General features: G+C 36.4%; 7 protein-coding genes and 1 pseudogene across 14 annotated transcripts; 4 read left to right on the top strand and 4 right to left on the bottom strand.

Moving 5' to 3' along the window:
- Positions 1–2233: 2233 nt before the first annotated feature.
- ASDURF (ASNSD1 upstream open reading frame) lies at positions 2234–5929 on the top strand. The gene is made up of 4 exons (XM_087819713.1): positions 2234–2344; positions 3894–3947; positions 5149–5224; positions 5841–5929. The coding sequence occupies exons 1-4, from the start codon at positions 2249–2251 to the stop codon at positions 5909–5911; spliced, it is 297 nt and encodes a 98-aa protein (XP_087675839.1). The 5' UTR covers positions 2234–2248; the 3' UTR covers positions 5912–5929.
- A 3-nt stretch (positions 5930–5932) lies between these two features.
- ASNSD1 (asparagine synthetase domain containing 1) lies at positions 5933–8947 on the top strand. The gene is made up of 3 exons (XM_087819711.1): positions 5933–7393; positions 7687–7868; positions 8588–8947. Exons 1-3 carry the CDS (start codon positions 5933–5935, stop codon positions 8871–8873), a joined length of 1929 nt encoding a protein of 642 aa, XP_087675837.1. The 3' UTR covers positions 8874–8947.
- Positions 8948–15895: 6948 nt separating this feature from the next.
- On the top strand, positions 15896–52243 carry ANKAR (ankyrin and armadillo repeat containing). The gene is made up of 23 exons (XM_087819983.1): positions 15896–16523; positions 18260–18697; positions 20216–20379; positions 21027–21130; positions 22696–22876; positions 24019–24238; positions 25677–25712; positions 26398–26599; positions 29176–29384; positions 29892–29996; positions 30697–30938; positions 34198–34366; positions 35991–36232; positions 36403–36556; positions 36635–36796; positions 38191–38297; positions 40100–40222; positions 42849–43007; positions 43709–43826; positions 46470–46579; positions 48313–48509; positions 50716–50762; positions 51996–52243. The coding sequence occupies exons 1-23, from the start codon at positions 15923–15925 to the stop codon at positions 52241–52243; spliced, it is 4338 nt and encodes a 1445-aa protein (XP_087676109.1). The 5' UTR covers positions 15896–15922.
- OSGEPL1 (O-sialoglycoprotein endopeptidase like 1) lies at positions 50648–65402 on the bottom strand. Of its 2 annotated transcripts, none has more exons than XM_087819712.1 (7): positions 63372–63832; positions 59393–59780; positions 58400–58604; positions 58175–58323; positions 57024–57154; positions 56841–56912; positions 50648–55431 (listed from the first exon to the last, which is right to left on the bottom strand). In XM_087819712.1, the coding sequence occupies exons 1-7, from the start codon at positions 63386–63388 to the stop codon at positions 55353–55355; spliced, it is 1041 nt and encodes a 346-aa protein (XP_087675838.1). In that variant the 5' UTR covers positions 63389–63832; the 3' UTR covers positions 50648–55352. The 2 variants fall into 2 exon arrangements, with proteins under 2 accessions (XP_087675838.1, XP_016070472.1); XM_016214986.2 differs by lacking the exon at positions 63372–63832 and adding an exon at positions 65167–65402 and having other exon boundaries at positions 50649–55431.
- A 6246-nt stretch (positions 65403–71648) lies between these two features.
- Positions 71649–85979, bottom strand: ORMDL1 (ORMDL sphingolipid biosynthesis regulator 1). 3 transcript variants are annotated; one of them, XM_087819709.1, is made up of 4 exons: positions 85884–85979; positions 84051–84231; positions 78496–78647; positions 71649–73383 (listed from the first exon to the last, which is right to left on the bottom strand). In XM_087819709.1, the coding sequence occupies exons 2-4, from the start codon at positions 84222–84224 to the stop codon at positions 73248–73250; spliced, it is 462 nt and encodes a 153-aa protein (XP_087675835.1). In that variant the 5' UTR covers positions 84225–84231; positions 85884–85979; the 3' UTR covers positions 71649–73247. The 3 variants fall into 3 exon arrangements, with proteins under 3 accessions (XP_087675835.1, XP_087675836.1, XP_087675834.1); XM_087819710.1 differs by having other exon boundaries at positions 85888–85961; XM_087819708.1 differs by having other exon boundaries at positions 85838–85949.
- Positions 85980–86086: 107 nt separating this feature from the next.
- Positions 86087–150081, top strand: PMS1 (PMS1 homolog 1, mismatch repair system component). 5 transcript variants are annotated; one of them, XM_087819707.1, is made up of 14 exons: positions 92108–92463; positions 94572–94754; positions 104027–104129; positions 105840–106016; positions 109208–109216; positions 109642–109805; positions 122305–122421; positions 130068–130190; positions 130710–130853; positions 131032–131918; positions 139962–140447; positions 143615–143745; positions 148711–148871; positions 149757–150081. In XM_087819707.1, exons 1-14 carry the CDS (start codon positions 92242–92244, stop codon positions 149919–149921), a joined length of 3072 nt encoding a protein of 1023 aa, XP_087675833.1. In that variant the 5' UTR covers positions 92108–92241; the 3' UTR covers positions 149922–150081. The 5 variants fall into 5 exon arrangements, with proteins under 5 accessions (XP_016070709.2, XP_016070781.2, XP_087675833.1 ...); XM_016215223.2 differs by lacking the exons at positions 105840–106016; positions 109208–109216; positions 149757–150081 and adding exons at positions 86087–86204; positions 86943–87064 and having other exon boundaries at positions 92312–92463; positions 148711–149689; XM_016215295.2 differs by lacking the exons at positions 105840–106016; positions 109208–109216; positions 149757–150081 and adding an exon at positions 86087–86204 and having other exon boundaries at positions 92312–92463; positions 148711–149689.
- A 45606-nt stretch (positions 150082–195687) lies between these two features.
- On the bottom strand, positions 195688–196876 carry LOC107523787 (ATP synthase F(1) complex subunit gamma, mitochondrial pseudogene; annotated as a pseudogene).
- A 9236-nt stretch (positions 196877–206112) lies between these two features.
- On the bottom strand, positions 206113–212539 carry MSTN (myostatin). The gene is made up of 3 exons (XM_016215509.2): positions 212052–212539; positions 209897–210270; positions 206113–207993 (listed from the first exon to the last, which is right to left on the bottom strand). Exons 1-3 carry the CDS (start codon positions 212422–212424, stop codon positions 207613–207615), a joined length of 1128 nt encoding a protein of 375 aa, XP_016070995.1. The 5' UTR covers positions 212425–212539; the 3' UTR covers positions 206113–207612.
- Between the last annotated feature and the right edge of the window lie 45819 nt (positions 212540–258358).

Below are 258358 nucleotides of genomic sequence, written 5' to 3'. Positions count from 1 at the left end.
GACCTAGAAGGTATTATGATAAGTGAAATAAGTCAGAGAAATACAAATACCATATAATTTCACTTATATGTGGAATAAAAATAAACAAATAAATGAACAAACAAAACAGAAACAGACTCATAAATACATAGAACAAACTGTGGGTTGCCAAATGGGAGGGGGAGTGGGTGGCTGAGTGAAAAGGGTGAAGGAATTAAGAAGTTGGTAGTTACAAAATAGTCATGGGGATGTCAAGTACAGCAAAGGAAATACAGTCAATAATATTGTAATAACTATGCATGGTGCCAGGTGGGAACTAGAATTACTTTGTAAATTCTATAATTATCTAACCATTATGCTGTACACCTGAAACTAATCTATAAAATATTAAACGTCAACTGTAATTTAAAAAGAAAAAAGAATTGAATTAAAATATGTAAAGTTCTTAAATCAGTGCCTGGTCTATCGTGGTAAGTTCTCAATAAATTTAGTTGTTGTCATTCATCTACACATGTTCAAATGCCAAGAATAAAAGCATATAACTTTGTGTTGTTGGATTAATCATCCCTAATTGCTTTTGAGTGTTTGTGAGAGTTCATTATAATAGTTGCCTAAGTGTTTCATCATATTTTCATTACCAAGCAGAAAAATTAACACTATACATTACATTTTCAATTATTTCATTTGGTAGTAAAAATAGATTGCCTGGCCAGTGTGGCTCTGTGGTTGAGAGTCCACCCATGAACCTGGAGGTGATGGTTCGATTCCTGGTCAGGGCACATGCCCAGGTTTCAGGCTCAATCCCCAGTAGGGAGTGTTCAGGAGGCAGGCAATAGATGATTCTCTGATAATGCTCTCTCATCATTGATGTTTCTCTTTCCCTCTCCCTTCCTCTCTCTGAAATCAATAAAAATATATTTTAAAAAAAAAAATTACAACGGCTCTGATCGGGTAGCTCAGTTGGTTAGAGTGTTGTCCCAATACACCAAGGTTGTGGGTTCAATCCCCAGTCAGGGCACATGTGAGAATGCGTAAGTGGAACAACAAATCGATGTTTCTCTCTCCCCTTTCCTCTCTTTCCTTAAAATCAATTTTAAAAAATTAAAGATTAGCTTTAACTTTCCTAAGCCTGTACAGCTCTGCTCCCCAGTGTCTCTCTCAAACCTGGGCTAGCTTCCTATCTTCGCCTAGACATTTACTGTAAGTTGTATTTCTACTGAGCCTCTGTTCCTTGTACCTACCAGCGGGGGGCGCATACAGAGAGATTTCCAGTGTTATATTGTTTAAAAAATATGAAAACACGTCTCTCATGCAAATATAAAATGAATATATGCCAAAATTTTATTCAACTCATTAATTAATGAGGTTACAGATAAATGCTAAGACCGATTCAAAGAATCTATGAGGAGCTAGGCCTATATACGGAACGTTAGCCTAGGACTGCAGGGTTCGATGCAAAACTGACTGTTTTACAGAACAATCAGTTATAACCTGAGGGGTGATGTGGACCACCAAATAGAAATTATTTTCATTTCTGCCAGACAAAAATCTACAGGTTAACTTCAGCCCCTACAGAATTGTAAGAGTCCAGTCCTTAGACAGTCAAGCCCCCAAAAAACCTGAAAAACAACCAGTAATCTCTCGTCTGTTTCCAAGTTTTGGATCATTTTTCCCACAGGAGTGATATTGCACATATTGTGTGGGGCACGCCTATACGAAAACGTTATTCATTTATCTGAAATGCCTATTTAACTGGACACCCTCCATTTACCTTTTAACCCTAATAACGAGTTAACAAACACTTGACTAAGCCTGCACAGCTCTGCTCCCCAGTGTCTCTCTTAGTGAAACCTGGGCTAGCTTCCTATCTTCGCCGAGACATTTACTATTAAGTTGTATTTCTACCGAGCCTCTGTTCCTTGTACCTACCAGCGGGGGGCGCATCTAGCTCAGGCCACCGGCGGCGAGGAAGAGCAGAGGCCACCAAAGCGCTTCTGCCCGGGATCCGCTAGGGGACCGCTCGGGGACCTCAGGTTCCAACGCGCCGCTCCGCCCGCGCGCCCTCCGCATCTGCGCGCACGCGCGGCACTGCTCCCCTCCCCTCCCCCCCCGCCGGGCCTGAACTGCGCAGGCGCTCCAGCGAGCGCGCGGACGTTGCTGGCAGGTCTCGCGGGAAGGGGCGGTGGGTGTGTGGAGCCGCGAGCGCGCCCCGCCGAGTCCGGGGGCTGCCGGCCGGGCCCCGCGGCGCTGGCGGCGGGCGGCCGGCTCCATGGAGAGGCCCTTCCGGGAGGCGCGCCCCGAGGACGGCGCGGGTCCGCTTCCTGCCGACAGTGCGGCCCCGCCCCGAGAGGACCTCAGCAGCAAGGTGAGCGTGGGGCTCCGCGGAGGGGCCGCCGGGCCCGAGACTGTCCGCGCGGCAGCGGGCGCGGGCTCGGCCTTGCCGGCCGCCTTGTCTCCTTAGCGCTGGGCAGCACAGTTAAGGGGGGCCCTGAAGCCGGCCCCGAAATTAGACCCACCTGGCAGCGGGCGGAGACTCGGGTGGGATTGAACTTTTAGAAATACCTCCCACCCTGGATCCGCTGCCGGTGTCACCCGCCTCCGAGAATGTCAGCGCCGCCCCTGCAGTCGCGAGCTCGGTTCACGGAGGCGCCTTGACCAGCCTGCCCCTCGCCGCCCGCCGCCGCCGGCCTGCGCCCGGGACCCCTGCCGGGGCCTCCAGCGGGCCTCGCGTCCGCGTTACCTTCTAACAACCGCTTCTCCGTTTCAGCCGAGCGGCGACCCTACGACACGCGTCTGGTAGTCATACTTCCACCCAAAAGGGGGAAAGGGAAGCCAATTTAATATAGATCTTACCCGCCGCTGACAGACAAAACCTTTAAAGACGCGCTGGAGCTGGGAATGGTTATAGGCTTCCGGGTATTAGGTGACCTGGATCCTTTGTGGTTTTGTCTTAAACGAATCGTTGTATCTTGGGCAAGTCTCTAATCCCTCTGTGTCAGTTCCCTGGTTTGAAGTAAAGCGAAAGGTGGGTGTACCTGCCGTTTCTACAATGAATGGGGAAGCATCGTTCAAACGCTAGTTTCAAGGTTGTGCAAGTTGGGTGCTGGAATTCAGTATAGTGAGTTACGGTTAGCTGGGGAGACGGAAGGGCACGCTCGTGAGTGGGGCGAATTTTCAAACCAGGCACAACCCACTTTGGTTACCACCATAGCGACCACCGCACTGATGAATGACAGGTCCCTGAGGTGCGCGAGGAGGGACAAATGACAAGCCTGGTTTCAGAGGCACTGGTGACTCTATGTAATCAATCATGTTCACAAAATAACTACCGTTACTGAAAAGAGTTAGGAAAAAAGCTTAGTTTCCACTTAGTTGAGCCGTCTCTTGCACTAATAAAAAGTGACGCCTCCTCCAGCAGTGCCAGCACCGTCCTGTTCTTTGACATACAGAGATGGAAGGTGACAGGTTTTACTGCTCCAGGCAGGGCACTTAGTGCTATTTGCTTGTTCTGAATGCCCCGCTGTACCACTTAGTACATAAATCATGAAAAGCATTGGTATTTGGGGGAAAGGAGAGTAGCCCACCCCTCCTTCCATTTGCTATTCTTTATTTTAAAGTGCTAAAACATAAAAGAAATCATTGTCTATTTTAAGTAAAGGGTATAAACCTTGGGTAGTAACTACGACCCTTGCATGAAAGCTGATCACCAATACCAAACCCCGTCTCACCACTGTTTCCTCTCCAACTTTTCCACACCTACACCCTCACACAGACTGCTGCTGAAAAGAATCTGTGTTCACAGACTGGACAGTTAGTACATTATAACCCGTTATCCCATCTTTACTTTTAATGGGCCCCCACTGAGCAAACTTTGAGAACCTCTGATTTAAGAAGGTTTTTTTTTATTTCAATAGATTAAAGAACAAAAAATTGTTGTGGATGAACTTTCTAACCTGAAGAAGAACAGGGTGAGTTATTAAAGTATGCGGAAGGGTTTGATTATATCTTGTTAACTATATATTAAAGTTATAAGAATTTTATATCAGATTTATAATATTTCAGCATCTTTTTAAATTACAAAAGTGAAGTGTCCAAGATTGTGTATATGTGTATATATAGATAATACGTAGATATCTATCTAAATATAGATGTACTTATCTTAATTTTTGCAGTTCAAGAGAAAATATAAATATACCAATATCTATATATTCATCATAGTTGATACTATCTTTTCCCCATATATGAAATTCATATTACCTTTGAACCAGTGCTACTAATTGTATTATGATACCTTGGAGCTGTAATTACTACTGATATTTTTGTATTTAAATTTGATTTTTTTTTTTTTTTTTTTTTTAGTGAAAATGGATAATTGTTGAAAAACAAAAAGGATAAATTGCTTCCCTTCCCACCACCACATTTTCTTACATAATTATTCCAAATATTTAACATGGCTACTTAATGCCATTTCCATTAATGTATTCATAAACAGGCAAGCTGCTGCTTCATGTGTCAAAAAATTACATTTTAAAGTTCAGGAAGAAATGATTTTGAACCCTCTTAAGCATTTTACAGGTTATTTGATAACTGACAGGTTAAACATTTCTGATATTGTCACTTGTGGAATATTAGAGGTTAAGGCACAATTGATACAGACTTTCTAGAGGGCAAATTGGCAGAATGTGTCAAAACTTTAAAGGTATGTAACACTTTGACCCAGCACAGAAGTTCAGTTACAAAGAACTTCATCGCAACATTGATTTATAATAGTTAGAAGTTGGTAGCACCTTAAATATCTAAAACTTGAGGACTGACCAAATAAACTGTAATATGTTATACCCATACAGTAATGTTGTAAAAGAACACATTAATAAGAAAATTCTCAATATAAGTTCATTGATAAAAGCAAGTTATACATCTGTAGCTATAGGAGCCTTTCTTTGTTAAAGAAAAATGATATTGTGGTATATGCAGAGAGAAAAAAGTTTCACCTCCATGTTCATGGTAGCAATGGCAGGATAATGAGTAGCTTTTGTTTCTCTCTGTGCTAAGATACTGTTCTGAACATGTTACTGAAATTCAAGAATAAGTAGTAATAGGGTTCAGAGTTTTGACATCTGCTGCTTTTTTAGATCAAATCATAATATTAGCCTAAATTATGTTTTGCAGAAAGTATATAAGCAGCAGCAGAACAGCAACATATTCTTTCTTGCTGACCGAACAGAAATGCTTTCTGAAAGCAAAAGTAAGTTTTTCTGGTATATTTTATGGAAATGCACAGAAAGTCTTTTGTAGGCTTTATGTAGAAGTTCATGGTAGCACCTAAATTATACTAGCTATATCTGAATGTTTAAATATGTATATAAAGATTGGATGGTGGTATACCTGTTAATAAAATTAATGCAGTAGTTCGGTTTTCTTCAAGTTAGCCTTCCAAAGATGAGTTTATGGTAAAGATAAAATCAAAAATACATAAGATGTGTTAGACAGCACTAATTATTAACATATGCTTTAGAGCTTGAGAGAGATCTAGATATGAGATACTACTTTGCCACTTTCTGAAACCTTTGTGGCTTTGCATGAATTACTTTGAGCCTCCAAAGTCCAGTGGGACTTAAATAGATGGTATATATAAAATGCATAGTCCAGTGCCTGGGCCACAATAAGCATTTAATATACAGAAACTATTTTCCTAAAAGATAAACATTCATCATGAGAAGCCTGCTGTAAGTTGTTATTGGCACTAACGCACTGCATTATACTCAAATGGTTTAATCTTGGTAATTGTCATCCTGTGAATTACTAGGTAAACGTCCAAGAATTTTTATTTTATTTAATATTCATCTCCCCTCCTCCTACAGATATATTGGATGAGCTGAAAAAAGAGTACCAAGAAATAGAAAACTCAGAGAAGACCAAAATCAAGAAATAGTCAACTTGATTTCACATAACAATGTGTGGCATTTGTTGTTCTGTAAGCTTTTCCATTGAACATTTCAGCAAAGATTTGAAAGAAGATTTACTGTGTAATCTTAAACGACGGGGGCCCGATAGTAGTAAACACTTGTTAAAGTCAAATGTTAACTACCAGTGTTTATTTTCTGGTCATGTCCTTCACTTAAGAGGTGTTTTGACTGCCCAGCCTGTGGAAGATGAAAAAGGCAATGTGTTCCTTTGGAATGGAGAAGTCTTTAGTGGAATAAAGGTTGAAGCTGAAGAGAATGATACTCAAATAATATTTAATTATCTTTCCTCTTGTAAAAACGAATCTGATATTTTGTCACTCTTCTCAGAAGTTCAGGGTCCTTGGTCTTTTATATATTATCAAGCATCTAGTCATCATTTATGGTTCGGTAGGGATTTTTTTGGTCGCCGTAGCTTGCTTTGGCGTTTTAGTAATTTGGGTAAGAGTTTCTGCCTTGCTTCAGTTGGTGCCCAAACATCTGAAGTGGCCAGTCAATGGCAAGAAGTTCCAGCATCTGGAATTTTCAGAATTGATCTCAAATCTACTTCCATTTCCAAATCTGTGGTTTTAAAATTGTATCCTTGGAAATACATTTCTAAGGAGAATGTTATCAAAGAATATGTTGATAGCCTGACTCAGATTTCAGCAAACCTGCCAGCGTTTGTATCAGTGGTAGCAAATGAAGCCAAACTGTATCTAAAAGAACCTATTGTTCCTTTAAATATGATGCTGCCACAAGCTCCATTTGATATTCATTGCAGTAATATTTCTAGTGTCCCACCTACAAGAGAGACACTTCAGGTCTTTCTTACTGATGGACATGTGAAGGAAGTAGTTCAGCAGTTCATTGATGTCCTGAGTATTGCAGTCAAGAGACGAGTCTTGTGTCTACCTAGGGATGAATACCTGTCACTAAGTGAAGCTTTGAAAACTTGTGATAGGAAAGCAAATGTTGCAATACTGTTTTCTGGGGGTATTGATTCCATGGTTATTGCAACCCTTGCTGACCGTCATATTCCTTTAGATGAACCAATTGATCTTCTTAATGTGGCTTTCATGACCAAAGAAAAGACCATACCAACTAGTTACAACAAAAAAGGGAGAAAACAGAAAAATTGTGAAATATCTTCTGAAGACTCTTCTCAAAATGTTACTGCTGCTGCTGCTGACAGTCCTGATAAACAATTCAGTGTACCAGACAGAATCACAGGAAGAGCAGGACTAAAGGAACTACAAGCTGCTAACCCTTCCCGGATTTGGAATTTTGTTGAAATTAATGTTTCTCTGGAAGAACTGCAACACTTCAGAAGAACTCGAATATGCCACTTAGTTCAGCCCTTGGATACAGTGTTGGATGATAGCATTGGCTGTGCAGTCTGGTTTGCTTCTAGAGGAAATGGTTGGTTAGTGACCCAGGATGAAGTGAAGTCCTATCAGAGCAATGCAAAGGTACGGCGCAGGATTTCTGCTCGGAAGGATTTCTGAGACCTAGTCTTGGCCCTTAAAGCTTTTGGCCTTTAGGTTGTAAAAATGTAGCATATTTTAGTTGCATTTAAACTATAATACAATGTATATGACTTTTTGAAGATGAGGCATATTTTATTATTTTTTTACTTTGCCTTGTGGTTTTTCTCTGAAAATGTAATCTTTGAGGTTATAATTTTTTAAGCTCTGCTTTTATCTCATTTCCTTTACTGTATGGTAGTTGACATCTTTATGTGGATTTCTTTAAACCTTCATAGGTAGTTCTTACTGGGATTGGTGCAGATGAGCAACTCGCAGGCTATTCTCGCCACCGTGTCCGCTTTCAGATGCACGGGCTGGAAGGACTGAGTAAGGAGATTGAGATGGAACTGGGTCGAATTTCTTCCAGAAATCTTGGTCGTGATGACAGAGTTATTGGTGATCATGGAAAAGAAGCAAGGTAACACCAATCCTCTGAGTATTATATAATTTTGTAAAAATAATGAACTGTAAAAAGAGATTTTTAGGTTGCTTTTTTCTTTGGAGACTGTTCAAATGACTAACCATAGCAACTATAATATCTTGGCTTTATGTAGCAAACACAGCAGCAAAGGAAGATGTGCCAAAAGAACAGTTTTTTTAAAAAAATCTAATACTTTGTTATATTATGTCAATTTAATGGTTTAAATGTAATTAAAATGTTTGATACGTAAAGTTTTACCATAAGCAAATGTCTCACAAGTTCAGGATTGTAGAGCCCTTCTATATCGGTTTCATATCCTTAAAGTTCAGTTTCTTTAGACATGATAAAGACCAGATAGAAATTGAATAATTGACTTAAGACCATGCTTATTTTTAAGACATTCCCAAATATATCTTGTGAAACAATTTGAAATTTATTGCTTGACACCAGAGAACTAATTTATTTATTGAGGCAAAATTTATTTATTTTGTAGCATACATATTAAAATTACTCACATGATGTGAAATACTTTTTTAATGTGATTAGAGTTTAGCTGCAAAATTATGTAAACAACCAGAATATTTTTGAGAAAAATAGTACTCTCAAAAATTAATTTTATACTGTAAATTTTAACATATTGAGTAAAATGCAAAAGAAGTAATCATAACAGATTGATTTTATTTTTTATAGTGTTTGTATTTATCTATTTATTTTAGATTTCCTTTCCTGGATGAAAATGTTGTCTCCTTTCTAAATTCCCTACCAGTTTGGGAAAAGGCAGACTTGACTTTACCCCGTGGCATTGGTGAAAAACTAATTTTGCGTCTTGCAGCAGTGGAACTTGGTCTTACAACCTGTGCTCTTCTGCCCAAACGGGCTATGCAGTTTGGATCCAGGATTGCAAAAATGGAAAATAATAAGGAAAAGGCGTCTGATACATGCAGAAGGCTCCAGGCCATTTCCTTAGGAAACCTTTCTCTGGAAAAGGAGATTGAAACATAGTATTTCACACTGTAATAACATTTACTAAATAATGTTATATAAAAATAAAACACCACTGTTCTGTTATTGTATAATGTGGTCGTTTTAAAGTTTGTGTGAATTTTTACTTAACTGTGCAGTTTAATATAACCAATTTAGTCAAATTAACAATCTAGAAAGAACAATTATGCTTGAAAGAACAACTTGTATATTTTAAACTGTGATATTAACATTGTTTTGAACTCTTACAGAGTAATGTCCCACCAGCAACACTGAAAAAAGCTGCTTTTACTGACTCTTTTCATGGTAGCTACATCCAAAAATAACTGAATTTGTTGTCTGGTCATGGTTTACTACATGGTCTACAGCAAGGACGGGGAACTTTTTTTCTGCCAACAGCCATTTGGATATTTATAACATTACTTGAGAGCCATACAAAATTATCGACTTAAAAATAGGCTAGGAAAAAAGCTCCTAGGTTCATTGAATTTTGAGTCCTGCCTGCAGTTGCTGTGGTAGGGCCAGACCAAATGATTTTGCTGGCCTTATAGGACTAGTGGGCCAGACATTCCCCACCCCTGGTTTACAGGGACCCTATTTGACAGGTGAACAAAGGTTTAGAGAAGCTAAACACTTTGCTTGAGGTTCACACTCCTGAGCAATGCTTGGTTTCTCTGTTACATCTCTAGGCAACTCAGTATCCCACTCAGAACTTTCGAAGACTGTTTTAAACATTCTCCTGTCCCACAAATCTCTACCTCCCTCTCTTTACCCCCTTTTCAACTCCTGACCTGGGCTTTTCACAGAGAGCTCAGTCATCAGGCGGAGGACTGCCTCCACTTTCTAACACCAGAACTTCTAACTCACCTGTAGGTACATCTATCGTTTTCTCTCTTCTTGCCCTTAGAAAGGGAAATGTGTCAATCCACCCATCAAAAAGGCTGTGCCTCCCCCTCTTCTCTATATGTCAACCCTTCCTGCCCTTCAGGAACTTTATACTCCTCTCCAACATTTTTAGCCTCTTCATTGTTGGATCCTTCCTATCATTTAAAATATTCCAGCCTATACCAATTTAAAATGCACATCCTTGGTCCTCCATCTTCCTTTACTTGTCATCTCTTGCCTCCCATCCACACTCGCCCTCTCCACCTTTTCACCTGATTGACTCCACTCCAATGTGGTAATACCACCCACCAGGTCAGGTATGACCCCCATACAAGGTCACTAGGGGATCTGTCCCAAATTAGGGCTGACATGCTTTCTGAATATGGCCATATTTTGATTCTTTTAATCATAGAAATATTAGATTATATATACACACACACATATATGTATATGTATATCTATGTGTATGTATATATATATGTATCTGTCAAAGACTCATATGCCCTGAACTATATATGTCTGTCAAAGACTTTCACATGCCCTGAATTTATTCCTTGGTGAATGCAATGTTCAAACCAGATTTAGATATTATGTGATTAGCTTTCATCTCCACCTAAAGGTAAGCAACTTCAAGTGTCTGTGGTACTGAGCACTAATTTGATGTTGCTCATATTGGGAGTGGGTAAACTAAGAGGTTTGCCCAGCAGCCTAGAGTTGAATATAATAATAATTTTTATAATAATACAGTTCAATACTGAAAACAGGTATCATTTTTAAAATATGCTATGTGCCAGGCACTATTGTGTGAGCTTTATGTGTATTAATTTAATTGGTTGAACCTCTAGGGAATCTCCGGGTCATCTGCTTCAGCAGGATACTCTGTATGCATGTTTGCTTTTGTTTGTTGGTTTTTTCTTTAATCCCCAGAGGGCCTGATTGTTTTCAGGCTTCTTGGTAATTAATCCCATAAACTCTGGGATAAAGTTCTATGTTAATCCTTAAAGGAACAATCTTTCCCAAGATTTGAGACACTTGGAACAAACCATCTGGGTGAGTATCTGAACAAAAACCTTTTAAGTAGAGGAATGTACATATATTGTTCAGGCTTCATAATTGCAAACATATAAATCTTTTAAAGAAGGCAATTATTTTTTAAATCTCTTGCCCTGGAACAGCAATTGAAAATTTACTATTTACCTCCATAGCAATTGTTAAAAGGAAAACAGACCCAAAATGAAGTCACTTGTATTAAGCCCCACATAATAGCTAAGCAAATTTTAGCTTCAGCCTCTCTCAGGAGTGGAATTTTTAAACCAATCAGTCTGGAATTTCCTGGTCAGCACTAGTGAGGTAATCTGCCTGATAAGACCCTCTGCCTTTCCCTAAGCCTTAGGGAAAGCTGATCTTGCTTGAAATGATCCATTCTTTTAATCTTGTGGCACCTTCCTTCTACTTGCAGAAACCATCTGTACAACTCCTCAGAGCTTCCTTCTGTTTGCTAGATTGGATACTGCCAATTCTACCAATACCTCAATAAAGCCAATTAGGTTTTTTAATTTACTTGGTTGAATTTTTGGTCTTTAAAATGGCTAGAATATGAAGGCCGGATAACTCAGTTGGTTAGGGCATCTTCCTGATAAGCCAAGGTTGTAGGTTCGATACCCAGTCAGGGCACATACAGGAATCAACCAATGCATGCATAAATAGGTGGAACTACAAATCAATGTTCCTCTCTCTCTAAAAATCAATAAATTTTTTTAAATTGCTAAAATGTGGTATGATTGAAGTGAAGTTCTGCCACCAGTCACCAAAAACCTGCATGTTGCCAAATTCAGTGGAACAGTTTCAGTTCTCATCTCCCTTGACCTAGCAGCAGCATCCAGTGAAACTGGCCATTCTCCTGTTCTTGAAACACTTCTCTTGGCTTCTGGGACCAACCTTGGTTTTCCTGCAGCCTGCCCCTCTGCTTGCTCTTTGTCTTTGCTGACTCCACCCTCTCTACCTGACCATTAAATAGTAAATTGTTTTCATCTCCATCCTGGTTTCTCAATTCTCTATTCTCTCTCCCTTGATGATTTCAGCTATTCCGCTGCCTTCAGTTACCCTAAACCTCCCAAATGTGTACCTCTAACGCAAGCTCCTGTATTTAGCCCAGACCTGTGCATCTGGCATTTCTGCGTCTGTGCTCGGTTATGTCACAGGTACATCAAGGTCAGTATGTCCGCAGCCCAACTCTTCAGTCTTGCCCGATCCCTTCTGCTCTTGACAGAAATTTAAGTGTCACCTAGACAACCTCCCCTTCTTTTCAGCACTCTGCCCCCATTCCACAGGCCGCCCCGTTGTTTCTCAGACCCACCCACAGCCCCTCACCTCCAGGGCCGCCGCTCCAGCCTGCACCCGGCCCCCGCTGCGCCAGCCCCACCCCAGCCTCTGCGACAACCTTCGGAGTAAGGGGGCGGCCTGCAGGCTCGGCCCCAAGTGCCCCTCGCTCCCTTGGCGGTGCAAGGCTTTGCTCAGGGCCCCTGTCCTCCAGCTCCAGGCCTGCAGACCCCTTTCCACCGTCCAGGCTCAGCTCAGAAGATCGTCCTGCCCGGCCGGCGGTTGGGCATCGACGTCGGAGCCGGGAGTTCCGGTTCGAGTCCCGGTGAGGGCACGTGCCCGGGTGGAGGGCTCATCCCCAGCGGGGGCGTGCAGGAGGCAGCCGATGGACGAGGACTCCTCACTGATGACTTCTCCCTTCCTCCCCCTGAGGTCATGAAGACAGTAAAGACAGATACACACGTGAATCCCTCCCGCAGCCTCCGCAGCCCGGTGCCCGCTCGCCGGCCGCTGTGCACGCCTCGCGCTCCGCCGCTGGGGCGGCCTGGGTGAGGGTCCGAGCGCCCTGGGCTCCCGACTCGCGGCCCCCTGCGCCCCGGCGTCCCAGCCCCTCCCGCGGCGCCTGGCCCGCGAAGGACGGTGCGGAGCCGCGGGCAGAGCGACGGAGGCGGGTGCGCCGGGAGCCCCGGCACCCAGGGCTGGGCCGCCCTTGCGCGTTTTCTTCGCGGAGACGGCGAGTGAGAGGAGGAGGGGGCGGCGGGGGAGGGGGGGCGGGGGGCGGGGGCGGGGCCTGAGCCCGGCGGGGGCGGGGGCGGGGGCGGGGGCGGGGGCAGTGAGGGTCCCCGGGGCGAGCAGGGGCCCCGGCGCGAGGGCCAACGGCTCCGCCCCAGGGCCCGGCGGGTGCAGCGCGGAGGGCGGGCCGAGGGGAGGCAGCCTCCGGACCGGGGCCCCGCCCAGGAGAGGCCGCCCGGACCCCCGCCTCGGCCCAGGACAGCGGGACCCGCAGCGGCCTCTCCGGACAGGAAACGGTCACTGCACGGTCGGTTCCCGCCCTCGCTCCTGTCCTCCCCCCCTCCTGTCCTCTCCCCCCCTCCTGTCCCCTCCCCCTCCTCTCCCCCCTCCCCGTCCTCTCCCCCCTCCTGTCCCCTCCCCCTCCTCTCCCCTCCCCCTCCTGTCCCCTCCCCCTCCTGTCCCCTCCCCCCTCCTGTCCCCTCCCCCTCCTGTCCCCTCCCCCTCCTGTCCCCTCCCCCTCCTGTCCCCTCCCCCTTCCTCTCCCCTCCCCCTCCTCTCCCCTCCCCCTCCTCTCCCCTCCCCCTCCTGTCCCCTCCCCCCTCCTGTCCCCTCCCCCCTCCTGTCCCCTCCCTCCCTCCCTCCTGTCCCCTCCCTCCCTCCTGTCCTCTCCCTCCCTCCTGTCCTCTTCCCCCTCCTGACCTCTCCCCTCCCTCCCTCCTGTCCTCTCCCCTCCCTCCCTCCTGTCCTCTCCTCTCCCTCCCTCCTGTCCTCTCCCCTCCCTCCCTCCTGTCCTCTCCCTCCCTCCTGTCCACTCCCCTTCCTCTGGTCCGCCTGGGCCTAGGCCTCGCACTGGCTTGGGGACAGACCTGGGTGGGCCCTGATTCTGAAAGCGTGACACCTTAGGCACACTTAGGCCCTCCTCGTGCCCATGCCTGTGTCTACACAGTGAGGATACCTAAGCCTGTTTCTCTCGGCCAGGTTCTCAGGGTCCTGCGAGCATCGGCATCACCTCTGGCCCCACTCCGGCCGACTGAAGCAAAACCCTAGGGTGGGGTCCAGCAAGCTTTTCACAAGTCCCACGTGATTTCACTGCAGGCTAAATTTTGAGAACAACTATAAAAAAGGGTAGGGACAATCAAGTGAAATAAAACATTGTGTATAAAAAGTTAAACAAATAGTAGATGCTCAATAAATAATGGTTATAATTATTATTATGCCAGGAACAGAGCAGTTAGTTGCACAGAAATAGAAAGTTAAGCAGGCACTTCTTGTCTTTTAAGCATTTTATTTTCTTGCTTTAAAAAACTAAAAAAAAATTAATATATGCCCAAAGGCCTCTCCAACAACAACAAAAAAATAGGTATGCAGCATTAGCTTCTCAAATATAAACTTACATATATTTTTAAACTATTTTTATTGATTTTTAGAGAGAGAGGAAGCGATAGGGAGAGAGAGAAACATCGAGATTGGCTGCCTCTTGCACGCCCCTGCTGGGGATCCAGCTGCAACCTGGGCATGTGCCCTGACCAGGAATCGAACCTGCAACCTTCAGTGCACAGGCGGGTGCCCAACCAATGGAGCCACACCAGCCAGGGCAAACTTACATTTCTTTCTGACACACTTGTTAGTATCTTTGGACTTCTTTAGAAAAGCAAAATACGATTAATGTTAAAGGTTTTATCATTTTAATTGTTTTAATTTAAATTTCAACTTTCTTATGCTGCAATTAATTTAAGACTGAAAAACATAATAGATCTACCACATGACCCATCAATTCCACTTCTGGGTATTTACCCGAAGAAAATGAAAACACTAACTTGAAAACAGATATGCACCCCCGTGTTCATTGCGGCATTATTTACTATAGACAAGCCATGCAAGCAGCCTGTGTCCAACAGCAAATGGATGGATAAACAAGATGTCACACACACACACAATTGAATATTATTTTGCAGTAAATAAGAATGTAATCTTGCCACTTGTGACAACACAGATGGACCTACAGGAAATTATGCTACGTGAGATAAGTCACACAGAGAAATAGAAATACTGTATGATTTCACTTATGTGTGAAATATAAACAAGCAAACAAAACAGAAACAGATTCATAGGTACAGAGGACAAATGAATGGTTGTCAGAGGAGGGGAAGGTGGGAAAATAGGTGGAAAGGGTGAAAGGGGAATAACAGGCACGGACTTCCAGTTATAAAATACATAAGTCACATGAATGCAATGTATAGCATGGGGAATATAGTCAATAAAATAATAATAACTTTGTACAGTGACAGAAGGTTACTAGTCATATCATAATCCCATCGTAAGATCTATCAGTGCAGAACCACTATGCTGTACCCCTGAAACTAATATAATTGTATGGTTATTATGCTTTAATTTTTTAAAAACGAAAGATTGAAAATGTAATGGTTACCATGAAACTGTTACCGAATGGCGACTCCGCCGGCAGCGTGTGGGTTCTTGACTCCATACAGGAAAGATTTCCCTGCACAAGTCCAAGTGATTTTGGGGGTCTAGAGATACACGCCTCAGGGACAAAGGCGTGGGCACGGGGTCCTTTGTCTTGAGGCTTTTTGTCTTTCGTTAACTGGTGGGAATCCAAGGGGAGGTCTCAGGGAAGGGTCTTAACAGAATATTCATTAGCTTTCCAGGTGTGTCCTTCACTATGTTGGTTCATCAAAATGTGAGTTTAGAGGGGTCAGGGTTATTTTCTGGTTAGTTTTATTTTCAAAGAATGTCAGCCAGCAGGGACCAGGGCCAAGGCCAGTCTGCCCCGGGACAGTGTGGAACGTGTAAACCACTTAGGAGCACTAAGTGTCCTTGGTTAGGGAAGATAAAACCTTGTGATTCATTCGCCAGCTGTAAATTGCTCACATTGTTTGGCCTTGTTCAATTATTTTGTCCCAGTTTCCTTTATTCCACTTGCCAAGGGATTTCCCTAGCTTCTCACTATCCTGCCTTCAAACAATTAACCTAACAAGGATGAAAGGAACAGACACAGTTCTTGAGCAATCCATGGCTTTATTACCATGACAAATGTTATTGCTTGTTTTGTTTCTGTTTTCTTCCTTTTATGTATTACAGAAAATTCAAAAGGGACGCACTGGAATTAATTAGAAATGTTAAGATTTCCCAAAAAAGGATTACCTAGATTTGATCAAACTCAAGATGAAGAAACCTACCTGGAAAATTTAGCAGTACAGAGAAATGCTTCTGCCTTTTTTGAAAAATATGATCGGAGTGAAGTACAAGAGTTGCTAACCACGGCACTAGTTAGCTGGTTGTCCGGCAAGGAAGACGTCCACTGCCAGCTGGACAGCCCGTGTGGAATCATGAGCCAGATGAATAACGTGGGCTTCAGCACTGCAATCCTGCTGACTCCCCTGGAGCCTTCTGCCCTCTTAGACTACAGAGAGGTCCACCAGATCATAAGGGAGTTGGCTGTTGGAATTTATTGCTTGAATCAAATTCCTTCGATCACTTTAGAAGCTAATTATGATCAGAGTTCTTCTTGTCAGTTACCCCCCGCTTACTATGATACCCGAGTCGGGCAGATTCTGATCAATATTGACTACATGCTGAAAGCACTGTGGCACGGCATGTACATGCCCAAGGAAAAACGAGCCAGGTTCTCTGAACTGTGGCGCACCATCATGGACGTTGATCCAGATGGAAAGCCTCAAACAAATAAAGATATCTTCGCAGAGTTTAGTTCAGCAGGTAAGAGAATAGAACACATATTTTTAGTAGAATCCATTTTTTAAAAAAATTGAGTGTGAGAGGGAGATTTTATTTTAGTTAGTTTTTTATTGAATTTATTGGGGTGACATTGGTTCACAAAGGCATACAGGTTTCAAGCGTACAATTCAACAGAACATAATCTGCCCCCTGCATCATGAGACCCTTCCCCCTTTCTCCCTGCCGTGCTACCTGGGAGAGGCATATGGGGGTCTCACTGCTACTTAACCCGATACCATGACCTGTGCTTTAGTGCTTTCAGTTTCTGAGCTTTTCTGTGGTGACAACTGACTTGTTCCCACCCACTCCAACCCAGGACATTTTGGAGGTGTCCGCAATGCTCTGACTCATGTTTAGATTTTTTTAACCTGCCAGAAACACTTTAATTTCTGGATAAGCTTTTACTAATTTATTTTACTAACTCTTTTGCAAAAGGGAGATGAATCATAGTGGCTATTTAAAAAATACAAGAGTGTTGTTGAGAGATAGATAAATAGATAGGAAGAATTTGAGGGGGGAAGGGGAAGAAGAAGGGGGGGCACATTAATGTGTCATTTACACTTTAAGGCACATGCGTTACAAGCAAACTCCACGCTTTATTGAAAGTCATAGTTTATGATTCTAGGCTGTTTTTTCAAACCTAGATTAAGGATAACATTATGAATGCAACTATCCTATCTTTATTTTATTTATTTATTTATTTATTTATTTATTTATTCATTTTTCAGAATATTACAGATGTCCCTTTTTCTCCCCAATGACCCGTGCCACCCTGTCCCACCCCCCCCAGTCCCTCCCCCCACCATTGTCCATGACCTTGGGTTGTACATATCTGCATATAAGTTCTTTGGTTAATCTCTCCCCCTTATTTTATTTTTTATTTTATTTTTTAATTACAGTTTACATTCCACATTATTTTGTATTAGTTTCAGGTGTACAGCATAGTGGTTAGACAATCACATAATTCACAAAGCGTTCGCCCCAATATTTCCAGTACCCACCTGGCACCATACGTAGTTATTACAATGTCATTGACTATATTCCCTACGCCGTCCTTCACGTCCCTGTGACTATTTGTAACTACCAATTTGTACCTCTCACTCCCTTCATAAATGCAACTATAAAAAGACACTGTAACTGACAAGGAAGTTCTTAATTTCATCATATAAATGGGAAGAAAATGTAACATAGGAAATTTGTCATTTATAATAGAGTAGAACCAAGTTTTAATTCTTATTTGATTTATCACCGTTAGCAGGCAAGTTCTTTATGGATTGTACATACTTATCTTCTGTTCTCGGCAAAAACAAGAAATCTGTAACGTGGGGCTTGAAAAGCAAATTGCACCTTTAGCCCGAGCGCGAAGCTGATTCCCTGCTGTAGGAGAGGGAGACCACGGTTTCTGGTTCTTCCACATTTTCCCTGATTCAAAGATGGGACTTACATTATTGTCTCCATGGGACTGTGTTTCTTTTCCTTTAAAGAAGATGGAAATCTATTGTTTTTAATTCTACCAGCTTCTGTCTGTCTTTACTCTGCTTAGTTCCCAGTCATCTGCCTGCTTTGCACCTTGGACCATTTGAACTGGCATTTCATTATCCCTTTACTGTCGTATTAGTGGGACTTAGAGAGGAAACCCTGTGTTCAAGCTGCTGTGTTCATCTAGAAGCCAGGCGTGAAGTTTTCCCTGTCTAAAATTTTCCTTTTTCACTCTGAAGGTTTGACTGATATTACAAAGGATCCAGACTTTGACGGAATCTATGATGAAGACATGAATGAAGACCCAACATATAATTCCAATTGCCCTGAAGAAAAAGCTGTATTTATGAAATACGCTGAAAATATTATGCTGAAGTTGACATTCAGTACCACACAAGTTCAACAGTATGAAAATGTTTTTATATTTGAAACAGCCTATTGGCTTACTAATGCTATAAAGTATACTCAAGATTGTCTCGATATTTGTACCTACCAGAGACTACAGCAAAGATTATATCTTCAAAAAAAGGTTATTCAAAAACACTTTGAGAAGAAAAAGGAAATCAAAAGAGGGATAGGATATCTAAAGCTAATATGTTTTCTGATCCCATTTCTACTGAGTTTAAAAAAGAAGATGAAAGTTCCCTATTTAAGTAGTCTGCTTCCGCCTTTTTCAGGTGAGTATCACCGAAAGTCAAATACAAAATATACATTAAATTTATATTTACACTTAATTTTGTGTTAGTATGTGAGTCCAGGCATGGAACCTAGCTGTAGCCTGTTAGAAAGAAAAAAGATTTAATGTCTCCAAAGTAATTAAATATACTTGGTATTTGTACGTAGTACTTGGTATATGTTCATACCAATTTATAAGGGTTATTGAAAGACTTAAAACAAGTTTTGAGAAATTGGAAAATATTCCATGTTTATGATGGAACAACACTGTGGATATATCATATCTCACCCAAATTACTCTATAAAGTCAGTGCAGTTCTACTCAAAGTCCTTATCATGTTTTTCACTAAAGTTTATAAATTCATTCTGATATTAATGTGGAGCATTAAAGGATCATAAGTGGTCTTACATTTCAGAAAAACAGATGAAAACATATTTTAAAATGTTAATATATGGCTCCGTAATTAACATAATGACCAATGTAAGAGAATAGAGAGCTGAGATAGGACCTTGCTTATATGGAATCTGGCAGGTAGACAGTGCAAACTGTTCCTCCCACCCCAATTAAAACACCATTTATGTATTTTCATTGGTTCCCAAGCATGTGGGTTTTCTATTCAGATGGCAAAGTTTCAGTAGAAATTTTGCAAATCAGTTAATGAAAATGTATATCATGAACATTCAAATGAAGATTATCCATATCCTCGAACTATTTAAAAATGGGTTCTTGATAATGCTTGTCCCAGGGTAGGGGTAAGGAGATGGTGAGTGTATGGAGCTAAGAGGGCCTTACTTAAAGAGGATGTTAGCCGTATCTGTAATGTTTAATTAGATGATTAAAAGCAAATGTGTTAATAGTTAGTGTTAATAGTCCATTCCAGGTGGTGAGATTAGGGTGTTATATTATTCTTTGTAGTTTTCTGTATGTACCTTTTATATTTCTTGAAATATGTTATATACTTTGTATTGATGAAACCATATTCTGCTAACAAGTCAAAATATTGAACAAGCCTAATCCTTACTGAGATTTTAGAAAATTATTTTTTAAAATAAATGTTTTATGTGTGGTTTTATTACTTTCCAGAGAAGTGGGCTGGTTATTTTTGTCATGTGAGAGATACCCATTTATTTCTTTTTAATGTTGCTTTTTACCTAAACTAGTTCAGGTAATTTTTTGTTTATTCAACCAAAGAGTCTCTAAGGCGCAAGGTTTCCAATCTTTTCTGATAATTGGGGGTAAGATATTAGTTTTGAACTCACACATAGAAATCAATAGGTAGAATAATATTTTGACTATCCTTTTGGAATGTCTGTACAATGAAACTACAGAAAATGCCCCAAATGTATTTAAAATATACACCAAGAGCATAAATAATTTTATAGACTTTAGTTGCCAAGTTTTTCATTTCATGTGGATTTTTTCACTTCGTTTACATAAGTGAGAATCTCGATTTCCAAAATATGATTGTTTATATGCTGTTTTTCACTTCTTAAATGAAAGTTTGTTTTCGTTTTTGGAGATGACAAGGTCAAGACAGAGCGAGAACTGCCTCCATTTATTTACGGACCAGATTTTAAATGCCAGAATTTTCACTATCCAAAGCATCAGTATTTTCATGTTCATGGAGGAATTGAATTTGATATCACCACCCCTTCAATTGAGAACACCTCGGAAGACTTTAAGGTTCAAGTTACTATTGTTCCTGAAATGGTCTGTCATTGTACAACTCTCACCCTCTTCATTCTGAAAGAGTCTCTGTTGGCACAGGCACTGGGCAGCTCTCCAAGTGATTATCTCCCCAAATCACTAATTTTTTTTCATACATTATGTAACGTACATGAATTAAGCGCAAACTATATCTCAGGCACTATGCCAGAGATAAAATGATAAGTAAGCTAAGTACAACTCTCATCCTCACAGAACTTACAGGCCTCTTATGTGCAATATTTGCCCTAGAATACTTAACCAAAAAGTGTAGGAGAAATCCCTGACCCCTCACTACATGTTCTTCTATTTCCCTCAAAGATTAGTGTTAGAACAGAGATCTTCTAGAGTTTGGGAATAATAATTCTTCATCTGGAATGTAGTATAAATATTATACATTTTTATTGTCATGCTTTGCAACCTCTCCCATCTTTCTTTTCTTTTGCATTTTTTCCCCCCTCAGTCACAAAGTAGGGACCTGATACATGCAGTTATTATTAGGGTCTGAGGGGATAGTATGTTTTTAAAAATTGTCATTTACATGTATAAAATTTCATCTAAAAGACATCATACTTGTTTTAGATTTGTTTAAAGATATGTTTTTACTAACATAACTCGTATTTTAGAACAATTTAGAAAAAATACGGGATTGTGCTGCTAATACATTTGTAGAAGACTCAGGATACAAAGAATATTACTCAATACCAGTCATGGAATTTAATGGAAAAAGGTAAGGAACTTTCAGTAATTATTCACAGTAGCCACAACTTGTTGAATGTTAGCAGAAAACAGGAAAGTGTCAAAATTCAAAGACTAACTTAAAACCTTAAGATGGAGATCTTAGAACAATAATAACCCCCATGAGTGACATACGAACTCAACAAAGTATTAAATGTTATATTTATTACTTCATGCTCTTTGATACATTCTGTATAATAATCCGTAGAGATGGTAATTATAATTAGCATTGTCTGCTCTATACAGCTCCTTAAGGTTCTAGGGCTTATCACCGCTGTGATTTGAGTAGGATTCAGCATATCTGCTCCTTGGTCTCAGCCTAGTAAGTTAGGCAAGTCCCTATTGATGAAGGTGGCACCTCCACAAGTTGGGGCCCATGGATAAAGTGACAAGTGCCACCACCAGCCCTAGCACTGTACTTGCAGGGTGTGGGTGAAGACAGCCTTTGGCTTACATTCTTGCGTTCCTGTTTTCTTTTGTGAGAGAGGATGGTAGATAGAAGGATGACAAACTCAGATAAATGTAAACAGGGCCTCAGACAGGCCTGCATCCATGCAGAAGTCTGTAATATCCAGAAAACTGGGTCAAGGAAAGGGGTATCGGCCTCTGACTAGTTCATAACAGTGCTTCCCTAAGACCTTCCTTGAGCTGACGCACGGGCCCAGTGGTTCCTCCTCAGCTTCTGGACAGAGTTCCCTGAAGGGAATCAGCCACCGACGCACTCCCCTGCAAGTGTGCACCACGGAACAAACTTCTCAGCACCCTTAGGAGAACCGGCAGTCACGAAGCAGCAAAGTGAGCAGCCGTAGGAGGGGGTGACCACTGTATTTACAGCAATCAGTAGTTGCATTTGAAGCACAAGCCCAGGTAAGAGCAAGAGGCTTCCCACTGGCAGAGGCAGAGTCATCCGCTGAGGTGCTTACCGTTGAAATCTGGAGATGGCAAAGCATACCTCATGGGCAGAAGTGGGGAAAAGCCACCATTTTCTTCTACCTGTGATAATAAGCACCCCCAGGGAACAGAGCCACTCAAAATGTTACTTTTCTCTTCCAGATTGAGAGGGGACTGGGGCTACTGTCTACCTATAATCTCAAGGACCCGGTGGGTTGGGGGTTTCTCTAGTCTGCTTTAGTGAGTAAAAATCATCATCCCAGGTCAGACTCAAGGCAAAGTCTTGAGGAAGCAAGTGGAGGCATAATTATTAAAAGAGTTAATATATACATTTGTAAAAGGAGGGTAAGCAGATGGTTAAAAGGTAAACCTAGAATTCCTTCAAGCAAAAGTTAGGGCTTCCAGTGACTTTTAGGCAGTGCCCCTAGTCACTGGCACGGGAAGGACAGAGTCAATTAGAAGGGCCAGTGTGGAGAAGATACTTGTTATAGAAAGATTTGATTAATAACTGTTGATGACCATGTTTTTAAAATGTGTATAATCGAGTACAATTTAAACTACATGTTTGCATTTTATTGTTATAAAATATACAGTTTTACCAGCATATAAAAAGTAGCAAATCACTTCAAAGTCAGGAAAACTTATCTTTTAAAAATTGTTTTATAGCTACTATGTGATCTATTTTGAACTCGAAACTTTCTATCAGCAACTCTATAAGACACAGTGGTGGGGAGCCATAAATGAAATAGTGAACAATCTAAGACCGAAAAGACTTCCACTGACAGATGCTCAATTACATGAACAATTTAAGAAAAAATTTGGTGTCAAGAAAGCTATGAAGTGCAAGGTATTTCAGTAATTACCACATAATTTTGTGTAAGAAGTTATATATCATAGATAAGAAAGTCTCAAGTTTTCATCTTAGGGGTAAATAGTAGGTTAAGTAAAGTTTTCAATATGAAATAAAAATTCCACATTTTAGCAACTGAGAAGCTATACAATTCTGGATTATAAATTTCTGGCAGGGTTACAAAACAACTTGTTAATGAACTGGATTGTGAATAATCTTAAGAATGGCTAATATTTATTAAGTGCTAATTTTGCATGCCAGGCACTATTATAAATCCTTTCAACAAACCCTTTCAAGGTACTAGTAGTAATATTATCACTCCTATTTTACAAATGAGAAATGTGAGGTGCAGCGAGTTAAGGGCCCTTCCCAGATCACATAGCTCATACATGGTAGAGCCCAGCTTCAGTCCTGGGAACTAAACCTAAGGAGCAAACCTAACATCCTGAACCAAATCTCTACGGCTGCTTCAACAAGCCTTCATTTATAGCTTCTGGAACTGATATATTGAATGGTGAGCTCACCAGTTTCAAAGAACACACTGGCATCTACTTACCATTTATTTGTTTTAATGTCTATGAATTTAAAATTTTAATAACCTGTTAGTTTAAAATATTAAGTAGCTGGAATGTCTCAAAGAAAAGTGTGACATTTTTACCTCTTCATTTTAAGACCTAGAACAAAGAACACAAACTGTACTTCTTTTCTTTTTTTAGTATTCATCATCTTTATTGTTCTAAGATTTCTATAGCTATGTATTTTGAGTTCCTAGACTTCTAAATTAGAACTATATTCTTAAATCAGAGAAGGAACCCAGTGATCTCCCTTTGCTTTTAAAGTATTTCAGAAAGATATTTGTCTACCCCGTTTTTCTCATCTCCAAAGAAGAAGGATCTGCACTCTCTCCCTAAAAAAAGGGGGGAAGACCTCCCCAAAATAATGTTACTTTAATAGCTCTGACAACTTTAATCACTGCCCAGTGTGACACTTTCCACAAGGATCATGTGGAAATTCTACTGAAATTGAGCACCAGTCATGTGGTTATATTAATATATTTCCTTAAAACAAACTTTATTCCTTAAAACAAACTTCAGACGTATTTTGAAAAAACTAATTCTGGCCTTCTTAATAACTTTTAGAGTATCCCGTACGGTATGAAGTCTGCTGTTGAAAGAGGGTTATCCGCTGTTTTCCATACGTTTAGCCGTAAAACCTCAAGCTCAACGATCAACGTTTCGGATGAGGCGGGCTATGCGATTTTCCACCACGCTGCTCTGCACAACAGAATCCCCATTATATGCCAGCTGTGCAAAGCTAACTTCAACGTCAACCAGAGACGCTTTCTTATGTTTAGCCAAGGTGCCATCAAGCTTTTAAGTCTTATATAAAGTTTTAAAATGTTTTTCTTTTCCTTACCCCTATTCAGCATTAAGAATGTATGTTGATTTTAGAGCAAGACTAAAATTTGGTATTGGTACCTAGAGCAAAGCTGAGGTTTCTGTTTCATTTATTTCAGAGGCGCTCCTTTTAGTTTTCTGAGTATCACTCACTGCTCTCTTGCCTGTTGTTATTTATTTATTCTGGCCCCCTCACTTGAATACAAGCTCCATAAAGGGCAGTGATTTGGTTTACTTTGTTTCCCAGTGCCCAGTAGAAAGCCTGGCATTGGAAGGTGCTCAGGAAACCACTTGTGAACGAATGCATAGATGTATGAATGCAGGGTGGCATTTGAAAATCGCAGGCATAATGTACAGTGATTTACTCTAGAAATTCAGAGAAAAGTGGGTTCTATAGAGACCCTAGCAGAACATCCATTTCTTATTCCAGGGTTCTCAGCCAGGGGATGGTTTCTTCACACTGCATAAACTTAAATTACATTTATAACAAAACATTTCTCTATAATAATTAATTTTTAGGATTAATAACCTCTTTAAGGCTATCCTCACTTAAACTTTAAAAATCAGTTTTCCCTGCTTATTAGCTATACCTACATATTTATATATTCATTAGAATGTATTTAACTGGTATGAAAGTGATGAAGTTGGAAACGAAGGGGGAGGTCCTCCAGAACTAAAGAGGAATAGAGATAAAATGTCAGGAATGGCTGGTACAACAATACTAGCAATAAAAAAAACAGTGATTTTATATTTTAACTAGCTGTCTTAGCAAGCTGTGTTAAATTTTCACTCACCAGAACAAAATGTTCTGCTTTAATCCTATTGACTACTAACACATTCTGTACTCTATCACTATAATTAAAATGCTTTGATAGTAAGATGCCTCTATTACTCGATGAAAATATTCAATACAGAATGATTTTAGTTTTTTTAAAAAAAGAGCACAAATTCAGTCAAACTTAAATGCAGTGAGTAGCTATTATTCAAATGCGCATTATATTTTAAACCCTTTCGGTGTGAAAAAATACTTTGACAGATTAGAGTCTCTCATTCATCCCATGACTATTTGAACTTCCATTGACTGAGAATTGGGCAGATTTTGAAGTATAGGAAACACTGAACAATCCTCGCAGTGCCTATTACTACTTAACCAACACAAAAGGGCCTCAGCGCGAGCCTGACCAGCCCCTGGGGAGGGGTGTTTGCGGGTCTCCGATGTGGCGTCGGCACACACAGCGCACCCAGGTGGCTTCACCAGAGGTGATATCCAGTCCTGTGGGATGCGGTCTGTATCTAGCCACAATCTTATTGTTCTTGCCCATATGAGTTGATTTGGACTAATTTAGGAAACTGCTATATATTAATAATCATATTTCTATGTGTATTTTCTTTTAAAACAGAGTCATCAAAAATGGATGTGAAAAAAGAAAGAAATGGTAAGACGGGAGTAAAATATTTGGTGCGTTTAAAAAATGTTATTGCCTATATTTAAACTTTTCTTATAGTATATAATCTCCACAATGCTCTCTATCACGAGAATGTCACTTAATGATGTTTTGTATACATTTGGAAATGTAAACTTTTTCTACCCGTGGTTATTTATTCATATTTCTCCTAAGTTTGTTGAGGGTTTTTTCCCTCCATTTTTTAACTGTGAAATTTGCAGTCACCTCTACTTATTTTTATAAAATCAGACCCAAAAGTGGTTTTTTATAACGTAAACAAAACCCAGTTAATATTATTTAGATATGCTGCCACCTAGTGACAGTAATGATCTATGAGGTCAGGAAATGAGAAAGTCCCAAAGGAGAATGCCAAGGGCCAGAGAGGCAGAGAAAAACCCGAGGGGAGACTATCACAAAAGCCAAGGAAAGAAGCTATTTTAAAGAGGCAGATATGGCCAGCTTACTGTTGAGAGGTAAGATGAGTAATGAAACACTAGAGGCCTTTTGAATCAAATGGAAAATGATTTAAACAAGAAACAGCTTATTTTGTCACAAGACTATTTAACACATTGACTTAATTGTTAGTAGCCGGACACCCTGAGTTGGATATCAAAAAGGCATGTGTTTTAGGAATGTGAGGTCTTTGGCCACTGAAGGCATTGTCCATCCGTTCTAGGTCCAACACCTCTACACCTGGCCGCACAGGCTTGCTCAATAGAAACAGTCATCTGTCTACTCTGCTTCAAAGCTGATTACACGCTTTCCGAAAAAAGAGGCTGGATGCCCATTCACTTTGCCGCTTTCTATGACAACATCTGCATCGTCATTGTTCTCTGTAGGAAGGATCCGAGTTTGCTAGAAGCTGAGGCGACAGCTGAGTAAGTTACTAAGCATTTGTTAAAAATACACATTTTTTTCATGGCTTGTCCCAAACACTGACCCTGAAAGAAATGGTTGGTCTGATTGACTTGAAAGGCTGTATAAGGCTTACCCTGCTATCCTTTCTGGTCACTGTTTTCTTCTCTTACCACATATCTTTAGAATTTATACTGACAGAACTTCTATTAACCTACGCTTGTTGTCTGGAAGAGTGAATAAGCCCTGGGAAGTTTTTCCTGGCCTTTCCCGATGGTATGGTTCTGCAGAGTACTTTATCAGGTTTACTTAGTGCCCTGGAAGAAGCCTGAGACTAGGCAAGAGAATGTTCCTCTGAATTGGAACCTATACAATCAGGAGGCAGCCCCCTGGCTCCAGACCAAAGTGGGTAGGCCTTAGATAACAGGAGACATGCCTAGTGGTATCCAGAAGAAAAACACATTAAAAATAAGTAAATAACTTCGAAATAGGTAAACATCCCAAACAGGCTTCTGTTTCACAGTTGAGCGGAAAATCAACTTCTATAATTTCTCCTGAAGGTACACTGTTGGCTGGTAATTGAAACACCAGCTGGTTGTTTTGAATCTCTGGACATGACCTAGGAATGTTTTCATTCCGATATCTCTAGATCTTCAAATAATAACCTGTCCGTTATTATTCAGAGAGGAAATTAATCCTCCTGCTACACTGGGGCAGAGACGTATGTGGAGAAGGCTTTCAGGAGACCAGGGTCTCTGGCCAGCACATTGTCTAACTAATAGATTCTGGAAAGAGCCATGGGATGTGGAAACCTGAGTTCAGGTCCTGATTCTGTCGCAGTTTGACAATGTGTCTTCAGGCACAAGGGAGCTAAAAGACTGGGTGGATTGTAAAGGTCGAACAGTTGGATATCAGAGGTAGAAGAAAGAAGCCATCTGTGAACATAAGGAAGAAACAGAGGATTAGCAGGGAGGACAGTTTCCGAGGTTGAGATCTCCTATGTGGGGCTGACGAGGAGTGTGGCTGTGCTGAATGTGCATTTGACTACGGAGCACAAATACAGGTATGACAAGGCCCTGAGAAATCAACACTGATGGTAACTGGCATGGACGTTGAAGTCACTGACAATAGAAGGGGGCATGCTGGTGAAGCGACGCATGAGGTAGGATGTGGAAAGAGACCATCGGGGCGGGGGCGATGGCCTTATGGAGCTGGAGAGGGTAATACAATGTGTAGCACACTTTTCAAGTGAGGTAAATCAGAGCGACGGCATTGGAAGCCACAGTAATCTTTATTCCTGCCATTGAGAAGGGGAAAGAAAGCAACAGGAGACCGGTCTTGCTAAAGTAGACAAGGGAGAAAGTGAAGAGATGTTTACTCATAAAGGGCAAGAGTTTCTCCAGGGCTCAGGAAGAAGGGGGGTGAGGAGAGGCTTGGGGCCAGCTGGATAGAGGGGAGAGTTCAAGGACAGGCAGCGAGGGGAGAGGTTTCATGAGGAGATGAAGGCCTAGGTATCTGGGTAGGAAAAAGGAATGTTTGAGGCAATGTGATGTGGTGGAAGGGTAGAGGGGAACTATGCGTCCAGACCGCGCTAAGCACCTTATCCCTTAGACCAACGCGAGCAGCTGATTGTTACCCTCATTCCTTTACAGACAAAGAAAACAACCCAGTTTGCTTGAGGCCACATTGCTAGTCGGTAGATCTGTTAGTTAAGGTACAGTTGAAGCTGCTGTGACAAAGATATCCCCAAATATTTGTAGTTTAAGTGAGATAAATGTGTAGTTCTTTTCTGTGAAGTCTGGGTTCCCGGTCGGAGGCTGACTTAGTGGCTCAGCAGTGCGAGGGACCCAGGCTGCCTCTTGTTGCTTCTTACCGTGTGGCTTCCACATCCTGGTGCCACATGGCAACGCCGCTTTCATTAGTGTGCCTGTATTCGAGCAACGAGAAGGGAGAGAGAGGAAAAGTAAAGGCCCACTCCTTGTCTCTTGAGGTTGCTGTCCAGGTAACTTTATTAATATTACGTTGGCCAACCTTAGTCTGGTGGCCACACCTACCCATAAGGAAGGTGGGGATGCCACATTGGGCTGGAGAGCCCTGTGCCCAACCAAAAGATCTTCATACTCTAAAAAGCAGATAGTGGGTTTTGAGAGAAACTTAGTTTCTGCTACAGTGAGGAATCTGGGATTTGAGAACTGGGCGTGAAGGATAAAGAAAGGGGTTGTAACACTACTTGAGCCTCAGTTTTAGCATTTGTAAAATTGGGCTGATAATAATTGCCTTGCTTTTTCTCCTTCACTCATAGAGTGGTTAGTTGTAAGGATTAGATGAGATAGAGTATTTTAAGAACTTCGTGAATGGTCAACTTTTGAACAAATTATAAGACATGGTAATTAACCTGGGAAGGAGCATAGGGGCAAACACTTAGGACTGCCAGGGCAGGAGAAGCAAATCTATTTACAAATGGATCACAGGGTGTAAGACAAAGAAGGTGATGGTATAAGTCAGACTTCCTTCAATAGCCATTTGAAGAGTTTTACAAAAAAGTAAATTTGACATTATATGTGCACTCAATTATTATAATATGTTCCTTGATTTTTAGGAATCAGTGTACTCCACTCTTACTTGCTGCCACTTCAGGAGCACTGGACACAATTAAGTACTTATTTTCTCTTGGTGCTGACTGGAGAAAAACAGATATTAAAGGAAATAATATAATTCATTTATCAGTGCTAACCTTTCACACCGAGGTTCTCAAGCATATAATAGAGTTAAATATTCCTGAACTCCCAGTTTGGAAAACTTTGGTAGGTGAGTATAGAACACATAATGTCTTTATAAATAAATGTTCTATTATTCATTTTAATTATTGATACTTACTCTGAAATAGAGCAAACAAAATGCAGTAATACAAGCATCATATTTTAAATATTTAAAAATTATGAAATAAACATTTTTGAGTTAAAACCAGAAATAAAAATAGAACTGAACTGTGTTTTTATCTGTGCAAAAGTAGTTTAATTTTTAAATTAAAAACAGATAAATATCCCAGGCTACATTTTATACAATTATATTTCTTTTTATTTTTAAAATTTATTTTTATTTTCCAATTTTACCCCAAAGTCCAACCATCTTCTTCTCCATCAAAAAAGCAATTTTTTTTTAAAGGGAATGGGGGAAGAGGGAGGAAATTCAATGAATGCAAGTGGTGGTGATGGTGATTCCAACTCATGGTTTCGCTTGGCCTACACAGGAAGAGTCAATCATCCCACCTCTTTTTGTAAAATTATAACGTGTTTTTCTGTTAATACTTACCAGAAATGTTGCAGTGCGAAAGCTACAAACGAAGGATGATGGCTGTCATGTCCTTAGAAGTAATTTGCTTAGCAAAGGATGAATACTGGCAGTGTATTTTGAATGCAGGTGATGTAAACTTTATGAACTACCTTTTGCTTATGCTGTTTCATACAGAGCTCTATTATATTCAGTTAATCACTTTAAGATACATTTTTATTTTCCCCATGGATGCGGCACGGGATCAAAAATCTATATAAATCCTATTTCTCTAAAAATGGACTGATATAACAAGCATCCACCTGAAGCCAGATTTTCTATTTTCACCATGCCCAATGATTTTTGAACCAATTAATCAAGCTAAGGTTGCTTTTTACCAGATTCAGCTGTTTATTTTTGTTTTTCGGTTGCTTGTATAAAATATGGGTAAAATATAATACAATGCTCAAGTAACTGCACAAACATGCCGCACAAATTTCATGAATAAACAAAATGAACTCTACTATATAGTAGCTCAAAGAATTTATTTGCTCATGATCTTAAGCCAAAATTCAGTGTTTCAAAGGTGGCTTAGGGTTACCAATATGAAATGTATGTTTGTATGCTGTGTGAGAATTAAATGTATGAACAATGAGAGCTCTCTATACTGTAGACAAAACAGAAACGTGCATTCATGTAGTGCTAAGTGATAACTTTATCAATATGTTATACAATTACTTGCTAATTGCTTACACGGCAATTTCCATAAACATTATTTAAAGCTTATCATGATAAATTGACTACAAATGGTTACAAATAATTCATGCTTTTCCTGATCTCTTCATTGCAGGCACCATTCCTGCCTTAATCAGTCTATTAAAAGGTTCCAAAATAAAATTACAGTGCAAAACAGTTGGGTTACTGAGTAATATCTCAACCCATGTAAGCGTAGTGCACGCTGTAGTGGAGGCCGGAGGCATTCCGGCCCTGATCAACCTGCTGGTGTCTGATGAGCCGGAACTACACTCCCGCTGTGCTGTCATCCTCTATGATATCGCTCAACTGGAAAACAAGGATGTTATTGCCAAATATGTAAGTTCTCTGCCTAGAACGTCGTTTTGACTGACAGTAATTCCCTCATATAGAAACTAGAACGATGCATACGCATGTTGTTACGTAGCGGCAAAGCCTTCAGGGCGAAATGGCAGCCTCAGTGAGGACAGCAAAGAGCAAACCTGCCACAGTGGGCGAGCGCCCAGAGCAAACGCGGGAAGCCAGCAGGAGCAGCGCAGCGAAGGGCACGGGCGTCAGCAGAGAGGCCCGGTTCCCGTCCCCAAGCCTCACCAGGCGGCGCGGCGGGCCCAGGGGCACGCTGCCTACACATTGGGTTTGCGACACGTCTGTGGCACCCTGAGTTTAAGAAACCTGCCGCTTCGTTAGCCATCAGTAAGCAAGCCTGCTCTTTGGAGGGAGCTGTTACCATACCGAATAAGATTGCCAGCCACACAAAAGCCCGAAGCGTGGCCCCCGTGCAAGAGCCGTCACAGTCTTCATACACACCACACAGGCAGGGCGCCAAGAGGCCCAGGGGAGACTGTATCTTAAGGAAAGTACCTGGTAGAGCTATCACCTGGGAAAACACGGGAGGCAGGCCACGCTTAGCTCTAGGGGAGCTACGGAGGCACTTGGCCTGCTGTTTATGAGAAGCCTGCTGTTTGTGAGAAGATATTATAGGAAACACTACCATTCTAGATTTCCATCCTACCCGAGAAAGGTAGCCCGGCCGGGCGTGGCTCAGCGGTTGAGCGTCAACCTAAGATCCAGGTGATCGGGGTTCGATTCCCGGTCAGGGCACATGCCCAGGTTGCGGGCTGGATCAATGCCTCTCTCATCATTGATGTTTCTCTCTCTCTCTCCCTCTCCTTTCCTCTCTCTGAAATCAATAAAGATATATTTAAAAAAAAAAAAAAAGTAGTGTAACTGTGTACCAGAATTAGAAGAAAATTATTTTTTGTGCACCACAATCTTTGCATGCTGTATTTTCTCAAAATGAAACCCACGTTATTGTGTTTGCTAATGTTTTCTTTAAGATCTTCTAATGATATTTACAAGTAAGATTTTTTTATATAGTTTTCTTCCAGGGATTGCTTCCTCATTATGGATTGAGTCATTTAGCATTATAAAATGTACCCTTTTTGTCAAGTGTAACACTTTCGCCCTGAATTCTATCTTGTCCAAAAGTGTTTGTGCTCTGTCTTCCTTGTGCTCTCATGTTTAATTTGGCTTTGCCCCATCCTTCTCTTTTTATTTTATTTCTTGTCGGTTGTTTTGTTATCAATCATTTAGAAAATATATTAGGAATATAGAAACTCCCCAGCCCACCTTCAGAGTTAGTCAATCAGTCTTATTAATTTAGGCCTTATAATCTTCAGTGATTCTGAGAATTACCCAGAGTTAGGATAAATGTATCCCTTTATGCACTGTATTTACTTTTTGCTTTGTCACTTACTTTCTATTGAGTATAATACTTTATATTTATTGATGTGACATGTTTAATCTTCGTTCTGTCATATTTTGTTTTTTTTTTTAAATCTTCTACTATATAATCAGAGTTTTCTTTTTTCTTCACCTTTAAAATCTAGGACTTACGCATCAATGTTAGTTACCTATTTTTTCTGGGACTCGGTATAACTTTTCAACATGTACCTTCATCTTTTTATTTTTGGAATGTTTCCTTGAATTTATACCTTTAAATACTATATCTCTGTTGTATTCTTCTTTTTTTTTTTTAATATATCTTTACTGATTTCAGAGAGAGGACAGGAGAGGAGGAGAGAGAGAGAAAGAAACATCAATGATGAGTCGTCATTGATCGGCCGCCTCCTGCACGCCCCCGACTGGGGATCGAGCCCGCAACCCGGGCATGTGCCCTGACCGGGAATCGAACCCCGATGGCCTGGATCCTAGGTTGATGCTCAACTGCTGAGCCACACCCGGCCGGGCTCTGTAGTATTCTTTCAGTTCATTCATACAACAAGTAATTTCTGAGAGTTTATTATGTGGAAGATACTATTTTAGATGCTGGGGTTACAGCAGTGAACAAAACAGACAAAATCCCAGCATTCATGGAGCTCTTATTCTAGTTGGGGGTTACAAGACAATAAATAAAGCAAGTAAGCCAAATACATAGTCTATTATGTTAGCTGAGAATAGATATTAAGGAGGAAAATGGAGCAGGGAAAGGGGAGAGGAGGTGCTTGGTGGAAAATACTCCACTAAGAATTTGGCATTTGAGTATAGACCTAAAGTAGATGAGGGGTGTGCCATGTTTTTCTGTTGGGAAGACCCTTCTAGTCAGAGGAAATAAGTACCAAAGTAAATGCAGTGGGAGTGTGCCTGGCATGTTCAAGGAATGGAGAGAAGCAAAAGTAGCTGAGGAGAAATAGGAGACACTTGGCTGGGTAATGGTGGATCACATCATGTAGAGCCACGTGGGCAACTGTTAGATACCTTGCCTTTATTTCTATTAGTAGGGAGAAAGTCCATCTTGACTGCATGTAAAGTTAGGAAATTATATTCACATTTAAAAATAATAATTTAGGTTGCACAACTATAGTTGCCAATAATGAGTGCATCTACGATGGCAACTATTTCTAACATGACACTGTATTCAACTGATCTTACTTGGTTGCTTTACTTTTTAGATATTTATTACAGGTTACAGTGAACTGGCAGCCTCAACTTATTTTGGTAAAAAAGAGGCTATTTCAAAATATATTTCTAGTCCCGGCCCCAGCATTGCTCAGTGCTTAGAGCATTGGCCTGCGCATCAGAGGGTCACAGGTTCCATTCCCGGTCAAGGGCACCTACCTGGGTTGCACGTTTGATTCCCACCCCCAATGGGGACATGTATGGGAGGCAGCCAATCAACGTCTCTCTCACATCGATTCTCATATTGATGTTTTTCTCTCTTTCTCTCTCCCTCCCCCCTCCCTTCTACTCTCTCTAAAAGTCATGGGAAAAATATATTCTCACTCTTCGGGTGAGGATAGATAGATGATAGATGGTGATAGATAGATAGATAGATAGATAGATAGATAGATAGATAGATAGATAGAAATAAAAATTTTAAAAAATATATACTTTCCTTAATATTAAAGCACACAGTATTCTCAAAGCTGTATTAACTGTTCCTCTATGAGCCATATCAGGAGACATATTTGTTTATGGATAGTTGTTCTCTCCTAAATAAACAAGTATTTACAGTAAGATTATAGACTTGTGATTTTAAATAAAGTTTCATACATCTTAAGTAAATTTAATTGTAATTAAAATTTTTGCTTACTTTTAGAATGGAATCCCAGCTCTGATAAACCTCTTAAAGTTAGACATAGAAAATGTGCTAGTAAATGTAATGCACTGTATACGGGTATTATGTATGGGAAATGAAAGCAACCAAAAAGCAGTGAGAGACCATAAAGGCATCCAGTATCTTATCATGTTTCTGAGTTCTGATTCAGGTGAGCCTCGATTTATGTATTATTTTTAAGTGACCAGATATATTAAGTGAAGCAAACATAGGCTTGGACTCGCCCTACATGAATTAGATGTCCTGGATTTATTTTAGAAAGGATCTAGACATATGTAGTATAACCTAAATATCTGGAACACCTAAATTTAAACTCCTGGGTTTACAAAATTAAGAGAGAGGGAGGGGAACCTTTCTTTCTCTCACCCCCTATTCCTGCATCAGCCCAAAAAGCAGAAATTCCTACTCTCACCTCCCATTCAGGAATGTCACTCAGCCCTCTGCTGAAAGGAAACGTGAGCTCTGTACTTGCTCAGTTTGAAGAGTGAGTCATTACAAATGCGCGGTTTAGTTCTTTTTTGGCACTTTTTCTCAAAACAAGCTTCCAGCAGTCAGGCTAAAGTTTTTATCTTTATTTGATTCCTGAGTCTATTTATCAATTGGATAGAAATTCTAAAGTAAGAGGGCTGTCTTTACTTAGCACCAATAATCTGAGCTTTAAAGTTTTTCACAGAACTAGAACAAATATTCCAAAAATTTATATGGAACCACAAAAGACCCTAAATAGCCACAGTGGTCCTGAGAAAGAAGAAAAAGTCAAAGATATCACACTACCTGATATCAAACTATAAGGCCACAGTAACCAAAACAGCATGGTGCTGGCACAAAAACAGACGCACAGACCAATGGAACAGAACACAGAGCCCAGAAGTAAACCCACTCCTTTATGGTCAATTAATATTTGACAAAAGAGGCAAGAACATACAATGGGGTAAATGCAGTCTGTTCAATAAATAGTGTTGGGAATATTGGTCAGATACATGCAAAAAAATGAAACTAGGCCATCACCTTACACCACACACAAGAATAAACTCAAAATGGATTAAGGACTCAATACTATATGACTTTACTTATATGTTGAATCTAAAGAGTAAAATAAATGAACAATCAAAATAGAAACAGGCTCCTAGATGCAGAGATCAGACTGACGGTTGTCAGAGGGGAGAGGGTTTGGGGGGCTGGGTAAAAAGGTGAAGAGATTAGAAGTACAGATTGGTAGCCATAAAACAGTCCTGGGGATGTAAAGTGCAGCATAGGGAATATAGTCAATAATATTGTAGTAAGTATTACGATGCCAGGTGTGCACTTGAAATATCGGGAGGACCACTTTGTAAAGTATATCTAACCACTGTGCTGTACACCTGAAACTAATACAAAATAATGTTGAATATAAACTGCAACTCAGAAATAAAAATAAAATGTGAGTTACTAAGGAAATGTGACACACCATTCACGGAATATTTAGAAGATTGATGTCTATAAATAATAGGAAAATGTTTTATTGGTAAATGAAAATGCAAGAATTGTTTATAGAACAGCGTCAAATATGTTTTTAACATTATTTAAATTTATATATATATTCATAAAAAGTAGTAGATGGGATTAAATGAAATGTTTGTGTCTGGGTGGTGAGAATCTGGGCAGTTTTATTTTTTCTATTTATTTTCTATAAACTGTATAAATGTAATTTTATAATATGGGAAACTAACATGCTGTGTTTTTATGTTCTTACTTTTTAAAAGACTTAATTAACTGGTTCTTGAATTCATTTGAAGATTTGTTAAAGGCTGTCGCTTCTGCAACAATAGCTGAGGTTGCACGTGACAATAAGGAGGTTCAAAACGCCATGGCTGCTGAGGGAGCCATCCCTCCGCTGGTGGCTCTTTTTAAAGGGAACCAAATTAACGTCCAAGTGAAAGGTGCGATGGCTGTGGAATCACTGGCAAGTTACAACCCTTCTATACAGAGAGCATTTCTGGAAAATTCATTAAGTAAATATCTTTTAAAACTCCTCAAGGTAGGGATTTTATGATTTCTTGTTCTTTTTCTTAAAGTATTCCATATTGAATTTAGTTTAGTGAAAAGAAAACTAAAACCAATTCCAGAATAAACATTTTGTAAAACGGATAGTCCTACAGTATTCAATAAATGCTCATTGAGTGAATGAAATATATTCTTTTAAAACAGGCATTTCAAATAGATACTAAGGAACAAGGAGCTATAGCACTTTGGGCCTTGGCAGGACAGACGCTGAAACAACAGAAGTATATGGCAGAACAGATTGGATACAACTTTATAATAAATATGCTTTTGTCACCGTCAGCTAAAATGCAGTACGTTGGTAAGTTATTTTCCATGTATAAATCTGCACAGTGGGGAACGTTAGAGATCAGACATGTTTCTGGCTTTTCTTTGCCAGGAGGCGAAGCAGTCATCGCTCTGAGTAAGGACAGCAGGACACATCAGAACCAGATCTGTGAAGGGAATGGAATTGCACCGCTGGTTCGTTTACTGAGGATCAGTAAGCTTGCCGAAGGCACACTTCTGAGTGTCATCAGAGCAGTGGGATCAATGTGTACTGGTTTGTGAATTTATTCTCAATTTTTAAATAACCAAGATACTTCCCTTCCTCTCTATCCCCACTGTTAGAGCCCTCAAGCATATTTAATTTCTAGATACAACTTTTTTTTATTTCTCCAAGATCTTAATGAGTAAAAGTGGTATAATTCAAATTTTTGTATCTTTTTTTTTTTTTTCTTGAACTCTGGTTAGAAAGGGATATGAGGTCAATGAGCCTTGGCTATTTTGACTTAAAGGAATCTCATTTTTAAGTTTAAGAGAAAAATATTTTTTCTTTCAAATTTCCAGAACTCTGTTTTTGAAGACGTAGAAGAGTTTCTAATGCTGAGGCACATTTTTCAATTACAGTTTCTTATCTTGATGCTTCTTTGTTCATAAAGTGGCCACTTTGTAAAGGAATTAATATTTTGGAATGTCTGGAAAATGTGGAATTGTTAGTGACTGACCTACCAAAACATAAAAATGTGGGTTCTTTAATCACCTTCATTAATGTATGGGGCTAAAAAAAAAAAATGTACAGGGCTGATCACATACTGTGTCAGGTAGACAAGAAAGAAAAATCTTTATTTCTAGTTCATTGTATTTCCTCAAAAAATAGTCTAGCTAGATGAAGAATGTAGAAATTAGTTCCAAAAGCATTTTTCCTCTTTGCTTGAAACAGCTACTTTACAGAAATTCATTAACCACCCTAAAGCAGTCAGTCAGAAAAGATAATACTCCTTTTTTAGCCAGAGAATATGGTATAAATCATAGGTAATTTTTAAATTCTAGTAAATGATAACATATATACAAAGATAACTGGTATGTGTGTATAATCATTTTCTTCTCATTAGTTCACTTCAAAGCTGTCCACATTTGCACAGACAAGGGGTTCTCCAGTAGAACTACAGAAGAAAACCCTTGTTTTCAAACTCAACAGTTTAGACTGGTTATGGCACACACACACACACACACCCCTTCCTTTTTCTTATCATGTTCAGGCTTCCTTCTACATTCTTGAACAAATGCAGCATATTTTAAAAAGCTGTTCTATCATCCCTGTATCTAGTTCTAGCATCTCTGTCATTTCTGTGTCCAGTGGCCTTAGCAAGAAGGTTGCTTTGGAATTCAGCGTGAACCATGACACTGTTTCCATGGGCATCAGTCACCTTTCCCCGGATTACTCTGGTTTTGTTCAGTTTGCCAACAAAAGTCACTGTGTTGTTCTATGCTTTGTACACATAAGCACAACTCTTGCCTGAATAGAATTCAGTTTCATCTCGAGCATGAACACCGTCAGTTTTTAGAAAAGCTGCGTGCTCCCTCTGATTCCAGAGATCAGCCATATCAAGCTATGTCTGACTTTGCCATTTCAAGATGGAAAAAAGTATCTCAGTGACATGTGGATTCTTACAGGTGTCGCGCATACAAGCAATCCCATTAGTCAGCAGTTTGTCGTAGAGGAAAATGCCTTTCCAGTACTTATTCAACTACTGAGAAATCACCCTTCTCCTAGCATTAAGGTACATATATATGGTTTTAAGGTTCTTTTCTGATATGGTAAAAATGAACATAAATGTGACTTTTTAAGAATAAATTGTATCTTTTACAAGTTTGCAAGTATAATAAAAATATTAAACCATTTAAATGAAATTCTAGATGTTTTAAACAAAAAAGTTGTTACAAAGATAATAAATTTTGCCCTGGCCTGTGTGGCTTGGTTGGCTGGGCATCATCCCATGCACCAAAAGCTTTCAGGATTGATTCCTGATTCGGGGCACATGCCAGGGCTGTGGGCTTGATCCCGGTGGGGGAGCATGAGGAAGGCAGCCCATCAATGTTTCTCTGTCTCCCTCTCTCTTCTTTTCTCTCTACAATCAATAAAAACATATTTTTACAAGGATAGTACATTTTATTAAAATAGTTCTTCAAAATGTGAAAGTCTTATGTCCTTACTCATCAAACAAATTTTATTCCTCAGATATTTGATTAGTCACAGAATTTCATCCCTAAAATCTGAGTGGGGTAATAGGGATGTGTGGTCTGTGTAGCAAAATGTCTCGAATATAAGTGGATGCTGTCATTGCTACACCCATAGAACAGCCCTGCCGTCCACCAAGCAGCCCGTTTGGCTGGCAGCAACAGTGTTCTCAAGGGTAAACAGTGCCCAGAATTACTAAGAGTCATTCACTCTTCCATTTACTTCTAATAGAATGCCTCTAATAAAATGACATTCACATTACCCAAACCCTTTTACTGATGCTTTGGAAATTCCGGGGATCTATATAGTTGGCCAGGCAGGAAATGATAACATCAAAAATACATTTTCTCTTCAAAAACTGGTATGGGCTCTGCTGGAAATGAGAAAACAGAAATAATCAAAGAGGAAAATATGTAAGTAAACAAAGCATTATTTCTTTTAAGGAATGTATTTGTTATCAGAAAAGATGTTACAAGTTATGTGGCTTTTCTGGCTCCATAACTTACTTTATTATGGGAGTTGAATTGGGGAAAAGAAGGAAAGAGCATATGCTAGCAGTTTTTTGGCTTGAATTATAATAAAAAGTACATTGCCTTTCAAAGTACCAATAAACTTCATAAGACTATGGAAAATGGCACATGATACATTTTTATTTTTATTTTAAAGCATGCATTGTCATGGAGGAAGAGCTTACTTCAGTTGCATCCATCTATATTTCAGTATCCATTTTCAATGAGTTCTTAAACTTGTTGAAACAGAACATAAATACATTTCAATACTTTTCCTCAAAATTCTACAGTCAACAAAATGCTTTTGCAGTATTCATGCTTTTGAAACTCATAGCATTTGGACAGAAATGCATAGCGGAGCACTTAAGCGGAGCTATTAAAAGGCTCCTTTGCATGCTAAAGGGCTTCAGAATAATGACTCTGAAATAGAAACTATTCTTCAGTGCTCCTCCTCAGTGCTTTGTTTAAGCTGATAGGCATTCCATTAAAGGCTTGCAACTCAAAGGTCAGTAAGCTAACAAGCAGTTTAGTGCAAGATAGCTTTTGCACCCATGCCAGGAAATTAAAAAAAATTTAGATGTAGAAGGGATCCACTCAAATGGAACTCTGTGGTCATGCCAGCACACAGAGGAAGAATATTTTCCCAGCTGTTCAAAATAAGGGACGTTCCTCCAGAAGTTGTACATGCCACTCTCTAATACCAGTGAGATAATTGGAATCAATGGGTTTTACAGTGTCTTTGAATTAATATATCCCATATAAATGTCTGTATAATAAAAAATGTCGTTTGATAAAGCATGAGCGAATGATAAATTTCTGAAAACCACATATTTAGGTCGAAGTGGCATTTTCCTTGGCATGCATTGTCCTCAGGAATAATGTGCTGCAGAACGAATTACAAGAAAATGAAGGATTTAAGTATGCTGATGTCCTTTATCTTCTCCACTCACAAGATAAGGTAATACCTTTACAAAACATTAGCTGTCGCTTAGAAGAAAGTTTTTACACCACATCCTCAAGTTATCATCAGGTCTTTTTCATGGCAATATTCAAATGTGTAACTTAAGAAATGTGAAATCTCTTGGGTAGGTCATTCGTTTTTAATGATGGAATGGTACTGTTCCATATTTTTCACATGAAATGAAACGTAACATTTCATGTTTGAAATGTAGCAATTGTATGTGTTGGGACAAGCCTAAAAACCGAATCTCTTCTATCCTGGATACATCAATTCTTTAACCTAATTTTATGACCTTTCATCCTGCAGTCATCTACTGCTGACCTAATATTCTAGAATGGTGCTTCTCAATCTACTTGTGATGAAGGCATAGCTTTTCCCCACCAATCTGTTCATTAAAAACAGAAAACTTTACATTTTGAAGTAATTTTAGACTTTCCATAAATTTTCAAAAATAATACAGAGTCTTCTGGTATATCCTTTATCCTGGGAGATGTCAACCAGGAAATTAACATTGATACATTGCTATTAACCAATCTGCAGACCTTATTTAAATTTTGCCTATTTTCTCACAATGTCCTTTTTCAGTTCCAGAATCCAAGTGGGGATTCCACATTGCATCTAGTTGTCATGTCTTTTTAGTCTCCTTCGATCTGTGAAGGAGATTGTCCTTCTGTCCTTGGTATTTCAGGATTTCATGTCTTTCCTGATCTTGATATTTTTGCTGAGTCCAGGCCAGTTATTTTGTAGAATGTCTCTCAATTTGAGTTACCTGATGGTTTCTCATGATTAAATGGAGGTGATGCATTTTGGCAAGAATACCATAGAAATGATCTGGACCTCACTCACTTTCCCAGTGCATCCTTTCGGGAGACACAGGACATTGATATGTCTTACAGCTGGCAGTGTAAACTTTGGGTACTTGGGTCAAGTGTCTGCCATATTTCTCCACTGTAAAGTTAACTGTTCTTTCCTTTGTAATTAACAAGTGTCTTGAGGTGAGACACTTTGAGGTTATGCAAATATTCTGTTTTGCACTGTCCTCTTGCTCATCAATTTTAGCATTCACTGACGCAACAGTGATTTCTGTGGCATTTGCCTAATGGTGATTTTTTAAAAAAAATTATCTCCTCCTTCCTTCTACATTTATTAATTGGTATTTAACTGTGAGGAAGAGCCATTTCTTTTAAATGATTATTCTCAGTTTCTTTAATGCCGTTGTCAGTCATTTTGTGAACTATCACTGGTCCATGGGCCACACTTTGAGTAGCACTCACCCTAGAAAAACTCAGAGTCTTCTGTTATCTACAGTGCATTTGGCAGTTAGGGAAGAAAATTGCCAATTATGTCTCTGTCGGTTCCGGGAGACTTGGGAGGGGAAAAGAAGGGTTGTAAGGGGAGACATGGAGTCGCTGCATTATTATATTTTTTAAATTTAGAATCTTACTTTACTGTGGCACACAGAAGATGGAGAAGTTCTACTTTAATAACACGGGGAATACTAGGAGGAGGAGACTGAATGCATGTCTGCTCTCAGCCGCCCACCTTCTCCCCTTGCTCTGTTCCTTTTGCATCGTGGCATCATCACCAATTCCTCAGGGATGCCCTTCTCCCTTTTCTTCCACCGCCCACCCCACTGTCCTCCTCCCAGCCTGTTACCACCTGCTTCACTCTGGACCCTATTCCTTTCACTGCACCTAATACCTTTCTTCTTGCCTGTGGCCAGGTGACTACTTTGTGTGTATATAATTTTTATTATGGAAAATTGCAAACAAATCATGGCCAATCTTATTTCCTCTATACATCTACTCGCTAGCCCTATATTATTTTTGAATCAAATATCATGCATCATATAATGTTATCTGTAAATATTTCTCAATATGTACATAGAGCCTTTTTATATAATGATTCATAGTGGCAGACGAAAACTCACTAAAATTAATGGTTCTTTCTCTCTCCTATACTGTTCAAATAAAATATTAAAAATAAAATTTAGTCGTAAGATTCTATCTTTTGGGCCTTTCTGGAAGATCTACCATACTTGTTCAACTTTGGCAAGCAGACTGTCTCTAAAGGAGAATTGTGTTTTGCTCTTTTCCCAGTCCTAGGATATTAAAATGGGATTTGCAAAAGTAAATCATTTTCTTTTATTCCTTCTTGGACTACAGCACAATAGAATTTTACAAGTGAACTTATTTTAAGAGATGGCAATCATCCCACAATGCCTAAAATGCAATACGTGTCTGTTGTACATGGGAACTTTTGATTTATCAACTCTACTTGGAAATGCTGAAAATAAATATATGTTCAGGGTAAATAAAATTATGGAATTTCCTGTTACCATTTAGGTATTCATTTGCATAACCAGTAATCTAACATTCCCGTTACAAATTAAAAAATTTTTTTTCTTCTCCCTCATACCACAGCCTCATTCTCTATTTTTTCTGTTTAGTAACATTCTAGGGTAACTATTATCTGTTTCCCCAATACAGTAATGCCATATTTACTCCCAGGGATAAGAATGCAATACGTTAATTATAATGGGCAAGAGTGCAAATACTACTATTACCTTGGTAAGAGATAAATGAAGTTAGCTAAAGATAATGCATGTTTCTTCTATTTCTAGGATATTTGTTTAAGAGCAGGCTATGCATTAACCCTTTTTGCCTTCAATGATTGCTTTCAACAATACTTAATATTGGAAAATGGAATAATAACCATGTCAATTTTTGAACGTTTTCTTGAATCAACAATTGAAACTGAGAAGGCAATGGCAGCATTTCAGGTATAAAATTGGAGGTTTCAACTTCAATAAATGTCTTTTTAGTGAAAACTTGAAAATTAGAAAAATTTTTGGATCCAGAAAGATGTTTACAGGTTTGTAAAGTTCACAGTATTTGTCACACCAGCCCCTTTCACATCATAAAAAAACCATTATCTGTGAAGATTTCTTCATTTATGTAGAATTTTACAAGTTAAAACAGAATTTTTGCCCTTATACATCGTCTGAAGTTTATAAAACCCGGTCGGGTTGATAAGCACGTAGTAGTATTTTCATCACCTTCATATTACAAGGAAATAGGCAGAGAAACACAGTAGTATCCAACACAAGTTTTCTACTGCAGACCTTTAGCTGACCATGCTGATTCTTCAACTGGTGACAACTGCATGTATCTGGGCTCTTCTTAGTCATTCTCTCGCTCCTTTTCCTATCCTATGACCTTTAGGAGAAATATTTTCTATGAACCCATAATTCAAGGATATAAAAATTACAAACATTGTAGAAAGAATATTGTGGCCTACCATGGTCACTAAAATAATCGGATAGGGGACAAGTACTCTAACTCCTACTCCTGCCCCTCGCTTCTCTTTTATTCAGTCATACCAAACCAATCAATCAATCAATCAATCAATCAATCAAAAGCTTAATTAGAGAGGCTGAGTAGAAGATGTTCAATGATTCTAAGCTGCCTTTTTTGTTTTTAGATTATTATATTAGCTAAAGTTATTATAGATGTGGACCATATTACTTTGTCTTCAAGAGGCGTCACTATTTTAGTCGATAGTCTGTACTCAGCTCAGTCCACTACTATTATCTTGGCAGGTAAGAAATAACTATAATCTAATTGTATCTATAGAAAACTGTTTTTTTAAAGAAAATGTTTTTGTCATCTGAGTAATAATAAAATGATAAGCCTGATACTCTGCCACACAGTTTGAAGAATGAGTCTTCATGGAACAATGTAAGTCTATTCTGCATCCCAAACAGGAACAGAGTAACTCTGAACATGGCTTTTTATTTCTTAACTACTTTTTCAAACCTTTAATTATTTTTTCCAGAATATAAAATGAGAATTCAACTATGAGCTACCAACAACAAAATTTACACACTAATTTATAATAGTGGCAGATTCATACTTTATACTGATATACCTGTGTCTGGTTTCCTTTTGACCAACTGTACATGTTTTGCTGACATTTAAAAGTTCTCCACATTGATATGCAACAGAGCAAGACAAAATGGCCCAGTAGAGTTCTTGACACAATGCTAATTGTGTTACTATATCTACTCCAGGTCTAATTCCCCAGATGATCAATCCGTAGTTAACTGACTTCTTGTATCACTCTCAACACAACATAAAACAGTATCAGAACAGCCACATGGAGTAACTACTACCAAAAAAATAAATGAGGTATTTGCTTTTTAACTGAAATGGATCACTGAAGGCAGCAAGGGAAACTCTACTTGCTGCAATATAATTATATTTTTATGTTGTATATTAGCATGGAAGGAAAATTCAAGCAAACAGAAAACTTGCTGATGGAAACTACCTAGGGAAAAACATGTTTAAAAGAAGTTATGAATTATATTTTTCTCTAAATAACATTCATATCAATGTCATAATTCTATGACTCTGAAAAATAACTGTATTGGGTTTAATTTTACTCCATAAACTCTTTTGTTCCCCTAAATATATCTTTATTGATTTCAGAGAGAAGAAGGGAGAGGGAAAGAGAGAGATAGGAACATCAATGATAAGAATCACTGATCAGCTGCCTACTGCACACCCCCCCACTGGGCATCAAGCCCAAAAACCGAGCATGTGCCCTGACTGGGAATTGAAATGAGATCTCCTGGATCATAGGTCAATGCTCAACCACTGAGCCACGCCAGCCAGGCCATAAACTCTTGTGTGCTTTCAAATATTCATTTCCCCAGGCTTATAGGAATTAAATCTCAAAAATTACTGGGCTTTCTCTGTACTCTACCATCAGAGTTATACTCATCTCCAGAGTCATGCATGTCGGAGGTATCTCAATCAAAGCAGGCTCTTCAGGTCTCAGGTATACTGTAAAATAAATGATGTGCTCAATGTCCAAGTCAACATCATTCCCAGAAGCGGCTCCAAAGGCACAGAAGCTTTGCGGAGACTGGAATTTCTGTTGCCAAGTGTCCAGTTTCTTACATGCACCACTTATCTATTCTACACTCAAAGCTCCAGTTCCTACTATGTCTTCTTAGTCTTAGACTCCGCCTTCCTCCATTTGTCCTCCATGTTTAAAGACACTTTTCTCCATTCCTGATAGCACAGTGCCTTCCATAAACTCAGGCTTTTGAAATTAGAAGCCTGAAAGAAAGGTTATCTTTAGACAGCTTTTGCTCTAGGCCACACAACCCAGCCTTCCCCGTCTGGAGGCAATAAATACAAAGGTTTTCTTTGCTTATAATGGAGACGGGAAAAAATAAAAGAACAAAAATCTAGTTAATACCTCAATAAAGTATCTACCCACAAATGTAAAAATACATTTATTTATCTCTTAAAAGTTGTGTTACACTTACATCAACACAGCAACAATACTGTGAAAGACTATCACAAGACGACTCTAACACAAGATTTTGAAGGAGGTAGTTTTAAGTTGGTTGCTACACATTCATTCAATTACTGGATCACTTATTGTCAATCCCAAAACATTTCTTTTCATGCTAAGAACTTCAATGATTTTATTATTTTATTTTATTTTTAACAATTCATAAGTTTTATTTTTTACATTTAAAAAAAAATTTTTGTTCAAAATATTACAGATGTCCCTTTTTCTCCCCATTGACCCCTTCCACCCCTTCCACCCCCCTCTCCAGTCTGTTACCACACCATTGTCCCTGTCCTTGGGTTGTGCATATTTGCATGTAAGTTCTTTGGTAAATTTCTCCCTCTCCACCTACCCTCCTCCCCCCGCGCCCCCCAATCCCAAAGAACTTCAGTGATTTTAAATTCAATAAGCAACACAGGGCTTGATTTTAAAATACCATTAAGCTCTTCTTAACGCAAAGCCATTTGAACTTCAAAAAGGACATACTAAGTTTCCTTTCTATTTTTATTTAGTCTTGCCTCTATATCTTAAATTTTCTTAAGGTACATCAATCATTATATTCATAGTCATAAAAAAAGCCCTGAAATCTCAAAACAAAACATACTCTGAAACCATGGGGAAGAAAACCTTTGACTCTCAAATAGTCCCTCACTTCAACAAACCCATTTAACTTGTATTATTTGTGACAGAAAACCAAACCATAATTTTGGAGAAAGTTTATTCTAAATTTGACATATAAATGCTTTTTCTCAGCACTTCATTAACAGAGATGTCTTGTGACTCAAACCTTTTTAATACTATGTGCAAATAACCCAAAGCATAGTGCATCAGTTTATATGAAATAATAAGCTTTTTGTTGTTGTTGTTCAACTTACAGGGAATTTAATAGCTAGCCTGGCTCATTCTAGAGCTGGTATTCCAGAAGCATTTACCTCATTAGGAACAATCCAACGGCTCTGCTACCATTTGTACTCAGGAAAAGAAGAGGTAAAAACAAAAGTAATTCTAAGATTGAATGTTTGAAACTATAATTTGCCTCTCTCATTTCTGTGGGCTAATTTCTCCACAGGTTAACTATGTTATATAATAGTTCATGTTACTAACTCAAAATGAGATAATTTCTCTAGTACTGTATCTGCCATCCACAATTCTGGTTCCTACAAAATGTGAAAATTTGTTTTAAGATTCAATTTACAAATAAGTATATTGACAATACAGAAATTTATAATTAAAATATTTATAAAATATCTCATAAAATTTTGTGATCTCACTGTCCTTTCTATGATTCTTTGGAATGAATGAAAGTGGAATCCACTGGACAGCATTCCTATCTGCCGAGCAGGGTTAGAGATGAAGCTGTGTGAAGGCAGCCAGGCTGCCAGCAGTGTTTGCCTCTGAGTGTTCCACTATGCTTTCCCCCCAAGGTCTAAGGCAGTGCTTCTCCAACTTTAGGGTACACTGGAATCACCCAGAAAAACCTGTTACATCATAGATTGCTAGGCTCCATTCCAAGAGTTTCCAATCTATTATTACATCTGGTAGTAGAATGTGCATTTCTAACAAGTTCCCAGAAACTGAAGCTACTGTTCCAAGGACCATATGCTGAGAACCACTCTTTAAGGCATGGAAGATACATGGGCACATACAGCAGTCAGATGCCAATGTAAAGACCAATATGTTGCCTGGCTGGGCGTGGCTCAGCGGTTAAGCATCAACCCAGGAGCCAGGCGATCGGGGTTTGATTCCGGATCAGGGCGCCTGCCCGGGTTGCAGGCTTGGTCCCCAATCGGGGGTGTGCAGGAGGCAGCCAATCAATGACTCTCTCATCATTGATGTTTCTATCTCTCTCTCTCCTTCTCCCTTCCTCTCTATGAAATCAATAAAGATATACTAAAAAAAACCACGAATATGTCAAGCTTCTGTACCCTGCATGGGCCTGGTTTATGTTTATTCTATGACATTTCTTATGCCACCACTACAAGATTTTCCTAAGAACGACCCAGGAGTATATTTGAATTAATCATATGAACAACTTAATTATTTCAAGGAAAGAAAGGACTTTCCCTGGAGTCCTGTGGCCTGATGTTTGTTCTTGTTTCTTTGTTTTTGTCAATGGAAAATTTAGTTGCTTTCCTGAGTGTATTATTTTTAACCTACTTTTATGCTATAGGCTCTTGCCTGGTTTCCTATTACAATCACCTGAGCAGTTTTTTAAAAAAATCGTGATGCCTAGGCTGCACCCCAAAGTAATAAAATCAGAGTTTTTGGGGGTGGACCCCAGGCACAAGTAATTTTCATAGCTACCCAGGTGATTGCAATGCGCAATCAAGACTGAGATCCACTGTCTCAGCCCAAACTTAGAACTACTGGTTCTTACCCTGGCTGCACATTAGAATCTTCTGTGGCACTTTAAAAACAATATAAATGCTCAGATTCTACTCAAGAGTCTGATTTAGCTAATGGGCTTAAGACAAAAGAACAACAACAACAACAAAAATCCTGGTGTTTCAAAATGCAGCGGGACTGAGAACAACTAGAAATCAACAGCAGCTAACATCTCTCTCTAAAAACATGGCTGTGATTGCCACTGGTTGACAGATGTATTTGGTATATACATTAGCTCCAGGGACTTCCCTATGAAATATCCACGAGAGTTCTGGGTTAGATATTTTAAGAACAAAGCTTAATGGTTAAGAAAGAACTGTTTCTTCTTCATGTAGGTGCGCACAGCTTGCTCCTGTGCTCTTGGCTACTTAACTTACAATGCAAATGCTTTCCGCATTATATTAAAGGAATGCAGGAATAAGCCTAATCAGTTCCTTCGTATAACAAATAATATCAGCAAAGATGCAAGTATTAACCCAGCATTTTTAAAGGAATTTCAAATGCAACAAAAAGTGGGACTTCCTTCCTTAAGGTATTGTGCCTATATTTGAAGTTGCAGTAGTGAAGTTATCAATAGAGGAACTCTTAAAGAAGTTTAAGGAAGATCAAACAAGGGGAACTATTCTTGATATGAATATATGCCCTTCATACCAAAGGATAAACTTCATTCTAAACGTCCACTGCCAAAGCCTGTTTTCATTCCAAGTTAGCAACAGAAGTGAGTGCAGACAAGAATACAACCAGATCTTGGGGATCCTGTCTGGCCAGGATTATTCACATTTCAGAAAAGTTTTTGGGAGCCTGGTAGCCTCCACATCTGATCCAGGAAGCCATTTTTTTGGTAACCTAGGGTATGTTTCAGAGTTCTGAGCCAACCAGGAACACCACCATGACCTTGGCATCAAATGGGACTTTGGGACTTGATCCAAAGCTAATTAAATTAGACCTGGCTGTCGGAATTATGCCAAAGTTTGCCAGGCATTTATTCAGAGGATTTTGCAACAGTGTTGAAGTTTCATCATGAACTTAAGTTTCTGAAAAAGAAAGGAGAATCTCCTTATACTGGGCATTATTTCCTTCTGTAACTATAGCTGAATTATAAGTCTTTTCTACAAATAGCACTATTTAAATATAGGAAACAGATCTACTCAAGATGTGTTATTAACTTTACAATAATAGAATAGGATCCAATATCATGGTTCTAGAAATCAATTTTAAGTATAGAGAAAAATAAGTACATCAGAGTCACTTTAATTTGAATTATCTGAAAACCTAAAAATTATTACCTAATTTTACGTAAAAAGCCAGGGAAATCTGAATTGCAATTTCTATAATTGACATTGTTAAAAAGTAATATTTACTGGTTGAAAATAATTTAGGATAAATAATGGAAGTATTATTTAACAGTCACTCCCACAGCTAGCCCGTAAGGCAACTTTTGGGAATTAGAAAAAAGTACCCCTTCCTCAGGGTGCTTTACTGCCATCTGCTGGAAAACTGTTGTAGTAACTATATAAATCTACCATGACTGTGAGTGAATGGCACCCCCTATACTTGTAAAGACTCAACTTTCAGGATTATAAAACTTATAAGAATGGTTACCCAGTGAGGTGAAACTGGTGAGTAAATAACAATTATTCTCATAACAAATAGTGCTATGCACTCTCCTTAGAATATTCACATGGATGATTCCCTTTAATTTTCGTAACAATCCTGAGGAGTTTGGTTTAAATGAAACCATGGGAAATGCATTAGAAGATTACCAAAACAAGTTTGGAACCTTTGGGATGAATACACATATCCTTCCACAAAACATTCCTTGATACTACTACTGGAAACAGAAAGTTGATTGTGGTTGGGATCATAATAGCATTTTTTTAAGTATATACCACTTCTCTGTTCCCACATCCAGCACAAAGAATGGGATATTGGATGCGTAAATTTTGAAGTATGTAGAGAGACATCTTTTACTGGTGTTAACTGACCCTCCATGAAAATAATATGAGACTAACACAAGCTATATTTCCCTACAGCCATGAAATTGCCTCATTAAGGTTGAAAACAGCAAATGTTCCTTATCAAATTAACCAGGAATACATTTGTGATAGCTACCTTTAATATATTAACGTTAATCAAGGCTTACATTTCATTACCAGGGTTTTTTTTTGCAATACCGTATTTATATGTTATACGTACAGGATGATGATTAAAATAATACTTCTTTTAAAGCCACCCCCCCACACACATTAACTTAGGTACACCTTGTTACTCCTTGACTTGAAAGACTTCATTGGTACACCATTACTTTAAAAATAGTTTAAATTTTCTCATTCTTAATACATAAAATGACCTGATTTTTATTCTCCAACCTTATGTCCTATAATGTCTCCAGACACCTTTAATTCCAACTGCACCAGACTTACTGCCCTCTGAGCATGTCATGCTGGTTTATAGAACTGGAATCTTCCATAGCCTATGTCCTCTGTCTGGGATACTCTTCCCCACCTCATCCATTTGAAGGCCTATTTTCTTCAAACCCCAGATGAAGTGTTTTTTCTTCCATGAAGTTTCCTTGATTACTTCTTGCAGATTTAATGTTTCAAATGTTTTCAGTGATAAGTGAATAAATGAGTACATGAATATAAAATACCTGTAGGTAACAAGTATAAATGAGATCATTAGGCATTGAACATGGTACGTAGGTGTACAAATTTTTGACAAAAATGTTTTCCTTTTAGTCTGGAGAAAAATGGAGGACCATCCATAATTCCTGTCTTTAAAAAAGGTAACTGATTTTTCTTTTATCTTGGAGGTACCTTCTAGCCCTAACACTTTATAATTTTGTGTTTCATTTATAAAAATTCAAAATGTAGAGGCTACTGAAAAGTTTGCCTATAAACTTTTGCTTTTGTAATTCTGTATATCTAAAGTATCTTTCCATTTACAAGCCAATGTTAAACATTTCTTTTAAGGCCTTCCCTCCTAACGTTAATTGACATAAATTCCTCTCTTATATTGCTTTTTATCACAAGCCATGCACAGTCATAAGTCACTACTGAAACAACAGGACTTAAGTTATGACCTTGCTATTGTTCTGTTCCATGTACAAACTGTCTAATGACTTCTTAAGGCACAGACCACTCTTCCCTCTTGTACTCCGCACAGTCTTACAGAGTTGGTGGATGATGGCTGAGCGGCCTAGGCCTATGAGATCAAAGTCCAGTTCTTATAATGTTACCCATCAATGCCTATTAGACATGTGATAAAAAAAATAAATTATTGATTTCACATATATGCTTAGTGCTTGTTCATGTGTGCTTAGTGTAGGACCAAGTTCACTCTTACGTGGTATATTGTCCTATAGTTAAAAGCAAGAATAGAACCATTCAGAAGTCAGTTTGCTCCAGTCACAAATGGAAAGGGAGAGAATAGGGAGAGAGAGCAAAAGGAGAAGAAAAAACCTTCACTTATTCAGGGAGTATTTGAGGGAAGCTAGATATGTATGTATGGGATGCTATATTTCTGAACATCGTGGGTAAAAGAACATCTGTTTTTTGTACAGCTTCTTTAGTCAGTCTCATTCTTTCTTCACTATAATATTGATTTCAGTAATGGTCTGAAGTTTTCACAGGTTTGTGGTAACAAGAAAAAATAAGAACAATGTAGTAAGTTTCTGATAAAGTTAATTTCATTCAATGGAAAGCCTGTCATTTTGAGATAATGCTTTTTTTATTTTACACTTGTTTTGGTGTTAAAATAGCCTTTCTTTCACAAATGTTTATAATAGTTGGTATTTATTCTTTTATGAGTGCCCCAAAGTTGGCTACCATATGTATTTGGTCCCCAAAGATTTTTGCACTCTAACATCTAACAGTCTGGAAGCTACTGATCTATTCTCTTAGTATGTTTTAGTGATGTAAAGAAAATAGAAGTACACAGAACTAATGGCAATTGAGACTATACCTAGAGGTTTTAGGGTTAAGAAAGAGACATTTAATTGTGGCTTTCTAATTTTTAGGGAAAAAGCACCGAAGAAAATTAAAACCTAAAATTCAACCAAGAGATTCTTTGACTTTATTGCCTCCTGTAACTAACTTCATGGGACTCTTCCAAACAGCAAAAAAGGCCACTGTTTCTCATAATGTTTTTTCCTTTTCATCTGCAACTTCATCAGATATCATAAAAGTATCAAGGCCAAGAATAGTGTTATTGAGTGAACTTGGAAAACATGTACAAAAAGCTAATTTGGAACCTACAGAAAGCTAATAAAAGCATTTTAGTATGAAAGGATTCCTGAGCACTCTTTTAAACTTTTTATTTTTAATTGTGGTAAAATATATATAACATAATTGAGTAATCTTTTTTAATGGGAGTTCTTGATATTGATACTTAACAGATTTCCCTTAGTATGTCTTTTTGAATTAAACAGGCCAGAGTTATGGTCTCAAAAAATAAGTAGAATTTTCTGAAACAGAATGCCTGCACTTAAAAATATTAAAGTACAGCAACCGACACAAGTGGCATAATTAGCATATGTGTCAAGTGTTATATTTTTTAACTGGTATGCTGGACTAAAGAGGCCTGATTCAAAGTAGCCCACATGTTAACATTCACTCTAATACCTTAAGATATTTAATGATAAATACTACAAATGCATGAGCTTCTAAAACCTGAAGTGTATACCTTTAAAGCATTTTATTTAAAAAAATCTGACCTCGTGACCATCAGGTACAAAAGTATGGCTAAAAATGTGGCAACCAGCATTTACCACTCTCCATACTTATTGAGTACCTCTGGTTTGCAGCTAGAAAGGGCGATACTCTTTGTGGCTTAGAATCACATGGCGTCTTTGCCCAGAGAGTACTGTTTCCAGTAGGTGGAAGTTGTGATGTATGTCTGCTCCTCCTATTTCACAGCAGCAGATATATTTGATACAAAAACAAGCTGGGCTTCACTGTGCCCTTTAAAGCCCCCCTTTTTCTCTGTCCGCTTTGCTCAGTGTCTTCATATGGTCTACCTGAGCTACACTGAACATATGTTAATTAGCAGTTATTTTCCCCAACATGCCTTAACACAACAGTAATGATGGTGATGACAGCAGCTACATGTACTTAGACTTTTCTATGTGCCAGAGTCCAAAGCCTGTGCTCTCAACCACTGCACAATAAGACACTCTTTAATCTTCAAATTTAATTCTATACTATATTGCTTTGAGTCACAACTTTCTGGTGGATGGACTAAAATATAGGAATCGTGGTGGGAGGGGAATGGGATATTTTACACTAAAAGGGATAAATAATTCAAATGATAAGAAACTATGTCATGTATTCACTACCATTAAGGATAGAATGCATATCAGTGGAAATATTAAGCCTCTGTAGACTTAAAAAAAAAGCCTTTAGATAACAAACTTTAGCTTTGCAACTAGCTTCAGGTGGGCTACAGACTATATTTTAAGAGTATTTTCAGAAAACAGTATGGAGGTTCCTCAAAAAATTAAAAATGGAGCTGCCTTTTGACCCAGTGATCCCACTTCTAGGAATATATCCTAAGAATCCTGAAGCACTCATCAGAAAGAATACCCCTATGTTCACAGCAGCACAGTTTACAATAGCTAAGATCTGGAAACAGCCCAAGTGCCCATCAGTAGATGAGTGGATAAAAAAGCTGTGGGACATTTACACCATGGAATACTACGCAGCTGTAAAGAAGAAGAATCTCGTACCCTTTGGGACAGTATGGATGGACCTGGAGAAAATTATGCTAAGTGAAATAAGCCAGGCAGAGAAAGACAAACATCACATGATCTTGCTTATTTGTGGAATCTAAAGAACTTAATAAACTGATGAACAGAATAGATTCAATGACATGGAAGCATAGATGAGACTGACGAATGTCAGAGGGATGGAGGAGGGTGGGTGGATGGAGAGAGAGAGAGAGTAACCAAAGATTTTTATGCATATATGCACAACCCAAGGACACAGACAATGATGGGGAGAGGGACTGGGGAGGGGGATGGGACGGGGTGGAATGGGTCATTGGGGAGAAAAGGGACATCTGTGATATTTTAAACAAAAATTAAAATAAGAAAAAAGAGTATTTTCAGGTATGAGAATTAGGGTTTCATTGCATTCAATAACATAGACATTACCTGAGTACCTTGGTCTAGCCAGACCATCCTACTCCTACTCCTAATATTAAAGTATTTCTCCTAAATTACAGCCCCCTCCCAGCTGTAAAAATTATTTTTATTTTTTAAAAATATGTCTAAGATGAGAAAGGCCTCAAGATACAGACGTTGCAGCAAATTGCTCGCCTCTTACCTGATTATAAGCTAACTTTGGCATGTATGCTTGCCAATACAGAGCTCGGTGCTTCTCTTTCTTCTCCTTCCCATCTCTCTCTCTGTCTTCTTCCCCTTCCTTTCTTCCTTACGGCTAAGTACTGAAAGGCCTAAAGATATGCAGTGCTTCCAGAATTTCCTCATTTTCTTCATCTATAGTTTCCCTTACTTATGTCATGAACCCAATTTCGACATGTGTGCTTGTAGCACCTGGAACAATATTTATACTTTGAAATTTTAACTACTTAGATTATAGATATCCCTATTTTATAATATTTGTGATGGTGGGAAGAAATTTTGGTCAGCTTTCTTCCATAGTTTATATGCACTCCGACTGTAATAGCCACAGGAAATGATCATACTTCTTCTCTTTGAATTCAGATCCACATTAATACAGAATACAAATCTAAATGTAAAATGTAAATTCACAAACTGTTTCTTTTGAATATCTGTAAAGCGATTCCATCATACCTATACCTCAACATGAAACAATGCAAAGCTTTATAAATACTGGCTGTTTCTACATGTTCCTTCATATAAGTTATATTTTCTATTTCCAGGATAAAATGGATGATCAATAAGCAATACTCCATGATCACAATTCTAAAGAAAAGAATTACTTATGGAATTTCTCCAAAGTGAAGTCACTTTAAGGCAGGATTAAAATAAGAAATCTTTTCCTCATTGATTTTTATCCTTACCTCCTAGTTTCTAGGCCTGTATAACATGGAGCCAGAATTTAGCTGATTCACTTTATTCCTTCCTGAAGGTTTGTTTTTCTACCTGCCAGTATCAGTAGATCCCCCTCAAGATGTTTTACTTTGGTTTTTGATTAAAAAATTTCTATTCTCTTATAATACAATAATATATTATTACAGTCTCTCAGAAGATCAGGTTAAATATCAAACATAAGAAAAGGAATAACAAAGGACAGTCTAGATGAACAATATTATGTATCTCCTACAGCTGATATACAAAAAATCAAAACTGAGTATTGAAATACTACCGTTAGGGGTTTTTGAAAAGCAAAAATCAAATCTTCATTTTTAATCGTGGTACTTTTATGGCAGCTTCTCCAACTTCTTTTGATATATCCACTCCTAGAGGACATCTGCATCATAATTAAACAAATCACATTATTTCAAATATGTGCTTCCAGATCTGTCACTAGTTCTGCAGACTGTATGCTTAGATTTCTAACTACATACATATCTAATTTATATATGGTGATAGTTCTTGAATACATACAAATACAATAGGACCTCAAATCAGACTAAAGGATGAAGAAAGGCCAGTTCTATTAATAAGAAATGTAAATTTGGAGACTTTTTAAAACCATTTTGAGGTGTATTTGACATGTAAAAAGCTATACATATTTAATATATATAACTCGATGACTTTGGGGATTGAGATGTTTTGAAAGAAACAATTCTACATCTCTCAAATACTGTAAATAAATACAAACTTAAAATGAAGTAGAAAAATAACAAAAAAAAGTCTTATAATTCTCTACAAAGCTAAGAAGGTGAAAACAGTTTACCATATGGCTACCGTGAAACCTGCACCCATTCCTACTCTAGAGATTCTTCAGGTTTCTATTGATTCTTCTCTGAGGTTTCAAAATCTAGCTTGTTCCTTTTCTATCTTCCTTTGTCGCTACTGGCAGGAGAGGTCTTAGATCCTACCCTCTTTCTTTGTTCTTCCTTAGTTAATAATTTTGGCTTCTGATTTCTGCTTTCTCACTATGTTGCCCAACCTGGAAAAAGCCATCGTTTCCTGCCTCCACGCTGTCAAAAGAAGGCACTACTGGATCAGATGATATATTCTACCAAAGGCCGGGCCATCGACCACTACTAATTAAACTCTGTTCATTTATAATCAGCCATAAGAGTCTTTGGTTCATGTAAGCTGCAGTAAGGACTACAATGCAGAAAAGTTTTAAATCACCAGATAAAATGAAGTGGAGAGAGAATTATGTTAGACTATGAAACATAATATCCTTTACTATTTTTGCTATTCCAGAATTAACTTAGACCAGAACTTCATAACAAAGAGAAAAACTGTGCTATTCTTTGGAACTTTGATTTGGGAGATAAAATAAGGCGTGCAGAAAACAGCCATCATTTGGCCATTTCTCAGCTGCATGTAGAAGAGCATATTCACAGCCCAGTCTCCACCTGAATGCTTTTTGCACATTTTCCTTAAGTTTCCTAGCATACTAGCTCTTTCTGAGATGGTCTTGACATTGCAAAAGTCAGGCCATGGGCATGGTTTCCATTCTGTTTCTAAACGAAGGAATTCATCACCCTTGCCTACCACCTGTTTCTAACCTATGATTTGTTAAATTTTTTATAATTTGAAATTGTAGCAAAAATATTTCTTATAAGGTATCTACTTCCTAGGTTCATGAAAGAAATTAATGTAACCAGAATGTCAATGAAAACCTCATATATAAATGCAAAATTGAGACTTTGACTTTTATAATGCAACCTGCATAAAGATATGAATAGTACTACATACTTTGGTTCATAGCGGATGCCTTCTGTGTCGTATAAAATGCCCAAGCCAGCACGAAGTCTTTCAATACCATTCCTAAATAAGAATCATTAAAATAAAGTAATTAGCCCAAGATTTAAAGGAAGAAAATTTAGCATAATGAAATGGCAATTAATATTTACATAATTATGAGCGAAGCACACATACCATGCAATCATAACGCCGTTGTCAGTGCACAGTCTGGGGGGAGGACATAACAAAGTGCACTGTGTTGCATTTGCTACAATTTCCAGAGCTTTTCGGATATAGAAGTTACTTGCAACTCCTCCAGACACAACCTGAACGCATCGAGAAAACCAAAATTAATGAATACCACATATGGATATGAGCCGAGCTGTTAGCTAAACTTGGGGAAAAGAGCAGCATTATACAATAAAAATACTGCATTTTGATAGATGGATAATGGGCAAATGGTGTATTTGTACAATAAAAATTTGGAGGAAAAAAATCACCCAGAATTTCAATATCAGCATATAATCACTTCTATCATTTTTATATATTGTCTTCTAAGTTTTTTCTAATTACAATCATAGTACAATACTTTAGACTCTGAAGTTTTTACTTATAAGCATTTTTTTCTTTTTACTACAAAATTCTTAAAAAACTATTATCTTTGATACTCCGGTTTGTGAATATACCATCATTTAAATATTGTCTCACTTTATAATTTTCAAAAGAATGAAGTTTAAGATACAGTTAAACAAGAAGTTTATCAAGGCTTTAAACACATTAAATGGATTTCATCAAAGGAACATAAATTCTAAGGAAGTTAGCCTATTTTTCTAAAAATAATGACACCAGTCACTGCATTTCATTTCTTATTAAAACCAGGGGCGGGGAACCTTTTTTCTGCCAAGGGCCATTTGGATATTTATAACATCATTCACAGACCATACAAAATTATCAACTTAAAAATTAGCTATGAAAAAAGCTCCTAGATTTATTGGATTTTGAGTCCCGCCTACAGTTGCCTTGGCAGGGCCAGACCAAATGATTTCACAAGCCATATACGGCCCACAGGCCGGATGTTCCCCACCCATGTTGTAAACCCTCTTTTAAATTCAACGAGAAGATGCAGCATTGGACTTTCTTGCCATACAGGCTGTACATATGTCCCATAAAGCTGCCATACCTGTACAAGAAACAAGTGTTAGTCTTATTCTGCATATTTCATACTGTTACGGCTAGCATATGGCATAAAGACCTTTCCATCCTATGCACAGGGTCAATTAAGCTCTTGGAAGGAAAGCATACAGTCAAGTGTTACTACTATTCCAAGATGAGATGAGACAACTTACCAGTACTGCATTGCTCTGAGATAAAAGGCCTCTTTGCTTGCAAAACAGAACAGCACGATGTGTTCTTTTCGCAATGTGGCACGCTGTCGTGTGCTGCACTGCAGCAGCAATGTCGGCGGCTGAAGACAGAATTTGCCCCTTCTCAACACCTGCAGAAACGAGCACGTATTTTTAGGCACAATCCAGGATTACTTATTTGTCCAACTTTATTAATTAGAAATATACCTTCCTCTTTTTCCTTTTGCATTATTATCCTATCAATAATGTGTTGAAGTCCAGAAAAAGAAAAGTCACAATTTTTAGCCCGTTGCATGGGAGGTTTTAAATCAAAATTCAGTTTATTTCCTTGTTTAGCCAGATGTTCTATAGCCTTCCCACCACTCATGGTGGAGCACTCTGGATGTTTTATTAGAGAAAGTCTTCTTGCTACCTATCAAAAAAAAAAAACCAAAAGTTTTTATAAAATTGCACATTTTGAAACCAAGATGCAAAGGAAATAAAAAACACACAAAAACCTGGATAAATAACACATGCTATACTTTTATAAATATGGATGATAGTTGGTGGTCAGTAAAGACAGACTCTCTTGCTCCTTCTGACAATGTGATCAATAGCAGCTAATCACTGCCTCCCTATCCTCTTTTGCTCTTCTACAGGGGATGGAAAATAGACTTGAAGTTAACAATAAATACTCAATAATGAACTTAAAAAAATAAGAACCTGCCCTATTTCTTCCAATCATTTCAGCTGTTGGCAGCAGGATTTCTATATATAACATTAGACTTTGAAGGATTCTAAAATGAAGAAGAAATCTGCTTGGTGGTAGTGTTGGCAATTGTGATATTTAACCATAGACCTTTGTGCACCTTTAATATCCTTATATCATCTTTATGTAGCCTGATATTTCACATTTTTACAGTACTTTACATTTCACAAAGTACTTTCACATATATTATCCTATTTGATTAAAACGTAGCTGCATTTGCAGACTATTTGTGCCTTTATGTGATGTAAACCTCTTACCATTTTATTTGGAATGTAAGAATCTTTTGTAAACTAGGCACCACTTTTTCTTTTTGTCTTACTGCACATGTATTTTTTCAGTCTAATATGATGTTATTCAGAAATATTTAGATGAATGGCACTAGTGAAGCTATTACTATTTAACTGAAACTGACACCTTAACAAAAAATAATGTAGAAATTAATTCTTAATTACCTTGTCAAGCATGTCACCCGGTGCTATGTCCAAAGACTTTCCAAGAAGCAGAAAATCTGAAACTCCTCTAACTAATGCCAATAGACAGTGGCCTCCAGAAATCAAAAGAACTAAAAAAGGAAATTCTACTTTATTTGTCAACCTAATAGTAAGTGCATGAGCTTCCATATGATGAATGGGAATAAATGGCTTTTTTAACTGGTCAACCAGCTGTAAGCTAAATGATAAGCCCACTCCCAAGCTTAAAGCAAGTCCTGGTTTTACGGTAGTTGCAACTGCTGAGAGTTCACTTGGACAGACTTTACTGACAAAGAGAGCTTCTTGTACTATTCGTTGAATATTTTCTCTGTGAAGTTGTTGAGCTACTGGAGGAATAATCCCACCTGTTCTGAAAGAAATTTTAAAAAAAGTTTTTTATAATTTTAAGATTGTAAATAAAGAGGAAGAAAAATTCTATATTATAGCTGAAGGCATGTTTTTAAGTTAATCATTACATAGCTAAAAATGTTAGTAAGTCAAGTATTTCCGAATGTGTCTTACCATGCAGCACACTACAAGAATTCAGTATGTAGTGACTAAGGGTATAATGTCTCTGTTCAAAATTGTGCACAACAAACTCCTATGGATTTGTTTGTTGATGAAGGAAATCACCAAAAATCATCTGGAGACCCATTCAAAGGAAAAAATCTTGAACAAGGAAAGGACAGGATAAAATCGAATTTTAGAAAAGTTAATCTCTCTGCAGATAGGTAAATTTTTAAAGATTTTTAAAGTTATTGCAAAAGAGAAAGGTAATTACATCATAAACTGGGTGATTGTGGGAATGAACAAGGGACAGAGAGCCTGGAAAACTGTAATGACTAATTCGTTATAAGGGGAAGGGAGGCCAAGGCATCAAAGGTGAATCAGATATTTTGCTGGAATGACTGAGAAAAGAAGTACTAACAGAAACATGAAGACAATTTTGTGAAGGAAAGGAGTATATTTTTAAACACTGCACTTGAAGTCACAGCAGGACAGTCGACAGCTTGCAATCCTGAAATAAGTTTGTGCTCAGAGTTGGTAATTTTGATTTTTGGTCCATGTAGGACAGGTAGTGGATGATCATTCCAAACATCAAATGCAAAGAATTAGGAGGTAAAGTTGCCAGCAAAAAATTTGCCAGCATGTGACAGAGAAGCAGAGCAATAGAATATAGGATCTGCAACATGCACCTCAAATCTCAAAAAACAACAACAAAACCTTCAAATATTTGATTTTCAAGATCTGCTAGTTTTATACACAAAAATGAAAATCCTCAATAGGAGCATGCAATGAATATTTATTTAATACAGTTGACTCTTGAACAATGCAGGGTTCAGGGGTGTCAACCCCTATGCAGTTGAAAATCTACACATAACTTCGACTTCCCCAAAACTTTACTTCTAATAGTCTACTATTAACTGGCAGCCTTACTGACGACATAAACAGTTAATTAGCACATATTTTGTACATGTATTATATGCTGTATTCTTATAATAAAGTAAGCCAGAGAAAAGAAAATCATAAGGAAGAGAAATTGCATTTACAGTACTATACTGTATTTGTTGATACCATAAGTTTATATTGTCTGTTTACAAGATGAAGAGTCTATCAGTACCTTTATCAATATTGTCTTATATAATACAAAATGTAGATTTATAAGTATTACTAACACTAAACATCAAAAATGAAAAGATAATGTGAAAAAAATTCACATTTATTTACAGGCATAATGATTCATGCATTGATAACAAAGCAGCAGCAAGATGATTGCTTTATGATCATCTGGTGTTAATTGATATGATTGTTTCACAGTAGCCTAGCCTATATAATAATGAATGGTTATAAAATTTTTATGGCATACAGTATTATAGCCATATTCATAATACAAAATTGGAGACATTTTTACATTTAAAAAGCACTTGCTTGTGATAATTGGCTGATATGCAGTTTCTCCAATTCTAAGAGAGGGGCATACTGTACAGTAATGTAATTCTTTGAAAGCTAAGTTATAAAACAGTAAGAAAATTAACACATTATTAAGTTTATATTAAATATCAGTCACCTTATGTCTAAGTAAGGATAGGCTACCCACTTCAATACAAGGCTTGCACATGATGTGCTAGATGATGATGGTGATGACACAAATAAGTCTCATACATTCTTGAAGTACGGTTATTGGATTTTCACATGAAGGCACTAGCACTTACACACAACAGGTAAGTTTATTAACTCTATGGCATGATTATTTACTATTCGTTAAGTGGAAGTGGATCATCTTGAGGGTCATCCTCACTGTCTTCACACTGAGTAGGCAGAGGGGGAGGAGGAGGAAGGTGGGCTGGTCTTGCTGTCTCAGAGGTGGCAGAGGCAGAGGAGGCGGAGAAGGTGGAAGGGGAAGTAAGAGAGGCAGGCGCACTTGATGTAACTACGGAAATACAACATCACTTCTGTCTGACTTTTTCCTTTTTCATTTCTTTAAAAATGCTTCTATACATTTTTAGATGTACCAATCCTTCTTCCACTTTGCTTTCGTTTCAGTGCACATATCATGGAAGAGTCCAGGTCGTAAGTTGAAAGCAGTCTTGATTCACTGGAACCCTTCTGCCAGATAGGTTAATGTCAGTTGGTTTCCTGGCACTGCTTCTTCTACATCTTCCTCATTAGCTGGCACTGACTTGGAAGCACTCATCTCCATCAAGTTTTCGTCTGCTAATTCCTCTGGTGTGGTATCTGTTAGCTCTTTACTTTCTCCAAGATTTTATTTTTGAAACCCTCTCCCCTCACCTTTTTTTTTTTTTTTTTTGCCATATCCACACTCCTTCATGAATTCCTTGATTGGCTGTCATAAATCCTACGAGTTCATGCACATCTGGACACAGTTTTCTCCAGCAGGAAGTTATTGTTTTGGGCTTTATGGCTTTCACAGCCTTTTCTATAAGGAACTATGGCATTTGCAATGGTGTAATCCTTCCCGACTTTCATAAAGTTCTCTCTATCCAGGTTCTCTTCCATACCATTGACAATCCTTCCCATAGAGTACAGTGTGTAATGAGAGTTAAAGGTCCTAATGAACCCCTGTTCTAGAGGCTGAATTAGAGACGTGTTTGAAGGCAAACAGACCAACAGATCATTTTGACGCCTTCAGCATTAAACTCATAGGTTTCTGGGTGGCCAGGGACATTGTCCAATACCAAAAGAAAGTTAAAGACAGTTCTTTACTGGCAATATACTTCCTGACTTCAGGGACAAAGCATGGATGGAACCAATCCAGAAAAAAGGGTTCTCACTGTCCAGGCCTTCTTGTTGTCATACAACCAAAAGATTGGCAGCTGGTGTTTACCTTTTCTCTTCATGGCTCAGGGGTTAGCAGCGTTATAGATGAGGTAAGTCCTGATCATAAACCCACTCATTTGCACAAGAGAGTAAAGTCTATTCTTTCCCACCTTAAATCTTGGTGCTTCCTTCTCTGCCTTACTAATGAATGTCCTTTGTGGCCTTTCCCCCCCAGAATAGGGTACTTTAGTCTGCATTAAAAATGTGTTCAGGCAGATATCCCTTCTCCTCAATCATTTTCTTAACATCTGGGAACTCATCTGCTGACTCTTGGTCAATAGAAGCTGCTTTACCTGTTATCTTGACATTTTTTAAGCCAAACTCTTTCTAAAATTATCAAATCATCCATTGCTAGCATTAAATTCTCTAGCTTTAGACTCTTCATCTTCCTTTTGCTTTAATTTGTAATATAATGACTTTGCTTTTTCTCAAATCATATTAGAGTCTATAGTTATGCCTTTCTTATAGCTATCCTATACCCACATAAAAGCTACATTTTCAGTATGAGATAAAAAGGTATTTCATAAGAAGTGCAAGATTTTTACACCTGTTGGTGTAGCTATAGCAATGGCTTCAGGAATTTCCTTTTTTTTATAATGGTCCTTACACTGGATTCATTTACCTTGAAATGGCAGGCATATCTAGATATATATCAAGCAATCCAACTTTTTCTATAATGTCATGACTTTTCTCTGCTTCTTGGGAGCACTTCCAGCATCACTAGTGGCACTTCATATGGGTCCCATGGTGTTATTCAAGGTTTATGGTACTGCACAAAACATGACGGAAGCTATGCAAGAGCTGCAAGAGATCACTTTTTTGTGATATACAATTTACTGGAGAGATGAACTCCTTATGTAGAGGTTACTGGAGTCACACAGCGTTTTAAGCAGATACTTGCAACACTTGAGCTCACTTCAATAGCAACAGGAGATGGCTACAAAACTATTACAGTACAGTACAGTATGTACTACAGTTATGATTTAATACTTCATCTTTATGTTTGTTTGTATTTCTCTCCATTGCAAATGGCACCATGTATGTCTGCAAGTATATGCATAAGTTTTGATAAATTTTACCTTTTTATAATAGATTTCTGTATATTTTATAGTATACAAATGATAAAATAGACTAATATCTACATATATTTTACACATTCATGGCATACCTTTTCCTTATTTTTTCAATATTTCTAGGCTACACTATTCATTTGAAAGTTTTTTCCAAATTGTCACAAATCTCCAAAAAATTTTTCCAATATAATTATTGAAATAAAAATCTACGCATAAGTGGACCTGTGCAGTTCAAACTCCTGTTGTCCAAGGGTCAGCTGTATATCATGTCTTAGAGATTAGGTTAAGCTTCTTGAAGGCAAGGACTTTCTAGTACTTCACTGTCCCTTCTCAAAACCTACCAGTCCCTTTCACATATTATATAACCATGAGAAGCCTATCCTGCCTCTTCACATATATTATTTCTAATTACAATATTCTATGTTATTTCTGTTACACTTTCCACAATCCTATAAGGCAGGAATTGGAATTCTTCCCACTTTCTGGGTGTGAAAACAATCAGAGAAGATAAAGAACCTGCTCAACACCAATACCAAATGTCTAACTCATGGTTCAAATACAGGCCTGTGATCTCAAGATACCAGTCTCTTCTTCACTATGCAGATATTGTCAATGTCTTCAAGGCATTTTTGATCTGTACAGTACTTCAACATATTTTGAATTAGCTACTATTTTCAAAAATCTGGAGCTATTACAGTAACATTCTGATTTTCATTTTCTCTTGGAGATTCTGATGATCAAATAACATAGGGTCTATATTCCTGCATGGCAATAATTGGCTAGAGCTGAGTAGTGACTTTCTCCAGATATTTTCCACTTTATATCCAGCCCACTAATTTAATGTAACCTGGCTGGTGGTCCTTTGGAAACATCTGAGTTTATAAACCTTACACCATTTGGTGCTTTAATACAATAATTTGTTATTATTATTATAGTACCAACACGAGTTATGTATATAAATGTGAATAGGATTTTTTCTTTTCGGTGATTAACACAGGTTAGAGGTCAAGTCAGGCTTTCCTAGGACTTCAGTTGAGAACAAGAAGCATACAGGTGAACAAAAGAGGAAAGGACATTACTGAGGGGAAATCATGGATAAATACTGGAGTTGGGAATGAGCTTAGTTTCTTTTTGGCAACAGGATGAGCTAAGGTTTGAACCTTATTGTGGAGAGCCTTAAAAGCCAGGTTGAGAGGTTTGAGGTTTTCTAATAACAGCAATTAAAAGCTTTTGTACAAGAAAAAAATTAGCTTCTAAAATTTAACTTCTATATATAATACAAAAAAATTATTTCATTTTACTTTTTGCAAAAAAGTGAAAACTACCAAGATAAAGGCAACTTACTTTAAATGAACTTCAGTTTGGGAATGTATTGCTTCTCCCAAAACATTTCCAGTTTCATCCACCACAGCAGCCGCTGTATCATCACAACTGGTTTCAATTCCCAATACTAGTTTATGAAGAAATACTTTTCCAGGATGAAAATTAAAACTTCTTAAATATTCATAAAATCTCCTCTTTGATGGTTTAGAAAAAACTCCTGCTGTCTTATTCAATATTAGCATCCTTACTCTATAGATAATTCCTAGAAAAGAATTAAAGAAACAAACTAGGTATTATTTGGAATTGGCATTAGCCACTAGCCCGTTCAGTTAAGCAAAATTCTGAAAGCTTGCCTTATCTTTTAGTATACAGCTTTATAAAGTTATAGGAAAGTTTTGTAAAAGTCAGCAAAAAATGTTTAAAGGCTATAGTAACTTGTTACATAATTACATAATTTATATACTATAAACAGTATGAATGAAAACAATGCTCTTTAAGGAGAAAAACAGTAAAGTTGGACATAATTTTTTTGTATTACTATTACTTTCATGCTGTTCTTACCAAACCACTCATTATTCTTTATAAAACAGCTAATACTACAGTACAATAGTTGCATGGAATAGTCCTCTGGAAAGTGCTATTTATTTTTTTGACAACTAAAATTAAGACAAAATGTGGTTTTAAAAAAATAAAACGATAAAGGCAAAATGGAACAGTAAAAATAAATACATTTTACTTCCTGGAAACATCTTTTAAAATAAAATTTAATCATTTGGTTGGAAAACAGAGTGCACACAAAACACACAAAAAATAAGATTTAGTCATCTAGTTTAGAAACAAGTGTTCTCATAAAGCTCATCTTAAATGAACCACATCTCGACCAGAGACTGCAACCTCTTACCTATTTTATCCATTAATTTCAATTTTTCTTATTAAATCTACATTTTTGCCACAGGTTTATCATAATAGGGGTCTCCCCAAATCCTATTTTTCCCAAAATAACAGCAGTCCATCACTAAAACCCCCTGGGATTCCCACGCTGCCAAGCGTCTAGTTTCACGCTCCCAAATCACCTGTTCTAAAACTTTCCGGGTGTCTAAGCAGGCCCTTTCCCTCCCACACTAACGGACAGCACGCAGATAAGAGCGAATAAATACCGGCACTTTTATTGTTCCACGGGGCGGAGGGCATCCAGGGATTGGATACGATCGACCTGTTTATTCACAGAGAACAGCTGCGGGGAGTGCACCGCAGACACGCTCTGAGAAATTCGATTTGCAATCACTACATCTAGGCAAGGCGGCTTGTGCGAAGTACTTCTCTTTTGGGTCAAGCAGGCTCCCAAGTGGACCCAGGGGACTTGGCCAGCGCCTTTTGCTGGAAGCGAGGTGACCTGGCTAGCGCTCTGCTGTAAAAAGGCGAGGTAGTCGGTCTGGAGCCGCTTTTCCAGGGGCGCAAAAGCGACAGGGGGGAGGAGCGAGCAATTCACCCACCTTCCTGGTGAACGACAGTAGTTGGTACCCGTCTCCTTTCCCTCGTATTGACGGGCGGACTGCCCCTTCTCAGGTGCTGGGCGGCCCGACCGTGGCGCCCGGAAGTGAGGTCATCAGTGCGGCGCCAGCGTCCCGGCGTCGGGACGGGCGGCTAGTGCCCTAGGGGGCGTCACTCTGAACTCAGAGTCAGTATATGCGTAAAATGTGTCGTTGTCCGAGACGGTGTGCGCGCGCTCACGCATTTACCCCCAGGTGCGTAGATAATAAGGCTTCTCTGGAAGGGCACAGGGCCGAAACACAGAGTTGTCTCACTACACACCATGAAGTTCTATATTATGCTATATTAAAGGGGAAAAATTGTGTGTTCTGGCTGGAATTCGGACGCCACTGTGAGAAAAGGATTTGGTAGGTTGTTCGTCACTCCATTTTCCGAGGAGCTATCACCAAGCCTAAAGGCGTGGCCTGAGATACCTGGTATTTTAAGAGACAGTGGAAACTAGCGGCGCCTTCAAGGACCTGCACGGTTCCCAGAGGACGGAAGCGTTTCCCGCCGGACAGTCTATACTCTTACTCCCAGTTCTTCACTTGAAAAGGTGCCGGGCTGGTTCGTTTTTGTGGTAAAAATAAAAGGGGATTGTGATATTCACTTACCTTCAAACACTTAATGTCCATTTTTCACAATACATTATGTAAAAAACTTCAGCATAGTATGTCCTTATATTCTTGCACCTCCACTTTTTTTTTTTGGTATGCGACCTTAATACCGTAATGTTTGAATAGATTTATCCTAAGAGACTTTCTTCTTCCCTGCTAGGCGTTAAGCAAAAAAGGTTTTTACTAAGGTTGGCAGAGCTGGCGCATATACCTATGCCTTGCAATGTAAAGTTCTTGGTTAAAAAAAAGATGAATAAGTCACCGTTGGGAAGTCACAGTTATAGCCTAGTGGTAGGTAGATATGTAAATCAATAATTACCAGAATGTTGTGGAAATATTTTTAAGTGAAACTTATGTTTTCAAGTTTTCACTTTTGTGTGACAATAACAACAAAGTGGCACCTACTATGTGCCTGGCACTGTTGCAGATTAATTTAACCCTCCCAACAATCTCATGAGGTAGTTACTGTCTTCATTTTATACATGAGGTAACTGGTTACTAGAATTCAGTGATTTGCAGGTCATACAATTAGGAAGTGCACAGCTAGGATTAGAAATCAGGCATCTAGCTCTGGAGTCTGTTTTCTTAACTGCCAGAAAATAACATTTTTCCTAGGCTGCATTGTTGACCCAAAAGGGAAAAAAAGAAAAATTAAGACCTAAAGGTTAAAAAAATTAGTAATCCTGTCCGATTGGCTATGATAGGTCAGAGGTGGTTTTCTGTTATGCACTGGAATCTAGCATAACATAAAACTTTTTACATCTGGCATTTTCTTGCAATTTGAATTATGTTCAGCAGGTGTGTCCCAATGCTCTCCTGTGCTGTCAAGTTATCCTTATTGTGTGTGCTGGTATCATTGGTAGATCCCTTATCTAGGCACTCTTGGCTGGTGTTGAGTCTGAATGTTGCATGATGTAAAACAGAACTTTAGGTCACAATAAGGCATTTTATTCTTCCTTTGATTGAGTGCATGTTAATAGAAATGGCACTTATACCCATCCCGCATATTTGTCAAGTGAAGGTATTCATCTTCCATGTTCTTTATTGCAGTAGAGAACTGGGGGAAAGGCATGGGCACTCTCTGGGGCCTGTCTAGGCTTTCATCAGATCAAATCATATGGTCTGAGTGCCACTCATGGGCATTCTCACTAAAATATGACCTAACCACTGAAACTTCCACTTGAATTGAGAGTTCCAAATAAATCTAAATATGCTCATTTTGTCTCTGCTATTGTCTAACTTTACATTTGTAAACTTCAGAGGAAAAATATATACAGAAGAATCCTTACAATACTCATTCCCTAATTATGTCTTACTAAATTGGACTTTATCACGTATTTATTGGGCTCTTCCCTTCGGGCTAGAACCTTATTCATTGTAGAGATAAAATATCCATTCCTTATCTTCAAGAAATCGAGTTTAGTAACAGGCAACTGCAATACAGCATTATGGAAAGTGTCCATTGAGAAAGTTGCTTGGGTGGTGTAGCTTGCCACAGATGTATCCATAGTCTAGCAAGACGTTGGTGTGATTGCTGGGCTTCAATATCTGATTCTTATCTAGGCTTGAAACTGGTTTATCAGAAGTGACCGGACTATGGGGTACTTAGTCACACATTCAATTTTCTAATAAACTATGTAAAAACCATTATTCTAATGTATTAATTTATGAGAAATACAACAATGAAGGAGCTAGGGTAGTTGAGCTGGCTGGTCCTTGCCTTCTCTGTGTTGACCAAATTACAATGAAAGTCAGATCCCAACTACAATCAGATGATTGTTTGGTAAATATGGAATGGAAGCAACAGAAATTAGTTCAGTGCTTTTTAATGGCTAATATTTTGAGCTTGATGCACTCCTTCCCACTTGAGTCACCTACTTCTCTTACCTTCTTCATAGGTTGGATTGTGCTAAAAATAGTCATTTGCCTCTCTCCTAAGTTTCTTTGTTAATAACTATCTTTTGATATGAAGCTTTCATATTTTGCTTTTTGGAAGATATTTTGCTTTTTCTTTTGTTTGCTGAGCCATTATGCTTATTTTACAAATTTACCCTAAGATGATTTTAAACATTTTTAGGTGTACAGTTCGATGGTATTAAGTACATTCATATTGCTGTGCAACCCTCACTACTATCCATCTCCAAAAGTTTTTCATCTTCCCTAATTCTGCATCCATTGAACACTAATCCCCCTACCCCACCCCCCTCCAGTCCCTGGCAACCACCACTGTCTCTGCTTCTATGACTCTGACCACGAAAGGAAAACCATCATTTAACAGCACTACATGCTGAAGACTTGAGGTTTTAGTGACTATAAAGTGAATCAGTGACACGTGGCTTTCGAAATAGCTAAGATGATAGTAGGCTGCATTTTTTAAAAAGTATTCAAAACAAGGCAAGTGGTACTGTTATAGAGGCATCACCTTACCACTTCTTATAGTTAGCTCTAGTACTATATAATATGAACTTAGGGCAGAATTACCAGGATGGTGGGAGAAATGTGAAACCATATCATCTGAAAAATGGGAAAGGCTCTGCTAATGTTTATTCAGTACTACTGGTAAGTTTAAAAGTTTAATAGCTGAGTTATATAGAATATATAGTTATATACAGAATAAGGATTAGATTATAGCTCAGTGTAAACAAATTATAAATTCCATTACAAAAATACAGACTTTAAAGTTGTAAGTCCTTTATTAGCACTAACACAGAACTGAATGGCAGCATGATGGCTAATGAAAGTTCAAGGCAAGGTAGGGAGTTAAATTCCATAGCCTCTATGGTCTTTTCCAATTCTTAGCGTCATACAGCTCTATAAAGCTAATTCACACAGATATTAGTAAAGGAGATATTGTTATGCCCCTTAGGATCTCTATAGTTCAATAAATAATAGTGCCATAACCCTAAAAATATAGTTCTATGTTTAAAAAAAAAAAAAAAAAAAGAACAGGCAGGTCAAAAGGACATAGAAGCCAAATTGCAAAGTTATATTGGGAACTTTGGCTCCCAATGGCCAAAGCTGGAGGACAATTTGAGCAACAAATTAATCATGGTAATAATGGATTATAAACCAAAGAATAAAATATCCATGGCTCCATAAAATGAAAAAATCTTCCTTACAGAAGAATTTCAATAAATAAATGTACAAGGAGTAAGAAAAACAAAAAAAAAACAACACACAGAAAGCCACTACTAGAACTTCACATTAATAATTGCTGCAGGAATGATTCACCAATGAATGCTAAAATTAGTGGCATTTCTGAACTCATGCCTATTTAGAAATTGCCATTATATCTCTTTACTTGAAATTAGGAGGAATTATAGCATAACTATTATTTGGAACAATGATTTTGTTCCAATGATTTTGTTCCAAATAATAGCCATTAAAGATTGCTTTTAAAAGTTTTGTTGTTTTTTTTACATTAAACTATACCAACTTATGAAATTGGGAACAGTTTCCATATTTAACACAGTTACTCAGGTGTGAAAGCCAAAAAACTAGGAGTTATTTTAGTTTCCTCCTTCCATCCTGCATTCAATACATCAGTGTCGTGTGAGCTGTACTTGCAAAGTACAGCCGAAATTCAACTACTTCTCACCACTTCATTGGCCATTTCCCTAGTCTCAGCCACTTTCTGCCTGCAGTAGTTTCCCAACTATTCTTCCTGCTTCCTATTCCCTTACAATTTATTCTCAACATTAGCCCTAATATACACACACACACGTGTGTGTGTGTATCCCTTTAATCTGCGTAAAACTCTCCAATGGCTTTGTTAGCATAAAATTTGCTCATTACCTTGGTCTATAAAGCCCTATAATCTGAACCCTACCTACTTCTCTGACTTCATTTACTACCATTCTCATCCCCTTAGTGCTCCTTTCTAGCCTCAGTGGCTGTCTTTTTTTCCTCAAGCACATCACCCTAATATTCCTGCCTTACTATCTATCATTACCTATGCTGGAAGGCCTCTTTTCCCAGATCTATGTCCATCAGTAAGGTCACCTTAGTTAGGATCTATAAGGAAGTCCTTTTTGAGGCGGGCTCCCCTGCCTTTCACTTGCTCCATCACCTGTCCCCCCACCATGGCATTTATTACTACATGAAATAATATGTATTTACTCGTTTATTATCTATTCTCCAACTTGACTGTAAGCACATAAGAGAAAGAACTTGGTTTGTCTTGTTTATAAACTGTATCCACAACATCTGAAACAATACCTATAACAAAGCGGGCCCTCAAATATTTACAGAATAAATATTTTTAAAACACTGAAGTGCGAAAGTGGGAAAAATAGCAGAAGGCCTGGATTAGAGCCAGATTTCTCTCTCTGAAGTATGTGCAAAAAAAGAATGTAAGCCTTTTGAGATAAACTTTAATAATGAAGGAAAACAAAGGAATATTTTTAACTACCTTAATTTTTTACAAATTCAGTTGCTTAAAATAACCCTTGAAAAATAAAGTATAACATTGATGACTAAATTTTAGAGATTCTGCAATAGTCCTATACCAAAGAAAAATTTTATTGAAGTGTAGGTTACTCGTTATTTAAAAATACATGGGGAAAGACAAATATACAAAGGCATTATCATACAACTGATTTCTAAAGTCAATACTTTTGAAATATAAAACATTGATCATTATCCCCAAAAGTCAGTTTATTGAAACAAATTGATCTTTAAGTTGATGCTATAATGCTTTTCATTCAATTTTGTTTACAAATGTTACTAGGTTTTTCAGTTTCATCATGTATCAGAACTTTGTTTTTTGGGAATATTTACTTTTCAAAGTTGTATATAGTTATTTCTTGCAATTAATTTCAGCAACTATAGGAAGCTCCTCTAAGTTACAAGAATTCAGTATGGCTGCTACTTTAGAAATAGTTACCATATTGGGTTATCTACATGAAGACTCATGTATTGAAAGTCCAAATATTATTGGGAAAGTATGGGGATTGAGGGCGAAAGGACTAAGAAAATATAATATTATCTTTTACTGCAGACCTACTAAAAAAGACTCCATTATTTATTTTGGCACTATTGCTAGAGAAGCAGTTGCTGCCAAACCACAAGTTGGCTATATAATTGTCCATTTTATATTTCCTTTTCTAAAGAACGACTGACTTAAATAATTAGATTGCTCAATCAAATAAGCATAGACTTTTAAATTACCATGTACTTTAACTGTGTGAAATAAATTATTTTCTTAATTGGTTTAGCAGCCTTGTGTCTGCAAAGGCAGCAAAACCCACTTTGTTTCAAAATTAGAAGGCTTACTCAGAGGCTATTTGTAAGATGCCTATCTTCTATCACCAATCAGTCATGAACATGGACCTTCATGAACTCAGTAACTTAATAAATGTAAAAATGATCTCATCCATCAACACACAATGTTGAGCCAGCAAAATGAAAAAAAAAAAAAAGCACACTCATAAGGTAGGAATTGGCTTGTATAAACAAGAAAGTATATATCCTCTTATACAGCACAAGAGGAGTATGTATGGTAACAAAAACAATCTACAGTAAACTTGTAAAGAGATGATTTTGGTTTACATGTTAAGTCAGCTTAAACTGACCATGACTGAATGATTGGAAAGTTTTTTCTCTTAACATAATGCCCATTCATTATAAACTAAGCTAGTCTTAGTTTCTTATAAATCTCTCATTTCCTTGGATTTATCTAGTACACCCTCACTTTATAGCCATTTAACTTATAAGCTGGGCCTGCCCAGCATACCTATAAAGCCTCTCTTCAGAAATATACCAGATGCATTAAACACAGGCATCCTCTAGTAAAACTCTGCACTTCAAAACAGTATACGAGGAACCAGCAATAGGCTCTCCAATATAAATACTTCTCATTTCATACTATCATAGAAACAGTGCAGTTTACTAACCACTCCTTCCTTACAGGAAACTCAGTAGCTGTAAAAATTTTTTCTTCAGTTTTAAAACTTTTCAATACTTGTTAATTCCAAAAATCCGAACACCATGTAGCTGTGGCATTTTGGGAATGAGCACACTCAGGAGAGAAGCTGTGTTTAGGATGAAGTGAGTTGGATCATACTTCGTATAGAAACTTGCCAGAAAATATCTGTAGAAATAAAAGTTAAGAATATATATAAGATCTAAAAATAAAATTACTTAAAATATTTTAAAATTTTAAAGGCAGAAAAAAGGCCATTGAAACATAGATACCTAGAGGCAGAACTACGTTTTTTTATAATCCTCATCCAAGGATATTTTTTCCATTGCTTTTCAGAGTGGGGGGAAGGGAGAGGGAAGAGGGAGAAACACTGATGTGAGAGACACATCGATTGGTTGGCTCCTGCATTAGCCCCAACAGGGCCAAAGACTGAGCATGCAACCCAGGTATGTGCCCTTTACTGAATCGAACCCTAGACCCTTCAGACTAAAGACCCGTACTCTCTAACCACTAAGCCAAACCAGCTATGGCAAGGCAGAACCATTTTTAAGCACTAAAACAAGGGGAAATTTTTTAATTTGGGGACCTAAATTAATTTTATTTAGAATTTAAATATTTTAATGGAGGCATATATGCACATTTTGTACTTCTACAATTATGTTAAATGCATTTAATAGAATATGTTTGCTACTTAGTATCCTTTACAGCAGGCTTTCAAGCTAGGGTTCATATGCTCCCTGAAATTTCAGGTGTAGTTTTGTATTTATGTGTGTGTGTTTCTGAAGAGAAGATCCAGATCCAAAGTATACATCATATTCTCTAAGGGTTTTGTGACCCACCAAAAGATTAAGAACCACTGTTGTACAGTTGCGAAAAATGAGGTTAGGGCATTAGTACAATTAGTATCTTTGAAAGAAAACAAATTTTTGATTGCCCTTTTGATGTTCTCATTTCCATAAGGTAGATGAACAGGTCTATAACCAGTTTAACAGGAAACTTGAAAGACACTGTTGTAAAATTCCAGTTGTTTTGCTATAACTGAACACACATACATATTCAAAGACACCCAACATCTGAAAATTTGTTTCAACAAGACTAACCCAACTGTAAGGCCATAAACCATTGAGTCAGAATGTCTAGTTTTACCCAAGGGGTATATCAGAGTACAGATACATCATCTGGCCCCTAAGAAGAGTATCCTAATATAGACAGGATTTAAAGAATAAAATATCATAACTAAGAAGTTAGTTTGCATATGAGTGTATTGTTTAATTCATATTTTTAGAGACATAGGAAAGTATTCTTATAGCTTTTCTGCTAAGTACTGTCAGTAGTTTCTCATAAGGGGAGATAAGTGTTTGGATATGGTTTAAAAGGCAAAAACTAAAAATATCAGACTAACTATATCAGAGAGCTTTAACACACCATTTTCAGAACCATCTAAATTGAGAAAGTCTATCATCTTGAACTTACTTTACTAACTATATAGTGAGAAAATTCTTTGAAAATAATCCATATTCTTTAATCTTTACTTTAAACCCCTTCTTCCTGCTTTCATACACTTGAACACTGCTTTTTTACTCCACTCAATGAACAAAATAGGATACCACTTGCATTTAGTAAACTTATTTGATTTCCCATCAGCATTATAAGTTAAATCTATAATCTGTTATGTTGGAAATAATGAATCTTCTTGGAATGGCTTCTCATCGTACCGTAGCATACGTCCCCTTTATATCTTTTAATGAAAACTAATTGTGTGTGTAGACAATATAAAAATTACTTGACTTATTAAAAAGAACTAGAGAAACTTCCAAGGAGATGCAAAACCAGGTGGGAATCAGTGTAACAGTGTTTATTTGCCAAGGATATACTGGAAAGAGACCTGTACTAGAAATTAGAAGTTTTTGGTTTCATCTGGGTTTTTGACTCCAACTACCTACAAGATCTGGAGCAAGGTAATGCACCTAAGACTGTTTCTTTATCTAAAAATCTGGGATAATGCTGCACATCCCAACTACTTGGCAAATAATGAGTCAAACAAGAAAACATGAAAGCACTCTGAAAAGTATCAATGCTATATAGCTGGTTTTAATGCTGCTTCTTCAGTTATGTAAGGAATTTAATTATAGAATACTTGAAATCATTTTTAGAAATATGGACTAAAGGCTTAAATGTTAGTAGATTCAAAACCAGAAAAATCCTAGAAGAAAACACTGGTGGTAAAAATCTTGGACATTACTCATAGCAATATTTTTCCTGATATATTGCCCCGGGCAAGGGAAAATAAAGAAAAAAGAAACCATCAACAAAATGAAAAGAAAACCCACTAAATGAGAAACATATTCGCCAATGATACATCTGATGGGGGGGGGGGAGGCATAATATCCAAAATTTACAAAGAATTTATAGAACTCAATACCAAGAAAACAAACAATCTGATTTAAAAAATGGGCAAAGAACCTGAATAGACACTTCTCCAAAGAGGACATACAGATGGCCAATAGACATATGAAAAGATGCTCAATGTCACTAACCATCAGAGAAATGCAAATTAAAATCACAATGAGATATCACCTCACACCTGTCAGAATCGCGATCATCAATAAATCAACAAATCACAGTTGCTGACGAGGATGTGGAGAAAAGAGAACCCACATGCACTGTTGGTGGGAATGCAGAAGATGAAGCCACCGTGGAAAACACTATGGAGTTTCCGCAATACATTAAAAATAGAACTACCTTATAACCCAGCGATTCCACTTTTGAGAATATATCCGAAGAAACCCAAAACATTAATTTGAAAGAACATATGCACCCCTATGTTTACTGAAGCATTATTTACAATAGTCAAGATGTGAAAGCAGCCCAAGTGTCCATCAGTAGATGAGTGGATAAAAAAATCTGTGGTACATTTACACAATGGAGTACTCGGCCATAAAAAAAGGGGGAAATCTTACTCTTTGCAATAGCATGGATAGGCTTAGAGAGTATTATGCCAAGTGAAATAAGCCAGTTAGAAAAAAACAAGTACCATATGATTTCACTCATATGTGGAATCTAATGAACAAAATTAACTAACAAAATAGAAACAGACTCATAGATAGAGAACAGATTGACAGCTATAAGGGGAAGGGGGTTGCAGGCTGGGTAAAAAGGTGAAGAGAGTAAGCAAAACAAACCCAAAAAACAAAAACAAAATCAACAAAACCTCATAGACACAGATGACAGCATGGTGATTACCAGAGGGAAGGGAAGGAGGGTGGGGGGAGATAGAAGAGGGTATAGTGGGGATAAATGGTGATGGAAGGAGACTTGACTGGGTAGTGAACACACTATACAATATACAGATGATGTATTATAGAATTGTATACCTGAAGCCTATATAATTTTATTAACCAATGACACCCCAATAAGTTCAATTAAAAAAAAAAAGAAAAATACAGATGTTGTACACAGGTACATCTCAATTGGCCTTTTTTCTGATAGTCTTACTGAAAATTCATCAGATAGTAGGCTTTATACATGTATTATAATGCAATCAACACTTTAGAGATGAGGAAACAGGCTTTCAAGAAAATGGCCAAGTCACATAGGTAGAAAGCAGCAGTACAGTTAAATACATATTTAAGGCTGTTTGAATAACCATTATTCTTGTTACTGCATTTATCTTTGTTAGATTATACAAATCATTTTTCTTTTGACAACTGTTTTGTTTAAAATAACTTTAAAATTTCCTCTAAGTGCTATAAGAATACAAGAAAGAAACCCAGCATTTTATGATCAGTTTATTCTCTTCATTTGAAAATGCCTTCCTTTACTTGAACATCTATCCAAAACCTAACCTCCCTTAAGTCCCAGTTTAAGAAATATTTTATAATGCCTCCAAGAAGTCTTTCCAGCTACTCCACACTCCACTTATTCCACTGTGGATATATTATGTATAAGCTATGTGGTACAGATTATTTGATTAAGATATATGTGAAACATGTATTACATGTAAGCAACTATAATGTGTGGAATTCAAAGCAATTTATGCACTTACAAATTCTTGAATAAAATAAAACATTTATAATAACAAAGAAATAATATAAAGTGGCATAAATAAGAGTAGGTAACTACTATGGGAGTTCAAAGCAGAGCCTTATCATTGAAGGTTGGGTGCTCAGGAAAAGACCTCACTGAGGCAGCAGAATTTAAATCTTGAAAGAAAGACATAAATTAGGAAAGGAGGGGCAATTTCAGGTAAAGTGATTTGAACAAAGGCATAGAAATAGGACTACACATGCAGTATTTAAGAAAAGCTGCTTAGAAGAGCTTGACAAGGTGGGAGTTGGGTGTATATGAACATAGAAAAAAAAGGTAGGAACCATTTTGTGGAGGTCCCTGAGTGTCAGGTAATAGAAAATTAAATACTAGATACAAGGTTAAATGCTTACAAATAAACGTCGTATCCTTTATTTCTTATGGTAGGTGCCACAGGCTAGAATTTTATTTATGAGCAAACCAAACTGGCTGAGTGATTGAGGATTCAATCCAGGTCTGTCCTATAAATAAAAGCCTAACCTCTCTTTTCTCTAAACCAGTGATTTTCAACTGGTGTGCTATAAGAATCTGTAAAACATGCAACACCTGACTATTTAGTCAGGGGCACTGACCTCTTTTCCCTTAATTATGAAATAAAAAAATGACAACAGCCAGCAAAAAAGCTGCCCAGTGTGAATGAATCAAAATTGTACCTTTTTTCTTTGTCAGACTGGCAAAAAATACAATATTTTTTGGTGTGCCGCAAAATTTTAGTAATCATGTTTGCCATGAGATGAAAAAGGTTGAAAATCACTGCTCAAAACCATACTTTCTCTCCCAAGGAGTCTGAACATCCAAATGGAGCAGGTGGTGAATAAAATTTGTCTGAAATTATCCAAATCCTTGTTTAGAGAGATCAAGCTGATAGTGGAATATAAATAACAGTGGAATATAAATAAATAGTTTTCTCATAGGCAACTTATGAACGTGAACTAGAATATATTTGACCTGTATATCCTAGAATGTCTAGGTGTACTGAAGAGCATGTAATGTTGTCTCCATGTTACTAAAGTAAAAACTGGTTTATTACCAGCTTATTAAAGATTTTGCCTGTATTTTATCCTCTATCTGAGGTAGCTATTTACTGAAAAGAGGTTTTTAACAAAATATTATTTCTAATTCAAATTCAATCTAATAAAACAATAGCTGCCTCCCATCCAATCCTCCTCATACCTAAAAATTTCCACCACTTACAGAATTATTGGAGAAATTGTGAAAAACTTCCGTGAAGATGTAAACTGTACTCCATAGTCCAGTTGTTCCCAATGAGTTAGGAGCCTTGCTTTACCCTGGTCAGGAGTTTCAAAAGGTGTCCCTTTTACAGCATGCAAAAATACATACATCCCCTGGAAAACAAACAAGGGAGTATATAATCAACATCAAATACAAAACTCGTATTTGTCAGTTAAGCATTAGGATAGTTCCAGACTATTTGTGACAAAGTCTATGATTTATTTTACAGCTCAAGTTTTAAGCTTTCGTATTATTGTGAAAGCTGTGGCCAGTTTCCTCATAGTACCATAAAACTTCCAGAGGCATACAGATATTATTTGGTAAAAACCAGTGAAAATTCAACCAATAGCAACCTTCATTCATCTTTTATTAAATTGAAAATAAACAAAAAGTAACATCAGGGTCACATCATTATGTTTAGATTTTTCTAACACTTTTCCTACTAGGAAATAGGGTTACCTTTTCCCCAATGTGTAGGAAAAGTTTAGTGTCATATTAGTAAATCTGATAATATTTATAGAATATAAAAAATACAAGTTAGTAAATAATAATAATAAAATAAAATCTCTGTATTGGGAAAAATGGCTTTGAAAATATTTAATTAGGATTGTCTTTGTCTCAATAGTTCTCTTCCAAAGCAACAAAGATGTAACAGGCATAATATTTAATTCAATTTGCTTTTAAAGTTACAACTGTACCTCAACGGTGTCTGTTTTGAAGTTAGTTTTTAAAAATTAAAAAAAAAAAAAAATTACTAAAAGCCAATCTGTTCAGTGATATGTTTAAACATCTAAGTTTGTGGTTAATTAGGGAAAAAACAATGTATACTAGATTTGTTTTCCTTGAGATTATGATACTATTTAGATTGATAGGTAATGCTTTATTGCAGGATAAATGTCTGAGAAACTGTTAACAATAAAACCTAAATATTATCATGAAACAGTTTTCCCACTAGAACTCATGATGTGATGCCATTTTTTCTACTTCTACTTTTAACAAATATATGGGGGGAAAACAAAAATTAGTGATTTGAAATTTTACATTATTAGTAGAGGTTGGGAGCCCTTATTTTCAAAGCTTAGTCTATCTACTTCTTTATTCCATTAGGCAACTCAAAAGTTGTTTAGCTGCAATAGCAGCTAAGCTATACATTAATAGACTCATGTTCACTTGGATTTAACTCAATATACATTTAATAAGTGGTTTAAATGTATGGGACACAGGACATGCATGCATATATGGAATTGAAGAAGACAAGCAGCCTTAAAAATGTCAATCTTCTAAGATAAGGATGAGGAACCTTTTTTCTGACGAGGGCCATTTGGATATTTGTAACATCATTTGAGAGCCACACAAAATTATCAGCTTAAAAATTAGCTATGAAATAAGTGCCTATATTTTTTGAATTTTGAGACCAGCCTGCAGTTGCCTTGGCAGGGTCAGACCAAATGATTTCGTGGGCAGTATATGACCTGAGGGCCGGACGTTCCCCACCTGCTCTAAGAGATGGTAAGGGGGAAAAAGATGCGTAAACTACTAGAATGTAGGACAGCAATTGTACAATCATGGTACTCAGAAAATGCAGAGGAGGAAAAGGTTACTTGCTGCTGAGGCAAAAGCCTTGATGCTACCTTGTGAAGTATCTCATTCTTGAACGTCCAGCTCAAATGACAACTCTTTAGTGAAGCCCTCCTCACTAGTAATAACTTCCTATCTACATGGTTGAATTTTATTAATACTTTTATTATAGCACAATACATATACTGTGATGGAGCTGTTTACATGTTTGCTTTCCCATTAGCCTGAATACCTCAGGAACAAGGGCCTGCATACAGCAAGTATTAAATATTAAGTCAAGGGATGTTTGTTCTGTAAGCATAAGGAAAAACATTTTCACATGGAAACTATGTGAACTATTTTAAAGGAAACTATGAAACAGAAATTTTAAGCTTTCAAAGTCCCAGGAATATGTGGCCCAAAAAAGTTGAGTCTACTCTAGATCATGTAATGTGTTAGAATTATCAAAGAAACAACAATCCTGGTTCTAGAATATATGTAATATAGTATTTAGAATATATGTAATATTCAGTTTATTTTATATATCCTTTTTAATGAAAAGGAATAAAATTTTATCTGGCCATATATCTTCTACTCCATTATTTTTAATAGTTTTTCTATGAAATTTTAGTGATGATGATTTATACCCACATCAAAAGAATTAGGAAAAAATGTAACTCATTGTTAGCCCTTCACAAATATTTACTGACACAAAATGCGAAGAATTCTCATTCACCTTAAAAGCTAGGCAAAAAATTTGGCAAAGTGTTAATACCTCTACGGTGATCTGTAGCACTGAAGAAAAACAATCACTACAGGTTTCCACTGTGATTTCAGAAACGCAAAGACTATTTTTTCTAATCAGGGATACCAATTAGGTCTCCTTTTCTATATTTAAAAGCATTCAGCATGTATTTCACACTTTTAATTGGTTTAATGTAGGCTATCTTCAAAAGAAACTTAAATTTGGAGTCATATAATTGCTACAGCTATATCTGGTTAGTTAGGTTTTTAGTGTGGTGAACTGGTAAGTCAGCAGTTTGCTTCTCTATATGTTGTCAACTTCCCATCCTTTTCCATTGCCACGTACTGTGCTTCAATCTCAGTCAACCAGACTGAAAACATGAGGGGGTGAGATGACTTCTAAAGTATATTTAATACAAATGTCATTGGAGAAGGAAAAATTACATAATACAGATTAACTTATTCAGCAAACATTCAAATAGGTATTTGGAGATAGCCCGGCCGATGTAGCTCAGCAGTTGAGCATCAGTCTAAGATTCAGGAGACAGCAGTTCGATTCCCAGTCAGGGCACATAGAAGGGTTACGGGATTATCCACCGTAGGGACTGTGCAGGAGGCAGCCAATCAATGACTCTCATCATTGATGTTTCTCTCTCTCCCCCCTTCCTCTCTCTCCCTCCCTCCAAATTCAATAAAGACTTAAAAAAAAAAAAAAAAGATAAATTGCTAATTATAAAACTATCATAAATACAAGAAAGCAGCATGAAAGTTTTGTAGCTTCCTAGAGGAGGTGATACTTGAGTAGAGTTTTCCTGAACAAGCAGAAATCAGGCAGAGCAGGAAGAAGGTAGGGGTATTAAAATAGAAGAGCTTAAGTCAAAGCAAAAAAGTGAGACCAAGACGATTTGCATTATCGTTAGTACATAGCTTGTGTTTGGAGATGGGCTGAGATAAAATTGAGTTCCCTTCCTTTCCTCCACAGTTATCAACTGGTTTTGTATCTCACACAAGAAACTGAGCATTTTACTGTGAGTGTAACAGGGAACAATGAAGGATTTAAATAGTGTGACTTGAGCAGACATGCATTTTTAAACTATTGCTCTACCAACCAGGAATGGAAGAGAGCTCAGGAGTATCAAGGAAACCACTTATCTATTGCAGTAATTTTCAGCCTTTTTCATCTCATGGCACACAAACTAATTACTAAAATTCTGCAGCACACCAAAAAATATACTTTTTGCCAATCTGACAAAAAAAAATAAGTATAATTTTGATTCATTCACACTGGACAGCTATTGTTGTTAGCTGTTGTCATTTACTTGACAATGTAAGGGAAAAGGTCAGTGCCCTCGACTTAATAGTCAGGTATTGCATGTTTTAAAAATTCTTGCAACTCACTGGTTGAAATTGCTGATCTTTTGGAATAAATGACAAAAAAATAAGTGCATGAATTACAGCAATGCCAGTGGGGATTAAGTTGAGACAGTAAACAGAATAGACAGGTATTTGACTAAATGAATAAGGAATATATAGGAAAAGGAGTTATCTGCTAGTTTGCGTGGACGGCCCTGATTTACAACTATTCTTTTGGAGTAGTTATTAGTATAGCTCTTTTTACACTGAATACAATCTCAGTTTGAATGATACATTATATTAATCACTTTTCCTCTGACATTCAGCTATCTGGCTTGGCTTACTGGAAAGACGATGGTGCCTTTAGATTAGGAACAAAGTCAGAGGAATTGATTGTGGGTGGTAAGGAATAGATGAGGAATGGGTTCAATTTGAACTTGTTTGGTTTAAGGTGCAAGGTGATCTAGCAATATTAATTTGGGCATCATTCTTCTACGGGTAGAAACTGAAAATATGGAAAGATGAAGTAACTTGGAATATATAGCATAAGAAGAGATGAAGAAAAGAACCTTGGAAAGAGAGGGCAGGAAGTGCAAGAGGAAACAGAAAACATCAGAAATATATATAGGAAAAAGCAGTATCATGAAAGCCAAAGGAAAATAATTCCAATAAAAAGGATCGGATTAACAAGAAATATTTCAGAGAAGTTACTATTTAAAAACAGTTTTACCCTACCAAAGTCTATCGCTGAAAACGGACTAAAAGGACATTGCCATATATCTACCACATCACCCTTGTCCTCTCCAGTCAACTTTAAATACTCTCCAGAAGAAATTAAAAAAATATTAATTAAAAAAAATCTATTTCTACATTTTTCTGTCTTAATTCTAAGTTCTTAACTTTTTGAACATGTTTAAACAAACAGTTAATTTGAATTCAATTAAAAGTCTCAATTAACTGGATTTCTCTTCTTTCACTCTACTTTAACAAACTGTTAAAAAAATAAATAAACCCGACAGTGACTTTTCTTTAACAGGCAATTTCTAAGGTTGCATAATATGGTCAGCAGAGTTGATCAAACCTCTGATACTTTGCAGAGCTGTCATATAATACAGAAAAGTGATAAGTCAACATGAAGAAGCTAAGGCACCATAAGATCCTGAATCATGTAAAATATAATTAAGCTCAAAATTTCTATACAGAAGTAGGAAAGCATATAATTTAGAAAGACTTAACAAGGACTGAAACCAAAGATGTTCATTAGAGTCCAAGAAACAAAATTACTTCTTCTGAAGTATTCTGGTTAATCAATATAATGTAGTAGCCTGAACTATAGTGTATTTGAAATTTTTGCTAAAATGACCTATTTTCTAGATTCTAGAAAACCAATAGAAGGAAAAAAAGTCTTACTTAGAAAAAGGGCCCAATGTTTAAATATAAAGTTTGATAAAATATATAATCCCATTTCAGACTTAAATTCTTCAAAATTGTCATAAATACTAAAAATTACTCAATTTTACACTTTAAATAAGTGAATGTAAAATGTGAATTATAGCTCATAAAATTGTTTAAAAAACCTAAGTCATGTGTTTTTCTTTATAAGAAACTTTAAGCTTTTTAAAAAATTGTGTTTAAATACACTTACCATAAAATGTACCATATTAACCATTTTTTAAGTGCACAGTTGAGTGATATACATTCACACTGTTACGCAACCATCACCACCATCCATCTCCAGAACTCTTTGCATCTTGTAAAACTGAAACTGTACCCATTAAACAGTAACTCCCCATCCATTCTCCCCTAGTCCCTGATGATTAAAACTTAAGATTTCAAGTGTTTAGTATAAGTGAAATTCTTACCAAATTATGTATAACATTTGTTAAGGTCCAAGCAACAGGAACACTGAAGAAGGGAATACTGAGTAAGACTATGTGAAGCAAGCCAACTCCCAATGCATATGTCAGCCACATACCCCGGCTATTCATTACCCGGGTATTTGGATTCACCTCACTGTGGGCAACTCCAACATTCATGTTTGCTCTGTAGGAAAGCAACGAAATGAATCAACACCGACATAACTGGAAACCTAACTACTCCTAATTCTGCATGATAAAATAAGTGTTAACTAGGGTTATTTTTTCCTAGTTGTTCTGAAATAGAACACACCCTCCAAAATATGCTACTTGCAGGGATGCTGATAAAGGCAGTGAAGAATTCTTAATATCTGACTTTCTGGTAAGACAAACAAGCCTTGTTTTTATGGTTCTCATTGAAAAAATAAAGTTTAAATCCCTTTCCTAAAACTTGTCTTCTGGCATGACGGTTTTACTAAATGAAATAATGGGCAGGAAAACTCAAACTGAAAGAGAAAATCTACATTTTCTTATATCACGAGAGAAAAGTGAAAACTCAGGAGCTAAATTTATCAACAGAATAAATATAATGAAAGCAAAGCTGACCCAGCCAGTCTTGTTGTAAGTAGCCAGACTCATATCTAATGTAAAAAAGAGTGGTCAGAGTTCAAATCACTCCTTTTGAATACTGAACCTGGAAGGAACACAAGGTAGTGGAAAATTTACATGGCCAAGGGATAAGGTTTGTTTCTCAATCTCGTGACACAATTAGGTCAAAACAACATTCTTTCTTCTGAATATTTTAACTCTAGTCAACTCAGCTTTTTTCCTTCTTTTTTAGGTTTTTTCTTTTTCCTTTTGAGTTCAAGCTGAACACCAAAGGAAGAACTGATAATAGTTCCAAGTTATTTTAATGATGATGATTGCGTGGGTCTAAGAATCCCTTAAACAAAATAAAACTGTTCTGAAGAATGCCTATCATCCCGGTAAAAACCGACCAGTGAGATTGGAGGGGAAAAACAGAGTCAGATTCTATTTCGAAAAGCTCTGATTTAAAAATATATAAACCCTTTCTATTACAGAGTTTGCACTGAGTGAGGAATTTCTCATAACCCCATCCAACAAGTGTTTCCATAGTACAATGTCCCCTCCCCCCTAAAATCTATGGAAGAACCCAAGGCATCAAGGCTTGCAGCGAGGACAATTGGTTACACTAAAACGAAGCGAAAGTCTCAAATTTACATGTGCAAATATTGTTTCTAATCTAAACACCCACCACGTATCATACATTATTTTAATATGTTGTTATACTCAAAACACACCACCACTCAAGATCACTTTCCCACTTCCCATATGGGGAAAAAATGCTCGAAAGACACTTAAAATTGACATCTGAGCTGGAAGGCAAAGGTGGTGTGATACTGACCCTACCCTCAGTTCAGTAAACCTTCCCGGGGAGTCTGCCGACACCCCGGCAGACAAAGCCTCTCTGCTCAGACCCCGAGGGCGCCGTAAGGGAGGAGGGGAGGGGTCCCTGGCCGGCCAGCCCCACCCGCTGCCTCCCCTGACGCCGGAGCCCGGGGAGTGGAAGCTGAGCAGAAGCCGCCGCTGCTACCCCCGCAGCTCCTCCCCGCCCGCCTCTCCTCCTCGGCGCCGCACGTCCGTCAGGGCCGAGGCACGAGACAAACATTTGGGGTGCAAGCCCCCGGGGCCACCTGGCCCGCACCGCGCGGAAGCGGCCAGAACCCATTCTTCTCCCTGAGGCCGACTGCGGCCCGCCAGCAGCCCCTTACCACCGCAAGCAGCAGCACGCCGCGGCGGCCGTTCGTGCCCACTCACCCACCGCCACAGTCGGGGCGGCCGGCTCAGCCCAGGACCAGCTCCGCTGCGACTCTCGCTTCTCTCGGTTGAACGCCAGTGGTCAGCCCCAAAGCAGCGCAACTGAGCTTGCGGAAGCGTGCCGAGCCGAACGCGCTGCCAGCGGATTGGCTGCGTGCAGTGCCAATCCCACGCTCCCCAGGCGGGGCGGGACTAAGTGCTCCGTCGCTGCGCGCGCGCCGAGGGCTACTCAGGCGTCCGCGAGGCCGGCCCTGGGCTGCGGGCGGGACGCTGCCTGGTCGGCTAGTGGATGGTAATTGCCCACGTCGCGCGAGCAAGAAGGTAGTGTCGTGTGGCTAATGGCATTCATGCTTCCGTTCTCGTAGGCTCGGGGCCCCCTAGTCCTCGTCGGTGTGCGGGCGCCGCTGGCCTCTGTGGAGCCCCTCCCCCCACTAGGGGGCGGGAAGCGGAGGGCGCGGGGCCGGCGGGCGCGCCCACGTGGAGCGCGGCCTTGAGCCGGTCTAGGCTCTGCTGCTTCGTCGTCGGCGTTGCTGTTTCTTGACCAAATCGTGTTTAGAGCTTTGTTACAGCCGGTTCCCCAGGACCTTCTGGGTGCTGTTTGCCAGGCATCAACTCCCACCCCTGACAGCCATAACTCAGCTCGTCTTGTGAGTGTGGTGTGTGGTAATACTGTATGTTGTGGCATCATAACAAGCAGTGCGAGCAAACTTTTCAGTTAACAGTTCTTACTGGTGGCATTCTGGGTGTCTCCACATGCTCACGTCAGACATCTGTATGACATGCTGAGGAAATGTGGATACCAAAAATTGATTTTATTTGAGAACCGAGAGGAAAAAAATCAAGAGTATCTGGAGTCATTTGAAATTGAATTACATTATTTGGCAGTATGCAAAGTTTGATTTGTACTGCTTAAATAGCTTTCAACAACATTTCAAAATTGGTGTAAGAGAATGTTGACTATATTTTGCATTTCTATTGGCTCTGTGAAACAGTTGTGTTAGATTTTTTTTTTTTAATAAATTATTTCATTGTATTGTCTGATTTCTGCTTCTTTTCTAGGTATACCATTGTCCTTAATGATTTCCCCAGCCATCAGCACTCTTTCAGCAGTGTTCAGTTTCCCTCTCAGCAGATATGGAAGACTGAGTCCTGACATTCTCAGATATTCTGTGCTGTAACTTGTAAGCCTAATATCAAGCCTTACACTTTTCAAAAGATGTCATTTGTTGCACATACAGTAGAAGGCTTGCTCTGTTCCAGAGGTTATGCCAGGGATATGAGACTCATAAAAAACCTCTGTCCTCAGAGAACTCTTGAGCCAGAAGGAAGGGACAGAAAAATAAGTTAGAGTAACCTGTGATGAGTTTGGGGTTAGAAATAAGGAAAAGGTGCTGTAGAAATACAGAGGAAGGAATGCTTAATCTCTTGGGGGTGGGGTTGGAGCTGGTAAGAAAGTCTTCCTTGCGGAGATGACACTCGAACTACTTCCGGAAGGATGGTTAGAAGTCATCTGTAGGGAAAGGGAACCTTGTGAGAGACAAGTTGTATAGTATGACTGTTCTGTAGCCTTGGAGAATAGTAGGATGAGATTAGGAAGATAGAGGTCCAGTTGTTAAGGAGTTTGGGCTTTACCTGATTAGTAGTTGGAAGTCTTTATAAAATTTTAAGTAGGGTAGCAACATGATGAAATTTAAGTTACAGACAGAACCCTATAGGTGGTCGAGATTCCAGGCAAAATATCTGTTAGGTGGTTATTGCAAAGTACAAGGGAGAAATTTTGAGGGGCTGAACAGAGGCAGTAGCTATAGGTATAGAAAGGAGAAGACTAGTTTGAGAAATGTTTAAGTAGTAGGGTAGATAGGATTTGGTGGCAGGATATAGAAAGAATTTCTAGGATGACTTTAAAGTTTCTAATTTTGCCTTGTGAAATGTGCATGGCCTTTGGAGTCAAACCAAGGTGTGCAGGTGTGCATCTGTCACTAGCCGTGTGATCTTAAACAAGTTATTGCTCTTTTATGTCTAATTTGTGATAGAGAAATGATAAACATAAGGTTCTGAGGATTAAATAGGATTATATATATATATATATATATATATATATATATGTACAGTTGCTTGTTCTAGCTATTTTTATTATCAAAAAGAAATACAGGAAGAAGGTTAATTAGAGAAAGATTCTGAGATCAGTTTGGGACATGTTAAGGTTAGGATGTCTCCAAGTCATATAAATGATGATAGTTAGAAGGTACTTAGAAATAAGGCCCTGCCCTGGAGTTCAAAAAAGTCTGGTTAGGAGATACAGGTGAGATAAGGGACAGTATGGAGGCCAATGAAAATAGAGTATATAAAGGAAGTGAGTTAAGGCAGCAGTAACTTGCTGGGAAGGAAGACCGTGTTCCTAATGTTTACATTGGCATCAGGAAGGCACTGATAAGATTATTTTTCATCACCCTTCATTAGTATTAATGAAGTGCTTGCCATGATTAAAGTACTCGGATTATTCTGTTGCATCCAGAAATATGTAATTCCCTGCATTCAAAAGTTGTATATGTCAGGACAGGGGAGTGATGAACCTCCAGTGAGTGATGCAAGCCAAGTTTTTTAGGAATGTAGTGGGAGTGAAGGATCTTTCCCATTGGGTGATCAGAAAGGGTCATGTTACAAATCTTCCTGGAACTGGGTCTATAATAACAGGATTGCATTAGGAGGAAGTGGAGGTGCAAATGAGGTGGGAAGATTAAGATCTTTGACCTTGATCACTAAGATCAATGTGTTGTTAAGAAAAATAGCAAAGTTTAGTGCAAGGGAAGGAGAGGGAGAACCTAAGTTCTGTTTTAGAAATACTTATTTTTAAGTGGCAGTGACACTGATTTTTAAAAATGCATGTGTTGGGAAGAGAGAGATCTGTGTTGGGGGTATATATTTAGATATCCTGTAACTGAGGCTTTGGGTTTTAAGATATCTTAGAGGAGAGAGGGATTTGGATATACTCATATTTCTGGGAGGAGAGTGAAGAAAACATGAAGAGATCAAAGAAGTACAGATGGAAAGATCCTTGAGAATTAAGGAGTATCATCAAAGTTGTGCTTTGGGAAATCATTGATGAACTCGAAGAGAAAACCCTAACAGTGGATATGGTATAAGCCATTTTGCAAGGCTTTTAGAAGTGAGTTGGTGATAGGGAATTGGTAACAGTGAATATAGGTTACTTATTCAAATTTTGGCTTCCTAAAGAAAGAAAGAAGATAATTATTGGAGTAAAAGGGTTGAGGGAAGAATTTTTGTTTGTTTTTGCTTTCAAAGCCAGATTCCTGTGGGGAGGCTGGATAAGGAAACTAGGTGTAAGTGTTAGCTTAGGAGGAAGAGACATTGACCCAAGACTGAGGAAAGAAGAGTATGGATAGAGATGCAGACGTTTAAGAAACCAGGAGACACAGTGGGGTGGAGGAGTTAAGGTGTGTGTGAAGATAGAGTTTATGCTATGGCTGCCTTGATCTCAGTAAACTAGAGGAATGAGGAAGATTGGGATAAAATTAGGGAGGGGTAGAGAATAGAAGATTTTGAAAAGGGATTGTAGAGAATGAGACAAATGATGAGATCAATGAAGAGATTGCCCAGAAAGAGTAAAGGTTGAGGTAGGGCTAGGTTTATACCCCAAAGCTTGATTGATCAGTATTTTTCTTAGATCCTTGAGATTCTCAAACTAAGGTAGACACCTTGAACACAAAGCTTAACTCGATGCCTAGCCCCTTTGGGGTTAGGCATTAGAAATTGATTTAGTAGATTGGAGAAACTCAATTTATTTCAAGTATTCTGGGACCTTTTAGCATATATATGCCAAATACTATAAGTATCTTGTTTGCTTCTTACCACAATCATATGATAATCATTATCTCCATTTTGTAGATTAGATGACTTTTAGACTTTAATTTCCTCTGCATTATATAGCTATTAGTGTAAAGACTAGGATAGAACCAAAAGCAGTGTGATTTTAGAACCTGCTCTTTTAACTACCCAGCACTGTCCAATAGAACTATAATGTAAGCTACACATATAATTTTAAATTTTCTAGTAGGCACATTAAAAAATTTTAAAAAATAAAGTTAATTTTAATGTTTTATGTAATTCAGTATATCCAGAATATAATTTTATCCTGGAATCAGTGTAAAGAATAATCAGATTTTATATTTTTTCAATACTGATTTTGAAGTCCAGAGTGTGTGAACACATCTCAATTGGAGTAGTCACATTTCAAGTGCTCATGTGGCTAGTGGCTACCATATTAGTGCAGCTCTATACCCTAAAACCTGAGGCCAGTTTGAAGCTTGGGGATAGTGCAGAGGGTGCCTTATGCTTGTGACAGCATTAATTTGTATGAATGTTACGGTAATGAAGCAGCTTGACTGTCCACTGTGTTCCTGATTTTTTGGGAAAGCCTTCCAATCCTTGAGAGCCACAGAAAAACCTGTGAGAGGTAGTTGTTTACAGCTATTTGCCTTAAAACTGGGGATCCATCAAGTATATAATTAGAAGTTAATTGTTAGAATTAAAAAAGAATTCCTAGCATTTTTTTACATAATCAACTGTCATCATCATAATCATGTACATTTTATACGGCCTTATCAATTACGGAACATTTTATATATGCTTTCTTACTTGTTCCTTACAACAGACCAATGAGGTATTATCTCCACTTAATACAGGTGATGAATTGATTTTACAGAAGGATTTAAGTGATTTGCTTCTGTTTACGTGTAATAAAGATGAACCCCCAAACCTCTATTTTGTTGTTGTTGTTGTTAATCCTCACCAGAGGATATTTTTTCCACTGATTTTTTTTAGAGCGGAAGGGAGGGAAAAAGAGGGAGAGACATTGATGTGAGAGAGAGACATCGATTGGTTGCCTCAGGCACCCTCCCTGACCAGGCTGGGGATGGAGCCTGAAACCGAGGTATGTGCCCTTGACCATAATCAAGCCCAAGACCCTTCAGTCGTCAGACTGATGATCTAATCACTGAGCCAGACCTGCTAGGGCCAAAACCTGTATTTTTAAAACTCTGATCTGGTATTATTTTCCTGCTGTGCTAATCAGCTTTGCCTTGTACACCACTCTCTTCCCAGAAATATATCCTCTAAAATCCTATATAATTATGGTGGCTATACTGCATTTCTTGCTCAGTTACTGACTCTTACTTTATGTGACTCTGCTTGTCTATGTTGCCTGAGAATCCTAAGAGTACATCATTTTGTTTTGTTTGCTTATTTTTGGTGTTGCTGTTTTGTTTGGACCTAGATTCCATAGGATCAACTCATTATGTGAACACGTAACTAGTCATGGTAAATTAAGAATGTACCTAGTTCCCCCCTCAAGTTTTTTGTCAAAGAAAATCTTGACTCTAGAGGAATTGTATGTTGTCAAGCTGGTGTTTATTTTCCTGAAATCTTTGCTGAAATTAGGCATTAAGACAAATGCAAACCCAACTCCCTGCATATTTTATGTGTGGGATTTTCGTGAGATTTTTTGTCCTTTGTTTGAAAGAGTTTCATAGCTAAAACAATTACTGGCAGAGAGATTTTGGATGTACAGTTTGGATTGGCATGTAAAGGACCTGGAATTCCAGCACAGAGATTTGAGCTTTATCTTATTTTGACTTTGGGGAGCCACATGATTTGAATGCTTCAGGCAGAGTAGTGTAGACGGTAGTTTCCTGATATGTCTGGGATCTGACTAGTTCAGATTAACAGTAATTCTAGGGTCTGGAGATCCTAACTCCAAAAGAGCTCAATAATTGTAAAAGACATTGTAACTTATCAAAACATATGGATGACTAATGATGTTTCAGTGAAACTGACATCTGTATCCAAAGGTGACAGTATCACCTGGTCATTCCTAATCAGGCAGATCACTGACACACTCAATTGTGCTTATCCTTCAGTTATTACCATAACATGATATACTAACTAATTTCTCTGTGCCTTAGTCTTATAAAACGGAGATGATAATGGCATATATTTCAGAGAGTATTTTTAAGAAATAAATGATTTAGGCCTGGCCAGGCGTGGCTCAGCGGTTGAGCGTTGACCTAGGATCCAGGCGATTGGGGTTCGATTCCCGGTCAGGGCACATGGCCGGGTTGCAGGCTCAATCAATGGCTCTCTCATCATTGATGTTTCTCTCTCTCTCTCTCTCTCTCTCTCTCTCTCCCTCTCCCTCCCCCCCCCTCCTTTCCTCTCTCCGAAATCAATAAAGATATATTTAAAAAAATAAATAAATAAATGATTTAATAATGTATGTGCTTACAATAGAGCCTGGCTTACAGCGAGTCTCCATAAATATGAGCTGCTATTATTATTATTGATGTTGCCATTAGTTCTATTGGGAATGTTTAACAGTTTTTATTTTTACAACTTACATTTTTATCTTCTAGCTACTCTGCTAAAAGATAGAATGAAACAGTTACCTGCAGCAACAGTTCGCCTCCTTTCAAGTTCCCAGATAATCACTTCAGTGGTCAGTGTTGTAAAAGAGCTCATTGAAAACTCCTTGGATGCAGGTGCCACAAGCATAGATGTTAAACTGGTGAGTGTCCCTGAGAAGCCAAATACCTTTAAAGCAAAAAAGGGCTGGACAGATAATTCCTCCTTACAACTATTACCTTTCTTTTCTTTATATGTACCAGTAAATTATTCAGAGGACATTGGACCCTTTGTCTTATTTAAGAGTAAATTTTTTTATTTTTTTTTGAAATATATCTTTATGATTTCAGAGAGAGGAGAGGAGAGGGAGGGAGAGAGAGAGATACAAACATCAATGATGAGAGAGTCATCAATCGGCTGCCTCCTGCACGCCCCCAACTGGGGATCGAGCCCCCAACCTGGGCATGAACCCTGATCGCCTGGATCCTAGGTCAACGCTCAACCGCTGAGCCACGCCCGGCGGGCAAGAGTAAATTCTTAAATTTTGATTTAAATCAACATTAGTAACACTAAAGGAAATTATAAAAGAAAACTTCTTGGACATTTTCTGTATTCCCTTTAGTCTGATTCTAATACAATTGATAGTAATTAAATAGGGTTAGATAATTATATCTGACATATTTCACTTAAGAATCTTAGGCAGACAGATATCTTGTTCTTAAAGTTCTCTGTAAAAAAAAACCAGTTTTTAAAAATCATGTTATATACCCAACAGGGGTCCTCTTAGAAAAAGAAATGAAAGTGCACATTTTTAACTGGATATATATTTTAGTCCCTTGAATTTGTCAGTTTCTTTTTGTCTGCTTTGTAGAGTTTTAAAATAAACAACTGTACTGCTATACATAATAAGGGCTGTTTCATTTTGGTTTCATACAATAATAACTATCCTAGCTGGGAATGTTTTCCTAATTAGTTAAACAGGCTGATATTTTTTAAATGGATCTTTGTGTTCTGTTTCTCAGATGACTAGAGTTCTTACTTATATTGAAAGATTTGCATTTCTTTAGTTAATGATTTTTTTTAATAAAAAGCAGACCAGCTATTCCCAGAATAATTTAATTTTAGATTGGAAAGAGATAAGGAACTAAATCTTGTGTGTCTCCCCCCAATACCTTGTATATCTATTTTATCTAAAAAGTACTGACATAAATAGTATTAAAAAGTTTTAGATTATTAAAAAGATGTGGTATTATTTTAAATAGTAGAGTCATTGTAATTGTAAGAAGATTTTTTTCCCTTTAAAACTTGCGTCTTTGGCCATACACATAAAACTTTGTGAAGTCAAGTTTATGATAGACGTTTAGTACCAAATTTAGAATATGGTATTCAGAGAAAGTGTGATCACTATAGGAATTTAGATTTTTTTGTTATGTATGCATATTTTTAGTATTAGATAACAAAAACTAAGCTATGAATTGAGGGTTTTTTCCTTGACTTTTCAAGTTAAAAACTCACTGAGATTGCCCAGTTAGGTGTATTTTCTCAGCAGTTTCCTGTTAGCTTACTATGCAGAAAGAAATTTAAAGCTATGATGTAAATATTTAAATTTCTTATTGAAACAGTAAGTAGTTCAAGGAGAAAGTATTAAAAATCAGGTTGGCCCAGCTGGGCGTGGCTTAGCGGTTGAGCGTTGACCTAGGATCCAGGCAATCCGGGTTCGATTCCCGGTCAGGGCACATGCCCGGGTTGTGGGCTGCAGCCGATCAGTGACTCATCATTGATGTTTCTATCTCTCTATCCCTCTCCTTTCCTCTCTCTGAAATCAATAAAGATATATTAAAAAAAAAAAAAAAAATCAGGTTGAAGAAAGATACTTGCTAGACTCTTGGTGGGTACTGTTTTTGATGGTTATGGTGGTGGTTTATTTGAGAGATTATATATACATAGGTATTTATAATTTAGAAGAACTTTTTTTAGTCAATTTAAACAAATTTAAACATAAATACCTATGCTACTGAGACAAAGGGAACTTTAAATATCAGACTGATTTTTCTTATTTTACAGTTGAATCTAAGTCCTGGGAAAATGAGGAACTTGCCTATTGTACCATAACTAGGAGTTAGTAGACTTAAGAAATTAAACTCTTACTTCCTTAAGATTAGGTTTCCATAAAAGATAAATGACAGAGTTATCTCACTTGTGTTTCTGTTTCTAAATGTTGTAGCAGTTTAATGTACCTATATGCTAAAAGTATTTTTTAACTTTGTGTAGGAGAATTATGGGTTTGATAAAATTGAAGTGCGAGACAATGGTGAAGGTATCAAGGCCAGTGATGCACCTGTAATGGCAATGAAGTACTACACCTCAAAAATAAATAGTCATGAAGATCTTGAAAATTTGACAACTTACGGTTTTCGTGGAGAAGCCTTGGGATCAATTTGTTGTGTAGCTGAGGTAAGGTAATTTATACTGACTATTTTAGTGATTTTATAGTCACAGAATATTAAAATTAAGAAAAGACTAAGTCAATAGTATTTGGGAAAAAGTATGTTTCTTGTGGTGAATATACATAACATAGAACTTGGCATTTTAACCATTTTTAAATTAGATTTATTGGGTCAACATCAGGTGTACAATTTTATAACAGGACATCTCTGTGTATGCTTTTGTATGCTTACCACTTAAAGTCTAGTCTCCTTCCATTGCCATTTTAACCATTTTTAAGTGTACAATTGAGTGGCATTAATTACATTCACATTATGTGCAGCCATCACCACCATCCATCTCCAAAACTTTTTCGTCATCTCAAACTGAAACTCTGCACCCATTAAACAATAAATCCTCATTCTCCTTTTGGCCCATTCCCCGATAGCCACTATTTTGCTTTCTCTCTCTATGAATCAACTATTCTAGGTACCTCACAAAAATGGACTCATACAATATTTGTCCTTTTGTGTCTAGCTCATTTCACTTAGTTTGTGTCAGAGTTTGCACATGTAATGTGTATCAGAATTTCATCACTTCTTAAAGCTAAATAATAGTTCATTGTATGTTTAAACCATGCTCTTTGTTTGTTTATTTTTTTTACCATGTTTTGTTTATCTCTTCATCTGTTGATGGACATTTGTGTTGTTTTCACCTTTCAGCTACTATTGTGAAAAATACTGCTATGAATATTGGTGAACTATCTGCTCGCATCCCTGCTTTCACTTCTTTTGGGTATATACCCAGAAGTGGAACTGCTGGGTCATATGGTAGTTCTGTTTAATTTTTTGAGGAACAGCAAAGTATGTGTTGCAGTGTTTCTAATTTAGAAGAGGAAAAAGTGTTTTAATGACCCATTGGCCCACTGGAAAAAATGTATTCAATAAAATAAAATGGATATCTTAACTATAAGCACTTTTCAGAGCCTTAACTATATTAAAGCGTATCGTGAATCTCTAAGGTTGGTGATTTTTAGTAGGTGCATTTCCTTGCCATCTACTTGGCTATGAAACCCTTTCATTGAGAAACATAGAAATTCCACTCTATGTAGTCAATACAGATAATTAGATTGTGCCCTAGAGATGTGAATTGAGTTGGCCTAAACTTCTAGTAGTTAGAGGCAGTTTGGATCTTAGAATTTTGCTCTCCTGACTGATGGCTAGGTGCTTTCAATGTTTATAAATCCAGTTCACTGCCTGACTCACTTCATTGTCTAGTACACATTATTCCTCATGGCCTCTGCGATAGATTACACAACTATTTTGTGGCAAAGCTCATCTAGAACCTTGTTCTCTTAATTTGCATGTATCTCAGTTATGTTTTATCACATTGTTCTTTGTGCTGTACTGTTTGTCTATGTGTGTTAGGTTCTGTTTTTTAGAGTGATGGTAAATGTGTGCTAGTGAGGGACCTGGTAATTGTGAGGATCTTTTTAGCTATCTAAATTTGCCCAGTGGCAGTGTAAACCTTCATTTGTGCTTAGGCTAGCAGACCCTATTTAGGTGAGAATGCTCAGATGCAATAAAATGATAGGATTTTAATACCTAATTATCCAGGAAAATGTCATGGACAGAAGATACTGTTTCTATCTCCTCATTTGGTCTCTGGACATCTATTTAGTAGCCTAGTCTCCCCAGCAGTGATGTATTCTCCAGGCTTATCGTGGTCTTCACTCTGCCCTTCTGCCTTTAGAGTATTGTCGTAGAGTAGGTTTTCTCCATTTTTGTGGATAGGGTTCCAGCTAGGTATTCATTTACTCTGTGACGGTGGGCCTCTGTAAGGTGATACCTAAATAAGAAAGAAAAATTGTGGGTGGGGAGGAGGTGGAATTTAGAGTGGCCGGTTTTGCTGTTCTAACACAGAGGATTGTGGGCCCTTGCTTAGAAGCCAGGTGTTCAGACATCAGTAAAGGAGGAAAGACCTTGTCATTCCTTAAGTGCACTCTGCTTAAAACTTCTATCCCTAAACTAGCACACCCTGTGCTTCTGTTATTTTTCTCAGCACTTGTTTTATTTAAAGTTCACTGAGTCTCCAAAGAGATTTTAGGGAAGAATATCCAGAGGGTACAAGTGGGCATTGCCCATCATTCTCCCCAGAGAGTGTATATGGGAACCTATAGCCCTGAGATCTTGCAAAAAGTCTTTTTAAAGTGGGATGGGATTTGTACCAGAGAACCTCTGAAGCTCCCAGTACTAGTACTATTGTTTAAGCTCTCAGTGGCTATTTTAGAAATCATATCATTTGATAACATAAGTATTTGATTTTTTAGCTGTTGTCCAGGTTTGGCAGGTAGTCTTTAAGCTTTATTTTGGCAGAGTATTGTTGAAAAATATATAATTTAGTATTTCACTATTTTCTAAGGTGTATATAAGCTTTCAAAACTGAAATTAGTCATTATTAGCTTTGTCTGCTAGGTGGCAGCACTATACTTATACATAAGCCATATGATTTATCCAAATCTACACTAGTTCTGATTTTAGATGGCTGTTTTGCAAGTCTTTATCTGGTAGTACTCTGTTTGGTTTCTTTATTTGATTACTTGAACCCACTTGATATCTATGTTTATCATTTTGTCTTTTGTTTCATTTTCTGAGGTATTTGAATGCCCTGAATATTAATACTTAAAATAATTTTGCTCATCAAAATTACAAAAGGAGTAAAATAATTGTCAAAGTACCACAATAATAGAAAACTATAAACTTAAAAAATTATGTTCAGTTTTTCACATTGCAATGTCAAATGCTTGTAGGAAATACTTAACAGCATTTTATGGAATCTCTGCTTATAAATCTTTGGGAGAACCACAAGTAGGTGTGTGTGTGTGTGTGTGTGTGTGTCCCCGTGTCCCACATATACATGCATGCGGACTTGCACACACACAGCACACATCACAGTGAATTTTTACATATGTATACTCCAGATCCAGATATAGACCATTGTCAGCACTCCTGAAGGTTCTTTCATTCCTCCTCCTAGTCAGTACTCTCAAAGTAATAGCTGTTCTGACTTATATCAACATAGATTTACCTGTTTTTGAACTTGATCTAAATGGCATCTTACAATATATACTGTTTTGCCACAGACAATTTTTTTTTTTTATGATTTAGGTTTGATTTTGCCTGAAAGCCAAAGGAAATACAGAACTTTGGTGGTAGTAGTAATAGACCCTAGTCACTGCCCAGATCCCCATTTCAGGACTGAACACTCATTCTCCCAGCTACCAAGAGTATTGGCGACTAAATGCTCACCGCTGAGTCTCCCACTGGAAACTGCCCTTACCTCAGCTAAAGAGAGTTACCTTACTCACATTATACAAGGCATCTGCATCAATACCGGTTGACAAGGGGCTGTGAAGGCCCTATTCCAGTTCACAACTCCACCATGCTATCTGTGCCCTGGAGCACCGTAGTGGAGTACCCCAGAGCCTTGTGTCTGTGGCACAGCCCCACTTCTCTTTCTGCCCCGCCCCCACAGGAGATCATCCTAGGAGCACTCCCCAGTAAACGTCCTTCTCACTATTCTTCATCTCAGTCTACTTCATTTGTAAGCCACCCTATGGTGAGGTTTTATGGTTCAATCTCGTAAGGCTGATAAGGAAACTGAAGCCTTGTGAAGACCAAATGCCAATTCTTCTCACCCCAGCTTTAAAACACAGTCTAATAATCAGTCAGTTAATATTTCATTGTTTGTCTGTAGAAAGCTGTGCTAAGAAGTTTACTTCGGGGGAACTGTTTATAGTGAAGTAAATAGAATATGAAAATTGCTCCTTATTTAGGGATAGTATGTTGATGGTGAAACCAAGAATTCAGTTCCAATTTCATGCTTCCCAGTGCTGAGTTTTCTGTAGTAGGTCATGTTACCTTCTTATTAGGGTGGTTAAAAAGGTATATATAAGTTTAATAGTACCTCACATTTAAATAATAAATATCCCAGGCCTGCAGTGGTAAGCCCAATAGGTAGGTTATCAAAGAGAAGTCAAGTGGGAAGGTTCTGAATAGTGTTTCAGAAATACAGAAAGTAATATATGTTTGTTAAGGTCAGTTACATTTAAAAATAAATGTTGTTATTCAGGAAGACTTAATGATTACTTTTGGGGGGGATTGCTTTTAAATTTAATGAATATTCTTCACCACTCAAAATTGAAGTTTTATTTATAGAAATTGAATATTTATTTTAAGGCTCCAGTTTATTTTGAAAATTTTTGGATAGAGATTGCAGTTACATAATAAAAATTAATGATTCGGTTATTTTATCTGCCACACTGACTGATGCAGATAATTTTAAAGTCATACAGATGTAAATCATCTCAAATTCATTAGGTTGATAATACAGGATGGGGCAAAAGTAGGTTTACAGTTGTGAGTATGCAAAACACAGAGTTTATTCTTGTATTACTTATTAATTGCTGTTATTATTTTCCATATGAACAACTGTAAACTCACTTTTGCCCCTACCTGTATGTAATTGAGATAATGTTTTGCACAATATCAGTCAGCTATTCCCCAAAACTCCAATTGTTGAAATTATTTTTTGTTAGGTTACTTTAAAGATGTTAATTTTAGCCCTGGCCGTGTGGCTCGGTTGGAGCGTCATCCTATACACCAGAAGATTGTGGGTTCAATTCTTAGTCAGGGCATGTTTGATCCTGGTTGGGGTGGTATGAGAGGCTACTGATTGATGTTTCTCTCCCATATCGATATTTCCCGTGCACGTGCTCGCTCTCTCTTCCGCCTTCTCCCCTCTCTTCCTCTCTCCCCTCTCTCCCCCTTTTTCCTCCCCCTCCCCCTTCCTCTCTTCCCCTCCTTCCCTCTCCCCCCCTTTTCTCTCTCTGTAAAATCAATAAACATATCTCTGGTGAGGATTAAAAAAAATAGGGTGTTAGTAATTTTAGTTAAAAATGAGAAAAAGTAAACTTTCAGCAAAATTGGCTTGAGAAATTTAAAATACATCTATATTTTTTATACACTTTAAAAGAATGGGCAGTTTTTTAGTTGGTTAATAGTAAAATGACTTTCAATCTTAGAATTAAACAGTCCAAGGAAGTAAAACATTGTCTTTATATCTACAAAGTATCCTATTGCTACTTTAAAATGGAATTACTGATTTCATAATCTATGGTGAATATACCAGGGACTGGCACAAATTGGCTGATAATGGTTTTCTTTAAATGATATCATCAAACATTACTTCTCTTAAAATATATTGTTTGTAGAGTAATAATTTTGGTATGTTTGCCATTCTTCAATGTTAAATTTCTGGTACTAATTTCTAAGCATACTGAGTAGAGTGAGCTAGAGAGTGAAATCCTGTTTTGACTTACTCATAAAGTTTTTTATGAAGATTATATATATTGCTCCTGTCATATAATAAAACATAAAATGTATTTTATTTGCTTATAAGCAGATGTTTTATATACATTACATTAAAAATGATCTTTTTTCCCTCCAAAGGAATGTTTAAGAAACTCATACAAGTTTTTTGAATTGGATTTTAAGTGAAGGCTAAGTTATATCTCAATTTTAGGAGGAATACAGAATAGTTTTGTTTTCTGAAAAATCACAACAAACACTGAACTAGGAGTCAGAAGGCTAATTCTCATTCCTAAGTGTTTGAATAAGAGACTTGGCCAAAGGCATAAAACAGATTAACTTTTCTGAGAGTCGTTTTCTTTTTTAATTTATAAGGTGATGATAATAATTTGAGGGTCAAAGGAAATAATAACACACATTATAGTATCTTGAATATTGTCATGTGCCATACATTGAAAGTTATTTTCACTCTGGTGTGGAAAGTAGTATGCGGCTGTATCATATAGGCGATAGTATCATCAGCCTTGCTCATTTCCTTGCTGGCAAGCAGTACTTCACCCCAACTTTCAGAGTTTATGCAAATTCCTCAATATTTTTGGGAAATACTTTCTAAAACTTTACAGCCATTCCTAGGTAAATTCCTTCTAATTTTCACCAGAGTTCTTTATTTTGTTGCATAAATTCTTGTTTTTCCTTTTGTTTCCCTCAGAAGAATTAGAAGAATGCCCGCCATCCTCTGGATAATACTCATGTTTATTGGTTTATTCATTCAGCATTTCTTAAAGTGGTGACAGTAAGCTGGGTATTATTCTGATCTAAGTTCACTATACATAATTTTGTGATGAGCTAATATGGTACCTGTAGGTTTGTTATTGTTTTATATTACATTAAACTTCCATGGCTTAAAGGGAGCAGAATGAGAAGCTAAGTGGTTCTGTTTTGAGGATGGAAGTTGAAACTCCCTTATTAGTGGGCCCACTTAGCTGTAAAGGGCTAGAAGGAAGCCCCTAGTTCTCATTCTGATGATTCCTGCCTCCTGCTTCACAGTGTAGGGTACTTTTTGTGTCCTTTAGAGCCATGGTGGTAGAGCTTTAGTTAGAATAGGCACAGGATTTTTGAAGATTATGCTCCCTAAACACAGTCTCCTCACAGTTAATAGAACTCTGTTGAAAAGGGAAAAGCCAGAGCCAAGATCTCTGTTGCCAGTCTCCCACAGTGGGGTATCTGGGAAAATGTTCTGACATCAGAGTGCTTAAACAGACACGCAGGTGTACTCAACACAGTAAGAAAAAGACATTTTGGTCATCCAGGCAAAATCCATATTTCAGTTGGATCATGAGAACCATTTACTTCAGTTTTTAGACCCATGTTCCTGTGCAGCATTCTTCCAAAAGTCAGTAAAACAAAAACAAAATTTATAACACAATTATCTTAAATAAATTTTTGTCAAGAGGATTTTTTTGCAAGAATTACCAGGATGTATCCTAAGTTTGTAATTAACATTTTATCTATAACATTGAGAAAAACTGCTTATCTAAACTATAAATGCTGTTTTTGTAACTTTAGCTTTGTAATAGTACTATAATTTCTTGAAACTGAGTAACTGAACCAGAGTCAGTTTTTAATAATTGATAACTAATAAAACTCTAAGAACTTCTAAAACTTCTTTTAAAATAAACTCCTCAAAATTCTTTAAATATATTATTAACACCACTAGATTCATTCACTGCCACAATTCCTCAATGTCTCCAGTAAGAGGCACCAGTAATAATTTGTAATATTAGAGATGCTTCTGAGGTGGAGTTACGGCAGGTTCAAATGCTAGCTACTAGACTGCTAACACATTCTGAACCTGTGCCTGGTCCAAAAAAAGGTTTCCTGCCCAGGACACAGGTCATATGATGAAATGAACTCTTGAAATACAATTCCTTCCTCTGAAGAACACACTGTATTTCATGAATTTGTGAAACATGCTTATGCGTTTTATCTTCCACTGTCTTTAGTAGTGAATTGCAGAGCATTTCCTATCTAAATAAATGTTCATAGTACCCTACAAATTCTAATTTTTTAAATGTTAATGTTGGAAATAATATTGTGTTTTATTTTTTTACTTTAACATAAACGTTGCATTTTGACCCCTATTTTACTTTTTAATACTTCAATTTATTCATTGAGGCTGGAGTATATTTACTATTCATTAATGTTTTGAAGGATGTGCAAGTTAATATCTGTAAAGTACTTTGACGTAGTTAAAGCAAAAACACGTGTAACCTTATGAAGTATTAGCATCATCTTCATCTTATCATCACCCTCCCCTTAAAGATGATAGCGTAATTTATTCAGGACCATCTAGCAAGCCACTGGCAGAGTTAGTACTAGAACTCGGAGTTCCAGGGCTGTCTTTGCTCAGTGACACCAACTTTAGGTCAGGTGGCTAGCTCTTTGGAGAATAGAAATAGAATTCAGTTGACCTTGGCATTTTGGAGAAGTGGTTGGTTAAATGTAGAATTGTTTTTAAAGGGACAATCATGGAGTAATTAGAGACAAAGAAAATCTCTAGCAATCTGTCGTCTTGATTTTGACAAACTTTACTAGAAGAAATCACTGTTGGAACCACTGGAGTTATGATGTTGCAGGGAAGATTAAGATTAGTCATCAGGGAAAATTTTAAATTATACAACTTTTGAACCATGGAATATATTTTTGAAAGAAGTAAAATAATCACTTTAGATTATTAGATAACAGTTATCACAGAAATAGCAGCTTGACGCAGTGCCCCTAGTAAGAATTTTATGGATGTCACCTTCAGAGAGAATCTAGTAGACTGTACTAGTACTGTCAGCAAGAGAAACCATACTTTTTCATGGTGACTTTGCAGTTCTTTACATGGTACCCACAAGTTCCACAAAGCCATATGGCCTGCAGTAAATCAGTGCATGGTTAGGACAGAGTGACAGAACCATCAGATGTAGATTCAACTGGACCTACTTGAGTTCTAGCAGGAGAGTTAGATTTTTATGGCTTTTTCCAAAATTATATAGATTTATTTTAAGATAATCAGCTCTGCACAGTCTAAGGATGGCCAAGACAGATTGCTACTAATTCTGGGTCATCATTGTTTACCACAAGTGTGAGGAGGCTCCTCTTTTATGAATCTACCCTGCTTTCCTTGCCATAGTCCCCACTCCCCATCTATGGTATTTTCTAGCAAGGATATGGTTTGCTATTGTTATCCTCGCCTACTAATCTCATGAGATAGGTAAATAGAAAGCTGAGGGAGAATGCAGACCTTCTTAAGTTTATATTTCTATGACTGTAACATCTTTGGAAATGTTTCGTACTGAATTAAATCGTTTTTTATACTTGCATGTTTTAATGCTAAACTTTTTTTAATTAATAAAAATTTTACATTTAAACAAGTGAGTTCAAAGCTTGGGTTTAAGAAAAAAATGGCCATACATATGTATGTTGATTTTTGTGTTTTTATTCTTTTGAACTGTTTAACTTGAAATACAGAAGTGCAGTTTTATACACTTTAATCACTACAAAAGGATTATTTACTTTACCAACAAATTTATGAGAATAGTCTGTTAAAAAACAGACTTTCCTAATGCATTTGAAGTATTTGATTTTACAAATGTAAGTCACATAATGCATATAATAAAAATAGCCATTTCAGATATTTCGATTTATTTACAGTTGTTTTAATTAGAGTAAAATATTCAAAAATGAGTGATTTAACATAAAAAATACATAACTCACCTATTGCTTATTAGTGTAGTTCTAAGGAATATTACAAGAGAAGTGGTCATAAGAATTTATTAAGTCAGACTTTTCAGTCTTGTGAATAAATGATTATTATTTTAAATACGGTTTGAGAATGAGCCCTCTGCAAAAATCATTATTTTATTAGAGTTTTTTTTTTAATTCCAGGTTTTAATTACAACTAGGACAGCTGCTGATAATTTTAGCACTCAATATGTTTTAGATGGCAGTGGCCACATAATTTCTCAAAAACCTTCACATCTTGGTCAAGGTAAGAGAGTAGCTTTGTAGCATTCTTTGCCTTTTCTGTCTTAATCATTTATTTAAAAAAAATTCTTCATGCATTTAAATATATTGATTGTTTTGGGTTTGGTCCAGATAATAGCTACTTAACTTCCAAGTGAACATTCAGCCTGTATTTTAGCCACCAGTCTCCTAAATACTTAGAGTTCGTCTCAAGAGGAATTGTGTGAAAGACTCTGGGCCCCAACATGGATTAGTTACTCCTCTGTAAAGACTGTAAGAGCAATTATTTTACTCTTGCTGGATTGCTATTGTCTTTATATATGAAGGATACTATCTTGTTGAGTTTACTAAAACACTGATTTGTTAATCATGGTAACAAACCATACCATCAGATATGATTAAATAAATGATTTAAAATATATTTGTTTAGAGAAAACTTCAAAAATGTATACAATAGAATAGTGTATCCATTACTCAGTTTCAACAATTATTTACTCATTGCTCATGTTTTGTCTAATACCCTCACCCACTTCCTCCCTTTCTGTATTATTTAAAGCAAATAAATATATTAATTATTATTGCTATTGGTTAGTTTTTTAGTGTTTTATACATTTAAGTAATTTTATTATATTTTAATTGACATCTTATGTTTCTAAGTACCTCTACTGTTTACCTGGAAGGGGGAACAAAAACGTCTTCAGGCTTGCGTTTCACATACATCCTTTAATCTTTTTCATACTGCTAAATTCTACTAATAGGATGTTTAAAGTTGAGAAAATATTAAAGATATGACCTCTTTAGAGCCATGTCCAAAAGAATTTTTAGATCTGAAAAGGGACTTGTGTTTTTGTTGTTGTTTGCCCTTCTCCAATTTGTATTGTAAATTTACTTTTAATTTTGTGGTCCCTGTAACTTATGAAAGTCCTGTGTTTTTTGGTGATCCCCCCTCTCCCCGTTTTAATGTTAAATTATTGGATTTATTTTTTTAAATGACTTGTCTTCATTGAAATTTATTTTCTTGTATCTTAACACTGATACCAAATTTTCTCTTCTTTCTTTTATTATAAACCTCCAATTAGTTACTGATTAGTTTTGCCCATTAAGTATTAACATTTTTGTATCCACATGGAGGAGTTAATAGGAACTCCTAAGAAAACACACTAACATTTTTTCTCTTTTATTCAGTTAATAAAAATGAGCTCACCTAAATACTAATTAATTTGATGTATAATAATATTGTACATGTATTTTAAAATAATAGATTGTGATTCTTTTTATTTTTATATATGGAAGATTAGGACAAAGGGGCAGCTTTTTTTTTTTTAATTCAAGTGAGCTTGAATTTATTTTTATTTTTTTATATCTTTATTGATTTCAGAGAGAGGAAGGGAGAGGGAGAGAGAGAGATAGAAACATCAATGATGAGAGAGTCATTGATCAGCTGCCTCCTGCACGCTCCTGACTGGGGATCGAGTCCCCAACCCAGGCACATGCCCTGACCAGGAATCAAACCCCGATCGCCTGGATCCTAGGTCGACGCTCAACCGCTAAGCCACGCCCGGCCGGGCAAGGCATTTTTAAATATGGTTCCTCTCCAGAAATGTTCTGACCCCTGTTCTTAGAAGTTCAAATTAGGAAACCATTAGGAGATATTTGAGTGGCCATCCAGTAGAGTACTTTGAAGTAATCTAGTCACCTTATAAAAACTTAAATGTATTTATTTTTATCTTAGTAGTAGCCAGTCTAATCTGGATGGCCAGTGGCTTTATATCACTCATACTTTTCATGCTTTCCTGTATTCATCTCCATGAGAACTATGAAATAACAGTTCTTAAATATGGAAATTTTCTGACCTTTGCTTGTTTTCTTATTGATTTTTCTGTTCTTGCTTACCTGTGTCTTCTCTTAGTAAGTGAGATCAGGTATGCATATTAAGGAATTTCTACAGTTAATAAGTGAACCTTATTTTCTTTAGCAATATTTCTTTTACTTTAAGAACAGCAGACGTGGAAAGCCAATCGTTGCTAAACTAGCAGTAATTGCCTTTCATAGCTCACTTTTTTCTCCTAATTACGGTTGTCTAGGAAAACAACACAAAAATGAAGCCCTTTGTTTCAAATTGCTCTAGGTGGACATATTATGGAAATCCACAAACACTTTCAAAGGCATTTTACATTTATATTGCCTTAGTGCTGATAGTTTGTGAGTGATTGAATCACGGAATCACATTTCACCACCAGCTGTCATTCAGCTTCCATTTAAATATTTTCTGTGTAAGATAAAACTGCAGTTCAACCATCTTAATTAATACCTGTGCATTTAGGGTTCTTGTAGATTAATTTCTGCTGTGGTGTAAACATCCTTACTTAGCAGTTACTCCTCATATCATCTGATAGGATGACACCTGTAGATAGCCTAACTGTAGATGCAGGGACAACTTACAACAGAATCTTTTTTAGCATTGGAAAATTTGTTACCCCTTTAAAAAACATATTTTAAAATGTTTAAAAATAGCTTACTGGAGATTCCAGTTCTAGTGTAGGTATTTGTTTTATGGATCAATTTAGCTATTTTAAATGATTTATGTGTTTAACAGTATGTCATTTAAAATTACTCTTAACTTCTGTTCACTTTTATTTTAAGACTTTTAAATTCTTTTACCAAGTACTCTGACAAAATTATTTGTTTTAGTCGTATCTTTTTTGTCATCACTTCTATTCTCTTTACCCTAGATAATCAGTATTAAGCTTTCTAAATTGATTTACTCTCCTGGAAAAAATTCTTTTAACACCTCCTAGTACTACTTCTGTCGTAGGAATTTCTCAGATATCAAAAGTAGTATATTTAAAGTACTCTGATCAGAGTATTTCCTTTCCCTACCCCATTGTTAGAGCATCGTGTTCTTTGTAAATCCCTGCTATGTGTGATTGTGCATGTATTGAAAGATTTTTTAAGCTTGAGAATGGAACTATATTTATTAAATAGTTTAAGGAGACTCTGATATATTCAAGCAATCATACCTCTTTACATTAGGAACATAAATAGCTGCCTATATAAATGGCATAACATAGTTGTCATGTAAAAATATAACAGGGAGCATATCACAGGACTGCAGTTTTATTCTGGTGTTTGTAGAATGTGCTAAAGTTAGAGAGCTGAGCAATTCTCTTGTAAAATATGATAGTTTACAAGGGCCTTCTCCCTATTGGCCAATATTACTTAGTACTTTTTTTTTTAAGGCTATATATTTCATTTGGAATCAGCAGAGTTTTCCATCATTAAGTTTTATTCCAACATATAATTCTTAGCTTATTGATAATTTTTAGTTTACTCTGAGAAAATATTTTTAGCTGCTAAAGCAGTTATTTATCAACTAATATATGGATTAGGTATAGTGTGGTCTTTGATATATAACATATTTTTAAAAAATCAACATATACTTTTTCCTTTCATAAACATTTTTATATTTTGCCCTATTGACTTTGCTCTGCCTTCCTTAACACTGTTCACAACTACAGTATATACTATTATATTTGTCACAGGCCAGTGGAAAACACAGATGAGTAAATAAGTAATGACAATACAAAGCAGCCACTAGCTGCCAAGAGGAAGGTTAGCAAATTTTTCAGAAAAGAACATTTGAGTTTGAAAATGGTAGGCCAGAAGGGATGGTCAGCAAGATGGATGTAGAAGATTTCAAGGTACCATTGCTCTTTATGTACCAGGGAGGAGAAAAACACATAATTTTTTTAAAAAATATATTTTTATTGATTTGAGAGAGAGAGAGAGAAACATTGATAAGAGAGAAACATTGATTGGCTGCCTCCTGCATGCCCCCCACCAGGGATCGAGCCCGAAACCCAGGCATGTGCCCTGACCAGAAATTAAACCAGTGACCTCTTGGTGCATGGGTCAACGCTCAACCACTTAGCCACATCAGCTGGGCAACACATAATTTTTAAAACTTGTATTTTTAAAAACTTATTGAAGAACCGTGTCACAAAGTTTAAATGAATTAAGTTCAAGAGAAAGATGACTGCTTCCTAGACAAGAAGAAATTGGTGGCCACTTGCATCCCTGGGAACATTAACTGAGACTGGAGTCATAGCAGACAAAAGAGCAGGCCTACTATAGGCAGGGGGTCTTCTATGGCCCTTGGAGAAACCAGCTGAACTTTTAATAGCCACATGTGAGTTTATGGGACAGATTGGAAGATGGGATCCTCAAACACAGAGCTAGTTCACCACAGATGCCTAAATCTCATCAGGACTTTTACTGAGTAAGCAAGTGACGAAGAAAGTTGGGACTGAACTAGAGAGAGAAAGAAAAATCTTAAAGTTTTGCAGTGCTTAGGTCCCAAAGCCTTGCTAGAGGGAAGATACTTGTTTCTATCCTCAAGACATTAGAAACTGGAAGTGAACTGGAACTAAATGAATGGGCAACTGAGCGCCAACACTGATAAACTCCTGATTATATTGAAGAGATCTGCTCTTCACTCTAGCTGCTTGACAGAGGAAATGAAGTGCCTTCTCTGGGGGAAAGTATTATCAACTTCATTACTTATTGTTCTTTTATACACAATGTCTGGCAAAAATAAGAATATTGTGAGACATAAATATAGGAAAATGGGATCCATAACTAAGAAAAAATAGTTGATATAAGCAAACCCTCAGATGACCCAGATATTTCAATTAGCAGATAACTTTTTTTTTTTTAAATATTTTAATATATCTTTATTGATTACAGAGGAAAGAAGAGGGAGAGAGAGATAGAAACATCAATGATGAGAGAGTCATTGATCAAGCCCGCAACGGGGGCATGTGCCCTGACCAGGAATCGAACCCCAATCACCTGGATCCTAGGTCGACGCTCAACCACTGAGCCACGCCCGGCCGGGCAGCAGATAACTTTTAAAACAACTGTTATGCTAAAAAATTTGGAGGAAAAAATGGTCCTAATGTTGTGTTTTTTAAACAAAGCTAATTATGAACCCAATATTGAAGCAGTATAAATTTGTATACTTTTACTCAACTTTTAGTTAAATAAATTCACAGTTTAAAAAAATATTCTGTTTTGAATATTTGTTCAGAAGATGAGGATAAGTTAAATCAGGCAATTAGATTTTTCAGGTAAGAGCTTTTGGTGGAATAATTAAGGTTATTACATATGCTATGTAGACACCCATATGTTATATTTTAAAGTGTAGAATAAGCATCATCCCCAGGTGATTTGAATATCACAGAATTCTTAAGAAACTACATTCTGTTGAGCCAATGTTTCTCTGCAGTGCTAGAAATACAATTATTCTTGCTTATATCTCGTAGAAGAAATCATACCTAGCAAGTCAGTCCTATTACAAGTAGAAGAGTCTAGCACAGGATCAGAATAGCTTGCAAAGTTGAGTCTTCTTTGGGTTCCCAAAATTGGAGGAGGACTGGCCTTCAGTGATAGAAGGGGTTATTTACTGATTGTATATGGATTTAAAGATCTGAAGCTCCTTCCACATCCAAATATGCTTTCCATTTATCTGCCAACAGGTACAACTGTAACTGCTTTAAGATTGTTTAAGAATCTACCTGTAAGAAAGCAATTTTACTCAACTGCTAAAAAATGTAAAGATGAAATAAAAAAGGTACTAGATCTCCTCATAAGCTATGGAGTATTTAAACCTGACTTAAGGATTCTTTTTATACATAACAAGGTAAGCATTTTATAAGATTTTTTTGGTATATGATATATTAAAGGGACAATGTATTTTATCTAAATCATTTAGATATGTAAAGAGTCTTAACAGTTGTCCTCACTTGTTTAATCTTAGTAAATAGTCTTTACTCTGTTTCCTAATATCTATATAAAATCTGATTGAACCTTTCATTTTGTAATTTCTAAGATTAGAGATCCCACCAACAGACTTCTCCATATAAAAAATGTTTGAGTGCTTCCTAAATATGAAGATGAATAAAGACTTGTTTTTTTTCCTTTAAGGAGTTCACAATTTGGTGACATTTTTCATCATCTATTCTAAACTGTTCCTTCTTTGGAAGAGTTTGTTTTTTAAAGGAAATTCTACTTCATTTTTTTCCATTTTTCAAAGCAGGGCTAATGAGGAACTCTTTTTTGCTTGATGAATCTTAGGGGAAAGAAAGGTTTATATAATTTCTAATTATTTTGTTTTTCATAAAATTTCACATGTGTACCTTGAAATAGTTAATGGAAGGAGAGCAAAACCACACAGTAGAAATGTGGAAGTCTGATGGGGAGTAAGGAGTTAACATTTATTGAGGACCTACATAATGCCAAGACCTATGTAGGTACATTAAATTCCTATAATCCACAGCAACAATCAAGTGGGGTAAACGTACCAGTTTTGCAGTTGTCCTCTGAAATGAACTCAGGGAGGTTCAATACTTTGCTCCATGTTGCACAGCTAAATCATGATGGGATTTGAAACTAAGATGCCTGCAGAGTGCAGGTCTTGACACTATTGTGTTGCTTCCCATTTTAACAGTACATTATATAGGTTTTTTCCCAGGTTTCAGAGCACTTACAGTAACTTTGTGAATTAAACAGCATTATTTCTATTTGTATGGGGAACTTGAAGCTCAGAGTGATCAAAGGAATTGTTTTTTCAGAGCAATCAAAGGAATAATTTTATATTTTTCAGCAAGTAACAGTGCTGAGGTCAGAACTGTTTTCATCCTTTTTTCTTTCTACTCTTATGTGTTTTTACATGTTAAGATTTTGTATTAAACCAAGCTATGTCAGAATATTTATGACAAAAGTCTTTGGCCATTAAAAAAAGAAAAAAAAAAAACATTAAGAATAGTCAACCACCTGTTCCTGCTGGCATGGAGCGCAACCAAATGATACCTTGAGATCCCTTCCAGCTCTACCATGCTATGATTCCTCAGGATGTTAATGGATGAAGGCTCATTCCGCTAATATAAATAACCCTGTGACCTCTTGATCCAAACGACATTTAGTAATTGAAAGTTGAATGTAACCAATTAAGAAAAAATCAAAGACCGAAGAAACAATGATCAGGAAGAGAAAACAGATGGAAAAGGTAAAATATTAAGATAGGAAGCGTGTATTTATAGAAGTGAGTACAACTAAAGAGAAAAGTTGAGTAAGAGAAAACATAATTGAAGAATAAAACAAGATTATTGCCTCACATAATGGAAATGAGTAAAGTCAAGTATATTTATCTTGTAAGCTTTGGATAAATTTATATTATTTTCTCAGCTACTGTAAGATCATCAATATAGGCATTTTCTTTTGAGAATGGAAAGTAGGATTTTGTAATATACGGCATTTTATTTTTTTTAGAGGACAACATATCTGAACTTATATTGAGCAAACATGAGTTCCTCAGTGACCTTCAGTAATTTCAAGTCCTGGAGAATATGCTGAGAGTGTTACACAATGAAAGTAATGCAAGACTATCAAAAGTCTTACAGTAAAATTAGGTATCAGCTATTATTACACAAGGAAATCATGGACTAGATCACAACAAGCCGTCTATCTTCAAGCTTTTTTCTCTTAGTACAAATTGTTTTTTTACTTTTTGTTTCTTAATAGTGCTGTTATGCCTCAAATTTTAAAATATATTGTTAAACTTTCCTAAATAATATTGCCACATTTTCTTAAATCTTTTTGAACATAGAGTACAGTTCTGGTCCTAGTCTTTTTCTTTTAAACGTGCTTACTTTTATCCTATTTTATGTGCTGTTCTGAAGAATATTTTTGCCTTTGCTTAAATTTTAAACGTGGCAATATCGGCATCTTTTCTCTTTTTGAAAATTTTTTTTGCATTAGAAACAAACAATCGCATTACACATAATATGAGAAGTACTATTGCTATTTTGACATCTTGGATTAGATAGTGTTCCTTCTTTTTATGAAGGTTTAACCTGCCAAGACATTCTTTGAATACTGATAATGTCGATGTTCTTGCCAGTATGGTTATGTTAGAAAGAGGTGTTTTTCTTCTTTCATCATCATGTTCCTTGAAAGCATACTGAATAATGAGACTGCCACAGGGAAATAATTTACAAGTGGACTCAGTGAGTTTATTTAAAGTAGATATTATTTAGAGAAATGCTATAACCATTCCTTAGGATGAGCACTACAGTTTTCAGCATTAGTTGCAATAACTGAATTCCTATAAAGTCCTTCTGCAAATGTTTTTATTTAATAAAGTAATTATTTTCCATAATTAGAAGTTTTGCTCAGTGTGCTAATATCTGAAACCAATTTAGTATTCTTGGCTGTTTCATATGTACATGAATAAGTCAGTAAATCACTAAGTTCAGAACATAATGTTAAGCGTATGTGTTCAGATAAGAGATACTTTCATACTTCATAGTTGTTTTTTGTGAATATTTTCCTTTTGCCAAAAATTTTGTTTATAGTTTTAAAAACTGTTTGGAATTGAATTTTTGTCTTCATAATTAGAAGCCCACTGGTACTGCAAAAGATGAATTGGATATCATTGATATAAGAAGGTTTTAGTTGGTTCAAAACAGAAGTAATTGAAGGAATGACTTCCCACATACCCCACCTATATGTGACATGAGTGCTAAAGTTTATTTGGATCAGTTTATGTATTTTTGAGGTTTGGAAGAATGATGACACAGCTTTGAAGGGTTGAATCTCTAGTTTCCGTCAATTTGGGAAGAGGCAGGGCCTTAGCCAGGAACAGAAACCCAGAAAACTGGCAGTGGAGACTTGGTAGTGACTGTGGCGGCTCCCTCTCTTAACATGGTTTTGGGGTCTCTAGGAGGCTACCCTTTTGTGGTGGTGGTCAAAAGATTTGGGGGGGGGGGTAGCCAAGAATGAGAAAGAAGGGACTCATTTATTGGATTATAAATTAAAGATAAGTAAGTGGTAATTTATGGTCTATCCTGGCATCTAAGTCACCAATAATGTCTTTATTACCATTAGTCAGGAAATATATAAAGATTTTGCATGGATGACATAAGGGGAGGAAATACTTGACAGAGATGCAGTCTCTTAACAGTCATCAGTTTAGGACTGTGGTTTAAATGCTCCTTCCTTATGAAGAAATTATTCTTTCAGTTCTAATGTTTTGTTTTGTTTTGTTCCTTTTTTAATTAATGAAGGCAGATATCTCTTCAAATTTATTATTTTTTTAAGAAGCTGAGCAATTTTTATTTATTTTTATAACTTTATTGTTGACGCTATTACAAATGTCCCCATCCCCCCATCTTTGCCCAGCCCCCGCCCCCCCTCTTCCCTCTGGCCATTACCACACTGTCATCTGTATCCATGGGCTATACATATATGTTCTTTGGTTAATCTCTTTACTTCTTTCATCCAGTCCCTTCCATAGCCCTCCCATCTGAAAGCTGTCGGTCTGTTCCATGTATCCATGCCTCTGGTTCATTAGTTATTTTATTCATTAGTTTATTTTGTAATCTTCGGATATATTTTAAAGTTAACTTGGGGCTGATTATAAATCATATTGCTTGGTTGCTTGGGGTGGGTGGTTTTTTTTTGTTTATTTTTTGGTTTGCTACTTGTAAATTAATGATAACTAAATTTTTTAAATTGTTCTCATGCTCTCTTCCATTATATTAAGTTCTTTTTTTTAAATCCTCACTTGGGGATATATTCATTGATTTTTAGAGAGAGAGATGGACAAGCAGAAACATTGATGTGAGAGAGAAACATCAATCGGCTGCCTCCCGTACTCGCCCTGACCAGGGATTGAACACACAACCTAGATATGTTCCCTGACCGGGAATCAAACTGCAGCCTTTTGGTGTATGGGATGATGCTCCAACCAACTGAGCCACCTGGCCAGGGCCTGCTTTATTAAGTTCTTTTAGTTACTTTTCACCTAACTTCTATGAAATATTACATAATGAAGCAAGGTAGGTTTACAGTTGTGAGTATGTGAAAGAGTTGATTCTTGTGTTATTACTTATTAATTATTGTATTATTTTCCATATGAACCCCAGTTCTGTTTCAGTTGTGCTATGAGGAATCAAGGAGAAGTCTTTTGCCCACAATTGGACCAATGTTGAAAAGGCACACCCTTTTTCCCATCCCAGCCAGGGTTGTGGAGAGTATAGTCAGAGAAATTTTTCTAGATTCTCAGATCTCTTCTTCAGGGATTTTATTCTCCACCCTTCCTCAGCCATTTAATTCCTGTGACTGAACTCTAGACCTAGTCATTGGCAAAAGCTGCACTTCCTCCATAATTTCAATGTTAAGTATTTTACTCTCTACCAGCAGCTTTCTCCCTGCAACAATCCTTAGACTCTATCGAACCTCTGATCCTTGATCCTGCTGCCTTTTAACTATTTCTTGTCCCTGCTCTCAATTCTCTCCTTACCCTGCTTAAATTACATGGTCCATAATTAGCATTCCTTGGAAACTATTTCAGTTTTCTTGCTCCCCTCTCACTAAACTGTACTTGTTTGACTAACCAAATGCTGATTAAATCCATCTCTTTTTGGTGCCTGAATTAGTACAGCTGAACATAGCTAGAAGAAAACACACATCTCTCCTGACTAGTGCCACTAAATTCATGATCACTAATCTTAGTGCTTCCTAGTATTCATACTTGTGTTTCTGCAGTCCATTTTCTCTCCTGGTCTCCTGTCAGTGCTTTAAACAAACTTTACTGTGCATGCAGATCACTGGAGAATCTTGTTAAAAATGCAGATTCAGTAGGTCAGGGAGGGCCTGAGAGTCTACATCGCCAACGAGTCTCCAGTTGATGCAGTTGCTGTTGGAACCCTTTTGGGGGACTCCTAGAAAGTTACAGTAGAGGGGGCCTAACTTTGGCCACTTGATAGATGGATGTTATTGATTCAGTATAGTAGAAACATGTAAAAGTGATCTCACCTAGGACCTCCTCCCCCCAGGTGGGTGCACCATAGGGGGTTCTATTACAGTAAAATTTGGATATACAGATAAATGGGTTAAGATCATTCTAGGTAGAGAAATAGTATGAGCATTAAAGCTGTAGAACCCATTTAGAATCAGTGACTAAGTCAATTTAGATGAGTAGGTATTTTATATAAAGGAATAGAGGAAGATAAATCTTGAAAGATAATTTGAGGCTAGATTATAAAGGGTATTGAAAACTAGGCTGAATCTCTTATTTTTTTTTTTTAAATAGAAAATTGGGAGTAGGAAAGTGACTTGATCAATGTGTTAATTTGGCAGTGGTTACAAGGAAGAATTATAGGAGGCTATAAGCAGTGACACTAGCTAGATTATGTGTTTCCAGGAATTGAGCCTTTGCTTCTAGGTCATCCATATTGTTGGCATATAATCGTTCATGTAGGTTCTTACTCTTTTTATATGTCTGGCATTAGTTTCTATGTCTCTTCTTTCATTTCTAATTTTATTTGAGTCTTCTCTCCTTTTCTTAGTCTAAGGGTTTGTCAATTTTGTTTCTTTTCAATAAGCGAACTCTTAGTTTTAATTTTTTTTTCTGTCTCTTTTCTGTTGTATTTATTTCTGCTCTGCACTAATCTTGTTATTTTCTTTTCTTTTGATACTATGGGTTTAGTTTGTTGTTCTTTTTCTAGTTCTTAAGGTGAATAGTTAGGTTGTTTAACATCTTTTTTAAGGTAGACTGTGAACTTTGTTGTTCATACTGCTTTTGCTGCATGTCAAGAGTTTCAGTATGTTGTGTGTTCATTTTTGTTTATCTTAAAGAGCGTTATTTAATTTCTGCATGTTGTGAATTTCCAGTATCCTTCTGCTGTTGATTTTTAGTTTCATTCCATTATGGCCAGAAAAAATGCTTGGTATGTTTCAATCTTAAATGTTTTTTTGTTTTTTGTTTTTAATCTTTATTTTTGACAGTATTACAGATGTCCCTTCTTTTCCCCCATTAATCCCTTTTACCCTGTATCCACCCCACCCCCCAGGCCTTCCCCATACCAATGTCTGTGTCTATAGGTAATTTGTATAAGCATGTAAGTTCTTTGATTAATCTCTCCCCACCCAGTTCCCCACCCCTGCCTTCCATCTGAGATCCCCGTTCTGTTCCAAGCTTCTATGTCTCTGGATCTGTTTTGTTCATCAGTTTATTTTGTTCATTATATTCCACATATGAGTGAGATCATGTGGTACTTGTCTTTTTCTTACTGGCTTATTTCACTTAGCATAATACTCTCCAGTTCCATCCATGCTGTCCCAAAAGGTAAGAGATCCTACCTTTTTACAGCTGCATAGTATTCCATGGTATAAATGTACCACAGCTTTTTATCCACTCATCTACTGATGGGCACTTGGGCTGTTTCCAGATCTTAGCTATTGTAAATAGCGCTGCTATGAACATAAGAAGGGTGCATAAGTTCTTTGTGATTGGTGTTTTGGGTTTCTTAGGATATATTCCTAAAAGTGGGATCACTGGATCAAATGGCAGCTCCATTTTTAATTTTTTGAGGAACTCCATACTGTTTTCCATAGTAGCTGCATCAGTCTACATTCCCACCAGCAATGTCCTAAGGTTCCCTTTTCTCCACATCCTCGCCAGCACTTGTTGTTTATTGATTTGTTGATGGTAGCCATTCTGACAGGTGTGATACCTCATTGTGGTTTTAATTTGCATCTCTCTGATTAGTGACTTTGAGCATTTTTTTTATGTCTTTTGGCCATCTGTATGTATTTCATCTTTGGAGAAGTGTCTATTCAGGTCCTTTGCCCATTTTTTAATTGAATTGTTTGTCTTCCTTTCGTTAAGTTGCATGAGTTCCTTATATCTTTTGGATATTAACCCTTTATCAGATGTTTCATTGGCAAATAAGCTCTCCCATACAGTGGGCTCCCTTTTCGTTTTGATGCAATCTTAAATTTGTTAAGACTTGTTTTGTGACCTAACATGATTTATCTGGGGAAGGATTCATGTGAGTTTGAAAAGAATGTGTATTTTGCTGCTGTAGGGGAGAGGGACTGGTATATGTCTATTAGGTCTGTTTGGTTTTAATGCTGTTCAAGTTCTTGGATTCCTTATTGATCTGGATTTTCTATCCATTATTGGCCTATATCTGAAAAGACAACAACTAGAGAGCCATGTGGAGAGATGGATTGCAGAAAAGATGGTTGGGGTAGCTTCATTTAGAATGAGTTAGGGAGAAGTAAAGGCAAGTTTGGAGAAGCAAAGTCTTATGAAAAACAAAACGTAATAGATAAAGTCTCTTATTCAGAAAAAAGAGGAAAAACTGAAATCAACTATTGTTATAAAGCAATAGCAACTTGGTTTGCAAATAACCTTTTCTATAAAGTTAAATGTGAGAGGAAGTAATGATTGCCTCAGGCTTCCAAGGTTAAAGATTTGTTAGAAAGCCTGATCTGAAGAGTTTTCTGTAAAAAATATTGAGAAGTATGGGTAATCTGGAGGCAGTTATTATCTGGTTAGGTTCAAAAGAATTTTTTAGAGGATGTGGCCTTAGAATGGGTCCTTGAGAAAGACTAGGTTGGGATAGGAATTCAAAGGACATGTAAAGTCAAGGAGTCATCAGAGGTCAGAGAAAGCTCAGAATGGTTTGGGAAAATAGGAGGTGAGGCTGGAAAAGTTGCTTGGGTCTATATTCTAAAGGACCTTGTGTCCCTTATGTAGGAATTTAGACTTCTTGCCAGATGGCTAAAAGGGAATAAAATACGGAGTTTCAATAGGAAACTAACAAAATGAGATCATTCTCATGGCAGTTGGAGGGTGGACCAAATTATGTTTAATAGTTGTGTAACTGAAGAAACTGGTTCAGTAGTTTCACAGAGTATGGAGAAGAGGGTCTAGATAAGAAAAACATTTGTGATGTAGATACAACAAGATTTGATGAGCAATTGGAAATAATCTTTCTTGTTTTAAAGATCACAAACAATGAATATCTATAATCTCCCTTTGAAAGTTATGCAAAGATTGACTCTATGTTTTTAAATTTTTATTTAATTTTAAAATAAATTATACCTTTACATAGTTCCAAAACCAAAAATATGAAAAAGTAGAGTAAAAAAATTACTCTCATCTTTATCTTTCACCTGCCTAGCTTTTACAAGCAACGTCTCCTCCCCCCCAACCAAAAAACGGTGAAGTTACCAATTTCTTTGTAACTTTCAGGGGAAGTAATTATGCATACTCTATTCCAAAAAATGAATATGAAATAAAAAACATTTAAGCAGAGTAAAAGTATGGATAAGAGATTTTAAGTTCAGAGTCATGCTGAATATATGTTACCAAGATAGTATTCTTTTTAGAAGTCTGAGGCTATTAGCAAGAATCAGATCATAACTTATTATGTTAATAGAATGTGATGTTCTTTAACAATAATATTGATAATGTGATGGAATAATTCATAATTTTATACTGAATTTAAAACATTTAGCACTTGCTTAGTAATAAGCTTCTGTAGCTGAAATCATTGTCATTTTGCCAGTGTAGAAAAAAACTGCCATTTCCTATAATTTTTTGTGCCCCTACCCAGAGTCAGTACAAATACATATCCAGGAGTACATAGCAGTAGATACAGATCAGGTATATCAACTTGTAAGACCTTGGAAGGAGTTAAATCTTCTTAGTACATCTGTGCATATAATTTGCATGAAAAGTTTGGTTGCACTCTATGCCAATATGTATACTTTTTATTTCATATTAAATGAAGGAGTGTCCTTTGCTCAGACAGTCTTACTAGCATTGCCTTTTTAAGTTACTTGTACGTCATCTGTGTGCAACCTCCTTTTCCCCGTTATCACAGATTGCCTGCACAATTGAGGTTTGCTAATTAAATATTGAATATTCTCGTCTAATTTTATTTCCTTCAAGTAGTATATGTCAATTAAGTAGGAACAGTGGCAAAATATATTTATATATATCTCCTATCAACTACACGGTGTGCCTGTAATAATATATTTTTGATTGAGGTGTTTTTTGCACTGTCATCATACTGACTAGAGTCAGATTCTTAGTTGGCACATCTAGATGCTCCAACTTTGTGTGACCTAAATAGAAAACATATGGGGGCATGTGTGTTTATTTTTAGCACATGTTAAGCTTTCAGCCTAAGGGCAAAATATATGAAAAACTTCAGGAAGTGAAAAGAAAATCTGTTTTAGAAAATGATAAAGGATTGATTAAATGGTAGGGAAAGCAAACTAAAAACTATTTACTGTAGAAAAGATAGTGTTTAAAAATTCAGTTTCTTCTAGATCCTTCACTTTTAATTACTACATTCTTTATTTCTTTAATAATGGATTTTGTTTTGAAAATGTATCTTAATTGCCTAATAGTGAAGATTGAATTTGTTGGGAGACCTCTTTACCATTTATTGCTAGCCCAGCTGTAAAACTAGTTTAGAAAATGCTTCTAGACTAGTCCCTTTGATGCAGTAATTGCCTGCTGTGAAATAATGCTCCAGAACTACTAGCAGTGTTTATTTAAAAAAATTTTTTTTCACATTTATTGGTTCTCATGTTTCATAGCTTTTTTAGAACCCATTTTCTCAAGTGATCTTTTTACATTTCTGTATACTATCTGTTCAGCAGTTCAGGCAGTGAAATACCACCTTTGTATATTAATTAACAAAGATTTAAATGTTAGGCCCCACATGAGGCATCACTCTAATATAAACTAAACAATGTTGTATTTACATTAGAAGTATCACAGGCTTTATAGCAGGGATTTTGAAACTTGAGTTTTCTTATACATTTTCTTGAAAGACTTTCTAAATGCTTTAGTCAAATCTCTTGAGAAACCTAAAGCAATATACTTTAAGTATATTTTATCTATATGTATGTCAGTATCAGCTAGCATAGCTTTGAAGAGATAAATTTTTTTGTGAATAAGGTGTGTTTTTTGTTGTTGTTGTTTTTTTAAATATATCTTTATTGATTTCAGAGAGAGAGATAGAAACATCAATGATGAGAGAGTCATCATTGATCGGCTGCCTCCTGCACCCCTGACTGGGGATCCAGCCTGCAGCCCGGGCATGTGCCCTGACTGGGAATCAAACCACGATCTCCTGGATCCTAGGTCGATGCTCCACCACTGAGCCACGCCTGGCTGGGCTTGTGAATAAGTTTTTATTGCTGAACTATTTTTTGTTAAAAGTAACTTGTGATATGGAAAGTATGAAACGGGGCATTTCACTCCAATACAGTTGCAGATTATTCAGAACTTACCTACTTTCTGTTATTTTGAATATTTTCCCTTAAAGTACCACCAACTGGCTAGCTTAAAATAACAGCCATAATACCAGAAGCCAGCACTTAACACACAGGAAGTGCAAAGATTTCAGTCTGGCAGTTCTTCAAAAAATAAACACCACGTTACCTAGCAGTTCCACTCCTTGGTATATATACCCAAGAGAAATGAAGATATGTCCACACAAAAACTTGTACATGAATATTCCTAGCAGCAGCATCATAATAACCAACAAGTAGAAACAACACAAAAATGTCCATCATCCGATGAGAGGTAATTCTAATGTATATTCGTACAGTGGAACCATATTTAGCCATTAAAAAGGGAATGAAGTACTGATATAACATGGGTAAACCTTGAAAACATTGTGCTAAGTGAAAGAAGCCACTCACAAAAGACTGTATTGTATAATTCCATTTATATGAAATACCCAAAGTATACAAATTTATAGAGACAAAAGTAATTTAGTGATTTCTTGGGGTGAAAGTGGAGGGTAGTGGAGAGTGACTGATAATGGGTACAGGGTTTCTTTTTGAAGTGATAAAATTGTTCTAAAATTAGATTATGATAGTTGCACAACTCTGTAAATATACTAAAAACCATTGCATTGTACACTTAAATTGAGTGAGTTGTAATGATGTGTGAATTATATTTTTTTTAAAAAGAAAGAAAACCAAAGGTTGCTTTGGAATTTCTAAAGCAAAGTTACTACTGAGTTATTAAGACATAATTTCTAATGTGTATATAGTTTGGTAACCAGCAGTCTTAATCTTTAAAACAAAGAGTTAGTTTTCAACTCCACTAGAGTTACTTTTTTTTAGAAAAATGTATTAATTTCCTCAGTCCTTCAACAAATTAGTGTTTATTGGGCCCTGCTGGGTACCTGACAGTGTTCTTGGTACCAGGGACTCAGTCACATTCCTCATTCTGTTCTTCACCTTCACATGCATTCAGTCACCGTGCCATATCAAGTCTATTTCATATTCTTTAGCCTGTCCCTCCCGATTGCTAAATCCTGTGGCCACATCTCTGTTCTTACCTTGGTGTCTGGGCATTGGTCACATAGGACTACTTCCTTCTTAAAAACTTTCTTGTTCTGTGCACTATCCTGTTCTGTGGCTCTTCCTGCCTCTGAGGCCACTCCTCTTCAGTCTTCTCTACTTCCTCTGCCTGCCCCAGGAATGTTGATGTTTTCTCTTAGGCCCTTTACACATTTTCCTCAGGATTTAGGAGGTGTTAAGTGAATATTTGTTGAATGAACGAATGTACCTGTATTGATGGTTGCTAAAGAGATTTGATTATAATTGGACCTTATGTTAACTGAAGAAATTGCAGTATATCATACCTGATCAATACCCTTCACAATCAAACTTTGGTCCATGCTTCTCTGAAACTACCTTACTACATACTTGCAGTGAAAAATGCAAGCTCATTATTCAGTTTTTGAGTTTATGAGGTTCAGGTAGCTTTTTGTAAGTTGTCTGTATATAAAAGGTAATTATGAAGATAATTTTAAAGAGCATGCATTATTCCAAATTTTTATATCAGTTTGACTATTTTCAGAAATCTTATAGCATAGCTATCCATCCTTAATAAAATAATACCTTACTTGGAGGAACAATTTAATTTAAATATACTCTGAAGCTTGGAAGAGGGAGAAAATTAATACTTAATGAAACTGTTTTATGCCAGGCACTGGCCTATTTGTCTGCCTCCATTATATATTTTCACTTTCCAGCAACTCTGGGAGATAAATATTCTTAGTTATCTTATAGAGAAGAGAAAACTAAAGTTAAAGGAAGTGAAATAGGTTATACACTGCAACATAAACAGCTACTAAAATTCAGAACCAGAGCTCTGTCAGACTTTGCATGCATCTGTTCTTTCCATGCATCTCTTCTGAATGATACTGAAAATATAAACTGGGGATGAAGGCTAAATATAGAAATCAGTGGTGTAAATACTTGAGTGTACTAAATCTAAATTATGTTAGTTATGTGTCTTTTCTCCCTAGGCAATTATTTGGCAGAAAACTAGAGTATCAGATCATAAGATGGCTCTCATGTCTGTTCTGGGGACTGCTGTCATGGGCAATATGGAATCCTTTCAGTACCACTCTGAAGACTCTCAGGTATACAACAAAAATGTTCTTTAAAAATTCTAATTTACCAATGAAACTATTAAATTATTTCCCTGTTGCAGGTTTGGGGGGGGACAAGAGGGTTTTTTTTGTTTTGTTTTGCTTAACATTTATATCAAATATATGTATAAGGTAAAAAACAAAATACATACAGAGCTTGTATTAAACCTCTCCCCATCTCTCCTTTTTGTATATTCTTTATTTTTAATTTTATTGTGCTTACATTAATTTTTTTAATGATTTTCAATTTAGGATGTCATCTATTTGCTTTCCACTATGAAAGAAAAAGAGTTTAACTCTTTGTTTTCCCTTTCTCATTCTAAATATATACTCCAACTTCCTTTTCCTGATCTATCATCCTCAGACAGTGTTTCTTGAGTCCCTATAATGTTGGATGTGGTTATTAACACCCCCACTCTTATTTTTACGTGCCCTTTCCTCTTAGTCATGTCAGCTTTACTTTTATGTTATCAAGCTTAATAACCTATTTTCTTATGTAACCGTTTTTTAAGTCTTCCATATTTTGTTTGAAGATTGATTCTAAAAGTTGAAAATGTATATGGGGTATACATTACTACAGCTATAAATAATCTTCATTGCAAACCCAAGTATGTGCTAGAATTACATTCCCTCTGCAAGGATTCAGTTTTATGTCTCTTTGCCATACAAATTAGAGTATTTCCACTGTCCCAATTAAATGGAATCTCTCTGTTTTTCTCCTATCAATTATGCAATATTTGTCATGTTTTTCTTTGCCTCCTATATGGACTATCTTATATAGTTTTTTGCTTTTTTGGGCTTTCCAAAGTTTTTCTTTAAGTGAAGAAACTTTATTATGTCAGCAATAAAATCCAGCTCTTTTAGTTATTCTAGCTATAAATGGTAATCCATTCCATTTCATTCTTTTTGAACTCATTGTTCCTAGACCTCACTTATTCCGTATTGGATTGATTGTATGTCAAGTTGGGCATTCTGTACAACTCTCATCCTGGGCTTTCTTTTCATAAGAGTGCTGGTTATTTCAACTATTTCTTGTGTCCCATGCCTTCCTCTTTTTTGGTATTCATTCTTATTTATCTGATATGTATCTTTAAGTATTTTTCACAGAAAGGGAACATGAAAGGTAAACTTCCATATCTAAGTGACTTTATTTTGCACTTTCTCTTGTTGATACTCTGGTAGACATAAAATTCTAGATTGAAAATAATTTTTCTTCAGAGCTTTGAAGATATTGAGTATCTTTGACCATCCATTGTTGCTGATAGGAAGATTAATATATTCCAATTCTTTATTTCTAGGCAATGTATTTTTCTACCTGAAAGTTTTCAGGCTCTTTCCTTCATCTTTATCCTTAAATTTTACAAGGATATGTGTAGGTGTGTGTTTTTTATTACACATTTACTTAACTATGCTCAGCTCTTGGTGTGAGACCTTCTGAATCTGAAGACTCCCCCCCAACCCCCAGCTCTGGGTTATGTACTTTGATCTCTCTTCACTTTGATAATTTTTCTGCTTTTTAATGAAAGCTCCCTTTTGTTGAGTGGGACCTCTTATTTTCCTTGTTTGAAGTTTTCCATCTTTTCTTTTTTCAGTAAGTTTTTGGAGATCTCTCTGATTCTTTTACCCCTTCTACTGATTTTTTTTAAAGCTTTATATTTAATTTCCAAGAGCATTTTAAAGTTGTATTGCTTCTTCATAACTTCTTATTGTTTTATGGATACAAAATCCCTCTGAAGATACTAAGTTTTGGTGTCTGTTTTTTAATTATTTGTTCCTTAAGTAATCTTTTTTCTTAGGAGGTCCGTTTCATTTTGCTTATCAGATCTTTTTCTTCCAAGCCTCTCATTCTCTTGCTATCTTTCCCCCAAAATAGCAAGTCTAACTGGGAACTGTGTTTGTGGCTACACTTACTGTTAGGCTCCACATAAGTGTTAAGTAATCAAGACCCTGATCCTATTCCTGGAGTCTGGAGGAATCACAAGTGCCATTGTGGAGTTGAGGCTTACTCTGCAACCACACTCACTGCCCTAGGAAATTCATTTTATCTTGCTCCATTTTCTTCCTCTTCCTTTTTCTCTTTTTTTTTTCCTCCTAGCACTAAATTAAATTGTAACTGGTTTCAGAAGATTGCCTTTATTCATTTTCTTTATAGAAGATCCCTTTTGTTTGTTGTTCTTATGTGTCTGCTGACTAAGCCTGAAGGCTCTCTATTCTGTGGGGCAGTTGGTTTCTCTGTTCTACTTTGCCCTTTTTTCATATTTTGTGGAAATCTCTTTTCTACTACCGGTTCCCCTCCTATTCTCTTTGCAGTATTGAGTTCTTAATTATTATAATTTTAGTAGTGTCTTAAAAGTTCTCTCTGCCCTAGGAACAATTCAGGCCAGCCTTAGTGGCCAGCTGTAGTGCTTGGAGCATGGCCATGATCTGACATGGGTCCTATTTTTCAGAAGTCAGTAGTTTTTTAATAGTTTCGACACACCCAAATGCCACCTTAAACTGGTTATTATGGATGACTTAGAGTATTATCTAAGTTACCATGGGTTCCCTATGGCTTCATGGGACTTTATTGCCTTCACTGGTAACTCAGGAAGCTTTGTGACAGGAGTTACATACCTGATGTCTGTGATATCATGCTTTAGAAATTCTAACTGCCATAGTTTGGTCTGAAGACCAGCAGCATTGGCATCACCTGGAAGCTAATTGTTAGAAACAAAGAATCTCAGCCCTCATCTCAGACACACTGAATCAGAATCTGAATTTTAACAAGGTCTCCAGATGCACATTGAAGTATGGAAAGTACTGATTTAAACCTTGGTCAGTTATGATTCCATGTGTTGATGGGACTATCTCATGACCCAGTTCTGCAGTTGGGATTTTATTTTCTCTGATCTGTATTGAGATGTGTTGCCAGATCTATGCTTGCCCATTGATTAAAAAAAAAATTTATTGAGGTAGAATTGCGTAAGGGCTATTGGTAACCTGTGATTGATAACCAAAACTTTTGATGCACCTTCATGCGGGTATTTTTGCATGGAGGAATGGGAGAATTTGCAAAATGTGTGGCTGAGTGGCTCTAGTTCCATGGGCTATCAGAATGATAAACTTTCTGAGTGTGTCTCTGGTAAGAGTAATCATCTAGTCAAATACCTTTTTCTGTCATGCACTGTGTTTCTAGAAGGGTATTCTTTTATGTTGTTACCAGCTACCCGTCACCATTCCATGCTTTCTGGACTTGTAAGGAGAGTTGTTTTATATCACAGTTTCTTTGACACCTTCCTGTTTCCAGCCAAAAATACTCTTAAGTTGTTTGCCAACTGCTAGTGGTTGCCCCCTCACTGCATTTTTTTCTCCATTACATACCTTTAAGTCGTGAAACTTAGTCACCAGTGCCCCTTCACTGGACTGGGATGGTAGATGCATAGGCCATGGGAACCTTGGGTGTAGAGAATCTTTATATACCTCTTCCCATAATGTTAAGGGTCAGTTTTCTTTGTACAGGGACTCTAATTGGGTAGAATCTCCAATTATAGGTGGTTGTCCCAGTTGCTGTGGTAACATTTGTTAGGTGTTTCCCATAATTTGGCAGATACCACCCCACTCCCAACCCCAGTTCAAAATCAGGTGTTATAAGTAGTTGATGCCTTTCATCCTGCCAAGATTTTAGGGATCCCTTTTTCTAGCTGCCTTGGCTTAGCCTTATTCTTTGTTTTGGATTTGTGTATGCTCTTTCTTGGGACCTCTGCAAACATCTCCAAACAGTGGTGACACATAGTCATTTTAAGCATTTTGGAGAGATGGGTTGGGGGGAGGGTATCTGAGCCACCCATTTAAATTGGAAAGACTGTTTTAAATTCCCTGCTTTGTATGGGAGTGTTTTCTGTCCCTATTTCCATACAGAATTTAATTTCCAACTGACATAGCTGGTTTCTGATCCTAGAGCACATAGGACTTCTGACTTCAGCTGTCACTCCCTGTTCTGTTTTGCACACATAACATCTTTATGTTTGTCGTTTTAAAAAATGGTTAGGTTTTTCAAAATTATTGTAAAAACTAATTTTATCTCTTAGTGCTATCTATTTACAGTTGGGCTGGGGGAGAAGGAAATTTCTACATGACTTATTCCATTATTCTGACCAAAGTACTTAAATTATTACCTTAGAAACATAACTCCACAGTGTTCTAGAGGTTAACTGAAATAGGAGAAAGACTAGTGTTAGTATACCAGTCACAGTTACTTCAACAGAATTGGGGTAGAAGGGAGGAGATGGATTTGACAGATTGGGTAGGTAGCAGGGTTCTTTATTTGATTTTTACTTTTCCATATAACTTAAATATAGTTTGTTCTTAAAGTTATCCTAAGCTATTTTTAAAAGCTTAGTATTTTGGAAGTAATAGTAATTATTCAGTGGCCAACCAAGATGATATGAAAGGTAAACACTAACAGTATTACCAATTTCTTCTTCATTTTATTCTTCATAATTACCGATTTGGAGGAGACTTTTTTTTTTTTAATCCACAAGCTTAGTAAGTCTTCTAGAGACTAAATATGCTGTCCCTGATGCTCAGCAGGTGCTTTAGGAAGGGTCTCATGTTACCTGTTAAATTATACAGCCATTTATAAGTGCTGTGAAGTTTTACAGTTAATTAAGTAGTATCATTTTGTAATGGATTATCCAGCTTTATTAATTTACTTTTTAAGATTGACACAAGTTGGCACAGTGACAATAATGCACTTAGCGTTCTAAAATTGGTAATGTGTCTTCCTTAAACACTTATTTCCAGGGGCAGTGATAGCCATAGACATAGGTGGCAGCCTACAGGCTATGTTGTTAAGGAGCCTCATGGTTTGTGCTTAACCAAAAATAGTACACCCACTGGTTCTCTCACTTTTCTAAATCTCAGCTGAAACTTTACTATTATTTTTTTAACAGGTTAATAACATCTCTGGTTCTACTTGTTTTAAATAAGAGATTATAGTCCTGTGTTTTAAATAACTTGACCAAGATGGCATAGCTAGTAGTGGAGCTGGGATTTAAATCATGTCAGTCTGGCTCTAAACTATTCTTAATGATTATATCACCCTTAAAGGTAAAAGTAGGAGCATTTTCCTTGCCTACTGTTCCCTCAGTGTCTCTCTTCTCATTGGTAATTTTTTCTAGGCTCTTTCTTTATTTTCTTCCTTGTCTTTATATTTGTAAAATAGAGAATATATAAAAATATTTGGTTTGTTTGTAGAAAAGTTCTCTAAACAAAAAATAAAGTACAATGCTGCAATCAATGTCAAAGAGCAAGAGATTTTAACTTTATTTTTATTGTTGACACTATTACAGATGTGCCCATTTTCCCCTTCTTTGCCCACCTTCACCCAGCCTCGGCCCCCCTACTCTCTGGCCATCACTACACTGTTGTCTGTGTCTGTAGGTTATGCATATATGTTCTTTGGCTAATCCCTTTACTTTCTTTCATTCAGTCTCTATTCCATGTATATATGCCTCTGTTTCTATTTTGTTCATCAGTTTATTTTGTCCCTTAGAATCCACATATAAGTGAGATCATAGGGTATTTGCCTTTCTCTAACTGGTGTACTTCACTTAGCATAATAATCTCCAGGTCCATCCGTGCTGTCCCGTTAGGTAAGAGTTCCTTCCTTTTTACGGCCACATAGTATTCCATTGTATAAATGTACCACTGCTTTTTTAATCCACTCATCTACTTTTATCCACTCAGCGCTTGGGCTATTTCTGATCTTGGCTATTGTAAATAATGCTGCAGTGAACATAGGGGTGCATATGTTCTTTCGAAATAGTTTTTCGGGATTCTTAGGATATATTCCCAGAAGTGGGATTGTGGGGTCATATGGCAGTTCCGTTTTTCATTTTTTGAGGTAACTCCATACTGTTCTCCACAGTGGCTGCACCACTCTGCACTCCCACTAGTAGTGCATTAGGATTCCCTTTTCTCCACATTTTTGCAGTACTGTTTGTTGATTTATTGATGATAACCATTCTGACAGGTGTGAGGTGGTATCTCATTGTGGTTTTAATTTAATTTTCATCTCTCTGGTGATTAGTGATGTTGAGCATCTTTTCTTAAGGGCTATTGGCCATCTATATGTCCTCTTTGGGGAGATGTCTGTTCAAGTCCTTCTCCCATTTTTTAATTGGATTGTCTTCCTGGTGTTGAGTTGTATAAGTTCTTTATAATTTTTTAAAATTAACCCCTTATTACATGTATCATTGGCAAATATGTTGTCCCATCTCGTGGGTTCCCTTTTCATTTTGTTGATGGTTTCTATTGCTGTGAAAAGCTTTTTGGTTTGATGTAGTCCAATTTTATAATTTTTTCCTTTGTTTACCTTTCCCTAGGAGATATATTGGCAAAAATACTGCTCTGAGAGATGTCTGAGATTTTACTACCTGTTTTCTTCTAGGATTTTTGCGAGTTCACGACTTACGTTTAAGTCTTTTATCCATTTTGAGTATATTCTTGTATGTGGTGTAAGTTGGTGGTCTAGTTTTATTTTTTTTATGCGTGTACCTATTCAGTTTTCTCAACACCATTGCACTACATTACTCCATTGTATGATCTTGCCTCCTTTGTCAAATATTAATTGACCATAAAGGTGTGGGTTTATTTCTGGGCTCTCTGTTCAGTTCCATTGATCTATATGCCTATTGTTATGCCACTATCAGGCTGTTTTGATTATAGTGGCCAGCAGTCAGAGCCAGCAGTTGGAGTCTGGTCCCTGCACTCTACAGGCTGGTGCTCTTCCCTGGGAAAGTGGTGTCTGGGTCTCCCAGCCAGACTGAATTCCCACTGATTTTCACCACCAGATGCTATAGGGGCTCCTCTTCCTGTCTCTGTTGTTCTTGGTTGGAGATCCCTGCATGGAATTGAGACCTTATGCTCCTAGAGGGAGGGAGCCACCACCACATCTGAGTGGAGGGGCCAGCGTTTTCTGCATCTCTGCCCTTCTTACCAGTCTATGTGGCTTCTTCTGTAAATTCTTGGTGGTTGTATTTCAGCTTAGCTAGCTTTCATTTGGTTGTTCAGGTTGATGGCTTTATAATTTAGCTGTAAATCCGGTTTGGGCCAGGAGCAGGTTGGTGTACCTTCCACAAACTCTGCAGCTGTCTTGGAATCCAAAGAGCAAAAGATTTTTAACTCAGAAATAAAAACCCAGTCAGATTGGCTTCATAGCATACTCAGAATAAATGTAGAAATAGCCACTTCTTTATAAGAAAAGGTGGCTAAAAAAAAGGACAAACAGAGGAAAGTCACAAACATGAAAAAAGAAAAATTTAAAAGACAGAATTTAACGTTTAGCAGAAAACAGTATTTATGTCTTGTGGCAGTAAAATATATGCCCATTCATGAAGCTTTTATGAATGCCAATTTTTCCTTAACATAGAATTGCAAAAAGAGAGAGGCAAAGAACACCAGTTTAACATGCTTCAATATTTTATTTAAGGTTAATGCTCAAGACGTGGTTATCAGGAAGTATATGGCTCTTGAGAGCATAAGATGAAAATCTGTTTATTTTTTGATAACTTTTAATGTATTATGTATAGCCAGACCCGTGGAACCACATTTATTGTTGACATTGCATATTATTTCTGTAATTATTACAATTATAGATTTATCTCAGTGGATTTCTTCCAAAGCATGATGCAGACCACTCTGTCACAAGTCTTTCAACCCCAGAAAGGTGTTTCATCTTTATAAACAGTCGACCAATACACCAAAAAGAAGTATTAAAGGTAATCTATTAAAGAAAAAAAGTACCCCTTGGATCAGAAATAAAAACTAGCTGTGATTTGTCAACTTGTTACAAGAATTACTTCTAAGACTTTGCTCTAAAATAAGGAAAAGGTGAAAAAGAGATACAATAACATTTATTAAGCATTGTTCTAGGTACCTTACATACAGTGTCTGATTGACTCCTCACAACTATGTGATATATTATTTTCTTCTTATTTATGGTGAAAAAAACTGAAATGTTAGTGACTTTCTTGACCACATAGCCAGGAAGTGACAGAGTTTGGATTTGAACTCTGGACTTTAACACTATGATCTTTTACTATGAAGCCAGTTGCATTGGATATCTGTAATGCTTATACTTCATTCATTTAGATTCAAGGCCTCTAAATGAGTATTACTATTTAGATACTGCTTTTCCTTGCAAGCAGTTACATTCACTCCTTTTGGTGGTATTTTATGGATGGCAATATTTGTTTATGTGGGGTTTTTTGTCTTTCATTCATTACATATATTTCTAGCTAATCCGACGTTATTACAATCTGAAGTGCCTAAAGGAATCTACTCGTTTGTATCCCATTTTCTTTCTGAAAATTGATGTTCCTACAGCTAATGTGGATGTTAATTTAACACCGGATAAAAGTCAAGTATTATTACAGAATAAGGTAACCTTTTTTAGATAATTTTTTGAATTTTTGTTATTTACAAACTTACACTATCCTAACCTTTTTTGTGTGACAAAGGAGATTTGCTTGTTTATACATACTTTAAAATATTATTTTAAATCTTGTCTATTTACTATTTTTATAATTTCTCCTAACATTTGTTAATTTGTATTTTTAGGAATCTGTTTTAATTGCTCTTGAAAATCTGATGATGACTTGTTACGGATCACTACCTAGTACAAATTCTTATGAAAATAATAAAACAGATGTTTCCTCAGTTGACATGGTTGTAAGTAAAACAGCAGAAACAGATGTGCTTTTTAATAAGATGGAATCATCTGGAAGTAATTATCCAAATGTTGATACTTCAAGCATTTCTTTCGAAAATGATGTGCATAATGATGAATCTGGAGAAAACACTAATTGTTGTTTAAGTCATCATATACACAGTGACCATTATGATGATCATTTTATTAATGAAAATTCTAACATTGATAAGAACACTAAAAATACATTTCAGGAGATCCCAATGAATAATTTATCATGTGAAGACACCCAGAAGGAATATAGTGAAACTTGTTTTGTAGGTTCTGTTAAGCACGCCCAATCAGAAAATGGCAATAAAGGCCATATAGATGAGAATGGAAAAAATGAAAAAGAGGCAGTTCCTGAGAAGTCTTTGGAAATTTGTGCAGATGACTGGAGCAAGGGAAATGCACTCAAAAATTCAATGGGAGAAAACATCGAACCTGTGAAAATTTTAGTTCCTCAAGAAAGTTCAGTATGTAAAGTAAGTAAGAATAGTAATCCAAGCCCTGAACAAAAGAATCTCAGTGAAGGTTTCTGTAACAAAAATTCAAATGTGGTAGATAACAAATCTGGGCAGCTTACAGCGTATGATTTAATCAGCAATCGTGTAATCAAGAAACCCATGTCAGCAAGTGCCCTTTTTGTTCAAGATCATCGTGTTCAGTTTCTCACAGAAAATTCTAAGACCAGTTTGGAGGATGCAACAATACAAATTGAAGAACTGTGGAAGACATTGAGTAAAGAGGAAAAATTGAAGTAAGTTTCCAGAGCTTGCATGTGACCTGAATATTCAAATATTTCCATCCACTAGGTTAAAAAATTTTTTTTCAACTTCTTATTTATGGAAAAGCAGAATGGAAAATGCCTTTTGACTTGGCTAGAGTGCCTTTTTTGGCATCACTTTTTTAGCTAGAAGATTTTAGCTCTTTTTTGTTTTGATATAAGCCTTAACTATTTGTTTAAAAATTATAACATTATTGCAGATTCAGTTTAGTGGTGTTAATGCTGTCCTTATTCAGTGTAACTCAAGGCTTCCTTCTAAAGTCTTTATTTATTGGCAGCTTTTAACTACAGTAGGTTTTTTGGTAGGTAAATAGGTGGTCTGATCTATCTTTGATTAAAATAACTACTTACTTGCCATCTCTAAGTCGGGTGATCTAAATAAATATTCCCAGATAATATGATGGGTGTTTCTAATTGACTTAGGGTACTTACTATAAACGCAAAATATGTTTGCATGATTCTAGCCCACCAGAAAAATGAAAGGGTAGAATTACACTTCCAATCACACATTATCTAAGCCATCTGAATTCTATGTCAGAGACCAGGAGGAAGAACTTTAATGTAACCTATCATCCAGAGTTTATATTTGGCAATAAAATATATGGATACTTGACCAATTTTTTTTTTCATTAGCTTATTCAGTCTTACAAAGATACTATCAATTTAAAATAATAAAGACCATCATTAATACCAATAGGCAAAACCTCCATAAATTAACTTGTCTTTTCACTTTTTTTTGTGGGAATGGTCATCAAGTTTTGCTCTTTTTTCAGACATACACAGAAGTAGACAAAGCAGTACAGTGAGCCCATCACCCTTTTTATCAATCGTCATATCCTGGTCAGTCTTGCTTCATCCTATCTGCACTCACTTCACTTTCCCTTCTTTATCATTATTATCCTGAAGGAAATCCTAGGATAATATCTATTTCATAAATATTATAGCATGTATCTAGAAAAAATAAAGATACTCTTATTTTAAATATAGCCATAATACAATTGTCGTAACTTTTTAAAACAGAAATTCCATAATATCATCAAATATTTAATATTTAGATTTCTAATTATTTCATAAATGTCAGGTTTTTAAAAGTTTGTCTATTTGAATCAGTATACAAGTAAAGGTCACACATGATTGTCTTTAGTTTTACCTAAATGACGCACAACTATGTAGTTTAAAGATGAGTGCACTTAACTTTTAGTACATCAAACCCACAGAAGTTGAATTACATTGGCCAGGAAGGTGATGAATTGATAACTGTCTGAGAATAGAAAAATTAAAAGCATAGATATTTCCCAGTTCTCATGGAAGTAGAGATAGTGTAACCGCTTAAGATAGCTATTCCCTTGCAACCTCACAATAGCAAATACTGTTCCAGTTTTGGGGAATGTCAGTATTGTTTCTCCTTGTAGGCCCCAAGTTGTTAGGGTACAAGGATTATGGTTAATAATCCTCATCTAAAAGTTTGTCATTAGGCAGTATTCTGGAATCCAAAATTTTCTCTATCTTACTGCCATAAGACTGACAAAAATGCCATGTTGGTCAAAAGCAGACCTCTGAATCTATATTTGCATTCTAACCCATTTCTCTCTTTGCTAGGTTTTTGTAAAAATGTGGACAGTATCTCCTAGATAATTGTGAAGTTTAAATAAGATACTGTGTATTATGATACAAGATAAATGACTGGCACATAGTGAATGACTATCCATGATGTTAATCAGATTTTTAATCTGTGAAAGAAATTTCTATTGTGATTGATACTATTTTTCATTTGCTTTGTAAATATTAAATTTAATCTGCAGGCCAGAAATAGAAACCTATGGAGAAAATACAGGTATCTTGAGATCAGAGAACTTACTCTGTATTAGAATCTTCCAGAGCCCCTGAAGTCTTGGGACCATGATCAGCTGTGTCCAAAATCATGATTAGTGAGATGGTGGAACAAAAATATCACACTAATAACACTAACTACCACTTCTAGTCTTTATTTTCGATTTTTTCCCCCATGATTCTAAATTCTACAAGGAGTGCTAAGAGATATCAGAGTAGACTTCTACAACCAGTCTTTTCATTCATCCTTTCTTTTTTTTCCTTTCTATTTCTTTTCCTCCCTTCTTCCTTCTCTTTTTGCTTTCTTCCTTTCCTCCTTTCCTAACCTTTTCCCTCTCCACCTCCCTCCATTTCTTCCCTCTTTCCTTCCTTAAATTAGGGAATATATATTGAGGCATCCTGTGTACAAAACCCTATGTACCCTAGCTAGTCACTTCAAATACAGTAATAAGTAAACATTTCCTGCTTATAAATGATGCAGTCTAGGGAGGAAGACAAAAAAATAGTAATCATAGAATGTGATGAGTTTTAAAATTTAAAAAATATAGGGAATGTGAAAACACTTAGCAGTTGGTCTTAATCTCATCTATGGGACAGGAAATGCTTCCCTGAATACACATTAATCAGAAAGGTGTCAGAAATTTTCTAGATAGAAGGAACAGCATGTAAGAAGGCCCAGAAATGAGAAGCAAAATGGTATTATTCAGGAACTGAAAGATGCCCTCTATGACAGGAATTGAATATATGGGAGTGTGGTAAAGAAAGGTGGGGAAAGGCAGGCCAGGTCATGGAAGGGTTTTGTAAGCATAACAAAGAGTTTGAAAAGAACTAAAATGGAGGATTTCTGCTGAACAGTTAGGACATACTGTGGAGTAGGAATACTTTCATTTTTCAGTTCTTCCTTTCAGGTTTCCCCTTCACCTTGTTTTTCTCTCCTCTTGTGGGTTGGAAACCAGATTAGGCATGTGACGTGCCGCTGGGGTCTCAGTCAATAGATGTTAACTTGAATTTTCATTTGCAGTAGTTATGAACATATTTCTACTTAAATAGCTAAGAATAGATTGTAATTGGGGTATTATTGAAAACGGTAAATAAACTTTATAACTACATGTAATCTTTAGTAACAAAAACATCATTTTAATTGATTACTGGTCAAATCAGAATTAGTATTTTTCCATTCAAGTTAATAAATCCCTTAATGACATTAAGTCAAAGGTAGCAGCTGTTTTTACTTAACATTCACTTAATATTCCTTTGGACATAACTTTTTATATTTCCCAAGGAACTAATGAAATTGACTTCTTGAGTAAATCAAAAGATTAGTACCATATGTGAAAATTTGCGCTTTATAATTAATTACAAATGGTGACCTTCATCTTGAACTAATTTTCCATCATACAGGAAATCTTGAATTTGAATTTCCAGGAGCTAAAAATACTTAATTGTAGTAATATTGAAAGTAAATTAATCATGTGTTTTATGTAGCTAATCCAGAAGTTCAGATTCTAAGTAGAAATGAGAGAAAATAATGTAAAAATTTATGAGTATGACATGGTGAGTAACCAAAAGAGACATTTTTTATCTAGTTTACAGAGAAACAAGGTCTTTTTTACATTCTCATCGGATAACATTTCTTTAACTACATCATGTGCTATGGTCTTTTGTCTCTTAATTTCACTTTTAATATTTAATACAGTTCTCCCAATAATATCATTTTAATTTTCTAACAGAAATCTATTCAGATTTCCACTTTAAAATGTTTTATGTATATTACCTACAATAGAATTCAGCCAGCTTCTTAAAACAAGAGAGAGCATTCTTTAGTCTCAAATTTAAAACTGAATTTTTTAAAAAAACATTTAGTAAGATTGTTCAAATAATTATTAACCATTAGTCAAATTATGTTCCCTTTTCATTATGTTTCTTGATAGACGATAAAGGTAGCAAACATCTCCATTTGCTATGTGCCAAGTACTGTTCTACTATAGCTATAGTTTATCCAATACTGAGACACAGAAGAATAATTGGCCAACGTTTACAGAGCTACTAAATGGCAGAGCCAAGCCAGGCAGTCTGTTTTTATGTCTTTGCTCTTAGCCACTACACTCTGCTGAACACAATAATAGTAGTTTTCAATTCTAGATGTGAATTAGAATCACTCATGGAACTCTTTAAAAAACAGGACTGCCTGACCTCAGCCTAGACCTGGAGCAATAGAAACTGAGTGGGACCTAAGCATCTCAATTTTTTAGAAAAGGTTTGATATGACAATTACACTAGAGCCCAGTAAAATTTTAAAACGTTCATTATTTTGTACTTTTGAAATTAAATTAGATGATTTTGTAATTGTTCACTTTATTTGAATAATTTTTTTCATTGATCACTCTAAAATGAGAAATATGTAGCAACTGAAAAAATAAATGTTTAGCTATGAAACCATTATAAATTTAATCATAAGTTTTATTTTGCATCCTACTATAGTGACTTTAATTTTACTAGTATCTGTTTAGAAAATGGAATACTAATTAATGTATGTAAATTTTCTTTTGTAGTGCTCAGGGAATTGTTTATTTCATGTTGATGTGATAGTAAAAGTATAAGGAACTCTTCACATCTGGGATTGACTGTCTTTTTGTTGCTTTTATTGTGTGTGCCTTCAATGCTTTCTTAAATGGTTTTTATTTTATTTTTTAAATTTATTTTTTAAATATATCTTTATTGACTTCAGAAAGAGGAAAGGAGAGGGAGAGAGAGAGATAGAAACATCAATGATGAGAGAGCCATTGATCAGCTGCAGTCCCCAACCGGGGCATGTGCCCTGACCGGGAATCAAACCCTGATCGCCTGGATCCTAGGTCGATACTCAACCCCTGAGCCACGCCCGGCCGGGCTCTTAAATGGTTTTTAAAACTGAGTAAAATTTAGTTCCTGTGAAATGCATATATCTTAACCATATATATAGCTCAATGCATTTTCATATGTATACACCCATGTGACCACCACCCTAAAACATGAACATTTCATCACCCCAGAAAGTTCCCTTATACCAGTTACCAGCCAGTCTCCATAAGCAGCCAGTTTTGATTTCCATCACACTAGCTTGCTTTTTCCAGTACTTGAACATCATATATATAAAATCATATGTACTTTTATACCTAGCATCATCCCCTCAACAAAATATTTTAGTGGTTTTCATTATATTTGTTGAATGTATCTGTATAGTTCATTTTTTAATAGGTTATATTCAATTATATAAATATACAGGCATGCACTGCCTAAAGACAGGGATATACTCTTAGAAATGCATCATTAGGTGATTTTGTTGCTGTACAAACATAGAGTGTACCATCACTAACCTAGTTGGTATAGCCTACTACAGACCTACTTTCTATGTTATAGCCTATTGTTCTTAGGCTACAGGTCTGTACAGCATGTCACTATACTGAATACTGTAGGCAGTTGTAAAACGATGGCAAGTATTTGTGTATCTAAATATAAAAAAGGTACAGTAAATATAGTATAAAAGATTAAAAATGGTACACCTATAGAGGGCACTTAACATGAATGGAGCTCTACTTAAGTCAGTGTGTGAGCAGTAAGTGAATGTGAAGGACTAGGACATTACTGTACAGTACTATAGATTTTATAAACACTACAGTAGTAGGCTACACTAAATTTATAAAACATGAGATTAAATCAAGCAGGAAAGAAAATGATGCAAGAGATTTAATAAACACAAGACGTATGAGGCTGCTGCCAGCATAACATGGCATACTGTTTTACAGCAAACTTTTTTTTTATAAGTAGAACATACTCTAACAATAAAAAGTATAATAGAGTAAATACATAAATCTTTTACTTTCAAAAAGTCTGTGTCTTTATATTTAAAGTATAACTCTTGTAGTCTCAAATAGCTGGATTTTTCTTTTAAATTCAGTCTGACAATCTCTGCCTTTTAATTGGAATATTTAGTCCATGTAATGTAATGAACATGGTTGAGTTTAGGTCTACCATTTTCTTATTTTGTTCATCTCATCTCTGTTTTGTTCTTCTGTTCCTTCTCTTTTTTGGGAAGCAGTCTTCTCCAGGTTAAAATAATATAATTTAATATTTAATTTTAATTCCTCTATTGCCTTTGCATTAGTTTTTGCTTTGGGAAATATTTTATACATCCTTAATTTATCATAATCTTCTTAGAGTTAATAGGATATTTCACACAAATAGAGAGTGGTTCAAAAGTAGGTTTATAGTTGTATGTGAAACGAGTTTATTCTTGTTTTATTTATTAATTATTATTTTCCATACAAGCAACTATAAACCTTTTGTATAAAAATTTGTTACTTGAATTCCATTATAATTTCACCCTTAGCCTTTCTGCAGTTGGTGTCATATATTTTATATCTACATAGAGCATAAACGTCACTTTAAAATACTACTTTTTTAAAGTTACCTTTCAAAAATAAGAGAATTTTATTTAAAAGATCATTTTTTCTATTTACCTACATAGTTGCCATTTCTGAGTATCCATTTGGTGTCGTTCCTTAATAGTACAATTATGCTGAAAACAAGATTCTCAGCTTTCTTTTATTTGAAAATGTCTGTTTTTATTTTTGTGGTGGTGTTTTTTTGTAATGTCTTTTTTTTCCCTCTGACTCGTTTCAGAATATTAGTACCACCTTTGGTTTTTAGCAGTTATGTAATATCTTTTTCTTTTTTTGCTTTCAGGATTTTATCTTTATCTTTGGTGTTCAGTCATTAGGAGTCTAATATACTTAGCTGTGGATTTCTTTGCATTTATCCTCCTAGAGGTTTACTGACCTTGGATGTGTAAAATGTTGTATGTCTCCAGATTGGTTAAGTGTCAGCCATAATATCATTTCTTCAAGTGTCTTTCCTCCCTCACTTTTATTATTTATCTGGAACTCCAGTTACCTATATATGTTGGGTTGCTGGTTGACCCATAAGTCACTAAGGTGTTTTTTTTTTTTTCAATCTTCTTCAGTCACTTTTCTCTCTGTTGTTCAGATTGGATAATTCCTATTGATCTGTATTCTATTTTACTGACCTTTTCTTTTGCCATCACTTGTCTGCTATTAAGCCTACCCAGTGAGTTTTTCATTTTAGATATTGTGTCTCTTAGTTGTAGAATTTCCATTTCCGTTTGGTCCTTTTTATAATTTTCCTTCTCTTTTGAGATACCCCCTTCTATTCTCTCATTATGATGTTTTCCTCTAAGTCCTTAAATATTATAAAAACCTGTTTTTATTTATTTTGAAAATTCCAATATCTGAGTCATCTTGAGGTTGATTGGTTTGTACTGACCACTTTTTCTCTTGACCATGACTCATACTTTCCTGGTTTATTGCTTAAGGGATAGCTTTTGATTGCATAATGGACATTATGGCTGATATGTTATAGAAACTCTGCATTCTGTTTTCTTCTGAAAACTGTTGGTTTTTCTGCTGAGTATTTAAGTTATTGGCAGATAACCTTGAGCTTGTGGAGGCATCGTTTTACACTTCGAGATACTACGTTTTGCCTTTAGTCCTAGGGCAGCTTCCATAGTCATAGGACAGTTTTTTATTTCTTACCCCTAAGATGTGGTCTTCCTTCAGTTTTAATTGAAAGCCCAAAGTGTTTACTTACACCATGTAATTTGGAATTCAAACTCCAGACTCTTATTTTTTCTTAACTGCAATGAGTAGCCGCTGAAATATCTGCTTAACTCATTTAGTCTTCTAGTGATTATTTTCCTCTGGGTTCCCACACATGGGATTTTCTCCCTCTATTTTCAGTTGTTTTGGAAGCAAGGAACTAGCTCTGTGTTGTGGTGACCCAAGCTAATAAGAGTGCAGCTTTCTAATTGAGTTCTTGCCATTCCCCTTAATGGTGGGGACTGCTCTCTGGGTAAAGGCTATATAAATGTGGTTCTCTTTATTCAAGGGTTGAATCCATTACAGTTTCTGCCTGCTTTAGGGTGCTCTTCAGTGACTATTTTAAATGTTTGGTATCTATATTTTGTTCATATATGGGGGGGAGATGTTCATATATGGGAGGGATAGTTCAATATAAGCTCCATCATTACTAGACCTGGAATGTCAGCTCCATTTTTTATAAAATTTATTTCAGATGGTTAATATATTTCTGATTATGAACTCATTAGTTCTATTTTATCTCTATTCGTAGATATGAAGAGAGGGCTACTAAAGACTTGGAACGATACAATAGACAAATCAAGAGAGCCATTGAACAGGAGTCACAAATACCATTACAAGATGGCAGAAAAAAGATAAAACCCACAAGCTCATGGAGTTTGGCACAGAAGCACAAGTTAAAAAAGTCATCATCTAATCAGCCAAAACTTGATGAGCTTTTTCAGTCCCAAATTGAAAAAAAAAAGAATCAAAACATTAAAACAGTACAAATTCACTTTTCTATGGAAAACTTTAAAAAAAATTTTGAGAAACACAAGACATTTGCACTAGAAGAAAAGGATGAACTTTGCTTGATCCATAATCTCAAGTTTCCTGATGCCTGGCTGATTGCATCCAAAACAGAGGTGACGTTGTTAAACCCATACAGAGTGGAAGAAGCCCTGCTATTTAAAAGACTTCTTGAGAATCATAAACTTCCTGCAGAACCACTGGAAAAACCAATTATATTAACAGAGAGGTATGGTGAAGTAATAATATTTTTTACTCTAAAAACACTTATTAATCTGTACTAGATTAGAAATTGAAGGTAAAAAGTTGAAAGTGTTTTCTAATAGGGAAAAGTAATGTTTATTTAAAGAAATCTTTTAAAAACTTTATTTCTAATCTTCAGTAGAATTCATTGCTTTTAAATAAATAACTTTAAATATTCTACATAATTCTGCAATTAATAAATATGAAGCTTAATTCTCCTCCTGTACATTAGTGACTTCCCCAGGGTAATTTTGAAGTTAGGTTGCCATGATTCTTCTTCATTGCATGCTCTTTAACATTAAAAATATATATGCCAAAATAGAATTATACAATGAATACCTTCATCGACAATTTTCAAGATTTTGCCACATTTATTATGTCTGCCAATGTACGTGTGTGTATATATGTATATGTATATGCATATTTTCTTTCCTTTGCTAAACTGTTTTAGAATAGTTCCCACACATCTTTCAGTATATCTCTCTCAAACTATTTTTTTTTAAATATGTCTTTATTGATTTCAGGGAGAGGAAGGGAGAGGGAGAGAGAGATAGAAACATCAATGATGAGAGAGTCATCATTGATCGGTTACCTCCTGCACTCCCCCAACTGGGGGTAGAGCCCGCAACCCAGGCATGTGCCCTGACCAAGAATCGGAACTGCAATCTCCTGGATCCTAGGTCTATGATCAACCACTGAGCCACTCCTGGCCAGGTTCAAACTATTTTCTTACCTAACCAAATGCCTTTGTCATACCTTACACAATAATAATTCCTTGGAATTGTTCTTCATTGTCTCAAAATATTTTTTCTATAGTTTTTAAGTTTTTAATTTGTATTTAAACAAAGTCCAACTATAAATTTTGGTATGCATACAAATCTGTTTTGATATCACACCATTAACTTTTTGTTGATACTGACACTTGTCTCATCTTGATTTGTCTCTTTGCTTCCTTGTGGAGATAGTCAACTTGTTTTTCCCTGTCCTGTATTTAAATGGAAGTTAGCTCAGAAGGAATGAATGGGTTTAGATTCTGCTTTCTGGTGAGACTGCTTAATAGGTGGTGCTATGTGCTTTATATTTAATCATATCAAAAGGCACTTATCTCTGGGTTCAGCTGCTAACAGCCTGATCTTCCACCTTGAAGTGTCCTATCAACCTTTCCATCTAATGGTTTCATCCATTGATTATTATTGCTTGGACTAATTTTATTACAGATTGTAAAACAGGGAGTTTCCTTTTTATATCTTAAATGAGCAAGTTACTTTCTGTAAAAATGAATAACTAATAACATTAATATTTACCTTTTTATACTTAATATTTCTTTTTTAGTCTAACATGGGTAGAAGAGAATCATATGTACAAGAAAGGAGATAAAAACGTGAAATTAAAAAGATAATTAGAATTTGTAGTCTAGGGCACATCAACAGATAATTGTTTCAGGCTTCTAAGAATAAATAAAATATTATTTATAAAATATATTAAAACTTTTTTGTTAAAGACTCTGTCACCAGAAGGAAAAAAAATGGGACCAAAACACAGAAAAACATTTGTTAAAGCTATTTTAATTTTCTTAAAAAAGAGCTAGGGTGTAGCTGGAGTTTTCTGAAATGTGACGTCCCCATCACAGTTAATAATGTAAGTTTTTCAGAACAAGCTATGGACAGAATAATTATGGGTTGGGCTCAGTTTTCTCAAAAGAGTCTAATGAGGTTTGTGTAGCTTATCTCTGAAGGGAGTAATTTAGATATATATAAAACACAAAACGAGCTCAATAATAATAATAACAGCTAATGTTTATTGAGCACTTACTTATGATACTAACTTTACTAACCCTTTGCTTTCATGATCTTCACACCTTATGAAAGATAGGTACTATCATTATCCATATTTTATAGATGAGGAAACTAAAACACAGAACTGTTAAGTAACTTACCTAGGTTCACACAGCTAATAAATAAATATTTGGATCCAAGAATCCAATCCAGACAGTAACTGTAGAGCCTGTACCATTTGTTGCTGTAGTTTATCATCATCATCACCATTGATATTCTGAATGTTGTTTAGAAAAACATCATCTATTCATTTACTTGTTCAAGAGTACAGGATTGAAATGAAGAAATAACAGCTTATAAATTTTTACTGGAACATAGAACAGTGCCTTGCACCCCTAAGACAGTATCAGTTGATAGACACTCAGATATTCATTGACTGAATGGGAAAATGTAACCACTCACATGTCAACCCCAATAGATACTTTATTGTAATAACATGTTTTAGCACTATGATCAGGTCTAACACCAACATGAAAGGCTAATTTGTGACCTAGATAATCTTTGGCTACCTCAAAATTTTGTTTAAAGCCTATACCACTCAGAACCATTTCATATGCCACCTTTGGCAAACATGCCATGCCTACAGTAGACTGGAGGAAGCTCTCCCAAGTTCCGAATTACTAAATTTATATATCTTTTTTTTATTGAAGAAACCTTAACTAGCAATTGAAAATTATGTAGGATTTACCACTTGAGTAACTTGACAATGTCTTGTGTGTCTGTTTAAAAATGTAAATGGCATTATTTGTAAGTTTTCATTTGTATTATATAGAGCACATTTTTTTGCTTAACATTTTATTTATAACATTCTAGAAGATAGAAACTGTCTTTTATATCTGTTCTTCCTCCTTTTGAACATAGTATGTGGTAGATCTTCTGTAAAATATTAACAGATGCCCAGCCAGGCATGGCTCAGTGGTTGAGTATCAACGTAGGATCTAGGAGATGGCGGTTCGATTCTTGGTCAGGGCACACGCCCGGGTTGTGGGCTCAGTCACACACACACACACTTGGGGGCATGCAGGAGGCACCCAGTCAATGATGACTCTCTCATCATTGATGTTTCTATCTGTCCCTTTCCCTCTCCCTTCCTCTTCCTGAAACCAATAAATATATATTTAAATATATGTGTGTGTGTGTGTGTGTGTGTGTGTGTGTGTGTTAACAGAAATGTAAAAAAGTAAAGTTTCTAGCAGGGCTACTTGTAGCTTTGTATTTTGCTTACAAGTAACACCTTTTTGAATTAACTTTTTTCTATAAATTTTAAATTTTTATTTTACATACTTAATAAGTTAAAGGGCCATTATTTCTTTTCCAGTCTTTTTAACGGACCTCATTATTTAGAGATTTTATATAAAATGACAGCAGATGACCAGACATACAGTGGATCAACTTACCTGTCTGATGCTCGTCTTACAGCAAATGGTTTCAAGATAAAATTTATACCAGGTATGATCATCATCATCACCATCATCTGGCTCTCAGATTGATGTTCTGAATGTTGTTTGGAAACATTCTGATGTGGTTTAATATTTCCTAGTTTGGAGAAATAAATCTTGTTTCAAGAGACACATTTGGGTTTCATAATTTAGAGATATCATGGTATATTTTTGTGTCTCACCAAAAGTACATCAGCTATGTAAAAACAGTTGCATTTCAAACATGTCACATTTGTCTGAAATAAGCAAGTTTAGCATCTCTTTTAGTCTGTTGCCTTGCATTTTGCATTTTCATAACTAATTGGGTAGTTTTAATTTTTGCCATTCTTTGTCACAGTATTCAAACTGCCTGCTTTGTTTAACTAGTTATTAAAAACTCCTTTAGATGATGGAGAAGTATATATACAGCTTACTAGAGTGACCTAACAAAAATGGACATCTTTATTTTAAGTGATGTAGTTGTTTTGCCAATTAATTGTGTAACTCTTACTGTTTGGAGAGTGGATGATTTGATTTCATTGCTAAAAAGACTGTGTGATAACACTGTTGGTATGGAAATTCACTGGGTGGGGAGAAAAAAGAATCCTTCTGGCTAAGAGATTTCAGTTTTCCTGGCTGACCCTTTCTCTGTTCTTTCATAGTTTCCATACTTAACTGCCTTCTGCCCTAGCTGCCTAAGTTGGTACCAAGAAGCACAAAGGAATCACAAAGAGTGATAAAACTGTTCCCACTTCCCACCCACTCCTAAACTTGTGACCAAAGTGTAGAAAAACATAGTTCAACCAAAACAGTGTTGACGATTTTTAAAGGAATGTTTTAATGAGACCTCAAAAGAAAAGATAGAGATCCATGGAGCAGTCAGACACATTTCAGAGGGAAGGCCGGGGGTGGGAGGGTATATTAATCAAAGAACTTAGATGCATAAATTCATGACCTATGGACACAAACAATAGTGTGGAGAAGGTCTGGGCGGGGGGGGGGGGGGGGTTGATGCTGGGTGGAGGGGATCAATAGGGGTAAAGGGGGACATCTGTAATACTTTCAACAATAAAGATAAGCAAAAATAAAAGTGTCATTTTTAAAGTATACAGAATTTGAATATACTTTACCAAATGCTGTCAAATTTTATAATTAAAATTATTTCTATCTTTTTCCAAAAAGATACTTTGTATAAAATATTCTATCAACTATTAAAATTTATAAAATGCATAGTAAAATTAACAAATATTAAAATTTAAATTCATTACTTAAACAAAGTAAAAACAATGTACAAAACCATGAAATTAGGTATACACTGAAAATACTTTGGTGTTCTAAACATTAATTTTACTTGACTTTTTCAGTTTTAAGGATACCTACCCAAAATTTCTTACCTGTTGCCTCAGTGATAGATATTTAGATTTGGAGCATAGAGTGTCTAAATCCCAACTCTGCCATTTAAAAACTGTGTTTATAGGAAAGTTAGTTAGCCTAGATATTTCCTCATCAATAACAACTAATAATTATTGAATAATACTTATGTGTAGGGCACTGTTCTTAATATTAAATGTATTAATTTATTAATCATCCTAACAGCCCTATGAAATATTCTTTATTGCTGTCCCCATTTTATAGGTGGTGAAATCAAGGTATGGAGAAGTTAAATTTTCTTAAAGGTGCACAGTTAGTGGTAGAACTAGGATTTGAACCCATGTAATCTGCCTTTAGAGCCTAGCTCTTAATGAATTTGTTATATTGCTTCCCTATTAAAATTGAAATATTTACTTCGTGAATATCAATCATTTAGCATAGTACATAGCAATGATAGGTATACAAATACTCTTTTCTTCCCATCCTTCAGCACTCCTTTCTGACCTGAACTGACATGTAGTCATTTCTTTTAGTCCTCCTAGAAATCTTCGGGGTCCTTGGCATCTTTTTAATTTATTTGCAATGTGAAACAAGGGGGGTGTGTGTGTGTTGTGTTGTGTAGTGTATAGCAAGATATTTTCTTTTTTGTAAAAATATATCTTTATTGATTTCAGAGAGAGGAAAGGAGAGGGGGAGAGAGAGAGAGAAACATCAATGATGAGAAAGTCATTGACTGGCTGCCTCCTGCATGCCCCCTGCTGGGAATTGAGCCCACAGCCCAGTTGTGTGCCCTGACTGGGAATCGAATTGTGATCTCCCAGATCATAGATCAGTGCTCAACTGCTGGGCCACACCCAGCCGGGCAAGATGTTTTCTTCTTAATCTCTTTTCCTAATTAACTCTGGTGTTGGTAGCTGGTGCCATTTTTTTCCCTAAAAAATGTTCACAGCATTTTTTTTTAAGTTAGGATAACTAACTCTATCTATTCCAAGAGCATGTTTAGTTTTGAGCTACCCAGTAAGTTTCTGACAGATGCTTTCAGCTCTTAGCTTATAGTGTTTTTTAAGTCTTATTGAATGACAGTGTTTTGCATGGCACCAAAGATGTAAAAATGAATAAGTCATTTGCAAACTCAGTTGATTTGCTTGGAATTAACTTAGATTATCATCAGCATTATTTCTCTTGTCAACAACAGCTCAAATTAAAAACATTCATGTTTTCTTCCTTAAATTTTTTGGCCTTTTTTTCTTTATTAACTTGTATACCACGTTTCTTAAAGCCCGTTTCTTTTTCTTTTAGTGAGAGTTTTATTGTATTGAACTTTACTTTGGATCAACAGTTTGCCAGTTTTTACAAAACATCTTTGGATACAGACAAAGGCATATGAAAAACAGGAAGAATACACCTGGCTTTGAGGGAAAAGATTCTGAATGTGACCCTAAGAACTTTGCTTATTAATGGCTTTTTGTTCTGCATCAGTAGGAGTTCCATATTTTAGGAAGTGAAAACTTGTCAAACCACTTATTAATTTGAAGTGTTTTCCCTGAAAAATGGGAAGCATTTCACAGAATTTTATAGAAACATCCTGAAAGTTTATTGTTACATGGTTCCAAATATCTCTTTAAGTTTTATATCTGAATTTTGCAAGGACAGGGATTAAAATATTGCTCAATTTCCTCATCAGTTGCCAAATACTTTTTACCAATGTCCACAAGTAATTCTGTAAAATGTGTACAATTTTCCAGGGCAAATGTAATCAGCATTAACTTTTCAATCAAATCACTTAGTAACAAGTCTCTTGACTAATATTTTTGTAAATTTCCATATCCATATATGTAAAGATGTGAACTAGAATATTCTGCTACCTCCTCTTTGCCTAACCCCTGTTTCAAGTCATTTAAGTTCCCCTGGTTGCTCAAACTCTCTATTTTGTCTCTGTTCACTAAACTGTATTTTATCACTTAATGGTTGATTACATAGTTCTTACACTTTCCTGTTTCCCAAGAAGAACATTAGGAAGCCTGCTCTGTTTAGTATACCACTATTGCATCTGCCATCTACATCAAGGAACTATAGTCTGTAACTGAGAACAGGTTAGGGATAGGATCATTGACATATCAGGATCTGAAACTCCTCAGTCTACATCACTCCTCTTTTTTTTTATTCATCCATTTATAGCTAATTTATACCACTTTCCAACATTGGACTGTCTCATTTTCTTTACTTCAAAGTAACATTGTATGGATTTCAATATTAAGAACACTTACACAGATGTAGCCAAAGAAAACAAGCCTAATATTTTCCATTTGATTCCTTTTTTATTTTTTTAAAATTTATTGGGGTGACAGTGGTTAAATTTATTGGGGTGACATTTAGGTTTCAGGAGTAGGTTTCTATGTTACAAGATCTGTATATTGCTTTGTGTGCCCCCCACCCAAATTCATATCTTCTGTCACCATATATTAAGACCTCCTTCACTTCCCTCTGGCAACTACCACACTGCTGTTTCTGTTCAGGAGTTTCAGTTTTATATCCCACATATGAGTGAAATCGTATGGCTCTTAGTTTTTTCTGACTGCCTTATTTCACTTAGCATAATATCCTCCAGATCCATCCATGTCGTTGCAAATGGCAGAATTTCATCCTTTCTTATGGCTGAGTAAATAGTCCATTGTGTACATGTCCCGCATCTTCTTTATCCATTCCTCTATTGCAGGACACTTTGGCTGTTTCCATGTCTTGGCCACCGTGAATAATGCTGCAATGAACACAGGGGTGCATATATCTTTTTATTAATAATAAAATGCATTTTAATGCAAAATTTGATGCTTTGGAATATATGCTGTTGTAAATATTTTACCTAGTTATATAATCAATCATGTAGCTAGTTTTTAGCTTTATTTTAATCATTAAATTATTTAGAGTATCTTAAATAATAGATAATATGTCAGTTTTAAACATCCTCATAAAATAGTCTGAACAAACATTAGTATTTCATTTCCTCAAATTACTAACATATTAATAAGTTACTATGGTGGTAATTATTTTGCAATATATGTGTATCAAGTCAACACTGTACACTTTAAACTTACACAATGTTATATCAGTTATATATATTTCAGTAAAGCTGGAAAAGTTACTATGTGAGTATTTTTATAATAATTTTAAGTTAAAATAATCATAGAAATAATCCACACCTTTAAGTTAGATATTAAACTAGTAGGATAGAACTTGAACAGCAGCAGTTGTTAAAACATTTAGAGCAGTTTTATTTTAACAAATATCATGGGACTCCATTTTCTCTCCAAAGAAAGAAGTCTTCTAAACAAAAGTAGGGAACAGTACAGCAGCCACCAAGATTAAATGATACAAAGCTCATGTGGTTTCTGTGAACACTTATGACTTAATGGGAATGTGAAATCCTATGGGAATTATTATTTGTTCTCCAACTAAGGAACAAAACTGTCCAGAGTATATTACATTCTAATGAAGGTTCACTAAATACTTAAACAGTGGTTTAGTTTTTAATAGATATTTTAAACACAACTAAACTAATGTGTTTATTATATAAACAACTAAATATATGGTGTGTGTTTTGTGAGTTTGTTTGTTTGTTTTCTTTTAGGAGTTTCCATTGCTGAAAATTACTTAGAAATAGAAGGAATGGCTAATTGTCTTCCATTCTATGGAGTGATGGATTTAAAAGAAATTCTTAATGCTATAGTCAACAAAAATGCAAAAGAAGTTTATGAATGTAGACCTCGCAAAGTGATAAGTTATTTAGAGGTATGCATTACTCAGTTTTGTAGATTGGCTTAGGTTTTAAGATACCTAGCTCTTCCTTAATAAAATAATAAATGGTTTCAAAATAGTAAAGTTTCTGTAAGGTTTGTTACTGTTTGCAAAAGAGAAATACTATTAAAAAAAAAATTTCTTTAAAATAGACTGCTGTGGTAAACTCTGCTGTGGATCCTTACTATAACATTGTTCCTTGAGTACATATTGAGGAGAGCCTTATGCCTGAAACGTCTTGTTTTTGTTTTTTAGAAGGGATTCAAAATTGCTTCACCTTTATACCAGATCGTTTTAAGAGCAAAAGAGGAGCGAGAAAGTGAAAGATGTAGATTATTAAATAAATGGAAATTTTAGTTTTCTAGCAATATCTAACACAAATGAGAAATGTAGCAGTGAGTTAAAAAATAAATTCAAAAGTAATAGAGGCTGGAGGAAGATTATAAACTTTTAAATCCATATATAAGGTAGTGGTGGAAAAACAATAGTAATTGTCTCCATATTTGAGGTTTTATCCTTCAAGGTTGACTGATACTATTTTAAAAATAAACCTAATCTTTAATAAAATGTATTTTCTCCCTTTAAAAATAAAGCTGTTTTTGTTTTAGACTATAATCATAGTCTGCCCATTGCATTCTGAAATTTTCTTTTTTTTGATCTGTCTTAAACTAGAGCAAGGATCTTGTTTGTCCTGTTCTCCTCTATATTCCTATAACCTACAACAGTGACTAGCACATAATTGGTGTTTAATAAATATTGGTTGAGTGAATGAATAATAAAAAATATATATAATCAATTTTCTGTCTTCCTTCTTGCCAGGAATAACATATTTCTGCTTCCGGGTATATCACAGTAAAATGTATGGCTTTCTCTCCACAGGGAGAAGCGGTGCGTCTCTCTAGACAGTTACCCATGTACTTATCAAAGGAGGACATCCAAGACATCATTTACAAAATGAAGCACCAATTTGGAAATGAAATTAAAGGGTGTGTTCATGGTCGCCCATTTTTTCATCATTTAACCCATCTTCCAGAAGCTACGTGATTAAACATGTTGAAAAAAATTAGTTACTATTGAAATTGATTTGGTCATAAAATAATATGAATCAGTTTTTAAACCATCTCTGTACTGTTAACTGGTTATTTTATAAGTAAAGATTCACTGGCTTGTTTGTATATTAAAATTTTTTTTAAACTGTAGAAAACTTTAATATAGACTATTCATTTTATTTTGAAGAACTAGCCTTTCTAATAATTGGTTGTAAACAGCAAAATTGAAAATAAATAGTATTCTTGGGTGGGTGATTTACTAGGTGTTATGGAATGAATTGTGTCTCCAGAATTAATATGTCGAAGCCCTAAACCGGAATGTGATGGTATTTGAAGATGGGGCCTTTGGGAGGTAATTAGATTTAGATGAAGTCAGTAGGGTGGGGCCATCATGGTGGCTTTAGTGCCCTTGTAAGAAGAGCCACCAGACAGTTTGCTTGGTCTCCTTTCCTGCCTCCCCACCCACCATGTGAGGATATGGAGAGAAGGTGGACTTCATCAGAAACCAACCGTGCTATACCTTGCCTGTGGACTTTTAGCCTCTAGAACTCAGAAAAAGATCCGTAGGTTAAGCCACTAGTTCATAGTATTTTGTTACGGCGGTCGGAGCTAATACACTGGGTCAGTCCTGTGCAGGGAGAAATCATCCAGACTGAGCTGGCATATCTGACAGAAGTTGATCCTTGCTCCAAGGATGGTGAGACGAGAAGTGGGAGAAGTGAGAATGAAGAGAAGAAAAAACCTAACTTTGAAAATCCTGCCATTTACCTCTGTTTAGAGGGTAACAGTTTAGAAGTTGCTACCTCTTACATGGAAATTATTGGGCTTTGGGGTTAAAATCTGTCAGCATGAGATCTACACTTTTAACAGGAAATTTAGGTTAAGATTATTCGTTCTGCATGTGTCCTTTCAAAAACCAGGTCCCACAGTGCATCAAAATAATTGACAAAAAACTGAAACATGATTTTCAATGAATATATTTGTTGTACAAAGTAAAATATACTGGATACAGTGTCCCCATACACCACCTCCCATATTTCTCAAGGAGAATTTTTAAATTCTCAAGACCCTTGTGTTATAAAGAGATGCACACTGTGGTCCCTGGAATTCGACCTGTAGTCAGGCCTTTCTGCTGTCAACATTGCCCTGTTTTCCATAACCCAAATACTATTTTTTCTCTCGTTAACCCCTTTAAAAATTGGGGGCCCTTCTCAGACCTTTTAGGGAGTAATCCTTTTTAATTTACTGGGTAAGTTATGGGAAGAGAAGCTCACAGAGATACAGTGGATGACAAAATTTGCATCACACATTTGTACCAGCCCTAAGCGAAATTTTGGACTAATTTTCTAGCTGACTCGGGGTGTGAAAGGTCCTACTACGGCCTCTTCGAGGAGTCAGCTTAGGCTCCCTTTCCTTTCCAGCTCAGGATTCTGCCAAGTCAGGTTAGCAGTAATGACCGGTCTTTACCATCTATTTGCCGGGTAGGCTGTGCGCTTACCTTGTATGATCTCATTTGATTTCACAACAGATTTAGGATTGCGGGCACTGTGGAGGCGTTCTTCACCGCTGCTACGCTGCCTGCAATGAAACGTAGGCCCGCAAGAGTCATTAGGGTCCGCTTAAGTACTGGGGAGTATCCAACAGTCCCAGACGCCACTCTTACGAATGTTAGATCAACTTTGGGCTGCAATGTTTTCTTCTAACGGGAGGCTGGGGAAGCAGAGGCCGGCGGGTTCAGGGCCCGGGGAGTCGAGGCCGGTCTCCCGCTTCGCGAGGCGGAGGCGGAGGCCCCGCCCCCAGGAGCTGCCTCCGCGCCCTCGCGTCCCCCACAAGCCCTTGCAGCGCCCGGCGCCGCGGCGTAAGATGGAGGGAACCTTACGGCGGAGGGGACCGGCGGCGAAGCCTGGCAACCGGGATGGAGGGAACGGCCGCTGCAGGCCGGAAGCCCGCTCTGGGATTACGGGTGAGGCAGGGAGATGTGGAGGGAAGGATACCGCACCCCAATGGCCCGTTTTCCTCATGAGGACGGGGCTTGGCCGGGGAGAGGGAAGACTCAAGTGTGAATACACCCAAGTGCCCTTGCGCGCCCAGGGCGTGGGATCCCAGCCGTGGCAGTACCTCGGGGGGCGCCCAGGCCAGGCGGGGCGAGGCCTGGAAGGCCGGCGGGACGCGTTTAGCATTTGGCCGAATGCTAGGGTCTTGAGCTAGAATACTAAATACCCGAGCATATACTAAAAGTGAAGTCATTAGAACATTACCCTTTTATCGTTCTCCATTCCCATTGGGATGTTAGATTTAGGTTTTCTTATGGGAGGACGTTCTTTTTTAAAAGAAATCGGGTTTATATATTCTCAAAAATGTTACTGAGGCCGTTGGCTCCAAAATGGCCGCGATCAGTTGTTACCTTGTACACACATTCCTCCATGAAGAGGCGGAGTCTAATCCTTCGCCCTCTTGAATCTGGGCTAGTTTATGATTATTTTGGCCATTAAATCATAACAGAAGTGGTTCTACATGCCTTCCATGGCGAAGTCATGGGAGCCTTGCAGCTTTCCTCTGCCTGTCTTGAAACAGTTTCTCTGGGTAAGTCAGTTACCCCATAAGCAGCCAGTCTGCTTTGAGCCTGCCGTTCTGTAAGAAAGCGCGAGGTGCAAGGTGCCGCCGTGTGGAGAGCCGCCCAGGAAGCTCCTCAGCCCCCGGAACCGTGAAACAGAAATTGTACAGCGACTATCGTGCCTTTGAGACTGGGGATAATGCTTTTGAAGGTGGTTTCTTTGTACATCTGATTTGCAGCTCTTTCACATAATTACTAGAATTTTCTTTTCTCACGTATTCATGCTGTCACCTATCCATAATATCAAACTATGAATGCAAAAGAGATTACTATTTTTTACCAAATATTAATTTTTCTTTTCTTTTTGGTTCGTGCTGTGATTTGTCTAGATATCGATCACACAATCGTTTCTTAGGGGCGCTCTCCTTTGAGCTTTACTTTAACCATAAAAAATGATTTTAGTGACATTTTAAAACTTATTCCCTCAGTTTTTACAAGATATCTATCAGAAACACCCTACGGGCCGGCCCGTGTGGCTGAGTTGGTTGAGCATCGTCCTGTGCACCAGGGGGTCACTGGTTCAGTGCCGTTCAGGGCACATGCCCAGGTTGTGGGCTCCATCCCCAGTAGAGGGTGTGCAGGAAGCAGCCGGTTGATGTTTCTTTCTCTCTACCCCTCTCCTTTCCTCTCTGAAATCAATAAAAACATATTTTTTAAAAACACCCTTTAAAAAAACCACAGCACCCTAGGGGATTCAGGACACAGAGGGAGTCAAAGTTAAATGAATAGAATCCTTTCAGGAAGATTTTGGTCTCGTAATGGAGAATAGTCACAAATAATCCTTTTAGAACCAATCCTGAGTGAGGAATAAAAATTCAGGGGAGTTTCAGAATAAATAAAAATCACGTCAGCAATGGTGATCAGCTTCATGAAGAAAATTGCTTTTGAGCTGGGCTGTGGGGCTGGAAATGTTTCTTGTTTGCATATTTTTAAATTTGACATCAGAGAAGACATTCTAAGAATGACATAGGGAAAAAAGGATGGAAATAGTAGAGATGAAACATGTTCAGAACTATGCCTTAGATTAACTATGGCGTCCAGGTGTAACATTTTTGTGTGAGAGAGTCAAGTTCAGTGAGGAGCCTAAGAACACAAATACCTCATGAATTAAGTCAGTGACTCTGGAAATTGAAAGGACAAAAAAAGATTAATGGAGATAGACTCAACTTAGTGCCTAGGTAGGCAGGCAGATAGGTAGGTAGATAGATAATCAAGGCATCAAAGGCATAAGAGGAGACTCAGTTTGAGTCTGTGCATAAATTATAGTACCATCAAGGAAGGCTACATTATGTAGAAGGACCACTGGTGTAAGAATGAGGGTTCAATAAAAATAATTCTCCCAGAAAAATAATCCTGTTTTCCGTGTAAATGTATCCTTTATACATTAGGTAATAGATCCAAAATGACTTTCAATGCTTTTAAAAATAAAACCAGTATAACAATTCATGTTTTATGAAGACAGCATGAACACTTCTAACATAAGATACTTATACCCAAAATGTTTGAAAGATGAGTGATCTTTGCAGCAGCTTAGGAGTAGATAAAAATATTTTTTTCTTCAGGTTGTAATACATTTATAGAGACATTCAGTTTAGTAGCTCTGAACATCATGGTGTTACTTTTCCATAAAATGAATGTTCATATTTTTTTCTTTTTTACCTATGTCTTCCTCAGGTAGAAATGACATCCATATCTTTTTTTGGGCATCTCCAAATAAAATCTTGTTTTTTGAATTAGAAACAAGAACTAAAGCTTAGTCCTTCAACAATGCTTCAGGCTACCTCTTTAATTTTAGATCCATACTCCTCAGATCACCTCATCTGTTCTCTCTCTACTTTGACCATGCTAGATAATTAAATTTTATTTATATAATTCTACTTTTAGTTTTCCTCCTAAATTGTTTCTTATGCCTGAAATACTCATTTCTTAATGTGAACTTTTTTGGCATCTCTTTTTAAATTGCCTCTCTTTCATAATTTCTTATTTCAAATGTCAGAAAAGATTTATGCTTTCCCTATAATAGTGATTCATATTTTTTAAATGGAAAGACCACACTTAAAAACTTTCTTAAATCTCCTTAACCAGGAAGTAACAAAATTTAGAACAAAATGTAAAATATTATTGAGTATTAAATATTAGAAAATCTCATTACTGAATCCTAGTCAATTAAGAGAACAACACTAATAAAGGGGGAGGGAGGACTTTGAAAGAAAAATAAAAATGACTTGAAAACTTTATTTCCAAGAATGATTTGCAGTGGGTTACAATTAAAGGACAAATAAAATGAGATAAAAACAACATAAAGAAAATATTCAAATTAAATAGTAAATAAAGGAGAAAGTGGAAAGATACAGAAAAGACAAAAAAGAAACAATCTGAGTAGAGAACTACAGCCAGAGTCAATAGGAAGAAAGGAAGAACCTTTGTCCTGGAGCTAACCTGTATTGTTTAATCACCACAAAAGTTTTTTAATTTTATTTTTTCCTACTCACTCATACTTTATAGGACTCTGCACTAATAATTAATCCCACTGCCTGGACATGCTTCAGCTGGCCAGAAACTCCTGTTTTTTGTTTTTTCAAAACAATAAAGTATACCTTAGCACTCATGTTTACTACTCATTTGATGCTTAATATACTTAGTATTAAATTTCTTATATATAGTTTTACCTCTGTTTATTTTTACACATAAATTTTTATTGATTTTTAGAGAGAGGAAGGGAGACAGAGAAAGGGAAACATTGATGTGAGAGCGGAACATCAATTGGCTGCCTCCTGCATGCCGCCCACCAGGGACCAAACCAGCAACCTGGGATTGTGCCCTGACCGGGAATAGAATCAGCAACCAGCAGCCACACCAGCTGGCGCCTACCTCTGTTTATCACCTAGCATGGTGCATTGTACTTTTTGTAAGTTGATACACCACAGCGGGTACATAATTCCAAATAATAAACCCTTTTCTTAATAAATATGATAAAGATTAAGATTCCTCTGATAAACGGTTACATTTGGTAGTTAAATTTATGAAGACTGAGGGTCTTATTAAGTCTACATAAACAACTCATCAATTTCTGATCACAAGATTTGGATTATTGAATATATGCTTTGATTTATCTTACAAATCAGAAAATCCCATCATCATTTTACATTATAGGCAGAGTTAAGTTTGTATTGATTCCACAATGAAATTAATGTTTTTCTTTATTCTTTTGATACAAAAATTTGCTTCCTATGTTTCTTTTCAAAACTTAAGCAGCAAACTCATAGAATTTTCTTTGATCATAATTTGTTTCCAAAAGGACTGGAAAAACTATTGTAACAAAGAACCGGGCTGAGGGTACTTTATTGCAAAGCTGTATAGTATTTAAATTAAACTTAAAATCATCTATACCTGAGCTAACAAGGAAAAGGAACTACTGGGGGAAGATCTGAATGCTTTGTGTAATCTTAAATAAACAAAATATATATACTTTATATGTTTTTTTCTCAGGTGTGTGTATCAAAATACAGATGTAGTCAAGGACTCTTTAAATGAACATTTTAGTGAACCTTTTTTTCTAAAGCTATGGCAAATGTCTTTAGGAAGAGAAAAGAAAGCAACTGAAATGCTTTGGACTCCTTTGATATTCCCCCTTAACTTTTCCTCTCTTAAGTTTTATATATTAAAAGTAAATATAATGGCCAAATTAAATATTTCACAGTGTTCTTTCTTATCACCAATATGCTAATATTTTCATTGACAGTTTGTAGTTGTCTTACCATGTCACTGTTATATTTTTAAAAATTTAAAAATTAGTTATCCAGGTTTATTAAATTACTAGAATGGGGTCAACTTTTTTATTCGGGACATTTTAAGTTGATTGTGGTATATTATGTTTTAAAACAAAAAACCCTATAAAGTTATCATTTATGGTATTCACAATTTTTGGTTACTTTGGCATGTTTTAGTGGAGTGACTGAGAATTTATTAAAAAATGTTGACTTTCCTCATGGTGCCCTTGGGTTAAATACATATGGCTACAGAGTAGCTGGAGTATTTGTCAAAATAAATTATAAGCTCAAGCTTCATTATCATTTGTAGTTTAAACATAGTGAATCTGATATAATGTTACTTCATAATTTTGATGCTCTTTGCAGTTAATTTGATATAGAACAGTTGCCTAAAGAAACCCTGTTCAAATGTGTGACCATTTTTATGGAAAACATCTGGGGTAATTATAATTAGTTCAGGATGTGTACTGTTTAAAAATAATCTTGAATTCATGGAGAAAGAAGCATATCTTTTTCTCAATGACTAGAATAATCCAAATTAGTATAAAAAGTTCTTTAAATTATTGGTAGCTGTGCTTAAAGTATAATTTTAGAGTATTCCAAAAGGAAATGGAGAGAGTAACTTTTATGTAAAATGCCAAATTGGCACTTTACACCTGTTAGTGTGTTTCGTTTAGAACAGCTGTGTCTTTTATTATCAGTAAACAGATGCAGAAAGTAATGGAATGTTTTAAAGCAATATGTTAATCCTGTCTTCCACTACTGAACTGTCTCACAATATAGTGATTAAATATTGACTGTGCAGCTGTTACTTACAATGATAGAATTTCTTAGTTAATTTCTCCTTCGCAGGCCCAAATGTTTTAAAATTTAGAGATCTAATTTCTAATCTTACAGTGTTTCATAATGTAGTTTAATTTTATTTCTGAGGATAAGTTATTTAACCATTATGGATACAAATTCATATGTTTATAAAATTCTTATTGTTTGCATGAATTGACTAATATTCTAAGTAGGATAAACAATTTTTTAAATATTTAAAAATAAATTATTCATGAATATGAAAATTATTAATTATAACAATTTTGTTTAATTTTATGCTCGAAGACTGCCATCATAAGCTAAATAAGAAATTATGATTTTTTATCAAATATTTATGGCACAGAGTACATAATACTTTCTTAGGATAATGACCATATTCAGGCAAAACGTTTCTGCAAGTTATTTCAACTCCAGTAGCCTTTTGCTGTTTGATTATGTTTTAATCCTTACATCTCACCTTGTCAAAGAAGATATTTTAGATGCCACTTCAGTGATTAACATTTTTATGTTTAAGCTCGAAGAGCAGTTGTATTAGCTAAGATTATTATTATGATTAATAGCTAACATTTATTGCACTCTTAATATATGAAAGTTATTGTGCAAAGAACTTTATACGTATTATAATATTCTTGTCCCCCTTTTTAGATGAGGTAATTTAGCCTTAGGGACATGAAGTAAATTGACTGGTCTTATAGCCTGTAAGAGATGGAGACTGGATTTAATTAAACCCAGGCATTTTCATCCTCAGGCCTCTTGTTGTTAACAACTTTGCATTTTCTCTGCCTCTAGCATCAAATATCAACATTAATACAGAGGGGAAATTATGTGTAAAGTAAACTTTGGCAGTGTCCTGTTTTTGAAGCCACTATATGCATCCCAAAGTGATAATTATATCATTTAGTCCTTTTGCCTAAAAAGCAAACAATTAAAACATGCATGGAAATATGGAGAGCTCTAAATCTTGGTATCTTACTATACCATGACTGTGTCAGTGCTCTTCATCATCATCAAGAGTGTCTCATAACACAGGAATCATGACACCGTTTACACTGGAAAAGATTTTCAAATACCCCTTTATGATTTTATTCCACATGTGCTACTTTGCAGAGACAGCTCCAACAATCTGGTCCCCTTCCCCAAAAGAACCTTTCTTTGATTCAAGAGATTTTAAAGAGCAGCATGATGTAACTTCTACCTACAAGACATGATTTTATTTATGTCTTAACCTAGAACTATCAGTTATCATTGAAACTTATTTTTATTAAATGACTGTTCTCTGTCAGAAATTATTATTAAAACTACTTCTATACTCTTAGTTTATTTTGTCATTTGTCATAGGAAGTATCCCATTGTATATATGAAGAAATTGAGCCTCAAAAATATAATATAAATTGGCCAAGATCACAGTTAGCAAATGATATTTGTATGCATTTAATTTTTTTAAAATTAGAAATCTGAAAGTGTTCAGCTAATTATTTTTGTAGAGAGTTCTAAGATTTCCACCTGTGTAGTTTCTCTGTTGACAGTGATAAAAATGTTCGTAAGATTAACTAGGGTCAGCAATGTCATGAGGTATTACTAGAGAAATTTAATAATGTAGAAGTCTGTTATAAGGTGGTTCTTAAGAGGCAAAATGTTCTTGCATGCAAGTTTTCTGAAATATAAGAAGGATAGACATATCTTTTTGCATACAGTAATATGAAATGTCGTATGTCATGTTATCGGAGTTTTTAATGATTATTGCACGTATTTTACTAAATTTAATTAGTTGTCCTGTATTCAGCATTACAGTTTTATTCAACTTGTTTTTTGTGTGTCTTCGTCAAAACTAATTACCCAACACAAAGAACATGAGCTAAACAATGAAATTATTATCTTATACAGTACAGAGATTTCCCAGGCAGAATTATTTGGTAGTTTTATTTCTATATATTTTTGAAGACTTTTTAAAAATGAAAGCTTATTTTGAGATCATTGTAGATTTACATGTAATTTTAAGAAATAGTGATACAGAGATCCCATGTACCTTTTACTCCAACAAAACTATGTAGTACAATATCCCAGCTAGGACATTGATGTTAAAATAGTCAAGATACAGAACATTTCCATCACCACAAGGATCCCTCATGTAACCTTTCACAGCTATACACTTCCATTCCACTGCAGTCCCTTAACCATGACAACTAATCTGTTCTCTACTTCTGTTATTTTGTCATTTCAAGCATATTATATAAATGAAATCATACAGTGTGTAACATGCTGGGATTGGCTTTCTTTCACTCAGCATAATTCTCTGCTGATTCACCCAGATTGTTACATGTATTGGTAGTTTGTCCCTTTTTTATTGCTGATTAGTATTCCATAGTATGGATTACTACAGTTTAACTCTTCACCCCCAAAGGACATCTGGGTTGTTTCCAAGACAATGTAAAATCTGCTTATTTTCACAATACTAAAGTTTTATAGTTGTTTTTTCTTCAGTCCTCACCCGAGGCTATTTTCTATTGATTTTAGAGAGGGAGGGAGAGAGAGAAAAAAAACACATCCATGTGCAAGAGAAACATCAATGGGTTGCCTCCCTTACGCACCCCGATCAGGAGTGAATCCATAACCTAGGTGTGTGCCCTGACTGGGAATCGAACCCACAGCTGTTTAGTTTTACATTTTACACTTAAGTCCATGACTATTTTTGAGTTAATTTTTGTATAAGTGTGAAACTTAAAAACAGGTTCTTTATGGACTGTGGGGGTAGGGTGAGTGGGTAATGAATGCTGGATTGGTTCAGAATTTGTTGAAACAGCTATCTTTGCTCCATTGAATAGCTTTTGCACCTTAGTAAAAAATCAGTTGGACACATTTGTGTAAGTGTGTTTATTGGTTCCCTTTAGTGTTCCATGGTTCTACATGTGTTTCCCTCCACCAATATCATAAAGTCTTGGTTTCTATAGCTATATAATGTCTTGAAACTGAGCATACTGATTTGTCTCAATTGTTTTCAAATTTGTTTGAACTATTCTAGCTCCTCTACCCTTCATACGAATTTTAGAATAATATTGCCTATATCTACAAAAATTCTTGCTGGGGTTTTGATAGGAATTGAATTACATTTGTATGCCAGCATGTAAGGAGTAGAGTATTGAAATCCTTACTGTTTCTCCATTTATTTAGGATTATTTAATCAGTATTTTATAATTTCAGCATCCAGGTAGGTTTTGTTAGGTTTATACCTAAGTACTTTGTTTTTCTCGGATGCTTATAAAGGGTATTGTATTTTTATGTTTTAGTGTCCACATGATCATTGCCAGTATATAGAAGTATAATTGTTTTTTGCATATACTTTGTATCCTACAACCTTGCTGAACTCAATTATTAGTTCTAGGAGATTTTTTGTAAATTCCTTGGGATTTTCTGTATAGATAATCATGTCATCTGCAAATAGGGACAGTTTTCTTTCGATTCAATCCCTGTGCATTTTATTTACTTTTTCTACTTTCAGACCCTGGCTGTAACTTCCAGCACTATGTTAAATAGTAGTGATTTATACCCTTTCCTTGTTCCCTATTTTAGGGAAAAAGCATTTGGTTTTGCCATTAATTGTAATAATGGCTGTAGGTTTTTGTAGATACTCTATCAAGTTGAAGAAGTTCCCTCTATTCCTATTTTTATGAGTTCTTTAAAATCATGAAATGTGTATTGAATTTTGTCAAATGCTTTTTATGCATTGATTCATATGATCATGTGATTTTTCTTTATCATGTTAATATGTGGGAATACATTGATTTTTCAAATATTGAGCCAGCCTTGCATCCTTAGAATAAACTTCAGTTGGTCATAGTGAATAAATCATTTTATATATTGATGAATTCTATTTGCTACTACTTTGTTATGGATTTTTGCATCTATATTCATGAGGGATATTGGTCTGTAGTTTTCTTTTTTTGTACTGTCTTTGGTCTTGGTGTCAGGATATTACTAACTTCATAAAATGAATTGCAGCATCCACAGAAACTGTGAGGTAATAAATGTGTATTATTGTAAGCTGCTAAGTTTGTGGTAATTTATTACACTGCAGTGATAACTAACAGAGTGTCCGACATCCATTACCACTTTCCACACAGAATAACCTGGCCTTCCTCCTTCTCCTTTCACCCCAGTTCTGTTTGTTGGGAGGAACCCTCTTCATTGTCTTCTCTGATCTTTGGATTTTGGCTGGAAGGTTCTTATCCATGGCCGCATTTAAAATGCACATTAAAGAATATGCTCTTGTGGGATGTACAACTTTGGGAGCTACTTTCTGCTGGTGCATTTTTGGTAGCCCATCATTTACTTTAGTGGTTAAATAGGCACTTTTATAAGTAAGGTATGTGACTTCTTAATAAAAATTCTTTCAAATCTTATGCTTCCAGTTTAGCTAATTCTAGTTTGTCTCAGGTGCAGGTAACCATAATAAAAAATCTCAACTAGACAGTTTTATTTCAGGCCTCTGCTATGCCCATTCCCTTCCTCAACTAACCTAAGGCCACCTGAAACAGTATGCTTGCTGCTGCCTTGGCTTTCATTTTCTTAAGTATAAGAAACTACTGAGAGCTATAAATGCCTACATTAAAAAAGGAGAAAGAGCCCAAATCAGTACTAACATTTACTTTATATTTTTAGTAGAACATCTCTACTGCAAATAATGAGAATCTACTCTAAATGGTAGAATGTACAAAATTTGATGATCCTTTTCATAGAGATAATAGAGAGAAAAATCAAAGATAACTCCTAGCTTCTATCTTGAGCAAATGGTGGGAATTTTTTAAGAGGGAATATAGGAAGAGCAGTTCTAGGGGAGGTAGGAAGCATAGGGATCAGAGATGATGAGCTTAGTGTTTGACATGTAGAGTTAGAGGTTCCTGAAAGACATCTAACTAGATATGCCCACAAGTCCATTTGTGGGTATGAACCTTAGAAATAGTTTAGGTTAGGATGTTTTTTGGATTCATTCCCATATGTGCAACACATAGTTTTTGAAGGCAGGAATGTGGGATAAAATCACCCAAGGATAGTGCTTATAATGAGGAGAGATGATGGAGGCCTAGGACAGAATCTTAAGAAATAACAATTAAGCCTGGGTTGCGGGCTCAATCCCCAGTAGGAGGTGTGCAGGAGGAGGCAACTGATCATGTCCCACTCTCACAATGATGTTTCTCTTTCTCCCTCTCCCTTTCTCTCCCTCTGGGGGAAAAAAAAATCAATCAGTAAAAAATTAAAAAAAAAAAAAATGAGTAAAGGAAGAGGAGCATGCAAAGGATACAAAAGCAGAATAAAGAGAGGTAGGAAAATCAGGAAATACATGTCATTAAAGCCAGGAGAAAAGAATGTTTCCAGAAGGCATAGTCTGTATTATCAAACAGCACGTAGACATCAAGAACAAAACATCAGTAAAAAGTACATATATGATCTCACTGAAAATAATTTTAATGAAGTGATAGTAGAAACCTGATTATATTGGATTAATGAGTGTGTAGAAAAAGAAGTCTGATTTGAAATTAATTTAGATACTTTCGTTCCTTATTATCCCGGTTTTCTAGCTAACAACTTGTGCATTATTGTTGACATTTGATTGTTAACACATAGCTGGAATATATACGCATTTTAAAATAATTTTCCTAAGGATGAACCCACTAAATCTCACTCTTTGTGGGGCTTTCCATTTTATCCTGTGGGAATAAATGTATATGTTCCACATTCTCAGATGCCTAAAGTGTTATTGGTGTTCTCTTGAATGACCTTAACTTTTAAACACCTTTGCTGCTTTAATATTTAGTACTCAAACTGAAATCTGAGCTCTATTATCTTTTTTCCTCTGCTAACTACAAAAGTTTAGAATAACATACACTTTTGATCAAGGAGTGAATATTTGTTTAGAGAGTGATGGAGATTTTTATAAAAATCAAATTAATAGTTGAATGCTCACATTTCAGAAATTAGTAAAAAGCCCTGGCGGGTGTGGCTCAGTTGTAGCATCATCTGTACACCAAAAGGGTAATGGATTCAATTCCCAGCCAGGGCACATACCCAGGTTGTGAGTTCTATCCCGGATCCGAGTGCATACAGGAGGCAATCAGTTGATGTTTCTTTCTTTCTCTTTCTCTCCTTCTCTCTCTCAAATCAGTAAAAATAAAAATAAAAACTAAGTGAAAAATGTGGAGGTAAATAAGAACTTGATTAATTTATAAGTACTAGTGAGATATTTTATACAGCTTTTTCATTTTTTATTTTTTAACTTTTAATTTGAAATAAAGTTAGACTTGCAAAAATAGTACAATGATTTCTGTATGCCCGTTACCCATATACTCCAAACATGAACACTTCACTGTATTTGCTTTAGCATTCTCTTTCTTTTCTTTTCCATGAAACTTTTTAAAGTCTTTACACAAAAATGCTCCCTGAACCTCTACAAACTTCACTGTGTGTTCCCTAAAAGTAAAGAGTCTCACTATCTCAATACAGTTTTCAAAATCAGGATATTAACATTGACATGGTGCTACTGTCTAATCTGTAAGCCTGTGCTGTCCAATATGATGGCCACTAGCCAAATTTAAATGTGGCCATTTAAATTTAAATTAATTAAAATTAAATAATTTAGAAATTCAGTTTCTCAGTCACACTAGTCACATTTCAAGCACTCAGCAGTCCAGTGGCCATTGTATTGTAGAACACAGATATATAGACCATTTTCATCATTGCATAAAGTTCTGTTACACAGTAATGCTCTAGACATTCATATTGTGCCAGTTGTTCCACTAAAGCCCTTTATAGCAGAGAAAAAGAGGTGTTCCAAATTTTGTTAAATATTCCACTGTTCTTTGGTCCAGAATCCCTTTTTCATTTAGTTGTGACATCTCTGTTAGCCTCCTCCAATCTGGGATAATTCCTCAGTCTTTCAAAAATTTCATGACACATTTTTTTCTAATTCTATAATTTCTACCACTTTTACTCATTTGAATTCTATTGCAAGAATAAACTTCCTCTCCTTATTTACTTTTATTGGTAGGGACTCATGGATTCTTTCATTCTATAGTTAAAATCCATTCCTATCATCATTAGTTATTTTATGCTCAGATTATCCCAGATATGAATAGTAAGAGCCCTTTAGGCTGGTTTATATTCCAGCTGAGCATGTCACCTAATAAAAATGGGATTGTTCTGCAGTATTGGTAACATTTAATTAAAAAGTCTTATAGTTACGGTAAAACTATTTAAAATATCTGAATCATCATTATACTCCTGAAGAGCAAAGATTATTCTTCCTGTGTTTATCTGTGTCTCTAGATTATCCTACATCTCATGCACATTATTGAGAACAAGATGTTTTCAGTGACATTGCTTTGTCGTGCTTAACTCAGGCAAACTTTTCAGTTTTGAGAGAGCTTTCATATAATCAATACTAAGTTATTTTCCTGATTTGTTAAGTGCCTTTACTAATGTTAGTGCTTGTGAAATAAGGTTAACACTGTATAAGAGTTGAAATTGTCAGTTTCTTCATGTACAGAATTCTTTCTCCAAAAGACTCCTAGTCTTTTGTAGGGGGGAAATGTGAGGGTGAGGGTGGGAGCAACTTCCAGAAAGTCAAAACCATGTACCCAGTACCTAACACTATCTTTGGCCTTGTTTGTGCTCAGTAACTATTTGTTGAATGAATGAATAAAAGCTAGAGGAAGGGCTCCCCTACTATTTCTTTTATCTTAAATTCCTTTAGATCGTTTTTTAACTTAATAGTTTTTCACATCTGGGCCATTTTTAGTTTTAACATTTTGTTGCCTAAATATCTCTAATTACCTATTAAAGCATTCCCAAACTGTCTTCTGTGGAAAAAAAATGTGTTGAAAATTTCAAGTGGGGTAGGAATTTCATTTTTTAAAAAATGAGGTTGATTATTTTTCTGCACTTTGCCCACAAAGCCTTTCGTATGTTTTTGTACACTGTGAACCTCTTAGGGAAAGGACAGTACCCAGCATTTTTTAATGCTCATTTAATGGTAAAACCCATTTTTCGCAGTTTGTAAAGGACTGTGGTATCATGGAACACACTTTGGGAAATGCTTATCTGATCTTTAGAATGCTGCTTAACTTTCTTTAGATTGATTTCTTTTGTATTATTTTGTATCATTTTGTCACTTTTGGTTTACTTTAAATGCTCCAAATGAATTTTCTTTCTCACTAATCAGCCTCTTTTCAGCAAAATATGACGTATCTTAAGAAGTCCTTTGATTTCCCAAAAAGCTGAGCTCATGAATTAGAAATTACCTTAAGATTACTCATCTAAACATTTGTCACACACTCATCAGGCAAATTTAATGCAGTTTTTCAAAGTCATTTAGATTCTCTGTAAGCCGTTCCATACACCTTGGTAGAAGATATTTTGTAGTCTAACAGAAAAAGTTGTAGAAATTTTAAACATTCAAGGAATGTTGAGTCAGTCTTTTAATGGCATAATTATACAGAGTAAGAAAAAAGTCCATAGAAATAGAACCAAGAGGAGTCTATATAAATAGTAATGTGAAGAAGAGTGAATTCCTTTTTAGCTGTAACATTGCATTTTTTACATGTTGCACACATTGTTTAGCTGTTTCTAAACACATTTCCATTTACGTCATTTGTAAAAACTGCTTAGTCTCATATTCTGGAAAACTGACAAAGTTGTAACGAACAGATGCAGATTCCATAATCGTAATTGGCTTTTACTCTAAACTGATGTTCTGACTCGTGCATCATTAATGATTTCTACTTCTCTCCATTATTACCTTACAGATTTGTAGGGGTATCTGTCAGAGTGAGACACTCTTGTTGCCTTTTTAAAATCAGAGCTTATTGCATTATGGCCTGTAAATTCTCTAGTCACTTATACTTAACCTATAATTGTATTTTAGCATGCCCTTTTTTAATATTTGTGTTGGTATTGGATTTTACATGTTTCATTTCCCTTTTGTATTTTCCAGAGAAGCACATCATTTTAAATGTAACCCTCTTTTAATTATATTTTTTCTTTCAACTAATATATTTTGTTTAAAACTAGATATAGAATATAATTGACTTTTATTTTTTATAAATTCAACTTCTCTCTGAATAATAAATAATAAATATTAGTAGAACCCCAAACAGAAACAAAAAGATGTAATCTCACATTACTTATTTTATTCTGCTAAGATTTTAACAATAACATAGAGACAACTTTTATTCTCAAAGTAGGACTAATTTAGGTGAATATCTGAAGGGCTTAAAGGGACCAAGTAATCTCTTTCTAAGCATAGTGCATATGCATTATCAAATAAGATTAAATAAATCCAAAAAAATCCTTGTTTTGAACAATTTCTATGACAGTTTCTGACGATTGTTAAAATTTATTATATGAATGGAGAACACAATATTTATTAATGAAGAAATGATTTTTTTATAATTATTTTGGGGGTATTTATAGGTTCTTTTCACTAAATACAGAGCAAGTGTTCTGGCATATTCTTGCTTGTTGTAAGGAAGATTTAATAGCTTGTTATGGACTATTAATATGAACAGAAGTCATTTAGAGTTCAGATATATATTTAGAACTAACGTGTGCAAAAAGATACAAAGTGAATCAAGAAATTCTGGAAAAGAATGTTTGAAAAGGACAAATTTCTGTATTCTGGCTAGCATTAATGAAATAAATATGGAAAAGAGATTTAAATATTTTATTTTGAAGGATTTTATTAAGGGCCTTAAATAATAACTTAAAATTGATAGAACTGAATCAGTGAAAATATGAAACTCTGTCTAAAATAGTAGTTACATAAATACAATTTAATTTCAAATGTTATCTAGGAAATCCAAAAAGATTACAGCTGTTGGTTAGATGATTACAAACTGAACATCTAGGTTTAGTATTAAAATGCTATTTGTTACTGCTTACTGTACATTTAAAATTATTATATATAAATTAGTTTTTTCTACTTTTGAAAATAGCTTTGCATAGAGGAGAAAAATGTTCAGCTCCAGATACTTAGTGAGCAAATATTAATAGAAATGCAAGTGAATAATTTGACCTTTAACTTCTAATTTGTTGATTAAAAGTGTGTGTAATGAAAGCACATGCCATGTAGGTTTGCTGCATGAATTTTGCAGCATATGGTAAACTAAAACCCTGGTGACCTTTGGTCTTGTTGATCACATGCATGAAGATGATCATCTGTTAATCTCTACTAATCACTGGTACATCCTTGTATAGAAGACAGAATAGTTATTTGTGCTACATTTGCTCTTTTGGAAAATGCTTTAACAAGGAATTTGTAAAAATTATTTTATACTCTTAAGATTGTAAAATGATGAATATTTTACTCTTCAGATTGTAAAATAATTAATACTTTATACATAAAAAGATAATTTTAAAATAAGAATTAGAATTTCTAACTTGTATATATCTCCATATTTTGTTGGATTTTTTTATGAGTTTATTTTGGATAATAATTTTCTGAGACTCATAGATATGAATGACTATTATGTTTGTCAATAAACATACACACAGGCTTCCACACTTTTACATACACAATATGTATTGCTTCTTGTTAGAATCATGAGGAGGAAAAAAGCACCAGTGCTTCTCAAACTTTGATATGCATATGAATTACCTGGGGATCTTGTTAAAGTCTAGATTCTGATTCGTTACTTTTAGGATGGGTTTGAGATTCTACATTTTCAGCAAGTTCCTAGCTAATGACAATTCTGTTAGTCTGAGGTCAGCAAACTTTTATTTTAAAGGGTTAGTTAGGAAATATTTTATAGTTTGCAGGCTGAGAAGCAAAATGAAGATACTATGTAGTTGTTTACATAGCAAGAGGGGGAAAAAATGTCCATAAACACTTCATTGCTGAAATTCAAAGTATAATAATAATCAAGTTTTTTTCAGGTATATCTATATAATGAAACTATTTAGCCATAAAAAGGAATGATCTATTGAAACAACAGGAATGAATCTCAGAAACATGCCACATGAAAGAGGCCTTACACAAAAGCTACATACTATGTGGTTCCATTTATAGGAAGTTCTAGAAAATACAAACTCATCAACAGTAACAGAAAGCCAAGTTTCTCCTTTGCAGCATCTCAAATAGGAGCAGAAATTCCAGGTCAACAAACTGATGAAGAAAATTTAAAAACTGGAGAATAATACCATTTCTAAGCAGCTTACATTAGAGCAGCTTTGTTGGGAGGGTTAATCTGCCTTGGCTCTCTTCTCGCTCTATGCATATTGAAATTCTTCCATCCTGTGATGCAGAGTTGTTCAAATATGGGCTGCACAGAAAAAAAAATAAGTTTACTTGGTAACCCAGTGCACTGATATTTTTGTAACTGTGTGTATAACTTCAACAGTTTCATGACCAGTGCTAAAAACACGAAAAAACATACTGAGGCCAGACGTTACTTTTAGTTGTACCAGTTTAGGATTTGAAAATTGTAGGCTGTAGTGATGGAAAGGGGGAAAGTGTGAACTAGAATTAATGTCAAAACAGAGGAAGAGATTAACCAAAGAACTTATGTTCGTATATGCATAACCCATGGACACAGACAATAGTGCAGTAAAAGCCTGAGGAGCAGGTGGGAGTGGGTTGGAGGGGGTGAATGGGGGGGGGGGGGCACATCTGTAATATTTTCAGTAATAAAGATAAATTTTCTAAAATGTCAAAACTCACCCAGCCAGGCGTGGCTCAGTGGTTGAGCATTGACCTAGGATCCAGGAGATTGAGGTTCGATTCCTGGTCTCAGGACACATGCCCGGGCTGTGGGATCAATCCCCAGTCGGGGGCATGCAGGAGGCAGCCAATCAATGGCTCTCTCATCATTGATATTTCGATCTCTCTCCCTCCCTCTCTCTGAAATCAATAAAGATATATTTTTTTTAAATGTCAAAACAGAGGACAAGAATGTGGTAAGAGCAACAGAAATGAAAAATAGGTAGTCAGATGGGTTTCATTATCTGCACCAGTCCTGGGAATTGTATCTTTTCTTGATGGTTTGACTTTAACATTTTTGGTGCCTACTGTTAAATGTGATAGCATCCCTAAACTTTTTGTCTAGGGTCCACTTAAGAATCTGAAACAGAGCCCTGGCCAGTGTCGCTCAGTCCCATATACCAAAAGTTTGCCAATTCGATCCCCAGTCAGGGCCAGGGTTGCTGGCTCAGTCCCCAGTAGGGTGCTTGCAGGAGGCAGTTGATCAATGTTTCTCTCTCTCCTTCCCTCTCTCTAAAATTAATAAAAACATTTTTTTTTAAGAAAAAAGAATCTGAGATAGAAAAACTGGGGACAGTTTGCATATAAAATGACTTTTCCAAAGACCTTGTCTATCTAGTTCACCAATATAATCCAAATATGTGGTAGAATGTTTGACACATAGATGCTCAAATAACAATAATAGTAAAAGCAACTGACATTTATATGATGTTTACTACATGTTAGGCACTATTGTGAGACTTTTACATATATTAATTTATTCATTCCTCACAGCAACCTATGAGATAGGTATTGTTAGTACCCTCTTTTGACAGATGAAGAAACTGATACACAGAAGTTAAATGACATTTCCAAGGTCTAATGGCTGATAAATAATTGTCATTACCAAGATATAGATAAGCCATCCGACTTCAGGTTCCAGGTCTTAACCACTAAACTACCCCTTTTGTTTGTTTGTTTGTTTGTTTGTGATGTTGAATGAATGAATGAATCCCACAATTGCATTGCAAAAATGAAAACAGTCATAGGGTTAGAAGAAAATTCAAGTGATAGTTGTAAAAGATGCCAATATATGTTGAGCCAGAGAGATTAGGTGAAGATGAACATCAAAGTTTAGGATCAAGGTTAGTGGAAAGGCAAGAAAAAGAAAAGAAAAGAGATATAGTCCAAGTCAGGTATATCTAGAAGCAAAAATACCATTCTGCAAGCCCTTTTTTCATTTCCCTCTTAGTATAAACGTCAAGAGAGACACCTACTTCATCAAGTTTTATTTTCTCATAAGAAAATTACTTAATACATTCACATTCTTATATATAGTTGATTCTAAGTAACAATATGATAAATTTGCATGTGCACACATACTAGTTACTTAAATCTGTGGTAACTTATTATGAAAATCATCAGTACACATGGTTTGACCAAATTTCTCTTCTGGTTTGTTGATATGTTTATATGAGAAACTGTACAAATATATAAACATTAAATCACATTGTGTTTGAATATTAAATAAATGTGTTTTATTTTAAAAACTCTTACAAGTAACAACACACTTTTGCATCATTTTTATCCATGATTAATTCAGTTCACTTTATTATTTTTTTAGACATCTCTTGGCATATCTCAGAATAATCCGTTTAGAACATTGCAGTTTTTGTTTGTTTTAATATATCTTTATTGATTTCAGAGAGAGGAAGGGAGAGGGGGAGAGAGAAACATCAATGAGGAGAGTCATTGATCAGCTGCCTCCTGCTCACCCCCTACTGGGGATCGAGCCTGCAAGCTGGGCATGTGCCCTGACCAGGAATTGAACCTCGATCTCCTGGATCATAGGTCGATGCTCAACTGCTGAGCCACGCTGGCCGGGCTGGATTATTGCAGTTTTTTAAACTTTATTTTTATTGGCATTATTACAGATGTCCCCATTTCCCTACCCTTGCCTTTGCCCATCTCCAGACCCAGCCCCTCCACCCACCACCCACCTTCCCTCTGACTGTCACCACACTGTTGTCTGTATCTATGGGTCATGCGTATATGTTCTTTGGCTAATCCCTCACCTTCTTTCATTCAGTCCCTCCAACTCTCCCTCCCCTATGACAGCTGTCAGTATGTTCCATGTATCCATGCCTCTGGTTCTGTGTGTTTGTCACTTTATTTTGCTCATTAGATTCCACATATAAGTGAGATCATATGGTATTTGTCTTTTCACTTAGCATAATAACTTCCAGGTCCATCCTTGATGTCACAAAGGGTAAGATTCCCTTCTTTTTGACAGTAGCATAGTATTCCATAGTATTCCAGCATAAATGTCCCTCTGCTTTTTTATCCACTCATCTATTGATGGGCACTTGGCCTGTTTCCAGCTCTTGGCTATTGTAAATAATGCTGCCAAGAACATAGGGGTGTATATATTCTTTCTGATTAGTGTTTTGGGATTCTTAGGACATATTCCCAGAAGTGGGATCACTGGGTCAAAAGGTAATTCCATTTTAAATTTTTTGAGGAAACTTCATGCTGTTTTCCACAGTGGTTGCACCAGTCTTCGTTCCCACCAACAGTGCACTAGGGTTGTCTTTTCACATCTTGCCAGTACCTGTTGTTCGTTGATTTGTTGATGGTAGCCATTCTGGCAGGTGTTAGGTGATCCCTCATTGTGGTGTTATTTTGCATCTCTTTGGTAATTAGTGACATTGAGCATTTTTCATATGTCTATTAGCCATCTGTATGTCCTCTTTGGAGAAGTGTCTATTAAGGTCCTTTGTGGGTTATTTTTCTTCCTAGTGTTGAGTTGTATAAGTTCTTTAAATATTTTGGAAAAGAATATTACAGTTTATTGACCTTCAATGACTTTTCTAATATTCAAATATTATCAGCAAAAATATTCTCCACATCCTTGCTCAGAATTAGACCATTCAGTTGTACATTTTTGTGTGTTGATTACTGAGGTTTGAATTGCCTTAATCTTTACATATATTCTAGTATCTTTGACCTATAGAAAGTTTCTCTTCAACCTACTCAACTAGCGTATTTTTATCAGAATGTGATTTAAGAACACAAAATTTATCATAAACACCATCATGTGACAAGGCAGGAAGAGAAGCTTCAAAAAAGATTTTATGCCTTTGCTGAATCATCCACTCAGGCAGGGTCTTTAAAAAACTGAATCCAATATAAATATATTAAAACTTAAGATATCACAGAAAATTAACACAGAACTGACTTAAAGCAGATATATTTTATCTAAGTCACGGTGAATATCAGGTAGGTATTTGCTTTGCTTATTCTCTTGCCAAAATTATAATTTTTGTTCTTCTAAATTTGGATATAAGAGATGTTCACCTATGACTTCTAATGCTAATATATTCTGCCTCTTCATTTTGGAAATAACAAGATCCACAGTCTAAAGATCTTCCAAAAATTCTTAAGAGTCATGGGGCATTTTCAATTGATAATGCTTTAGCATCTTTAAACCTGTTTCGCCTAGTATATTTTTAAGAGCAGTTATATAAGACTCCCAAATCTTACATAAAAATATAAAATTAGTCTTTTCTGCAATATAGTAAAATTATAGTTTTCATACCATATACAGTTAAATATTTTAATATTTTTACAATAATTTTTAATTCAGCTTGAAGGATATAAGACATGGTTTTCATTATAAAGGTATCCATACTTGTATGATCTTAAGATGTGAAAAGTAAAAAAATTCCTTTCCCCCTACCCTCACTCCCATTACATACTTTCTGTGTTTGTACCTACATATCCCTGTTGATAAACAAATGACATCAGCTCCATTATTCATTCAAATGTTGCAAGTATGTCTTTGCAACCAATCTTCACTGATGTTTTATTGCAGTTAAGTGATAAATTATACAAAGCTTTTCAAAAATCTGTGCCTTTTGTAGCTCCAGATTTATCAGCCAACAAACTGATTTGTTAGTAAGTCAGCTGCCACCAAGAACAGAGAATAATCATTTAAACAATCATTTGAGCCACAGTTTTTCATGTGAACTTCTGTTACTTAATAAAAAATATATTATGTGATAAAACAACTGACATATCCCCAATTTCTATAGTACAGTATGATAGCTTTTGTATTAAGAATATTTTTCATATTTGATAACAGTATGAAAAATACTTTTGAACAAAGAAAAGATGGTTAAATAGTACTACGTTAAAATTATGAACTGTTCATCAAAAAACATAAAGAGAGTGAAAAGACAAGCCATGGGAAAAGTTATCTGCACCATATAATTGAAAAAGGATTAATCTCCAGAATATATAAAGAACTATTCCCCACTCAGCTAAGGAAAAGACAGCTCCATAGGAAAATGGACAAGAGACTTGAACAAGCACTTCATAAGAATTTATCAATATGACCAATAAACAAAAAGGTACTCAACCTTATTGTTAACTGGAGAATTAAAAATTAAAACCACAACTAGATTCTGCTATAAACCTGCAAGTGTGGCGTAAATTTAAAGTCTGATAATATCAAGTATTGTCAAGGATATAGAGCAATTGGAAATACTGCTAGTGAAAGTATAAGTTGATAAAAAGTACACTAGAAAACAATTTGGCATAAATATTATAGACATTTATATATTACATATAATTTTGACATTTTATATGTTTGTATGTATATATACACACATGTATATCTATCATTATATCCCCATTAGAGATTCTTACATATGTGCACCAAAAAGTTGTGCAAAATTGTTGCTAGTAAACTAGGTAATAGGAAAAACTGGAAACAAGCCTTAATGTCCATCAACAATAGAATGGATAAATATATTGTCTTACTTTCATATTGTATAATGCAGCAGTGAAAATGAATGAATTACAGCTGCATGCAGTAATTTGAATGAATCTTAGAAATATAATGTTGAACAAACTAAAAGTCAAAGGATACTTATAGTATTGTTTAATTTATATAAAGTTTAGAATGTTCTAAAGTAAACAATAAATTGATTAGGAGTGAAACCTTATGTGGTACAACCCTAAAGAAAAACAGGAAAATGAAACACACAAAATGCAGGAATGTGATTACCTCTGAGGGACAGAGGGGAAGGAAATTAGTTCAGGAAGGGGCACACAACTGCAATGATAACATTATTTTCTTAAACTGGGCGGCAGTATGTAAATATTTTTGTTAATATTTACATGTTATATTCTTTGTAAATATAACTTCCTATCAATATTTAATTTTAAAATTCTAAATAATTGTATAAAACATTTAAATTTAATATAGAAATTTAGCTTTTCATATAATTAAAAATCTGAAAATGATTTTTTGTAAAAGGATATGTTTTTGCTTCCTTTGGGATACTAGCTGCATTACATCTAGAAACAATGTTCTAGAGAATGAGTACATTATATAAGACTGTGGCTATTTTTACCATAAGAAAAATTCTAAATAATTAAACTTTATTTAACAGGTCAACTCTTTCTTTGAAATAAAATATTTTACTTAAATTTTTTCAAAATTAGAGCGGTATTTGTAAATTTCTCATTAGCAGTCCTAAGCACGCTTTAAATAATTTTAATAAAATATTTAGAAATTTCCATTCTTAAATACTGATATTTTCAAAAGTAACTGCTATTATTGATACATGATTGGATTTTGCTGAGTAAAGCTGTTTCTACGCACAAACATCTTGGCCACCTGTAACTGCTTGTCAGTGAACTTTGAGAACACTAGTAGTAATTGTAAACTTAGGAATGTGTGACAAGCTAACAGCCAGCTGTGCATAGCCTGACTTTTTCCAGGTGTTAAAATAAATATGACCATTTGGTTCACTTGTAACTCAACAAAAATATTTCATGATTTGTTAGCTTAAAAACCCATTTATAATTTTTATTGGAGAGAGTAGATAATGTTATATTCATTTGAAATGAAAAAATACATACCCAGAAATATTTGTGATGCCATTACTTATTATATTCAATAGTTTCTTCAAAAAATGAAGAGAATTTTAATGTAACATTTGTGTAGATATTTTTTCACGTTCTTTTCACAGGAAAAAACAACTGAGTCACTTCTGCCTATAGGCATCAAAAAGAATGGGGGAAAAGGAATGAAAATATGTTTATGCAGTCAGAGTTCAACTTGCCTTGGCAGAAGCCAGTTCCAAACTGATCTTGTATTCATTTCTGTTTTGGGCACATACCAGTATGTTTGATGATGATTATTATTATTTACTGAACACCTGCTGTTAGGTGTTAGCTCAAGAAACCCAGCTCCCGAAATCTTGCTTTGGCTGAATTACCCATCCTCATAAGGTTCCTGCAGGAGACTATAGATTTGAGACAACTGCAAGTCCAAATCCATTTTATTATTAGATTATCTTGTATCTCAAACCAAATATAGATTTAGAGTTCTCAGATACACTAGAGTGGAATATATGGCTTAGGCAGCCCCCCTGCCACCCTAGAATAAATAAACTCAGGAAGAATAAAGAGGTGAAGTGATCTGAAAAAGAGAAAAGAGCTATTAGGGCTTCTTTATCCCTGCTCCCTCCCATCACACACATTTTTATTTCTACTCTGTTAATCCAGTGATTACTATGAACCACTCTTAGGGTAAAGTAAAAGAGTGATTCTAATCCTTGGAAGAGAATGTTCTTTCCTGCTTTTTCTGGAAAAGAAGATAAATTAGCCGTAGGGTAGTAAAGTCAGGATAATATATGGTCTTTGACCCCACCTTTGTGTGGCTGCTCCCTTGATAGTTACTATAGTTTTTAGTAACTTACAGGGATGCCTTTTTTGAAATCAGTCATTACAGGCTAATGATTAACTCCTATTGCAGACTAGATTTTAAAAAACTCACGCTAATACAAATTTATTTAAATAGCAGATATTTGTTGTGCCTTCACTGTGCTAGATGCTGAATATCATAAATAAGATAGACCATTGTTCTTGTCCTAATGGAGTTTACAATTTCAAATATGGAATGCTTATTGAAAATGATGTTTGTCTAAAAAAGATTTAATATGCCTATTAGGCATCCAAGTATTGTTCTAATACTGTTCTTTATCTGTTCAATTGCTTTTGTACCTTTTACTTGATATAGAATTCTGGATGACAGTTTTATTTTCCTTCAGCATTTTGAAAATGTGCCACTCTTTTTTTTTTTTTGCTGTGGAGATACACACACACACACACACACAAACACACACACACAACAAGCACAATGTTATACAGCAGAACTCTAGAACTTTTTCATCTTGCATGACTGAAACTTTATACCCACTGAACAGCAACTCCCCATTTCCCCTTCCTCCCATCCCCTGGCAACCATTGTTCTACTTTGTGCTTTTATTAATTTGACTACTTTACAGACTTCATATAAGTGGAATCATACAGTATTTGTCCTGTGACTGGCTTATTTCACTTAACATAATGTTCTCAAGTTTCATCCATGTTACAGCATATGACAGGATTTTGTTCTTTTTTATGGCTAAATAATATTTCATTGTGTGTATACCAAATTTTCTTTATCTATTTATTCGTCTATAGCCAATTTAGTAGTTTTCACATCCTGGCTATAGTGAACAATGTGAAAAGAATATGAGAGCCGAGATATCTCTTTGAGACCCTGATTTCAATTATTTTGGATAAATAAATACCAAGAAGTAGGATTGCTGGATCATATGGGAGCGTTTTGTTTGTTTTTTGTTTTTGTTTTTAAATATACCTTTATTGATTTCAGAGAGAGGAAGGGAGAGGGAGAGAGAGAGATAGAAACATCAATGATGAGAGAGTCATTGATCGGCTGTCTCCTGCATGCCCCCGACTGGGGATTGAGCCTTCAACCTGGGCATGTGCCCTGACTGGGAATCGAACTGCAATTTTCTGGATCCTAGGTCAATGCTCAACTGCTGAGCCACACCTGACCAGGCTGTTTTGGTTGTTTTTGAGGAATCTCCATACTGTTTTCCATAGTAGCTGCACCATTTTACATTCCCACCAACAGTACAAAAGGATTCCAATTTCTCCACTCCTGGCCAATAATTATTTACAATTGGTTTTGTTTGTGTGTGTGTGTGTGTGTGTGATGTATGTATATAATGGCCATCCTAGTAGTCATGAGGTAATCTCATTGTGGTTTGATTTGCATTTCCCTGATGATTAGTGATGTTGAACATCTTTTCTTATACATATTAGTCTTTTGTATGACTTCTTTGGAGAAATGTCTTTTGAAGTCCTTAGCCCATTTTTTAATCAAGTTTTTAGTTTTTTGCTATTGAGTTGTATTTTAGAGATGAACCCTTATCAGATATATGGTTTGCAGATATTTTCTTCCATTACATTGGTTGCCTTTTCACTGTGTTGATTGTGCAGAACTTTTTAGTTTGATGTAGCCCCACTTGTTTATTTTTGCTTTTGTTGCCTGTGCTTTTGGTGTCTTATCCAAGAAAGTATTGCCAAGACCAGTGTCATGAAGCTTTTCCCCTATGTGCCACTTCCTTCTGGCCTCTATATTGTACTAAAAGAAATTTACTGTCATTGTGTCCCTTCAGGTACTGTGTTGTTTCTCTACAGCTGCTTTTAACAGTTTTTCTTTGTTTTCAGTTTTTCAGAAATTTGATTATGCCTGGGCATCAGTGTCTTTGCATTTACCCTGTTTGGGGTTCACTAAGATTTTGGAACGTGTAGGTTCGTGTTTCATTAGATTTGGGAAGTTCCCAACTGTCTTCAGATGTCCCTTCGCCATAGCCTTCTTTATCCTCTTCTGGAAACCAGGGGACTTGCATGTTCGTCTCTTGTACTGTTCCTGAAGGGCATTTTTTTTGGCTTGTTTGAAAGTCTGTTTTCCCTCTTGTTCACATTTTATAGTTTCTATTGATTTATCTTCAAGTTCACTGCCTTTTTTTCCTTCTGTTATCTCCTGTTGACCCCATCTAGTAGATTATTTATTTTGGTTATTATATTTTTCAGTTCTAAAATTTTTATCTGCTTCTTTATATTTTTTATTTTTTCTGAGATTTTTAGTTTTCCCATTTGGCTCAAGAGGGTTTATAATTGCGTCTTGGAGCATTTGTGTGCTTGCTCTTTAAAATCATTGTTTGATAAATTCCAGCAGCTATGCTATCTCAGTCATGGTACCTATTGATTGTCTTTTCTCATTTAAGTTAGATTTTCCTGGTTCCTAATATGATGCATAACTTTGGATTGCTATGAGTAGTATGTGTATTTTGCGTGTTATGTTATGAGAATATATTTTCTATTTAAGTCTTCTTTTAAAGCAGCTGGTCATGCTTTTTAGATTCAGAATATGCATCCTGACCCATTTTTATTGGCTACGTCTTGAATGTCAATTTAGTTTTCAAAGCGATTGCAGTGCAAATCTGGCCTGCCTCACTTGTGTGCTACCCAAAGGTTAATTTGAAACCTGGAAATGTTCTATACCATAGATCCGTTATCAGAACGTTTACTGTGTTGATTCTCATTGGTTTTATATCTGGGCCACTTGGGGGTGTGCCCAGAACTTCACAAACAAGTTTAAGGAATTCCTTTCTTTAGCTCTCTCCCTTCTCTTATCCTCATCTCCTCTCTAGTTTGGGAGGGAGTTGGAGCTGCTCTTTGCTCTACTCTTTAGTACAGGGTAGGAATAGTTGACAAGGCTCTATCCACACAGTGACTGGTGTGGAGGGAGAGGGGCGCTACTTCTTTCATGTTTGCCTGGAGTTGGAAAGGTACCGTTAAGAGTTCTATTACTCAGAGCCACACCCTTGCTAGTCTTTTGGCTGGAGAAAATGGGTTTTCACTGAGACTTGCTTTATTTATTTATTTATTTGTTTGTTTGTTTGTTTGTTTATTTATTTAGAGGGTCTGTGCCACTTGCATATGTAGGAGTCAAACAAACAAACAAGAAAAACAAAAACCGACATACACAGGTCATTTCTCAAGTTCCATGGTCCCTAGCCAGTTGCCTCTTCTTTCAGAGGCTTCTGATAATTGCTTTATGTGTTTTGTCCACAGGTTGGTTGTTGTAATCTTGATGAAGGATGGGGCTGAATATGCTTACTCCATCTCGTCCAGAACTGGAAGTTTCCCTAAGGATTTAAATATCATTTCTTTAAAGTTTTCTTCTGCTTCTAGCAGTTTCTTAGTTTCCTCTTAATTTGGTTTCCTTTTTTTTTCTTCTGTATTTTCATATTGGAGGCTTTCTCCACATGTAAATTTATTATTTATATTTAATGGTGAAGCACCAAAAATCTGATTACAGACCCTTATGTATCTATGGGCCTTGATGACTAGCAGTTTTAAGGGCAGTCTGTGGCAAGCTAGCTTTTTTATTGAATGCAACTATTAAAGTGTAACCTTTAAGGTTAAAAAACACAATTCATACAAATATAAATTAACAAGTATCAAAGATTTTACTACTCAGATGTTATGACTAATTCAAAGAGCAGTTGAGAAACTAACATATATACATTATATATATATAAATATATATTTTTTCAACTGGTTAAAGAAGAGAAAGTTGGAGAGACACTCAATGGCCTCAAAACCATATAGCCATGCTATGAACTGCTTATGGAGGCCAAGTGGAAAAGAGCTGAGAGTGGCCCATGGAAGATGGTCAACAAGGAAAGAGGGACCACCTCAGTTGTGCAACCCCAAGGAACCGAATTCTGCCAACAAAAAGAATGAGATTGAAAGAGGATTTCCCCCCAAAGCCTCTTGTTAAGAACAGAGTGTCACTGACAACTTGATATCAGCCTTATGATACTCTTAGAAGAGAGCCCCTCTATTCCTCACAAGACTTCTGACCTACAGAACTGCCTGCTAGTGAGTAGGTGTTGTTTTAAGATGCTAAGCTTGTGGTAAGTTGTTATGCAGTAATAGAAAACTAACACAATACCAAAAAAATTGGTAAGTGTAGGTAAATCTACACAAGCATCTGTGTAAAAATAATAGTATTATCTATTGGGGGGGTCTTTAAAAAACAAAAATACAATTCTGAGCAAAAGCATATAAATTGAAAGAGGGCTTACCATAGTTAAAGTATTCTAAGATCTTTGTATTTCAGGGACAGGGATTTATAAGTGTGGTGTTCCTTCTAAAATATGATCCCCCTCCTGCTTGGGCAAATGGCTATTCAGTCAGAGACCATACTTGCCTGTATCGCATACAAGTAGGTGTGGCCATATGATAAATTATCACCAATGTAATGTGAATTGGAGTCATGTTTGTACCTGTCACCTTATTTGCTTAAAAGGAAATTGCTCATCCTGGACATCTCATCCTCCTTTCTCATATTTGGAACATGGACAGTATAGAGACTTAGCTTTGACTGTACAAATTCAGATGGCAGGAGATGGTGTAGCCACAAAATGGAATCATCTGGGTCCCTGAATGGACTAAGTAGAGCAGAGCCATAGTGCTATCCTGACTATATCTTGGGACTATTACATGAGGCAGAAATTTGCATTAACCCTTTGTATTTTTAGATGTCTTTCTTAGAGTAGCTTAACCTTAACTAAATCAGTCCCTGGAATTGTGGGGCATTTGGCTTAGCAAACTTTAAGGCTTAGCAGTGAGGCAGTGGATCTTATGTTGTTTGGGGTACAGAAGTAGTTGGCTTTTCTAGCCTGTGAGGCTCAAATTTCTGGACTCTCTATCCTCTTCCATCTCTCCTTGCAAATTGGCATATTCTTGCCTTAGCTCATCTTTTTCTTATAATACCTTGCTAAAAGCAGCAAGAGCAGCCAGCACATATTCCCTATTGCTTTTAGTAATGTATTGTAAGAAATAGTATGAAATAAAACTATGACTCAGAAACTTTCCCTAAAGCATCCTCAAAGAAAGAAAGGCAATCCTTTGACAAATATCAAATTAAGGATGTTGCCTTCCAACCTAAACCTATTGTTCAGATAGCCTCAAAGCCACTGTCATTAAGAGAAAGAGGGAGAGAGGGAGCCAAGAAATCGGGGAAAAGTCTGGTTTAAAAACTTTGTTCAGAAAAGCAAAAAATAAAACAAAAGAAAAATATTTGATGTGGTTACTAACATGTAAACAAATAGGAAATAAAACCAAAGCCTACTAAGGTGTTTTGAGAATTTTACTGCCAAAGAGTCAATAAGTAACGTCTTGTGAAAGGCTTTGGTGGTTTAATCCTTAGAGCAACTTTCAGGCTTCCAAACCTACTATAACAAAGAAGTGGGCTATTAAAACAGTATACTCCCCCATTTTGACTTTACCATACCTACATTCTCTCCAAAATCAGATATGACTACAGAAGATTATGAACAGTGAAGAACCTCTAGAAGACAAAGGCAGAGACTGTAGATGATAAAGGAATTTTTCTAAGATATCAGAACCAATGTGTAAACAAAGAACTCTCTTTTAATATGAGGCCAAAAGGTTCTCTGTAATTCCTGGGCAGCACAATTGTTTTCCTGTCCGTGGGCCAGTGACAACTATGTATTTTCCATTTTTTTTTTGTCTTTCATCCTTCCTTTCTTTATCTATAACGGGTGGGGAACCTTTTTTCTGCCAGGGGCCATTTATTTAGATATTTATAACATCATTTGAGGGCCAAACAAAATTATCAACTTAAAAATTAGCCAGCTATATTTAGTCAAGTATTTAATTAACTCACCCCTAATGTGGTGGCTGGAACTGCTTCTCTTTGGTGAGGCCTTGGCAGGGCTAGACCAAATGATCTCATGGGCCATATATGGCCCGCAGGCCGCATGTTCCCCACCCCTGATCTAAAAGGGCTTTCATCATTATATGTTAGGGTTCAGGTTTATATAACTTGACTATTAATATATTACTCCCAGGATTATGAGCAGACTCATTTGAAATGAATGGGGAGAATTTGGACCCTGGACTAGATGGGATCTTGAATTATGTTCCAAAGAGAGGCATTAAAATCTTTTCTATGGGAAAAAAGTAGACACAGTTATTTTGATGACGAGATTTCTAGTGTGACCCCCAAAATCTTTTCTCCTTTCTCTTTAGGTACTTGGTCTTACCAGCAAGAGACTATATTTCCAAGTCAGAGTTGCAGGAATATATTGTCTTGTTACTAATTTCTTGATATTGGACAGAAGTGCTATGTGCAGCTTCTGCTTCATTGGCTTAAAAGAAAATTGCTTGCACTGGATTTTCTCTTTCCCTTTCCTGTGCACTGTAAATGTGGCAACAATCTGCCTTTGACTGTGCAGATGAGGACAGCATACTTAGCAGATGGCAATTCAGTGATATGGAGGCAGGCTAAGGCTGTGAGTGATCTCATGGAGCAAAACCACCAGACTAACCTGGACTGCTTGCTTCAGGACTGTTCAGTGAAAAAGAAAGAAATTTTTCATTGAGCCACTGTATCTTTGAGTGTCTTAGCCTTTTCCTTAATTCAGAAAGCTCAGATAGTGTCTTACTTTCGATTTTGTTATGAACACATGATAAAATCTCAAGGGTAACCACTAAAAGAATAGATAGACTGTATAATTTCTAGTATAAAATCTTAATCCTCCTATTTTGCTAAAAAGGACAAGGAAGTAGTGGAAGCCATAGAAAGGCAGGACAGTTAGCACAAGGTAAGATTATGGAAACAAGCCCAGAAATGTTAAATAATCTCAATAAATGTAATGAACTAAACTCACCAATTTTGAATTTAATTCTTTTGTTATCAGAAACATTGTGTGAAAAATATATATATTTAGTCTTTTGTACTAGTACACAGAATTTCCATTTTAGTGCTATTAGTTTATTCCTATGGATTTGAGTTATAGTCTGGTGTCACTTCCTTTCAGCTTGGAAAACTTTCTTTACTATTTTTTTGCAAGGCAGGTATTCCAGCAATTAATTCTCTTAGTATTTATTTATCTGGGAATGATTTGATTTGATTTTGCCCTGCCTCTGGCTACTTAATTTTCCTTTTGACACACTCTAGAACAGGTATCTAAGAAGCTGTAGGGTATACAAGTCCAGATATGAAGTCAGTGTACTGTCCATTTGGGGACCATGACCTCTCAGAGTCTGCCTTCCATGGTAGTAGCATTCTCGGTTTATTATTGTTCAGGGTCGGGCATGAATTTTGACAAAAGCCTAATTTTGGTCTTGGACATTTGGAGTAATGTGACTCTTATGAGAGCCTCTGAAACTAATTCAGTTGTAGTTAGAGTTTGGGGCTGCACACAACAGAAATTGTTCCTTACTTAGTCAATAAAAGAAAACTTATGGAGCCCCGATCAGGTACCTCAGTTGGTTAGAGCATTGTCCCGATACGCCAAGGTTGCAGGCTAGATCCCTGGTCAGGGTACATACAAGAACCAACCAGTGAATGCATGAATAAGTGGAACAACAAATCAATGTTTCTCTCTTCCTCCATCCCTCCCTCCATTCCTCTTTCTCTAAAAGTAAATTTTAAAAAATATTTTTAAAAATTTATGGATATATACTTACTTGTTCACAGAATCAGAGTAAGAGTTAAGTAGCTAGACTTGTAGAAGTATAGGAACTAAGACACCTATGGAGATATTAGAAACAGGATATCTTGGGCTATCTTTTTTGTTATTTCCAAGATATCAATAGCCATACCACTGGAGGATTCAGTTACAACTACCTTTTGTCCTTGTACCTCAGACCAGGCTAGACTAACAGACAAGCCACCTTCCCTATATCACCCCGACTTTACTGTGCATGCTGCCATCTTCCCGTTTGTCCAGTCCCTTCCCCTAGTAATTTGCAGGGAATGGACTGGTGGTTCCCAGTGGAGCATGAAGTTGCAGCTTCCTGGTGAAGCTGCCCAGACCACCGTGCCTAAAATGTCTGGCTTTCCCTTTGCTTTCTTCCTATTATTAATATTAATAACTAGCTAATTGCAATGGTAACAGTAGCATCTGCCAATCTTTCCTTAGCTTTAAGCACCAACTTAATTTTTCCTTATTTTTATATTTTCCTTGTTCAGTTTAGTTGGAATTGGGAAGAAGGGAAGCAGACACTGTTTATAATCTGAATTTTTGTCCCTTTAGCCTCTTTCTTTGCAATATCTGATACACTATATTTGTGCTCAGTACATAGGAGCTTTTACTATTATCCATCCAGTGGAGGTGCAAATGAGCACTAAAAGTACCTGAAGATGGCCAGTTAAGTGTTCTAGTATGGTTAGTGAGAAGTAAAATATAGCACAGTGTCCTTATCACTTACAGAATAACTCATCTGTGAAAAGATTGTATCAGAGAATATTCAAGAATTGCAATTATGAAGGAAGCATTCCTTGACAACATTTCTGGAGCATAACTGAGTAATATATATTTTCTAAGCTAGAGCTCCCCTAGACTCAAAGTAAAATATCTGACTAAAAGAGCCACAATTTCCTTCTCAAAGTGGATGAGTCATTAAGCAGCTCTACATAAAAGCTAGTTAGAAGCAGAATTCTAGGGAACCAAATTAGTGTGGTATATATTATGAAGAGATCCTATGTAAGACTTTAGATAAGTAGATCTTCTGAGGAACAGTTACTACAAAAAAATTTCAGTGATTTATTTTAGGGTGTCAGATAACCACAGCAGTGTACGTTTTATCACACGAGAGAAACACTTACCAATAATCTTCAAACTGGGGTAGGCTACCTCTTACAGATGTGAAAACTTTGTAGGGAATAAAAAAATATGGATCATTTCAAAGCGATAAATTTCCAAATTCTCCACTTCCAGCTCTTTCCAAAAATTAATTTGAGTGAGAATTTTCCTGGGTTCATAACAGCTGTTCTCTCACTTTACAAAATAAAGGCACACACATAAATAGTACACATTTTGAGTTTCAATGATTAATCAAGTTACTACATCCCACAGGGAATTTCTCTGTCTTCTCCATTTATGTTATGGGTGAAAGTGTTTTAGGAATATGGTACTTTGGCCCATGTTGGGAAGTTTTGAATGCAGACATATGGTAGAATGGGGTAGTAGAACTAATAATTTTCATATAAGGACTGTGCCTCTTCAGTGCCCCAGCTATTATCAATGAATATGTGTGCATAAGGAGAGTACTTTAAGAGCAAAAGCAAGGAAAACAATAAGAAATACCGAATGCTAAAAGCAGCTATTTCATACACTTAAGCATAAAAAATTATTTCTAGCTATTCTCATTACTTGTTCCCAGGACAATTCATTAGCTGGAAAGAAAAGCTTCTTTGAAAAGCCAAAGCAGTAAAGTTTATTGGTGCTGGCTTTTTAAAATGTAACTGAAAATTATTTTGGTGCTACCAAATTTTTTAAGACACTTAGATAAAACTTACTGATGAGACTTTTACCTAATTTCTTCAGATTTGGTGATATTAGACACCATTCTATTTTCTGTCTCTATGAATTTCACTACTATGAGGACTTCATACAGTATTTATTTTTGTGTGACTGGATTATCTCACTTTACATATATTAAGGTTCATCCGTGTTGTAATATGTGTCAGCATTTCCTTTCTAAGGTTGAATAACATTACATTATGAGTGTGTACCACATTTTGTTTATTCATCTATCTGGCAATGGACACTTGGGTTACTTCTCCCTTTTGGCTGTTGGGAATAATATGTCTATGAACATAGGTATACAAATAATTGTTTGAGTCCCTGCTTTCAGTTCTTTCGGGTATAGATCTAGTAACTGAATTATTTTATCTGTTTCTATGCCAATATCATACTGATTTCTAAACATTTTATAGATTTTTGTTTCTCTGTAAAAGAAATATTTTCATCATTTATATTTCTAGATGTTTGTTGCTATTACAGAAAAAAGCTATTGATTTTATACATTTTATTAAATCTAATCACCTTACTAGATTCTTAATATTATTTACAATAGAATTTTATCATAGTTTCTTGGGATTTCTAGATAGCATGTATCACTTTCTGATACCTGATAATGGTTGAAATAATTTTTATATTTTATTTCAAATAATATCTGTTATTAGATTTTTAAAAATAATCTTTATCAAATTTAAGTATTTTCCTTATATTCCATCATAGATTTTTATTAAAGCACCTTGAGGACTGGTCACAAGTATACACGTGTTTCCATGTCCAAATGTTATTGACCGGTCATGAGATAACTTGTGTCTGCACTTACATTAATTTAAGTGATTTTAAACACCTTGCTAACCTGTCACGATGGAAAAATAACCTGCCACATGGGAGAGTTCTGGCTCAAACTTGCCAGTCAGCAAGGTGTTTAACAGTGGCTGCTGGGATTTTATCAAGTGCTTTAAAAATAATTTTTTAATCTTTTATCATTTTCAAATGCCTTTTAGCACTATTCCTTTGATTATGTAGTTTTTCTCCTGGTGATGAAATTGTGTTAATAGATTCCTTGATACAATATCACCCTTGTATTCTTGGAATGAAAACTTACTTGATAATTGAGTATTATTCTTTTGAAAAATTGCTGTGTCCTGTTTCATAATATTTTACTTAAAATTCATCATGGTAATCATTTTGCAATACATATATATGTCAAATTATTTTGCACACCTATGTATCAATTACTATCTCAGTAAAACTGGAAGAGCAAAAAAGAGCTACTTGATGGGAAAGCTTGAGAAATACTGTAGGGATTAATCATTTTGAAGAAAAATTCATTGGTGTTTTTATTTCAATATTTTTTTATTTTAAAAGGTCAAAATTTTTTAAATTAAAAAATTTTTGTAATAGGACAATCTCTTTAAAGAGGATTATTTTACCATAAACTTAAGGAAAAATAAAAGCTGCTTAGATTTCTTTGGGATCATAAACAGAGCCTCAAAAGATCATATATACTATCCTATAAGTAATGTATATATATTTCCCTAGTCTGTATTTAATTTGAAGTAAAGGTAGATTAGTTAGGTTATAACTTTTTGTAGTTTAATTACAATTTTTGGACATTTTCTGAAAGATGTTAAAACTCCATCAATGTAAGAGGGGGAAATAGCAATATTTTTTAGTCATTTCCCCATATCTATAAATCTATACGTATTGTTGCCTTATAAAATTCAAGATATCCTTTAGATACAATAGTGACTGTATTTGATGTCATACAAATGCAAATGACAGGTGTGGAGAAGTAATGAGATGGGAGGGCAGCGTCCTGACTACCGTAATGTTCCTACTGGAGCTGTAGTCATTGGACTGACCATGGTAAATTGCTTCCTAGCAATAGGAGCCTAGATCAATTAGTGGCTGATATGCACGTGGAACTCAGACATTATCTTGAGAAACCAAGAGAAAACTGTTATATATTCATTTTTAAAGACACCTAGTTCTTTCCAATGTAAAGTCATATACATACCTCGTGCAGCTGTAGAATAGGCACAAATCTAATTGATCACTAAGATATATCAGTTTTATTTTCTAAATATCTACTCAGGGTGACAATCTCTTAATTTTCCTGCTTCTAGTGTCACCTTTTTTTCATTAATGCTCTGTGCTAACACTTGTAGTGATTCTTTCTAAAAGTAGTTGGACTACTTAAAAATTTGAGTTGTTTCAGCCACATACTATTTTAAATCTTTTTTTCAGCAGCAAAATGAGTTTATTTGGGAATAACAGAATGGCAATTTGGGACAAGCCAGCTATGGTGAACCATAGGCAAGCCTGAAGAGACAAAGGGAAAGTTAGCTTCTGTTGGGTTTTAGGAGGAAATACAGGTGGGGAGCAAGGTTGTTCTGAACAAAAGTTCATTGGAAAAGAACAGGAGTTCCAGGCTATGTCAGTTTTTAATTGGCTGCAAAGAGTGGTTAATACATTGTTGCTGGGCAGGGAGCGGCCATCCTTCCTTTTCTTTCTTTCTTGCTTTTTCTAAGCGGGGGGGGGGGGGGGGGGGGGGGGGGGGGGGGGGGGGGGGGGGGGGTGGAGAAGAGAGAGAGAAACATTGATGTGAGAGAGACACATCGACTGGTTGCCTCCTGCACAAGCCCCAACCGGGGTTGGGGATTGAACCTGCAACCCAGGTATGTGCCCTTAACCAGAAATCGTACCTGGGACCCTCCTGTGTGCAACCATCGCTCTAAGCACTTAGCCACACCGGCCAGGGCCTGCCTTTTCTTAAAAGCAAGAGATGAATTTCTTTGTGAAAAATGTCCTTCGTTATCAAAATAATTCTTTTCTCTTTCTGCTTGCTTTGTAGGCCGCAGCTAGTGGTGTGTGCATGAGAGATCCCTCTCCAGGGCTTTCCAACTCTGTTACTATTTAAAATCTTTAGCAGGGCACACAAGGTGCTTCAGAATCTGCTCCCTGGTTACTTTCAGATCCTCATCTCCTTTCCCACTTTCCATCTCCCCACATCATGTGTCCACAATGAACAGATTATTTTTATATAGTTTTAAAACATTTACATACAGTAAGTTATATTCACTCTTTTTTATGTAGATTTCTATAAATTTTGACAAATGTATACAATTAACCACAACAGTAAAAGAGATACAGAAAAGTTACATCATCACCAAAAATTACTCCATGCTGTCCCCTTTGTAGTCAACCACTATCCCTTTCCTTATCTCAATCTCTGGTGACCTCTGATCTGTGTTTTGTCCCTGTAGCTTCACCTTTTAGATTCATATAATATATTGTCTTTTGAGTCTGGTTTCTTTCACTTAGCATAATGGATTTAAAACCCACTTACATTGTTTATATATCACTAGTTCTGAACTATTTATATTTCCTCTAAGCAAGACTGTCTCTGTCTGTAACCTCTCAGGTCCTTATTACTGAGCATTCTCTATTTCTGGAATGCCATATTAGCCTATTGAACATCCACTTGTTTGTGAAAATTCAACTTATCTTTAATTTCTTCATCAACACAACATGACCATTCTGGGCACAGCTAGGCATTGTCTTTTCTATATTACTTACTGCAGTGCATTGCGGTAAGCAGACTATGGCCTGTAGGCTACATCCAACAGGCCAAATCCTGCAACCCCTGCCTTCTTGTGTTTGAACACCTGGAACTAAGAATGGTTTTACATATTTTTTTATTTTAGAAAAATTTATACTTTTTTTTTTTAATTGGCTTTACATTTTTAAAGAATTGTTAAGAAAGGAAGAAAGGAATGGAGGGAGGAAGAGAATCTGTGACAGAAACAGCATGTAGCCCACAGAACCTAAAATAATTACGAATTGCTCTTACAGAAAAAAATTTGTCATCTCCTAATCTATTTGGCTATGAAACCTTTGGATCCCTAGCTTCCATCTACATCAGAGTTCAGTTAGAAACCAAGTTTGGTTTGGGAACACAGGCTGTGTGTGTGTGTGTGTGTGTGTGTTTTGTTTGTTTGTTTGTTTGTTTGTTTGTTTAGGGGAATGGTTAGAAGGGTGAGAGGAACATGGAAGATTTCATTAACCAGGGACTAGAAACCAACACTCCTAATTGCCTTATAAGACCCGGGAGGCTTTGCAGCTGCCTGAAACAAAAAAAGAATTGTGCCTGTCTAATTCCTACCTTCTAATCTCACGTGAGTGCCTTCAAATGGCAGAATCTAACCAGAACCAATTTGGCAGTGGACTTTGGAAAATGTTTTCAAGGTATTAGTCTCAGTAGTTCAAGGGAGAACACAAAAGTGTGAATGTACAGATGACTGTCAATGAAAAATACCTGGCACACTGGCATGATGTCTTGGACACAGTAGGTTCTTGGAAAAGGTTTATTGAATTGAACTGAATGAACATTTTGAGCATTTAGTGTGCTAGACACTTAATAGAATGCCTAGTTACTAAAACCATTTCTTGCCTTCAACTAGTTTACAATCTACTTACTGCTTGTAAGCCAATCTAGTGAGAGGGGATGAAGTGTAAATAAACTATTGCCTCAAGGCATAATGTAATAGATGGTGAATAGAGATTACTTGGCAAGTGCTGGAAGAAGGCAGAGAAAAGAATAAATTCAGCTTGGAGGATGGAAAGGGGATGGCTTGTTGGAGGTATGTACTTTAGGCACTGAAAAGGCTTCTGACACTAAGAGAGGATTGGGGGAAATTTCACTTCCAGGAAAAAGGAGCCGTGGCACCAACATGCGAGAGCAAATGGCATTTTGGGGAATTAGTACAGTATAGCTTTAACTCAATGAATTTTTTTTTGTTGAAGTACTTAGGTTTTAAAAAATACGATAAATTTTATTATTTTGTAAAATGCATTCATTTACTTAAGTTCTTTTTTATATATACTTCAATTATGAACTTCAATGTAACCCAGGCCCAAAATTCCAGGATTAGAATTTGAGAACAACTTTATGGCATGTACTAAAATACAAGTACTTAAATTGGCCCTTGGAAAGATTATGTACCTTAGCATTAACTTTATACTCAACACCATTTGTTAAAAGAGTAATATTTCTTGCCCCCTAACCTCATATTGACCTCACCCCACATGCCACATTATGTTCCAAATCCAAGCTGGGACATGCATGCACAATGCTCTATTCTTAATAGAGTCGGTGGGAATTACGTGGTGGCTATGTACTACAGATCAAACTTGACTTGAGGTTTCAACTAACTGATTTCTCTATCAAGTTTCACATGCTGTGTATACCAACCACATTTTGCATAGAGGGAGAAGAACATATAAACATGGCCTCTTACTAAACTTGGTTTTAGTTTTCATTTAAGCAGAAGGAATTCTATTAGAATGAAGATTTAAAATGACATCCTTATTTTTAAATTAAGTGATGTATATAAGTCTGCCACAATTAGCACCCAAAATTCAGTGTGACCTTTATGGCAGCTGGTGATACTCTAATATTTCTGAGTAGTACATAAAAGGTGAAAGGGCATATCTCCTTTCAATGTGCATATGTAACTGCAATAAGTATTAATAGGAGTACATACTTGTGGGTAATCCTGGAATGTATATCTATATTTATAATTACGAATAGTTATGTAAATTTGATATAAATATCTGTCATCAGTGGTGTTTGATGATCAATTTCCCTTGCACATTTTGTAAGCACTATATAGGCTTATGGTAGCCTATTAGGTTTTTATAACAGGTAATGAAAGAATGTTTAGAATTGTTTTCAAATTTTTTCCTGTGCAACAGTATTTGTTCAGGATCCATCAATTTAAGTGTGAGGATGCTTTTTTATTTGTTTTATTTTGCAAAGTTATAGCAAATGATGAGATCAGGCATTGTAGAATTTCAAAATGTAATTTTGTGTATGAAATTCAATTCTTAACTGCCTGTTTTTGTAACCCCAGAAAAAATGTCAAGAGCAGAGGGTGCTGGTTTTATTATATTCTGCTGCTCTCTGAAAAGATTTCCCTTATTTCCTGGTTTCCCTTAAATTTCCCTTTCTTTTTTGCCTTTTTGATTATCCCCATTTCTGTGACTTGCTTCAGATATGTGCAATAATTCATGGAGAGGAGTGAAAATAAACATAAAAACATCTTTGTGTGAAGGATTTTAGGTGGTTTTTGCTTTCTCCTTTATGGTTTTCTGTATTGCTTGAGGTTTATAAGCATTAGAGAAATGAAAAATGGTTATTCTGATCACACAAAAAAATAGCATTAACATTCTAGAAAGTTTAAAAACTTGATTGGTAGGATTGTTAATTAACATACAGGCTTTAAAAATGAGCCTAGTATCCCTGTGATTATATTAATTTTCAAATGAATTGTTTTGACTTGTTTGTGATGTTGCACTTTCTAGGACATGTTTATGAAATAATTCACTGAATTTTAGGAAGCTCTTTGCATTTTGCATGTCAAACAAAATGATAGCTCCTGTCTTTACTACATTGTCACTGTGAAGACAGAAAACATACCTGCTTCCTTCTTTAGATGGAATATAGCCATATTTCCTGTCTTTTTTTCTTCAGTAGATAATTTGTTGAATTATTTAACATATAACACACTTATAAATTAGTTTAAGAAATGCTCCAACAGAAAAAATTGGCAAAGTACATGACATACATTTTTGTGTAAGTATAATGTACATTACATTATTTCACAAAGAAAGGAGCACAAATGGCCAATAAAAATGAAAGATGTATTACCTCAGTAAGAAGCAAACAATGAAAATGGAAACAACTGATACAGCTTTTTTCCATGATTCAAAACACATGCTTATACTCAGCATTGGCAAGTGAATAGAGAAAAATGTGCACTTTTATTCTCTTTTGATGAAGTGATAATTGCTCGGTTCATTCTGGAAAGCAGTTTGGAAATATGTTTCACATCTAATATATATGGAGCGTTTGACCTCACAGTTCTGTCTCTAAGAATTTATCTTAAGGTGATAATCTAGTGTGGTAAGATGTAAGGATGTTTGTGGCAGCACTGATTATTACATAGAAGAATTAGAACTCTATCCATTAATAGATATTTATTAAATAAATAATGCTCCTTTATATAATGAAATTCTGTGCAGCCATTAAAATGATGATCTATATTTATTGATCTGTAAAAATAATAATATATTGTTGAGTGAAAACACAGTTTATAATACAGCATGTGTAATATGATTCTGCATAACACGTTCAGCAAACTTTTGCTGTAAAAGGCCAGGTAGTGAATTTTTTAAGTTTGCCAGTCATACGGTCTGTGTCATACTACTCAACTCTCCTGTCTATAGCAAAAGTAGCTATAGACAATGTGTAAACAAGTGAGTATGGCTTTGTTCCAATAAATCGTTATTTTCAGAAACAGGCCTCTGCCTTAACTTGCTGACCCCTGCTATACATGTAAAAGTGGGTGGCAGGGGGAAGAGAATGGTTATACATTTCTAAAAGAATGTTCACCCAAATGTTAACAGTGTGGCTCTATGGGGATATTCTAGATGGTTTCTACTTGCTACTTTATTTTTCTGTATTGTTTGATTTTTATAGGCATTAACATTATTTGCTATTTCATAAACGGAGTCTGTTTACTCTTTAGAAAAAGAGGTTTATAGGGTAATATGCCTGAGAGTTCTGTTTCTAAGTCTTTCATGTTACATATGCATATACTAAATACAATAATATTTAAATATAGTTCATGTTAGCTAGTGCAAAATCATCTCATGCCTGCATTATTGTACTTGCTTCTTTAACAGCGTTCTTCTTCCTGGTTTTTATAATCCTTCATCTTTCTGTTACACACACAATTGCCAGCTTTACCTAAGTGTATTTTTAAATCTAGAATTCTGTTTTCTAGGTTTTCTAGACTCTATCAGAAGTAACCCAATTTTGTAATAAAAATAAACACACTGCTGTCTTGGCTCTCCTCTTTGTGATACCACCAGCTTTCTGGCTTCTCTTCCTGCCCCCTTAATATGGAACCCCAAGGTTCTGTCCTTTTCTTTTCTCTCACAACATTGTTTCCTTTGGCATGCTCGTGGGTTCAGATACCCCCTCCATGTGAGGACTCAGCTGGACAGTTGTGAAAGTAGGCAACTGGTAGCCAATTCTGTTTGGGGAATTTATTTAAACCCACACTTATTTACAATAACCAGTTACCCCATAACTACTTTCACCTCCTTATATAGGTTTTAGCTTTCCATCAAAAGTCTCCTACAGATCTGCCAAGTTTAGATTTTAATAACTCAGATTTAACCTCTGCCAATCTCAATATACCTAAATTGTGAACCTAGATTTTCAATATCAGCCTCGGATGAGGCATTTTTGTGCCTTCTAGATATGTATTCAGAGACAGAGAAGAGTAGAAGCAGAGAAACTAGTTAGTCTTACCTTTAGTTTTTTTGGCAAGACATGATGGTGGCTCTGACTAGCTACACTGCAGTGAAAATAAAAAGAGGTAGCTGGATCCTGGGCTTTTAATAACACTAAGGCCATTTGGTGATGGACTAGATTTGGATAGGGGAAGGAGAGGGTCCCTCACAGATAACTCACAGTTTTCTGGTGTGTACAAATGGGGAATAGTGGCTGTCATCATCTGCGGAGAAAGAGATGTGAAGGTCAGAAGTTTGAGGATTTTGCCAGACCAGGGAGGAGGGGTATTTTCGGCAGAAGAAACTGTTTTAGCAAAGGATTGAAGGAGTGGAAATAATCAGTGTTTCCTGGAAATTGCAAATAACTGAGTGTTCAATACTGTGAGCTATGAAGTAGGGGAGGTCAGTATAGAGAAATAAATCTGGGAAAGTAAGCTGAAGCCTGATTGTGAAGGGTCTTGAGTCCCATGCTAATTAGTTTTTGCCTTATCCTTATAAATCAGCTGTCCCCAGATGTTTAGATTCATAAACTGCTAAAAGTTAATATCCCATTTATGAGACCAACATAGAATTGCCTGCTTTCATTTTGCTAAGTAAAGTATTAAAGCAATAATAAAACTATTTTACTTAAAATCTGAGATCTCTTAAAAGAGAATTTATTTTTCGTTTGACAATGGTGACAAAATAAATCCTAGAGTCAGTATCGAAATTATTATAATTATTGCAGAACTTTATTTTTTTTAACTAATGAAGAATTGCTGGAAATGACTAAGCACTAAACTTCTGTTTGAAAAAAGGAACTCAGAGACTAGTTACTTAACTTCAACACCTTAGAAAAAGAGCCACAAATCACCAGTCAAGTGGAGAACTTGAGCAATGAAGAATAATAGTAACAGCATTGATAACATGCTTCAAAGGGCTTGGCAAATGAGTGGACTTCCAATGTCATAGAGGGAACAATGATTTATGCTCAGTAAATAGGACAAATGGTGTAACTGCTTTTCTTATTTTTTATTTTCTGAAGATGTGCTAGGAAGGGATTCATGTTTGTATGGCACGTTTAGATTATAAAATTTAGAATTTTAAATGTCTGTTTCAAAAGATGGGTCTTCAGTATGAATCATTGTTAAGAATTTTCTTAATATCTTACACACATTTAAAAATATCCATCAATACTACCCTCATGGACAGTCATGTTGGATACAAAGACAATGGTCTGAATTACCCAAATATTCTCTTCCTGTTTTGCAACATTAAATGTTCTTTTTCCTTTATGTGCCACTGTTTAGAATTTTCTGTTAAGGAGATCATGAAAACTGAACACTAGGTATTTTCTCATATTTCAGAAGTAGTACTAGAATTGACATAACTCTAAATTACATTATAAAGGAAGCTAAAGAACATATAAATCATGCCAAAAATACTTAGGATTGGGAGGACTGGATGCCTCAGGGAATTGGTAATTTGACCCAAATCCTGTCACCTGTTAAAATTTATCCTGGGTCAGTAGTGACTGAAAATCATCACGACCTGACAGGTGTTCAGGATTGCATGTAAAATGAAGTGGCAGACTCAGTATAGTTCCTATTTGACACGTGTATGCATTACTGAAACCACTGCAACATTAATTGATAACTATGCTGGCAATCTTGATTGCAGTGCCAAGGACTAACTGGCCTGAACTCTCTTCACCCCTACTAATGTGCGTTTTTAAATAGGCTCAAGTGTGCTTGTGTAGTAGGAGAGTGTGTTTGAGCCTGCCCCTCTGACTAGATTACTCCTAAAATCGCAACCATCTGTGTTTCTTCACAGCAGATTCTTTTATTTTTAAAAAACATGAATTCTCCCTATGGTGAAATGTTTTGTCTGTCTTTTGAAAAACCGTCAAATAATATAAAGCATTAAGTTGCTGCTAGTTATCACCCACAGGGAGAAGTAATAGACCCAACCCCCTACTTTATTCTCTCCTTGGCATTTAATTTAGAAGCATCAGTATGCTCTTTTTTATTTATTTTTTTCTTACTATAAGTTGTTTATTGTAAGATAATTTACAAATATCTTGCTGTCTTTAGTAATTTTAACAATGGACCAATAATTTCTCTCACCAGGACAGCAGTAAGCGAAAAACAAAATCAGCTGGCTGGATTTTCCTCCTTTACCTCTTATCTGAGGATGAAACTTGGTTTTCACTAATCCAGAGCTGCAGCATCAGAGATTATTTCAATCAGCTCCTTTGTGATGACAGCTTGGCTGGTGTAATTGAAAGTCAAAGTCAATTCGTCAATCATCTCAGAAACATTCTTGCTCACATTGTCCGTGGCCGTCATCCTGGCACTTTGCTCACTCTTGGTGGATTCCAGGAGAACAGTAGATGATGTTGGCCAAGTTGTATTCCTGGTAATACTGCAGCATGTCAGCATCAATGTCATCATAGACACTCATGCTCTCAGCACTTGCATTGGTATTAAGGGAAAAGATTGGCTTTTCTTCTGTCTTGTAGGAGATGGCAACCCTGAATCAATTAAAGATGGTAGACTTTCATCAAATTCATATCCAGAATTTAATTATTCCAGATCAATGACTGACGCATCTCCAAAAGTAGGGAGTTTTCTTCCCACTTCTTTGAATGTCACCAGAAACTGGTCAGAACGAGTTTTATGAAGTATATCCCTAATTTTATCACCAATTCTAACAATCTTAACTTATTTCCCTGCTGCTGTGAACATAGCCACCTCACTTTTCATCTGTTGAGCAACTGAAGAATGGGAGCACCACAAAGCCCTCTATCTGAGGACACAACAATAAGGAGGTGTTTCTTCTTGTCTTCAGGCACCTTTACATCAGCCTTTTCTTACAGAGCCAAAGATCCTGTTCCATGCACTCAAGCTGGTTTCAGCTCTCTCCTGGCTCAGGCATATTTTTCTTCATAGACAAGCTAATTTTCTGGGGGTTTTTTTGATTGACTTCAGTTGCCTGGTAATATCTTTCAAAGTTGCCATATTTCAAACTTGGATCCATTGTAGCTGCACGGCCCAGGCCGAGACCCCAGTGATGCTTGCCCAAGAAAAGGAGGTGGTAGTGACCCTGCTGAAGCAGCATCAATGGGCTTTTAAATGTATGAGAATTTGCATCATAATTACTCATAATTAAATACTACTGAAATAATTGTTTTACAATGTAGTTAATATTTGCCATTCAAAAAATTGTTGCTTTCTCTGTTAGTGTCGGAAATAAAAGAAGCCCAGTCACCCCTCCCTAGTTGGTAGTGGATGAATAAGAGAAGAAAGGAAAGGGTTGATCCTCACAAGTGTCACAGAGTGAGGAGAACAGCTTCTTTTTCCTCACTAACGGGTCACGATGGTATGCGATCTGTATCATGATTTAGCCCCAATCATGCCAGCAATAAGATTTTAGCCAGGTGGAAGAAAGAATCAGACTTTTATTTTTTTATTTTTAATTTTTAAAAAAATATATCTTTATTGATTTTAGAGAGAGGAAAGGAGAGGGAGAGAGAGAGATAGAAGCATCAATGATGAGAGGCATTGATTGGCCACCTCCTGCATGCCCCCGACTGGGGATTGAGCCCGCAACCCAGGCATGTGCCCTGACTGGGAATCGAACCCCGATTGCCTGGACCCTAGGTCGACGCTCAACTGCTGCACCTCACCCGGCTGGGCAAGAATCAGACTTTTAATAATGTGATGATTTTTTTGCTTTTTAGGTGATGCTTGATTAGTGGTTATGTAGTCTAAATTTAACTAGGAAATTATTCTCTCCTCTGAAACTCTTTCCAGAATACTAAGGAAAGGCTGAAAAGAGTGGATCTTAAATGCCTCTGTTTATAGGCAAAAATAATGATGACATGAGTATAAATTTGTTTTCCATTAGAGGCAGTAAGTATAACTCTATTTCCAGAGTCTTGCCTCAAAGTTAACAATGTACCTTTGCAGACAGGCTGACCAGAGTTGTAGACATATCTTGTGACCATGGGACAAAACAGGTTTCTCTAATTGTAGAATAAATTCATGAATTCATTAGCAATATACATTTATAAACTGCACAGTTCATAGACTTGACAGTAACAGATTGGGCATTGATTATAAATGAATTATTCAGTTTTGCTGATTTTATACAATTATCCCAGGCAGTCCCCAAAAAGCTTTGTTCTTCTGCCTTTATTTCTTTGCTCGTGTTCTATTTCCATGGAATCTGCTCCCTTTCTTTCTCCCTTCTTCTCTACCTTCCCATCCACAACTTTCTCTTGGCCAAGGAAACTTCTAACTCATCTTTCTAGGTTTAAAGTACCTGTAGATTTTTTTCTAGTCCTCTCATCATCTCTCCCCAGCCATATCCATTTTCCATTCGAGACAGTATTAAATTTTCTTTCCACACACCTAGCAATTCTGTTGTAGTTGGTTGTATTTAATTTGTGGGCTTCTCAAAGAGAGAGATTATGGTGTGCTTAACATGCAGTAGACACTTAAGAGATGTTTATTGAGTGAATGATTGAATGAATAATTAAAGCTTTATTCTTTTCATTTTGTTTATATAAATGTTTTGTCTCATAATTAGATAAACTCTAAAGACTGAGAAAAATATCTCAGAGATACATTTAAGTATTTTTGCTTCTAACGAACTTAATTTTTGAAAATCCTGACCATAATTATTAATTTGTGTGTGTGTGTGTGTGTATATATATACACATATACATATATACACATATACATATATATGTGTGTGTGTGTGCGTATATATATATAAATAAAACAGCCAGTGGACTTTTTTCTTTGATCAACTGTGTGGAAGTTCCACAAGTTTTATGCTTTATCCCAGGGAAAAGTAGGGCATATGGTTGGAGGGGTGTAAATGGCACAAGCCTAGCAGTTTACAGTGGGGGAAAAAAGTAACTGTAAATTATGGAAAAGCTTAAACATATTCAGAAGTAGGGAGAATAGTCTAGTGAATCCCCAGTGGTGGATCACCCAGCTTTAACCATATCAACCCATGGTCATTCTTGGTTTATCTATTCCCCGACCCATTGCCCCAGATTCTTTCTTAAAGGTAGGTTTATTGACACCTTGTTTATATAAAATATTAATGTACCCTTTTTAAGTATAAAGTTCGAAGAGTTGGTACAAACATGCACAGTTGTACATGTGTTCAAGATATAGAACATTTCCATTACCACAAAAATTTTCCTCATGGCACTTTGTAGTCAGGCTCTACCTACCCCCACATCCTGGCAACTACTGATTTGTTTCTGTTCCTAGAGTTTGCCTTTGTCTAAAATGTCATATAAATGGATTCAAACAGAATGGAGCCTTTTGTGTCTGGCTTTTTCCATTTTACACCAGTCTTTTGAAAACATCCATGTTGTTGCACTTACCACTAATTGTTCAGTTGGTTCTCTACTCTATGGATGTAATACAATTTGTTTATCCATTCAGTGGGTAATGGACATTTAAGTTGTGTCCTGTTTGAGTAAAACAACTCTGGACATTCACATACAGGCTTTTTTTATGTATATATGTATTTATTTCTCTTGGGTAAATACCTATGAGTATATTTACTTTCATATAAAATGGCCAAACTGTTTTTCAAAGTGTTTGTACCATTTCAGTGAAAAAATTCAGTGCAAATTTTTAAAGTAAGAAAACTCCAAATTTTTGAGTTTTAAATTTCTCTTACTAATAAATTGTTGATCTAAAGTTCTTGGCTATTTTTATTACTCAAAGCAACAAGACTCACTGAGGCAACTATCAAGACATCTTGTTACTTACTGCTGGCAAGATCCTGGCTAGAGTTCTCTTAGACAGACTACAGTACAGCCCTGCCAACTATGTGCTCCCAAAATCACAGTGTGGCTGTGGGCCATGCTCAGTACAGCTGACTTGATCTTTGCAGTGTGTTTGGATTTAGGAAAGTCAGGGTTTAAGTGAGCCTGTATCTTATAAGATTTCAGATTCCCAGAGATTCATTTTTCTGATTAAATGAAACTGCTGCTGAGTACATAAGCCTTACCTGTAGAGCTAAATTGGGTTTTTATTAGATAGGTTTTTAAAATTAAAAAGGTATCATTGCTATTAATTCTTTTAGAAAGAAATATAAACAATGGCATCCTAGTATATTATCCTTTGATCTGGTGAAATAATTTGATTAAGTCAAGAGTTCCAGATTCTTGGTAGTATTTTTTTTTTTTTTTTTTTTTGTAGACAGAATTTTGAAAGATCCTGGGTTTAAGACTATGACATATCTTCTAGTTTATTAGAAAATTGGAGGCACTTTATTTTACTTCTTGCTTTGGTAAGGTATAGAATAGATTCAGATATATTATTATTATCAACATTTCATTTTCCACTTCCATTGATTACCACAGACAATGAGGGCCTATACTAGATCTCTATCTGGTGTGCCCTTTAAGAGTAACAGATTAAATTAAAACTAGAACAGCTTCTGTGTAGACTAAGTACACAGACTGCTTTAACAAGATACAGGCATTATCTAATCTGTTATGTGAATACACAAATTATTCTGTGCTAGTAAACGAGTTTTAGCAAGTTATAAAAGAAAACATTTATAATAACTGTCTTTGAAATTTATAACACAACAGATAAATTGTCAACCAAGGAATGAGGTCTCATTTTATTTTCAGAGAAGGCCAAATATCTGCTTGATAATGATGCTGTTGATGATTCCTTGAACTGGGAGAAAGTTCCAGTGAGACCTGAAATGACTGAACTCCTAGAGATGAGACATCCTTAAAGTCTACCCACAGAGTAATCAGACTTGATTTCCTTCAGCTTTCTAAGAGTGGATCTGATTCTTTGCCATAGCTACCCAGACTGGTAGATGGGCACAGTTCCATAGTAATATTTATTTGCACCAAATGCTGTAGTCATTCAGAACCCATTTGGATGCCCAAGATTTTAAACACTGACATCATGGTGTTGCATCTATAATGTACAAATGGTGGTGTAGCATGAGCGGGCTTTAGGTAAAAGCTGATGTCAGTTTTGCAGCAATTAAGTTATATTTTCTCACCCTGGCCGGGTGGCTCAGTTAATTAAAGTGTCATCCCACACACCAAAAGGTTGCAGGTTTGATTTTCCATCAGGGCACGTACCTCAGTAGTCGAGGCCCCTATAGGAGGCAACAAATAGATGTTTCTCACATGGATGTTTCTCTCAACATATCCTCGGGTAAGGATTAAAGGAGATAAAAAGGGGGGGGAAAGCTATATTTTTTCACATCTGAGCTAATGACTGAAAAATTGTACCACTACATTTATATTTGTTTTTCTCCCATCACTTATGTACCAGTCTTGCCACTTACTAGTCACAAGCATCTCTGAACCTCAACTTCCTCATTTTAAAATGGAGATAATAATATCTATATAATGTGTGTTTCTTGTAAGTAAATACTCATGCTTCTTGTCCAAGATCTTGTAGGTGGTTTATTCCTTGCCAAGCTGAGCAGGATATACAAGGGCCCAACACACTATCAGGTAGTATACCTGATCAACAGATATATTGTATCAATACAGTATATGTTGTGTCACCAAATATACAGCCAAATTCTAGCCTCTGACACAAATTCTGCCCTGAAATGGCACTGCTCTCTTTGGCCAGTACCAGTAATTGGTCAAACATCGGGTCAGGCAAGGTGGGGGTCACTATTCATAGTCTACTCACCTCTGTCGGGGAGGGAGAGAGCTCTGCTGGCACTGCAGTTGCAGGACTATTTCTCCCAGGAGACTCCCACCTGGTGCAATTTGTTTTAGCCATAGAGATGAATCCTGACCTATGAGTAGATGGGAACGTAGCAACTTTCTTGGAATTCTGTCTGATTCTAGCTATGGGGAACTTAAGTTCACTGTAAGACACAGGTCCTGGAATATTCTAGACTTTGGGGAAATTGTACTGGCTGCAAGATATATCTGTAAGTAGGGAGGACTACCCTTAGCTGCTCTTTTTTGCTTTAATTTCTATCTCATGGTACCTGGCCTGGTTCAGAGCTCAAGATGACCTGAGGTTCCTCTGTAGAGTCTACATAGGGTCCAGGCAGCCACATAACTCATGCCATTACTTGAGTTGCTGAGAAGTATGCAGCTTTTCAGGAAGACATTCTTGGAGCTTGAAGCCAAGCAGTTGCCTCAATGACTGCCTGATTGTTTCCATTTAACAATTTGGATTTTCTCCCACAGTCACTTCAGTGTGCACAGTTAATTGGTGTTTTATGCTTGATTTTCACTTTCAGAGTTTTATCTCAACATTATGAGGATCCAGTGTCATAATGTAGGCAAACGTTCTTGTATTGACATGTTTTGTTTTTGCCTGGTTGGAGAGGTAATGCCAGAATTCTGAGTTCCATGGGAATAGAGCCAAGGGACGTTGGCTTCTTAGTCAGAGCTAGTGTCCGTGGGAGCGGATATGGGAAAGTCTTGTGGAGGATCCATGGCCAAAACCGCATAATCACATTTTGTTCGGAATAGTGTCCTTCATAAGACATTAGGAAAAGAGAGAACATAACACTTACAGAAAAAACATTTGCTTATTAGAATAATCTTGAATGGTTAGGAAAACAGACGAGTTGGTAGGTTAAGCCTTTTACATTTTTTGTTTAAAGTAACCTTTAAGATTTAATTGAATCAAATTTATCTTTTGGCCCTTCTCAGGAGAACTTTCCAACAGATCCTTATGATCAGAACCAGAAAATATGTTTTAGATCTCTATAAGCTAATTATAATGAATAGTATTTTGCTTATTATGCATATGTAAAATGAAAGATTATTAAAGTCAGTTTTTAAAGACAGTAATATATGTGTGTTTAATGAAAACATCACCTTTATTATGAAGCAGGAATAATAGCATTACGCTGTGAAAGTTTTTTCTGTCTTACAGTAAGCCAAAACTGGAATAAACTAAAGTATGTATGGCTTTGTTTTATTGCCAGAGTATGTATTTCTGTATCAGGAATATTATATATAATGTTAAACCATAGCTGAAGTGAAATATTCAAACTTTATAATAGATTATTAGAGAGTTGTCTGTTACTATTATACATACGTTTATGTCTGTCAAATAAAATGGGCAACTTCATATGTAAAATCTTACATTATTGAACATCTTGTGATTTTTACAGGATGTGATATTCATTGAGGTATTTTGATATATAATCTAGTAAAAGATATGTGACTATTCCCTCTGTCTTGTGTTTTAAATGGCAGCAAAGATTGTGTTGCTATTAACCCTGCATGCTATCTAATGAAAATGTATTCATTTTCCAAAGACTTCCTCTGCAAAATTCCAACCAGACGTGAATGAACTAAATTTAGTACCATTCTGCATTGCTTGACATCTTACTCAGGGATGACCAAAATTAGTAATGTTTACTTTGATATGTTTTGCAGTGTGTAAACTGGAACTGAATGACCATGGAAATGAAATTTCAACACTACATGTCACATGGCAGGCAAGTCATGACTTGCATATCACGTTTTAGCCTGTTTTAATTTATTAGTCATATTTTAGGGTAGTGTTTGTTTCATTTTTAAAAGTTATCATTTGTTATTTTAAAGGGATTTTTTTTAAATCATGCTACATTTTTAACAAGTACTATTGGAATGAATGATCAAACAAGTGTAACACTAATTTATATTTATATTTTTTAATTGAGGTATAATTGATAGATTTCTATTTCTCATATAGTTAATACACAAATATAAATGCTATGTTTCCTTGTGCAGGTTGATTAATTTCTTTTAGCCTCAGTTCCCTCTAAGTAGTAATACTTAACTTTTGGCATTATAGAGGTAAAATTACATCATTAATGTGAAAGTACTTTGAAAACTATTTATTATCATTTCGATTTTTATTCCTATACCCAACGATGCAGTGGTTTTAATCAGACACTACCACAGATCTCCCATTAGAGTCTTACTTGTCTAAGAAAATCTCCAGGTTGATAGAGTTGTTTAAATAGATGTAAATTATTATAATCCTATGGACATTTATTTAGTGTCCAGCATTGCCTTTTCCCAACTAATGATCCATGACTCAGAGCTTTTTTTGGTTTTAGCTCTTCTGCATTTTGTCTTTTGGGATCATTCCTTACACTCTGACCAGCACCCATTCTACCCTAGCATTTCAGAGTTCTATGAATTTGGACAGTTGTCTCTTTAAGCTTCAGTTCTGTCGTATGTAAATTAGATGATCTCTACATTCTTTTCCACCTCTCACGTTCAACACCAACTTGTTTCCATTTCTCTGTGTGTGTGCTTTTGTGATCACCTGCTCTTTATCTATCTTCTCATTCATACCAGCTCTTCCTCCCTCACTAAAATGCAGCCACACAACCTTTTGCAAAAGCCAGTGCTGAATCCAGATAAGGCTATATTATAAAATATAAACGTGAAAAAACATAGTTTCACTCTTCTGCTAGAAATTGTTGAAGAGTTGTAACCACAACAATGAATCATTATTGCTCTGAGTTCATATCCAGGCCGGGCCGTACCTCCTGTTGTCCCAGTTCTTCATAGTTCTCTTCTCTTCTGTAAATTAAGGACACTAATGTATCCCACACTGAGCATGTTATAAAAGTTCCTGGCACAAATCTGGTACTCAATAATTATCATTTCATGCCCTACTAATTATGACACCCAGACATCAGAAACCCTGATTATTTCTTGATTTTGTTTGTGACACATGTAAAGAACATGGGTTTATAATTTAAAGTGCCTTTAATTCATTTGTCTAGTTTAATCTATCAGGGTTGCCAGGTGATGATTAGATAATCCTTAAGCATAGAATGTTTTACTAAACCTAAGATAAGACATCCAGTGATTTGATATTCCTTTTCCAACACTCAAATCATTTAATGACTAAAACTAATTAATTAGAAAGCACATCTTTATAAGTATATTTTATTAGTTCATAAATAATATTTATCCTAAGAAGGAAAATGCAGTATCCCTCCCAAGGTTTGTAAACTAGGTTCTCTGAATGAGTTGTAGGAAGGCCCTAAATTCCCTGATATTATGTTCAAAATTGTGAGTTTTATCTTTTCTGGTGAGAGTGTCCCTAGTTTTCAACAGATTTCAAAGGGGGGGGTCATTGACATTGTAATAATGTCTGTGTATCATGGCTTAAAGTGAAATAAATTATGTTTTTAGGAGGGGATGGAATAAGTGAGTTTTAATTTAGTTATTGTCAATGTCATATTATTACCTTCTTTATTTTAATAAAATAAAGTTCTATACAGAATTGCAAAACCAACTTGAATACAAAAAGAACTGTAGAGTTTGGAAAGTTTTTTTGGTTTGTTTTTAGTTTTAGTATTTTTAACCCATATAGGTTTGTGGAAAGTATTACAAAAAAATCAGGATATTAAAACTGATACACTGCATTGAGCTTTACATGATGTTTTCTCAAAATCTCAGGGATTGGAGTTATGTTATACCAGTGAGTATTCTCAGGGTGCTGAAATGAAAATGATATTCCCCTAGATAGACTGGCAGAACACCCTTGCCATTTCTAGGACCTAGGCAAAACAGAACTGCACGGATCCTGTCACAAAAGAGATTGGTCCTGATGCTTCCTTTCCTAGTCTTACTGGTTTCAAGAGAGGGCTACCACATGGTAAAGCTGGTGATGTGATACTGGGGCCCCACGATACAGGTGAATATAAAGATTGGGGAGTGGCTCCTTGGAAAAAGAGGGTGTTCCTTCCTCACACTCCCCACTACACAGGTCAAGGTCTCCAGCTATTTGTACTCCAAAGTCTTAAGTTATGTGAATGGACCTACTAACCTAGACTTTTGGGTCATGTATATTCATGGTCCTGGAAGAAGTAGGTTCTAACGTGTGCAGCTGAAAGCGGCCTCACCCCATGACATAGTTGGCTCCTTCTCCCACAGGGGCAACACACTTACAGCTCCAGCCTTATCAATGTGAAATATGTCAGTATTAAAATTAGAAAAAGGACCACACCTTATATGAGTAGAAATTGTTGCACTATCATTGATGGTTAAAAATTACATTTAATGATAAATTATGTATTTAGGAACCATGACACTAGAATTTGAATCACCTGAAACTGCTTTACAGCTAAGTTACTAAACTGATGAGGGGTGGATAAAAGGGTTCACTTCAAAAAGATTTATGTACAGTGTTGCACTTATGGATTTCTAGGCACTTTATAATGACTTTTTCAATTCAATTTGAGATTGGTGCCCACAAAGCTCAAATAAATGTGCCAGTATCATTGAGTGCTAGGAAAACGATGCAGCTTCCCTGTGTCCCTGTGGCTTCAGTAGAACTTGTAACTCTAGGACCACATGCACTTGCCAACTGAATCATTTGGAAATTGAACCTATGAAAACATATAAATAGTTTTCAGGTCAAGATAAAGAGAAATGAAACAGATAAACTAGTTCTTGCTTTTGTATATATAAAGCAACTTGACTAGGACCAAATTAACAGGAATTTCACTCATGAGAACTAGAGTAGCAGACCTAAGATTCCCAAAGCAAACTTATGTGCTAAACCGTTAGACTTTGGTAATAAAGTGAAAATCAGAAATCCAGAATTAATCTTCGTAACATAAAACTGTTGTGTCTTTGAAAAAAGGTGAAAACTTTAATATAATTTATATTGTTTCTACACATTACATGTAAGAAATAATTTCACTTAATCATAAGTACAATGAATTTGATTAACAAAATTCTAATTTACAAAACAAGTAAGTATATGCAGAAATATATTCATTATTGAATTATAAAATAAAATTAACAGTTCTTGTTAAGATATCATCAGTTTATTCTGTATTTCAGATAATAGAGTGAAGTCATTTTGGTATGCTTAATAATATTTATAAGTATTAAAATAATGGAACGTTGAGATTTGAGTACAATGACAGTAAACCATTGAAATTTCACATTCACATTATACAGCCATCATCAATCCATAAGTGAATGTTAATAATGTAAAAAAATATAAAATGATTGTAATATAACCATCTAACCATTAGCATATGGAGTTTTAAGACCACTATTTTATCTGCTAATTTTCTCTGAAATATAAGCAGTTGCTTTTCTGTCATATAAGACTGTCTTTGTGCCTTATACTTAATTTGAAATGTCCTTACTGTAAAAATATACCAAAGTAAATAAAAAAGGAGACACTTATTTACAAAAAAAAAAAAAAGAATTGTATACATATTATATAAAGGCAATTGTTTCCAAGTCTTTTTATACAGTATTGATAGAATCTGTCATTTTTATTATTCTAAAACTGCAGTGTTGTAAAAGCAGGCTGTAACTTTTAAATTTTTGTAATTTTGAAATTTTGATAAAAATGAATACTTTTGGCTACCTTTTCTGATAAATCAGTTTCTCCAAGTATGCTACAAAAATGATTCTTCTTGTATTAAAGAAAATCCATTCCCCATTTGGAGGTGTATGAAAGTGTGCCTGAAGAAAGGAATAACTTATTATTTTGCTGAATGTTTTTACCTGATAAACCTGATAACCATTCAGTCTATTGTATTAGCACCATTGGCATGGATTGTTAATGTACTGTACCAATTATAATAGGAATGGGAACTTGCATACTGTGTACCATCCCTATTTTTGTGTAATTTTATCTTACCAAGTATGCTATCATACAATATAAATTCAAGTCTATAAGGATGATTCAAATGATGATAAATAACAATCCTGCATTTTACCAATACTATATATAGATTTTTTGTAGATACTAAATGAAACTCTAAAGAAATAGACTTTAAAGCATACTCCTTTAATTCACTAGAACACAAGGAGAATTGCTTTCATTTACCTGCATATGTTGTAATATATATATGAACACAAGTATATTTTGATCTCCTAGTTCAAAAACTCTGGAAATCATAAAACTTTTTATTGTATGATTTATTTTGATGGTTAAATGCCAATCATTGCATATATTCTCTCTTTTAGTTCATATACTGTAGTTTGTGCTTAAGTGACTGTAGCATACTATATAGGCTTATAGCCTGTGGTACATAATTTCACAGTTTCAAAATTGTTGAGGGGAAGGCCTTCCATGTTTTAGGAATTTATGAACCAAATATAAATTTCATGAGCACCCACAGCGATCTACTACCATGGCTGGAATTTTCCCATATATTATTTGTTCTTTGCCATTAAAATATAGCATATTAATTGGAGACATCTTTGTGGGAGTACAGCAGGGGCCTGCTGAACCTCTGGGGTTTGCTTGGTGTACAAGATGAGTATGAGGATATTTTTGTAAAAATACAAATTCACACTCTCCAGAGCAGTAATTGGCCTTATATCTTTTGGGTGCAATAATCCAATCCCATCCAAAAGCTTCAAAATCCACAGTTAGAGGGTAACGACAGCATCGAGATTCTGTTGAGTGCTCATCACAGTCAAGTCCAAAATCTCTTCTGGATCTTTTTGGTGTGTCTGTTACCTTGACTTCCAAAAAAGGATTCTGTGCGAAAAGGGAAGAGAAATCAGTAATATTCATAGATCCTGAAACACTTTCCTATCTCAAGAAGTCATTATTGAAGAAAACCGAATCATTTTGCATATGCCACATTTATTTTTAAAAGGCACAGCATTAAGGAATTTTAATTTACACTAGGATTGATTCTTCCCTTGTGGCCCAAAAGTATACAGCAGAAATACAAATTTCCCTGTGGCATATAATAGATGCTCTGAAAACATTTACAGAATATTTATGAGAAGAAAGGGAGAGAGGGGAGGGAAAGAGAGAGGGAAGAGGTTAGGTTACTCCCTCTCTTCCCTCTTGTTAATCAGATATGTTGGGTAAATATGTCTGATGACTCCTGGAGAGGTAGGCATACTCATCCATCCTCCATTCAAGGAAACTTGGATTTAAAGCAGAACAAAATAGTTACCTCCCAGCACTGTATGGATTGTAATGGGGGAAATGAAGGTAGGTCAGTGGAGGTGGTGGCACATATAATGGGTTGGAGAGAGAGGGACAGATTCAGAAAAAGGTACGATAATATTTCCTGTATTATTTCACTGAAAGATGTTTCTAATTGGATATTTAAACAGTAATTTTATAATTCTTCCCCTGAACCAATCTTTTCATGCATTTGAGATTTTTTTCCTTTTACATGGAAAACTCTGATGAATATGTCATATTAACCACCTGCTTAATAATAATTAAAACCTATCACATTACCACTTTGATCATTAAAATTTTACCTATAAAAAGGAACACTTTCTTAAATAATTAATAGTTTTTATCCTACACCAAAATCAAAATAGACCTAGTAGTCATTGTTATTTAAGATTATAAAAACAGTAACATTTTGAGAGTAAATAACATATTATGTAGTATATTTAAAGAAAAATAGATCAATTGGAAAATTGTATAATTTCTTTACAAATACATTTTCATTAGAGTTGACTTAATGACACTTATTAAGAAAACTAAAAAATAACACTTATTGCTTACAAGTGTAATCTTTTTTTGTAAATTATGTCATTAGACAGAAGTAAAAAATATGGTCACATTAAATAAGTTTTTGAAAACAGAAGTAAACACAAGCATAGGTAAGCCAGAAAAGTGAGTAACTCTAAATTTATACTATGTTTTTAAATTATTTTTGTTAATTTTTATAATATATAAAGTATTGTCATCTGCTTGGCCTGATACTAAATTAGTTGGCATTACTTAAGTAAACTCTTGAATATTTATTCTTGAATGGTAAAGCAGCTCAGAAATAAACTAGGCAGTACAGGTTAACTAGCCTGAACATTAAATTTTATTATCATAATTCATGAAGTAATCTACATATACATCTGGATCAACAGCCTACAAAATAGATAACATTTATCATGAGGGACCTTAGTTATAGTGTATTTAATAAAATATAAGCCTAAACATATTATAGTCAGTTCATTGCTATGAATAAAAGTATTTTATTTTAATTATAATTTATAAAGCTGCTTTTTTTCTGCTTTATTAAGGCAGAAAATTTCAACACATTACACTCTTCTGGGGGGAAAAAGTTTTAATTTCTTGGATATGTACTAGAATCCACTATGAAGATTTCATGTTTTTATTCATATAATCATGTAGCATACCCATTCCCAATTCAAAAGAACTACCTAAGAAGTTAAGTACTATGGAATAACTTTAATCCTTGGGCAAAGTAAAAGTATCAAGAGTGTGCGTGTTTCATGGGATATGAAATTAGATACCTACTTTTATTGGGTACAGGGCTACCATTGGGGAAAGATGCCTTTTTCTGGCTTATGAGCATAGGAATTTAGTAGCTGTTTTTCACAATTGTTCATTCACATTATGATGAAAACATAACAAGGTTGTTAGAATGTTATTTTCAGTTATCACTTACCAGCCCATCTTCTCCTGGTCCTGGGAAGGTTACAGCAAGATCATGACCATTCTCATCTAAAGCTTTGATTTCAATGCCTAAGTTGGATTCAGGTTGTTTGAGCCAATTCTGCAACACTGTCTTCACATCAATGCTCTGCCAAATACCAGTGCCTGGGTTCATGTCAAGTTTCAGAGATCGGATTCCAGTATACCTTGTACCGTCTTTCATGGGTTTGATGAGTCTCAGGATTTGCACAAACACTGTTGTAGGAGTCTTGACGGGTCTCAGATATATCCATAGTTGGGCCTTTACTACTTTATTGAACTGGATTTTAGAACTAAATTTAAAGAAACAGCATTTGGGTTTTCCTTCTACTTGCATTAGAAGATCAGCTATAAATGAATCAGAAAAGAGTTATTGAAGTTATTTCTCATAAAAGATGAACAAACTCATATTAACTGGTGAGTATTTTTTCTGTTGGATTAATGAATGTATATTTAGTCTTTTGAAATGAAAAACTATAGAATTTCATTCATAACTCAGGAAAATTCAAAGAAAATAATTACTCTAGCTTTTCAGAATTTTTTAAATACATGCTTTTTCAGCTGTTTATGAGGAATCTACTCGCTTTCCAGAGAACTATGGACTAGGGAAAATTCTATGAAGGAATGAACAGTGGAAGAAATTTTAAAATGATGATGATTAGAGAGAACAAGAGACACCGTGGAGGAACATCCACTTAGAATTCTTTGGGAATCTGAGTAGTTACACTTACTGAGCAGCTGTACCAATCAGTCTGGAAGAAGGAACCCTTCCCCCAGGCCTGAATTACCTGGGGACAAGACACACTGAGCAGCTAACTGAGCCTGGGGAATTAGTAGAAAATATAGTACATCTGTTATGTTTTGGCTCTGGCATAGCGTTTTAAAAGATCAGAATTAAGCAGGTAATTAGTACCAAACTTTAAATGTTAAGTTCAGGCTATTTCAAAAGTTAGAAATTGTGTTTTTAGTGTTAAGCTGTCAGTGTAAGCAGAAGCACTGAGAAATTTCTTTCCTCTTGGTTTTTCCAAGATTGTTTATAAGGCAAATCTATTCCAGGACTATCTGATAACAGTCTTAAAGGAAAATTAGTTGTTGCATTATAACCTGGCTACTTAATAAGGAAAAAAATATTTTGAAACTATTCTGAGTCCAGATTAAAGTGTAGAAAGCACTTTATAAAACAAGATCATAGACACATGGCACAAAATCTTTCTTGTCATGCCTTCTCTGTTAAGGTGCCTGTCTCCCTTTCTTTGACTATAGTTTTGAACTGACTACAGAAGGAATTGCATGAAATATATTATCTTTCAGAAGCAATGTAGATACTATAGGTAATAGTCCCCCTTCCCATGAAGAATTGAATAATATTTTAGAAGGTTCTTCAGCAATATTCCTGCCTGAAAAAATGCAGACTGGCTACTTGCAACAATAGTACCATGGTCAAGGTTTAAGTAGGGCTTTGTGGAACATAACATATTTGATTAAAATGTTTATTTCTTAGGCATTTTTCTGATAATTAGCTCCTGATAATCATTATGTTATGTTTGCTTCATCATTGCTGTTTTTAATACATTAACTATTTTAAAATACTTTCTCATACTCTCTAGTGGAATAGCTCTCAAAATTAAATATTTTAATTTGTGAAGAACATAAAAACACTGTGAGGAATAGTTTTGAATAACAGAAGTCATTCTAGGTGTTCAGCAAATGATCAAGTGAGCTTAAACACCTATAGATTTCTTCCTTTCTCTGTTCTTAGTGAGAGACCTGGTTACCATAAATGTGTATTTCAGGCAACCAAATGCAGTTATGAAGTTTTATGTCAGTTTTTTAACATTGCTTGTAGTGCCTCTCAGTAGCTGCCTTGGTGGTATTAAACTGTAAAGCATGAGCATGTTATATTTGTCACATTAAACTAAATAACTAGTGCTTTGCAAGCATTTTCAGATATTCGTCTCATCAGTATATTTCTCATGAAATCTTGAAAAAACACACACCAAAACTCTTTTCCCTCCTACTTACATTCAAGCCAACAGCTTGTTAAAAGAGCCTGAAAATAGATCTGTTTCTCATAAACACTGGAATGACAGTCAGCAGAATTGTTGATATACACTAATAGGACTACTTACACTCTGTAGGCATGGTAATGATAGTTTCTGTCGTAGCGTGATAATCGTCATCTTCCAAGGAACCATCACTGCTGTCATCTCTCTGGACATCGTACTGATCAATCAGTTCCCGGAGTGGAGGAGCTTTGGGCAAAAGTTGTCTTATAGCATCTTTGCTGATGTTAGGAGCCGTTTCCAGACGAAGTTTACTGAGGATTTGGATTTTTATGGCTTCTATTCTTGAAGATTTAGTGTTCTGTCTCCAAGTGCATGCATTACACAGCCCCTCTTTTTCCACATTTTCTTTTTGTTCGCTGTTCTCATTTAGATCCACTGGGCCAGCAACAATCAGCATAAACAGGTAAATATAAACATAGATTTGCAGTTTTTGCATGATTTTAAAATCAATGCAATCTTTTCCTTGTTCTTCTTTCCTTCTTTTACTTTTCTTTTGCTTTTGAGTAATGCCAAGCAAAATTTCAATGCCTGTACAGTTAGAGAGACAAGTTGCCACACCAGTGAATCTTTTATACTGTATTCCAAGTGGCTTTTTATATTCCAACTTTGATGAGACAAGTGTCGTCAGGATCTATGATTGGCTCTTGCTCCACAATGAATCTCGCTGTCAGAGGTTAAAACCCTGTCTGTCACAAGTCACCAAACAGTATTTTGTTACAGTCAAGGGTGAGCTGATTCATTTGAGTATTTCATAAAAGAAAGAAACCTACAAAGAATGAAAGATACATGTGACATTTGAAAAATTAAAATGTGTGTAAACAATAATATAAACTACACTTCAATCTTAATCTTTATATGTGAAGCTCTTAAATTATAATTTAAATAAGTAAATCTTAATTTACACTTCATATTTAAAAAGTTGAAATGTTGCTTCCTCAAGAATTAAAATGATTTTATATTATTTAAGCAAGCATTTGATGTAAAAAAATTATTTGTTGTATTACATTATTTTTAGTCCTGTGTAATTAGGAAAATATAAGCTTAAATCAGGAAGACCTGAATGAAAAGTCAAGATTATAATACTAGTAAAAGGTTTTTCAGCTATAATTTGAGAAATTTGTTTTCCTAACTAAATGTTTAGCACATGTTGAAAATCATACTTATCATAATGTTATAGTGCACATGGAATTACTTTTAAATAATTTAACATCTTTTATTAATATGAAAATTGTGCTCAATTTTTGACTAATTACTATTATTTCCTATTCTAAAATTGCAGACTAATATTTCTCAGCAGATGTATTTCTTCACTGTTTATTACCAAGAGGATAATGTCAACCAGTAGAAATTTTTCTGAACTTAGAATAAAAAATAATGGCTTTTATGACTGGTAATACAGCACTTACTACAGTTTGCCTCAAGTTTTCAGTGGCAAAAGTGTAAAAAAAAAAAAAGTAGTATCTGTTGTCTATAAATTATATCAGAATATTGTGAACACACAAAAGGGAAGAGCACCATAATAAAAGGGCGCCCACTTATTTTGTTTACCAATACTCTGATAGGTTTGCACCCCTTTGCCAGTTTCTTATTATGACCAGAGGGCAGACACCTGGCAGGGATTTGGGGCAAGGTCTGGGAGCATAGAATAGAGCTTTTTGTTCTCTAAATTTAAGTGGCCTCTGCAGGGATCAAACTCTCAACCTTAGCTTTGGGAGCCATAAGATATAATCAAATGGACTATTAAAGAGCTAAACAAACATAGCCAGCAAGAAACAGAAGCTGTTTCCAGGCCACAGGAGATTTCTTCTTCCTACTCCTTTTTGGGAAACTAAGGACTCCTAAGAGAGTTAATCCATTACTTTTTTCCCCCCAAGAGAGTGCAGTGGCTCATATCAAATATTTATTTTTTAGGTCACTACCACTTTTGCACATTGTACACTAATTTTGTGCCTCAGTGCACTAAAATGCAACTCAGTAGCCTGAAAAGTTAATGCATTTTCATCAAATTCTTAAGAGGTATCTACATCTCTTGAGAAAAAAATGGCCTTACATAATGCATTAGATTTGCCCATCATTAAAGATTAAGGAAAACCAGACACAAACCAGATGCCCGGAAGGATTTCAGATACTTTGTTGTAGAACAATATTATATCAGGCTTATAAAATTTTGTTTGGTAAATTTATTTTTTAATGTATAAATCTTTGTAACGTTATAATAATTGTAACACGAGAAGTCAACCTTTTTAAAAAAATAATTTGATTAGAATTGCATGGTCAGGCTCTGGAGTCAGATAGACCTGAGTTCAAATCTCAACTGCCAATTCTAAGTATGTGATAATGGATGAGATACGTAAATTAGCTAACCTTCAGTGTCCTCGTAGAGTTTTGGGGGAATGTAATTTAATAATGCATGTAAATTGCTGAATATAGCGCCTGTCATATAGTAAGTGATTGATAACTGGTACTTGAGTGCTTGGTTTTTGTTTCATGCAGAGGGTTTTGAGATTATGCTTAAATTTATCCCCCACATGAACTAGAACTGGTTCAGGTGGTAGCTGCCAATTATCATTTCACACAGGCTACTCCTCTAGGCCTCTGAGGCAGATAAAATTTTCTAAGTCAGCCCTATTACAAGGCATGTTTCAGCTCTTGATTCTTACTTCTTAGAATAAATAAACAAAGGTTGTCATCTCCACATACAGTTAATGCTTATTTATTCATGGATTCCATATTTGCAAATTTGCCTACTTGCTAAAATTTACTTTTAACCCCAAATCAATATCAATGGTGCACATGCACAGAATGGCGAAAATTTTGAGGCTTCTGACACACAGGTTCCCAGATGAAGTCAAACAAGGGAATTCTCTGCCTTGTTTTGGCTCTCATACTGTAAATGTGCTCTTTTTGCAGTCCATTTAGTAGCATGTTTTTCACATTTTTGCGCCTTTTTGTGGGGTGATTCTGCTGTATAAAATGGCCCCTACACACAGTGCTGAAGTGCTGTGCTCCTACACACAAGAAGGCAGTGATGGAAAGTAGAATGGTAGTTGCCAGGGGCTGGGAGGAGGGGTGCAGGTGTGGGGAAGCTACTGTTTAATAGATAAGAGTTTCAGTTGGGGAAGATCAAAAAGTTCTGGAGATGGATGTTGATGATAGCTGCACGGCGATGTAAATGTACTCAATGCCACTGAACAGTACACTTAAAAATGGTTAAATGGTCAAATTTATGCCATGTATATTCTACCACAATTTTTTAAAAAGAAGGTTGTGATATGACTTAGGAAAAAAATTCCTTATGGAAAAATATGTGTGTTAGACAAGCTTTGTTCAGATTTGAGTTATAGTGCCTTTGGCCTCGAGTTCAGTGTTAATGAATCAACAATATATATATATTAAACGAGATATCGTTAAACAGAAACTCATATAAAACAAGGTTATCTATTGATTCGTTGATGAAAAATTATGAGCAGGGCTCACAGGAACCTAGTATCTCCCTGGGAACAGTGGTTCCCGTATCCGGTGTTGGCAATGACTACAGAACGTAACCACCATGAATAGTGAGAGCTGACTCTATCTGATCAGCTCCTCAAAAGTCAGTATTGAATGAACTTATGGAGTACTGAAGGCATTTTGAGAACATCTATGTCTTTTCCAGTGGCAGTGATTGCAACTGTCCCCAGGCCCAGAGCAGGCAGGTTCACCAGCTGTGAGAACCTTCACTCTGGTCTGACTGCTGGGGCCCTAACTTTGGCTGCTTTCGGAAGGGACACAGGACAGTATGTCGTCATGATGCATGAGTAGAGAATTCCTTTAGTTGACTGGGGGAGTTTGGTTGACCAGCTTGTTGACTTCATCCTAGGTTGGCCGTCTTTGAAAGCAGTTTCTCACAGGAGTTAGAATTTAAGTGGCCAGTGCAGCTCTTCACAGACTTGCATTTGTCTTTGCCCTGTTCTTCTTTGCACTGGGTGGGCCTTAACGTAGTAACTGTTAGTAAGGTAGCAAGCAAATTTCTCTCACCTCTGTTACCAGTATCAGTGGGTGTTTCAAAACAACTTTGAGAGTATAAAGTATGTTTCAAAAAAAAATGTTTATTCTTTACAGCCTGGGATCTACTGGGTGCACTAATGTAAAAGGCTCGTTAGTTTAATGCTGTGACCAAAGGAGGAGACTAGGAATTAGAATAAGAATGGGTCACAAAAAATTCAACTCTGTTGTGGGAAAAACCCAGAAAGTTATATTTTATCTGATCACAATTGCTATTTCCTTGCACATTGGCATCGTTCTATGCTGATTATGCTAAGGCTAGGAAAAAATTGTGTGGTGCTCAACTCACATAACAGCATGAGGCCCGGCCAGGCGTGGCTCAGTGGTTGAGCGTCAACCTAGGATCCAGGCGATCGGGGTTCGATTCCCTGTCAGGGCACATGCCCGGTTGCGGGCTCGATCAATGACTCTCTCATCATTGATGTTTCTATCTCCCTCTCTCCCTCTCCTTTCCTCTCTCTGAAATCAATAAAGATATATTAAAAAAAACAAATAACAGCATGAGAAGGTAATCATCTCACATTGATGATATCTGATTATCTGTGCTTTCAACAGATTACAGAACAAAAATTAAAAAAAAAAAAAAAGTAGCCTTGAGCTAGGGAGCAACTGTATAGGAATAGAAGACAGGAGACCTGGTATATAGTTCTGACTTTGCTGCTGACATTTTATGTGACCCTGAATAAATCAGTTAGCAGGGACTTCATTTATGAGTGTGTGTATGTATTAACTCATTTATTATTTTATGTAATATTCTAATATCTGTTATGTGCCTGGTACTGTGCTGGATTCTAAGGAGAAAACAAGCCAGACAGAAGCAGTCACTGTCTTCATGAAACCTGCAGTCTAGTTTCTTCATGTAAAATAGGAGGAAATTTGATGAGTTCTACCCTTTCAGTTGAGGTTTACCTCCTAAGGCAATAATTCTCAAACTTTTTGGTCTCAATATTTCTTTATACTTTTAAAAACTGTTTAGGATCCTCAAAAGCTTTGTTTACATGGGTCATATCTGTCAACATTTAAGATGTAAATTAAAATGAGAAATTTTAGAATATAGGCATATACAAGTATATATTCTGTCTGCTGACAGAGTGACAATGTTGTGACATATTGTGGAGCCTTTGGAAAACCCCACTGTACACATAAGAATTTGAATAGCACAAAAGTCTTAGCATTGTTATGAAAATATCTTCACAGATTTTCTGAAAGGATCTTCACTCCAGGGATTCTCCAGATTACACTTTGAGAACCATTCCCCAATGTCATAATTTTTATACTACTTTGACTATTTTTCCCTCTAACCCAAAGTTCCCTCTTCTTATTACCTGTAGTTTTGCTTTTAATGAGACATCAAATATAGTCATCTTGAAACATCATATATTTATTTACTGAGATGTAATTATTGCCAGAGCAGAGATATAAATATTATTGTATTATAATCACCAACTACCAATTTGTAGGTCATCTAGAGGACATTTGTACATTTGTCAGTTCTAGGGTATAGGCTGAGATCTATGGTCTTGAGAAATTTCTTGTTGTTGGTCTTCAAGTCAGTCTTGAGATGATAACATGCATATTATCAGTGCCTCATAATAATGTCCCAGTTAGTAAAGTTAGAGGTAGAACTTACTCAGGAAAACTTTAAAATTCTATTTCTCCCCTCCTTCTTTTCCAAAGTGGGAACTCTAGTTTTTTTATTATACATTTGAAATACAGAGACTAAAAATAAGTTATCATTTGGTTTCCTCATTTTTCCATTGAAAAAAGATACTAGACTCAAAGACTTAGTGCTAAAATTGTATAGATTGTGCCCTCCTCTATTATTCCAGTTTTCAAATGTTTGCTTTTGTTTCTTTACTTGTCCTTACATCCCTCAAATAGACCATGAGCTCTTTTAAGGTAGAATGTTATTATTTTGTGCATTTTTTATCTCTTCAGCTCTTGATCCAATACCTGCCACATTATTAGGTTGGCAAAAGGGTGTTTATTGAATAGTGGGACCAATAAGTGAATGAATTTCTCCTTAAATACAAGAAATATCAACTTTCTAATTTTTCAGGATGTATAATTAGTATATGTACAGACTTTCTAAGTGGCTCTGGTGCGTTTTTATTTTGTTCTGACTACGGTTCATAGCATTTCTATTGGTCCTCTTACTCGAACTAGTAGAGGAGGTTGCTGGTCCTTGCCATGTCTAGTAGTTCTCTGCCAGAGCACTGGGCACATTTAATATTCCACTGGAGCTTTTGCATTTAGTGATCTATGACTACTCAGAGACATTGTGTGAGAGAGACAGACCATGCTGGCTGTGACACGACTGTTTACAACTACTGGAGCCCCTACCCAACACAGGTCGTATTTGTTTAAAGAGCATCAAAGGTAACCAGAGAGCTGTGTGTGTGTGTTGTGTGTTTAAGCAAGGCAGAGACAGAACAATATGCCTTGACACAGTGGAGAGAACTGAACTGATTGTGTATGTTATTCTTCTTCCTTTGTATTCTTTTTTTTAAACTACTAAGTTTCTCAGTGATCCTTCTCTCCCTGCTTTCTCTTCATACCAGCAGGAAGGAGCTTTCCCCTGAAACTGTGATAGAGTTTATCGCCTCAGCTTAACCCAAGAAGGCATAACTGTTGAGTTACCAGCTGAGGTGAGCCAGAAGTCAACCTACTTTTTAGAATGCTCTCTCAAACTAAGTTCCTTACCTTCTCAGGAACATCTGTGAATTCCATAGTAATTTCATAAAACTTAGTTCTTTATACATATTTTGGATTTTCCAGATAATCACCTTACATCTGAGTACTATTTCAATGTCTTTGTTTTTTACAGTGTCTAAAAACAGTGTTTATAGGTGAATCTTTTACAATCAAGTTGGCTTCAAGTGTCACCTAAGTGATAGGGGTTGACTTTTATTTATGGGAGTTCTCAAAAAATTGGCTTTTCTTTGAAAGAAATCTTTACATTATTCAATCTTAAGAACCTGGCTCAAATAATTTTCTTATTTTATCAGTAGCTAAGAAGCATAGCTACTTAAGCCCTTCACTTAAGGCAGTGGCTCGTGTTTGGGGAGAAAGTCTGTGATTCACTAATTTAGCCCTTTTTCCTGGACTTAAATTTTCTTTTTGTTTATTTGAATGTATATGCAGTGAGATAGCATGGGGGAATGTTTCAGATTGCCTGATATAAGTTATACCAGCCTTTAGCTGGGCTCTCAAAGTTGGTATAGCCACACTCTTACTCTGGGCCTAAACTTCCATACCATTGTCCAGCTCTCTGGATGAAGTAGTCACAAACTTCTGCCTGCAGCTGCACATTTTCTTTCTCAAATTTAATGAAGTCAGACATTTAAAATTTACTAATGAGAAACTGTGTATAATAAGTTTATTTCATTATTTTTGATGACTGATTTCCTTCATGATGTTTTGGTTTAGCTTTCCAGAGCAGATGATAATATAGGTTGAATTGGCAGACCTAGCTTTAGTTTTAAATCTTTTATTAAATATTTATCTTTATTGTTAAGTATTACAGATGTCCCCTTCTTTCCCCATTGACCCCTTTTACCCTGCACCCACCCCCCACCCCAGGCCTTCACCGCACCACTATTGTCTGTGTCCATGGGTTATACATATATGCATATAAAGTCTTTGGTTAATCTCTCCCCTTAAAAGTTAAGCTTTCCAGTAAACAACTAGTCCCCAAGAGAAAGACTAGCAAATGTCAGGGTTTTGTTTGTGGGACCTTTGAAAACCATAGACTTAATACAAAAATGTTTCTGCAAATAAGAAAAAAAATTTTTTTTTAGATTTAGATTTTTAAATTTAAAGTTGCAAACCCCTTTTAAAAAAATAACTCCCCTTTTATGGTAGTGGCTTGAAAGTAGTGGTAGCTTTAGAAGAATTGAGTTCCTTTCAAGAGTGTTCAGAAAACATTTTCTTATTTCCTTGGAATTGCCGAAAGTATTATTTTCCGTAATTCACAGAGGAGTAGCTTTCAGAGGAATTCTATTTTCAAATTCTTTTATAAATTCCAAGAAAGAACCATTTAAAAATGTATTCATTTGTTTGTTTATTCATTTCTTGCTTAAACTCTTACTGAGCACCTGGCTTGTGATAGGTACTACACAAGGAATTGGAGACGGGGGGAAAAATGATACCTTTTGCCTAAGCAAAAAATCAAATTTGAGGAACTTAAGAATTTTAAGATTATTATATCTAATCTACTCATGAACAGATGGAGAAACTGAGGCCCAGAGAGAGGTTGCATGATTTAAATTTGAATTAAACTAGAAACAGTGTATTTTATTTACACAGGCAGTTTGCATGGAAATTCTTTTGATGTATCAAGTACTTCTTTTATATTGAGTTAAGAATTTTTTTTAAATGTTCTAAAATTAACAAATAAGGTCAGTGCTCAATTTCCTGGATCAATGCCACAGTGGTGCCCTTTGTTCTTGGACCCAATCCAGGATCTGCCTTGGCAACTGAAAGACCCAATGGCCTGTGTTGGCAATCGGTATAGGGGTTTTAGTATCTACTGACTAACTGTACTTTGGATGCCCATTGTTCAGATATTGGGGCTTGGCCTTTTGCTATAGAACATCACTATTTCCATTAAACTAATTTTTCAGTATTTTGAATTATATATTTACATTCTTGATATTTAAAATTAATATCAGTAGTTTCTAGTAATTTTAACTATAAAGAGTCCTATCTGACTTTCTTACTGGTTTGAAAATAGATAAAACCTTGAATTATGGTAAAAACATTTTTATTTCATTAGATTTAACATGAACATTCTGGCCCCTGCTGGGAAGTCTAAGAACTACATCACTGTACTACCAATTTTTCTAAGGTCATAACTGGGAATTCAATTTTATGTATCTTCTCTCTTTTCTGTAACATACAGAAATTAATTGAATAAATCTATAAGTAAGGCATTACTATTCTTAAGGCTCCAAATCTGTGTTAAATATTGGACACTCTTACATAATACAATAAATTTAAATCTACTGTAATACAATCAAATTTTCTACCTTAATTTTACATTTTGATGAAATCCAATATCTTTCATCTCCATTCAAACTCATAAGAGAAATCTGATAAGAGAACAGGTGAAATTTAAATACTTGGTAAAGTACGGTAAAGACTCTACTTAGAAAATAGGACCAGAGGCATGAGTACATGGAACAGAATGACAGATTCAGAGGAGAGGGAGGGGGGGACGACTGGAAGAGATTGTAATCAAAGAACATATATGCATAGCCCATAGACACAGAAATAGTGTGGTGAAGACCTGGGGTGGGGCAAAGGCTGGGTGGAGGGGGGCAAAGAGAGGAAATGAAGGACATCTGTAATACTGTCAACAACAACAAAAAGCCAAAATTAAAAGCAAACAAACAAAAAGAGTCTACTTAGAATTTCATTTCATCAAATATTTATTTAATACCCACTGTTTGGTTGGTTATCAGTAAGCACTGAGTATATTTACGTAAAACATTGCCTTACCCCTAGAAAGGAATGGGTAATAGTTATGAAATAGCTCATCAGCAAGTTCAGAGTTGTGGAGTATTCACTATAGGACAAACCAAGAGTGTCTTGGGTGTCACTGGAATGATTTATGTATATGGAGATTTAGGAGTGGGGAGTGGAAGATAAATGGGAGACTTAAAACAAGATGCTAAACCTCCCCTGTCCAAAAACTTTGAATAAATGAACACTTTTGCCTAGGCAGTCTCCACAAGCTCTCTTACTTTGGGTAAACTAGGTACCTTCCATTTCCTCATTTGTGACGTGGGGATGTTAGTCAAGTTGTGAGGGCTAAATAAGATGTTAATGTGAAGTGCCAAGAACAATGTCTGGTGCCAAGTAAGTGCTTAATAAATATTGAATATTAAAATCATTGTCAACATGTAATAATGCTACTACCAATAGTACCTAACATTTATATCATTAATAATAATTTGTATTAGAAATCTTTGCAAAATTGAAAATTTATAAATTGACCTTTTGAAAGTGAGGGATGGGCATGTATGGTGTCCACCAGAGGGACATCTAAAGCGATGACTAAAAAGCTAGGAAGAAAAAGGTAGGAAAAGATATGCCAGGCAAATGCTAACAAAAGAAGCTGAGATCATGATATTAGTCACAGGATTAAATTTTAAGCAGAAAGTGAAAATAAGACAAAGAGGACATTTTTTGACAGTAAAGGATCTACAGAGAGGACATAACTTGCATAAATCTTAAAGCACTGAATAATGCAGTAATAAAACTACATAAAGAAAAACGGCCAAACTGCAAGGAAACATGATCAGAAGCAAAATAGTAGCAGCTTATTTTAATTCATCTAGTGGCTCAAGCAATCAAAAGTTAATAAGGATATATTTGAACAATTAAGTCAGTGAGGTTGATGAAATAGATTTGGTTGGTGGAATAGATGAAATAGATGGAGTAGATGAAATAGATATCCTGCTAACTTAAAAAATCAATCTTATTTTTAAAAGCTCAAGAAACATTTACCAAATTGAATATATATTGGCCCACAAAAAAAAGATCTCTCAAAAAAATCCAAAACTTAGAAATAACCCAGACTACATCCTCTGATAGTAGTGTAATGAAATACAAATGAATGACCAAAATAAAAATCAACATCTTCACTACTCGGAAATACAAAAATTATTTAAAACAACCTTTGGCCAAAAGAGGAAATAAAATTGATATTGCAGAATGTATACAAAATAATTAAAACATTATGTACAAAATAATAATTAAAACATTACAGACCAAACCTTGTTAGGAAACAACTACCACTGTGATCAGCATATATTCATAGATTCAAACATATATTATTAAACAGGAATGAATGAAAATAATATGTGATTTAACTTAAAAAATAGAAAATGAACTGCAAAATAGACTACAAATTAAACCTTAAAAAGCAGAGGAAAAATAAAAAGGTACAATCATAAATTGAGTTGGAAACAGCAAAGCAGTAGAATTGATGATTTAAATCTATGACTTGTTTCCTCAATGAAAAAAACACCCAATATACTACCTAAGCTAATCAGTGTAAAGAAGGCACAGATACTCTAAGTTAGAAGGGAGAAAGAGAAATGATTTACAGAAAGTGTGAGCGAAAGAATTAAAATAACTGGGATATTGCAAAAGTATTATGAAAATAAATTTGAAGACCTGTGTGAAATTAAAATGATACAGATTTTCTAGAAAAAAGATAACCAAGGAAGAAAATGGAATAATTACCATAGAGCTACTCTCTGAAAAGTGCCAGTTGATAGATCATTCTTCCAAATCCTCAAAGGACAGGTAGTATTTTTCAAAACAGTGTTTTGAGCACATTTACTGAAAATAGTATACTATAGACTGCATACTTATAATATAAGGCAAGTAGTAGTATGTGAAATTTCTGTTTCAGTGTATATATTTATACCATGTTTCTTTTTAAGGCTGCATTTCTTGCTCTGGGTCACAATCAAAATACTCTGAAAACCACTATTCTGAAGTTTTAATAAAGTATAAAAATAAATGAATAGAGAAAGCTTTAAATGTTTTTTAGACTATCATAATACTGATGCTAACACCTGGCAATGAAAGCAAGAAGGGAATATTAATCTCGAATTTTAAGTTTAACATTAGCAAGTAGAATTCTGCAGCACTTTGAAAGAACAATATGCTGTAACAAAGCCCAGTCACTCCAGCAATGCAAACATGGTTCAGTATCTGAGATTTATTAATACCCTTCAGCATATTAATAGGTAAAAGAAGAGGGGAAACATGGTCATTTTAATAGATTTATGTAAAGTCTTTGACAGAATTAAAACAATCCTTTAGGACCATTCCTTATTAAAAACCCTTCAGTAAAGTACGAGTAGATGGATAATTTCTTGAAGTGGCAAGACAGCCTTATGCTTAATGATGAAACGCTATACATATTCTCATTAAGCTCAGAAATATTAAGGATACCTTCAATCATAACTTTACTTGTTAATTTTATGGAATTATTAGCCAACACAAATAGACAATATAGTGGAATAAGAAGCATAAATGTAAGACAAGAAAAGGCAAAGTTGTCATCATTTTTGCAGATGGTATAATTTAATACCTGTAAAAATCTAAAGAATCATTTAGTCGCCATAAAATGTGTAAGCCAAGTGTTACTTACCCATTTTATAAGAGTTTAAAATTTCAGGTGATAATGCTTTAGTGAAGAATGAGCTGTGTACGTGTGTGTGTGTGCACACGTGTGTGTGTGTGTATAAATCCCCTCATGTTTCTCTTTTTTTGTTGCAGTCCATAGTTCCTACCAGAGGATGGTTACCAAGTCATATAGAAATCCCGAGAACACCAGTCTGGTCCCAAGGTAGGTGCTAGTTGAAGCATATTAGGTACTTCCTTTGCGGTACTGATTCTCACAGCTGGTATTTGCAGATGGGCCGTATACACCACCCACTAGTTCAAATTCTGTGATGCAGGAGTCACTTTCTATCATTATATAAAATTGCCCTCTTCCTCAGTTACATAAAAATATTAGTTGGCTTTATGTATAGAAGGATGTAGTTGTTTTTTTAATCCCTACCCCAGGACATGCTTAGAGAGAGGAAGGAGGAAAGAGAAAGGGAGGAAAGAAGCAGAAACATAGATGTGAGAGAGAAACATCGACCTGTTGCCTTCCATATGTGCCTCCACCAAACCTGCAACCCAGGTACGTGCGCAGACTGGGAATCGAACAGGCCAACTTTTGGTGCACAGGACGACACTCAACCAATTGAGCCACTCTGGCTGGGCAAAGAATGTCGTTTTTTTTAATAAATGTGTTCAGTGTGGCATTATTTAGTCAGCAGAATTGCAGGTGTTTTGAAAATTAATTTCATCATGCTGTGCTAAGTAACAAAAAAGTTAATAAAGACAGGATGCCCCTGATGACCTCACATTGCAGTGGGGTAGACAGACTTGTAAACAGATATGTTAAAGTAGAAGGTGGTAAGTGCTCTTCTGAAGATTAAGCAGAGAGCTGGCAGTGCAATGGCACAGAGGACTGCCTGAGGGAGTCAAGAAGTTTTAACAGAATAGGTGACGTCTAAGCTAGTTTTTAAAGGATGGGCAAGAGTTTGCCAGGTGAATGAGATGATCTCTATATAAAGTGCCTAGTACAGGGCCAGGTACTTGGTAAGACCCAATAAATGTTAGCATCTAGTTCTAGTTGGGAACTGTTCCAGGCAGAAGACACAGGTCAGTTCAATTCAAGGAACACTTATCGAGTACCTTATATATGTCAGGCACTGTTCCAAGTTCTTTAGCCCTATGTGCCAAGTACATCCTGTGAAGACAGATAATTCCACAAGGGTCTGGTGTGAGCCATGTCCAGAACAACTATTTATAGATTTTGCTCTCAAGATGGAGCAGGGATGTTTGTTTTAACACTGCTTACACATTTCAACTTGATTGCAACCCCGTACAGCAACATTGACAGCACAGAGATGGATGCAGCTAATGACTGTTCTAGCCTCAATTTCATAAAGGCGGTGAAGACAGTCTAGCCTGGCCTCCCCTTGTGTATTGGGTCACTTTGATCTGGGCTCAGGTGGGGTCCAGGCAACAACTTTTCCTCAAAATATGGATGGAAGAGTCCAGATGCTTGCATTTCTGTTTCGGGTCAGTTGACCCAGAAGGTTCCCCTTGTCCTTTCTTCAGTGAGCCCCTTCATCATACCCAACCACCAAACCCTGATGCTTTATTTGGTAGTAGAGTAGGGAATAGTACAGAACAAATAGAATCTGTACTTTTATCTGAATTTATCATACTAAACACAGAACCTATACATTTCAACATCTAAAATAGACATTTATAAATGTAAGGGACATCCTGTGACTGTTTTCAGTGGCAGTTTTACTAGCATAGCTGGGTTACAAAAAATAGAAGGAATGTGCCAGGTGTTTTACAAGCATTTAATTTAAATCTCACAGCAATTCTGTAAGGTAGGAATTATTATAACTATTGTGCAAATTAGGAAATGTAGGCACAGAATGTTTAACTTATCTAAGACTAAAAATGGTGGCACTGGGGGTTGAAACCAGGTCTAACCAACTTTGCCCCCACTTTCTTTCTACTATAGCAGTGTCCAATTTTAATGCTACTGTTTCTTGTGTTTCTGCCATGTGCCACACACAGTATGAGATGCTCAGATACATTCTCTCTAATCCTCGTGATTTTTCTTTCATGCAACAGTTAAAGCAATTAACTGCCTTGCTAGAAATCACACAGCCAGCATGTTATATTAGAGATCTCAACTCAAGCCTAATTCTGAGACTCAGAAGCCTGTTTTCTTTGTTACACTGCACCAGTGACTCTCAGTCCCGGGCATACATTGGAATCAAATGGGGAGCTTTTTTTAAAAAAATATGTTTTTATTGATTTCAGAGAGAGGAAGGGAGAAGGAGAGAGAGAGTTGAAACATCAATGACAAGAGAGTCATTGATCTGCTGCCTCCTGCATGCCCCTCACTGGGGATCTAGCCCACAGCCCAGGCATGTGCCCTGACTTGGAACTGAACAACGATCTCCTGGATCATAGGTCAATGCTCAACCACTGAGGCATGCTGGTTGGGCTGGGGAACTTTTTTTAAAAGCCCTACCCCAGAGAGTCTAATTAATTGAAGTAGAACATGGGTGATTTTAAAGCTTCCAGGTGATTTTAATGTGCTCTTTGGTTTGAGATCATAGCTCTCAAAAGTTAAAGTGATTAAGAAACTTCAGGTAAGCCACCATTTCTCTTTTCATGGTATATTGGAGGAAAAGGCCACTTGTAGACTATATTTAAAGTGATTGTATTTTCCTAGAAAGCACCGAAGAACACAGAGGAAGGAGTATGGGCTTTGGAGTAAGATAGACCTAACAGAGGAAGGAGTATGGGCTTTGGAGTAAGACAGACCTAACTTTGAACTTTAGCTTTGACTCTCTCTTGCTGAGTAACCCTCGGCAACTTACTCAGCATTCTGTCGAGTATTGATTGTGAAAGGAGTAAAAGATGTCCTTGAGAAGAGGATTCTACCTTGAAATAAATGGAGTGAATACTGCCTCTGGCGGCCTACTATTGAGAGTAAGTCTGCACACAGTGCATGGAAAAGGCCCTGGGAAAACTCTTTCATTTTCCTAGTCAACCTGACCCTAAAACCCATCCCACTGCCAAACATTCCCCAAGCAACCAGAGGCCCTTCTCATTACAGTTGCTCAGGAGTGATCTTTTATTGCCAGACCATGTGGTATTGTTGAGAGATGACCAAGAGAGGAGGCTTCCCTTTTAGCCAGAGATGCCAGGGTAGGGTATGTATGCTTAGGTGGGAGGGGAAGGGGAAGGGGAAGGATATTTTAATGTCTTATATTAGGTTTGAAATATATTTTACACTAGAAACAATGTCTGGATGTTAATTTGGTTTATTGGTTATTCAATTAGAGCCTATTCATAATTTTGCCAGAAATGTACTGTATTTTATATACAAAAGCACTGTATTTCAGGAACCTTTTGGGTCCAGTAGATTCTGAGGAATTAGTGTGGAAGCAATACCATCATTTATAACATTGTTTCTGTGAGAAATCTGGGGTCACCACTTGGGACTCCAAGAAATAGCTTCTCTCCTCTCTAACTCAGCTTATCAAATATAGTGCCCACCTGTCACCTAGTAAAGAAGGAGTGGGGCAGCTCAGAGAATGCTTTTGCTCTCTGGAGTTTAGCAGGACTCTCTTAGCTACTGATTATTATAAGGTCACAACATACTTGAGGTCAGGGGCCATTTCTTTCCTTCATCTGTGTCCCCCTTCCTCCCAAGCAGCCTACTATATAATATTAGCATATACTGGACATTATCATATACATAGATTAGATTTTTAATCATTAATGGAAACAGGACATTGGTAGTCTATACCATGCGGTGACAAAACATTCCTGAAATAATCACCTATTGTTTCCTGGAATCAGGTACATTTCAATGACTAGATTTTAGGAGACTAAAGTGGCTGTTATAGTAAAATATGGTAGAAGCTTTGATTATAAGGACTGTGGGTGGTTCTGGTTACACTGAAAGCTCACAGAAGGGAAATGACAACCTTAAGGGTTTACATTTTTAGCCTAGGGCACTGTTAGAAAATCAGAGAGCTTCCTTGACTACCTAATCAAGTCTCATTTATTATACCAAAGGTGCTGGGATTCACAAAAGATAAACTGAGTGTGATTCTGCAGCTTAATGCATTACAATATAGGATTTCTATGTATTGATGAGGAGAGTGGGATCGTAAGAAAGCGAATACTTGGGTAGGTTTTAACGAATCCAGCTAAGCTACCGTGAGTCCCCAGATTTCCCTGAGTTTTAGTTGTCAGTAAAAGCAATCCTCTGTCCAATAGTCTTAGTCTCTCGTTGCCTGGTAACCTGTTTTAAAATTACCTGAAGTAGTTGATTTGACCAAGATAAATCTCCTCAAGGTCAATCCCCACTACTTCTCATTGCTGCCAGACCGAGCCTATTTCCTAATTAGATTCAAATTCTGACAGACTCCAGAGAAGAAGGGGAAAAGAGAAAAACTGGAAAATATACATGATGAATAAAGTCTTCATTTCTACGGTTTATGGGCCATAGTTGATATTTGCAGCATCTTCCTTCCACTGCCTTTCCCCTGTTCCCTATGTGCTCAGCTGACACTTCAGATAGTTGTGATTATTTCGCAGTCAGGGTGACCTAAACTTTCATTCCTGGAAGAGCTGAACCATTAGTGGTTCTTTCTTGGCTTGGGTTGCTCTAATCTTCCAGTAGCTTTCACCGTGGACATGGGAGTAGTACTAAAAGCTGCCCAGAGAATCCCTGGGCTTCCAGACACAGCCTTCCCTCCCTTTGCTGTGTAGTACCAACCTTTTCTACTTTATAATTGGGGTCAGTTGCCCCAGCCAGTACAGCAATCCTGACTTTGCTTGTGGTTCCAGTGGCTGATGTGGCAGTTTCGGCTTTCATTAGTGGAATCCTGGTGTTTTTTAGTTTCCCTTGGAAAGTAAAAGCATTACATTGTGTGGATGAAAACAAAAGTTGTGTGAGTAGATCATTAGGAATTATAATGAAGGATCCACCATTACTTCTACATTTTGGTTTGTAACCAGAATCTAAAAATTCTGGTTATGGAAGAAATAACATCATATATTGGTACTTGTGTGAGCTTCCCAGTCCCATAAGTGTCAGTATAAGTGGGTTATCAATAAATCATTCCACCATTCTATCAAGTCATTCTGTCTTCCTCTGGACATAAAACCATTTCTTCAAGCCTTATTCTTTAAATGGAGTTCCTTAGTCAAAAGCAATATTTTAAGGAATTCTAGGAGCGTGAACAAGGCAATCCCTAAGCCCATGGATAGTGGTGCTAATAGAAACATTATAGGCAAAGAAAGCAAATTCATTTTCAGGTTTAAGTGCCTTTTCCTCCATGATGATGGATGTTTAGTGTGATCCATCTACCATCTGTGGCTAGCAGGCCCTGGGATTGGTGTCATTTTAGGAACCCAGTGTTGGTCTCCGATGTTGGTGAGAGAGGCACTCAGCAATGATAGTAGCCAGATCGGCTTTGTTAAAGGGAGGTTTATGTTCTTAAACCCACACTATTGCCAGGGCCATTGTGTCCAATGAGCCCATTGTCTAAAACACCAGGGTAGCTGGGAAAGACAGCTAACTGACATCCACAGGACTGGTCATATTGTTTATTTGATTATTGAGAATCTTTTTTTGAATGGATGCCTTTTAGTAAGTGTTTGTGTATCACACATATCTTCACTCTGCCCACTCTGAGAGGCCCATCCATACATTTCTTCCTGAGACCTCCTTTTAATCAATCTCCCAATCCTATTTCTTCAAGCCCCTGACTCCACAGTCAAATAGCCACTTGCCTGTAAATCATTGTAAATCTCCACTTCTGCCTATCTCTCTGCCAGGCAAAGTGGACAGTCAGGTTTTAATATACATATCATGAAGTCTTTCACCCTGAGGTCTTGCCACCTTTCTTAGAGGCAACCTTGGAGTAGTCTCTATAGTGTCCCCATTGGTCATGAAACCAATAAATCTCTATAACCTTTGAAGTCTAACTGGGACAAACTTCTATCTTGTTCTTATTAATTAATGCCCTCCTCTTCCTCCAGGACTTTTCCCAAAACCTTTTCTATAGATGACAAGAGGAACTTTTTAAACCTCAAATAGTTTTAAGTTTTCCCCATGTAAAAAATTCCACAAGTAAAAAAATAGAAAATAACCTGGAAAGGAAAAAAAAAACAAAGAAAATAAAAAAATAAAACCTCAAAAGCTATCCTGCCCATAATTCTTTATATTTTCAAAGCTCATTCAAATACTTTATTTTAGTAAGTACACACTGAAACACTGGGAAGTAAATAGAGCTGATATACCCATTTTAAAGATGACAGAACTGAACTGTGCCAAAGGTTCCAAAACTGCCTAAAGATATAAGCAGGAAACACGATTTTGCCTTCTAGTCCCATGACTGGAAAATAAATGCACAAACCCCAGGGTCATGAAATGTTTGGGAAGCTCTGATTTATGGAGTAGAGAAGGAGAGCTGTTGCGTGATGGAAGAAAGGTAAAGAAGCAAAGAGCACTCAGGATTGGTGAGAATCAGTCAAGCTTTCCAGAAAATCCCAGGATAATAACCCTTACCATCTGTGTTATTTCTTTTTTTATTTTTCTTAGTGTAATATCAAGAGTTTTTTAGAGGCAAAGAACGGGCAAGGGCATGAAAAGCATACTAAAGGCCAACGAAATATTTCAAAAAGATCAAAGTAGCAGAGATGGGAACATAGGTAACCTAGAAAGGACAGAACAGCTTAACATTCCAAAAAAAATAAATTCAAGTCTGATATGAAGTTGTATAAATTCATAAAGGCCAAAGAGGGAAGAAAAAAAGAAGTGTCATGTTGGTATCGATTAGAAGATTAGAAATTTCTTTTTCAGCAAAATTGAATCAGAATTAACCGAATCAAGTGAATAGTTTATTTTAAAATCAATGTAAGTTCCTAAGGCTTTGCCTGGCCTCGTTATTTCATGTGTTATAGATACTTTTATTTGTTATGACAGAGAACTCCACCTGAATAAACAGGTCCAAGAACTGGGCAGATGTCTTTATTTCCTGGTAATCCCAGGTCTGTGACCTAAAGCAAGTCATTTAACCTCTCCAGGCCAAAGGCCTGTTTTGTCAATTATGAAATAAAGAGATTATGCTAAATGTTCTCTAGGCCTTCTTCCAAATTTTAAATCCAATTATTCTATGAAAATTGTAATTATCCTTACACAAGCCTTGATTTAGGCTCTTGAGTTTAAAAATAAAAGGATAGGCTCCAGCAGGGGTCACTGTAGTCACATTGATCCCTAAATCTGATTTACTTTTATGTTGTAGTTGACTGTACGCATCACATCTGCCCTTTGTCTTGATCTTCTCTTTGGGACATCATGGACCCTCTCTGTACCCAGGTGTTATTTGAATTGATCTTCAAGTGTACTCAGAAAACCCACTGGAAGTGTTTTCTTATTCTTTGTTTCTTTTATCTATTTTTCCTGTCATTGGGAGATCATTTACCTCCATTGACTTTGAGGTCCTTCCAGAGAATTTATTTTATTTAATTAGCTATGTTAGATTTTTTACCTCTTAGAATTGTTATGAATATAAAATAGTGTATACTTCTTTAAATATATGAGATTATATTGAAACAAAACACACAGAATTCAATTCTATCCTGAAGGGGTTTTCTTAAAGTCTGTGAACACCTAAAAAAATGTATTCACCTCTTTTAGAATCAATCCATCCATCCCTGAGATTTCTAGAATTCTATTAATTGCTTATACTCCCCCATAGTTATTTTGCTGTGTATATGAAATCATAAAGACTAGTTCATATATCCAAAAGTAGGTAAGGATTTCAATGATAGTTCTAATTTCAAATATCCTGTCTGTTGTCAAATTATATGTTTTTGCTCCAAAAACATAGTGACTATACCTATAACATAGAGAGCTGAGGGTCTCTGTGTCTATGATGCTGAAAGGTAGGCATCCAACAAAGTCAGTGTTACTCCCAGAAAGTTACATGAATCCCCAGAGTCCTAAATTTTAGAATTAAATCCTTAGTCTTAAATCCTAAATCTTGGGACCCTTTAAAACTCCAAAGGGGTTCAGTCTGCCCTAAGGCTCTCTCCAGACTCATAAGTTTATACAAAAGCTGACAATGGACCCATTGTGCCAGGAACCAAAGAAACTGAACTCTTATACTATGAAGAGCAGTGTCTCTGTTTCTTTGGCCTGATGTATATGGCATCCCTATCATGGCACTACTCAATCCACAGTAGTTCTTAACAGGTGCCTGGTGGGCACATTTCATTCTTTGTTTTCCTCCATGTACATACCTGCCTACCCCTTTGAGAGAGATCGATATTGCCCTTCTCAATGGCAGCGCTCGCTGCCGCTACTGCCATTTCCAATACTATTATTTTAAAGTCCTATTCTAGACAGATAATTTGGTTTCTTTTCAATTGTTAATAAGCCTTCCATAGTGTCCTTCCATAGTGAACTTGGTAACAAATACAGCAGAAGTGATGGCATGTGACTTCTGAGACATGGCCATAGAAAGCATAGTGCTCCTGCCTTGGTCTCTTGTATTGCTTCCTGTGGGGAAGCCAGCTGCTGTGCCTCAGGCAGAGCTCTGGAGAGGAACTGAGACCTCTCAACAGTAGCCAGCACCAGTTTGCCAGCCTTATTAGTGAGTCCCCTTGGAAGCACGTTCCCAAGTATATTGAGCCCCCTCTCCTTTCCAGAGGAAAGGAGCAGAGCAGCCTTTTCTCTACTTGTATATAACCTCAACAACCACCTCAGCTCTGATTTTACACCGCCATAGTAATTCAGCTGCTTAGGAGGAGTTCCAGCCTGGGTGAGGCATGTGCCCCTTGTCCGGTCATCTGTGGCTGGAGGTGGAGATACGTAGGCTCATGGACCACACATCTACAGAAACCGCAAACCATTGGTAGAAAGTATATAGATGGTACAAATATGCATATCGGGGCAATAGGTGAATGTTTATAGTAAAAAAAAAAAAAAGTTATTAAATACTAAACTAAAATAATAATAATACATGTGGCAAGAATAAGAAAATAAATATAAATATCCTTGGATGCCTTATAGCACAGATAGGGGAATGGAGTTTTTAAAGGCTGTAGAAGTAAAGATTTACACTTCACTCCCCAATTTTTTTAAACTAATGCCTGTAATAGGGAAATGTTTTGTTTTCATGTCTTCATGTCTTCATCCATAATTTTACTTTATTTTGGGGTCATTTTTACTTATGTGATCTCTTCATTTTCATTCAGTCCTTTGGGTTTCTGTAATTTCAAGATCAAATTTGGCCCTGTGTGTAACTAAAATATTGTTAATAGATCCCAAACACAGCTGTCAGTGTTCTTTCACTTCAGGACTTCCCCGGCTTGGTGGCCTGACCAGGGAACCTGCAGAAGGTGGGGAAACGGTTGGAGCCAGTCGTCAAGGGAAGCCACTTACCTGCCCTTCAGCTCCGCACTGGGCCAGGAAGGGCCTGCCCACTTTTTGCCCTCCCAGGTCTTATGACCAAGCACTTGGTGCAGCTCCTGAAACAACAGCTCTGGTTAAGAACTAGGGCCTCGCTTTGTCTGAGTCCCGATGCCCTTGCCAAGAGCTTCCATCTTCCCTCAGTCATGAAGAGGGTGAGACCTCTCAACAGTAGCCAGCACCAGTTTGCCAGCCTTATTAGTGAGCCCCCTTGGAAGCACGTTGTTCCCAAGTATATTGAGCCCCCTCTCCTTTCCAGAGGAAAGGAGCAGAGCAGCCTTCTTGGCTTTAGTTTGACCTCAGAATCCATAGAAAAAGGTTTGGTGAATGTGGATCTTGTGGCTGGGAAGTAAGATGAGTGGGCCTAAGCAATTGGGAAGTATATGGGCTCCTGTAGGGATTTTCTAGGACATCTTTTTCAGAGATATATTTTTTAAAGTACTAACAAAGGGGATACTTGAGCTGTTTGAAGTGTTTAATAATAATAGGTAGCATTTCCCTAGTACTTTTATGTGCCAGAAGTTTTACATATTATTTCTAATCTTTTCAGTATCCTGTGAGGTTGGTGCTATTTGTTACTGACGTGTTTGCGGATAAGTAAACTGAGTTTCTGAAAAGTTAAATTTTTGGCTTAAAGTCACAGAGCTATGGAATGCCAGAACCATGATTTAAATGCAGGCTTGTCAGGCTACCAAATCCCTTCTTTCCATGCAGCTTAAGTTTTGTTTAAAAGGGACCAGGGGAGTGAGTTTCCAGGTTTCAAGTGTTTGTTCTTATGTTTCTGGCTGTATGTGCAGGATTACTTTATTTTTAATTTTGTACCATCTTCTCCAGCAATCAAAGGATTGATTACAGGATGTTTTCTTGCCAGCAAAGTCTATTGAGCTGAATCACAAACATTGCCTCGCCTTCTGTCACTATTCATAATTTATTCATGGATCGCTGGTTCTTTATTAGCATTATATCCGAGTTATGTATTTTGAATGATCCTTTCAAGTCTTTTGGGAGGGTGTTAAAGGAGAGATGGGGAGAGGCATTTTACAGATAGCTTTTAGTAGCAAACAAATGATTACTTTATCTGAATATGAGTTATTTAGAGTCTACTGGTCCAAAAAAATAGTATTCAAAGAAAGTGAGAGATAATTTAAAAGCATAAATGACCAGGATAAAAATCCATGAGAGGCACTAAATATAATTTCTACAAATCACAGAAATTGAAAAGAATTTTTGGTAATAGAAACAGATATGATGAAAACTCCAGGGTTCAGAGGAACAGGGTATATATAAATTATCTTGTATTATATCATATTCAAAGGTATTTAATACAGGGATTTAACGTTAGGTAATTGGGGGAGCTTGTTAAGCAGTCTCTGTAAGGCTGTTGTCCATCTGCAGTTTTAATCCCCTTGCCATCTAACCTAACATATTCACAGGTTACAGGGATTAGGACATGGACATCTTTAGGGGACCATTGTTCTGCCTACCACATCTTTCTATTCTTTTTCATGGCCTAAACTATTTGTAGACTGGAATTAAAGAGTGGTGCTTTAGGCCTTTTGCTTTTCAATTTGCTACAATCTATTCTGAGCCAGTAAGCACACACTGGCTATTTACAGGGGCAAACACAAAAAGGAGAAATAAATACCAGGAAAAATATCAATATTCAGAAATAATTTTCTATAATCCAGTTCTGCATTTATGAAGACCAGCTGTATGGTCATTCTTATGTCCCCACAAGACCTTATTGGGCAATAATTCTGGTTTCCACAAAGTCCAATAGAATGGCTGGATTCCTATTGCCCAAGTGATAGATTTCCTGGGCACTCAATTCTCTACCCAGGGTAAAATCCTGCTCTTCTTTAAGACTCGCCACCTCTCTTCCTTCTCGTTGCTCTTATCTAACAACCTTCACCTGTCCTGCCGCTTCACCGGAGGCTAGAGCACCTCGCTCAGTTTTCCTTTCTCCCACAAGTCTGGCAGTCATCAAGGATGACGTTCCATAATCACTATTTTTAATCATCTTCTGTTTCATGCGTCTTAGTTGCTATGGAGACACATTAATTGCTCACTGAATATCATGTGCTCCTTCAAATTGTCCATTCCCTTTGCAAGTAGATAGGGCGGCATGAGTACTTCTGGACAAAGGAATGTGAGCTGATGTGACATGTTTAGCCTCCAGACCAAGCATTTAAGAACTCGTTACAGTCTTCTCATTCCCTGCCATGGAAACCTGGAAGCTATGTGCTGAAATGGTAGCATTGCAAAATAAAACAGCATGGGTAATAAATCTGAGATTGCAGTCAATGCAGATTAGTTTATACTAACCTGACTAATACAGCTCCCATTCCCGGAGTTAGATTCTGGAACTCGTCACTGGAAAGTGTTCCACCTTTGAAACCACTTCTACAAACTTCACATTCTTAGTTTATATAGACTCTGATCTTTTTGGTTTGCTCACTTGGATCTTTGACCACTTCACTGGCAACTTTCAGTTCATTGAGCATGTGTCTTAGTCTATTAGGATTGCTGTAACAAAATACCACAGACTGGGTGGTTATAAACAACAGAAATTTATTTCTCACAGTTCTAGAGGCTAGAAGTTGGAGATCAGGGTGCCGGTACAGTTGGGTGAGAGCCCTCTTCCGACTCCATATCCAGTACCTTCTCTCTGTATCCTCATCTGGTGGAAGGAGCTAGGGATCTCTTTGGAGCCTCTTTATAAGGGCTCTAATTCCATTCATAAGGATTCCACCTTCATGACTTAAGCACTTCCCAAAGGCCCTACCTCCTAACACCATCATCTTTGGGGGTTAGGATTTCAACATATGGATTTTGGTGGGACACAAATATTCAGACCCTAACACCATTCTACTGTCTTCTCACATCTTCTCCTTCCTGTGTTTAGTTTCCTCCCTTACCCAGTCTGTATTCCATAAGCCACCATCTTAGCCACTTTCCTGTCAATCTTCTAACTCACTTTGTCTCATTGTGTTTTTGTAGCACCTGTCTGTCAAAGCCCAAGCCTGGCAAACCCCAGGCTGGATGAATCCAGTTACCCACCTTCTCTGTGTTTGTACCCAGGCTGAAGAACACTAGTAGAGAAAAGTCATAGGAAGTGGCAGATTTCTGAGCTGCTACCATTGTCTGGAAAGCCCACTGCACCTTTAAAGTCAGCTCAATCTTGAACTCTCATCTCCTCAAGCCTCTTTCCTCCTGCCTACCCTATTACATGGAGCAGTTGAACTCACCTTCTACTTTGCAGAGAAAATAATACACTGTCATAAAAGAACTACCACAGCCTTTTAAAAATCAACTTTACAAATCTACCTGCATCAGTACCCATCCTGCCTTCTTTCCCTTTTGTCACAAAGTTGTCAACTCCTGTCAAAGGCCAGTTCTACCTCTTTCCTTAATCCCCTCTTCCAACTTCACAGGAACTTTATATTGGCATTTGCCCTGCCCCTCTGTAGTAACTTCAGTCTTTCTCTTTGGTGTCCTTCCCATCAGCAAATAGTCCCAACCTACCCCTTCTTAAGGAAAAAAAGTCATTCTTAATATAACACTTTCCTCCAGCTATTTTCTAGCTGTTCACTTCTTGGCACTTTTTTAAAAATCTCTGCCCAACTTATTAAGTGATGGAATTCCTCAAGGTGCATCACAAACCCTCTTTTTTCCCCACACTACTATCTCTCTCCAGGAAATCTCATCCACTCCAAAAAACTCCATTTTCTTTTTATTTCTGAGTCCCCAACCCTAATAGCCTACTGTTTACTTGATATCTCCACTGGGCTATCTGATGCCTTAAACTCAACATGCCCCAAACTGAGCCTGACATATTTTCCATCACATTTAGTCATTCTCCTTGTGCTCTATGTCTCATTAAATGCTGTTAACAACCACTCAGACACTCAAGCCGAGCACCTAAGAGTGATGTCTGATTTCTCTCTATCACTTCCCCAGTTAAGTCCATAAACAAGTATTACTAAATTAATTACCTGAATATCTCTTAGCCACCATCACCCACTGGACTACTGCACACTTCCCCCAACATCTACTCTTTATGCACTCCAATCCAGTCTTCACTCTCCAGTGTAAAAATGCAAACATCTTAAAGTCTTTCAATAGCTTTTTCTTTTGCTCTGAAGAAAAATCCAGATTCTTAACATGATTTGCACAACTCCATCTCACTCTTCAACCTCATCTCAAGCCTCTCTTCCTTCACTTTTGCCCTTCAGTCCTGTAATACTTAGAATGTCATAGGTGCTTTATAAGTATATTTTAGATGAATTAATACATTTTGAAAACAGTTTCTCAAATTTGCGATGTTTAACATGAGCTGACACAAAAGAATTCTTCACTCTTCTAAACACTGAATGAAATATGGCTAACACTTAAGTATGTAGCTAAGCTTGAAACCAAGAAGGAGAGTCCCCCAAGTATTAGAATTAAAGGGGGAACTCCAAGTCGGAGTGCTAAGCAGACTCCAGTGCCCAAACAGTGTATTGAATTGTTGCAGCCAGATTTAGGCCTTAAAAGCGGGAATGGGTTCTAACAACTGGCATGGAAGGAGGGTCCAGGCTCCAGGTCCTGGGAGGAAAGCTTGAACTGAGCTATTTTGATAAATCTGGGAGTCACAAAGGGTTGTGCTGATTTTGAAATGAAGGCTAAGGGAACTCTACCCATCAGCCCAGATTAAAAAGAACAAGAAGGTTTATAGTATGCCAGGATCACAAATGAGAAAATATCATCTGCAGGAAATAAAAACCCCAGGTCTGTAATGTGCACAGATGGAGAGTCTGAGGTCACATTACTATGTGAAGGGACCAGAACCTGAGAAGTCAACCTAAAAAGGAAACCAGTTCTTTTGCTCAAGTTGGGACAAAAGAATAGTACCCTATAGACTGCTTCCCCACGGAGAACTCTCTTTAATGACTAGCTCATAGTAAAAAATTATAAATCATACCATAAAACAACTACATGTGAAACAGCAGATGAGAGAAATAGGAGCTAAAGCTTGAAAGTGTAGAACAACCTGAACAAAATGTTTACAAAGTATGTTTAAAATGTTCAAAGGAATAAAGGAAGGGATATAAACCATAAGGAAGAAAATAACAAGAAAAAAGACCATAAGGATTTTAAAATCTACTGGAATTTAGAAATCAATGTAATGTTCTTTTCCATTGCAAGGCCTTAGTAAATGCTCCTCCCTCTGCCTGGACATTCATACCCCACTTCTTCACCTTCAAATCCGACTCATCTTGACAGTCTCGGCTTAAAGGTCATTTCTTAAAGGGACCCTTTAGAGGAAACATCGGTTTCCTCTCAAATAAGCTCTCCTGGCTCCTTCGCCTCTCTCAGCAACACTCATCACGGTTAGTTTCTCGCTCCCTGTTTGCCATTCCTGTGCCGCCATGACTACACCGCCTGATGACAGGTACCGTTCCTGCCTGGCTTCTGCCTTATCCCCGGTGCCTGCCGTAGTGTCTAGTACTTGGGTTATTGACAGGGCAGCTGAGCATCCTAGAGTCACCCTTGTTTATGCCTGCTGCTGGAATGATTACTAATAATCTCTTTCGCCCCTTCATCCAGTTTAGAGTAATAAGTTATATGAATACCCTAATTATTGGTGAGTTGATGTATTGAACCAAATGCCTAATTCATTGTCTCCCTCTATTACTGACTGACCTTAAAATTCACTGAGACCTCTGGTTTCTTCAGTCCTTCTTCTTTTCTTCTAATCTACGAACTCTCCCCTGACCTCTTTTAGCTTTCTTTCTTGCCTAACTACTTTAGACTGGGCTCTTTCTTGAGAAGTACCCTAAATCAATCCCTTTTTTTCCTGCCTACAACCTTGAAAATTTCCAGTTCTCTAGCAAATCCAGTTACTTTATTTGCTTTCTTACCTGGATTCATATGTTCTGTGGATTTCCCCTGGCAACAGAGTAAGTGGATGCCACTGTAAATTCCTCGCTTCCGCTCTCTGCTGGGTCCTCAGGCCTTCCTGGCAATGTTCCCATGCTGCTCCCATCTCTGCAGTCCTGGCCTACTGCAAACATGCCTCTCCCTGGCATTGTCAGCCTGCATCGGGGCTTCTGAACCTGTTTATCCTACTGAACAGAATTCCCTGGTGAGGGGACCCTTCTCTTACTCACCTCTCTTCCTCTAGCATCTAGCGGATTTCCTGGCACTGAGTAAGTGTCAGAAATAAATGCTTGGTCAGTGAATGAATGACAAAGGACTAATGCAAGAAGCATACATAGGAACAGTGGAACTTAATTGTAATATTCGTGTGTGACAAGACTGGCACCTAATAACTTTTAAAACTATGGCAAAAGAGTCAAGTGTACATTATGTTTATTGTTTATATGGTATATACTGTGAGGCATCGTAATAATTAAAAGATACGTAATACTAAGATTTAATTGTATTTTTATGCTTACATCTAACTGGCCTTATATTCCTGTATGGTTTCTGTTCTGAGGAGCCAAAATGGCACTGAGATCCAAGGATATCTGGAAATGTCACTGAAGGTTGCCATTTATATATTCCAAATATATTCTCAGCCTTATGAATATATTCAGTTTTACTGAGTTGTTTTATTTTCTACCCGAGGAAAAGCTCCTTTCTACATTTCCAACCACCTGTGCTGTTAACTGGAAGCACTCATCCTAATCCTAACTCTGACTGCCCAATATCTGTTTGCCCTCTCCTACCTCTGCTGACTTCTCTGTTCTTAATTTTTGTTTAGCTCTTGAACTTGGTAATTTTACATTTTTCTAGCCTCTCTCCTTATAACTCCTAGGTGATTCTGAATATGGCAGCCATGAGGTCATTATCTCTTAGGTCCAGATTAATTTTTGTCTGAGCAAATTATAGTTATAGTCCAACTGAAGTACCTTGAGGCAATCAACATCATCACCCTAAATACACAAGGACTACAATCAGTTCAACAAAATGCTTTTAAGTGACTGTGCTCATTGTCACTGTCTCAAAAAAGTATTAATAGTTTATTAAAACCTGTTTTCTTGTTAGGATTTAGGGTAAACAATCATCTAGCAACTCAAGAGTATGTTTTTGTTGTGGTAAAGTTAAGTGGTGGCCATCACTGAGGAACAGCTTAAATTCACCCAACTGAGGAGATTCTATTCCTAGATCTTACGACTCTGCCAGCAAGAAACATAAGCTGGACAGGGAAGAGTTGAAATTAGAGACTGCTAAGTAATCTTTGGCAACTTGTAGGTGTACTGAAGAGAAGGGCCATAGTTATATGGAATAATGTTCTTTTTACCCAAGTGCCTGTGTCATTACGCTTCTGTGCCCTAATAGTACATGTTCATTGGTCAGTATCTAAAATGTGAGATATAGAGTGATATAATGGAAAGAGCATTAAAACTGAGCTGGGTCCTAATTGAGTTTGTCATTTACTAGTTGTTTGACCTTTGACAGGTCACCAAGTTTCTCTGAGACTATGTCTTCATCTGTAAAATGGGGAGAATAACACTTACTTCACTGAGTTGTTAAGATAATAAATAAAAAATTATATTTAAAGCATCTGACAGAACAACTGTCATAAAATAGTCCAATTATTTAAAAGATGTTTTTATTAAAGTAGTTCTCTTACTATTATTTTGTCTTCTCATTCATCCACATGTACTTGGTCTCAGGACTTCAAGCTGGAGAAGGAAATGAAATGGATTTTTATTTTCATTTGAGAAATATGGAATTGGGCTGGTTTGCCAACAGGAGTAGGCTATTTAGATGAGTCTATTTGATTTCAGGATGATGTCCAGCCTCATCCTTCACCAGCCTGAGTACTGCTTGTTCCAGAAGTGAGTGCATTGCTGAAAGAGTGGAGTCATAGAGTCAGCGTGGGTGTCTCAAGAAAGCAATGCCAGGACACAGTTTTGGAAACATGGTCTAATAATCATCCAGTAACATTCATTAGTAGTCTGTGCAAAGAAATTCAACTAGACAGCATGAAGTGATGCAAAAAAACAGATCGAATTGAATTTTACATCATCAAAAATAGTTATGTCTGGACTACACCTTAAAGACTATTAAATGTTATTAAAGATCAGAGTCCAATTCCTTCATTTTATAGATGAAGAAACGGGGGTTTGGAGAAGTTAAGTAACTTGGCCAAGCTAACAAAGCTAGCTCTCTTTACTGATAATCTTAATACATTTGCCACTAAACTCTTCTGGTGACATAGTTTCTGTTTCATGTAGAAATTTAGGGAGAAGCTGTCCAAATTTTACATAGGACAACTCAAAAAGATATATTAACCAACATAATTGTTTCCATATAAAGAAAGTTAAATTTGTTATTATAAAAAATTTCCCATAAAAATGTTTGGAAAGACAACAAACTACCCCCTATGATTTAGCTGGCAATTATTCCTGGCGCCCAAATAGCAACCCCTTCCCTGTGGAGTCTGGATATCCCCTGAAGGAAAGCTGAAGTGATTGAAGGGACTGGACTCAGGGGGCTGAATCAGGAATGTTTTAGACAGCATGTTTATCTTGGCACTTGACTGGGAAGCCCATAACAAATGTCTAGGAGTGGTCTACTGGGGTTGGAAAGAAAATGGGAGACACCAAAGTTTGAGAGGCTAGAAAGTAAGTGATGGAGCAGAGTGGAAGTTGTGTTGCCTGGCTGCGGTTTTTTTCTTCTGAACTCCTTGGTATTCTTAATAAAATTCCATGAAGGCCCCACCTCACGATAAAGGAGAAGAAAATATTTTTTTCTAAAAAAAAACTTGACTCTCAAAGAGAATCAAAGAGGCATAGTAGGTACTGGAACTCTAAAATTTGCTCACTTTGTCAAATGCTGGCTGGAGAAGGGCGAAGCCTAGCTGTCCCTCTCAAAAGCCTTATGTGGGATTTATGCTTTCTTTATGATTACTTCATAGGTACTGGTTTATGAAATTGTAGGAGATTGTAATATTGTTTTTACAATATCCTTGACTTAAGCATGAAATTGTATTTCCTGCTTTTCATATCAGATTGATTTGTGTATATTGTAATGCCAGGACCAAGGGGAAAGTTAGGTGTATTATGAGAAATAGGAATATCAGATACCAGGCAGTCAGAGTTAGAATTGTAGGCCAGCAAACCAGGATGAAGGGATTTGTGGTAACTAGGCGGTGCAGCAGGTGTGAATGTATGTCTAGGTTTCACCAGGCTGTGGGTGTAACATTCGCTTATATTGCCAACATTACCAGGCCCGCAGCATGCGCCTGCCTTTAGCCTCTACACTATTTTCTTGTTTTTTCCTGACAGTGCCCCAGGAACTGTCACACAGGCTTTTTTGTTCTCAGGCCTTTATGCCACCACCTCTGATGACAGCAGTCTCATGAGGTCCCTTTGCACAAGACAGACAGTTTCGTTTCCAGAACTTCAAATGATTCTCCACACTCCCACGTCCCAGCCACTGGGCAGAGGCACCGTTCCCCCCGTGGCTCTTCTGTCCTCAGAGTAACAGGCCTTTCCTTCCTTCCACTCCCCAAGGCCTAAGTATCACCAGGCCACAAGGACAAAATAACCTCCACTCACCTGCAAGACAAGATGCCTTCCTAAGTCCCTACCCCAGGATCTGCCTCTTTCTAGAGTTCTCAAAATAGGACTGTCCGTTTTCTTCTGAAGACACTGTAACTTCAAGGTGTGGACTTACCTGTGAGCCCCAGGAGTATTATTACAAATGCAGCAGCCCAGCCTCAGAACATGGGGTTCAGTTAGACCTCCATGGTGCTGCCCAGTGAGGCTGAGTGACTTACGGCAGCAGCTTTTGGGCTTTAGCATGCATCAGGACCACCTGGAATTTCTCTTAAAACAGAGATTTGTTAACCCCCAACTCTGGAGTTTCTGATCCAGCAGGTCTGGTTTAGGGCCTGAGAATTTGTATAAGTTCCCATGTTATACTGATGCATCTGGCCCAGGAACCACATTTTGAAAACTACGGGGTAAGTGTATGATGAGATCTAGAGAAAATCATAACAAAATACAGTAAGTAGCCCAACATCAGTATGTCTGGGTCACTTAGTCACACATGCTGCTGCCAGAAGTCACGTAATGAGGGTATATTTGGCCAACAAATGTGAAACTGTTTTTCAATAAGATGAAAACTACCTTTATCTTAAAAATTGACAACATTCAGACAAAATATCACATTGCAAGATGGAAAATCAAGTAGAGAACTGCCAAGCATCCCACGGCATCATTGCATTCCAATTCTCACTGAGAATGAGGAGCACTGTCTCTTAGACCCCTATAAAACAGCAGTCTGCATTCTACTGTAACTGCTATTTCCCCTTGGACACCAGGGAGTGAATTAAGTATTGTTTTTCTTTAAAGGCCCTTTAATTCCTTTAAATACTAGATTTACCCCTGATGCTGCTCAGATATAAGTTGAAATAAAAATTGCAATAAAGAGAATTGAGCCCAGCCGGGCGTGGCTCAGCAGTTGAGCATCGACCTAGGATCCAGGTGATCAGGGTTCGATTCCCGGTCAGGGCACATGCCCAGGTTGTGGGCTCGATCCCCAGTTGGGGGCGTGCAGGAGGCAGCCGATCAGTGATGACTCATCAATGATGTTTCTACCCCTCTCTCCCTCTCCCTTCCTCTCTCTGAAATCAATAAAGATATGTTTAAAAAAAAAAGAATTGATAATAATGACATCAGATAAGGTGAATGAATACAGTAGTGGATAATGTAGTAGCGTAGTAAGAAAAATAGTAATGTATTTCCATCTCTTATATAGGATGACTATGTAACTTCAGCATCACTGTTTAACATCATATATTCACTTGTCTCAAATATGATCTGTAAGTTATCAGCAATGATGTTTAGGGAGATAAAGTTAGGGAATGAAATGCTTTGGGCCATGTCTATAGCTGTGAATGGATGCTGGCACTTTGCTGTCTATGAGAACCATGTCTATGTCCCTGAGAACCATCTATAGCCTCTGTTACACACATGTAAATCTCCCTAAGGAGAGGATCAAGAATGTGGGGCACACCTATTGAGGCAGAGAGCCTCCCTGTGCCCAGGGGCTTACTCTCAGAGCACTTAGAGGCTCAAGACAGGGTGCATGATCGGAACAATTTCTTTATGACTCTTAACCTTTCTGAAGATAATTGGTCAAGAATTGGAAAGCACTGCTTCTAATTCTGTGCCTAGGGCAGGAGATTTGGGTTTCTAGGAGAGCAGAGAACCCCTCAGAGCACAGGAAGAGGTCTGACCTAGGTGTGGGCATAGCAGAAAGATTACAAATGGAGGAACAAGCAGGAGCTGCCAGGTGACCTGGACGTCTCTTCAGAATGCCTGCGGTGGAAACAAAACAAACATAACCTGAATCTGAGTCTGTCTGTTGCTTTGCTTCTTTCCACCTCAGAAATGAAATCAGATTTCTTCTAATGGCTGAGTCTCATTACTGGTAATCAAATTACTAAGTAGAAGACTGAGCCTCTGAGTGCCCAGTGTCCATTAGCCATCAAGTGATACTGCATTAATAAACCCAAGTAGAGGTATAATATGACATGGTAAATGCATTCGGAAGAGTTTTATTATCATTCTAACTTAGTGAGTGTGCCAGTGTCATCTCTTTCAACCCTAGGTAACTAAGCTAGGAATTTAGAGAGATTAAGTCTTTCAGGACCAGCCTAGATTACCATTTGAGGTAGTCGTGTAGGCAGTAATTAGCCTCTCTGGGTATTTAATGTTTGTCCTTAAAATAGAATATATGGATATGTATAAAAACACATCACGATCAGGAAATAGATTTCATACCAGGAATGTATGTGTCTGTGGATGCACACATATACATAGCCTAAAAAATACACAATATAGTTGTTTGTTTATAAATTTTATATAAATTGTATAAATTTGGTTCTGTTTATTTTTTCACTCAACGTTATGGTTCTAGATTTCATGTTCCTATATTAGAATAACATTTCCTTCACACCTCTACATGAACATAGTACATCCCTCCATTTATTTAGGCCTTATTTATAACCTTTAGTAGGATTTTGTAACCTTACTTGCAACCTAATATACTTTTTTATGTATTTATTGTTGATTTATGTAGGGGGACTTGCTGCTGTTTTTTGTTAACTATTGTGATATCTTATTTTCTAATTGTTGGGAAGAGGAACACTACAAATTTTTATATGTTAATATCATAATCTGCTTATTTTTTAAATGTATTTACTTTGGGGCTTGTCTTCTATTGACCAGGGCTTATATTGTTGTATGTCAGTAACAAGGAGGATCTTTATGTTGTTCCTGAATGTAAAGGGAATGCTTCTAAAGTTTTTTCATTAATGATTCTTGCTGTAGGTTCCACAAACTTTATTAAAGTTATTTGTATCCTTGTGTATCTCTTTCTATTACCTATTGCTTCTTTTACTATTTTAGCATGTCTGGTGTTTTTAGATTGAGCACTGGAGTTGTACATGAAAAACTGTAGAAATATTTTGAGGACTAGGAGAATGCTATATTTCCTCCAGAGAGGATTTACTCTTGTAGGCAGTTGTCTAGGAGCATTAGTGATCCCAGGTTATTTTAATTCAACACAGTTATTGAGGTGATTTGAAGCTTACTGTTCTATTTTATAGTTCACCCTTACTCCTAGAGTGTAGTATTTTGGGATTACCAGCCCCACATTACTACGTAATTGGTTCTGGACACCAAGAATCAATACATGTCCTAAATAGCAGGCTTCCTATTTGTGCTCCTTTCTTCAACTGAACTTTGATTCTATGATTCTTCATAGCCTCCTAATACCAGCTTTTCTAGTTGTTCTCAGTAGATGCATTGATTGGAATTACCAGGTTCACCATTAAAAGAAATATATATAGTTTTCTAAACCTTGAAAGTCATTATTTCTGTTGTTTTATAAACTCATTGTTTACATAGGTTTACTACATATTTATCATTTTCTTCATTTTCAATTTGTTTAATAGATGCCTTGGAATTTTCCTTACTGTGAGTATATTGCTTGCAAAATGTCTTTATTCTGCCTTTATGTTTGAAAAAATATTGTTGCTGCATCTAGCTTGACTGTTATTTCTCAGCACAACAGAGGTTCTATTCTATTTACTTTTATCTTTCATTGTTACTGTACGGAAATCAGCTATAAGTTTGCCTATTGGTTATTTGGGTTTCCCGAATTTATATAATGGTGTCTTTTACAAATTCTGTAAAATTCTCAACTGTTATTGGTCTCTCTTCTTTCCTTCTGAGACTCCAATCAGTTATGTTAGAACCTCTTATTCTCTGCAGTAAACATCACCCTTTCTTCTATATTTTCTAACTTTTTATCTTTCAGTCTTATATTCCAAATAGTTTCTCCTTACTCATCTTCCAGTATACCAGTGGTCTCTTCAGCCGTCTGTAACCTACTATTTAACCTATCCAATGTTCTTAATTCAGAACATTGTGTTTTCCATCCTAGAGGTTTTATTTGCTTTCTTTTGAATATGATCTGTCAGTGTTTATAGGTTCTTCTTCCTTGCAGAGTTTTCCCCCCAAAATTTGTGTTTTATTTACTTAAGCATGGTTGTTTTATAGTTTATGTCTGATAATTCTGGTATCCAAAGGTTTGCAAATTGTCTTGTCTGTTTTTTCTTCTTCTGTCTTTTGCCTTTCCCAGCTCTTACAATGTTTTGTTTATTAACTCGGTTATCTTTGGCTGCCTTGTAGCCATTGTACTTAAAAAATTATTACAGGGATATTCTGAGATCTAGGATAAAGTTACCTTTTCCCAGAGAAGTTTTGAATTAGCTTCTTCCAGATGCCTTAATACATTACCTTAATTATATTACCATAACAGGGCCAACTTAATCCAAGTTCAAGACATAAGTCCCCAGGTCTGCCTCAGTGATGGAAATGTATAGTGTAATACCGAAGAAGTGCGGGTTTTTTTCCAGTTAACCTTTAATTTCAGAGTGTAACTCTTTGAGATCCCAGCTTATTGTGGGAAGTATTTAGTATCTAGTATAAGATTCCTCACCTGGTGTGACCCTGGGGGGGGGTGTGTGTGTGTGTGTGTGTGTGTGTGTGTGTGTGTGTGTGTCGTTTTTTTCTGATATCCTCACTCAACTGAAGTTATCAAAATGAGAGTTCAAATTTACTGGAATTGGTAAACACTGTGAGGCCAAAAGAAGACTGTATTGGCTTATGTCTCTAGGTTCCTCTGTCCCCCTCAGGCCTCACCCGGTAATTTCTTACATTTTGTCAGCTCTTCATTAATTTTAAGATTTTAAAAAATTATTTATCCATTATTTGTAGCTGTTTTCAACATAGGGACTTGTTCAGATAATGTGGTTTGGTATAACAAACAAAAAAAAAAGAAGAATGGGGCAGAGGGGAAAGGAAGGCATTCTCCAAGAGCCTTGTTTTGCTGTTCTAATTTTATTGATTGTGTTCAAGTCTTGGGAAGCACAGTATATCAGTGTTTTTATATATATGCATCCTTTGAAGCTTAAATAACATAGTACTGCATTTCTTATTTTTAAAATTTTAAATTGATTTTTAGAGAGAGGGAGGAAGGGCGAGAAAAAGCGAAACGTTGATTTGGTGTTCCACTTATTTGTGCATCCATTGGTTGGTTCTTGTACATTCCCTGACCGGGGATCAAACCTGCAGCCTTGGTGTATCGGGACAACGCTCTAACCAACCGATCTACCTGGCCAGGGCAGTACTGCATTTCTTAAACCTAATGATTTGAACCCATTTACAATGATTATCATTATAATTATTGCTGCCACCGTTTGGCTTGTCTTTTCACTCCAGCCGTTGTTGAAGCCACCACCTGCTTACAGATATAATCCGACAGCACTCTGTCTCAGCTGTACTATGGATCTCTTTGCTTCTCTACCTCCACAGCCCGGGACACCATTGTGACATCTATGAAAATCAAAAAGTGCAGACGAATTAACAACCATGGATGACCTTTGATCAGAGAAGCACAGGAGCTGGAGACTATTCCTCTCTTCTATCCCTTGTGCAGATAATCCTGCAGTGCATTCTGTATGGTTCCTCACAAGGCCTCGTGGATCAAGCCCGAGTTGCCCACCATGCTGATCAGTTTGCCAATGCGCTCTTAAATTGGCTCTCACTCCTCGGTTTTACTCTTGCCTGTCTCCTACGCCTGTTCCTTGGGATTCTTTTTTTTTTTTTTTTTTAAATACATTTTATTTTCAAAATACTCATACAGCTCAAGTACTAATCTAAAGTCTTAACAGTTTTACTTTGAAAGATAAATGACAGTGTGGAGGATAACACTATACTGGACTTTCAATCCTGAATATTCACTATAGTCTTTTTTTTTTTTTTTTAATATGTATAATTTTTATTTTTGTTTAAAGTATTACAGATGTCCCTTTTTCTCCCCAATGACCCGTTCCTTCCCCCCGCCCCATTCCTTCCCCCTTCCCAGTCACTCTCCCCACCATTGTCCTTGTCCTTGGGTTGTGCATATATGCATATAAATTCTTTGGTTACTCTCTCCCCCTCCACCCCTTCTCCCCCCTCCTTTTTTAATGTAAACTCCCTGTATACTCGACCTTGATTTAGACTCTGTTCTTTGAGAAAAGCTAGAAAAAGACACCATGCTTTCTTACTGAATTTTGTTCTTTTTCTCCTTTCCTATCACTTATTGGATAATCAACTTGCTGCTTCTGTTTTTAAATTTATTTCTTTACTTTTATTCTGGAGGTTACCCCTAGTTGCTGAACCAGGAGCACTGTCTAAAGCTTATCAGTATCTCTTTCTTTTCCCCAAACAAACCAATAATCTTAACTACTTCTTAACAAACTTTGACCTATATCTGTACACCCAAGTTCCTATTTGTATCTTTTAGCATTTTAGTTCCAGATTCATATTGCTCAAGTGGTTTTGTTTGTACTAATTGTTCATTTAAATAAGAAAGTACACAATTCTTTACTCATTTACACATATCTCACTGCCTGCTCCTGAATTTATCTCTTTTTCCTGGAGTATGGCCTACAGTAGTTATTTCAAAGAGGATGTATGATAAACATTCTATAATATTTATTTCTCCTAACATTTAAATTATAGTTTAGCTGAAATAAGATTCTAGCTTTAAATGCATTTTCCTTCCAAACTTCAAAAATGTAATCCCAATGTCTTCTAACCAGTGTTGCTGTTGAAAAATCTAATGCCTATTTGATTCTTATTTTTTAAGGCAATATTTTTAAATTTTCTTTATTATTATTTTTTTATTTGCCTCTGGAAGTCTTTAGAATTTTCTTGTCTTTGATGTTGTTAAGTTTTGTTGTGTTTTCTTGAACTTATTTTTATTGCAAAATGCTTCTCACTTTGTAGCTGATCTGGTCTCTTCCCATGCTCACCATCTGCTGCTTAGAAAAACAAAATAAAAACTCTGGGGCGAAAAAAGCAATGGCCAATCCAGTTTAAAGTTCTATCCAATATTTTAAATAGCTCTTTTAGGTAATGCTCAAATTCTCTTGCATAAAAACCAAGCTGCTTATCTATTTTCTTCCCTCTTCTAAGAGGGCCAGCTATCTGAGGAGTCATGTGGCTTCTGTGACCAGAAGGCATGGGGGCAGGACCGGCCTGGCATCCCCAGTGTTCTGCCTTCACTGCCTCTTTGCATGCTGGGCAGTTTTTCCTGCCTGCCTGGTGGCTGAAGGAAGCTGCAGGTCCTTTTTGGCTTAGTAATAGCTCCTTTGTCAACACAAATGAGGGAAGTAATTGTGATGAAAAGGAGGAAGAAGTTCCAGAGAAAGTGATACTGACAAAAAATTTCACATTAAAGGAAGTCTCAAGGGTATTTCATGACATTGAAGGCAGAAAGGATGAAATACGATAAACCAGCCCAGACTGAGAAGAGTATAGTGATTTGCCAAAGAATAGAAAAGATGCTTGCTCAGTATTGTAAGTTATATGACAGGAAGACGGAGGCTGGAAGACTACAAAGAAATAAAACACTTTGGTTCTATATGTTTCTCATGTTTTAAATTACTGTATCCTAATTTTGCAGTTTTTTAATTTATAAATTCCCCTATATATTTAAAATAACAGAAGAATTTATTTAAAGTTTTGAGAAAGCTTTTTTAAAGTCGTGGAATAATTGTAGTTTTCTCCATTGATTATTAAGCTCTCTTTGCACAGGTTCAGCTTGCACAGCATTTTTACAGCCCCTCACTATCATGCAGCAGAAGACTGCGTGTGTAATAAAGTAATTTACCTTACAGAGTTTTTTGGCAGATTAAATGAAACTGCATGATGAGCACTGACTATGAGGTCTGACGTGTATTAGGCTCTAAGTGAACGTTGTCTATCCTATGTGAGTATTACCAGTTTCTTTATCTTGTAGGAATTTCGGGGAGCTGGTATGCTTTTCCGTATGTCATATTTTAAAATTATAATTGGATGCTTTATTATTGTTGAAATCTTTTTAAATAAATGGATGCTTTATTATTGTTAGAAATTATTTTTAAATATATATTCCAAACTAAATACGCATTTCCTCTCGAAAAATTTGTGATAGCTATCTCTCCCCCTCTAAAACATCCACAAAGCTTACAGCCATTCACATGAGGGAAATACATTTATGGGCACTTGCATAGAAAGGATTCAAAAAGATTCAGATGCATTACAAATAAGACACTGTTGCACAGCCGGGCTGGCTCAGCGGTTGAGTGTTGACCTTGGATCCAGGAGATCGAGGTTCAGTTGGCGGTCAGGGCACATGCCCGGGTTGCGGGCTCGATCTCCAATATCTCTCTCTCCCTCTCCTTTCCTGTCTCTGAAATCAATAAAGATGTGTAAAAAAATAATAATAAGACACTATTGTTTCCTTATTTTATTTTTATCTCTGAGTTTTCCTTTTAAAAATAAAAAGTGTCAAATTCCTTTAAAAATATGTTTTTAGGGATTAAAGAATGAATATCACATGAAGCTCCTTTGGGGAACTACTAGTGGAAATGCCTACAATGATTACAGAAAACTGAACTTTTCAGAAGAATCGGCACAGTAAAACTGCTTCCTCTGCGGGGCCACAGGATAAAAGAAAGGCAATGGAAGCAAAGAGAAAGGTATGTACTTGTTACTGAACTGTTGATCCTGTATTGAAACTCGAGGCTTAAAATACCCATGGAGTGAGTGATTGATTGATTTGATTTGATCTTACTTTGTATTATTTATTGATTACATTATCATGTGCTTTGTAATGGAAGAAAGCTCTTAAGAGGCTGCCTGCTGATGAGTAAGAACTTTTTGACAGTTTGTGGGGTTTATTGCTATTGAAAAACAGTGTATCTGCTACAGAATTTAGGTAGCTACCAAACAGAGAGAAACTGAGTGTGGCTTGTGTCAGCTTTTGTCACAAGGGAGAAATAATATGTGTTTAACCATTAAAATAGTTAACTGCTTTTGAACAGATTGTTTTAAGGAAGCAATTGAGCTAAGACTGCAACCTAGTGGTGAGTTTGTTATTGAAAAAAAGTGGCTGCATTTATTCTGGCCATTGATAAAGCTGCAGTTGAATTCCGAATGAGACTTATCACACAGGGCTGTGTGCTTGTGCCCTTCTTGTGAAGACTGATCTGCACATCATGTTGTAGGTGGACTAAATATGGAGAAAGGATGACCGTGATCGGATCCCTGAAGCTCTTCATTTTATGCATCATTTTTTTACCTTATATGAAGCTCCTGCTCATTTCTCCTAGTTTCTTTGTCTCTTTAAAGGTAAAGTAATACCTTGACAAGACCACTGTAGCTTATCTTTTCACATTAGTTGGACTAATTTCTTTCAATTGCTTGTTTAATCAGTTCCACCTTAGAATAGACTTTTACTTGGTTTTATTTCTTTGATTGAACTGATTCAGATCTTACTATTCTTTAATCCAAGTAAATTTTTCATGTAATACGATTCTAAATATCCTTCTCATTACTTTTTGACTCAAAAATAGTGTTTAGCTTTTTAAAGTTTGATGTAGCTTTCATTTCTTAGCAGCGATTATGACTAGTATTGATTACTATTTCATATTACACTGTATTGATATGGAAGAATTGACTGACATAGATAGTAATGTTCAGGTTTTGTTCTTATTCAGAAGATCACTTACCTTACACAAAATATAGACTACCCAAGAAATATCTCTGTATAAGAATTTGAATCTTTTAATTATCATATATCTTAATCTCATTTTTAAAGTCTACTTGTATCTTATATCAGTTTTCCTCATTTTTCAATAATCCTTTTTAAGCATAGACTTTAAAATGTGCTTGATCCTTGTTTCTTGATTTAGTTGTCCAATCATCCTTGTTCCTTAGCACTCTAGTTTTTAGTTGGTTGTATTAACTCTCCTTTTATATAGTTTTATTTTACTTACAAAATGTTACTTGTGACTTTTTTTTTCTTTATTTGCTCCTCCCAAATCTTTTTTCTCTGGCAGAGCTTGTTATTTGGGTGTGAACTCCCATTATCCTATATGCAGTAAAATCAGTCCTGTGCTTCATTAGGGTTATCAAAAGATAATACCATTAGTTTTTAAGTTATTTCGCCACCTCAGGTTTTCTGATTTAATTCAGGTCTCTTTTCAGAAAATGTCTTAATTCTTTCAAGTTTTATGCTCTTAAATTTTGGAGGAAGCGAATCCATAGTCAAGTGCAGATAATTGCAAGACTCAGAGCAGGAAGTTGACTGCAAGAAGCCCATTTCTGTTGGTAAAATGATGGCCTCTACATAATTCAGAGGATTTTTATCTCCAGTGGCACCCTAATGAAATTGTTTTGGATTTTCTTGTGTTCTCTAAAACAGCTCTCTACAAAGTACAAATTTGGACTTGATTTAAATGGTCAGGACCAAGCAAGCAGTCATTCAGTCTGTAATCAATGCAGAAATCAGTGCTGGAATAGTGAATTATCTGAGAGAGCTTTGTCTTTTCCTACCATTCATTTGGGATATATGTTGGGAAATTTGTCACAAAAGTCATGGTGGCTGACATGGCACTATAAAGGCACTTTCTGCTAAAATTAAAGTTTGTGAGCCAAATGCCTTTCTATAAATTAATGATAGTAATACTGAGGGAAACAATAAGTCCCTTCTCCTCCATACACTTAATTATATTTTAGAAGGAGTAAGCAAATTAATGAAACAGCATGGCAGGTCTCAGAGCTATAGATTTTCAACAGATTACTTATACAAAGCTATGAAAAATACATAACATTAGATATTTTTGAAGTCCATCGAAATCTTTTTAAAAACAATAGTATCTTTAATAATTCACATTTATTAATTACTCCAGTAGTGTATTATATAATTATATAGTTAAAATTTTATTTAAAAAAAAGTCATGTTGCATAAGTATGTATAAGAATGCTGTAGTGATCTGAAAGCATTTTTACAGTATCCTTAAAAAGCTTAATCCTTAGGCACTGGCCAGGTAGGTCAGTTGGTTAGAGCATCATCCCAATGAGACAAGGTTGTGGTTTTGATTGAGGGTCAGGGCACATGCAAGAATCAACCAGTGAATGCATGAGTAGGTGAAACCACCAATCTACGTTTCTCTCTCTCTCTCCCTCCTCCCTCCCCCCTCCTTCTCTCTCTCTTTCTCAAAATCAATCGATAAATAAAAATAAATAAAAAGCTTAATCCTTAATAAAGCCTTAATTTTCATATATGAGAGAAACCTACAAGGTTTATTTTGGGTGTCTCAAAGAGCTATTTTATCTGGCATTCCAAATGTATCTTAAAGAAATGTAAGGAATGTATTCTATTTTTTGTGCTTCTCTAAGAGGGAAAAAATTTTCATTTGGTGATTAATATTACTTAAAATTCATAATAAAAGCTCCTGGACACATAACTGTTTAAGGGCATATTAGAGTAAGTTACAGAATTAGGACTTTAGGTAAGGGAAGAAAAAACAAATAGATTTAAGTTTACAAAATCACAGATTTGGGCCCAGCTGGTGTGGCTCAGTTGGTTGAGTATCGTCCCATGAACCGGAAGGTCACTGGTTCAATTCCTGGTCAGGGCACATGCCCAGGTTGTGGGCTTGATCCCCAGTAGGGAGCATGCAGGAGGCAGCTGATCGATGTTTCTCCCTCATGGATGTTCCTATCTTTCCCTCTCCCTTTCTCTCTAAAAAAATCAATAAAAACATTTTTTTTAAATCACAAATTTGGGGAGGGCAAGAATGTTAAGAAAAAGGGGGGGGGAAGTTGGTGGTTTTTACTTAAATGATAGACATAAATAAATATTAAAAGAACTGTCATGCTCCTTTAAAAAAAAACGATATAAGTTTAGGTAGACAATTGATGGCTAGAAAGAAAATACACACTCACTTTCCTCAAGTTTCTGATGTTTGTTTGTTTGACCAAGGACATACAGACTTAGTGGAAGTCAGCTAGCCACTTCTCAGTGCAGCTTCCCTCGGCCACCAGAGCCCTGTAAAAGGGATGTACAATTGTTAACACTGGCTGTACATGGTCAGCTTTCCAGATCTGGGAAGCTTAATTGTGTCATGAAGTCTTTTGTACCAGAGGCATACATTACTATTTAGAAAGAACTTAAGCAATATATGCCCTTATTGGGGGGAAAATTAATATATCTGGACTCTCTGGTTCTTTAGCCTAGCTCAACAGCAAGCTCATTCAGAGGAAAAGCATAGTGAGTGCTCAGATATTCACGAGTGGTGTCCTGACTGCTTTCTGGGGCTTTGGAAAGCTTCTTTCCCCCCACATACTCTTTCCTCCCTCCACCCCATATCCCCAGATCACTACCCAGAGCAATAAATCAATGGGATATAGGGTAGTGAACAGTGAATTTATGGGTTATAACTCTCGGACAAGCTCAATATTTGTGCAGACCTGCAAGGAGCGATAAATCTTAGAGCTATCTAAATGTAAATTTTATACTACCACAAAATAAGAATACATATGGGGAAAAAGCACCATAAAGTTTATTGTGGCAAATAAACTCAAGATCTGTAAAATGTGATTCAAAATGAGGTAAACTTTTCCCCCAGCAAATTCTCTCAATTACATGTTCTCCCTCCTTACCTATTATCATACTGTTCGGTATAAGACTGGATGGAATAAGTCAGAACTGAGTTCCAGCCTCAGCTAGCATTTATCTTTGTTCTTGCTACTCAGCGTAGGGTAGGTACATGGACCAGTAAAATCAGTATCATGTGGGAACTTATTTAAAATATAGAATCTCAGTCTTCATACCTACTAAACTAGAATCTGCATTTGAAAAAACTCCTGGGTAATTCTCAGCATATTAAATTTTAAGAAACACTGCTTTATGTAACTTTGGCCAGGTTACTGTGTCTCTCTCTCCTCCTTGATTTCTCTTCAGACCAGTGGTGAAGCTGACCTAGGTAATTTGTAGGAATTTTAAAACTAGAATGATTCTATAATAAGGCTTAGTAATTTAGAGCATGGGTTCTGCAACCAGTGTGTCTGGGTTTAATTCCCACTCTGCCACTTATTGTGTAACCTTGTGTGGATTATAGCTTCTCTGTGCCCCAGTTTCCTCATTTGAAAATAGGGATTATAATCTACTTCATGGAGTTGAATTTGAATTGTATTTAGATTGAATTTAGTAATGTATTTAGATTAGTGTTTGGTACAGAATAAGTACTATACAAGTACCAACTCTTATTATAAGTTAAGATTCTTTTTTTAATCAGGTTTTTTTTTTTTGGTTTTTTTTTTTGAGGAGGGAGATGGAAAGATTTATACTTCTTTATTACTTTTTTTTTTTTTTATGAGCCAAGATTCTCGATTGACAAGCATTCTAGAACATCCAGAGATGCCAGCTGACTGACTTTTGAAAGATACTAATGAGGGCATTCTGTTAGTGTAAGTTTGAAGAATTAAGGTAAACTCCATGCAGGAAGTGGGAATTTAGAATAGTTTTATGGGATAACTAAATTAAGAAATGATTAGAGACAAAAGCATTAAGGGCATTTCAGGTGAAACAGACTTATAGGCAGGAATAAATATTTGGAGAGGGACAGAGGAAAGCAAGGAATCATGTCTAGTAGGTGCCAGGAATTTTGAGGAAGGCATGGGATGACTAGGGTATAAGGCTTGTTAGGAATTGAGGGGCCAAGATCAGATCCCCTAATCCCGGACTAAAAAAAAATGTGAGCTTCTGGAAAATAGAATAAATTGATGCAGTAATGAAGATACACCAATGAAAACATAAATATAGGCAGAATGCATCGGTAGCAAAGAGTGCCAAAGGTTATTAGACATAGGGGAAGAGGCAATTATGGCTCCAGATTTTAAGTCTGAAGGACCAGGAATGTGATGGCACTTTTAGCAAAAATGAGAATATTGGAAGCATAGCTGCTTTGAGGAAAAGAAATGTTTGTTTCTGGAAGTGCTGAATGCCGATGATGGTAATATATCCAGTAAATGTTTTGGCAGATGTGGTAGAAAGAGCTCCATTCGGAACAGGGCCAATCATACCTTTACTCTGCTCCTGAGCACATTACTAGTATCAATACAAAACAAAAGTAAAACCTTAAAATTCTAGAGTGATATCTTTGTTTTCTCTATATATTTCAAATTCTCAGAATCTGTCTACTAAACATTTTTAAAGTGAGTTTAAGTGAATTGCAGTATTGGGGTTTATTTTTGTTTTTTGTGAATCAAGAAAATAACTTGAAAGACAATGCATCTCAGATCCGTTATTTTCTTATTCTGGTTCCTGGACAACATTTACACTAGTTTGAAAGAAATTAGGAAATGTGTAGCTTTCAGACTTCTCTAAATACCCCTATACCTGGCAGGCAAAATCTTAATCTTTTTATCCAGGAAATAGCCCAACACAATTCAGTATCCATGAGACTATTAGCCCATCAATACTGTTTACCAGAGCCTCCTGCCTTTAATGAAATAGGAGCAGAAAAATTGATTGGGAGATGGCATGTGTGTTATCATAATACTGATCATTGGGTGAAAAGTGCATTTGTGAGCAAATCTAGGACTGCCTAGCAACTGTTTCTAGGCAGAGGGTGGCTGGGAACCAGCTGTGGTTGCCTTTCAGGAGCCGTCAGCTTATCTCTACACATGTCATGGGATTTCTGTTTTGGATTATTTGGATTCCAGTTCTAAGGTATAGTTTTTCTTAGCAATTCTTAATACTAAATATTTTGTTTTTTAGTAAATGACACAATAAACCTAACATTATTGCGTTTTACCATCTCTGAATATAACATAAGGGTACATATAGATTTTAATGTAATAGAATGTGTCTGAGGTCAGGAGCTTTAATATTTTTAAAAACTGTTCATGTCTATTCCTTTAAGGCCTGCCACATTCTTAATGATCTAGGATTATAACCAGATTTACACCCACTTCTGAGAGCATAAGATGTAGTGTTAAACATACCCCCAAAACTTTAAACTTAACTCTCCTGAGAAATCCATCCCTGGCCTTCCTGTGTAGTAGAATATACTTGTAGCAGAATATAATTCAGCTAATAGTAGTGAAGCAGGAGTTTCTAGAGAAACTGGGCGGGGGGTTATACCACAACTGGATAAAGGGCAGACAAGCCATATTCTTGGAGTAGAAGTCCCTCCAGGGAGAAAAATGCTCAGAAAACGTAATGCAGTAAATACCACAGCCTCATACTGGCTGAGTACTTCTGGTACTCCTGAATACTTCAGCCCCTCTAATTCTGCCCAAGCTGCAAATACTGCGGGAAG

The sequence above is a fragment of the Miniopterus natalensis genome, chromosome 8 (genome assembly GCF_054644295.1).
Source record: "Miniopterus natalensis isolate mMinNat1 chromosome 8, mMinNat1.hap1, whole genome shotgun sequence".
Classification (NCBI taxonomy): domain Eukaryota; kingdom Metazoa; phylum Chordata; class Mammalia; order Chiroptera; family Miniopteridae; genus Miniopterus; species Miniopterus natalensis.
The sequence above is the reverse complement of the archived record's forward strand: the minus strand, read 5'-3'. Positions and strand labels throughout refer to the sequence as shown.

Excerpts from the sequence above, each read along its gene's own strand:
- ASDURF (XM_087819713.1), top strand. The coding sequence starts at position 2,249 with ATGGAGAGGCCCTTCCGGGAGGCGCGCCCCGAGGACGGCGCGGGTCCG. Across the intron at positions 2,345-3,893 it reads GAGAGGACCTCAGCAGCAAG|ATTAAAGAACAAAAAATTGT; the intron begins GTGAGCGTGGGG and ends TTATTTCAATAG. Across the intron at positions 5,225-5,840 it reads AATGCTTTCTGAAAGCAAAA|ATATATTGGATGAGCTGAAA; the intron begins GTAAGTTTTTCT and ends CTCCTCCTACAG.
- ASNSD1 (XM_087819711.1), top strand. The coding sequence starts at position 5,933 with ATGTGTGGCATTTGTTGTTCTGTAAGCTTTTCCATTGAACATTTCAGC. Across the intron at positions 7,394-7,686 it reads CCTATCAGAGCAATGCAAAG|GTAGTTCTTACTGGGATTGG; the intron begins GTACGGCGCAGG and ends AAACCTTCATAG. Across the intron at positions 7,869-8,587 it reads GATCATGGAAAAGAAGCAAG|ATTTCCTTTCCTGGATGAAA; the intron begins GTAACACCAATC and ends TATTTATTTTAG.
- ANKAR (XM_087819983.1), top strand. The coding sequence starts at position 15,923 with ATGTTAAGATTTCCCAAAAAAGGATTACCTAGATTTGATCAAACTCAA. Across the intron at positions 25,713-26,397 it reads TGTGAAAAAAGAAAGAAATG|GTCCAACACCTCTACACCTG; the intron begins GTAAGACGGGAG and ends CATCCGTTCTAG. Across the intron at positions 43,827-46,469 it reads CACTACTATTATCTTGGCAG|GGAATTTAATAGCTAGCCTG; the intron begins GTAAGAAATAAC and ends TTCAACTTACAG.
- OSGEPL1 (XM_016214986.2), bottom strand. The coding sequence starts at position 65,387 with ATGCTAATATTGAATAAGACAGCAGGAGTTTTTTCTAAACCATCAAAG. Across the intron at positions 59,781-65,166 it reads CAAACTGAAGTTCATTTAAA|AACAGGTGGGATTATTCCTC; the intron begins GTAAGTTGCCTT and ends AATTTCTTTCAG. Across the intron at positions 55,432-56,840 it reads GGCATCCGCTATGAACCAAA|ATGTCCTCTAGGAGTGGATA; the intron begins GTATGTAGTACT and ends ATTATGATGCAG.
- ORMDL1 (XM_087819709.1), bottom strand. The coding sequence starts at position 84,224 with ATGAATGTTGGAGTTGCCCACAGTGAGGTGAATCCAAATACCCGGGTA. Across the intron at positions 78,648-84,050 it reads CAAATGTTATACATAATTTG|GGGATGTATGTATTTTTGCA; the intron begins GTAAGAATTTCA and ends TTTGTTTTCCAG. Across the intron at positions 73,384-78,495 it reads ACAATTTCTCCAATAATTCT|ATATTTTCTGGCAAGTTTCT; the intron begins GTAAGTGGTGGA and ends TTATTTCTACAG.
- PMS1 (XM_087819707.1), top strand. The coding sequence starts at position 92,242 with ATGTTGCCATTAGTTCTATTGGGAATGTTTAACAGTTTTTATTTTTAC. Across the intron at positions 92,464-94,571 it reads CAAGCATAGATGTTAAACTG|GAGAATTATGGGTTTGATAA; the intron begins GTGAGTGTCCCT and ends AACTTTGTGTAG. Across the intron at positions 122,422-130,067 it reads ACCACTCTGAAGACTCTCAG|ATTTATCTCAGTGGATTTCT; the intron begins GTATACAACAAA and ends TTACAATTATAG.
- MSTN (XM_016215509.2), bottom strand. The coding sequence starts at position 212,424 with ATGCAAAAACTGCAAATCTATGTTTATATTTACCTGTTTATGCTGATT. Across the intron at positions 210,271-212,051 it reads CATTACCATGCCTACAGAGT|CTGATCTTCTAATGCAAGTA; the intron begins GTAAGTAGTCCT and ends ATTCATTTATAG. Across the intron at positions 207,994-209,896 it reads GACCAGGAGAAGATGGGCTG|AATCCTTTTTTGGAAGTCAA; the intron begins GTAAGTGATAAC and ends CTTTTCGCACAG.